Source organism: Chlorocebus sabaeus, chromosome 4, assembly GCF_047675955.1.
Source record: "Chlorocebus sabaeus isolate Y175 chromosome 4, mChlSab1.0.hap1, whole genome shotgun sequence".
NCBI classification, from domain to species: Eukaryota; Metazoa; Chordata; class Mammalia; order Primates; family Cercopithecidae; genus Chlorocebus; species Chlorocebus sabaeus.
Genome location: NC_132907.1, coordinates 1 through 205,803, shown reverse-complemented (window position 1 = coordinate 205,803; position 205,803 = coordinate 1). Strand labels below are relative to the sequence as shown.

The following is a 205,803-nucleotide window of genomic DNA, read 5'->3' as shown; positions in this document are numbered from 1 at the left end:
TTGGAGTGTAAAAGTCCCCAAGAGCTACAGAGATTTGCAGAGGAAAACATTCGCTCTGCCTTGGGTCCTCTGAGTGATGCTTGTGTTGCTGAAACCCGCGCCTTAGTGATGCTGATTCGGGCTGCATTTCGGTGCCGGCCTCTCTCAAGTGATCCAGGTAATCTGAGCTCCAGAGGCCTCTGGCCAGGCCATGCAGCCGGAAGGAAGCCATTTCCTTTCCCTTGGAGGTAATGCACATCCACGGGGCAAGGCCACATGGTTCAAAGGCCAGCTTCACCTTTTGCATGGGGGTGACACAGGCCTGGCAGGAGCCCTTTGAAATGCCAGGGCAGGCTGTAGGCTGACTGAGAGAGCACTCAGCCATGCAACAGCTGGAACCCATTAAGGCTGGCAATTTTTGCCCAAGGGACAAAATTGCCTTTACATTGGCAAGGCCAAGGACTTGGCTCACACTTGACTGATGTTTGAAAAGAGATGCTTCAGGGAATTTGAGGCAAAGGAGGTGAGACTGTCCCCTGGGGTCCCGTTTCACACTGGAGCAATGTGCCTGTAGAAGTAATTAGGTGTTGCGCTGATGGGCTCCCCATCAACTTAACGACACTTCGCTGTGTCCAGGAATGGTTGTCCACAGGGTGGAGAGCCATTCTGTGAAAATTTCCTTGAGGGTAAATGGCCTACACACAGAGAAGGGATTCAAACAAGAATGATGATGTGGTTTCCCTCCTGTTATTATTATTTTAAATGCTAATACCATCAGTCCATACTATTTAATCTGTGTTTAGAAAAAAAAATACAGTACATATTTCTGAGGGTGTTTTATTCTGATAATTTTTCTATTCCTTCATTCACAAATGCACACATAATTCTTATAAAGTCATTTTTAAACCATAAATGTATTTAAAAGTCAAAATTATCTTTTAATATAACTCCATATCAAATATCATTTATGAGCATGATTACATTCTAGTAAGATAGCTATGGCAAAAGCCTGAATATGAAACAACGTATTTTCTTCTACAAAGATAAGCTGTAGGGTACAGAGCTGGGAACTGGGAGCCACAGTTCTGGTTCCAGTACTGCAAGATGCTTGCTAAAGGCAGAGGCTGATGATCAATTAAGTTCAGGAATTGCTGTGCCTCATATTTCATTTCTGGAGATTGATATCACATATTAGCATATTAAGATATATCAAATTAAGGAAGCTAAAAACTTTTTCCATATTCCTTTGCTACTGTGATTTCAAATGGATTTAGATTTCATCAATTAGTTGCACTAGTGCAAGATTTGAGTCCAGAAGTAGTCGGAGGAGAGGTAGTGGGGTATGAGGTACCAGATATAGCAGATATAGCAGATACAGAATGACTACGGAGCCAAGAGTTCTGGCAATGACTTCTAGTCCCTGGATTCACAGTATTGTGGAGTATTTCTGGGACAGTTGAAGAGGCATGCTTGCAGAGGCAGCTTCTTGATTCTCAGATTTAAGGCAGTTCAGTCCAGCAGTTGCCACGGCAGATTGGAGATTCCCAGCTCACTGACTATAGCAAGGGCAACAGTTCCCTTAGCCTGCCAGTTGGGCAATGTTATGCTGAAAGTCATTCCTAAAATCCCATCCTAAATCCTATTATTCTAGGTATTCAACAATTTCCTGAATTAAGTTTCTTTCTGCCTAAGGTAATTATTAATAGAAATGGTGTCTCTTACCTGCAACGAATCCTTTCCTGATACACGGTGGTTCTCACTCTTGGAAATACTGCTCTAAAGTATCTTTCATGATCCTGTGACTTGGGAGAAACACACATACCCTTCCCTCTTGACCTACAACAGCTCTTATCGGTAGGAAGTATTTTTTCCCCTATTTTCTCTAGTAGTACACTCTTATAACCCGTGGATTGTTCCTTTTACCTGTTAGTCCTCTGACCGTGGTGCTGTGTCTCTTTGGAGGGCTCAGCCTTCTCCTGGGGCAGGTTAGGGAGATGCCAAGATTTTAAAAATGGTGCATTCTTGTTTACTTGAGTGCTCAACACAGTGCCTGACTGAATGGGCATTTGGAAATCTTTAAGTGATTAACTTGCAATAAATGGCAACAAGTTCAGAGATTCAGAATGTTTTTTAACATCATGTGAAATTGCTTTGTCACTTTATGTGTCACATTCTACCTTTGACAGATTGCATTTGCCTTACAAGTGTGGTGGTTCTCGGCCGGGCGCGGTGGCTCATGCCTGTAATCCCAGCACTTTGGGAGGCCGAGGCAGGTGGATCACCTGAGGTCAGAAGTTCAAGACCAGCCTGGTCAACATGATGAAACCCCATCTCTACTAAATATACAAAAAATTAGCCGGCTGTGGTGGCAGACGCCTGTAATCCCAGCTACTTGGGAGTCTGAGGCAGGAGAATCGCTTGAACCCGGGAAGCAGATGTTTCAGTGAGCCGAGATTGTGACATTGCACTCCAGCCTAGGCAACAAGAGCGAAACTTTGTCTCAAAAAAAAAAAAAAAAAAAAAGGTGTGGTAGTTCTCAAATCGTAGGTAACAGTTCCTTGTATTTCTAAAAAAGTTCCTTTGGAAATTTGCAACGTAGAGTTTTCCTTGAGTGATAAAGAAGGCAAAGATGAACCATTTTATAAAATTATATTTAGCAAGAGCTTTGATGTAAATTTTCATTAATTCTAGTTACACAATACTTTATTAAATAATTTGTGATGAATTTAGAAACATAACTAACATCCACCAGAAACATCAGAGCTTATAGTTTGGACTTTCCTAGGGGCAATTTTTGTCAAGGTACCCGTGTTTGGGGTGGAGTTCTCAGTTTGCTGAGGATAACTCCATATGCGTCTTGGGGTACGTTCTGGTGCATACTGGTGAATGTAATTCCTGCCCCTGTGGGTTCCTCACAACCTTTCAAGCAGAAAGAGCCTGAGAACTTCTAGTTGTGACTGCCCATAAGGATTTTCAGGCCTTTTTCACAAACACTTTTTTCTTTCCACAGAACCAAATTCTCAGTACAGCATTATAGATTACTTTCTCCTGTCGTGTGTGTGTGGGGGGGGGGGGGGGGGGGCAGGGGAGTTAGTGGTAAGCTAGCACATATTTAAGCTATGCCACAATGTTAATTTACCCTAAAAATACTACTGCTTGAAGTCTGCACTTCCCTGAAGGTGAGTTTTTTTCCAAGTGGTATTTTTCATCTTCATAGGCTGGTTCTTACCCAAAGGGGACAGATACCTGAGGATGCTCAGAGACTGGCACAGTGTTTGCCAACGTATGTGTTTGTCAGTGTCAACAATTGCAAGGGAAGAGTTGGATGCTCTGACAAAAAACTTGAAGCAGACTTCACATGGGAACAGGTCTGGGTGAATGTGTTTCTGTGAAATATTTTATTCCACAGGTGGAAAAGACTGTTAAAGAAAACTCTTAGCTTGGCACAAAAGAGCATTATCGAGTAATAATTACTTGTGTATGCTAACGCTAAATTCTTGGGAGAAAACTTGGAGAGACTGCCGTAGGGGCATTTTTTTAAGACTTCTACTAAACTTTTGATGAAATTTCATGAATTTGAGATCCTATGATTTAAGGACTAATTATGTGTTCCCCAATGCACCTTTATTTAATTTCCATCCCTTTAGCTGAAATCTGACTCTGAGGAATGCAAACAGGAAGGGGTGGGAAGGGTGCCTCCAAGCACTGAAGAGTCTTTGAGACACAGTTGTCTGACAAACATTTCCTCTAGCAATGTCCTCAGGTCTCTTGCGATGTGGCTTTGCTGACATTACAATATCTCTTTGCTCCAAATGTTGAACTAATCAGGACTGGTTTGTGGTGAATTCAAAAAAAAAAAAAGAAAAGAAAAGAAAAAGAGAAGGCCATAATATGTTATTTATTTTTCTATTTCATTTTTACATCTCTATTTCTTTTTCAGTTTAGGGAATTGAGGATGCAGAAAAATGCAAATAACTATGTTGTAAAACAAATAACACATTTTTTTTCTTGAGAAAAACAAGCCAGGCTCTATGCCACTTGGATTCTAAAATAAGATCCATATTTTAAACAATATCCCAGAACTGTTTATTAATTTAAATAATAGATTCATTACCAAACCCTGGCTTTAACTGAGTATAGAGAACTAGTGTGAATGTGTCTTTTAATGAAAAACACTACCTTCAGGAATACCAGACACCTACTAAATTATAGTACTTAGCAGAAGATGACAGATGAATGGCATGACGGTGACCATAACGAAGTATGTTGGGGTTGGTAAGGCAGAAAGGGAAATGGAGTTTTACCTACGATCACACTTTGGACAAGGAAAGACCACCTTTAAGAAAGAAGTTATTTTTAAAAAAGGAAGAAATGGGAAAAGGTGGTGTTTTTCATTTTTACTCATTTCTTCTTCCAAGTTTTCCCCATTAAATTTGTAAACCATAAGGTACATTATACCATTGTTATTATTAGTTATCAAAACAAGACAGTTAATGTACTCTAAAGGCACATTAAAAATAAGAGTTAAAGGTGTACCCTTTCCATGGTGACCTTATTTGAAACCAAAATTTTTGTTCTTTCTTGTTATGTCCTTTTCCTACACTGTGAGGCCACAGAATTTCACAGAACCTTAGAGATGCAGTCTCATTAACTCTCTTTCGCCTCCTATGTATCTCAGGAACCTGTCTCCCAAAAAGCACTTGAAGTTTTTATTTTGTTAGATTTTCAGAATGAATTTTGAAGTGAAACCCACAAAAAACAAAAACAAAAAACAGCCTTGAAAAACTTAGTTCATTCGCTCTAATTGTTATTGACTGAAAACAAACTAATTTTCTAACCTGTGTTCTTTCTATTCTTTCAACTCATTAAATACTCTAATTTGAAAAGCCTTTAAAGTTGAACACAATTCCCAGGTAACTACCATCCTTTCCTTTGGGCTTATTAAATGTCTGTTTCTTTTCCCTTCCTTGGAGTGATTTTTCAAGAGGCTAATGGTTTTCATTTGGCCCAAGCTATATTTTATCTCATATTTTATTTTGCAGAACAATTCCTGTAGCAAAAAAAAAAGTATCATTAGAGAGGAACGGGACCTCGAGAGAGACTGAGCGAGGATTGTGAAGTCCAGGAAAGAGGTGGATTGTCTAAAGGGGTTTCCTTGGACTGATATCTGTATGCAGCAGTTGCTTTTTCTGACTTTCTTCTCTGCTACTCAGAGTTACCAAGACCATACCAAGATTCATTTGAAAGGAAAATCTAATGAAAAATGGAAAAGAAGCAGATATACAAGTCTGACAGTTGGTTTTGACTCCCACCCACTGAGAGAGTAAAGAAGTTTATTGTTTCAGTTGATACCTGGTTTTTGGTGATATATTGTTTGTTGCTGTTATTTTTAAAGCTATTCAGTTACTTTATTTTGAAAGATGGGTGTGAGAAAAGCCTTTTCTTTTCCTTTGGAACTAGTCCACATCTTAGCTGACAAGTAACAGCAACTGTTCTTTGTCAGTCATTTTCAGGGCCCTGTTTGTGAATGAAATCTCAGGAGACTTGCCCAATAACCCCTAGGTTCTGAAAATCATTTACACGCCAGGGGCACTGTGTTTCTCTTTTTACATACCAGTGTGTTTATTATTGAAAACCACAACGAGGCAACGTGTTCTGAGCTTTTAAGGAGACAGTGCTGTAAAATCTGTGTCGTGTCTATAACAGTTATGGTTGTTATTGGACTTCTGTCCATTATCTCTTGTTTCTTATCGCTTTGATTTAGAGTTCTTGAAACAAGAATATTTCTGCTTCTTTAGCTTCTCAGTTCAGGTCATCTTCAAGCTCTTCTCTGACCAATAGTCCTATTCAAGCCATTTTGTAGGATATGGAGTTGTTTTTAATAGGGCTGGGAAAAAATGAGAGGTGGCAAATGATACTGCGTGAAGACTAATGACCAAACTGTGCTAGGACCTATGTCCTATTTCCACATAAAATAATAGCAAAAATATCTTGGGATACTCATTAGACAATGAGGTTCATGCAAGTTAGCCTAGGCTAGTACTGACATTCTCATTAACCTTGACCCATTCTAGACCCTACATGGATTCCCCCAATCGATCCAATACCTCATTCAGGCCCTCTGGTTATTCACAAGACTGGACTTCACCTAGCTAGGGCCATATCTCCTTAACATACAATTACCGTGTTAGGCATAGTATTCTAACTGGTGGCAGAAATGGTGGGCTGCTGGCTTTTTTAAACTCCTTCTCACTCTCCTTAATTTATCCTATCCCCAGCTGAGAGACAAGGATATACTCATGAGAAAAGTAAGGGAGGGAATTTAATAATGATTTGAGGTATTCCCTTTTATGGTATGTAGAGGAAACCAATTAAAATTTCAAAGTCTCGACATTTAAAAAATATGTTTAGGAATATAAATTTTCAGAAACCTCTATTCAATTTAAAGGAAAGATTGGACATTGATATAGTTCAGATATTTGTCCCTCCCAAATCACATGTTGAATTATAATCTGTAATGCTGGAGATGGGGCCTGGTGGGAGATGTTTGGATCACGGCAGCAGATGACTCATGGCTTGGTGATATCTTAGTGATAGTGTGTTCTCACAAGATCTGGTCATTTAAAAGTGTGTGGCCCCTTTTCCCCACTCTCTCTCTCTTGCTCCTGCTTTTGCCATGTAACATGCCTCCTCCTCCTTTGCCTTCTGCCATGACTGGAAGCCTCCTGGGGACTCCTTAGAAGTAGATGCTACTATGCCTTCTTTACAGCCTGCAGAACCATGAGCCAGTTAAACCTGTTTTCTTATAAATTACCCAGCCTTAGGCATTTCTTCATAGCAATGAAAGAACAGACATAAAATATATTTTATTTTATTTTGGCTATTGAACTGTCTTACAGTTCACTAATTCTCTCTTCTGCTATATCTAATCTTTTACAAATTTATCTATAGTGGCTCACACCTGTAATCCTAGCACTTTGGGATGCTAAGGGAGGATCACTTGAACCCAGGAGTATGGGCAACATAAGAAAACCCCCATCTCTACAAATAATTTAAAAACTCACCCAGCATGGTGGCACATGTCTGTGGTCCCAACTACTTGGGAGGTTGAGGTGGGAGGATCACTTGAGTCCAGGAGGTCGAGGCTGCAGTGACCCATGATTGTACTACTGTATTCCATCCAGCCTGGGTGATAGAGCGAGACTCTATTAAAAAAGAAAAAAAAAAAATCTATAAAGTTTTTAGTTCAATTATTGTATTTTTCAGTCCTAGAATTTCTATTCAACTATTTTTTATATACATGAAACCAACTCTGGGGTAATTTTTATCTTTTCGTTTACCTTGACCATTTTCCCCTCTGTTTTATTGAACATATTCATTAATTAGTTAAAATCCTTATCTGATTATGCCAATATTTGGGTCACTGATGGAGTCTGTTACCATAATTTGTTTTTTCTTTTAATTTTAAATCTTATAGCCTTGTCTCTTGGAATTCCTAGTGAATTTTAAAAATTAAAACCAAGACACTGTGCATAAAAAAATCATAAATGCTACACCCAAAACTATTTTTTTTCAGAGAAGGCATGCTGTTTCCTCACTAAGTGGATAGAATGATAATTAATCACATGTCATACTCCACATAAATTAAATTAAAATGTCTGGGGGTAGGTGCTAGGTAACAATACTTTGAAGGAATTCCCAGGTGATACCAATATGCAGCAAAGTTCCAGAACCACTGTTACAGCCTTGTTCATTGTCTAAGGACTCCCTCCTAATCCTTACCTCCTTAGCATCTAAGACTGAACACGAATCCATGTTGCCTTAGTCTGATAGGACTTCCAAAAAGTCCACTCAATTTTTCAAGACATGCTACTTCATTTCTTTTTTTTCTTTTCTTTTTAACTTTTATTTTTTGAGACAAGGTCTCTCTCTGTCTCCCAGGCTGGAGTGCAGTGGCATGATCATAGCTCACTGCAGCCTCGACCACTTGGGCTCAAGTGATCCTCCCACCTCAGCTTCCTGAGTAGCTGGGACTACAGGTATGCTCCACCACATCTTGCTACCTTATTTGCATATTTTGTAGAGATGGAGTCTCCCTGTGTTGCCCAGGCTGGTCTCAAACTCCTGGGCTCAAGTGACCCCCCTGCCTTGGCCTCCCAAAGTTCTGGGATGACAGGCGGGAGGCACTACTTCTGGCCTTCATTTCTTACATAACTATCTCAAGCGTATTTCAGATACAATTGTCTACCCTTCCTTACCCTTCTTTCTCCAGGATCGAGTCTGAGTCTCTAACATTGCCTCTTCAGCCTCATTAACTTGACAAAGTTCTGTTGGTTTTGTTAATTCTAGAAGCTTCCCTCTCTCCAAGCAAAGACCATGTTTTCAGCCTCTTACCTGTTCTGCAAATCAGCATATATCTCCAGGGAAAAACAGCCCAACAACAGTGTACCTCTCCATGATCTACTGTTTCTTCCGCACCAACCGCCTCCCCAGTCTTGGACTCTCTAGCTTCAGCAACTCTCCCAAGCCTCTAAAACACACATACACATAATTTTTTAAACTCAGTTTTCTAGTTGTTCTCAGTGCTGGTCTGTGGGAAACAACTCTATTATACCCAGAAGTAGAAGTCTGACAATAGCTTTGTTAAATCAAGCTTAGCCTAAAGCCGCCTCCTTACATATTTTAAGTTTGGCTTAAAGGTTTCTTTTAACGTCATGAACTATAACCTGATAAGAGAAAAACTTCAGCTGAATTAAATTTGAAAGAGTTTAATGGAAAAATGAACAATTTGAGAATCGGGCAGCCTCCCAAGCCAGAGTAGGCTCAGACACTCCAGCACAGTCACGTGCTGAAAGAAGATTTATGGACAAGTAGGGTACAGAAAACGGAAGCGAGGTACAGAAACAGCTGGATTGGTAACAGCTCAGCACTTGGTTTATTTGAACGTGGTTCGAACAGTTGGCTACATTTGATTCGTCAAAACGCGGTAATTGGCACAAGTATAGACTATGGCCTGTTTACACCTCCACTTGTCATAGTTCATGATGTACAGAGAAACCTTTAGGCTGAACTCAAAATACGTAAGGAGGTGGCTTTAGGCTAAACTTGATTTAGCAGACCTAAATGGAATTGTAAACAGACTGTAACCTACTCTTGTGCCAATCACCAAGTTTTGGCCAATCAAGTGTGGCCAACTGTTTGAACCGTGTTCAAATAAGACAAACGCCAAGTTGTGACTAATCCAGCTGTTTCTGTACCTTGCTTCCATTTCTGTATGTCACTTTCCCTTTTCTATCCATAAATCTTCTGCCACCACGTGGCTGTGCTGGAGTCTCTGAGTCTACTCTGGCTCAGGAGCCTGCCTGATTCACGAATCATTCTTTGCTCAATTAAACTCTTTCCAGTTTAACTGGCTAAAGTTTTCTTTAGCAGCTTCTAAAATATTTTACTGGATCGTATTTATGGTTAACAGTATCTTGCACTACAATTTATATTTTGATAATCATTCATTTTAAAATTATTTACTGAGCACCTACTGTGTGTCGGCTATTAGGTACAGAGCAATGAAGACAGCAAGCACAGTTCCTCACCTCGTGGACCTGACACTGTTGTGTGAGAGATAATAAGCAAATGATATAATGCTACACGGTAGTTAAATGCTATGAAGAAACATAAAATCTGGTACAGGGACAGAGAGTAGGGAGGCAGCTCCTGTTATAAAGGGTGGCCAGGAAAGACCAAGTTGTATAGCAGAGACCTGAAGGAAGCCAGGGACCAAGCCATATGAATTTTCTCTGATAGGTATATTCTAGGTATAGAGAACAGCAACTGGAAAGGTCCTGAGAAGGGAACATTCCTGGAACATTCAAGAACTAGCCAAGAGATCAGCAAGTCTATAGTAAAAAGAAACATAGTAGATAGTCATCTAGTGTTTTTTCCTCTTCCTTCCTATTATCTCTCATACCATGTCGTGTTGCTTTTTTAAAGGATCTCAGTGGGGAACAGAAAATCATTGTCTTTAAGATTCAAATTTTTGTGTATTGAAAGTCTTCACGGTCATTCTTTGAAATCATGACCTACTACCACGTTGTCAGGCCTGCATCCTCCACAGGTGAGGTTTCTTGGCTTGGCTTCAGCAGCCTTTCAGACAGCTGCTCATGCATTATGTATTTATAGAGGACTGACCACGTCCAGACGCGATGTGCTGAGCTAGGTTTACAGAGCCAGGCCGCTTGTATTGGAACTGAAATGCTTAGCATTTTTAGGAGTCACTTTTTTCCCCCTGTAGTGCAAAAATATGGTGTATCTTTATACTACCAGTTTCCCATTTTAAAAGTATTATTATTGTTATTAAGTATTAACCATTTGTCTAGCATAATGGAGTAGAAAAAAGGCACAAAAGAAGTTTGTATTGTGCCTGCGGGAGTCTCTTCTCAAAGCAGGAATCCCAACTTGAGCCTAAGTTAAGTTTGCGCCAACATTCAGTCACCATCTAGGGGATTCGGGAGGGAAAACGAGTCTTCTTTAGTGGAAAAGGCATGTTAGTATGGAGCTTTGGTCCAAAGTCAACAGATTAGTGTTAAAGAGGGAGAAGTTTAATACTCAGCCCTTGTGTACTCATGTCTTTGGGAGAAAGACTTCAAAAAACATTCGGTAAAAACCAGAAGAGCTGTTTCCTGGATATCTAAGGCAGCTAGAGCTTAAGTCAGCACAGCTTTCCAGCCAGAGTGTCAGAGAGCACTTCTGGGGCTACTGCCTGAACAGGAAAGTGGGCAACCCTCATCTTGAATTGAGAAGACGTGGGAGTAGACCTCATCCCTTGATGGTCTTAGTTTCCTGGCAATAGCAGGAGAGCTGCGACTTTGGCAGGCTTGGCCACCAATGGTGGCCACCAATGGTGGCATGGAAAGGAGGCAGGGAAATACCGGTTAGAAGAGGGAGGTTCCCTGGCAAAGGCCCCACCCTCAAGCCTGGAAACCCATGACTTTAAATGGGAATAAGCATTCTTGTTTTTGTACCCAAATGTTGCCTTTTGGCCCACCATGCCCCCACCCCATCTTGTACAAATATAAACACCAAATTGCAAGCTCCATGAGCGGAAAAGCAGACAAACAGAAGAACAGAGGAACAGAAAAATGGCAGTGTGGCAGAGCAGCGTGTAGAGAAAGAGGGAAGAGAAGCAGCATCTGAATGTTGAGAGGAGTTTGGCTGGGATGGTTGGAGGAGAGATTGGCTGCAGGATGATCCAACTCGAGGGGAAGATCATCTTCCTACTCCATCCGCTTTCCCACTCCCCAGCCATCCTGCTGACAGCCGCCTCCATCTGGCAGTAAAATCCCTGCATTCACTATCCTTCCATTTGTCTGTGTGACCTACTTCTTCCTGAATGCTGGACAAGAACCTGGGTACCAGGAGGGCACTGAGCTGGATAACACTTAAGCTGTTTGTGGATGGCAGAGCTGAAAGAGCACTGTAACACACCCACTGGGGCTTTGGGAGTTGCAGGCACCCACCCCTGGATGCTACCATGGGGCTGGAGCCCAGAAGTGTTTGCCCCTCCTCCTGCACCTGCCCGTCTTCATGCTCCCCCTCTAGTAAGGGGTTTGAGTGCACAGAAGCTGAACAGATGAGCCACACCCCTGTGACACATCCTGAGAGGAGGGTTAGGAAACTCTCCCATTTCAGCATGACCATCACTGAGGGATTATTGATGCTTTTGGTATCAGCAGCCACAGAATTCATCAGACACAGCACAAAAGAGCAGGAGAAGAGATAATGGCAGATGCCAGATGGTAAGAAGAAATTTGCCTGTGAGCAAGTGTGAGATATGCCCTGGGGGTATCTTAAGTACGGGAGAAATTTGAGGGAGTTGGAACTTATAAAAGTGGGAAGTGAAGGACAGAGCCAGAGAATGATATTGTTGTGGTCATTGTGATGTTATTTTTATCCCCAAGATGTAGTATCTGGAGTGAGGTACAGAATATAAAGCCTAATCCACACATAAGAAGAAGGAGATAGTGTATCTTGAATTTAGACAAGGAGATTAAGTCTCTGTCGTGGACTGAATGTTTGTGTCCCCTCAAAATCCATATGTTGAAGCCCTATACTCAATGTTATGCTATAGGGAGGTAGGGGTAAATTAGGTTGAGCTGAGGGCATGAGCATGGAGCTTCCATGGTGGGATGACTGCCCTTATAAGAAGAGCAAGAGATACCAAAGCTTCCTCTCTCCACCTAGAATGTGACCATTTGCAAACCGGGAAGAGAGACCTCACCAAAACCCAAATCTACTGGCACCTTCATCTTAGACTTCTCCATCTCTTGAACTTTGAGAAAATAAATTTCTGTTGTTTAAGCCACTCAGCCTAATCAGTACATGACCAATGATCTTCCTCTAGTTTAGCTGCAAATACTAACTATTTTCATTCACCTACTCATTTATTTCATTCAACCATTATTTCTGAAACACCTATTCTGTGCTATGAAGTACTGACAATGGATTAGGTACTGAGCTAGGAGATGGAGGTTTTTGTTTTCATGGGCTCACATTTTGTAGAGCAGAAATTCATGAGCCAGCACCCCTGAAATATTTGTTATTTCCTGAAGCTCCATGCTCTCTTCCAACTCCAGGTCTTTGCACAGTTGTTCCCATTGGTACACTTTTCTTCACCTGCCCCACCCAACAGTCTATCTTGAAAGTTCCTGTTTATCTTTGAAGACTCGGCTCAGATATTACTTCCTTCTCTCATCCTTCCTAGACATGTCTTTTCTGCATTTATATTGAAAAACTAAGTCTTAGAAAATTTAAACAACTTGCCCAAGGTTATATAACCATTAAGTTTAAGAGCAGGAATGCAATCCCAGGTAAGTATGGCTTTACCTTGGCTCCTGTGTAGACTAACATAACATCAGAGTTATGTCATGTAGAGTACACACTGGGCTGGGAGCCAAATCCCAGATCTATTTCATGTCATCTATGTGACATTGGGTAAGTCATGTAAAATTCTCAAGCCTCAGTATTTTTAATCCAGAAAACAGGGATGAGAAAGTTATCTCACAGGGTAGTTGTGAGAATTAAAATATGACATTTAATTTGAAATCATGTAGCAAAGTGCTTAGCTCAATGAGTATTTATTAGGAAAAGATATTTTAGTTTTCTTAGGCCTGATCATATAGGCCCATGAAGCTCTTGTGTTTGTGTAAAATGCTTTCTCTTGTGTGCCTGCTTCAAATGCTCACTTGTTATCCAACAGCAGCTCCGGGGTAATTGTCTTGAGGATCTGAAGTTAGATCAGTAGCTTTCTAGCTAAAAATGCCTCCCAGGGGAGCAGAAGCGCATTTCCATATCGGCTTCTAGGTCTCCTGTGTTTTTGAGGAAAGCTGTGTGAAATGAACGGAAAAAGACTGAAATGTTAAGTAACTCTGCGGCTCTCCATTGGTGATGGGGAGTGAATTTGACAGGAGACGAGCGACGAAGTCCTAGGATTCCAAAGAATTTTAATGGGCAACTAAATGTTAATAATTGTCAGAGCGAGACTCAGATGATGGCATCAAATCCTCACAGGCATCTCGTGTTACTTCCTCTACATCTTACACATGTGTGAGACAACGAATAACATGGCCTGTGTGCCACGATGCGGCCCAGAGCTATGAATTTGACAAGGACATGGTTGACAATATTCCTTCTCTAAATATGATCCTCAGACCAGAAGCATCAGTGTCACTTGGGAAGTTGCTAGAAATACATTTTCGGGGCCCCATTCCAGACCTACTGCATCACAGGATGTGTTTTTAAAAGATCCCCAGGTGATTCTCAGCTTCATTAAAGTCCAAAAACTACTGAATTAACCATTGATGACAAAGCATTTGTGCTCAGATCTGCACAGTGGCAATAGATGGTTTTAACTTCTTGCCGTGTGTCTTTGGGGAATCTACTTAACCTCTCTGACTCTATTTTCTCATTTATAAACTAGAGATAATAATAGTTCCTACCTCACAGCGTTTTTCGAAGTAAGTGTGTCATAAATAAATGTAAAATCCTTAGAATAGTACTTGCTGCATAGGAAGGCAGCAAAATATTCTTGTTTTACAAGTGATAATAATAGTAATAACAGATCTTAATAGACTCATCCAAATCACACAGTTAAAGTAGAAACAGAAAATTATAAGCCTCAAGATAATTGAAGACAGAGGCCACCGACTTTGGTTCCTGTCAGTGAAGAACTTTGAAGGAGGGGAATATTGACACAGTGGCTTTGAGTAGATCGTCTCTGGGGCAGCCATGACTGGTATCTTATCGTGTAGATCAGAAAAGGTCAACAAATATCTGACATACCTATTGCATACCACAATTTAAGTTAAATTATTATTCCTTCTATCTGTTATCATCATAAACCTGAGTTTTTGTCCAAGTCTGTTTGCTAGGAAAGGCTGACAGACTCCCAGTAAAATGGAAAGGTATGTATTAATAATTCTAGTGACTGTTACCTTATAAGTTTGGGATTAGAATAAGTTTGTGATAACAACGTTTACAAGAATATTTTCCATAGAGAACTCCATTTGTTCAACTATGTTTATTATTGGAATTTGATTTTATTCTCAAAACCTGTTGATGATAGTCTACTATTACATCTCTGATTTGGCTGTATAAAACTGGACAAATGTAAAATGACTCTGCAGATATCTTTAAAATTAGGAATCCGGATAAAAGCATATGTGGGTGAGGTTTTTTGGTAAAATGTACTTTACAAGTAAAATAAATTAGACAATTTAAAATGTACATTGTGGAATATAAATCTGTCACAGTTAACAAGTGATAGAGTGATTATGTCACAATTTAGTTGGGCAGAAGGACAGGGACATACCAAGGTTATGTAAAATGATTCACATTAGAACTTCTAATTGTGTGGAATTAAGAAAATCTGGCTAGGTGGAGTGGCTCATGCCTGTAATCCCAGCATTTTAGAAGGCCAAGGAATTTGAGAACAGCCTGGGCAACATGGTAAAACCTCATCTCTACAAAAAGTTAGCCAGGTGTTGTGGTGCATGCCTGTAGTCCCAGCTACTCGGGAGGCTGAGGTGGGAGGATTAACTAAGCCTGGGAGGCAGAGGTTGTAGTAAGCCGAAATTGCATCACTGTACTCCAGCCTGGGCCACAGAGTAAGACCCTGTCTCACAAAAAAAATAAAAATAAAAATAAATAAAAATTTAAAAAGATAAAATAATGAAGTAAAAGAAAAAGAAAAAATGGCTGGGCGTGGTGGCTCATGCCTGTAATCCCAGCACTTTGGGAGGTTGAGGCAGGTGGATCACGAGGTCAGGAGATCGAGACCATCCTGGCTAACACGGTGAAACCCCGTCTCTACTAAATATACAAAAAACTAGCCGGGCGTGGTGGCGGGCGCCTGTAGTCCCAGCTACTCCGGAGGCTGAGGCAGGAGAATGGCGTGAACCCGGGAGGTGGAGCTTGCAGTGAGCCGAGATCGCGCCACTGCACTCCAGTCTGGAAGACACAGCGAGACTCCATCTCAAAAAAAAAAAAGAAAAAGAAGAAAAAATTTAAGTCGACTATGATGAAAGATAACAAGCATTTATATTATATCATTCAATTAGCGTACTGTCTGAGTTAATGTTTTATGAGATTGCAGTTTTCAACTGTAGAGGATTACTTGATCATATTTGCCGCTTAACTTTCCTCCCTCATTAATCTATGGTTCACTGAAGTAGATTGTTTTCAATTTGATCTAAATATGTCTTTTATAATCATCTCCATCTTTATAAACATAATTAATTCCTTCAAGTGTCCAGGTGGTAAATTCTCTCCTACATCTACTTCTATATATATATATACAGAGAGAGAGAGTTGTCGAGGAAAGAAAAGAGATAGTAATGCATTGCTTAATGAAGGGGAGAATTCTGAGATTTTGTCATTTTGCAAACATCGTAGAGTGGACTTACGCAAACCTAGATGGTATAGCCTATTGTCCCGAGGCTACAAACCTGTATAGCATGCTGTACTGAATACTATAGGCAATTGTAACACAATAGTTGGTATTTGTGTATGTAAACACAGAAATGGTGCAGTAAAAGTATGGTGTAAAAGATAAAAACTGGTGCACCTGTATAGGGCACACAACACGCGTGGGGGACTAGAAGATGCTCTGGGTGAGTTGGTGATTGAGCGGTGAGTGAATGTGAAGGCCCAGGACTTTACCCTACTGTATACTTTATGAACACTGTCCACTTAGGTTACACTATAAACACAGTTTTCTTTCTTCAATAATAAATTAACTTTAGCTTACTGTAACGTTTTTTACTTTATACAGTTTATAAGGTAGGTTCATTTATACCAGCATCACCACAAACATGGGAGTAATGCATTGTGCTACGGTGTTATTTTGTATCATGAGCCAGTAACCTCCCTATTCGCCTAGCAGGTTGATTTGGGCTTCAATCTTGCAACCAAGTGAGTCCTGACTAAACCAGCAGAATAGAGCCAGGTAAGGTTCTTCCTCAAGAAGAGAAGAAGGAAGGCATCAAGATACTTATGACAGATTTATATTCAACACTGATCACCTGCTAAGTGCTAGGCCTAATAGTCGAGATGCTAAGATTAACTAGTCCATTCAGGTTGCTGAGGTCTTTCAGCCTAGAAGAGACTGCTTTTCTTCCTTTGCTCATGCAGACTCAGAGGGACATTCTCAAGGAGGAGTTAGTGACAGGAATGTCTTTGGCAAAGACAGCACTCTTGAGTGTGGTCAGAACATGTTATTTATTTCCCAAGGTGATTAATTTTTGAAGAAGACAACAGATAGTTAGGCCATGAATTCTATCTCTGTAAAAATAGAGTTATATTTTCCCCCTGTAGTCAGACCTCCTGTGGAAAGTGAGAAAACAGGAATTTGTACGTATGGAGCAAGGACTGTATGGTTAGCATATAATACATGTGTTTATTTCAGAGTTGGGGAGAACTCCTGACCAGCGTGAGACCTAACACTGGAGTGAGGGGGCAGTGGGTGAGGAGAAAGTTAACCCTGCACCAGTCCTAAATCTAGTTTTCTCCACAGCATTTCACCGTGTTAGCCAGGATGGTCTCGATCTCCTGACTTCGTGATCTGCCCTAGTTGGCCTCCCAGAGTGCTTAGATTACAGGCGTGCAATGATGGATATTCTAATTATAGTTTTCCAATCTGATTGGGAAAAATCTAACCATGGTTCGGCAAGTGCTGGGATTGAAAACTGGAATTTCTTCTGTAGAATACCTGTTGAGCTTGAATTTTTCCCTGTGTTAATTGAACCAGGTACTAACCCTTCATTCTGTGCCTATGTTCTGGAGAATCCCCTCCTGTTACATGAGGGAGCTCCTCACAATTATACCTGGGGACTGGAATCACAGCCACTGTTCTTCAGCCCAGGGCAGAGAATGAGAGCAGTTCTATCGCTTGAAGAAGGTCCTCCTCGTGTCATTGTTTTTGGTCTTTTCTTAGGTTGAAAAGAGTGGAATAATAAAATGTGACTTTGCTCTGAAATGAGTAAGGTGGGTGATATGGTTTCACTCTGTGTCCCCACCCAATTCTCGTCTTGTAGCTCCCATAATAATTCCCACATGTTGTGGGAGGGACCCTGTGGGAGATAATTGAATCATGGGGGTGGGTCTTTCCCCTGCTGTTCTTGTGATAGTGAATAAGTCTCACAAGAGCTGATAGTTTTAAAAATGGAAGTTTCTCGGCACAAGCTCTCTCTCTTTTCCTGCTGCCATCTATGTAAGATGTGACTTGCTCCTCCTTGCCTTCCACCATGATTGTGAGGCCTCCCCAACCATGAGGAACTATAAGTTCATTAAACCTCTTTCTTTTGTAAATTGCCCACTTTCAGGTATGTCTTTATCAGCAGCGTGAAAATGGGCTAATACAGTGAGATTTCTTTGGTTGCGAGGTATGTGATCCTTGCAACCAAGGAAAGGTTATTGCAGGGCACATGGGCCAGCAATTCCTCATCATCATCATGCCCTCCTGGGCCTCATCATCTCCTGTCTCTGCCTCTCTCTACATCTGCTCTCAACACCAAGAAGCTTCTTCCCCTTGTACTGATCAGCTTCCTTTGCTGACTCATGGGTCCTGCTTCTTCATCCCTTCCACCTCCAGAGACCACAGCTCTCATGGACAGACTCTTCCCACTTCAGCTCTGAACTCTAACTGGCCAGTTCCTTCTGTGCTTTTAAGTTCACATCCTGAGAGGACAGACTGATTGATTCAGTTTGTGGTTTTGAGCCAAATTACCCAGAATCACTGGCTGGCCTTTGGGATAGCTAGCTGTGATCAGGACAGGGCAACATCACATGAAGCCAACAACAGACAAGCAAGAACCTCAGAGGTCTGGGTGACTGGGTCAGGCTCCATGGCTGGCCTGTCCCACAGTTTTGCCTTGTGGGTTCATGTCTTTCCCCGCAGGCCCTAGTGAAAATAGGCTCTGAGAAGAGGCTTAGGGGCTGCCCTTTTCAGGTCACCTGAATGTTCCTGTTTCTAGTGGTACTAACTCAGACACTTCCAAAGTTTTGTAGGAAACACAGGAAAAAAAAAAATCATCTCTCCTTAGCAAGTCAAAAGTAGAAGAAGCCATTATCAGAAAAGGCAATAGGTCATGGGAGTAGGTGGGGCGTTGGCAAGCTAATCTGTGAGGGGACAAAGAGAAAATAAAGGGAGTGTCTGGAGAACCAGTCTGAAACTGGGAAACACGCTCCAGGGAGGTGTTTCCATATGATGCCCTAAACTCACAGCTGCTTCTTGTGCTGCCTTCCTCTGCCCACTCACAACCCAGAGCTGCATTATGTCCCACTGTCAATGTTTTAGGCACTCTATGGCCTGTGTAGGCTGGTCTGGGATACTTACCACCATTTATGACCTTGATCCTACAGAAAAATGTATTATCCTCACAGTTGAACTGACTTACAAATGGACATGTGGAGCCCAGTTGGGGCTAGAATTGGGAAGTGCCTATAAATAGGTGGCAATCTGGGACTTTTGCTTGGGAAGCAACAACACTAGAGAATCAATAGCTCTCAAAAGAAGCTTCTGCTTGCCTTTTTCACCACCTACTTTGCTCCAAGGAGGAAAGTGTTACCGGGACTTAGATATTAAAACGTGACTTTAACCACGAGCTGATAGGTATTTTTATGGTTTCTAGGAAAGGGATTAAAAGTAATACCAAATGTTGGGGCCAAAGTGATCAAAGAGCGGGTGCTGCTCATTTGAGAGGTAAATGCAACACAACTTTTTGCCCCTTCTTCTCTCTAGCTTCCAGGAGGGGCGGAGAGGCAACCTTTCACACACTCCCTTATTCCTTTCTGTGCTCTCTCTGTAGAAGCCAGGGCTCTGCTGCCCAGTAAAGGATGTGTTAGGTAGCTTTAACCCAGAAGATCTCAAGCTGAAGTGTGATCAGAAACACCTGGTGAAGTGGTACATAATCCAGACCCTCTCCTGGAATTTGGTTGCAAGGTCTAAGGTGCAGCCTAGGAAGCTGTATTTTTAAATAAGTAACTGATACGATTCTGGTGCAGATAGTTATCTATCATATTTGAGAAAGAGAGCTTGGACCCTGGGGCAGAATCTGGCTCTCTTGCTCAGATGAGGGGTGTTTGTGCATGTATGCACATGTGTGTGTACTTGCCCTGCTTTAGTCCTGGGTTCCAGGAGAGACCTCTTATCCAAGCAAAAAAATGTGCTTCTACCCAGCTCAGAAGAGCTCCACATTTGAGTTTGAGGTCAAGGTCAAGTGGAGTAATAGTTCCTGGTGGTTAGGCATAGACCTCTGAGCCAGTACTTCTGGAGTGACCAGTGGTTATCAACCTTCTGTGTGTTAGAACTGCCTGGGGAGCTTTAGAAAATACTGATGCCTGCGCTCCACTCCCAGAGCCTGATTTAATTGACTTGGGTACAATCTGGATATTTAGGGTTTTTAAGGTTCCTTGGGTATTTCTAATGTGCAGTCAAAATGGAGAACCACTGTTGTAAGGAGAGGGATTTTCATTTTCCTAGAGCCTTGGCTAAAAACAATCTTAATGTTACCTTTAAGGATGGACACTATAGAAGAAATCTTGATATTTGCATTTCTGTAAGGCAAACCAACAAAAAAATCAACAATATATAAGAGATAACATCTTAACTAATGTTTACCTTCGAATATAGTATAAAAATATTCTTAGTCTGGCTTCTTTTGTCCTTTGGATAAAAAGAAAGGCATGGCATGATAAAACTCAGAATTCTCTAAAGCATCTCAGCTAGATATAAAGTCAACTACAACAACACCTCTGGCTTTGAAAACTTTCTCTAAAGAAACAGAAAAGTGTTAAACCTTTATCCTTTTGATTCTCTTTTTCTGGAGACTTAGCTGATCAGATTCATAGTTGATATAGGTACAGCATTTCAGGAATATCTATGGTTTAATTATTTTCCTTTTCTAGAAATAGGTAAATAAATTTAACAGCAAAAATAGGAGTGAACTATAGCTCTGAACAAATAGACAACCAAATTCTGAACATTAGAGGTATGACTTTATTAAATCTGTACTTTCTGTCCCATTCACCAGAGTTTAGCAACTAGTTTGTTCTAAACTGCTTTTTAAAAAACAATAATATGGTAAATTTGGATTTTGTGGAAATTAAACTAACTCCTGTCAAACACAGTGCAATTTTGGATTTCAGAATTATGACAGTTGTGTTAGAAACAGGCTACCTGGGCTATGTCTGAGTTATGGTGGATCACTGATGTAAACTTTGACACTGTATGTTGTGTTCAAAATCAACAGTTCTAAGCAAGAATCTAAGGATCCCCTAGGGCAATCCATGGTCTTTGGGGGGTCCATATATTCTGGAACTGTGTAACGTGAATGTATACGTTTTGTTCGATTTTCCTAGGAGATGATCCATAGCTTTTATCAGATTCTCAAAGGGTTTATAACCAACAAAGGCTAGGATCCAGAGCTTCATGTGTTTAAATAGGGAATCTTCCACTCTAGTCCCCTTTATCACAGTGTGTTGTTCAGAACAAGATATAGAAAAGGAAAAAAAAAAAATCTGCTTTGCTCTTCAACCTTCTTTTCCCTAGGCTATAAAGATGTTTACATGATGTACTGGCAGCCCTTATGTCTCAGCTGAAATTGATTTACTACCAAATGAGCATTCAAGGAACCAGCAAAGATTCTGACTTTTACATCTTTTGCTGAAGCTTCCATACCATTCCAAGAAGAATGGGCAGTTTTGACCAGTCAGGAAAAACTGACAGTGGCCAAGGGAGAACCTCTATTTTCAATTTACAGAATGGGTACTGTTTTTAACTTGTAGGACAGAAAGTAAATTTGATATCATACCATCTGATCCCTGTCCCTGCATCTAATTAAGATGGTGTCAGTTTGAGGAAGTCATTGTCAAAGGCTGCTAATGCAGTAAAGGTGTGCCTAACTTTAATCGCATCCAACATGGGAAATTGTAGCTCTTTGGAAATGGCAATGTAAAGAGTAATGGCTTTATGAAAAAAATTAAATAGAATGTTTCCTAGATTTTAAAATTTATTCAACATAAAAATGTTAATTCTGATTCCTTTTCAGGAATATAAGGGAATAAAGTTCTTTCCTAAGTGACATTTAGCCTCATTGTGGAGAGGAATGTAACTTTTGTTTAAATAATATTTTAAAATAAAATGTGTCAAAAATTACTATTACCTTTAAAAGATATTAAAGTGGGACAATTATGTAGCTAAATGTTCCCCTGGTGTGAGATATGTGATACATGATAATCTTTTATTATCAAGTCTAATTCCAAAATACATGATCAGTTACAGTAGTTTTCATGTGACTTTAAGGAGTGATAGTTACCTTTGTACATACTTATTAGATATGAGGTTAAAATATCTTATTTTATAAACTTTAATGTAATTATAATGGTTTTGCTTTCAGTGAAGCATGTATGCACTTGCATAAACAAAAGAAAAAGAAATTATTTTAAATTGAGAAAAATATTTTCTTTAATTTGGACTATTGGATAAAATGCAGAATAATCATTTTCATGTTATAGATAAGGAAATACCTATGAGCATTTAAAATTGACATTGCTGACATTCTTAAATCTGAGTGACCAGGAACTATCTAAAAATTAGTTTAGGCCAGCCATGGTGGCTCATGCCTATAATCTCAGCACTTTGGGAGGCAGAAGCAGGCAGATTGCTTGAGCCCAGGAGTTCAAGACAAGCCTGGGCAACATGATGAAATACCATCTCTACTAAAAAAAAAAAAAAAAAAAAATTTTATTTTCTGATCAGTTGATTGACCCATACAGATGAGTCAATTAGAGATGGCAATGTCTTATCCGTCCTTTAAAGAAGATTCCAGTGACTTAAACTTAATAATGATACTACATTTGAGCTACTGGTTGCTTATGCTCTTGAATAACAAAAAGAGCTAAAGAGTCCTTCTTTCAAATGCTGGTGAAACTAATTAAATGCAAGCATTCTTTGTCACATGCTAATAATTTTTCAAAACATTTTAACCTTTGAAATGCCATTAATTTTTCTCCCTGTAGATATATATTTGCAGTGGCAAAAAAGAAGAACAAATTAGTTCAAGTTATCTATTTGCAAATTAAAAATGAACATAATTGATTGCAAGACTCATAAAAGTTGGATATTCTTGAGGAATAAGAGTGAGGCTACTTTTCTAGGTGATATTTATCCCCATATATGGAAGAGCATGGGTTTTAAAAAATTATTATTACAAAAGCATTTTAAACATTAATTTTATCTAGTATTTTCATGCTATTACTATTTCAAGATCTTTGATGGTGAGATGCCCAGATAAAGTCCCCACTGTAGCTTTGCAGTGTATCTAGTGGGACATGAACTATTGCTTAGCTTACAAAGCTTAGAAAGAGACTCTGATCCTTACATATTTTTTAAAACAATCCATATTATTTATTTAATCCTAAGTATTTTTTTAAATTGCTATCATGCTACTTTACCTAGTTCTGGCTGCTGTTCTTTTGGGGGATGCTATATGGGACTATTCTTTGAAACAACATATATAATCTAGCAAGGCACATGTCAATCAGACTTTAGGTTGAAGCCAGGCCTGGAAATGTTTTTCGAACAGTTTTGTGTCTATCCTTTCATCCTGAGCTGGAACTATTGAGAGTGTGATGGAAAAAATGCATTGAGTGGCTTGTTGGGTCTTGTAAGGGTCCTACAACTCTCATACTTTGTAAATGGAATGTGTGGAGAGGGTTAGGAGAGCCTTCCGGTAGTAGCTAGAGATGCTAGAGCCTCTGAGGACCTCTGCACTGAGATTCCTAATGTTAGAGTCTGGCCTCTGCCATCACTGAGGGCACCCGGGGCTTGGCTTTGCTAGTGATAGCCACACAGGGCTGTAAGGCTCAGCTGGTCATCACTGGGTGAGGAAGTGTCAGGGTCACTGCAGATCTGAGTCAGAGCTAAGCTCAAGATTTCTTTCTTTTCTTTGTAAAACCGTAGTTCTTGTCCTGCTTTCCTGGCTTCCTCCAACTGCCTCAGGGCCATTCGTAGCTCTTGAGAGACAATTCCTGGTGACTCTCGCTCCTTCATGATCCAGTCCAGGGCCATGTGGCTGCGCATCTTTTCATCTAGAGAATACTGAGAATAGTAGGAGATGACTTCCTGGGGGCCAAGAAACAAAGTCCAGGGGGTCAATAAACAGCAACAAAGAAACCTGTCCACATGCCTCCCCCTGCTTCCCACGTCCATTAGGGTTTTATCAACAACCCAACCTCTCTCATGTTCAAAAACTGAAACCAAAACCCACTGGTTTACTTCTGTAAAGGAAATGAAGGGCTAAGTTGGCCTAGCAAAGCACACCGCTCCAGGTTGAGTCAAAACACATCACCAGGAATGACTCAATAATGTTCACCAAACACAGCTCTGCCACCTCTAGAAATACAAGCCATTCACTGAAAATACATTCCTACAACAACTGGCATGAATATGACCTCATTTATTCATTGAACCCTGTTGCCCAGCATTACTTCCTTTGGAAAGAGAGGGAAGTAGCTCTACAAAGGGATTTGGGCAGAATGGCATTTGGTCAAATCCACTGAAGAAAGCAGGAAACTCTTAGTTAAGGGCATCTCAGAGTATCATTTAGAAACCAGGAGAATCAACTGTGGTATTAGCACAAGGGAGATGGTCCAACTATCTCACAGTAAATACAGAAGGGAGTTTAGAAATGTATGATGGAAGGTAGATATCTCCATTATTGATATCATAATGATACTTTCATGGTACATTGTCTTTTACTTTTGCAAATAATTAAAAATTAGTTACTGCCTGTCAATTCTTGTGTGAAAAATTTGTCAATACATAATAACATCATACGCAGAGTTGATCATGTGGAGCAAATGCATTGCTTATTTTTATTTTCAAGAACATATGGTATGCATTTATGACCTTAACAAATTAAAAACAATCATGGAAAAGTGTTTATAATCCAACCAGCATATTTCAAAGGCCTTTTGTAAAATCAAAGGAAAAGGAAAAAAAAAAACCAAAGCCATTGTCGGCTACTCATTTCTTTTCCATCTTTGACATCTGAAACCTAGACTTTCTAAGCAAAGAACAACTAAAATCTCCAGGGGCTGCAGTGCATGGCAAGCTGCTTACACCCACCCTTACCTTGCTGACTCCTAGAGGTTTTCTTCCTCATACCGATTCCTACCAGGAAATTCTCAGAAATAAACTACCATCTTTCACATTCTAATGGTGGGTAGAGGAAGGATAAATCTTGGAGAACAACAGGTGAAAACCATTAAATACACAGGAGGGGGTTTACATTAGCTATTTAAAAAGGGGGAAGGGTGCTTCTCATAAATAACAAAGAAATAGTGAGACCGAGACCGTGTCTCTGAAAAATAAAGAAGAAACTTCTAACCCAAAAAAACGGGGGTGATCAAATGCCGGCTTGCCAGAGTTTATAATCATTTCTGTTGTTTATTGGGGACTTTTGGCAGGAGTAGGAAATACTCTTCTCCGGCCACCAACTTGGCCACCCTCCAGCGACGAGGTTTCAGAAGCAGTGCATTTTCAAGTTTCTGCCTCAGAAGGTGCAAGAGGGCACACATTCCAGGGAGGCAGGGGAGGCGTATGGAGCAGATCCAGGATTTTCTTTAGAAGCTGTCTGCCTTTATGATCCTTTCGGTTTGCATTCAGTACAGGTACCTAAATCAGTCCTGTGCCCACGTTCTTTTTAGTGTGTATATTTGGTCAGTCCCTGACTCAGTGGGGCTGTTCCATATATTTCTTCATGTGTCCTCTGCTCTTAATAAGTAAGGTACCAAATTTATATTCGGAAAAATCCAAATAAAGGAAATCTCCTAGGAAGATGATGAGCCACCTGCTTAGTTCATATAACACGAACCAGACTTGATTAGAAAATCTTACCTGTCGGGAACACTTTGTTTCACGAAGGGCTTTTAGGCTTCCATTCCAGTGCAATAGTTGGAAAATGGTCATCAGCTCCTACAAAACCCAAACAACTATCATTGGTCCCAAATCAGAAATGTGCATTGGTGAGAGCTGAGCAGGGCATAACTCTTAATTCCCAAATATATCAGGAAACAGAATACACAATATTGTCACAACACTTTGGGACTTTCCCAAGCCCAGGGTCCCCAGGCTTCTGAAACATTCTTCTCTCCCTCGTTTGCTATATCCACAGCATTACATTACTTGTGTAATGAAATGGCTACATATTTGGCAAATGTCTTTCAGCATTAAAAATAATACACTAAACAGTTCTACACTCAAGAAGGTATTTAAATATACCAGGACATCTGAGAAATAGTGTATAGGCAAGGTTTTACATCGCAGCATTTTAAAAAATTGCTGGAGACTGAGAGCATCTTAAATGGTCAGTTTTAGAGGAATGGCTAAAGTATGATATATCTATACTACTGAACACTTTGCAATCACAGAGAAAGGATGAGAATGTACCATAAGTTTAAATAGAAAGAATTCTATGACGTGTTAAAATAAAAGCAAGGTACACAACAGTGTGTAATGTGTGCTACTATTTGATTAAGAAGATTGCTATATATATGTTTGCTTGTAAATGCCTAGAAGAGTTCTAGTAAGATACAAAAGGATCTGGTAACGTTAGCTGTCTCTGGAATACCAGAGGAATGCCTAGGGGACAGGAGTAGGAGGGAGACCTTCTTGTGACATTATTTTGCAAGACTTACTGAGTTTTGAATCACGTGACTATGTTATATCTTAAAGAAAACAATTTAACTCAAAAATTTAAGCCCAAAAATAAATATACCCAAATCCCCAAACAAGCCAGTTTTAGCCAGCATAATAAAGAAGTCCCGTCTGCTTTAATCTTTACAAGAGAAGTAACTATGCAATGACCAATCCATTTCTGTCCTCTGTTTCTTCCTTCTTCAGCCCTTTTCTGCCTAAAGCCAACTTCCTCTGCTCAGCCCATCGGAACACTCATTCTGTTTTACAGAAGGAGGTGTTACCCAATTCTAAAATTGCAAGTAAAAGTCAGCTAGATCGTTAAACTAAATTTATTACTATTTTGTCTTTTGTCAATATAAAACATATAATGAACAAACTACAGAAACTGTTCAATACTCCTAAATTTATAAATTCAGTCAAGAAAAATGCCTTGAAATGTAGACAATAAGGTTGTATTGACATTAAAACTCACCCATGGTTTCCAAATCCAAGGGCCAGGGCCAAGCACAGCATTCAGACTATCAGCACCATCATTTCCTTGCCTTTTGTGATATCAACGGAAAGCTAAGGTGTATAAATATACTGAAGATTTTCATTTTCCTAATGCGGTTACAATGAGTTTTCCACTGAAATTATTTGCATTTCACTTATAGTTTTTTTTTTTTTTGTCAGAGATACATCTATTGTGGATTAATAGCCTGCAGTTATTGAAATTATTGAAAAATAACTCTATACAATCAAGGAGCTTTCACGTCTTAAAAATAGTTATGAAAACTTAACATAGACAGATGTCCCATTGCTCATTCAAAAAAGCTTTTAGCTGGGCACGGTGGTGTGTGCCTATAGTCCTAGCAACTTGGGAGGCTGAGGCAGGAGAATTGATTGAGCCCAATAGTCTGAGACCAGCCTGGGCAACATAATATTTTCTCTCTTAAAACAAAACAAAAAAGCTGACTTTAATTAACTGTCTTTACATCTGCTTGCTCGGGAAGAGGTTCTCGTATGAAAATCAGGAGATTCATAGTCAGGTTTTAGGCATCTTAAAATTATTTGGTAAATTTTAAAGCTATCAGATTATTAGAAGAGCAAATAGCACCTCTCTCATGTCTAAAATTGCCATTAGAATGAAATGTTTTTCTTCTTTTCTGTCAGAGATCCAGTTTGGCATTTTGTCTAAGTTCACTGCACAGTAAGCACTCTAAGAGCCCACAGACACCTCAGTAAAAGCAAAAGCACTTGTGTCTGCTAATTAAAACACACATGAATACCAGCTGAGCTGCTCCTTCTGCCCCAGATGGAGACCTCCCTGTCTGCACAGGCTCCTGGGTCCTGTGCCCAGGGATGCTGCCCCCTCCTGGCCCCTCTCCTCCACATCTGCCTGCCCTTGTTCAGATTTTCACTTCATCACATCACTATGCTAAGCTGAAAAAGTGAGAGTGCTTTGTTCTAGAAATCAAATCCTGTCCAATCTGACTGTCACTGCTGTTCTTCTCTGGTTTTCCATCAAAGTAACCTCAGTGGCTGAGGAGGGCAAATTTGTGTTGCCCTTCCTACCATACTAACAAATCAACTCACTGAATACTTTGAAGCCGTAAAAATGAACACGAAGGTTTTTTTTAACATTTGGGAACCAGTCTCTATGATGTAACAGGAGTGACAATATTTGTAAATAAGAAAAATTTTTTGCTTTTATGTCTCATAAAAATCCACTCAAATTTTGTATTTGATTGTATATGTCCAGTTTTAGAAAAGAGAAAACAAATATTGGCCGGGTGCGGTCGCTCACGCCTATAATCCCAGTGCTTGGGAGGCTGAGGCAGGCGGATCACTTGAGGTCAGGAGGTGGAGACCAGCCTGGGCAAAATGGTAAAAACCTGTTTCTACTAAAAAACACAAAAATTAGCCAGGTGTGGTGGCGGGTGCCTGTAATCCCAGCTACTCGGGAGGCTGAGGCAGGAGAATTGTTTGAACCTGGGAGACGGAGACTTCAGTGAGCTGCCATCGTGACACCGCACTTCAGCCTGGGCAAGTGAGTGAGACTCCACTCCTCCATCTGATCCCCACCACCCTCAATCTTTACGTAAAGTTGAGAACTCAGACACATATATGGGATTTATTTTGTGACTTCCTATAGCTAGCTATCTTGGCATTGTTCTTGCATCCTTGTGGCCCAGTTTGAGAAACAGCCTATTGCTAACAGGGCTCTTAATTCCATCCTCTGATAATCGTTGTCTCAGAAACTTACTCTTCTTCCTCTGGGGTCTTCTGGGCTCTCTTTCTTATCTATACACTAACGGCTCTCCCTGCCCCATAAGCGACTATCATTCCACCCTGAAAATCTCCTAAGACTTTAGAATTCACAGCTCTTCTGTGAACAGAACCAAAACCCTTTCTCATGCACCTTGACAACCTTCATCTTTCAAAAATGTCCCCAAAGAGACTTGAACTGTTTTTGTCTCCAGAATGAAGGTCAACCTCCTCACCACCTCTGGTTTGTCTAAATTTCTATCCCGTCATAAAGCAGCTTTTTTTTTTTCTCTCCAGTAACACAACTGCCACTTCCTCAGTGTTGCTCTTGTTCTTAAAATTCCCTCGGGAAGATGACCTCCTTTCCAACTTTGTACGTTATATCCCCATCTAGTTTTTGTCCTCTGTAGAGATATTCATCTTGCCATCATTATATAAAGTATATTTAAATATTTTCACATATTTTCTGTCTCACTTCTTTATTTCCCCTCATAAGACCAAATTCACTCTCTTCAAATTTTCCCAAAACTATTTGAGCTCTTGGCTCAACTCCAGAAAATCTTTGCATGCCTCTGACTGATTCCTTTGGAAATCCTTGCATGATTGCAGCGTGGGAAGGAGGGGGCTGCTGTGGAGTTCCGCTTGCCAGTTTTCCCATGATTCTTTGCTGCCTGGTGTTTGCTGGCTGGCATTCTACCTGGAGAAGGTCTGTTACTCTAAAGGAAGTTAGTGTAGCCAGGTGCGGTGGAATGTGCCTGTAGTCCCAGCTACTTGGGAGGCTGAGGCAGGAAGAGTATGAGCTTGTGCCCAGCCTGGGCAAAATAGCAAGACTCCTGTCTCAGAAAAAAAAAAAAAAGAATATATACACAATTTTTTTAAAGTAAGGGACGTTAGTGTTGTCTTTTCCTGTAGGATCTGGCTACTCCTCACTGAAGTCTTTTGGGGTGTGGTGTTTGGTTTGTGGGGTAATTTGGAAGCCTGAGGGGCCCACCTAGACCAACAGAAAAACAAGTTAGCCTCATAAGGTGAGGCAGGTGAGGCAAGATTTAAAGTGAGTGGGGCCAATTATACATATTCATGGTCTTTTATTTATAATTCTGATATTTTGTTTATCGTGCATTTTTTGCATGAATTTTGAGTTTAAAAATAATGCATTATAATATTATTCATCTTGATTATGAAGTTTTTATGCATCCCTTTCAATTTTGTACCCAAGACAAAGCCTCACTTGCCTAGCCCTTGTCTGGTCTCTTCTTGTGGCTCTGTCTCAAGGCAAGCCCGGCTTCACGGGCATGAGGTCTGCGCCGCTGTACAGGGCCCCTGCTTTGTTTAGTGCTCTGCTGTCTTGAAATTCTTGGCAAGTTTTGAACAGGGGCCCCTAGATTTTCATTTTGCACTGGGCCTGGCAAATTATCTAGCTGGTCCTGACCAGCAGAGTAAATTTAATATAGAACAAAGAATCAAGCTGTGTATTTTCTTTCCTCTTCGGGGAAAATTTCGGTTGCAGCTCTCACTCTGCAGCTTTCCTGGTTTATTTTGTCATTCATTTCATTTAAACAGACAACAACGGGGCTCTGTCCTCACAGCCTTTCCTGGTGTTGCCTCTGTTAGAAACAATGTTTGGCTTTTCAGCTACTTCGTAAAGAGAAAATGCTCACTGCTTCTCTTTGGAACTCTTTCTAGGAGACAGATTTGGCTCTGTGATTCATCAGGAATAAGAAAAACAAACACTGTAAATGGAGAACTTGAAAAACAGGTGGGCACCATCTCCCCACCCAAGAGAATGGATTTAAGAGGAAATTTGTTTATGGGATGAGGTTTTAAAAGGCGACCTGGAAAATTTAGCAGATGTAAATAAACAACCCTTCCTTGGATTGCATTAGGCTTCAGAATAAATATATTAACCAGCTTCAGTCAACGTCTGCCTAGAATCCGACCTTGACAAGATCCAGTGACTAGTACTGCTCCCAGCCTTCCCCGCAAACAGCAGGCAGTTTTCTCTGTGGCAAAGCTACCTCGAAACAGGCATCCCGGCTTCCCTCCCACGAAGTGAAGGTGAGCAGAGGCCTATCGTGTTTCCTCCGAGTGCTGGCTGCAGGGCACCCCCACCCCCCGCCCCGCGAAAGCCCGAGGGCAGTCTGGAGACACCAGCTTGTTTTTATACGGTAGAGTCATCCATAGCTAGATACAAACACACAGCTATTACCCACCAGGGGTACTGAATTGCTGTGTTGGCGGCAGAAACAGTCCAGGTCTGTGGGCAATTCCCATTATGTGTAGACACAAGCGGAAGCATTTAACCCAGGCCACCAAGGAATGTGCCAGGTCCCAGCAGGCAAGCTAAGGCTGGTGGAAGGAAAAGGGATGCTCTCCACAGGCCCTCCTCCTGGGTTGCCAGTATCCCTACTGGGGAAGGGAGTTTGGATTTTCCCTGCCCTCACATCTTCCTCTTCCTTTGTCTCCATCCTGTACCCAGACTCCTTTAGGAGAATTTATGAAGCATGTCCACAGTAGGATTCAAATTATTATTTCACAAATTTAAATACCTTACTACAGACCACACAGAAAACACCTAGCCTATAGCAAAGCAATTAAAGTATTACTAAAAGAGGGTTGAGTAGAGCCTTTCATAGTACTTGGAAGGAATTTTAAGCATTTTTTTTATTTTTATTTTTTATTTTTTATTTTTATTTTTTTTATTTTTATTTTTTTTTTGAGACGGAGTCTGGCTCTGTCGCCCGGGCTGGAGTGCAGTGGCCGGATCTCAGCTCACTGCAAGCTCCGCCTCCCGGGTTTATGCCATTCTCCTGCCTCAGCCTCCCGAGTAGCTGGGACTACAGGCGCCGCCACCTCGCCCGGCTAGTTTTTGTATTTTTTAGTAGAGACGGGGTTTCACCGTGTCAGCCAGGATGGTCTCGATCTCCTGACCTCGTGATCCGCCCGCCTCGGCCTCCCAAAGTGCTGGGATTACAGAAGAATTTTTTTTAAATCTCACCTTCCCCCATCTTTGGTAGACGAAACCAATCACAATCAAAATCATTCTTAATTTTTCCAAAAATAGCGCTGAATCACATACAAGCTGCTGTGTACTGGGGCAGGCAATGTTCATTCCATAATGAAAGAACTACAATATGATTTGGAGGGGGAACAGGAATTAAATGAAATTCCTGCTTGGGGAAGCATTATGCCAGATGCTTTATAAATGTTACACTACTTAAGTCCCACAAAAATTCCACAAAATGGGCATTAGTATTCCTGTTTTATAGATGAGAAAACTGAGTCTCAGAATGGACAAGCTCACAGATGATGGACAAGCTCACAGATGATGGACAAGCTCACAGATGGCGAGTGGCAGAGCAGACTTCACACATGGGTCTGTATGATTTTTTACAGTTTATGTTCTTTCTCTTGAAAAAAGTACCTCTTCTTAAAAGTATTATTCCTCTGTTTAGTTTTAGATTGTTATGAAAAAAAGGACCTTTTACAGATCGACTCTTGTATCCTACAATAGAGGCCCTGAACCATTTTGTGCAGGTTCAAATAGAGCTGGGTTAGACAGAGCTGTCAACGGAATCCATCCTGTAGCCTCTGGCATTTCAAGCAAAGACTCCTTCAGAAATACATATAATAATGGTTGTTCATTTTCACTGAGCATTCATTATACCCCAGGCACTCTTCTGGACTCTACCCATATTATCCCATGTCATCCTCACAATAGCACTGTGAGGAAGGTACTGTTATTCTCCCTGATTTACACCCAAACGAGGAAATAGATTTTGAGGTAAGGAAAAGAGCCAGGCTCGAACTGGCCAACCCACTGCAGAGTCTGGGTCACAGCCACTGAGCTGACATGTGCCCATCCACTAGGCTTAAAGGATACCTTGTTGTTTCCTAACCAAGACAGGCTACGTCAAAGGTCAGTAAGACCATGGCCACTTAAGAATAAAACTAGATGACTAAGGCCAGGCGTAGTGGCCTGTAATACCAGCACTTTGGGAGGCCAAGGTGGGCGGATCACGAGGTCAGGAGATCAAGACTATCCTGGCTAACATGGTGAAACCCTGTCTCTACTAAAAATACAAAAAATTAGCCGGGCGAGGTGGCAGGCGCCTCTAGTCCCAGCTACTTGGGAGGCTGAGGCAGGAGAATGGCGTGAACCCAGAAGGCGGAGCCTGCAGTGAGCCGAGATCGCACCACTGCTCTCTAGCCTGGGTGACAGAGCAAGACTCCGTCTCAAAAAAAAAAAAAAAAAAGAATTTCTAAGGGTGAAGTCTTTTTGTCATATTGCATTCTGATTCCTACCAGCATTGCATGTGTACGGATGTTCAACTGCATTGGAGTTAAGTTTTTTAAAGGGAAGCACATTTCATGCCCAATCACTACTAAAATTCTATTTGTCTAGCCTGATACAGAATAATAGTCAGATGTGTGAGCTCAGAGATTAGACTGCCTGATCCTGAACCCTAGCTTCAATGATAACTTGAGGATAACAATATTATTTACCTCATACAGTTATTGTGAGTGTTAAATTATGACACTATTTGTTAAATGCTAAGCATGGGCCAAAGTAAGCATCCATAAGTGTCAGCTGTTATTACTATTGTTGTTACTAACATAACAATATATTTTAGAAATAATAGGTAATATAGTTCCTCAGCTCTTGTTATCATTTGTTGGCAGTGGATGAAAAAGAGTTACAGATTGTTATTTTTTTTTTTTTATTTCATTGATGATAGGAGGTGACAGAACTTGTTTAATAGAAAACCAGACCCAAGGAGGATTTTGTTTAATATGCACTGCAGGAACTTTCAGAAGTTATAGGACTTGAAAATTAAGAAGCAGATGGTAACAACCAACATGTCAAACAGTTTTCATTGGTTTAGTGGGGAGCTTTGTACTGAAAAGCTGGTGAAACATTACAGAATCGTAAGCATGTGGTGTACCTCACCAATTTCTTAGATTTGTCTTATACTTTCCTTTATAAAAGCAAAGATTGTTCCCCGATTGCGTGTTTGTTTAGGCGTATGAGATGTGGCCGAGATGGGGCTACCATGCTGGATTCCAGGAGGGTTAAATTAAAATGACCAAAAACACTTAATACCAAAAGATTACCGGGTCAGGAGATGTTAGTGATAAATGTTGCATTTCTCTTAGGCTTCTGGATTGGATAATCAAATAAATATGTGGCAGGCAGGCAGGTACCTGAAATTCCAGCATGGTCTTCCCCATGTTTGATTCCAGCATGTAGTGATAGGCTCCAACACTGGTGCTGGGGTCATCCGCATCATCTAAAGTGCCCTTGGGAAAGCAAGCAGAAAAAGAAAGATTACTGATTTTTCCTCCTCTTCTTTGAATGGTCACAAATTAATTCTGTGACCACACAGCAAGCCTTCTATTTTTGATCTAACCTGAACAGACGCTCACTCTACAACCAAGTCTCCAGTTGATTTGAGGGTTTTGTAATCAATTTGAATTGAGCGTTTAATTAGAATGCTAATTGTTACATACTCGCTGATAGAATAATTTTCCAAAGGAAGATATTTCTGTATTATCGCACAGGGTGTTGGTGGTAGTGGTGTTAACATTTGCATGGCTGAGCTCCGAGGCTGCCTTCATTGGTTATTGAAATCTTGAAACACTGACTTTACTCTGATTCCAATGATAACCAGGGAGTATTACATAATTGACTTGGAAAGAATTTGTCAGTTGTATGGACCATTCATATTTTACTGCTGTGATTCTGAATAGGAGCTTTTCGTAATAGGGTGGTGTTTGGCCTGGAGACATGGATCATGGTTTATATTTTTTCACTCCTGTACCGCTTAATCTTTAGGAAACGAGGTGGGTGGGTGATGGGCAGAAATGAAATTCCCTTTCAATTTGGGTGTGGGGAGTGCTGCCAAGAAGCCAACACAACTCTGGCATGGCCTTTGGGCCAGCCCTTCTGTGTCCTATGGACACAGATTGCCGGGAAGGTGGGCAATGGTGACTTTGTGAGACTGAACAAACAAGTGCCAGCATCAGATAGCAGCAAATTTATAGCTTTTGAATGCAATAACATTAACACACCACTGCTGAAATATTTATGTTGGCTTTTTAAATATCCCAGAGGAAATCCATCTAGAAGCATGCAACCATATATAATCTGTTTCCTTAGAAATTTCCATTTAAAAAATGATAAATTACTTTTACACTGAGGGCCCTTCCCTACTCCTGAGTAAATTTCACACTTATATAAATCAGGCATAATTTTCCTAACCTCTCTTCCTCAAAAGCACTTGAAATTTACAGGACTGGAAAATAAAGGCTTCCTTTCATCCTCTGACCAGATATAGAACAGAACTCCCTGGCATCTCCCAGTCGAGTCAATCACCCTTCTTCTCCTGCTCCTTCCTTAGCTCTCCTTTACGTGATAAGAAGATTTATGAGGGGAAAAGAGTCACATCTAGTCTGATAGTGTTTCCTTCATCATCAGCAGCTTCACCAGAATGACGGAGCCTTCCTAGTTAAGGGAAATGGAGAAGGAAATCTCAGGTGGGGTTTATCCGTGCTAAAGGCAAGCCAGAGGTGGCTAATCCCTTTGGTAATGCCAGGTTCCTGCCCTTGAGCACACACAGGGAGATACTTGCCACAGGTGGGGACCCAAGGCTTCTTTCCTGGCTTATAGTTTGGAAGCAATGGGAGTTGGGAGCTCCAAATCATTCATGGGACAAATAGCCTGTCCTGTATTGCAAAAAAAATAAAATAAAATAAAAATCCTATCTAATTTTTAAGACAGGGTGTTTTGCTCTTAAAGCACTTTGCATTTAATTGTGTTAATTACAGAAATTTTCAGTGCTCTCTGCAGAGGTAATTGATATTAACCATAGTAATTCTAATAGCTAACACATATTGGGCATATGGTTTTTCCCATATCTAAACAGTCCATGTTTCCTTAAAAATGCAGATTGCAGGGCCCCACACTGGCTGGGGCATTCATGCTTTCAGTAAACACTTCAGATGATTTTTCATCATCTTTCAACTTTGGGGAAAATGGAGCTAGTTTTCCACTAGATTAAAGCAGTATTCCACTGTTTGCGTTCTCAGGCCCTAAAAGAGTCAACACTATGAATAAGCTTTCACTTAAACATATCCAGGTGGATCCAATGATCTACCTTGATTTAAAGCATGATTAATTGTGATCCAGGGAGATTAAAAAGTATTATTGAGATGTGTGAATTTTATGATTTCCAATTTAGGTATTCTTTTTTCTGAAAATTAACAATTTAATGGGTAAAAAATGAATCTACAGAATTCTTAAAATAAGAATTTGCTCATGTTAGCATCTCTCAAGATTCAAATGCTTCAGAATTCTCAGTGCAGCCATCTCCTGCCCTCCCGGGTGAGCACTCACACTGGTGGAGGCTACTGCTTCCCGAACACTTTCCATAATGAATTCCTTGGTGATCCTGCGAGAGGGCAGCTCATTGAAGAGGGAGTTGATCAGGGCCACTTTAGCTGCATCCCGTCTGGCCTCGGCTCTACTTAAGCAGCACTGGAGAAGGGAAGGAGAAAAGGAGTCATTTGAGAATTTAGCATTTCACCATTTCACTCCCGCATCAATGGGTCTCTGACGTTTCTATTTATGCATTTGCTGTCTGCATCTATTCTTTTCATAGACATTGATAATCTCCCTGAAGGTCACGCAGATTTTCCTTCAGTTCCAGAGTCCATGCAAATGTCTTGGTTGATCTTCAGTTACCTATTGCCTTGTTTTATAGTCTTTGAATGTCTACTATATGTCAGAAGCTTTGCATACTCTGTTAATGAGTAATGATAAATTAATAATGGCTATTATTGTGTGCTAGATAATTTATGTTCATTATTAGGGCCTTCCTCAAATCCCTATTTCAGAGGAAAAGATGTAAGGAAAGGAGAAAAGCAAGGAATCTGGAAATACTTGTAACACAATAATTAAGAACACAAATTCTAGAGTCAGACTGCTTTCAGCTCTGGCATTTACTAACTCTAAGACCTTGAGTAGGTTCATTAGTCTCTCTGCACCTCAATGTCCTCCTCTATAAAATGGGGATATAGTAGGATTGAGGTTAGGATCAATTGGTTAATAGAGATAAAGCACTGGAAATACCTGGCGCATAGCAGCACTTATGAGAACATGCCGGCCAGACATTTTTATCTCCAGGTTAGTACAAGGGTGCTGCTGTCAATATCTACTGCTTTTGCATTTCCAACATTTGTCCCCCACCTTCCTTCTAGTAACAGTTATCTGATTTTCTTGAGGACTAGGCTTTCTCCCTTGCTCTCAATCCATGTGGTTTTGGTCGGACATACTCAATTCAAACCCTTCTTGAAGTTAGGGCCACAGGCAGCCTATGATTAGTGACTCATAAAAAATTCACTCCTCTCAAATATAATATTGTTCTCCATCCCACTAGACTGGCTTTCTGTGGCTCATATGGATCTGCTCGATGCATCCTGATTCTTTTCTGTCCTCCCTGTCTCTGAACAACTAACAACTCCCATTTTTCAAGCTCTGGTTTGGCATGGTTCCTGGGGTTGCAGATAGAGGGACAAGTGTCATGAATACTGGACTGTCCCTGGAGCCCACACCTTTTGGAGAGCCCAGGAGTTGATGGCCTCTTTCCTATAGGCTCCTGTGGACCCAGGGATAAGTGTCTAGGATCCTGGACTCCTGGGGGGAAACAAGTCCGAGGAAGAGAAGTCCAGGCCTAGGTCAGTGGCTGACTAGTGGGGGAGCCTGGCACCCCTGGCTCTGCTTCTCAGAAACCTGGACCACCTGAACTTTGGGAGCTAATCTTCTCACTGGACAAATAGGGAGGCTAGGCTGTCTGATCTCCAAGGCTCCTACTACCCAAAATGCATGATTCTCAGAATCAGTAGTTCTTGGTGACTGATGGGAAAGAAAAGGAAAAATACCAAATATCACACTTCATTTTGCAGTTTCACAGAGCAAAGGTTCTGTACCCCCAGCTGAAGCAAGCCAAATCCCTCTCATTTGCTTTCACAACATCCCTGCCTCCATCCTATCTGCCTTATGTTGACTATTTCTGCACTGTCCCAGGAATGCTCCAGTCTTATGCTCTCGTGTCCTCTAGACACCTGTCTCTCCTCCCCATCTCCACAAACCTAGTTGGAGTGTCCTGAAGCCAGGTTCCAGGTCCTCTGTGATTTTCCCTCAAACCTTCTAGAACAGTAGTACCTATATATTGTAAAGATCCTGTCCTCGACTATGGGTAACTTCTTGCCCCACCCCCTCTCCCAGCCTCCAGGCCTGGGAGGAGCCCTCATATACTCTTGTTTTTAAAGACTGATTCTCTTCTGTCACCCTGGCTGGAGTGCAGTGGTGTAATCTTAGCTCACTGCAACCTCCACCTCCTGGGTCCAAGGGATCCTCCCACCCCACACTCCTGAGTAGCTGGGTCTACAGCCACTGGGCACCATACCTGGCTAATTTTTGTATTTTTTGTAGAGACAGGTTCTCACTATATTGCCCAGGCTGGTCTCAAACTCCTGGGCTCAAGCGATCCACCCGCCTTGGCCTCCCAAAGTACTGGGATTACAGGAATGAGCCACTGGCCCCCTCGTATATTTCTTTTTATATTTTATTTCTTATTTCAATAGTTTTTGGGATACAGGTGCTTTTTGGTTATGTGGATAAGTTCTTTTGTGGTGATTTCTGGGAATTTGGTGCACCTGTCACCTGAACAGTATATTCTGTATGCAATATGCAGTCTTTTGTCCCTCACCCCCATCCCAACCTTCTCCCCCAAGTCCCCAAAGTCCATTATATTATTCTTATGCCATTGCATCCTCATAGCTTAGCTCCCACTTACAAGTGAAAACACAATATTTGGTTTTCCAAATATTGTTACTCCACTTAGAATAATGGCCTCCAGCTCCACCCAAGTTGCTGCAAAAGCCATTATTTTGTTCATGTATATGGCTAAGTAGTATTCCATGGTGTACCCATTTTCTTTATTCACTCATCGGTTGATAGGCACTTAGGTTGGTTTTGTATTTTTGCAATTGCAAATTGGGCTGCTATAAACATGAGCGTGCACGTGTCTTTTTCATATAATGACATTTTTTTCTTTGGGTAAATTCCCAGTAGTGGAATTGCTGGATCAAATGGTAGTTCTACTATTAGTTCTTTAAGGAATCTCCATACTGTTTTTGTATATAACTTGTGCATCCTCCACTAGCTGAGCCAGGCTCAACGCTTGGAGATGCTCGTACATGGTGAGCGTGTTGATGAAATAATTGTAAGACTTTTGAAATGGCGAGAACAAGACGCTGAGGAGAATTAAAACAAACACAAATTTAAAAATAACAAAAACCAACCAAACTAACAACACTTGCCAGGAGACTAACAAAGCAGAACAATTAAGGGCAGGCAGAAGAAGATATTATAACTTATCATAAAGAGTGATTTTCTTTTCTTTTCTTTTTTTGAGACGGAGTTTTGTGATTGTTGTCCAGGCTGGAGTGCAATGGTGTGATCTTGGCTCACCACAACCTCCGCCTCCTGGATTCAAGCGTGTCTCCTGCCTCAGCCTCCCGAGTAGCTGGGGTTACAGGCATGTGCCACCACAACCAACTAATTTTGTATTTTTAGTAGAAATGGGGTTTCTCCACATTGGTCAGGCTGGTCTTGAACTCCCGACCTCAGGTGATCCGCCCGCCTTGGCCTCCCAAAGTGCTGGGATTGCAGGCATGAGCCACTGTGCTCAGCCTAAAGACTGTGGAAAGTAGTTGGTTTTTTTTTTCTTGGTGTTGACACACAACAAGGCTTTGGGGGACGCTTTAGACAGCAAGGCCATTCAAGGTTTAGACCTCTTCCGAGTTTTAGGCAACTTGTATGAAACCAGGATGGGTTTGACAAGATAGATTGGCTTTGTGTTATGGGCTTGGCTGAAAATTTATAGGACATTGAGTTATCAGTCTTTCACTGAAGCTTGAGTGCCATCTCTTTTAGGAAGCTTTCCCTGCTCACTCTCAAGTCTAGACTTGGAGGACCACTGTCCAAGGGAGGCATTGACCACACTGCAGTGTAACTGTTTGCTAATGCTCTGCCTCCACCATCTCCTGGCTGTGAGCTCCTTAAAGACAGAGCCTATGACTTAGTTGTCTCCTGCCTCCTGTGACCTAGTTTGCTGAATAAGTAACAATACAGACAAGGAAACTAAAAAACAAGTCACTGAAGCACTGGACATAATGTTCAAGAAATCCTCATAAAGAAAAGAATGGAAGATACATACTTTTAATTTTTTTAAATGAGCACAATTTCAATAAACCCTCTATGGTATGTGTAACTTAGTAATATAAAAATATATTAATGAATTTCAGATGGGTAATTGGCCATTGCATTCAGACACTTTGAGATGACCATTTTTGCCTGAGAGTAGGGTATGTTTATTATTCTTTGGAAAATCAGTTCCCCATTAAAAAGCAAACAATGTTTTTGCAAGTATTACCTGACATCTGTAGGAACAGCTCATTATAATAGGAATTTAGCTTTACAAAATCTATCATAGGGTTGTTGGGGTTTTAGAATTTAAAGAATTAGATTCAGATCCAGGCACTCTTCAGAAACAACTTCTATCTAAATAATAGCAATTTAAACCATCTTTTATGGAGAGAGAGACCTAGTAAACACTAGTTAGATAAAAGAAGCTATCTATTTTAAATAAGACCAGTTAAGTGCTAGATCAAAAGCACCACATACATTTACAACCAAATGGCACTGCTTGGGAGATCAAAGTGCAGCCCGGCTGAGAGAACAGAAAGAGCCTTTACCCAGAAAGCTTGAAAAAGGACTAGAGACCTAACCAATATCAAGATTTTAAGGCAGACACATGTCTATGCTTATTTTATTATTTCAATGTACAGAATCTTTGCTTAAAATGGGGGAGAAAGTGTTCCAATTAATAAGTACATAAAATAAAATAAATTCTGAGCCATCAAAGGGCTTTTCTTGCTATTGTTCTTGGCATTTCTGAAAGACAAGTACTTCAAAATGTCTATAATGTTAACCAGCCGCTTTCTTCTAAATTCTAGAACTACAAATCCCAGCCAGTAAGGGCTGCACATTTTTCTCTAGGGATCTTTTAATGGGACCTCTCAACCCATAAGAATCTTTACTTGGGGAAGAAATTTAACCAAACGGCAATCTAGTTGGTTGCAATCTAAATCAGAATGTGAATGTTGCTATAAGAACAGGCACTGTTAAAGTTACTATCAAACAGTGGGAAACACTGTAAGAAAATAAAATATGGTAAGTGACAGGACATTTTATGGATGTGTCCAAACCAGTCATCAAAGACATCGGTTGGGGAGCGAGTGAAGTATGATGTTATTTCAAGGTAACTTCCTGCTACAGTTAGGCTTCCCAGGTTATACAGTTTATTCTTGCTATTTTTCAGCCAGGCCCTAATCATAAATATAGATTTGTAAACCATGTCTTTTCTGTTAACCATTCTTACTTGTTAATATAAAAGACAACTTCTGTCCTTTGTACTTTGTGAAAGTGCAGAGCTGGGATATTTAAGTCAAGATTTTACTAAAGTCAGCTGTGAATTTCTCAAGCATGTGGAGCCACATGCTTTCTGAGTGGCCAGGAGACCTCACTCAGACATTGATCTTGATGTTCAGATGCCTTTCATTTGCTGGTAGATTATAAACCACTATAATCATTTCAAAGCCTCCTGACTCTGATCTAAAATTAAACTTTAAAAAAAAAAAAAAAAGAGTGACTGTGGCATTGCTCAGGAAAGCTATTCAAAGACAGTGGTAGCCAGTTGGTAAGATTCCCCAGTGACCCCTACCCCCCGGCATTCACAGCCTTGTGTAGTCCTCCCCTACACTGCACCAGAGTTCGTTTGTGTAACCAATAGAATATGGTAGAAGTGATGGCAAGTCCCTTCCCGTATTAGGTTATAAAAGACATTATGGCTTCCGTCGTGGTCTCACTTGCCATCTCTTTATAAGAGAAGTGGAACCAAGGGGAGAAGTCACTGGCTTGGGGAGCGTCAGCTGCCATGTTATGAGCAGTCCCATGGAAAGGCACATACGGCAGATAACTAAAGCTTTCTGCCGGCAGCCATCTGAGTGAGACTGGAAACTGATCCTCCAGCCCTGATCAAGCCTTCAAATGACTACACCTCTAGCTGACAGCTTACCAAAAGCAACCTCCTTCTAGAAGACCTTGAGCCAAAACCACTCAACTAAGCTGCTTCCAGAGCCCTGATCCTTGGAAACTGTGCGAGACAATAAATGTTTGTAAGGTTACAGGCAACATCTTATGCAGCAATAGATAACTAATACAAAGGCTTTGCTCACCACAGGTAGTTAAGAAGTCTCAATGAAATAATCTACATTGCTGGCACTATGTGCTTGGCACTATGCTGAGCACTTTATGTTTGTTATCGCATTTTGTTATCACAACAATCCTATAAAGTTGGTTTTGTTATTATCCTTATTTTGCAGGTGAGGAAATAGAGGCTTAAGGAGGTTGTACATCTCCAAGGTTATGCACCTTAAGATGTGAACAAAACAAGATTTGCCCTCAGGTCTGTCTGACTTGGGAGTCCAGATTTTTAACCACTTTGCTATTTTGCTCTTCATAGAAATGGCCACCCACTTTGGAATAAAGAGGATATATAATTTGCCTAAGGTCACATAGCACGTCCTAAATCAGTACAGTATTTTAGACAAAGCTTCAACTTTGTGCTTTTATGGGTCATTTTGATATAAGACTACAAGTATATGTCCTCCCATGACAAACTTGAGTTCGTTTACAACAAAAGGCCAAGCAAGATGAAGTACACTGTGGGGATAAATGGTACTCATTGAGGACGGGAATATGCTGAAATTATCTCAATATCCTCCTCCCTCCTATTGTTCTCCTTTGGATGCTTTCCTGGACTATAGGGAGAAGGAAAATGGAGACAGAAAGGCCAACTGTGACTAGACCAGAAATCAGATGTTACCTTGTAGGAAGCATTTCTTTCTAACCCGAAGTACTCTCTTGATTAAGTACGGGGCCAAGAGAGGTTGGAATTCTACCACACAAGGTTGCTTAACATTTCAAGAAGTATTGATAACTCTTCAAGAGTAAAAGTCATTTAAATGAAACTTCCCTGGCCAGGCAAGGTAGCTCATATCTGTAAACCCAGCACTTTGGGAGGCTGAGGCTGGAGGATCACTTGAGCTTAGGAGTTTGAGACCAGCCTGGGCAATGTAGCGAGACCTTGTCTGCACTAAAATTCAATAAATAAATAAATAAAACAAAAAATAAACTTCCCTAGCTCTGATGAATAAAAAATCCCCCCCAAGACTAACTCATTTTGGCCCTGTACTTTATCATAGATTAAGATGACCAACAAGCCACCAGAACCCTACAGGGTACACTATGAAGATTGCTGCCAAGCCTAGGCCAGGAGTTTGGACCAATAGTTCAAAAACTTTAGTGTTCATAGTACAATTACCTGGGAACTTGTTAAACATGTGCATTCCTGGGTCCAAAGCTGACCTACTGAATCAGAATCTCTTCAGCTGTGTCCTCGTGGGGGTCTCGTTGCTGAAACCTCTGCCCCTGCCATGTCTCATTTCTAACAGGCAGGAGCAGAACCAAGTTTTGTGGGGCCTGAGGCTTACACAATTTGGGGGCCCCTGTTTAAGAAAAACAATACGAAATTACAAGTAAAAAAGTTGGCATTGTGACTTACAAGGAGCCTCTGCAGAAGCTTCATTGTCTTCATTATAAAGCCACTTCTGCTAACACCAGAAATGCTAATTTCTCATTAGAGAAACTGCTTCTACCCAAGAGTCAAGGAAAGTAGCATTCAGGTTTTAAAAAGTCCTTTATGACAGTTCTTCTAAAATTAGGTCCTTAGGAAGTACATAAGCACTACTGACTTAACTAACTGAGGTCTCAATTTCATTTCTCTGCTTAGCAGGTTTTATTTCTTCTATGATTATTTTCCAGGGTGTCGCCCTATGTAATGTCGAGATTCAACCAAGATTAATTTGTTGACCAGTAGGCTGGTCAACAGCCTAATAATGACTAGTTAACTAGCATTAGCAGAAGTTCTTATATTAATTGAAATAAAATTTCGGTAGTCATGTATGTGTTATAAACAGAAATGCCTAATAAGAAATTAGTTTTTTTCATTACTTATTTGTGAAATACTTTAAAAACTATTTGTAGGTGTGTTACTAATTATAGAACCATCTTCTGGCCAAGCTGAAGCAATTTAGATGTGAAACAGTAATTTTCCCGGTAGCCCTCATTTGATTAATGATTTTTTTCCATGCTTTGTATTAGAAAACAGGCAGGATACATGTGTTGAGTAGTTGTTTCTACATCCCAAGGTTTTACTGTACTTACATCCCAACTACAGTGCTTTCTTTAGAAATGTACATGGAAGGACATCGATACAAGTAACTTTCTCTCCATCTTAAACAACAGACTTTCTACAATTATTCATACCTGTGTTTTAAAGACATCAGGAGAAAAATTGTCTCCAGATCTAAAATGTATAAAACACATTTTAGGCGCATTTTTATTGATGCCTCCCAATGGTAGCCAAGGAGTTGAAACTCGGTCTGTAAGAAGCAGGATTTTAAAACAAACAAACAAAAACAGTAATGTAATAGCTAATGTGACAGATTGTATCCATTTGCAGATTCAAAGCTGAAGATGCCGTCCTCACTGGGGTCAAGGACAGGTCAGTGTTATTTAGGTGGCATTCATTCAATAGCACATGGTACCCACGGGGTTTTCCAAAGCTCGGACTTTGGAGGTGGCAAAACCAAATGACTCTGTGAGAGAATTCCTGCCCAAATCCTATCGGCTGTTAGGTCTGTCATTCAGGTGGTTGGGAACATTTTGCTTTTGTGACTTGGAGTCCGACTTTTAGCAAGTGACTTGCGGAGTTTTTGCGTACTGCCTGACAGCTCTGGTCAGTGTCACCAACACCTCGGTTTCATCCTGACAGCAAGCCTTCACGAAGAATGCCACAAACCAGACCCTGTTGGTAATGGACCCCCTTTCAGTGCTTTAAAACCTTGACTACCCTGACCAAAGCACGAACATTTGCATGTGTTCCAATTTATCTAATTGTGGATATATTAGCATTTTTTCTCCTTCCAGATGGTGATGAGAAAAAGGGCAACCGTTGGAACTCAGTCACCCAAGTTAATATCGTGTCTATCCATAGGTCAGGGTGGCTGCAAATACGTTGGGAACAATTTAGAGCTCTGTGTGTGCTGGGGATGGGGGTCTTAGCTAGGTGTGGGGGAGGGGACTGCTCTGGGAGTCCAATTTTCAGAGAAAACTCACCAGTTCCTGTCAACTGAAAGAAATGTTTCATGCACATGGTGGGTCAGAATGTTATTTTTATAATATAAACCACCTGGCGTTCTCCTCATTTACCTCTGCCGCAATGCTATTCTACACACATACCTAGACCAAGGTCCCTGGTAACTATTACAAGCCTATGTTGTGCTTTGCTCCTCGAGCTTTTATTCCTTTTCTTTTCTTTTTTCTTTTATTCTTTTTCTTTTTTTCAAGTTAAGGTGTAGACAAGATGAATTGATCAGGGCTCAAGATTTGGGTTTATTTTTATAGTTGCTTTGATGTGAAAGGACTTGGCTCTGATTGCATAAGAGGAATGGGGGGTGGGTTAGGCAGAGATGGAGTCAGGCTTTCTTCCCCACTCAGCAACTCACTGAGCCGGTGAGCATCTTTCTAAAGTTTATGAATTAGGGGCTGGGAGACTCCTGTGGAGATAGTCCAAAGTCCTTATTTACCCTGTGGCCTTTCCTAACCATTTCTTTCACTATATTCTATATTTGGAGGTCAAGAATTTCTATTCACTTTGTTTAATAAAAAAAGAAACAGATTAAAGTTAGGGAAGGAGGCTGGGGAATAAAGGGTCTCATTAAAGCAATATGCACTCCCAATTTCATGGGCAACTCATTAAGGTCTGATAATTAGCTGACATATGACTTTCAAATGGTTATAACTAACCTTCCCGTCTTTGAGTCTCATTAGTTATAAAACAGGATGCTTTCCTGTGGAGATTGCCACCAGGAAATACCTCCTTTAGAAGTTAAGTTACATTGCATAGCATGTCGTCCATCTGAGTCAAGGTATACCACCCTAGAGGCAGAGAAGAGGTCATGGATAATTTCAAATAGAAATACTAGGCATTAAAACAGCATTAGTGCTGGGCAATAGTCTCAAGTTTATAGCAGGAACTAAATCCCTATTTGGGATATGGAATGTCAAGGCCAGGCCTTATTTAACACTCAGCAAAAAGAGCATTACAATTCCATTGAGTCGAGTGTATGAATTAATCAAATTTTCTTAGTCATTCTCTGCTGGGAGAAACTTAATTTTACAAACTTAGTTTATTGTAATTTAAATGTACTTTTAATTCCATGTACTTTGAGAAGACTCAATTAATGCATGAAAGTATAAAATGCGTTTTTATGTCTGATAATGCAGGTGAAGTATGCTTACTGCCTTAAGTAACTAAAATTAAACAAAATACTCCTCACCTTGTTTAAGGCTGTATGCTCCTTGGAAAAATAGTTTTTCTAGATATCAGCATAGGCAGTGGCTTTGGTTTGAAAACCAGAATGGCATAAAAATCAAAACCCTTCAAATGAATTCATTGCCTTTTAGAGACAGAGCTTTGCAAGGAGCTCATCTGCACTATGTTCCACCCCGCACCTCACTACTCTACAGCCCTGTTTTGCAACCCCAAGCATTGGTTACAAGTGGAAAAAAGAAAGGTCAATCAACAGTTTGCCTATGGAAAAACTGAAAGTCTCAACTTCATAGAGTGCTTGGCATTATTCAACTAGCCTAAGTACCAGAACCTAGTGCTTAACACCTGTACTTATTTTCTGTGAAGCCATTTTAACAACAAAATACTTATGTGAAAAAGATATAATGCCCTGATGAGTGTCTCACACTCCAAATAGATCGAGCTATCACATCAATGTCTTTGCCAGGATGCATTTTTTTATTCAATCATAATTCATGCGCATAAATAATCACATGCTCTAGTACTATATTCAAGGAAATTTTTGCTTGTTAGTCAAAATAAGAACGAAATTCATTAATTCAAGTCATTCCAGCAGATGCTATGTGGAAGACCACGTCACTGACTTGAAAGCAAAACTTGAATCACAAACCCTTTAAATCAAAATATAAAATAAGATAAAATACTCAAGTTCCCTTTTGGATTTGGAAGCAAAAACAGCTGCTGCAACAATGAGTGGCTTTCCTTCTGAGTTCATCAAGAGGGGAGCCAGACGTGGCTCTGATGGCCTTTGCATTGCTCTATTGTAAAAAAATGGAAATTACTGCAAGTTTTCATGGTCATGATATGTGGCTAGGGAAGGATTAACTGCCTAGACAAAAGTGGCATGAAGAAAATATGTCTAGAATACATGAAATACTTAATGCTTGTAATATTAGAAAATGATTTCTTTTATAAAAGATCCAACAAGTACTACTGTGTTTTAATACAACTTTCTGAAAAAAAATAATTTTTAATCAGTAGAGTATTTTATTTATTGTTTAGAAATGCAGAAATGAAATTATATTTTCACATCTCTTTTTCTATCCTGTAGTAGTTTATGAAGGCCTAGTCTAAAAGCAGGGCTATGGCTGCTTTCTCTCTCTCTTTCGTTCTCACTTTGTTTCTGTTTTTTGTAGGTTGTGGTGTCAAGGCTAACTAAAAATTCTTTAATTAGCTTTCATGGACACAAGCTTCCCATTTACTTCAGTGAGAGGCTTCTTTGCATAAAAACCAGTGGTTTGTGTCTATCAGAGCCTTTGACTGGACTGCTTTCCTTTGATTAATGAGAAAACTAAAGTTCAGTCTGAATACTACTTTCCTAAAGAATGAATGAGCATAATCTCTTACAGCTTTCATGAAACTGCCTGAAACCAGAGGGATTAGTCCCACAGTCCGGTCCCATACTCCACTTCAAGTATTTTCAATTACTTGGCACCATTGGTGGTGACGTCCATGGCTCAGTAAGAAGGCTACTGCTGGCATAATGGTTTCTCCATGTTTCAGCACATGGTCTTGGCATTAATAATCCATCGTGAAATGATTTGTAATGCACAGGGGTGACATTTGATTATGTGAAAGGCATTGCAGGAATGAGCGTGTAGGCTCTTACAGTCCAAATCCTGGCAAAAACATGATGAAATGTTATATGGTGAAAATAACATTTAAGATGGTTTCTAACTGACAAAGAAAAGTGTAAGCACATTGCTTTAGGAGAAACGTTCTTTCTTTTTTCCCCGCCTGGTTTTCCTTCTCAAGTCATATTTTGGAGGGCCAAATGGGTGAAGGGGCCAGATTTGGCAGCCAACCACCCAAACACATTTTCAAAACATACTTGATTCAGGAAATTCTGGATCTTTTTAAGCAAGGATGTTAACAATCCTCCTGAGAACCTTAAAATATGATGATTTAAACATCAGGAAAAGGGGACCCTAAAATGATCAGAGAAATCACCAAGAGGCCTCCCTGCTGAAGTGTTCAGTTTTTCGTTTTGTTTCCTATTTCTTCTTTTTTTTTTAAGACCACAGAAGGATGTTGAATTTATTACCTGAGGGAAGTGCTATCATTTTGGGTCAAAATTTATGAGATGATAGGAAAATTTATACTTCTCCGGGTAGCAAAAACAAAAACAAGAACACTAGAATTTCTTACACTCATATCTTCTAGATCCATTCACCAATCTGTCAAATGCATTATATTCTAGATAGAGTATAATGAATGTATGAACTAATATAACGCATGCCTGGGTGTGAGTACTGCCAAATCTTGGTTATTTATGGTACCTAAGAGTCAGGTGGGGAAAAAGTTGCTGTGTATAAATTAAATCCGGAGAGAATCACAAGGTCTTTTTAATCAATACTTTGAAATTCATCCATTTTCAAAACTTTAACCACAGATATGAACAAAATAATATCAGCTGATTTTACTGTTACTGACTTTTCCTCCTTAGCCCACTATCTTGCAGACTTAGGTGAATAATCTTAGCTATTGGTTACATACAAGAATGGACAAACATTAACTTCATTTATTCTTTGGATTTGTTATTCATTCATTTGGCTCTTCACTTAACACAATTTATTAGGCACTTTATTCACTATATGCAAAACACAGTGCTTGAAGTCATGGGGAACATAAGGATACACACCCCATCCCTGGAACTTACATTTCAGTAAAGGGAAAGAACATGCACATAGGTAACTTGAGCATACAGTAGAAAACATTGAGCCTAGTAGAGAAACAGAACACTGCTTTGGGAAATCACAGGAGGCAGAGAGTTCCATCAGGGAGATTCAGAGAAAACTTTTTGTTTTCTCTGAAAAATTTTTGTGGAGTCCCAGGAGATGGTCAGGGTTTAGATATGAAGAGAAGGTGGCAATAGCATTTCCTCAGTAGATCTCAATGTGAGTATGGGAATGGTTAGAAGAGGCCAGGACATGCATGAGGAACAGTTAGGTAGAAGCGTCAAGTGCCAGAAAAGGAAATCGGGGAGATAAAACTGGAAGGGAAAGTTGGACCAGCTGTAGAAACTTTATTGCCAGAGTAAGGAATTTAGGCTTTAATAAGAAAGTAATAGGAAGCCATTGAAGCCCCCATTTTTACCTTTTATTTTGAAATAAATACTATGTTTATAGAAAAGTCTCAAAGATTGTAGAGTTCCCAGAAAGTAGTCGATGTCACTTAAGTTTTCATGTTTCAATGAATAATGATTTCTATAATATTCTTATATTACACTTCTATTATATCCTCTCTTTCATGCTTAGTGTGGTGTGTCTTTTTTCCTTAATCAGAAATGCGAAAGATCTGTCTTATTTGTCTTTTCAAAGAAACAGTTTTTGATTTTGTTAACCAAGTTCGCCAGTTTTTGTCCCATTTCATTAGCTCCCCTGAAGTTTCCCTAAAGCTACATATATGTTCAATCTAATTTTAAAAACAGATAGTGTACATACGCAGTGTCAAAAAAGTCCCTTGATCAGCCTTTTAAGCAGAATGCTATCTCTAAGTCCCACATAAACACAGAGCTGTGCTTTTCTTTTGTTATGATTTTGCTTGGAATATGGGGGGCCATTTCAATTTGACAACCTATGCTTTTCTTTAACTCAAAGAAAATTGCCCCTGTCATTTATTTCCTCCCCTCTATTTCCTTTGTCTCTTTCTAGAGCTCTTACTAAATTGATGTTTACCTCCAAAATTTATCTGCATGTCTCCTGTACTGTCTTCCATCTCTGTCTTTTTGCTCTAAGTTCTAGAAGACTTTACTTAGTTATTTCTTACTAATTTGGCATCTATGTCTGCTCCTCTATTTGTTCCTCTTTAATTCTTTATCTTTATTGTTATAATTTGGCAATCATATTTCATTTTCTTGCTCCCTGCTTGCTCCATTTTAGTAACTGTTTTAGAGAGAAATATCCTTTCAAAATTTTCTGAGGATATTAACTGTTATACTCTTTTACATTCTGTGCTGCTTGAATTATTTTGCTCTTTTGTTTGCTTGCCTCTGGTCTTTTCCCTTATGCATTTGGTTTTCCTCAAATGTTTGGTGATCTTATGTTCATTGGCATACATGGACAAACAAGTACATTAGGTTAGGTGGCTGACAAAACCTTCCTCTATGATTGAGAATGTCTGTGTCCCTAGAGGGGCTCCCCTGAATGAGAGGACTGCCAGGTGCTTCGTATTGAGTGGGGTGTGTTGACAGGCAGACTTCACCTTAGGATGCTCGATAACGGACCTGCAGGCGCATGTGGGTTGGAGAGCCTCTTCTTCAATGGCTGCCTTTCTTTCCCCTTTGCTGCCTCTCATCCCTGTCTTTGGTGTCTAGGGTTACATCAAGCTCTGTTCTGAGGCTTCTATACTCACATTCAAATCATCCTCATCAGTCAATTCACTCTCATTTACCAGAGGTAAAAACATACTGCTAACTACTGTTCAGAGTGGGGACCCACGTCACTGGATCAATGGGTGAGAAGTTTTGAAAGCAGTTCTTTGATTAGCCTTGAAATTACCCCAGGACTGCCTCCTGCTTTTTGCATTTGTTCATGTGACCCTGGAGTTTCTCTAGCTCTTCTTTACTTTCACAGTACATTTCTCCTATATATATCTATTTAGACTGTGGCATCTGTGCCCCTAATAATTTGATTCGACTCTCCCAGAATTGCCTCCAAAGTTCATCTCTTCCAATGACACCCTTTCTTCCTGCCTGCACTATTGTGAATTTACTTATTTTAAAACATATCTTTGACATTTTAGGGAATTTCAGACTAGAAAAGAGTTTGAAGAATGTGCTAAGTCCACTCCATCTTGATTCCATCGTGAGACTTTTTTATTTTTATTTTATATTCTAAGAGCAGTTCATCTTGTTGATTCTGGCCCATCTCTGCAGGCTATTTGAGAACCGTCAGAATATTCAGTGGCTCAGTCTTAGTTGTCCTTCCCAGCTTTAATCATGGCTTAGATGTCTGGAAGCCAGTGATGTCAGTTTGACCAGAACATGCTTTGTCTCCAACTCCCCACTGGACAATAGGCAAGGTTGTCCTATTTTCACAAGCAGTGCTGACCACAAGAGTAGGAAGGAGCCCTCTAAATCCTTACTGAAGGACACTGTCTCTACTTCTAAGCCCCTATTTTACTCTAACAACTGTAATTTACTATAATCTAATTCGTATCCCATTTTCTCCATTGACGTTACTTTCTGGAAGGTTGATAAGGATCTCACATTCATCACAGTCAGTGGAAACATCTCATTGGACATCTGTCCTGTGGCTAACCCCTGCTCACTTCATCCTCAGTCTCAAGGTGTCACATCTCTTGGTTTCCATAAATCCCCTCTTCTGGTTCTTTGTCTCTTTCTGGGAAATCTCTGGGCTTTTTAGAGAAATCTTTCTCCTTTTATTTCCCACACTAAAAGTGTTCCTAGGAGCATTCCTTGATCATCTTCTTATACCACACATTCTCACTTGGCAGTGGTACCTGTAGCTATGGGTTCAGCTTAGAAACATAGAAGTTCAACCCATATCTCCTTCTTGAGCTTCAGGTCTTACTTTTTTTTTTCTTTTTTTTTTTGGATAGGGCAAGGCGATTGCTCTTCTCTGTTTGGCTTCCAGGCACTTCATACTGACTGCGTCCTCACCTTTCACATACCAGCTCCACTTCCTCCTGTGTTCCCCACCCAGTGACTAAAGCCAGGGGTGACCACTGGTAAAGGTAAAGGTGAAGAGACTTGATTAGGCATGAAAGTATCAACCCAACTTTCTCCTAATGAAATCCCTTCACCTTTAGCTCCTGAACATGCTGTGTGTGCAGCTCGTCTCCGTGGGCACTCATCACTGTCAGCCTCTCGGCCATTTACATCGTTTAAATCCAAAGCATCTTCATGCTGTGACCCAAGTAATCTTTCTGAAGTACATTTGAATACATCACTCTTCTGATCAGAATCCTTCAAGGGTTCTGATTTTATATAGAATAAGACCTGTACTGCTTTGCAAAGTATTTACATCTCTTGTGGTTTGATGTGAGTGCCTACCTGTCCTCTCCCAACAGTTCTTTGCCACACACATTGACCCTTCTGTTTCCCTCATTCTGAAAATGCTGCGGTTCCCTATGCTAAGAATGTCATTTGCCCTTTTCCCATTGGCCACGACATCATCAACTGAATGCCTCAGTTCACGTTTATATTCCCTGTGAATACCTCTTTGACTTCCTCTAGGCAGCAAAGGTTTGCAAGTCTGTTTATTAGATTACACCCTTCCCTCGCTCCATGAAGGATTTGAAACCATGTAAAACAGATACACCTGGTAACAGGATACAATAAATGAGTGAGTTAATAAGTTCAAAGGGAGAGTAAAGGTAAAAATATAAATAGTATCAGGTATGAAGTTAGTGTTAAAAATTATGTGATACTATGTTCTGTAGACTTACACTACAAAAAAACCCCTGAAAATTTGCCTTTGGGCTTTTTAGTTGACAAACTAAGAGAGAAACTTGATTGCTTATGAGTTTCACAGTATCCATAAGCAAGAAATAAAACATCTTTGCCAGTTATTGAAAATTGAGGGATAATTTACTCAATTAAAAGGGTATTTATAAAGGATATTGGCAAATTTATAAATTCCTTTCCCTCTGTCTTCATTCACAGAATATGGTACAACTTTGTTCACTATTTCCAAGAAAACTTACAATGTAACCATTTTACAAAAAGGTTTACTTGACTTTAACCCAATGAACTTTCACTGACAAATTAATGGCTACTTCTTACCTGAAAGTTGCCAAAACAGCTTCCCCCTGGGAGGGTCACATAACTGACAAAGGGAGGCCCAGGAGCTGGCAGTGACTCATAGACCACCACACCTTCACTTGGGAACGCAGCCCTCTGCTGCTGCTTGCTTTCCCAAAATTCCTGTAACATTGACACAACGTTCACTGAAAGAGACAAGAAACACCATCAGTTTTTTTTTTTTTTTTTTTTTTTTTTTTTTTTTTTTTTGAGACAGTCTCGCTCTGTTGCCCAGGCTGGAGTGCAGTGGCGAAATCTCAGCTCACTGCAAGCTCCGCCTCCTGGGTTCACGCCATTCTCCTGCCTCAGCCTCCCAAGTAGCTGGGACCACAGGCACTCGCCACCTCGCCCGGCTAATTTTTTGTATTTTTAGTAGAGACGGGGTTTCACCGTGTTAGCCAGGATGGTCTCAATCTCCTGACCTCATGATCCACCCGCCTCGGCCTCCCAAAGTGCTGGGATTACAGGCGTGAGCCACCGTGCCTGGCGAAACACCATCAGTTATTAAGGATGGACATAATCTGGTGCAAAACCAAACTTTTATTTGCAAGCTGGATTCTGTAGCATGACAGTTCCACTTTAAGTAGAGCTGGGTATGTGGATAGTGGGGTGTGGGGGCTTTTAGCTGTGAAAGAATATACTTTATTTAAATATATTTAAAGTATGTTAAAATATACAAATTAACAAATGCAAATGTGTATATTTCTTAATGAGTAAGGCTTAAGAAATGGTTTTGGTACCCTATATTAAAACAATATAGCAGTATTTCAAATTTACTCTGTAAATTAATTTTTAATATAAAAATTAAAAATCTCATTCTGTTTTGAGCATTTGTCTTAATAGACTTTATCCAAAGCTGTGATTATCTATGGTTCTCTTTCTCATTTCTCGTAGACTCTTAAGCCTACAAAGATTTAAGAAGAGAAAGCCAGAAAGAAGGGAACTCTTTCATGCTCCTTCTACCCCAATCTAAACGAGAATGAAAGGCAGTTGTGGAATAAGCAGGAGGCTGGAAAAATCCATGAGTGAAACTAATAACATGAAGACCTTGTTAAGAACAAGGTCTGTTCGAGTATTTCAGAAAACATAATAATGGCTAGAGCCATATGTTTTAGATTAAATGACCTGTGATAGCCTGCAGAAGTTCCAGATCAAATTAGGTTGGTTTGTTTATCCTGTACTGCAAATTAAACTGTAGAAATTAACAAGGATAATAGAATTGTAGAGTCAAAAGTGACCTTATAGGTCATGTAGGCAAAGCCCTGCCTAATGCAGGGATTCCTTGCCAGCATTCCTGACAGCTGCCCATCTGGCCTGTACCTGAACATGTGGAAGGACCTAGTACTTGCTACAACCTGAGGCAGCCTATTTCAACTGCTAATGGTTCTGTAAAAGGTCCTTTTAAGAGTGAACTGAAATCTGCTTTCCTGTAAGGTTCATGCAGAGGGTCTACTTCTCATTTCTGAGGCCTCAAAGAAGTTTATTTCCTTATCCACATGAGAGCCCACCACATGTCTGAAAGCAGCATAGGACATCTGTTGTTTTGCTTGCCTGGCATTCACTTCCCTTCTTGTGGAAATAGCACCGAGATGTTCCTTGAAGAATCATGTAGTCTCTAGGGGTGCGGGTGGGAATTTGGCCATATCCAAGCCATTTAGGGACAATGAGTGTGTTGAAAATGTTGAAAGTTTCCATTTTTCAGTGGGGTTTCTGGAGTGGTAGGAGGTAAGCATGGCACTGCCTGAGCAAGAAGAAAATCTGGCTGAGAAGAAAGTCAGCCCAGAGAATGGTTCAGTAAAGAGATGGAGAAAGGCTAAGTTCTGATGACATAGTTTGAGCTCCCGGTTCCAGCTATGCCCGTAATCCAGGATCCTTGATTGGACTTGAAGTTATCTAAACTAACCCATCTGCTTTTTCCTTAAGCCATTTTCAACTGGCATCTCTCACTTGCATATGAAAAGTACACTAAATAGACAACACTCATGTTTTTTCAAGTTCTAGATTAAATAGTTTTTGCTCTTTCAAACATGCTTCATGTAACATGGCATCTATGCACTTTGCCATTATCCTGAATATATTCTTGGATCTGCTTTAAAATTCTGGACAGTGACATTTTTCAGAGAGTCTGGAATATCTCAGAGTTTGATCTGGAGGCAAAATCATTGTATAGCCACTTTCTAAGCTGTTTACTAGAGCACTGGGTGTCTGTACCTTCTCTGTAGGTCACTGATCAGCTTCATGGTATATAGTTCAGGCAAATTCTGGCAACTCCTAAGGAACTGGTTGCCTGTGTATATTTAAAAACCGCAGTGTTTAGTAATTTAAGAAGTGATTTGGGAAAGAAATCGGGAGAATGTTAAGAGTAGTGAGGGGATACTTGAATTAATCAATAAAATACATATTGAATGGTCAAGTTGAGAATTAGTCATTACAGAGCTTTTTAATTTTTTTGAAAATATTTGAAATAATATTTTCTACCAGTTGATATAATTCAAACTAGAATTAGAACTTTTATTTTCTAAACTATTTTTCTGTCCCCCACTCTCCTCCTTTTCCTCCCACCCCTGAGGAAACAAGTGTCTACGAGCTAGCTGACTTGAGTCTCTACTTGCAGTTGACCTCCAGAAGTCAGCAGAGATGTCCTGAAGATTGAAGACTGTAACTAATGCCAGTAGCCTGTTGCTCTTCTTGTTGACAAGGACTATTAGCCTCCTACTTTGTCAGTCAGTTGTTGACTGGTGTTTAGCTGAGAAGTGGAGCAGGAAGTTGAGGACCCATGATAATCTAGGTAAAACGCATGACAATCTGGGGAAAATGAACACAAGAATTTTGGCATGTAAAGCCCTTGGGATTAAGGAGTTTGAAGGTATGCACTAAGTCAGATTTCTATGTGCATAAAAGTTGAAGTTTTCAAACTTTTCATTCTGCAATTTTGTAAGATTTCTCTGATGATCCCACAGATGTCATCACCCGCCAAGAGTGCAATATATATACAGACAGACACACAATCCATCTTTCTATCTCTGTCTCTTCTTGTCGACTCAAAAACCAGACAAATGAAGTGCAGAGGGAAGAAGGCCAGCTTGCCGTTTGGAGTTCCAAAGATATACCAAAGATTGGTATATCAAAAAATGCTCTATTTATGAAACACATGCTCCTTTATTTTGGGGGGTAGCATCAACAAGGTTTGTGGACAATTTCAAAGAAAATATGAGCAGAGGGTCAAGAGTTGCTGAAGAAAATCACCCAAGTTTGAGAACAGGTGTCAATCAATACATAGTTAATCTCTAGGTGCAGTTGCACCTTCATTGCCCAGCCAATGATCCTGCCTTCCATGTTACAGAATAAACTTGAGCTACCAAGTGCGCAATATCTACCCCCATGTTTAGGGACCATCTGCACAAATGCTCAGCTCCACTTTATTTCCTACAGTCTCAAATGAATTTGTGCTGCTTTTCCTGGAAATTGTTCTCTTAGTCACTCCCATGGCCTATTTTTAAAAGTTCCCTCCTTATTCACTCTTTCCCAGCAGGCAAAGCTATGCTCAAAACAACTATTAAATGAATAAATGAATAAATCAATCAATTAAATGAAACACTCAATCTTGGAACTATGTCTGGCTACTAGTTATTAAAATGCTCCCAATATAACCAAACTGCTAGAAAGAATATTCCACATTGACTGCCTCTGCTTCCTTATATTCCATTTATTTTTAACCCACCGCAAGTAATATAGGCTTTCCTCTACATTATTCCACTGAGATTCCTACAAATAGTACCAATTCCTGGTTTTCAGTCCTTAGTTACTTGACTTGTTAGCTGTATTTGACAAAGCTGATAACTTTCTTCCAGAGACCTCGTCTCCCTAGGCTTTTCCTCCTCAGTCTGTGTTTCTTCCTAATCATTTCTCCTTGGTGTCTTTTGTGAATTTCTCTTCCTGTGCTCACTACTCATGTTGACTAGCATGGAAATCTTGTCTTGTCTCCTCTTGCTTCTCTTCCAGCTATTCTCCTTGAATGACAGAACCTACCATAATAAACACAGACAGCTCCCAAACTATTCTCTTGCATATCCAATTTTTTTTTATCAGACACTGCCATTTGGATGTTGCAAAAACTCAACATATTTTCAAACTCAACTCATTTTCTTTTTCATAAACTCTTCTCTTCCTCTGAATTACTTTTCTTTCTCCTGAGTTACCAAAAAAAAAAAAAAAAAAAGTGATGTTATAATCTACCGAGTTACCTAAGTCAGAAACTGGGCATAAACCTTAGACTTCATTTCCTCTTTCAATATCTAATAAATGCCCAAGTTTGTCTGGGCGCGGGGGCTCACACCTGTAATCCCAGCACTTTGGGAGGCCGAGGCAGGTGGATCACGAGGTCAGGAGATCGAGACCATCCTGGCTAACACGGTGAAACCCCGGCTCTACTAAAAAAAAATACAAAAAAAATTAGCTGGGCGTGGTGGTAGGTGCCTGTAGTCTGAGCTACTCAGGAGGCTGAGGCAGGAGAATGGTGTGAACCTGGGAGGCAGAGCTTGCAGTGAGCCAAGATTTCGCCACTGCACTTCAGCCTGGGTGACAGAGCAAGACGCCATCTCAAAAAAAAGAAAAAAAAAAAGCCCAAGTTTTGTCAATTTCATATCCTGATGTCTCCCATCAGCATCAGTTTCTTTCAGTCTATACTGCCATTACTGCATTGGTTCATGCTTACTGTATCCCAAGCATACCACAATACCCTCCTGACTCCAACCAGCCTCCCATCCAACCTATACTGCCACTGTTTTCAGGGTAATATCACTGAATCTCATAGCCGATCAAATCACTCATATCTTCAAATCCTTCTGTGAGTCCCTTATTAACTATGGAATGAATGACTCCTTGGCAAGGCATAGAAGACCCTGTGTCTTACTATTCTCTCTTGTCCTAACCTCCTCTCCCCGAGTTCACCCTCCGGGTTCCTCACTCTATATGCTTCTTATGCTTCTCAAAAGCCAGTACTTCCATTCATCCTCCTGGAATGCCCTTCTTTCCACTGTCTATTTTCTTCTTGAATGGTACCTACTCTTTTTCAAGACTTGCTTCCAGCATCAGTTTCTCAAAAACAAAACCAAAATAATCTCAAAGCCCTTGCTAATGAAAGTGTACCCCCCACCCCCAAGAAACATCATGGTATCACTTGGGAACTTGTTAAAAATGCAGAATCTGAGGCTCCACTCTAGGCCTTCTGAACTATAATCTCCTTCTTAACAGGATTTAAAAAAAAAAAAAAAAAAAAAAAAAAAAAAAAAACCTGATGCATGTTAAAATTTGAGAAACCTTGCTGTAGGAAGAAGTGACGATTCCTATCCTCCTAATGTACCTATTATATGCATTTTCCCTTTTCATCCTTACAGCACCCCCTTGAAATAGGTATTATCATCCACAGCCTACAAAGGAAAAAAAAAGAAGTTGAAGGTGTAATCACACAGCTACTAAGTCTTGGACCTAGGATTTTTAACCTAGTTTTGCCTCTACAGTCCATGTCCTTGGTTCATCCTGAGTTACTTTGTAATATAATAGAACTTAAATTATTTTCATGCTGTCTATCTGTAATATAAACAATGCTCATTGGAGAAAGAATTATATCATTTTCCCCACAACCCCTGGAACATAGTAGAAACATAATAAATGTTTGCCAAGTATTTGAATGTTATCAAAAGTATAGAAGATAAGCTGCGCTTGTCAGGCTGTTGGTGGTGTAGGCCTGGAAGTCTTCCCCAAGAATTACTTCATTTACCTTTTCTGTGGGCCATTTTCCCGACATTTGTTCTTGACAAAGTCAAATGAAAGAAAAGACTTTATTTGTACATTTTCAAACAAGTCATATGACATGTTTCCAGCTTGGAACTGTCCTTCGTAATGAGCAGTCCATGTGCGTGTAAACATACATCCGTATCATCAATCTTCAACCAACTGCTCTGGTTTAAGCAATGGTGTAAATACCCACAGACTGGCTCAGGAGGGGCTGTGACTGAGCCTCTCATTCCAGCCCTTTCTTTCAAGGAACAAAGGAGGGACCTCAAGAGAAATAAGAGGCAATGACAGAGACAGCTGAGGGGCTTGATTTCCCGGGTAGAGGGACATGAGCCTTCTGGCAAGGCCAGGTCTCTCTACCTGATTGTGCCTCCCACCTCAGGGTCAGGAAGCTACAGTCGAAAACATATTATCTTTGGCTTTGCATTATTTCTCCAAAAGTTTAGTAAAGTTCTTTTTGAAATGTTTCTACTCTCTTCCAGTGGACACTAAAGGGAAGGGGCTTTATCTACAGCCAGGACAAGATAAATCAGTCATACAGCGAATCTAGACACGGGACACAGGTAGCAGTGACTCCTGAGCCAGAGCTCTGGAGAAAGCCGAGAGGTAGCAGTTGGGCTGACGCTGAATTAAGGATGAGCTGAGCAACACTTCTGGTTCTGCCTTTAACTTTCACAAACCATCTTTTGGGTTTGCTTTTGTCAAGGCAACTGATGTTTAACTGATAAAGTTACAATAAAGAAGCAGAATATCAAATCCCTTGCTGAGGCAAGGGACTTAAGAAGTAGAAGGAGAGAGAACTATTAGGAGGAGTATTAATAATATCATGAAATCCAGTTCCTTTTTGTGATTTCTATCAGCTTATAACTGCTGACAGCAAAGAAAGCAGTGCACCTCTGAAGTGACTTTGCAGATCGAGATTCTTAATTAATTCTACTGCCCCTCATTGCTTTCGCTAACACGGTGATAGGCCCCTGCAGGAGTTTTAAATATTTTGTTTTTCAATAACAAGAAAATGTACTATGTAGTTTATAGACATTAGTGTGGCTACTTTCTTCTTCACTGTGTTTTGAAATTTGAACACAACAGAGTTGTCAGAGTAGTATTACATCGCCAAGCAAGTCTCTTTGTAAGTGAGGTTTTCATTTTCCCCTTCTTGAAGCTTCCTTTTTTAATTATAAAGTTCAGCATTGAGGCTTTCCCAGTTAACTGATAAAGACATCCAGCAACATGGAACACCTTGGTTATCTAACCCTTGACCCTCTCCAGCATAAATTCGTGATTGGCTTCAGCATGGACAATCTCATGACACCTCCCTGCACACATGTTGCTTATTTGTTATCTGTACCTTGGTTCAAGTGCTCCCTCCTATTTTGAGTGTTTGGTCCCTCCCCTCCCTTCCTTCTATCCAGTTTACTCCCACACTTCAGGGGAAACGACACTTCCTCCATTGTGCCTCACTCACTGGCTCCTTCCCACTTGCACCTCCTTTTCTGAACTCTTATTCCGTGAGTGGCCCTATGTCTTAGCACTTAATCTCCTATAAACCATGCTAATAAAATGGATATGGTGCTCCTGGCTAAATGTATCCAGTCAGACTTGGCTATACTTTCTTCTGGCCAGAGGAATGAAATGCCTTGTGGTAACAATTCATCTTATAGAATATAGTTTTCTGTTATTTAACTCACAGCAGACTGGGATTCTAGAGGGTAACAACTCTGGCTCATTCTTCTCTGTAGCCTCCTTGATATCCAGCACAGGCTGGATACTCACCTAGAAGCAGTCATTGAATTCATCTGGAATCTAAGAAACCTCGACATAGTCTAAACAGCTTTAGTGCAATTGAATGAACATGTAGAAAGTAAGTGAAGTCCCTGTGATCCACAGCGCGGTCAGGACTTAATTCTGGAATAGGAGGTTTCATGGATAGACCACCATGGTGTTCACACAACATGGGTGTGTTGGTGGCAATCATGTCTCAGCTGGAGATGGCAAAGTGGGTAGAGAGAGATGAAGCCTGGTCAGGGTAGAAACCTGGTTGTTGACTGCCTACTCACTTGGGTTGTGAGCAGGCAGTCAGTTGTACCTTCACAAGAACTAGTGTGTAGGAAAGTCCTGAACAGGTATAATAAGTCTGTTTGTCTTGGATGCCAACACTAATTGATTTATGTAGACTGCCTGAAGCACTCTATTGAAAAGAACTGAAAAATACCATATGGGATCAGTGGAACAGAACACCATAATTAACCTGCAATGTGGCACTGGCATGCCTATGTGCTGACTCTGACCTTGATGCTATGAAGTAATAGAAAAATCCAAGACAGATCTCGGCCCACGGAGATTTACAATCCAACTGGAGAAATAATATATTCATCATATAATTAGTGAACAAAATATTAGAGTGCTAAATTGTGGAACAGAGATAATGTTAAAGTGACGTGTAAAATGTAAAATTTATGGCAGAATAAGTAAATAAATGCAAGGGGAAGAGTAGATGAATGTGGGCTGAAAAGGTCAGGAAAAATTTCTGTAGGAAAAAGGCCTAAGCTGAGCCCTTCTCAGAGGGATGAGGTTGAGGGAGGGATGGGGGAAGGGAGAGAAATAATGATACTCCCACTGAGGAACTGTGTAGGGAGCAATAGGAAAGAGTGCCAGTAGGAAGGGATATGATTTGACAAGAGACAGGGTGAGAGGACTTAGTTCCTTTTAATAACTGGATGTGAACCCCATTGCCCTAGTGCCCCAGCTTTACCCAAGCAGGAGAGAAGGGTAGGAACAGAGTCCCTTGTCCTTTGCCCTTGCCAAAGGTGCTGTGCTGCCTGTGCTGGCTCCATCCATGAAGAGGTGGAGCCACGAGGAAGGGCCTGGATCTCCAGAGATAATGTGCGGTTGCTCTTGTATATCTGGGTGAGCCCAAGGTAGAACATTTCTCTGAGAGGGGCCTGGGCAGAAAAATCCACTAGAAGTGGGTAGGAGATGAGTAAGCAAAAGAGTGTTCCTTCTGCAGCCTGGAAGGAGATGAAGCCCCTTCAGAGAAGGACATCAGTAACTGGACACCCAGAGGGCGTCATAATCAACATTCAGGGCTTATCATGTGTGTATATATATAATTATATTTTTATTCTCACAGATTGGACACAATGTGGATGCCAGTAAGGATATATGATCTATGTTTTCATAGGGAAAGTCTGAGATGTAGAAAGTTTAAATGATCTATGGATTATAGGGTTTGTTATAGAAGAGTCCTCAAATACAGGCATGAGTTCATTACACAATAAAATATGCACTGAATCTTGTCTCTCCACTTTTTATCAACAGACAGGCAGTTTCCTTAATAGTTAAAAAAACTTCTCTGAGGCCAGACTGTCTGGGTTTGAATCCTGTTTCTATCACTGCAAGGTATCTAACCACCCCATGCCTCAGTTCTTCATCTGTGGAATGTAGTGTCTATATCACAGGGGTGCTGTAAGGCTTAAAATGGAAAATGCTCAGAAAAGAACTTCACACATAGTAAGTACTAGAGTGTTAGCTGTTATTTGTGACTGGAGGAGGTAAAGGAAGAAAGGAAAGGCATGAATATATGTTTTCATATTGCATCTTTGAAACTAACTGTTCCTGTATTGGAAACTAAGTCATTAAATAGTCTAAAAATAGTCTACAACCTGAAGATTCTCTAATTGAACACATTGTGCTGTTTATTTCCAAGATAGGTGCAGAGTTCAGGGATAGAAAAGAGAAAGATCTTTTGATAACATTTCACTGGTAAAGTTTGAACTCCCTAATAGCCAGAAAATAATGGATAAAATGCTACATGTCTCAAAATTTGAAAATGTGGATTTTTTTGGTTCCAATTTTTCACTTTCTAATGGATGCTAAAGGCAATAGACCTGCTCCCAGCAAAAACTACCATGAGGAGCTAATCTTATTTTAAATTAATTTTCCTAACAGTATATGCTTCAGGAAAGTAGAAACAATATAGTTCATTACTCAGTTCAATTACCTAATATGACATAAGTCCTGCATAGAAGACAGTCATTTGTTCACAAAAAGGGATCTTAAAAATCCATTATAAATTTGATAGAAAAAAAAGAACAAATTTCTTTAAGACTTACACGAGGAAATATTCTAGCTGGGTAGAATTTCCCTTGTCAAAAACAAAGACAAATTGGGAAGGCTGCCATTTAAGGATAAATCATTAAGAGGCTTTCAAGATGATTACCGTATTTCTTTTTTTTTTTTTTTTTTTTTTGAGATGGAGTTTTGCTTTTGTCACCCAGCTAGTGTGTAATGGTGCTTTCTCAGCTCACTGCAGCCTCCACCTCCTGGGTTGAAGTGATTCTCCTGCCTCAGCTTCCTGAGTAGCTGGGAGTACACGCGCCTAACACCAACCCAGCTAATTTTAGTATTTTTAGTAGAGATGGTGTTTCACCATGTTGGTCAGGCTGGTCTTGGACTCCTGACCTCAGGTGATCCATCCGCCTGGGCCTCCCAAAGTGCTGGGATTACAGGCGTGAGCCACTGTGCCCGGCCACCATATTTCTAAATTGATTCTCTGCCTCTGAACAGATGGATTTATGTTATGTAATATTTTAATATAATCTTTAATTAAATTATCCCTAGCAGGCGATATTTTAAAATAAAGTTAATTAGTATTTTGTATTTTAGCAATCCCATCATGTGCAACTTGTTTTTACCAATGTTGCTTCGTAGTTTTCTTGAGGAACAACGGGAAAAGGACCCCTACATAATTTAAAGGGCAAGCTCAACATGTGATGCTAATTTACCATTCATCAAAATGAGTTGAAAAATGCGGTACCTTTGGGCCTTGTGCTGGTCTTAGCTGAACCCCAGGACACTGACAAACAGTTGCTGTCTAGTTGTTTATAACCATACTCAGCCTTCGCCAAGTTTTGGCCAGGCTAATGGAATCTTGTGGACACACAGGGTACAACATGTAGGAATCACGGGCCCCTTTTCTTTTGTGTAGTCACTTTTAAAGGTAGCCACAACACACAGCAGGACTGAGACAGCTTGGAGTCTTGCTTTGTTCCCAGCAGAGGGGCTTTCCTTTGGTAATGCTCCCAAGTCAGAGCTTAACTCTTCAGCAACTGGAAAGCTGGTTGTGTTTCTTCTTTTGTTTGCTTTTTGTTTTTACTTCTTTCATGCCCACCCCTTACCCCAAACATTTTCCTGAGGAAATTATGATCCTTCAGGTTGTTTTACAAAGTTAACCTCTCAGGAGACTCTGCAAAACATGCAAAAGGGATATCATTCTTTTTTGTTTAATTTTCACCTTTAGAATTTAAAACCAATGAACTGTAAATCCTTTTAGGGGAAAATTTAAATAACACTTATTTTATGTATATTTGGAAGCACAGGGTAATTTTTTGAGGAGGGAGGGGAAAATTAATGAAGGTGTAAGAGGGAATCACAAAGACAAATTAAAGTAAAAAGTTATTAAGTATCCCATACTTAAGCAGCACGCCTGATTTCACATGTGTGGTTTATATGTGCACATTGGGTCAGATGATGTCATCCAATCTCAAAAACTGTATAAAATAGAAGCCTGATGTACCCTATTTATCCAATCAGAAAGTACACATCTTTCTCACATTCTATTGGATAATGACATTGCACTGTATTTAAAGGAGACTTTAGAGGACCAATGATTTTAGACAACCAATAAAGGATTAGTCATGCTGGTTGCTCTGCTGATCAGTTCTTCTTAGTCAAAATGGTCAAATAAGTGTAAATGTAGCTTTGTATAATGCATCTTCCTTCCCTGGAAACAATCATTATAAGAATGCTCAAGATGCTGCCACAGCTATGTAACGGGGGTCTATGTACAAGGCACAGAGTTTGGCTCTAAAGAGCATGGTGCATGCATGGCTTTGGTGACTCATAGTTGGGGGAGGATCCAGTGGATGAATGTAAGGATGGGCAATTTAAGCCATTGTGCCAACATGGCATATGGAATGATTCTGAGAGAGTGTGATAGGGCCAACCCACGGCAGAGCTCTAGCCGAGCGGGTGTGTTTGTCTTTGGAGCCCTGACTTTCTTGATGCTCTGTTCTCTTTCATCTGGCTTTCAACTTAACCCTGCATGTAATTAGCCTGTGATAATGGAGTCAGAGGATAAATGGCTTAAAAGGGTCTTGGCACAGTTTATTTCATCGTAAAGGAGAACACCTGACAATGGGGAGAATCATCCCCCCTTTATTTGAGGAAGAAAAATCAACCAATTGGCAATCCAAAAATGTCTGATTGTGCACCTGCTAGGTGTGTGTCCCTGTGTGAGGTACCTGGGGGTTACAGGAAAGTACAAGGTACAGCTCTGCCCTCCTGGAACTTACAACTTAGGTGTGGACAAAAACACCCCAGTGAAGCCGTAACACTTTGTACAGAGCCACATGAGGGAAATGTAAACTAAATAGCACAGGCCATAAGTGCCAAAGGAGTGGTGACTAAATGATGGTTTCTCACAGCTGCTTAACGGGATGAGATCAAAATAGGGATCAACTGATTATCATCGCAGGAGGAAAAAAAAAAAGCAAAACCATAATTCAAACATTTCATGGACACCAGAGAAAAAAATAAAGAATTATGGGGAGTGTAATAATTGTCTATTTTGTCAATATTAATCTTTCAATGGGATTCTTTTTTTTTTCTTTTTCTTTTAAAATATAAATGTTTTAACTACCTTGACAGACTAAACTTATATGGGCATATGGGAGGTAAAGAAGTAAGAGCTTTTGGAGTTAAAACATCAATATGAAATGTATCACAAAAAGAAGATTCTTTTATGAAAGGCTTCTAAAGTTGTCTTACATTTCTTAAATCAATCTGCAGCACATAATCAGTAAGACCGTGTCATTTAAACAGAAGATCATAACTTAGAAACTCAACCTTATGCATCTGTATCCTATTATGGGCTGTAACTTAACACATGAGTTTCAGAAGTTGTTAAAATTGAGTTCGGACTAACAAATCTTAACTGTTAAAAACAACAGCAACCACCACCAAAAACCTCTGGTGAGATGGGAGAGCGGTCAATGAAGAGATCCCGGATTTGATCTCGCAGAACAGGTGTCTATCATATTTGATTTTGATCTGTTAAATCTCACTTATCTATGATAAATAAACGTACTAGGACAGATATGGCCATAAAGTGATCAAGAAGCTATCTATTTTTTTCTGCTTTAAAAACCTGTCTTCTGGGGTTGAGACTTTTATACATTTGACTGTAAACTCTGTCAAATGTATATTTACTGAAAAAAGAAAAAGAACCAGCTCTTATGCCATTGATAGTTGTACTAAAATTTACATTTTTTCCTTAGTATAGATTCAAATAAAAATAGGCCCTATAATAAATCAAGTAAAATTCGCATTTGAATAGGCTTCAGACAAACAGACATCCATAGGTTTAGATGCTAAAATTAGCAGAGTTCAAATTACTGTAATTAAGATGCACTCATTATTTTAAAATAAGCTACCAAGCACTATAGGGTTTATTTTTGTTTGGCTGGCTTTTTGTGGTTTTAAACTGTATTTTTTCAGGGGTGGTGGAATGCAATGCAATATGTATAGGGATTTTACTACACAATAATCTTTAGCCTTTACATCCTACTCCATTCCTTTCTGCGAAATGTGAAAACTATAAATTTATCAGCAAATTTGTTGATTTCATGTAACTGTACTAAAAAGCATGGGGTGGATAAAGTACTTGACTCCTGAGGATTCTTGCTCTCTCATGCTGCATATAGCTAGATTCATGATTACTAAGATGTTTTTAATAGCCCTGTAGTCTGGTCCAGTTTTTCCAAAGGGTGAAAAACGTACTCTTTGAAGTAAAGTATTCACCTATCTGATATAAATAAAATCTTCCATGCAGGAAAATGTTCTCCCAAATGGAAGAGTTAATGCACCTCAAATATGTGAGAAATTTGCTTCCAATTTTTCAACGCTTACTAAAGGATCCATCTTACTTTTTCATTATAAAATTTGGGAAAAAATACCAGTGAAATCTTACACATCACTTCATAAGTCAATGCTAGAAACCAACTCATTCTCATGGCTACAGTGACAATGAAGATACTTTTTAAACAATCTTTTTGAGAAAGTTTGCCCTGATTTTGGCCTTCAGTCAGTGAAAGTGGTTTCTCCCCATAGGCATGCTTGACATTCACAAATCTTGCATCTTATCTGAGTTGGCAAACGGTTTCTTGCTAAGAAAAAGCTGCAGTTTTCCCTAACTTAGGTATCCGGATGTGTACCTCCAACCAATGTCAATATAAACTTTTCCCCAATGCAACATAAGGCCATAAACTTCCAGAACTAATTGAGGATCACTGTTAACTCCAGTGGCTCCCTATTGTCGGCATGTCAGCATGACCCAACCTGCCCCCTCAGTCTGTCTCTGCCTCCCCCACCACATGGTTCTTGTATTGTCCAGTTTGTCTTTGGACAAGCTGTGCTATCTCATCAAAAATTAGCTTGCCCTTGTCCGGGCGCGGTGGCTCATGCCTGTAATTGGGAGGCCGAGGCGGGCGGATCACGAGGTCAGGAGATGAGACCATCCTGGCTAACATGGTGAAACCCCGTCTCTACTAAAAATACAACAAAAACAAAAAAGAAATTAGCCGGGCGTGGCGGCGAGCGCCTGTAGTCCCAGCTACTCGGAGGCCGAGGCAGGAGAATGGCGTGAACCTGGGAGGTGGAGCTTGCAGTAAGCTGAGCTCCGGCCACTGCACTCCAGCCTGGGGGACAGAGCGAGACTCCGCCTCAAAAAAAAAAAAAAAATTATCTTCCCCTCTCCACTTTCTTGTCACACTTCTGTTCAAATGTGATTATTTAATGGACTCCCTCTATGCTCCTGGTGGAGTTCCTTTTTCTCTCCTCTGTTTTCCTAACAGATACAAGTCAAGCATCCCAAATCCAAAAACCTAAAATCCAAAATGTTCCAAAATCCAGAACATTTAATTGCTGACATGAGACTCCAAGGAAATGTTCACTGAAGCATTTCAGGTTTCAGATTTTCAGATTTGGGGTGCTAAAGTATATACAATGCAAATGTTCTGAAATCCAAAAATAACCTGCAATCTATAACACTTCTGGTCCCAAGCATTTCAGGTAAGGCATACTCAACCTGTACTGGTATTACAACACTAATGGCATGGTAACTAGCACTTGTGAGAGGCAATGTCTCATAGTGTTTCAAGGTGAGGAGTTGGAAGACAGAATTTGATTCCTGGCTCTATCACATACTAGCTGCGTGACCTTGAGCAAGTCATTTTAACCGCCATGTGCCTCAGTTTCCTCACCTCTAACAACAATAGTACCTACATTGCTAGCTTACTATGAAGAATAAATGTTTCTAGTACAGTGCCTAGCACACGATGAGGACTTGACGTCTTAGCCTTACTATTAAATGGTTGAAGGAAGAGCCCAAAGATGGCAGATAAATGTATTCTGCTCTTGTAATATGAAGAGTTAATATTCAGATTAGGATCTGAAAGTATAGCTATCTTGAAGTCATATGATGATTTCTTTGGGAAGGTACGCAAGGAATTGTAAACAGCGGCAAGCGAGTAGTAAGTTCAAACACTTCTTCAAAAGAGCAGACAGGGCCTGCTTTTAGGATAGCTCAGCTTTGGTTGTGATGCATGACACATGAAACGAAATTGGATATTGCACAAAGCCAAGAATGGAAGGCAACATGGAGACAAGACACACTTTGCAGAGATTCTGCCTGGTAGTGTGGAGACTTCCAGTGCTGCTTGTTTTAAAACAGAGACCTTTATGCAGGGAAGAACAGTCCAGTGTCAGCTTAGATGAACAAATTTCAAATTGGGAGTCCACTTTATTTGAAACTTCTTTCCATTATTTTTCATATGAAATGTGAAATAGGGAAAAGAAAAAAAAGTGTTATGGAATTTATTTCCTTCTAGAAGAGAAAATAAAAAAAGAAACAAATCACAACTATTGCCAGATGAATGCCTTGTATAAAATAAAATGACAGGTTTAATGTATTGCAAAATACCATTTGAAGAGCTTCCTTGTCTGAGAAAGCATTTGAATTTTATTTCTTTAAATGAACGTAACTATTCCCATGTGCATCTGTTTCAGACCAGAAAACTCTCTGGGTGCTTTCTCTTGAAGAGAAAATTCAGTTACTGTTGCTTGTTTTTAAGCAAATCAAAAGCCAACTGAGGGCAATAAATGAATTGCATGATCATTTACACTCCCTGCATTATGTATAACCAAAGAGTGAAGAGAGAAAAACTGTGTTTGCGTTCATGGAATCGAAATTTAGAAAAAATTGAAGTGTTTTGTGTGTGCATGTGTGTGTGTTTGTGTGTTTGTGTGTGTGTGCTCTTTTGTTCAACTGGGCTGGGTTTTAAAAATTCTTGGATTAGCTTTCATCTTGTAGGAAAGTAAGGTCGCAATTTTTCTTAAGGAATTGGCAGTGATATGCTCAAGTGCTCAGCTCTTTCCTTCTGGCAGAAAGAGCTTGGAGCGGGTTAGAGTGGAGGAGGAGCTAGGAGTGACTAGGAGGAGAGGGGACTGCTCAGAACCTGCCATTCAAGGCTGGTGGCAGCTTTTTACAGGCTGCCAATAGGAGTGTGGTGGCAGCAACTTATGGGTATGCCAAAGAAAATGGGTCCATATGCCAAACTCTGGCGTGTGCAGCACCTACAGCTTGCCAGGGCAATGGCATAGGCTCCAGACAGACTTTTGATGTCCTGTCCCAGAAAGTAAGCAAGCCCATTCCCACTTATTCCACGAGATTGGTAAGTGATTGGATGTTTTACAGTTAGGAGAACTCCTGGTACAGAAATGTGCCATTTGGCTTACTGTCATTTAGTCATTTTGCAGATTAGAAAAGAAGGGAGAGAATCGGCAGTTTAATATTCACGTCTATTAAGCCATGCAAGCAGTTGCAGAGTAGCAGTCCATTCTAGGGTAAACAGGAAATGCTCTCTGGTCAAATTTAGGTTCTATGTTAATGAATGAAATATATAAAACAGGACATTTATTTGTTCTCCCATATAAAAGAAATCCTGCAAAGTCCTGGGTGACAGGACTTAATGTATGCTTTATTGTAATCCTTTATCTAGTCTATCTTCTCTTCTAAACTGTAAACAATCACAGCAATTTAGTTCATCTAAAAATGAGCTATACAATTTCACATTTGAACTTATTAAGTTTTTCAATGAGCCAGTGAAAAATGTCCCCCTATTTGTTTAACTGCTTCCCCTATTTAAACCCTCAGCATAAGAACCCTGGTCCTATACAATTTATCCAAAGCTTGGCAGCTCAAGAGCCCTTTTATCCCGCACTAGTGAATTCAGTTCTATTGTAGGAGAGAGACATTCTTTTCTTCCCTTTTCGCTTAAAAAACATAACAAACCTGAATAGACTCCAGGCTAGAGTAGTGGAGAGAGTGATTTTTATTAGATCTAACATAGTTATTGGCAAATGCTTAAAGACAATATTTAAAAAGAGAGAGAGAGAGAAAAAAAAAAGGCTTTCACTTTTTGCCTTAAAGGACAGATTGGTTACAATTTAACATCTAAGAGGAAAAATTTATAGAATTAAATGGCCTAACATTCCTCTTTCTTCAACATATGAGAAATCTAAGCTAAGAGGACATCTGGAAAGGAACATTATTCAGCAATCAGAAAGCAAAAATTCAAACCATTGATGTTTTGATGGAGACAAACATAACTAGATTCACAAAGAGGAAAGCTGCAACCTATTGAAGTTAAAAAAAAATTCCATATGCATTTTACCTTTTGGGAAGTTCCATAGCAAAGTTCTATTTCAGAAGCCCTTTGTAATATGAAACCCACTGTAGATAAGATACAACATGAAGATAGTCTGTTTTGCAGCAGCAGGAAATCAAATTGGTTCCAGAAACGAAGTTATATGACAAATGGTTTAATAGTATTGCTAGAATTGGAAATCTTGATTGAATTATTTTTAAATCATTTTAAAAAAAGATTTTAAAATAACTTTGCCATGCTGTATGAATTGGTGGTGGGGGGGTGTGGGGTCCCCACAGCGAGTGTTGCTGAGGTTGGGAAGCATCTCATTTTATTGGCCTTTTAACTAAAGCATTATAATCTGTTATCAAAATTTAAAAGCTCAGTGGTGATTTACTGTTAATTCTGGTTTGCAACAAAAATTTTCAGACAAACACGATACTTGAATTAACATAACTAATATGTGCTGTGGGGTATTAAACAGGTTAACAAATAATGATATATTTTAATATCATTTCCAAGTTATTTTTAGGTTTAATCTCAGCACCAATCAGTTTTGCTTTACTTAAAAAGCATCAGAAAAAGTTCATTAGGTCTTAGGCAGGTCTTGGATTATAGAAGAGACTTCCAAATAGTTAGCAAGATGTATCACTGACAGAATAACCCAGCGCCTAATGCCTGTAGGTGAAATGAAATCGTTCTTCTGACTGAAGTCAGGAACAAGTTAAAATATCACTTAGAACACAGCATACGACTGCAGAGATTTAGGAGAAATCTTACTTAAATAGGATGTGACTTGACGTTTAGGACTATTTTCTAAAAAGTCAAAAAACTTTCCCCCTTCAGTACTTACAGTCTTTGAAGACTAGAGCCGGATCTCTGTGAGGCAAGACTTGGGCAATGATGCGTCTCAGAGATTCCAAGGTTCTGTCCATCTTGGGTCTGCCTGTGTGAGCCTCCTGTGCAGAGTCCTCATGCCTGAATTCTTGCAGTCCTGGGCTGAATTTCTGCAGCTCATTGATGCACTGGATTACCAAAGAATCCCTTTTAACATCTGCCAATCAGACATTTCCCAGAATCTAAAGACCCCTCAGGGGGCCCTCTTCCCAGGCTCACTTATCTTTGTTGTATGCTGAGCTAATTAGCTCGAAAGGCTAGCTGACAGGCGGGTTCCCATTGCTTTCTTCTGTTAAACACACCCACCTACAGGCTAGCTGGGGAAGCTCTGTAAATTATGAAAATGGCTTTCCTCTGCAACCAGATTTTGTCTGAATGCTGTGCAGCATTCTGACTTGAGTATTTCTTCTGGCCCTCCATCTTCAATTGTGTTGCCCCCAGGAATATGGAATCAGGAAGGTTATTTCTCCAGGAAATTTCCTGAATGACAAGGGAGCTTCCAGCTCAGGACTGCCAGCTATGTATTAACAGTATAATCTGTATAAATCTAAATTTTCAGTATAATTCTTCTTTGGCAATGGAGTACCAGAAAGATTATGGGGCTGGGCGCAGTTTCTCATGCCTGTAATTCCAGCACTTTGGGAGGCTGAGGCGGGCAGATCGCTTGAGCCCAAGAGTTCCAGACCAGCCTGGGTAACATGGCGAAACCCCAACTCTACAAAAAGTACAAAAATTAGCTGGGTGTGGTGGCACAAGCCTGTAGTTCCAGCTACTTGGGGGGCTAAGTTGGGGGAATGGCTTGAGCCTGGAAGGTTGAGGCTGCAGGGAGCCCAGATTGTGGCACTGCACTCCAGCCTGGGTGACAAAGTGAGACCCTGTCTCAATTTTTAAAAAAATCTTTTAATAACTACCTTAAAAAACATATATGTATTTGCTTGCCCTGTTTCTTTGTTTTATTTTTCTTTTTAATAGAGTCTCATACTGTCATCCAGGCTGGAGTGCAGTGGCGTGATCATAACTCACTGCAGCCTTGACTAAGGCGAGGGGCTTGAGCTCTGGGCTCAAGCAATCTTCCCATCTCAGTGCCCCAAGTAGTTGGGAGGCACGTGCCACCACACCTGGCTAATTTTTAAATTTTCTGTAGAGACGGGGTCTCACTATGTTGCCCAGGCTGGTCTCAAACTCCTGGGCTCAAGCAATCATCCCGCCTTGGCCCCCAAAGTGCTGGGATTACAGGCATGAGCCACTGCATCCTGCCCTGAAATTTTTAATAATTATTAAATGAAAGGAAGTGAATTACATCAGAATTAATTAAAGTCAACCTTGGGAATGATTCACTTTGAAGGGTAAATAGGGAAACAGATGTTCCCAGGCAAGCTGTAAGACTGTCCGTCAGGTTTTACTTGCCTCTGCCCAACAGAAGTGACTAAAATCTGGAAGCCTTGGCTTCCAGAAGAGTGGGTCCTGAATTCAAATACAGGGCTTAATTTAGCCTCTTTTTTTTTTTTTGGAGACAGAGTCTCACTTTGTCATGCAGGCTGGAGTGCAATGGTGTGATCTGGGCTCACTACAGCCTTGACTTCTCAGTCTCAAACAGTCTTCCCACCTTAGCCTTTCTAGTAGCTGGGACCACAGGCCCACGCCACAGTGCCTGGCTAATTTGTGTATTTTTAGTAGAGAGGGGGTTTCACCATGTTGCCCAGGGTGGTCTCAAACTCCTGGCCTCAAGTGATCTGCCCATCTCATCCTACCAAAGTGCTAGGATTACAGACGTGAGCCACCATGCTTGGGCTTTATGGATCTTAAGAAAACAGAAATTCTTTTTCTACCTATTCATGATATATACTACCCATAACCCTTTGTTAAATAATCTTTCCATAGAAGACATAAATATAAGTCACGGGATTCCTTTTCCATAATAAGGATTTATGCCAGATATAAAATAACTAATTTTAGTGGCTATAACCTATGTTACTTGTTGAAGGAAGTTGTTGAGGATTGTCAAACTTTTATTTAAAATATTTTTCCAGGGTAGCCACAGAGATTGCTTTTCAGTGTTTCTTCCAATTTTCAGATTCCATAACTAGGTTGTATTTTATGATGAACTGAAAGTAGACCATTAAAGACTATATAAAAATGAAATACCTTCCATGTGATCAGCTTCTTCAACTAGTTTGTAGAAGAGCAGGCTTCATAAAAGGAAATAGATGGAATGGAACTAGAATAATAATAATTCCTATTATACTGACTATATTAGTTCATGCTGCTAATAGAGACATACCCGAGACTGGGTAATTTATAAAGGAAAGAGGTTGATTTGACACACAGTGCAGCATGACTGGGGAGGCCTCAGGAAACTTACAATTATGGTGGAAGGGGAGGCAAACACATCCTTCTTCACATGGCAGCAGGAAGGAGAAATGCCAAGCAAAGAGGCAAAACTCCTTATAAAACCATCAGATCTCATGAGAACTTACTCACTATCGTGAGAACAGCATGGGGGTAATCACCCCCATGATTCAATTACCTCCCATCAGGTCCCTCACACCACACGTGGTGATTATGGGAACCACAATTCAAGATGAGATTTGGTTCCAGGTGTGGTGGCTCACACTTGTAATCCCAGCACTTTGGGAGGCCGAGGCAGGTGGATCACCTGAGGTCAGGAGTTTGAGACCAGCCTGGCCAACATGGTGAAACCCCAGCTCTACTAAAAATACAAAAATCAGCTGGGCGTGGTGGTGCATGCCTGTAATCCCAGCTACTTGGGAGGCTGAGGCAGGAGAATTACTTGAACCTGGCAGGCAGAGGTTGCAGTGAGCTGAGATTGTGCCCCTGCACTCCAGCTGGGGCAACAGCACGAGACTCTGTCTCAAAAAGAAAAAAAAAAAAAAGGATGAAATTTGGGTGGGGACACAGTGAAACCATATCATGACTATCACTTAGCAAATGCCCAGAGGGAGTATATGCCACACAGAACACAGACACAGGGTTGTCCCAGAGTGCAAAGACATTGTATAAGATGAGAACTTGAAAGAAGTAGCCCGCATGTTAAGACATTTTCTTTAAATAGGGTCCCAAAGTGCACTTTACATGAGCTGTACCAAATAGGAAATTTTCAATGATCTTGCTGTCCGGGAATTTATAATCTAAAACAGAAATTAGATGCTTTGTGGACACAAAAGCTATTATCCATCGATTGGACACAAAGTATAAATGAAGTACTTTCAATGTGATATTGTATTGGAAACCAAGATATTTAATAGCACCACTAGAGAACTAAGAAAATTAATATAGACTTCTCAAAGAAGTAAGCCTGATAATATTAAAAAAGAAAAAATAGAAATGTTTCGATTTCAGTCAATAAATGGGCATTTCTGTATGCTCAAATATAATTCCAGCAGTATTTTAAAATATTTTGTTTGCATTTTGGTGAAAGCAACTCTGAACGTGGGATCATTAAGACCTAGGGTCTGATGTTCATTATCTATATAAACTTAAAGAAGCCACTCATCTTTGGGCTCAGAGTCCTCTTCTATAAAATTAAGGGATTAAGCTGGATGCTCTCTTTCAGTTCTAACATACATTTTTCTATGTCTGTATTACAAATGAGCACAAATATTATCACAGATATTTTAGCCTTCTGTAAGTTCATATATTGTTTCCTAAGGGTGCAATGGTCTTCAGACAAATCACTTCTGTTCCCACAATCAATCTGATTGTTATCCATTCATCAGTATGAGAGACACAAATCAATACAAGGAATTCAACGATGTTCACTGCTAATACTAATTATAATGAAAGGTAATCATTTGTTGAGAAAACTAATTTTCTTGCCGGGTGCAGTGGCTCACGCCTGTAATCCCAGCACCTTGGGAGGCCGAGGCAGGTGGATTGCCTGAGGTCAGGAGATTGAGACCAGCCTGGCCAACATAAGGAAACCCCATCTCTAGTAAAAATACAAAAATTAGCCAGGCTTGGTGGCGGTGCCTGTAGTCCCAGCTACTCAGGAGGCTGAGGCAGGAGAATTGCTTGAACACAGGAGGCAGAGGTTGCAGTGAGCCGAGATCGCACCACTGCACTCCAGTCTGGGTGACAAGAGTGAGACACTGTCTCAGAAAAAAAAAAGAAGAAGAAGAAGAAAGAAAAAAAGAAAACTAATCTTCAATCTCCATAAGGTTTTTCTTTAGAAACCAAACTATGAGCATCTTCATGGAGAGCTCCAAACAGCTTCACGGAGAGAAGCCCATATAAATATCATGGTTTTTAATGAGTCGTGTTTTGATAAATGAAAAAGGAATTCTAAGAAAGGTGGATCGTACCACATTCCAGTTAGAGAGCATAGTTTCTTCATTCTTTTTTTTTTTTTTTTTTTTTTTTTTTGAGACAGAGTCTCGCTCTGCCGCCCAGGCTGGAGTGCAGTGGCCGGATCTCTGCTCACTGCAAACTCCGCCTCCCGGGTTCAGGCCATTCTCCTGCCTCAGCCTCCCGAGTAGCTGGGACTACAGGCGCCGCCACCTCGCCCGGCTAGTGTTTTTGTATTTTTTGGTAGAGACGGGGTTTCACCGTGTTAGCCAGGATGGTCTCGATCTCCTGACCTCGTGATCCACCCGTCTCGGCCTCCCAAAGCGCTGGGATTACAGGCTCGAGCCACCGCGCCCGGCTCTTCATTCTTATTAAGCCCAATCCTTCAGCAGAAGTTTTCTTAAACCTTTGTTTATGCATTTCCTTCTTAAATGCCCATAAAGACTTTTTACCTTAAAGTACTATTGTAAGACAGTCTAGAAAAACAACTATTTCTCACTATTCTTTATTCGATGTAAGAAGCATCTGATGGAGATGGAAGAACCTGAGAAACCCCTGAACAGTGTGTCTATTTTAGTACAAATTCTAAAGTTCACATTAGATTTCACTGTAAACCTCAACCATCTGTTGGCATATACCAAAACAGAAGTATTCAAACGAAGGTAGATGACTACAGTAAACACCAAAATGATGTTTTTACAAATCCTGTCAGAGTGTACTAATCAGAGGATGAGAAATAACATATAACTGACATATTCAGTGATCAAAACTTACCAGCCAATGGTAAGAAGGTGGCTCAGGGAAATAGCACACTTACCAATCTTCCAGGGAGAACAGAGTTCTTTGAAATGAGAAATCAAGGTGGTATATTTTGCATAATTTTATGCATAATGCAACAAAAAAGTTGATGGAAACTATAATTTTTCCAGTAAAAAGAAAAAATCATTCCTGGTCAGGCATGGTGGCTCACGCCTATAATCCCAGCGCTTTGGGAGGCTGAGGCGGGTGGATCACTTGAGGTCAGGAGTTTGAGACCAGCCTGGTCAACATGGTGAAACCCCATCTGGACTAAAAATACAAAAATTAGCTGGGTGTGATGGTGCATGCCTGTAATCACAGCTACTCAGGAAGCTGAGGCAGGAGAATTGCTTGAAGCTGGGAGGCAGAGGCTGCAGTGAGCAGAGATCATGCCACTACACTCCAGTCTGGGTGACAGAGTGAGACCCCATCTTAAAAAATAATAATAATAATAATAATAATTCCTGTAATTCCAGTAACAGTTTTGTTGTTAGATGGCTCATTACAGTTATGAAAATGTTAAGAATGTGGGGCCACTTATTAAAATAACATGCAGAATGTTAGAAAATATAACAGATACATTGAAGAGTCATCCTCAGTTAGAAACAAGAAGGAACTCTCTCCTTTGGCCATAAGGTGCTCTGCTCTGGAGGAAGAAGCTAGCGTAAGTGAAACAGGAGAGTGGGTCTGTTGGTGAGGCTGCAGGTGAGGTTAGTGAAACTCCAGGTCCTCAGAGATTTCAGTTCAAGACATGCAGGCTTTAAAGAATAAGCCTGCAGTAACGAAGCCTGAGTTGATTTATACTACTCATCTCTAGTGAATCAGGTGACTGAGAGAGGGAGTGGACCTTGATTGAGATTTAGGAAGATTATCATCCCTGAAATAATTTCTTCACTTACTTTCTAATTCTTAAAAATTTATAATTTAAGATAAATTAAATCAAATGTAAAAGAATTGGAATGAAACAGTTAAATGCCTTAATATAGAGAACAAAGAGTTCATGAAAACGATGGGAAATGAGTGGAAGGAACTGGAAGGATCTAAATGCAGAATTGTCAAAAGAGGGTCAAAGCTGGGTTCAGGAGTGTTTCTGAGGGTGTGTGGGAGGATGAAGAAGAAAGGCTGGGAAGAAGGTGACTTCGCAGAGGTAATAGCTAATGACTGTTTAGTGTCAGCTTTGTTTAGCCTCGACTAGGAAGAGAGCAGTAGGAGGGATGAATGGCTGTATAGCATCAACTTTATTTACTCTCAGCTGGGAAAGAACAAGTTAAAAGAATGAATGGCTGCAGTGTTAATTTATATACTGTCAACTGGGAAGGGACCAATGAGACAATTGAATCAAGGTATTTATTGAGAGAGTGAGTTGGAAAGGTAACTTCAGATGGTTTCTAGGCAAAAGTTTACAAACACAAAATAAAAGAACTTTATCCTAGATACTTGTTTATTGACGTTTCACTGCCTTTAAGAAATCATTAATAGGAATTCTGTTGAACTACATGAAAAATAACTAGAAAATAGATAAATATCCCATCTCCAGATTACAGGAATGTACATTTCTTCATTTTTATAGAACATTATGAAAAACCACTAGTAAACTGCTCTTTTTCCTTGCCAATGCAAAGTCAACTCTCATAACCATAAAGCGCAATGAAATTCAACCTCTCATTTATGTCAGTTTTTGGATTGGTATATATATGGGGACGGTATATATATAGGGGTGTGTGTGTGTGTATGTATATATATATATAGGTCCATGTTATCTTGATGGTCTCATATAACCGATTACCCTGAGCTGTCTTGGTATTTGGTCTCTGAGAGGAGTAAAATTGATTATTCAAGAAATACTTCAGAGGTCAAAGATACTGGGGAAGTGGGAGAATTTGGATGTTCAAACTTGCAAGATTGGAGATAATGATGCAAAGCCCTTGGGTCATTGGATGTTGTTTGTGATAACTGAGCTCATTAACAATGGTCGGCTGACTTCCAGCCTAATATGTATTTTTAAAAAGATAGTTAAAAAAATTTTGGGCCGGGCGCGGTGGCTCAAGCCTGTAATCCCAGCACTTTGGGAGGCCGAGACGGGCGGATCACGAGGTCAGGAGATCGAGACCATCCTGGCTAACACGGTGAAACCCCGTCTCTACTAAAAAATACAAAAAACTAGCCGGGCAAGGTGGTGGCGCCTGTAGTCCCAGCTACTGGGGAGGCTGAGGCAGGAGAATGGCGTGAACCCGGGAGGCGGAGCTTGCAGTGAGCTGAGATCCGGCCACTGCACTCCAGCCTGGGCGACAGAGTGAGACTGTCTCAAAAAAAAATTTTTGGTTTGCTTTTGGAGTGAATTTTGCTAGTCACCTTTATAATGATATTTTCTCTTTCATAAAAGTGTATCTAATTATTGGTTCCTCTCCTTCCATTTTCTCAGATAACACACACCCTTTCCAGGACAGAAATTTATATCATTGGGTGCATGGGAAAAAACTTTATACAAAATGTGGCTGTAAAGTGATCAGATTGATTCTAAAAGAGGCATTTGAATTCCAGCTGAGTTTCTGAGCTACTCTTCAAATAAAGAAAGAAGAGGTCTTCTATAAGGGGCAAGCCAAGGGATGAGACACACACCCCTTCTACGGGTTACCTAGAAAGTCACATTTCTGGGGGTGTAAGTCATATGGAATGTTTAAATCTTTGCAAAAATATGAGCAAATTAAAAGGAATATCTAGACTATGCAAAAATTATTAGGCTAAAATACCTAGGAGAATATTTATTGGTTTAAACAAATTACTTAAACCTAACATTAGTTGATGGAGATGTTGGGTTCAAGCAACCTAGTAATTTCACAGCTCCATATATTTCAGCTGAAGCTTCCTGTAAAGATTGCATCATCAGTATACTCCTAATTCAATCCAGGCTACACTTATGGATATGCTTACATTAAGATAAAAGCCTTGTGCCATCCATTTCACACTGTAAACTATAATTTTTACTTCACTTCCTATGCAGTCGCCACTAGAGTTCTGCACTTAGCATGCATTCTGCTGACAAAGAAGAAACATAAAGGAGTGTTGTGCAGTAAAAAAAATTTAAAAAAAAGAAGAGGCATTATTTCTCTTCAAAATCTGTTTAAAGGAGAAATAAGAAACTGCATAGAAAGAGGGACCTATTTTCCCACAAATTGAAAATTGGAGAAAGACCAAATTAGAGTATATTTTCTTCTGAGCTTCTCAAGGTATCTCAGTAGCCTTGAGCTCGAAAAGAAAGCACTCCCCCAGCATTGCCCTCAAAACAAAACAAAAGCCCAGGAATGTTACACTGAGGGCTTCTGTCTATTGAGATGGGTTTTCTTGGGTGTGCACTGAGAAGATAGAAAGACCCATAATAGGAAAAAGCTTTGTTTTCTAAAAAGTGAGAAAACTTGGTGGAGGATAGAATCAAAACCTGGTTGTGAAGACTGTTTCCTCTCATACCTCCATGGCACCAGGAGGACAAGTCAAATTTTATGGGCCTCTGAGACTCTGCAGAAGAGACTCCCAGGCTGAATACAAGCCTTAGGTCACTGGAATATGCTGGTTTTCCTACCATTCACCATTTTGGTACATTTTTTCTCCTACTCCTTCCACACCTTATTTACTCTATGTGATTTTGAGCAAGTACATTTACATCTAAAGATATTTTCTCATCTCTAAAATAAGAACAAGGTAATAGAGAATCAGTGTAACTATAATATAAAAAACAGGGGAGGCCTCCAAGCCAGCAAAAGTTTATCTTAAAAAAAAAAAAAATCTGTGTACTCACTTCCCCCATATCACTTTATATACCTCCACACACTTGAATTACTGATGTGTGAACATGTACATTTTCTTCCTAATCTAAGCCAAACCTCTTCAGCCAACAGTAACATTATAGTAAGCAGGGTTTTTAAATTCATTTTTTAAAGTTTTTTTTTTTTTAATTTAAAACAATTATTTGGGGGTCTCACTATGTTGCCCAGGCTGCTCTCAAATTCCTGGGCTCAAGCAGTCCTCCTACCTCAGCCTCCCAAGTAGCTGGAATTACAGGCACAGGCCATGCCTGGTGATTCGTTTATTTCAAATAGTTATCTTTTCTTTGTTAAAAACTAGAAGCAAATAGTCTTGTAATAAATGTCCCAAGTAATATTTTATATATGAGGCATACTTCTACTTATGGAATTAAGTGTAAGTGTTATATAAAATGTTAGTTTAAGAAATTTCTTATTTTTAATTTTGTGAATACATAGTAAGTGTATATATTTATGGGGTATGTGAGATATTTTGATACAGGCATTTGATGCATAAGAATCACATCAGGGTAAATGGGGAATTCCTCAGCTCAAGCATTTATCCTTTCTTTGTGCTACAAATGATCCAATTATAGTTGTTTAGTTATTTTTAAATGTATAATAAATTATTACTGACTGTAGTTTGATAACCTGTTATGCTATCAAACACTAGGTCTAAATCATTCTAACTATTCTTTGGTACCCATTAACCATCCCCATTTTTCTCTCAACCCTACCTCTCAGCCTTTAGTAACCAGTGTTCTTCTCTTTCTCCTTGAATTCAATTGTTTTAATTTTTAGCTCCTACAAATGGGTGAGAACATGTGAAGTTTGTATTTCTGTACCTGGCTTATTTCACTTAACATAATGACCCCACTTCCATCCATGTTTTTGCAAATGACAGGATCTTATTTTTTTTTATGTCTGAATAGCACTCTATTGTGTTTATGTACCACATTTTCTTTATCCCTTCATCTGTTGATGGACACTCAGGTTGCTTCTAAATCTTAGCTATTATGAACAGTGCTGCAACAAATATGGGAGTGCAAATATCTTTTCAATACACTGATTTATTTCCTTTGGGTATATACTTAGCAGTGGGATTGCTGGATAATATGGTAACTCTATTTTTAGATTTTGAGGAACCTCCAAACTGTTCTCCAATAGTGGTTGTATTAGTTTACATTCCCACCAACATTGTATGAGGGTTCCCTTTTCTCCATATCCTCGCCAGCAAATTTTTTTTTTTTAATTTGAGACAGGGTCTCACTCTATTACTCTATCACCCAGGCTGGAGAGGCTGGAGTGCAGTGACATGATCACAGCTCACTGCAGCCTCGAACTCTCAGGTTCAGGTGATCCTCCCACCTCAGTCTTCCCAGTAGCTAGGAACACAGGCACACACCACCATGCCTGGCTAATTTTTTTTTTAGTAGACAGGGTTTTGCCATGTTGCCTAGGCTGGTCTTGAATGCCTGGGCTTAAGAAATCTTCCTGCCTCAGCTTCTCAAAGTACTGAGATTATAGGTATGAGCCACTGTGCCCAGCCCAGCATTTGTTCTTGCCTGTCTTTTAGATAATGGCCATTTTAACTGGAGTGAGAAGATATCTCATTGTAGTTTTGATTTACATTTCTCTGATAATCCATGATGTTGAGCACTTTTCATACAACTGTTTGCCATTTTTATGTCTTCTTTTGAGTAATGTCTATTCAGATCTTTTGCCTGTTTTTAAATCAGATTACTAAATTTCTTTTCCTATCGAGTTATTGGAGCACCTTATTTATTCTGGTTGTTAATCACTTGTCAGATGGATAGTTTTCAAATATTTTCTACAATTCTGTGGGTTGTCCCTTCCTTTTGTTGATTGTTTCCTTCACTGTGCAGAGGCTTTTAAATTTGATATGATCTCATCTGTCTATTTTTATTTTGGTTGCCTGTGCTTCTGGGGTATTACTCAAGAAATCTTTGCTTAGTTCAATGACTTAAGAGTTTTCCCAATGTTTTCTTGTAGTAATTTCAGTTTGAGGTCTTAGATTTAAGTCTTTAATCCATTTTGATTTGATTTTTGTACATGGTGAGAGGTAGGGGTCTAGTTTTATTCTTCTGCATATGGATATCCGGTTTTCTCAGCATTATTGAAGACACTGTTCTTTCCCCAATGTATACTCTTTGCACCTTTGTTGAAAATGAGTTCACTGTAGTTGTATAGATTTTTTCTGGGTTCTCTAGTCTGTTCCATTGGTGTATATGTCTGTTTTTATGCCAGTACCATGCTGTTTTGGTTACTGTAGCTCTACTAGTTGTGGGTCTGTCGTATATGGTTTTTATTATGTTGAGGTATGTTCCTTCTGTATCCAGTTTTTTGAGAGTTTTTTTTTTGTAATCATGAAGGGATATTGAATTTCATCCACTTTATTTTTTCAGCAATATGAAGTCAGATAATGTGATTACTCTAGTTTTGTTCTTTTGCTCAGGACAGCTTTGGCTATTCTGGGCATTTTGTGTTTCCATATAAATTTTAGAATTGTTTTTTCTATTTCTGTGAAAAATGTCATTGGCATTTTGATAAAGGATTACATTGAATTCCTAGCTTGCTTTGGGTAGTATGGACATTTTAACAATATTGATTTTTCCAATCCATGAACATGGGCTCTCTTTCCATTTGTTTGGTGTCCAATTTCTTTCATTAATGTTTTATAGTTTTCAATTTCTTTTCTTTTTTTTTAATACATTTTCTTTTTTTGTTTTTGTTTTTTTTTTTTAATTTATTTATTATTATTAAACTTCAAGTTGTAGGGTACATGTGCACAACGTGCAGGTTTGCTACATATGTATACTTGTGCCATGTTGGTGTGCTGCACCCATCAACTCGTCATTTACATCAGGTATAACTCCCAATGCAATCCCTCCCCCCTCCCCCCTCCCCATGATAGGCCCCGGTGTGTGATGTTCCCCTTCCCGAGTCCAAGTGATCTCATTGTTCAGTTCCCGCCTATGAGTGAGAACATGCGGTGTTTGGTTTTCTGTTCTTGTGATAGTTTGCTGAGAATGATGGTTTCCAGCTGCATCCATGTCCCTACAAAGGACACAAACTCATCCTTTTTTATGGCTGCATAGTATTCCATGGTGTATATGTGCCACATTTTCTTAATCCAATCTGTCACTGATGGACATTTGGGTTGATTCCAAGTCTTTGCTATTGTGAATAGTGCTGCAATAAACATACGTGTGCATGTGTCTTTATAGCAGCATAATTTATAATCCTTTGGGTATATACCTAGTAATGGGATGGCTGGGTCATATGGTACATCTAGTTCTAGATCCTTGAGGAATCGCCATACTGTTTTCCATAATGGTTGAACTAGTTTACAATCCCACCAACAGTGTAAAAGTGTTCCTATTTCTCCACATCCTCTCCAGCACCTGTTGTTTCCTGACTTTTGAATGATCGCCATTCTAACTGGTGTGAGATGGTATCTCATTGTGATTTTGATTTGCATTTCTCTGATGGCCAGTGATGATGAGCATTTTTTCATGTGTCTGTTGGCTGTATGAATGTCTTCTTTTGAGAAATGTCTGTTCATATCCTTTGCCCACTTTTTGATGGGGTTGTTTGTTTTTTTCTTGTAAATTTGTTGGAGTTCTTTGTAGGTTCTGGATATTAGCCCTTTGTCAGATGAGTAGATTGCAAAAATTTTCTCCCATTCTGTAGGTTGCCTGTTCACTCTGATGGTAGTTTCTTTTGCTGTGCAGAAGCTCTTTAGTTTAATGAGATCCCATTTGTCACTTTTGGCTTTTGCTGCCGTTGCTTTTGGTGTTTTAGACATGAAGTCTTTGCCCATGCCTATGTCCTGAATGGTACTACCTAGGTTTTCCTCTAGGATTTTTATGGTATTAGGTCTAACATTTAAGTCTCTAATCCATCTTGAATTAATTTTCGTATAAGGAGTAAGGAAAGGATCCAGTTTCAGCTTTCTACTTATGGCTAGCCAATTTTCCCAGCACCATTTATTAAATAGGGAATCCTTTCCCCATTTCTTGTTTCTCTCAGGTTTGTCAAAGATCAGATGGCTGTAGATGTGTGGTATTATTTCTGAGGACTCTTTTCTGTTCCATTGGTCTATATCTCTGTTTTGGTACCAGTACCATGCTGTTTTGGTTACTGTAGCCTTGTAGTATAGTTTGAAGTCAGGTAGCGTGATGCCTCCAGCTTTGTTCTTTTGACTTAGGATTGTCTTGGAGATGCGGGCTCTTTTTTGGTTCCATATGAACTTTAAAGCAGTTTTTTCCAATTCTGTGAAGAAGCTCATTGGTAGCTTGATGGGGATGGCATTGAATCTATAAATTACCTTGGGCAGTATGGCCATTTTCACGATATTGATTCTTCCTATCCATGAGCATGGTATGTTCTTCCATTTGTTTGTGTCCTCTTTGATTTCACTGAGCAGTGGTTTGTAGTTCTCCTTGAAGAGGTCCTTTACATCCCTTGTAAGTTGGATTCCTAGGTATTTTATTCTCTTTGAAGCAATTGTGAATGGAAGTTCATTCCTGATTTGGCTCTCTGTTTGACTGTCACTGGTGTATAAGAATGCTTGTGATTTTTGCACATTAATTTTGTATCCTGAGACTTTGCTGAAGTTGCTGATCAGCTTAAGGAGATTTTGGGCTGAGACAATGGGGTTTTCTAAATATACAATCATGTCGTCTGCAAACAGGGACAATTTGACTTCTTCTTTTCCTAACTGAATCCCCTTGATTTCTTTCTCTTGCCTGATTGCCCTAGCCAGAACTTCCAACACTATGTTGAATAGGAGTGGTGAGAGAGGGCATCCCTGTCTTGTGCCAGTTTTCAAAGGGAATTTTTCCAGTTTTTGCCCATTCAGTATGATATTGGCTGTGGGTTTGTCATAAATAGCTCTTATGATTTTGAGGTACGTTCCATCAATACCGAATTTATTGAGCGTTTTTAGCATGAAGGGCTGTTGAATTTTGTCAAAAGCCTTTTCTGCATCTATTGAGATAATGATGTGGTTCTTGTCTTTGGTTCTGTTTATATGCTGGATTATGTTTATTGATTTACGAATGTTGAACCAGCCTTGCATCCCAGGGATGAAGCCCACTTGATCATGGTGGATAAGCTTTTTGATGTGCTGCTGAATCCGGTTTGCCAGTATTTTATTGAGGATTTTTGCATCGATGTTCATCAGGGATATTGGTCTAAAATTCTCTTTTTTTGTTGTGTCTCTGCCAGGCTTTGGTATCAGGATGATGTTGGCCTCATAAAATGAGTTAGGGAGGATTCCCTCTTTTTCTATTGATTGGAATAGTTTCAGAAGGAATGGTACCAGCTCCTCCTTGTACCTCTGGTAGAATTCAGCTGTGAATCCATCTGGTCCTGGACTTTTTTTGGTTGGTAGGCTATTAATTATTGCCTCAATTTCAGAGCCTACTATTGGTCTATTCAGGGATTCAACTTCTTCCTGGTTTAGTCTTGGAAGAGTGTAAGTGTCCAGGAAATTATCCATTTCTTCTAGATTTTCCAGTTTATTTGCGTAGAGGTGTTTATAGTATTCTCTGATGGTAGTTTGTATTTCTGTGGGGTCGGTGGTGATATCCCCTTTATCATTTTTAATTGCGTCGATTTGATTCTTCTCTCTTTTCTTCTTTATTAGTCTTGCTAGTGGTCTGTCAATTTTGTTGATCTTTTCAAAAAACCAACTCCTGGATTCATTGATTTTTTGGAGGGTTTTTTGTGTCTCTATCTCCTTCAATTCTGCTCTGATCTTAGTTATTTCTTGCCTTCTGCTAGCTTTCGAATGTGTTTGCCCTTGCTTCTCTAGTTCTTTTAATTGCGATGTTAGAGTGTCAATTTTAGATCTTTCCTGCTTTCTCTTGTGGGCATTTAGTGCTATAAATTTCCCTCTACACACTGCTTTAAATGTGTCCCAGAGATTCTGGTATGTTGTGTCTTTGTTCTCATTGGTTTCAAAGAACATCTTTATTTCTGCTTTCATTTCGTTATGTACCCAGTAGTCATTCAGGAGCAGGTTGTTCAGTTTCCATGTAGTTGAGCGGTTTTGATTGAGTTTCTTAGTCCTGAGTTCTAATTTGATTGCACTGTGGTCTGAGAGACAGTTTGTTATAATTTCTGTTCTTGTACATTTGCTGAGGAGTGCTTTACTTCCAATTACGTGGTCAATTTTGGAGTAAGTACGATGTGGTGCTGAGAAGAATGTATATTCTGTTGATTTGGGGTGGAGAGTTCTATAGATGTCTATTAGGTCTGCTTGCTGCAGAGATGAGTTCAATTCCTGGATATCCTTGTTAACTTTCTGTCTCGTTGATCTGTCTAATGTTGACAGTGGAGTGTTGAAGTCTCCCATTATTATTGTATGGGAGTCTAAGTCTCTTTGTAAGTCTCTAAGGACTTGCTTTATGAATCTGGGTGCTCCTGTATTGGGTGCATATATATTTAGGATAGTTAGCTCTTCCTGTTGAATTGATCCCTTTACCATTATGTAATGGCCTTCTTTGTCTCTTTTGATCTTTGATGGTTTAAAGTCTGTTTTATCAGAGACTAGTATTGCAACCCCCGCTTTTTTTTGTTCTCCATTTGCTTGGTAAATCTTCCTCCATCCCTTTATTTTGAGCCTATGTATGTCTCTGCGCGTGAGATGGGTCTCCTGAATACAGCAGACTGATGGGTCTTGACTCTTTATCCAGTTTGCCAGTCTGTGTCTTTTAATTGGAGCATTTAGTCCATTTACATTTAAGGTTAATATTGTTATGTGTGAACTTGATCCTGCCATTATGATATTGACTGGTTATTTTGCTCGTTAGTTGATGCAGTTTCTTCCTAGCCTTGATGGTCTTTACATTTTGGCATGTTTTTGCAATGGCTGGTACCGGTTGTTCCTTTCCATGTTTAGTGCTTCCTTCAGGGTCTCTTGTAAGGCAGGCCTAGTGGTGACAAAATCTCTAAGCATTTGCTTATCTGTAAAGGATTTTATTTCTCCTTCACTTATGAAACTTAGTTTGGCTGGATATGAAATTCTGGGTTTAAAATTCTTTTCTTTAAGAATGTTGAATATTGGCCCCCACTCTCTTCTGGCTTGAAGAGTTTCTGCCGAGAGATCTGCTGTTAGTCTGATGGGCTTCCCTTTGTGGGTAACCCGACCTTTCTCTCTGGCTGCCCTTAAGATTTTTTCCTTCATTTCAACTTTGGTGAATCTGGCAATTATGTGTCTTGGAGTTGCTCTTCTCGAGGAGTATCTTTGTGGCGTTCTCTGTATTTCCTGGATTTGAATGTTGGCCTGCCCTACTAGGTTGGGGAAGTTCTCCTGGATGATATCCTGAAGAGTGTTTTCCAACTTGGTTCCATTTTCCCCCTCACTTTCAGGCACCCCAATCAGACGTAGATTTGGTCTTTTTACATAATCCCATACTTCTTGCAGGCTTTGTTCATTTCTTTTTCTTCTTTTTTCTTTTGGTTTCTCTTCTCGCTTCATTTCATTCATTTGATCTTCAATCGCTGACATTCTTTCTTCCAGTTGATCGAGTCAGTTACTGAAGCTTGTGCATTTGTCACGTATTTCTCGTGCCATGGTTTTCGTCTCTTTCATTTCGTTTGTGAGCTTCTCTGCATTAATTACTCTAGCCATCAATTCTTCCACTTTTTTTTCAAGATTTTTAGTTTCTTTGTGCTGGGTATGTAATTCCTCCTTTAGCTCTGAGAAATTTGATGGACTGAAGCCTTCTTCTCTCATCTCGTCGAAGTCATTCTCCATCCAGCTTTGATCTGTTGCTGGCAATGAGCTGCGCTCCTTTGCCGGGGGAGATGCGCTCTTATTTTTTGAATTTCCAGCTTTTCTGCCCTGCTTTTTCCCCATCTTTGTGGTTTTATCTGCCTCTGGTCTTTGATGATGGTGATGTACTGATGGGGTTTTGGTGTTGGTGTCCTTCCTGTTTGATAGCTTTCCTTCTAACAGTCAGGATCCTCAGCTGTAGGTTGTAGCTGTAGGAGATTGCTTGAGGTCCACTCCAGACCCTGTTTGCCTGGGTATCAGCAGCAGAGGCTGCAGAAGATAGAATATTTCTGAACAGCGAGTGTACCTGTCTGATTCTTGCTTTGGAAGCTTCCTCTCAGGGCTGTACTCCACCCTGTGAGGTGTGGGGTGTCAGACTGCCCCTAGTGGGGGATGTCTCCCAGTTAGGCTACTCAGGGGTCAGGGACCCACTTGAGCAGGGAGTCTGTCCCTTCTCAGATCTCAACCTCCGTGTTGGGAGATCCACTGCTCTCTTCAAAGCTGTCAGACAGAGTCGTTTGCGTCTGCAGAGCTGCTGAGTTTGTTATTGTTTACTGTGCCCTGTCCCCAGAGGTGGAGTCTACAGAGACAGGCAGGTTTCCTTGAGCTGCTGTGAGCTCCACCCAGTTCGAGCTTCCCAGCAGCTTTGTTTACCTACTTAAGCCTCAGCAATGGCGGGCGCCCCTCCCCCAGCCTCGCTGCTGCCTTGCGGTTAGATCACAGACTGCTGTGCTAGCAATGAGGGAGGCTCCGTGGGTGTGGGACCCTCCCGGCCAGGTGTGGGATATGGTCTCCTGGTGTGCCTGTTTGCTTAAAGCGCAGTTTTGGGGTGGGAGTTACCCAATTTTCCAGGTGTTGTGTGTCTCAGTTCCCCTGGCTAGGAAAAGGGATTCCCTTCCCCCTTGTGCTTTCCAGGTGAGGCAATGCCTCGCCCTGCTTCAGCTCTCGCTGGTCGGGCTGCAGCAGCTGACCAGCACCGATCGTCTGGCACTCCCCAGTGAGATGAACCCAGTACCTCAGTTGAAAATGCAGAAATCACCGGTGTTCTGTGTCGCTCGCGCTGGGAGTTGGAGACTGGAGCTGTTCCTATTCGGCCATCTTGCTCTGCCCCTCAGTTTTCAATTTCTTTCATTGATGTTTCATAGTTTTATTTTCATTAATGTTTTATAGTTTTCATTATAGAGTTCTTTCACTTCTTTGGCTAAGTTAATTCCTAGGTATTTTAATTTATTTGTAGATATTATAAATGAGATTACTTCCTTGATTTATTTTTCAGATTGTTTGATGTTGGCATATAGAAATGCTACTAAATTTTGTATGTTGACTTTTTATCCTGTGACTACTGAATTTTTAAAATCAGTTCTAAGAGTTTGTTTTTTGGTGGCGTCTTTAGATTTTTCCAAATAAAAGATTTTATTGTCTGAAAACAAGGATAATTTGACTTATTCCTTTGGAATTTGGATGCCATTTATCTCCTTCTTTTTTCTGATTGCTCGAGCTAGGACTTCCAGAACCATGTTGAATAACAGTAGTGAAAGTGGACATCTTTGTTGTCTTCCGAATCTTCGGGGAAAGTCTTTAAGGTTTTCCTCGTTCAGGATGATACTAGTTGTGGGTCTGTCGTATTAGCTTTTATTACGCTGAGATATGTTCCTTCTGTATCCAGGTTTTTGAGAGGTTTTTTTTTTTTTTTTTTTTACCATGAAGAGATACTGAATTTCATCCACTTTATTTTTTCAGCATCAATTGAAATGATCACATGGTTTTTGTCCTTCATTCTGTTGATATGATGTATCACACTGATTGGTTTGTGAATGTTTAAACATCATTGGATCCGTGGGGTAAATCCCACTTGGTCATGATAAATAATCTGTTTAATGTGTTGTTGAATTTGATTTGCTAGTATTTTCTTGAGGATTTTTGTGTCAATATTCATCAGGGCTATTAGCCTGTAGTTTTCTTTTGATGTGTTTTTTTCTGGTTTTGGTATCAGGGTAATGCTAGCCTTGCAGAATGAATTTGGAAGTATTTCCCGCTACATTTTTCAGAATAATTTGTGTAGGATTTGTGTTAGTACTTCTTTAAATGTTTGGTAAAATTCAGCAGTGAAGTCATGGTTCCTGAGCTTTTCTTTGCTGGGAGACTTTATATTATGACTTCAATCATGTTACTTGTTATTGGTTAATTCAGGATTTGGATTTCTTCATAATTCAGTCCTGGGAGGTTGTATGAGTCTAGAAATGTGTCCATTTCTTCTAGATTTTCCAATTTATTGGCATACTATTGTTCATAGGGGTCTCTAATGATCCCTTGACTTTCTGTTGTGTCAATTGTAATGTCTCCCTTTTCATTTCTGATTTTACTTACTTTGGTCTTCTCTCTCTTTTCTTAAAATTCGGACTAAAGCTGTATCACTTTTGTTTATCTTTTCAAAAAAATCAACTTTTTGTTTCATCTTTTGTGTTGTTTTCTTCATTTCAATTTCATTTATTTCTGCTCTGATCTTTATTATTTCTTCTACTAATTTGGGTTTTCATTGCTTTTGCGTTTCTAGTTCTTTGTTAGGTTGTTTAAAGTTTTTTCTACTTTTTCATATAGGTGCCTATAGCTATAAAATTTTCTCTTAGTACTTGTTTTGCTGTATTGTATAGGTTTTGGTATGTTGTGTTTCCATTACCATTTGTTTTAAGACATTTTAATATTTCCTTCTTAATTTCTTCATTGACCCACTGGTTATTCAGGAACATATTGTTTAATTTTCATGTGTTTGTATAGTTTCCAAAATTGCTCTTGTTATTGATTTATAATTTTATTCCATTGTGATCAGAGAAGATACATGATATAATTTCATTTTTTGAATGTTTTAAAGACTTGTGTGGTGGCCTAACACATGATTTATCCTTCAGAATGACTCATGTGCTGAGGAAAATAATGCGTATTCTGCAGCTGTTGGATGAAATGTTCTGTATCTATTAGATCCATTTGGTCCATAGTGCAGATTAAGTCTGATATTTCTTTGTTAGTTTTCTATGTGGAAAATCTGTCCAATGCTGAAAGTGGAGTGTTGAAGTCTCCGGAGTATTGCATTGGGTTCTCTCTCTCTTTAGCTCTAACAACATTTGCTTTATATATCTGGGTACTCCAGTGTTGGGTGTATATACACTTAAAATAGTTACATCCTCTTACCAAATTGACTCTTTTATCATATTGTGACCTTGTGACCACCTTTTATAGTTTTTATATTAAAATCTATTTTGTCTGAAATTAAGTATAGCTACTCTTGCTCTTTTTTGGTTTCCATTTGCATGGGATATCTTTTTCTATCCCTATATTTTCAGTCTATCTGTATCTTTGTAGATAAAGTATGTTTCTGGTAGGCAACAGATCATTCGGTCTTTAAAAAAAAAACAAACCAAAACCAAAAAAAAAAAAAACTGCAGCTGAGGGTCCTGCAGGACCTGCAGCTGAGTACCTGTAGGACCTGCAGGACCTGCAGCTGAGGGTCCTGACTGTTAGAAGGAAAACTAACAAACAGAAAGGACATCCACACCAAAACCCCACCTGTACGTCACCATCACCAAAGACCAAAGGTAGATAAAACTACAAAGATGGGGAAAAAACAGAGCAGAAAAGCTGAAAATTCTAAAATCAGAGCACCTGTCCCCCTTCAAAGGAATGCAGCTCCTTGCCAGCAATGGAACAAGCTGGACGGAGAATGACTTTGATGAGTTGAGAGAAGGCTTCAGATGATCAAACTTCTCCAAGCTAAAGGAGGAAGTTTGAACCCATTGCAAAGAAGCTAAAAACCTTGAAAAAAGATTAGATGAGTGGCTAACTAGAATAACCAATGTAGAGAAGTCCTTAGATGACCTGAAAGAGCTGAAAACCATGGCACGAGAACTACGTGACAAATGCAGAAGTTTCCGTAACAGATTCGATCAACTGGAAGGTGATTGAAAATCAAATGAATGAAATGAAGTAAGAAGAGAAGTTTAGAGAAAAAAGAGTAAAAAGGAATGAACAAAGCCTCCCAGAAATATGGGACTACGTGAAAAGACCAAATCTATGTCTGATTAGTGTACCTGAAAGCGACAGGGAGAATGGAACCAAGTTGGAAAACACTCTGCAGGATATTATCCAGGAGAACTTCCCCAACCTAGCAAGGCAGGCCAACATTCAAATTCAGGAAATACAGAGAATGCCACAAAGATACTCCTTGAGAAGAGCAACTCTAAGACACATAATTATCAGATTCACTAAATTTGAAATGAAGGAAAAAATGTTAAGGGCTGCCAGAGAGAAAGGTTGGGTTACCCACAAAGGGAAGTCCATCAGACTAACAGCGGATCTCTCAGCAAAAACTCTAGAAGCCAGAAGAGAGTAGGGGCCAATATTCAACATTCTTAAAGAAAAGTACTTACAACCCAGAATTTCATATCCAGTCAAACTAAGTTTCATAAGTGAAGGAGAAATAAAATCCTTTATAGACAAGGAAATGCTGAGAGATTTTGTCACCACCAGGCCTGCCCTACAAGAGCTCCTGAAGGAAGCACTAAACATGCAAAGGAAAAACTGGTACCAGCCACTGCAAAAACATGCCAAAATATAAAGACCATCGATGCTAGGAAGAAACTGCATCAACTAACGAGCAAAATAACCAGCTAGCATCATAATGATAGGATCAAATTTACACAAAATAATATTAACCTTAAATGTAAATGGGCTAAATGCTCCAATTACAAGACACAGACTGGCAAACTGCATAAAGAGTCAAGACCCAACAGTGTGCTGTATTCAGGAGACCCATCTCACATGCAGAGACACACATAGGCTCAAAATAAAAGGATGGAGGAAGACCTACCAAGCAAACGCAAAACAAAAAAAAGGCAGGGGTTACAATTCTAGTCTCTGATAAAGCAGACTTTAAACCAACAAAGATCAAAAGAGACAAAGAAGGCCATTACATAATGGTAAAGGGATCAATTCAACAAGAAGAGCTAACTATCTTAAATATATACGTACCCAATACAGGAGCACCCAGATTCATAAAGCAAGTCCTTAGAGAGTTACATAGAGACTTAGACTCCCATACAATAATAATGGGAGACTTCAACACCCCACTGTCAACATTAGACAGATCAATGAGACAGAAAGTTAACAAGGATATCCAGTATTGAACTTAGCTCTGCACCAAGCAGACCTAATAGACATCTACAGAACTCTCCACCCCAAATCAACAGAATACACATTCTTCTCAGCACCACATGGCATTATTCAAAAATTGACCACATAGTTGGAAGTAAAGGACTCCTCAGCAAATGTAGAAGAACAAATTATAACAAACTGTCTCTCAGACCACAGTGCAATCAAACTAGAACTCAGGATTAAGAAACTCAATCAAAACTGCTCAACTACATGGGAACTGAACAACCTGCTCCTGAATGACTACTGGGTACATAACGAAATGAAGGGAGAAATAAAGATGTTCTTTGATATCAATGAGAACAAAGACACAACATACCAGAATCTCTAGGACACATTTAAAGCAGTGTGTAGAGGGAAATTTATAGCACTAAATGCCCACAAGAGAAAGCAGGAAAGATCTAAAATTGACACCCTAACATCACAATTAAAAGAACTAGAGAAGCAAGAGCAAACACATTCAAAAGCTAGCAGGAGGCAAGAAATAACTAAAACTGAAGGAGATAGAGACACGAAAAACCCTTCAAAAAAATCAATGAATCCAGAAGCCGGTTTTTTGAAAAGATCAACAAAATTGATAGACTGCTAGCAAGACTAATAAAGAAGAAAAGAGAGAAGAATCAAACAGATGCAATAAAAAATGAGAAAGGGGATATCACTCCCCACCTCACAGAAATACAAACTACCAACAGGGAATACTATAAACACCTCTATGCAAATAAACTAGAAAACCTAGAAGAAATTGATAAATTCCTGGACACATACACTCTCCCAAGACAAAACCAGGAAGAAGTTGAATCCCTGAATAGACCAATAACAGGCTCTGGAATTGAGGCAATAATTAATAGCCTACCAACCAAAAAAAAGTCCAGGTCCAGACGGATTCACAGCCGAATTCTACCAGAAGTACAAGGAGGAGCTGGTACCATTCCTTCTGAAACTATTCCAATCAATAGAAAAAGAGGGAATCCTCCCTAACTCATTTTATGAGGCCAACATCATCCTGATACCAAAGCCTGGCAGAGACACTACAAAAAAAGAGAATTTTAGACCAATATCCCTGATGAACATCAATGCAGAAATCCTCAGTGGCTCAAGCCTGTAATCCCAGCACTTTGGGAGGCCGAGACGGGCGGATCACGAGGTCAGGAGATCGAGACCATCCTGGCTAACACGGTGAAACCCCGTCTCTACTAAAAAATACAAAAAAAACTAGCCGGGTGAGATGGTGGGCGCCTGTAGTCCCAGCTACTCGGGAGGCTGAGGCAGGAGAATGGCGTAAACCCGGGAGGCGGAGCTTGCAGGGAGCTGAGATCCGGCCACTGCACTCCAGCCTGGGCGACAGAGCAAGACTCCGTCTCAAAAAAAAAAAAAAAAAAAAGAAATCCTCAGTAAAATACTGGCAAACCAAATCTAGCAGCACATCAAAAAGCTTATCCACCATGATCAAGTGGGCTTCATCCCTGGGATGCAAGGCTGGTTCAACATACGCAAATCAATAAACCTAATCCAGCATATAAACAGAACCAAAGACAAAAACCACATGATTATCTCAATAGATGCAGAAAAGGCCTTTGACAAAATTCAACAGACCTTCATGCTAAAAACTCTCAATAAATTCGGTACTGATGGAACGTATCTCAAAATAATAAGAGCTATTTATGACAAACTCACAGCCAATATCATAGTGAATGGGCAAAAACTGGAAGCATTCCCCTTGAAAACTGGCACAAGACAGGGATGCCCTCTCTCACCACTCCTATTCAACATAGTGTTGGAAGTTCTGGCCAGGGCAATCAGGCGGGAGAAAGAAATAAAGGGTATTCAGTTGGGAAAAGAGGACAAGGACTTCATGTCTAAAACACCAAAAGCAATGGCAACAAAAGCCAAAATTGACAAATGGGATCTCATTAAACTAAAGAGCTTCTGCACAGCAAAAGAAACTACCATCAGAGTGAACAGGCAACCTACAGAATGGGAGAAAATTTTTGCAATCTACTCATCTGACAAAGGGCTAATATCCAGAACCTACAAAGAACTCAAACAAATTTACAAGAAAAAAACAAACCACCCCATCAAAAAGTGGACTAAGTATATTAACAGACTTCTCAAAAGAAGACATTTATGCAGCCAACAGACACATGAAAAAATGCTCATCATCACTGGCCATCAGAGAAATGCAAATCAAAATCACAATGAGATACCATCTCACACCAGTTAGAATGACGATCATTAAAAAGTCAGGAAACAACAGGTGCTGGAGAGGATGTGGAGAAACAGGAACACTTTTACACTGTTGGTGGGACTGTAAACTAGTTCAATCATTCTGGAAGACAGTGTGGCGATTCCACAAGGATCTAGAACTAGAAATACCATTTGACTCAGCCATCCCATTACTGGGTATATACCCAAAGGATTATAAATCATGCTGCTATAAAGACACATGCACACGTATGTTTATTGCGGCACTATTCACAATAGCAAAGACTTGGAATCAACCCAAATGTCCATCAATGATAGACTGGATTAAGAAAATGTGGCACATATACACCATGGAATACTATGCAGCCATAAAAAAGGATGAGTTTGTGTCCTTTGTAGGGACATGGAGATGCAGCTGGAAACCATCATTCTCAGCAAACTATCGCAAGAACAGAAAACCAAACACCGCATGTTCTCACTCATAGGTGGGAACTGAACAATGAGAACACTTGGAGACAGGAAGGGGAACATTACACACTGGGACCTGTTGTGGGGTGGGGGTGGTGGGGAGGGATAGCATTAGGAGATATACCTAATGTAAATGACCAGTTAAAGGGTGCAGCACAGCAACATGGCACATGTATACATATGTAACAAACCTGCATGTTGTGCACGTGTACCCTAGAACTTAAAGTATAATAAAAAATAAATAAAAATAAATTCACTCAACTATTCTTTGTCTTTTGATTGGAGAGTGAAATCCATTTACATTCAATGTTATTATTGATAAGTAAGGACTTAACCTGCCATTTTGTTATTTGTTTTCTGGTTCCTTTTTGGTCCTCTCCTCTTTCCTTCCTTTTTGTCTTCCTTTTAGTGAAAGTGATTTTCTCTGGCAATATGTATCAATTTCTTGCTTTTTATTTTTTGTGTATCTGTTGTACATTTTTCTATTTGATGTTACCATGAGGCTTGGAAATAATACCTTATAACCCATTATTTTAAACTAATGACAACTTAACACTAATTGCATAAACAAACAAACAAACAAAAAAGACAAAACTGATAAAAACTCTATACTTTACCTTTGTACCCCTACTTTTAAACTTTTTATTCTTTCTATTTATATCTTATTGTACTGTGTATGTCTTGAAAACTGGTTGTAGTTATTATTTATTGGTTCAGCTCTTAGTCTTTCTCTGCAAGATATGAGCAGCACAATTACTGTGTTATAATATTTTGTTTGCCTGTGTACTTACTATTACCAGTAAGTTTTGTACCTTCAGATTTCTTATTGATCATTAATGCTCTTTTCTTTCAGATAGAAGAACTCCTGTTAGCATTTCTTTTAGAATAGGTCTGATGTTTATTAAATCCCTCAGCTTTTGTTTGTCTGGGAAAGTCTTTATTTCTCCTTCATATTTGAATGATATTTTTGCTGTATATAGTATTCTAGGATAAAAGGGTTTTTGTTTTTTTCCTTCAGCGCTTTAAATATGTCATGCTACTCTCTCTTGGCCTATAAGATATCCACAGAGAAGTCTGCTGCCAGATGTATTAGAGCTGCATTTTAAATTATTTGTTTCTCTTGCTGCTTTTAGGATTCTTTCTTTATCCTTGACCTTTGAGAGTTTGATTATTAAATGTCTTGAGGTAATCTTATTTGGGTTAAATCTGCTTGGTGTTCTATAACTTTCTTGTACTTGAATATTGACATCTTTCATTAGGTTTGGGAAGTTCTCTGTTATTATCCCTTTGAATAAACTTTCTACCCCTATCTCCCTCTCTATTTCCTCTTTAAGGCCAGTATCTCTTAGATTTGCTCCTTTGAAGCTGTTACCTAGATCTTGTAGGCTTGTTTGATTCTTTATTCCTTTTTCTTTTTTCTTCTCTGACCGTGTATTTTCAAATAGCCTGTTTTCAAGCTAATTCTTTCTTCTGTCTGATCATTTCTGCTGTTAAAGAACTCTGATGCATTCTTTGGTATATCAATTACATTTTTCAGCTCCAGCATTTCTGCTTATTTTTAAATATTTCAGTCTCTGTGTTAAATTCATCTGATAGGATTCTGAATTCCTTCTGTGTTTTCTTGAATTTTGCTGATTTGCCTCAAAACAGCTGTTTTGAATTCTCTGTCTGAAAGGTCACATATCTCTAGCCCTCTAGGATTGGTCCTTGGTGCCTTATTCTGTTTGGTGGATTCTTGTTTTCCTGAATGGTTTTGAAGCTTGTGGATGTTCATTGATGTCTAGGTATGAGATTTAGGTATTTACTATAATCTTCACTGTCTGGGCTTGTTTTTACCTGTGCTTCTTGGGAAGGCTTTCCAGGTATTTGAAGGGACTTAGTTGTTATAATTTAACTTTTTAGTCACTGTAGCTGTATCTGCATTAGGGGGTACCCCAAGCCCAGTAATGCTATGGCTCTTGCAGATTCATAAAGGTACCACCTTGGTGGTCTCGTATAAGATCCAGAATAATTCTCTAGATTACCAGGCAAGACTTTCTCTCTTCCCTTATTTTCTCCCAAATAAATGGAGTCTCTTTTTTTGTGCTGAGCTGCCTAGAACCGGAGAAAGGGTGACACAAGCACTTCTGTGGCCACCGCCACCACTGGGACAGTTGCTATGTCAGATCAAAGCTAACACAGCACTGGGTTTTGCCCAAGGCTTACAGTAACCACTGCCTGGCTATTGCCTACGTTCACTCAAGGCCCTAGGACCCTACAATCAGTTGCTTGGCCCCAGGCAGGCCCACAGATACCATCTGGGAACCCGGGCCTGGAGTCAGAGACCTTAGTAATCTACCTGGTGCTCTATTCCACTGTGGCTGAGCTGGCACCCAAGCCACAGACAAAGCTCTTCCCACTCTTCCCTCCCTTTTCCACAAGCAGAGGAGTCTCTCCCCATGGTCACCACCACCCCAGGCCCATGGTGCTTACCACCTGGTTACTACCAGTGTTCACTCAAGGCCCAAGTGTTCTTCAGTCAGCTTGGGTTAAGTGCTGGCAGTCCTAGGACTCTTCCTTCAGGGCAATGGGCTCCCCTCTGGCCCAGGGAAGGTCCATAAATGCTGTCCAAGAGCCAAGCCCTGGAACCAGGGACCTCAAAAGCCTACTTGGTCCTCTACTCCACTGTGGCTGAGCTGGTACCTACAGTGCAAGACAAAGTCCCCTTTATTCTTCCCTCTCTTTTTTTATTCAAGCAGGAGTCTCTGTCTGTAGGCACCACAGCTGGGAATATGCAGGGTCACACTTGAAGGCAGCACATCTCTGAGTTGCACCCAAGGTCTATGGGGAGTACTGCCTGGCTACCACTGCTCACTAAGGGCCTCAGAGCTTTTTAGTCAGCAGGTAATGAATCCTGCCTGGACTGGGTCCTTCCTTTTAAGGCAGTGGGTTCCCTTCTGGCCCAGGGTGTGTCTGGAAATGTTTTCCAGGAGGTAGGGCCTGAAATGGGGGTCTTAGGACTCTGCCTGTTGCCCTATGCAGTATGGGTGAGCTGATATCCAAGCTACAAGACAAAGTCCTCTCTACTTTCCTCTCCTCTCGTCAAAAAGAAGTAGTCTCTCCTGGAGCTGCAAGCTGTGCTGGGTGGGATTGGGTGAGAGGTGGCATAAGTAGTCCTTTGGCCAGCCTGGTTGGTGTCTCATAAGTCATGTGTCTTCCAAGTCCACTGATTCCAAGCCCAGCATAGCACCAGGACTTGCCCAGAAATTGCAGTCCTTGTGGTCTAGACTGCCTTTCAAGCTTATTTAGGACCCCAGAGCACATAGCCTGTCTTGCCGAAATTCCAGTTCTGACCATTGGGATAGGCAATTCCCCTCTGGCTGGGGCTGGTCTAAATGCTCCCTCCATGGGCACTGAGTTCTGCCTGGTGTTGCTTTCTGCTGTGACAGGGCAGCACTGAGTTTTAATGCAAAGTCCCACAATCACTGTACTCTTCATTCCCCAAGTACACATTCTCTTGCCATGCCATGTGGCCGCTGTCAAGGGATGGGGGAGTGGTGGCATCACCAATTCAAGACTGTTTTTCCTACCCTCTTCAGTGATATTAAGTTACAAGTAGGTACTGCGATCTCTCATCTGATTTTTTGTTTTTATGAAAGTGTTTTTTTATATGGATTGTTGTTCAGTTTGGTGTTCCTGTGGGGAGGATGATTGGTGGAGGTTTCTGTTTGGTCATCTTGTTCGGCCTCTACTGCAAAATGTTAATATTTTTAATGTCACTATTTACAATATTAAGGTAAAAGAAAACTTACAGTCTTTACAATGTAACAACATAGTTTTTGTGAATGACAAAGTTTTCTATAAAAGTATTGTAGCTTTGGAGTTATCTCTATACTCCTGGTTATTACACAACTGTGTAATGGCTATTCTGAATTTTAATCTCCAGCCTCCTTACACAGTTGCATAAGATGGCTCTAGTACTTCATAAACTAGACCAAGGGCAAATTAAGATATGGCCTGATGCTTTCTAGGGAGATGTTCTAAGGAGGGATAAAGAAGACTGGGCATGGCGAACTGCAGCCCACCAAGAGTGCTGAATCTGTGACAGTGAAATAAACCTACACTTCAGAAAGTGCTCTGAGAACCTAACATAACTCATCCCTCTATCCTTTGTAAGCAGCAATCTGGGAGGCAGCACCAGGCAGAGTTTTTTAATTAGGTAGCTATGTATTTTGTCAGAAAATTTACTAAGCAGTTGGCTAAAAAAATGATTATCTTCAGCGGCACTAACTCTGATTAGTATCTATTAAACATCTATGGTTTTGGAAAAGGCTCAAAGATAGCCAGCTATGTGCCAAAGAACAGACCAATGGCTACCAATACCACAAGGTTAGCACAAATATAAACCGCAAGGTTTATTTAATGGGGACGCTAAGACTGTGCAAGATGGTTACTAGAAAAACATCTTTCAGTCTGGATAAATACACAACAAGGGATCATAGTTAAAATACCAGTGACCTTCACAATAGGAAAGGTGGTCAGTTTGTGGAATTTTCCTTTTGGTAACCTGAAGAAGTCATTTTAGCAGTACTAACCATACAGTATATGTCAGGCACTGTAATAAACTCTTTACAAGTAGTACTTCATTTAGTCTTCACAACTCTGAGGTAGGTACTATTAAATGTCCCTATGTTACAAACAAAAAAATTGAGGTTAGAGAGGCTACAGAAGGTACCTGAGGTTTGGGAAGTGTAGAACCAGAATTTAAATCTGGAACTCCTAGGCAAAAAAAGTGTTTTAACAATCACAATATACAGCTTTGCCACATTAGTAAAATTTAATATTTGTTTTTGTTCATTGTTCACTATGTATGTTTTAAAATGTGAGGGTTATAGCTTATCTGTTAGGACAAACTCTAACTTGTAATTGACGGCTAGCCAAACATATCTTCAAAAAATAACTATTATACCTTAGTTTTCAACAACCAAAACAACATATTCAGAAAAAACTAAATTCCTTAACAGATCATTTATTAGTAAATCTTCAACAGCTAGCACTAATGTTTGCCCAAATGAGGTAAGGCCTCCATTTTTGACTGGAACAATTTATTCTTTGGCCCACATGAAATGTTAGGCTATTAGAGGTAAAAATCATGTTTATCTTGAGTTTCTTAATAGCAATGGGCTTTTTATGTAGTAGATACTCAAAAATCAACTGAGTCAACTAGGTAAAGCTGAGCAGGATAAGGCTTTATTCCCAATTTGCTTTCATCACTCTGAATATAAGAAAATGATTCCAAAATAAACACCCTGTGGTTCTATTAAGCTGTTTTCAACTTTACACTATAAAAATGCTTAAAAGTCGAGAGACTATACAAAATGAATACCTGAATTCAAAGATATATGTAAAATGCAAAGCAGGGGTATTTAAATATCTCAATGTCTAATTTTCGAGGGAACAGGAATTGGCATTTTCTAGCTTCTATATATTTAAACCAATTTATTAGATAATGACAGGTCTTGCAAATAGCTAGTAGAGTTAATTTGGCAAAGGTGAAACAGAATCTGCTGTCTTTATCAATCTTGGAAAAGTCTGTACTATATTCCCTCTGGTAGAACATAATTAGGGATTCAAGTAATTCTGTTTGGTGACTGTGGGGTGATATTGCCATCTAATGGCCATTTTTCGCTGCAAGTGATTGATCCCTTTTTCCCGCTTATGTGGCAATGAAGAGACAATAATCAGGTGCATACACTTAAGCACTCATCTTTACATCTCACTGAATTATAAAGTCCTTGAGGAAGGGACCATGGCTATGTATTTTCTTTCCTGAATTAGGTATTTGTTAACATTGAGGTAAGAACATGTTCTGGACCCACTTACATAAGCATATGAGAAAGAACATTTCATTCTTCATTCTACTCCACTTTCCCCACCCCTAACTCTTCTGATACTCAGGCCTGCTTACAAGCTGCCAACTAGAAAAATTGTGGTGGACTATCTCAAGTAAGTTTCCATTCTCATGACCACATTACCAATGTAAGTGGCATACAACAGATTATTAATTAATCAATTAATTAAGCAAATTATACATTACTGGCTTATCTTTACTTCCAAAGGCTTATCTTTACTTCTAAAGAAAAATAAGGCAGTGAATTCCTCCAGTTGCCAAATAAAATGCAACCAAGTTGTCAGCAGAATTTCAGAATCATTATAATGATTCTAATAGCCATGTTTTATTGAATGCTTATAATGTGCTAAACATTGTTCTAATTGCTTTATGTGCATTGTATCATATAATCCTCAACAAACAGAAAACAACAAAAATGTTTAGATTTTTTAAAATATGCAAATATCTCTAATAAAGTTATTTATTTAACTTTAGTTACCCAAATTACTTTGAAAAAATGGACTGCTTTGGCAGGTAATTATTCTTTGCAAGACACATACTGAATGACCCAAATTTATAGATGAAAGAGGGTTTGTTTGTTTATTAATATATGATAACCTTGGCTCAAAAAAGACAAATGAGAGCTCAAAAAGGAATTACAGTAACTTTAAAAAATATATTAAACATATCCAAGATCCTAAATATATTATTCTCCCCAAAAGCTAGCTGCTTCCATACTTGATTTGATATTTTGCATGTTTTCCCTATGTTGCTTGGTAAATATATTTGCTTCTCCTTTCTGCAATCGACGTCTGACAGCTGATTTTTGCTGTTTTGTCAACTGACGTTTCACCTTCTGTTTTACCAGTTCCTGGAAAGATTTCATAAATTAGCATTACTGATAATGAACCATTTCAAATAGTACGCTGCTAATACTTTTTCTATTTATATACTGAGAGCATTAATTTTTTAGATTCCAAACACTATATAGTACTTTCCAAAAGTACTATATAGAAACTGTTATATAGGAAAAATTAAATTCCAAACAGAAATACAGATTACACAGAAAAAATACAGTGTATAGGCAGAATTTTAAAAAAATTACCGTAGTGCCACCTAGTGGTCCATCATGAAAACTGATGGAAAAAACAAGATGAAAACTGCTTATTCCTCTGCTTTTTAGGTTAAAAGAAGGCTTTCAGAGTAGGTTTTGTAATAGAAAATTATTTTTGAAAGCATTCAGTATTGCTCAATATATCCAAGAATGCCTTCACAGTTTCAGCTGTAGAAATGACCTGATGGTAGCAATCACCCAAGGAAAAGTCTTCATATATCTTTTGATCATAAATTAAAATTACTTATTAGTTAAGATATACCGTGCATGGCATATGACTTACAAAATGAATAAGAAATGTGAAATAGGGTTCACAATGACCTTTTCTTTCTCTGAAACACTACAGTCTGCCATTTAATAACTGTATATAACCTTGTATCATCCAACTTGTCTCCTAAAAAAGAAGATAGCTGCAAAACGCTGCAAAGCCAGGAACAAGGGTCTTCTTTTTTTTTTGAGACAGGGTCTTGCTGTGTTGCCCAGGTTGGAGTGCAGTGGCAGGAACACAGTTCACGGTGGCTGCAACCTCCTGGGCTCAAGTGATCTTTCTGCCTCGGCCTCCTGAGTGGCTGGGAACACAGGTGTACACCACTACACCTGGCTCATTTTAAATTTTTTTGTAGATGGAGTCTTGCTACGTTGCCCAGGTTGGCCTGAAACCCTTGGGGGCTCAAGCAATCCTCCCACCTCGGCCTCCCAAAGTGCTGGGATCACAGATCTGAGCCACGGTGCCTGACCAAATCTGTACTTATAATTTTATACCATTGGCTTGGCATGGTGGCTCACGTCTGAAATCCCAGCACTTTGGGAGACCAAGGTGGGCGGATCACCTGAGGTCAGGAGGTTGAGACCAGCCTGGCCAACATGGTGAAATGCTGTCTCTACTAAAAATACAAAAATTAGACAGGCGTGGTGGTAGGCACCGGTAATCCTAGCTACTCAGGAGGCTGAGGCAGGAGAATTGCTTGAACCCGGGAGGCAGAGGTTGCAATGGGCTGAGATCACGCCGCTGCATTCTAGCCTGGAGGACAAGAGCGAAACTCCGTCTCCAAAAAAACAAAAACAAAAAACAAACAACAAAAAATGTTATACCATTAACATGTAAGTCCAAGTGTCTGAGGCTGTCTTATACACCTTATAATCCTCACAGTGACCAAGCTCATTATTCTTCAGCTCATAGGAAGAATGATTCATCCATCTCAAACCTGATCAATTTATCAAGTGACCTATGTTAATTTTTTGAAAGTCATCGGTTTGTATTCTAAGAAAAAATTACTTCAAATGTAATCAACAGGCTGCCTAAAATCTGAAGGACAACTGAAAAAGAAGGTATTTTGAGTTTTACCAACAAAGTCATTTGGCCTTCATTTTACACATAACGGTGGCAGGATACAACTCTGCCACATCCTTTGAGAAACATTCATTTATTAAAATCAAAGAAAGTACTGGTTTCAAGACTTAATTTAAAAAGCAACCAACAGAAATCTGGACCTGAAAAGCATACATTATTTGTCTGTATGACAAGGCAATCAGATCACAGTAGTGATGTAATAAACATTCAGTACATGTTGAATGACTACTTACCGGAGGAATTGTTGAACAGCTTACAACACTGCCTGAAGAAGTGATACTCAGAGTTCTTGTTCTGTACTGATTCATAGCTCCCATATTTTCTTCATCTCTAAAATTTAAAAACCCACAATTTATCTAGTTAATTTGTATAATGTAATGAATCCCATTTGATTATATTATTTTTTGCATGCAGCAAAATTGAAGACATAAAATACTTCAGAAAGATTATATCTTAAAATTTCCGTGAAGATAAAACTACCTACTGTTAAATTCTATATAAACAATTTTCATTTTCCAGCATTTTGTTAGTCACTATCAAAATTTAAAAACAGTAGAATGCTTTAGCCATTGAAATGTATCACCTCCCCACAATTCATCTTCCCTTTTCTAATAATCCTCTCCTCTTCTTTCACTGAACTATATAAATCTGTTTCTCCCTATGTAAATTTTTGAGACTCTTTCCACCTTCACAAACAACAGAAGATACAATGGAAACAGACAGTATCCATGAGAGTCAGCTCCTCTAGGGTACGAAAATCTGCAACCTAGAGACGAATGTTTTCACATGGCTCCAAGTTTCAATATATGGAACGTATAAAAACTCATAACTCCTAACAGTTAATATTTTTCAGCAACATCTGCTGTTTTGCTTTTACTCTGAATGAAAGTTTTGCCCAGCATGTATCCAGAGAGTGAGAACAAAATTATTGTTCCCACTCTGAGTTTAAAAGACCATTTAATCCTATGTAGGTTTTCTTCTATCACTGTGATGGTTAATTTTACATGTTAACTTGACTGGGCCTCAGGGTGCCAGATATTTGGTTAAACATTAACTTGGGTGTGTCTTTGAGGGTGTTTCTGAATCCATAAACTGAGTATAGCAGATTGCCCTCCCCAATGTGGGTGGACCTCATCCAATCCATTGAAGGCCTGATCAGAACAAAAAGGCAGAGTAAGAGAGAACTGTCTTTGAACTGGGACATAGATCCTCTCTTGTCTTTGGATGTGGACTGGAACTTACGCTACTGGCTCTTCTGGCTCTCAGCCCTTTGGATTTGGACTGGAACTGTATGATGGGCTCTCCTGCGTCTACAGCTTGTGGACTACAAATCCTGGGACTTTTCAGCCTCCATAACCTCATGGGCTAATTCCTTGTAATAAATCTCCATTTCTGTTTGTCTGAAGAATCCAGTCTAATACAATCACTCAAAATTCTGAGCCTCTGTCACCCCTGATTCTTTTCCTTTTAAGCTTCTGATTTAATTTTCTAAGTTTATTATTTAAATGGCAGTAGCCCTGTGACACAGATACACAGCTATATGAAAAAGGAACAAAATTCTTATGTTTTGCTTCATGAACAAAACTGTAAAGATAAAGGTAGGCTTAAGATATAAGCCCAAATATGTACTGAAAAATGTTTAATAAATGCATTGCTGAAGTAATTTTAATTGTCATATTACCATATTGAAATAAATAAAACCAGTAGTTCATTAAACTACAGTTTGATTCTGAATAAGCTATCCCAAATCCAAAAATTAAGTTTTAGAACTTTTCCTAAACTGAGCTGAGCCTGATTAATATTTACAAAAAAAAAAATTCTTAAAAGAAAACACAGTATCATTACATAATTTTAACTACACATGAACAAAGGACAGAAGGCTCAAGGTACTAGAGAAAATTCATTGCAGATGTTTCATATAGAAAGTACATTTATTGCATGTTTTAATATTTACATGCCTTTACATAACTCAAACACACATCAGATGTGTAATTAGGAAAATATGTGAGGAATAACTCATCCATCTAAAACCTGATCAATGTATCCAGAGACCTATAATAATTTGAAAGTCATCAGTTTGTATTTTTTTTTTTTTTTGAGACAGAGTTTTTTGCTCTTGTCACCCAGGATGGAGTGCAGTGGCGCAATTTTCGGCTTACTGCAACCTCCGCCTCCCGGGTTCAAGTGATTCTCCTACCTCAGTCTCCCAAGTAGCTGGGATTACAGGCACAGGCTACCATGCCCGGCTAATTTTTGTATTTTTAGTAGAGACAGGGTTTTGCCATGTTGTCCGGGCGGGTCTCAAACTCCTGACCTGAGGTGATGTGCCTGCCTTGGCCTCCCAAAGTGCTGACATTACAGGCATGAGCCACTGTGCCCAGCCGTCAGTTTGTATTTTAAGGAAGAATTACTTGAAATTTAGTCAATAGGCTGCCTAGAATCAGGTCAACTGAAAAGGAAGCTATTTTGAATTTTTAACAACAAAAAATTATTTGGCTTTCATTTTATATATCAAGGCGGCAGAATACAATTCTGCCACATCGTTTGGAAAAAACGCTCATTTACTAGAATCTAAGCAAGTATCGGTCTCAAGACTGAAGTTAAAAAGCAATTGACAGAAGTCTATACCTGAAAGGCCTGAGTTCTCTGTTTAATGATGACAAGGCAATTAGATGAGGGCACTCATCTTCATACTCCTCAGAGCCAGCAGGGACTCCTCCTTGAACTCTCTGACCATCTTGCCCGTTGTAATTTTCAGTTCTGTTTTTCTCCTCAGAAAATTCAGTTACAGAGTTGTTTTCAACAACCTGCCCTTTTATTTCTTCTAAAGCTTGACTGAATTCAGTCATGTCAAAACATCGTGCATCAGCACTCTCTTTTGATAAACTGTCTTCCTTTATTTGTTCAGGGTCTCCCGATGATCTGCAATAGCAGCCCTCTGATTCTTCTAGAGAGTTCTGTTCACTTTCATTTTCTGACCTATAAACCTCTGCTTTTTCTGCCACTTCTCCATCTGAAAATGAGAATTCAGATCTCTCTTCTGTTTCAATATTTTTATCATCTGGACCTAATGGATGAAGCAGTTCATCATCTGCCTGCATTTCCTTCGTGTAGCCACTGGCAGAAACCTCCACATCAAGAGTGTCTTCCCTTCTAGAAAAAAAAAGTTGTCAAGCATTGAAAGAGAGAAAAAATGTTTATCTAAGAGGAGTAAATATCTACTACTCTGATAAATTATGATTCAAGTGAGTTCAATAGCTTATATGTTAAAAATAATTTTTTCCTTTCCTAAAATGTATTTAAATGACACAGGTATACAAATATGAAAGGTATATGCTGGCTATAATTTTAAGAATAAAGTAACTGAAAAACAACAATATAAATAAAAAGGTTATAAAAACCTCAGCTTATGTTTATTAGCTTTGTAAATTAACTTTCAAAGGGGGCTAACGATTTCCTTCAGATTATGTAACTCATCCCAGATCAGAAAATATCTTCAGTGTATAAAATAAATATGAGAAAACTGAGTTTTGAGAATGCACATAATAGTTATGTCTTGAGAATCAATTAAAGATACCACCTGGGGCCGGGCGCGGTGGCTCCAGCCTGCAATCCCAGCACTTTGGGAGGCCGAGACGGGAGGATCACGAGGTCAGGAGATCGACGCCATCCTGGCTAACACCGTGAAACCCCGTCTCTACTAAAAAATACAAAAAAAAACTAGCCGGGCGAGGTGGCGGGCGCCTGTAGTCCCAGCTACTCGGGAAGCTGAGGCAGGAAAATGACATAAACCCGGGAGGCGGAGCTTGCAGTGAGCCGAGATCCGGCCACTGCACTCCAGCCTGGGCGACAGAGTGAGACTCCCTCTCAAAAAAAAAAAAAAAAAAAAAAAAAAAAAAAAAAAAAGATACCTCCTGGTCCTGATAAAGGAAAAAACATAAATTTCAATGAACGTTTGAACGTTTGGTGTGATTCCTTATGAATGAGTTACTCTCATAGCATCCAAAACAGAATAACAGTTACTGAGTTTATAAGAAACTAGGTATGTTCCCTTTCTAAAATTCAATAGCAGTGCCTTAATGGACCAAATGCAGGTATTTTCAAGTTTTTAAGTTTCAGTTACGTACTACAGAGCAATGACATCTAACAGTGACTATATGTCAAAATTTGAAAAGTTTTTTAGATGAAAATGTTAATTTTTAGAAATACACAGTCCAGATATTTAAACTATAATGGGGAGTACACACCTGATATCCCTAAAGGTTGGAAAAAGCTCACTTTCGTAGCTGAAACGTTTCATGAAGAAATCTCTAATGCATTTAACATCTCTGTCAAAATACCTGCAAAAGCAAGAATCATTTATGATGTAGCTTTTAATGCTCCTTTTTCCTTATTAGCCAATGAAAATATCCTTATTGGTTAATGGTACTGCTGCTCCTTACAAAAAGAGATAAAAGATGTTACACAAAGGAAAAGAAGATACAAATGAGTTACCAGTGTGTTTGAAAAACTAAAATCCAAGAAAATCTCAAGGATATAAGCTGTCAATGCCATGCAGTTCCTACGGTTAGGAAAGTCAAGGTTTTCTCATAGTTACTGGTATATAGTTAGATACACTAGGGAAAGATGAGTGTGAACCCCAGGAAATAAGATTACGGGCCTATGGTTTAGGGATAGGTTTCCACTTATTCTCCTCGTCCTGAATCTGGCTATGCTTCCCATCAGCAACACTCACTAGAACCTCTAGCCAACTGAAAGATCTGAAGATAAAAAGATATTAATATTAAATAGTTAAGTTTGGAGACTACCAAGTTATGTTTACGGCTCTTTGTTATCCATTGGCCGATTTGCAATAATACCCAAAGGGATAAATCATGCTACAGCTTATAAAAATAATCTGACGACATGTTAATCTGGACCAAAAGTAGAATAATTTCTGAGTATCAGGCTGCCTTATGGGACACCATAAAGCAGATTAATCACCATAAAGAGATTCAATTCTCTAGAAGATTTCCAGACAAGGGAGAATTAAGGACAGGATAACAAGGAACTGACTATCTCTTTGAGAAAGATGAGTTTGGAAACAGGAAGATAATGCCTCTCCTCTTTGCTCACAGGGCACTCCGGGAAAAATATTAATATATTTTAAAAAGACTATTTTATATACGTTTACATTTCCGTACGAGACAGTAACATCTTCTAAAGCATATATAGGGCTTATTTATATCTCAATCTCTAGCAATTAGCACAGCTCCTTGGCCCCAGTACTGGTTCATAAAAATTGAAATTAAATCACAACATCTCCCCATAGAACGATGCAGCCTAAACCTAGAATGTTATCATCTGTCACACTCTGGGGGCTCCTAGATGTTCCTTTATTGTGTGACTATGTTACTCCTTATTAATAAAAATGGTGATTAGTTATCATCCAAAGAGTACTGATCACCCAAGTGCCAGGCATTAATCTTTTAGTATTATTTTTTTGAAAACGTTTTAAAAATTTATTTTCAAATGACATTTCTTTCTGTAGCATTAAGTACAGACATTTTCTACTGGAAACCAGGATGAAGACAAGCTTCACTTAACAAAACTACTTCAAGCTCAAACTCTGCAAGAATTAATATACTCTATTATGTAAGTGATACTAGTTGTTAGTTTAGGAAAAAGAAGTTTCTCATAAAGCTTGGAACAGAAAGAAAAAAAAATCCTTAGTTACACTCAATTGAATCATGAACCACAAGCAAATAAAGGATAAGGTCCTATTTCAGGACTTGGTTTGGTTTAAGTAAGTAATGTGAAGAATATGATTATCGCAATATATAGTGATTCTGCTCTGTGTCAGAGATAAAGTTTTATGTGAATTTTTTTTCTAATAATAAAAGCTAAAAGTGACAAGAGATAATTATCACTGGTTTGACAACTGAGTCCAGTCCAAAACCACAACTTTTATTCAGATCATCAAGATTACTGAGTTATGCTTGGTGAATCTCTCTTGGAGGCAATCATGGAAGAGCAAGAAAAAGAGAAAGGCAAAAGTGGTTCTAGGGTTCCCCACTTCACTTCCAACTTTTACCTGTTTTAACAGTTGGGCTTCCATCTAAAAGTCTGTTTGAACAAAGGGTTCCATGGCTAAGAAAATTTGACTTTCGAAGTCTGTCAATTTACAACAAAGAAATTCAAATTCTTATGGGGAAAACTCTAGTGGTTATACGTTAACACTAGCCACTTCAAACCAGTGACTGAGCTAAATAGTATCACAATACTATTTATTGTGATACCTAATAGTATCACAAAATTGAAAAATTATGAAAAAATGATTCTATTCTAAACAAACACATCCACATCCAGAATTAATAATAGCACATACAGGCTGGGCGCGGTGACTCACGCCTGTAATCCCAGCACTTTGGGAGGCCAAGGCGGGTGGATCACCTGAGGTCGGGAGTTCGAGACCAGCCTGACCAACATGGAGAAAGCCCATCTCTACTAAAAAAAAAAAATACAAAAAATTAGACAGGTGTGGTGGCGCCTATCTGTAATCCCAGCTCCTCAGGAGGCTGAGGCAGGAGAATCGCTTGAACCCGGGAGGCGGAAGTTGCGGTGAGCCAAGATCGTGCCATTGTACTCCAGCTTGGGCAACAAGAGCAAAACTCTGTCTCCAGAAAAGAAAATAATAATAAAAATAAAAAAATAGCATGTACGTACCACTCAGCATTGGGATGAGAAGTTGAAACCATCTGTGGAAAATCAATCATGGTGATATGGTCATTTTCATCCAAAATGAGATTAAATTCATTAAAATCTCCATGAATCAGCCCATGATTTGCAAGTTTGACAATTAGTTCCATAGCTTCATCATATACTGATGCAGGATCTTCAACATGGTGTATCTGACATCTGAAAGTATTTTAAGTATGAATATAGGTTATTTGTATTCGTTTATGATTTTAACAAAAGTATGTATGCATGTGAACACATATATTATTTCCATGCCCTGGCTCCCCAGCAGCTTTCTTATTCCCATCAGCACACAGATATAATATCCCCCATCTATTAAAAAAAATAGCCACACTCTGCTTCAATTCTGTATCTCTTTTCTACTACTCTTTCTTTGATCTTTACAACCAAACTTGTCTACATGTGCTTTTCCAATTTGTTTCCTCCTACTCTCTAACACCATTTCAAACAGGCTTTCATCTACCTCATTTCAATAGCCCTTGTTGAGACTACCAATGACTTCAATGTTGCTAAAGCCAAAGGTCCATTCTTAGTCCTCATCATATGTGGTCTGTCAGTTGACCTCTTTGAACATTTCTTCACTTAACTTTTAATGCTTAACATTGGGATGAGAAGTTGAAACCATCTGTGGAAAATCGATTGTGATGATATGGTCATTTTCATCCAAAATGAGATTAAATTCATTAAAATCTCCATGAATCAGTCCATGATTTGCAAGTTTGACCATTAGTTCCATAGCTTCATCATATACTGATGCAGGATCTTCAACATGGTGTATCTGATTTACAAGTCTGACAATTAGTTCCATTCTCTCCAGGTTTTCTTCCTTCCTCATAGATCACACCTTCTTAGTCTTTTCTATTTGTACTTCATCTTTTTCCTTGACCTCTAAATTCTGGAGTTCCTCAAAGGTCAATCCTATGACCTTTTATTTTCTCTTATTTAGACTCACTCTTGGTGATCGCATCCAGATTAGTGGTTTAAATACCACATATACACTGACTTTAATGTAGACTTCTCTAACTCGCAGGCATCTCAAACTTAGTATGTCCAAAATGGAATCTCTGATTCTGTCCCATCCTCCAACTCCAAAATGCTCTTCCTGTAGCTTTCCTCTTTCTGTACATGGTAGCTTTCTCCCTCCAGTTAATTGGCTACTCAGGTCAAAAACCTTGGTGTCACCATTGTCTCATTCCTTCCTTCACATCCATATCCAATCCCAAATCATGTTGGTTCAACCTGCAGAACACATTCAGAATCTGACTGCTCTTCATCACCTTCACAACTATCACTGTAATCAGAATTACAACCATTTCTTGCCTAGATTATTGTAATGGCCTCCTAACTTGTTTTCAAATTATGTCTTCGTCTCCCCAGAGTCTATTAATTCAGCAGGCAGAGTGACCCTCTGAAAACACTGAGATCACTGATTGATGAGATCACATCTCTTCTCCGCTCAAAATACTCCCACTCCAATAGCTGCTAATCTGAATCAAAATTTGGTAAGGTTTCACCTTACTAGTGAGACTTTTCTTGACCACCTTACATAAAACAGTAGTCTCTTGTCCCTATCTCCCTTAAACCCTGCTTTTTTTTTTATCCATAGTACTTACTAACAATTGACAGACATTTCCTTTAGTTATTTATTGCACATCTCCTTCCATCAGAATGTAAATTCCACGAGGGCAGGGATTTTGTTTTGTTCACTATTGAGACTAAAAGGGCCTGGCACCTAACAGTCCCTTAATATGGAATGAATGAATGAATCACAGAGATTACAAAGCTCATATTGTCAGAATGAAACTGGGTTTTTAATTTGTCTTTGAGTCTATTCCTTTAAATCAATTTTTAACCTTCCAGAGGTAGTATTTCATTAACTAAAAAAACTTTAATTAAAAACCCTGAAACCTAAATTCATTTTCAGGATTCATGGCTTTAAGAATAATGAATACTTACAGTGGATAACCATTTATGAGTTCCATGACAACTGCATGACGATTGTAATCAATTGGCTTCGGAACTGGAAATTTCCTCTCATACAATGCCTAAAACATTGCAAAACAGGTGTAAGCTAATGACCAGGTCACTACTCTTTAAAGAACAATTAAATATATACCTTTCCACAGAAAAACACACAATCCTTTATAAAATTATACTTAACACATGGTTATTTATGCATAGCTTATTTATTCACTGCACAGAATAAGCCATACATAAAAAGCAAATTTTAAACAAAAGTTTGAATTCACTTTTCTGCCAAAAATGAACATTTACAAAATGTTATGCACTGTGCTGGGGTTACAAAAATGAGTGTTAAAAAGTTTCTAAACAATCTAAAATTAGTGTTAAAAAGCCCCCAAGAAGCTTACAGTCTCTTGGGGTATATCCTTTCGTATTTTGTAAGTCTCTGACATTCGTTGGAATGTGCTCAAAATATTCAAATTGGAAACAAATTGTAATTTAGGAGATACTCATCTTCTGACATATTAGGAAATGAGGCATTCTAAGAGATCAGCCATTTTGGTTTATAGGGCACTGACCTTTTTCTCCACCACAATATGCAATATAAATCTATTATGTGAAAAACATATACACTGTTGTTGTCTGATTCAAATGTTAAGACTCTCCACACATCTTTTCCCCTGTGCTTATTGTCTTCAATCTTATTGTTTACAAAGCCCTGCTATTACTTTCTTTAAAATACCTCAGATTTATGCCCTTTGACATTTAGAATGCTAGTATTAGGAATGGCAAAAACTGCAATTACTTTTGCACCAACATATACTTGTAAGGAGGCATTTGTTATTTATACCTCATTACTCCACAGGTGTTCTAGCTTTTGCCATCATACCTAACCTATTCTATGTACTAATACCAGACCAACCTGCTGATGTTAATACTCCATTTAAAAAATATATATACATTGGATCGGGCACAGTGTCTCAACGTCTATAATCCCAGCACTTTGGGAGGCTGAGGTGGGTGGATCAGTTGAGGTCAGGAGTTCGACACCAGTCTGCCAGCATGATGAAACCCCATCTCTACTAAAAATACACAAAAAAATTAGCCAGGCATGGTGGCACATGCCTGTGGTCCCAGCTACCTGGGAGGCTGAGGCAGGAGAATCGCTTGAACCCGGGAGGCGGAGGTTGCAGTGAGTTGAGATCATGCCACTGCACTCCAGTCTGGACGACAGAGCAAGACTCCGTCTCAACAACAACAAAAAATAATTTTACATTGGCTGTAAATATTCTTTTCAGTTTGAACAACTTTTCCTGGTTTTCAAAATCCACCTGTACAGTCCTAGTTCTCCCAATATTCTCTCCAGGACACACCAACAAATGCAGTCAGGACAGTTACCTCAGTGTCACCTAAACACACAGGGCTCACACACATTCATGTCATTGTCCATACCACTTCTCTGCCAAAATGCACTGTTTTAGGGTCAAATAATACCCAAGTTTTATGGCTCCACTCAGCTCCACTCACTACCTGAAACCTCCTCCATCAACTATTCTATCACTTACTGAAGTTTCTCTAAACTCAGTATGTAATTTTAAAAAAAATTGTTCTTAGGCTTGCAGTGGTGGCTCATGCTTATAACCCCAGTACTTTGGGAGGCTGAGGTGGGTGGATCTCTTGAGGCCAGGAGTTTGAGAGCAGCCCGGGCAACACAGCAAGATCCTGTCTCTAAAAGCAGGCATGGTAGCACATGCCTGTGGTCCCAAATACTTGGGGGGCTGAGGTGGGAGGACAGCTTGAGCCCAGGAGGTCAGGGCTGCAGTCAGCTGTGATCGTGTCACTGCACTCCAGCCTGGGAGACAGAGTGAGACCTTGTCTCAAAAATAAATAGATAAATAAAAGATTCTGTTTCATATGTGTTTGTGTTATCTTCTCAACTTTAAGACACAGATTGTACTGGTTATTTCTTTGGCATCCACTCCTTCACCCTACACTAAACCCCAGCAATTAATTTCAAAAGGTTGCCTATGACTTACCTTCCGTGAACAAGAACCAAACAACTTTCCACTTCCCAGATATTTTTCTTTGCTTTCTTTTTACATACTTTTTTTCAGTGTAGACCATTTTGAGCATACCTTGGCAGATCAATAGCATGTGATAAACTCAAAGATTGTGAATATTTGTCCAGAACTTGTGCTATCGCCTAGAACTCATGCTATAGCCCAATCTTTATATTGTTCCTCTCTTATGAAAAATCAACATATTTAAGGTGTACATTTATGTGCAACCAGATTCCATTCCTATACCTTCAATATAAGTATCCTGAAAAACACCTACTACAGTTTTGGGAAAATGTGTAAATGATCCCTACCAAGCTGCTCATTTACTGACTGAATATTACAAGATACAAGCTATTAGTTTAAAACAAGAAATACATTAACATGTATGGTATCAGTAATACTAATTTATACTGCCTTAAGAAATCTCCCATGATTAGTGAAAATGTAAGTATACAACCCACTCAAAGAACAAGCTGAATCCTCAAGGAACAGTGTGTCCACACACTGTAGCAATCTTCAAATTTTTTTGAAAAATGAAGATAAACTACGACAAATCATACTGGCAGAATAATAAAAACACAATATTACCTTTTGTTTAACTTAGTTATTGTTGAATATATTTAATTTGGATATTATTATATTTAACAAACCTATGCTGAACTTAATTTTGAAGGCAAAAAGTTAAAAATAAAGGTTTTTTTTTTTTTAAATGTCAGGGGAGAGTACAAATGTAGTCCGCCAGTACCCCAAAACGTGCAGTCAAGTTCCAATATTTGGGGTAACTGCAGGGATCAGCACACTTGAAATGCAATGAATAGGCCTAACCCTGAGAAAACCATCTTTGAGAGTTTGGCATTTCATCTGCCAGGTTAAGTATTTGTTTTCTATTTGTATAAATGTATGAGGTACATACAACATTTTGTTAAGTATATATGAGTAGTGATCAAGTCAGGGGTGTGTTCAACTCCTGAGTACAATACATTTTGTTTACTATGGTCACCCTACCCTGCTATCAAACATTGAATGTATTCCTTCTAATTGTATGTTTGTACCCTTTAACTCACTTCTCTTCATCCTTACCTCTTAAAAACGAAAGATTTTGGCTGGGCGCGGTGGCTCACGCCTGTAATCCCAGCACTTTGGGAGGCTGAGACGGGCGGATCACGAGGTCAGGAGATCGAGACCAGCCTGGCAAACACGGTGAAACCCCGTCTCTACCAAAAAAATACAAAAAACTAGCCGGGCGAGGTGGCGAGCGCCTGTAGTCCCAGCTACTCGGGAGGCTGAGGCAGGAGAATGGCGTAACCTGGGAGGCGGAGCTTGCAGTGAGCTGAGATCCGGCCACTGCACTCCAGCCTGGGCGACAGAGCGAGACTCCGTCTCAAAAAAAAAAAAAAAACCAAAAAAACAGACGAAAGATTTTTACCTTTTTTGTTTTTTGAGACAGAGTCTTGCTCTGTCAGCCAGGCTTGAGTGCAGTGGCACGATCTTCACTCACTGCAACCTCTGCCTCCTGGGTTCAAGTGATTTTCCTGCCTCAATCTCCCAAGTAGCTGGGATTACAGGTGCCCACCACCATGCCTGGCTAATTCTTGTATTTTTAGTAGGGATGGGGTTTCACCTTGTTGGCCAGGCTGGGCTCCTTACCTCAAGTAATCCGCCCACCTCAGCTTCCCAAAGTGCTGGTATTATAGGCATGAACCACTGCGCCCAGCCAATTTTTACCATTTTTAATATACATATAAATCTATAAATGATGTTTGTTCCTTTATGTGAAACAAAAAGCTAGCCAACTTATCTGAGACACTGAGGTTTCTACAGATGATAATTACCTGCTGTTTTCAATTAGAAACAGACATATGTATAGCTATATACATTGAATAGATATATATACATCCACACATACATATTTGTGAGGTAACAACATCATTAATTATTTTTGGCTCTTCCATCTTGTCAGCATTATAGAATGTGTTGCCCTTATGCATTCGTAACTATTTAAAATACCTTAACATAGAAGGGAAAAGAGCCCGAATAATCAACAGTTATTTAGGACTGAGTCTGCCTATAGGAATTGAGTCTAAGGTTAGAGAGATGTGGGGACAACAGAATCACACTTGTCATTAAGGCCTTTGAGACACATGTATTATTTGGCTAAAAAATGCATGACTATAAAATAAATACCTTCATATAGGCAAATTCCTTCATGGCAGAGAGACGAGATAAATAAAGCCAAGACACATTATGCCTATGTTTATGATAATCACGTTTGTTTTTCAGATTTCGAAAGGAGGTTCTTCCTAGTCTGTGAAGCTTTAATGCAAATTGTTGTCCTTCTTCATTTGCAACAATGTAAATATCTCGAGGCAAAATTTCAAAAACAACCATTATTACAAGTGTATTCCAATCAGTTAAAACAATTCTAACTTTCTCTGATTTTATTTCAAAAATGTCATTTTTTCCTAATAAAGGTTGAGTATCCCTCCTTATCCAAAACCTTCAGACCAGAAGTGTTTTGAATTTTGGATTTTGGTATATTTGCACATAAATCATGAGATACCTTGGGAGTTATTAGAATAAAATTAATTCCTGGCATAAATGAACTTTCAGTGATAGACTTTCAGAGAGAAAATAGTAACCTACTAATTAAGGGCACTTTCTGATTTGTATTGCTTCCAATCAACTTTCCGACTTACTGTTTAGTTAGAGAAAAGGGAAAATTAAAAGAGGAATGCTTTCTGAAGGGAAAACATAAACTAAAGCAAAGAAAATACTTTGCACAGTACTATTAGCACTTACCTGATTCTTTGCCAACACCCATCTGGTTTCCAACAGACTCAACTACTTGCCTAGAAGAAAGTGTTTTCAAAGCTAGGTAATCATATCCTGCATTTGTCAACCGATAGCCCTGGACAGCTAGACAAAATCAAAGGAGAAAGATCATATTTCAGTTACACAGTACAACCAAGTCACATAAGTTCAAGTCATAAGAAATATTTAACAATGGAAAGTCTTCGTTGGAAAAAGATAAACTACCCAGGCTCACAAGTTTCCAATTTCCTCCTATAATTTGCATTTCTTCTCCAATGTACTGATAATCAAAATGTGACCTAAAGACAGGTCTATAAGTATTTGTGACAAGATAAAAGGAGGAATTTAAGTTCAATTTTTTTTATCAATTTGACCTAGAATTTTTGTCTGTTTTTGTATATCCATTATCCATTTCATTTTTCTAGTAATTTTTCTTTTGTAATTTATAAAAGGAATGATATGTGATAGGTTGGAAAAAACTAATCCCTCACCACAGATGGTTTCAGAAGTAATGATCCAGGGTATGACTGCTGATTGTATTTTCCAAAGATGGTAGCCACAATATGTCTATCCTACATGCTCTTCTGTAGTACCTACATGCTCTTCTGTAGTACCTACATGCTCTTCTGTAGTACCTACATGCTCTACTGCAGTACTCTACATGCTCTTCTGCAGTACCTACATGCTCTACTGCAGTACTCTACATGCTCTTCTGTAGTACCTACATGCTCTTCATGCTCTTCTGCAGTACCTACATGCTCTTCATGCTCTTCTGCAGTACCTACATGCTCTTCGTGCTCTTCTGCAGTACCTACATGCTCTTCTGCAGTACTCTACATGCTCTTCTGTAGTACCTACATGCTCTACTGCAGTACTCTACATGCTCTTCTGTAGTACCTACATGCTCTACTGCAGTACTCTACATGCTCTTCTGTAGTACCTACATGCTCTTCATGCTCTTCTGCAGTACCTACATGCTCTTCGTGCTCTTCTGCAGTACCTACATGCTCTTCTGTAGTACCTACATGCTCTTCATGCTCTTCTGCAGTACCTACATGCTCTTCATGCTCTTCTGCAGTACCTACATGCTCTTCGTGCTCTTCTGCAGTACCTACATGCTCTTCTGCAGTACTCTACATGCTCTTCTGTAGTACCTACATGCTCTACTGCAGTACTCTACATGCTCTTCTGTAGTACCTACATGCTCTACTGCAGTACTCTACATGCTCTTCTGTAGTACCTACATGCTCTTCATGCTCTTCTGCAGTACCTACATGCTCTTCGTGCTCTTCTGCAGTACCTACATGCTCTTCGTGCTCTTCTGCAGTACCTACATGCTCTTCTGCAGTACTCTACATGCTCTTCTGTAGTACCTACATGCTCTACTGCAGTACTCTACATGCTCTTCTGTAGTACCTACATGCTCTTCTGCAGTACTCTACATGCTCTTCTGCAGTACTCTACATGCTCTTCTGTAGTACCTACATGCTCTACTGCAGTATTTTATAGACTCTTCTGCAGTACCTACATGCTCTTCTGCAGTACCTACATGCTCTTCATGCTCTTCTGCAGTACTCTACATGCTCTTCTGTAGTACCTACATGCTCTACTGCAGTATTTTATAGACTCTTCTGCAGTACCTACATGCTCTTCATGCTCTTCTGCAGTACCTACATGCTCTTCATGCTCTTCTGCAGTACTCTACATGCTCTTCTGTAGTACCTACATGCTCTACTGCAGTATTTTATAGACTCTTCTGCAGTACCTACATGCTCTTCTGCAGTACCTACATGCTCTTCATGCTCTTCTGCAGTACTCTACATGCTCTTCATGCTCTTCTGCAGTACCTACATGCTCTTCATGCTCTTCTGCAGTACCTACATGCTCTTCTGCAGTACTCTACATGCTCTTCTGTAGTACCTACATGCTCTACTGCAGTACTCTACATGCTCTTCTGTAGTACCTACATGCTCTTCTGTAGTACCTACATGCTCTACTGCAGTACTCTACATGCTCTTCTGTAGTACCTACATGCTCTTCGTGCTCTTCTGCAGTACCTACATGCTCTACTGCAGTACTCTACATGCTCTACATGCTCTTCTGTAGTACCTACATGCTCTTCTGTAGTACCTACATGCTCTACTGCAGTACTCTACATGCTCTTCTGTAGTACCTACATGCTCTTCATGCTCTTCTGCAGTACCTACATGCTCTTCTGCAGTACTCTACATGCTCTTCTGTAGTACCTACATGCTCTACTGCAGTATTTTATAGACTCTTCTGCAGTACCTACATGCTCTTCTGCAGTACCCTACATGCTCTTCTGTAGTACCTACATGCTCTTCATGCTCTTCTGCAGTACCTACATGCTCTTCTGCAGTACTCTACATGCTCTTCTGTAGTACCTACATGCTCTTCTGCAGTACTCTACATGCTCTTCTGTAGTACCTACATGCTCTTCTGCAGTACTCTACATGCTCTTCTGTAGTACCTACATGCTCTACTGCAGTATTTTATAGACTCTTCTGCAGTACCTACATGCTCTTCTGCAGTACCTACATGCTCTTCATGCTCTTCTGCAGTACTCTACATGCTCTTCTGTAGTACCTACATGCTCTACTGCAGTATTTTATAGACTCTTCTGCAGTACCTACATGCTCTTCTGCAGTACCTACATGCTCTTCATGCTCTTCTGCAGTACCTACATGCTCTTCATGCTCTTCTGCAGTACCTACATGCTCTTCTGCAGTACTCTACATGCTCTTCTGTAGTACCTACATGCTCTACTGCAGTACTCTACATGCTCTTCTGTAGTACCTACATGCTCTTCTGCAGTACCTACATGCTCTTCATGCTCTTCTGCAGTACCTACATGCTCTTCTGCAGTACCTACATGCTCTTCTGTAGTACCTACATGCTCTACTGCAGTATTTTATAGACTCTTCTGCAGTACCTACATGCTCTTCTGCAGTAGTCTATACGCCCCTTTGCAGTATCTACCTGCTCTTCTGCAGTACTCTACATGCTTTTCTGCAGTACTCTACATGCTCTTCTGCAGCACCTACATGCTTTTCTGCAGTACTCTACATGCTCTTCTGCAGCACCTATGTGCTCTTCTGCAGTACCTACATGCTCTTCTGCAGTATCCTACATATTCTTACTACTACTCTTTCTCCACCTCCTTTGATCTGGGTGTGCCCTGTGATTGTTTTGACTAATAGGATATGGCCAAAATATGTTTTGTCAGTTCTTTGTTTAATGCTTTACTGGTCTGGCAACTTCTACTTCTTGACTTTTGGAACACTTGCTCTGATGGCAACCGATTACCTGAAAAATCACAAACGGTGCCTCAAAATACTTACTTTTGGTACGCTCCCAAGCTATGAGTTTATGTTTCACTAATTCTCTTAAAACTTTATTACAGCCACCATGTTTAAGGCTGGCTATAGAAGCAATCAAACTGCCGGGAACAATTTCATGGTTCTTCATGCCCATTTCAACCTGAAATTAAAGGAATCATAATCATAATCATAATCAAAGCTTTGTCTATCAAAACCCTGTGAAGAAATTAACTTCTCCTTGAAACTTTCCTGACTATGCAGTTCTCCAACTAATTCTGAGACATAATCACTTCTGTCTCTGAAAATATTTTTAAATAGCAATTTGAAATCTAATCACTGATATACATATAGTCTTTCCATTTCAAGAGTAGGAATTGTGAGTGCTAGACATACTGATGACATTTGGTAAATGCTAAAATACCTGATGACACTGAAACATTGGTCTTTAAAAACTACAGATGTGCCAGTTATTTATTAAGCACGTATTTAATGAGAAAGTACTAAATGTAGGCATTGTAGAGGATATAGATATAGATATATATGAATGATAGACTGGATAAAGAAAATGTGGCACATATATACCATGGAATGCATCCTTTTTTATGCAGCCATAAAAAAGGGTGAGTTCATGTTCTTTGCAGGGACATGAAACCGGAAACCATCATTCTCAGCAAACTAACACAAGAACAGAAAACCAAACACCGCATGTTCTCACTCATAAGTAGGAGCTGAACAATAAGAAGAACACATGGACACAGCAAGGCAACATCACACACTGGGGCCTGTCAGTGGGTTGGGGACTAGGGGAGGGATAGCATTAGAAGAAATACCTAATGTAGATGATGGGTTGATGGGTGCAGCAAACCACTATGGCACATGTGTACCTGTGTAACAAACCGGCACGTTCTGCACATTTACCCCAGAACTTAAAGTATTTTTTATATATATATGTGCTTTTTATCTCTGAGGAATTTTTATCTCATGATGAAGATTTTTAAAAATGGTATACATCTAAGTTTAAGAAGGTAAGAAGTGATAACTGCTTAAAAAGGTAGCTCAGGGCAGAATAATACTTCTAGCTGAGGGATCAGTTCCAAGGAAGATGCAAAACTAGAGACTGACTTTTAAAAGATGTGGGCATACAGAGAAAACAGACAAGGGGATACCAGTGAAAGAAAAAGATTTGAAAATGGCACATATGCAAGAAAGTACTACCCACAGAGAATAGCTGAGTACAGTGGCCGCTCAGATGGGATAGCATATAGAGTTCATGCAAACATGGCTGGAAGATACTTCTAGGATAGAGAAGGCATTAAAATGTAGACCAAAGAATTTTATATTTTATCCTGATGAAAGCAGGAAACTCTTGAAGATGTTTAGGCATGGGAGACACATGAACAAGGTTATTTTAGGGACATTAATCTACCAGGAATATGCAAATTGGCTTACAGACGGCAAAATCTGAGGGGGTACTCTGGAGAACTAAGACAGAAGTCCAGCGCAGAGGAAAGAGCACCCAGAACAGGGTAAGCGGTAGTGGTACTGGAAGGAAGGAATTAAAGATCTCTAGGAAGTATTATGGGAGAGCTTGGCAATTAAATGTGGAAGGGTAAAGGGAATGGAAAGCCACAACTGGAAGTGAAGAGAAAAAGCAAGTTTTAAGGTTTTATTATTTTTTTTTTTTTAATAGAGCTTGGGAAAAGAGAAAGGGGGTAGAAAAAATTGAATTTGGTCTGAGCACTAAGAGTCAAATAAAAATGTTTAAAGGAAAATTGGCGGCCAGGTGCAGTGGCTCATGCCTGTAATCCCAGCACTTTGGGAGGTCAAGGTGGGTGGATCATGAGGTCAAGAGATTGAGACCATCCTGGCCAACATGGTGAAACCCTATCTCCACTAAAAATACAAAAATTAGCTGGGCGTGGTGGTGTGTGCCTGTAGTCTCAGCTACTCAGGAGGCTGAGGCAGGAGAATCACTTGAATCTGGAAGGTGAAGGTTGCAGTGATCTGAAATGGTGCCACTGCACTCCAGCCTGGTGACAGAGTGAGACTCCGTCTAAGAAAGAAAGAAAAGGAAGGAAGGGAGGCAGGCAGGGAGGGAGGAAAGGCAGAAGGGAAAGAAGGAAAGAAAGAAAAAAAAGAAAAAAAATTGGAAAGGGGCCTATATTTAGGAATGAAGTTATAATTAGAAGGAAAAATTGTCAATTATTTTACAGAAGTGAGAGTTGAAGATATGAAGTGGATGCAATCACTGAGCAAGAGATAATGGAAGAAAAGGAATGTTTGGGAGCAGAATTGTGGGGCAAGTTCATATTGAAAGCTAAGGGCCACTAGTCAAACAATGATTATTGATATAGGAAGAGCCAAAGAAGTAAAAGGGAAGAGAGGCCCAAGAAAGGGTACCAACACTGGTAAGATTCAACTGAGACTAGGATGTCATATTTAATGACTAAGTCATTTCTTGGTGAGCTTTACAAATAATTTAAATATTGCAGTGCCACTGTTTTGGAAGATAAACCTGGCATCATTTTGATGTCTCACCAAAACCTTAACTTTTAAATTTAACTTATTTTCCATGCTTTATCTCTGCCTCCCCTATCCTCTAACACTCTTACTTTTGACCCCTACTTCTGTCAGAGGCATTAAGGAATGAGTGTGCTGAGGAAGCAGGAAAGGAAGGTATCTTTCAGAACTGATAAGTTTTCATAGAGAAAGTCCAGCTGATTAGAAGAATCTACATGAGAGACAAAGTAAATATTGTCTTCCAAATTTCACACTGATTTTGCATTTGATAGTTTAATCCTTAAGTGCTATTTAAGATTAATTTTAAAAAGCCAACACTTGAAGCCTTAACATAATACAAGAACCGGTGTGACTCACATCGCATATCCTGTTACGTAATTACACAATATAGGTAGTCCTTATCATGGGGTTCACTCCTTACCAAAAGATAACGGGTCCTAAATAAATGTACTGCTTCACTGTACAAATGTCTCGATCTATGTATTAATTTCTGTGCCATAAGACTAAGGCCATAAAATCAGATTTTGTTACTCCCCTGATCAAAAATATTCAGTGGTTACCCTCACACTCTTTACTAAGCCTCCAAGGCTCTGTAGTACATAATCTCTCACCTTTTCCAGCGACATCTCCAACCATTAGTGTCTGTCTCACTTTGCTGCAGCCACACTGGCCTTTCCTCTCTTCAAAGACTTTTCTGTCCCAAGGCCTTTGCACTTATTACTTCTGTTTCCTCTGCCTCCAACTCTTTCCAAGGACTTCACTGGGCTGTCTCCTTCTCACACAGCTCCCATTATTCCCCCATTCATTCTTTCATTTAGAGAATATTTATTCATTGTCTACCAAGGACGTGCCCCTCCTCTCCAACAGATACATATACTTTCTATGCCATTATTCTTTATCATTTTCATAGCATTTATCCATTATCCTACGTATTCGTTTACTTGATGATCTGTATGTCTCCACTTGTCTATTTGAATAAGTGAACCTCCTAATGTTGCTACTAAAAACCCGACAAATATGTGTTGACTGAATGAATCAGAAAGACTTCTATGCGACTGAGTCTGTTAGTAGGGAAGTCAATATTATCAAATCTCAGGAGGGGGCCTTAATAAATCTTTCACAGCTGGTCGGAAGCTCAGGCTCAGAGAAGTTTCCAGGCCACAGAGATGCCAGCGTTTCTTTTCCGCGCAAGGCGAATAGCAGCCGAAAAGAAGAAAATTATTAGAAGACGGGACCTTTGCTCTATCTGGGGGAAGGTAAGGTCCCAAACAAAACCTTTTAAAAAATTCAACTCTCTGATGCTCTCTTCTCCATTCCCAGCTTCCACCACGTCCTGGGTCCCAGAGCGTGCCTCCTCAGATCCCAGAAAACTTGCAGGAACAGGAAGAGGTCACACAGTGGTAAGGGGCCAGGGAGAATAGGAACGGTGGATTTCTTACCGCGGTCAAGACCCTGAAGTCATCTCGGCTCATGTAACGCAACTTGGCCACATTCACCTTCCCCATGGCGGCCCCTGTCCGAGCCCAGATGCCTCTCCCACGACAGCCGGAAAGCACAAGGCAGGTCGTTGTCCCGCCCTCTAAGCGCTTTACAGCCGCTGGATGGCTCGCGCACGCGCCGCGTCTTACTATAGGTCCTTGTTAATAGATAGAAGTGCTGTTCTCATTGGTAAAGGAAAATAAAACTACTTGTATGTTTTATGAAGCATATAGTATGTAACAAGTGAACGTTTTATTTTTGTGTAATTTTTGCCTTATGACTGAGTTGGCGTAGTATAGATGTTCTCTACAATATGCCATTTTGTTTTCCATATCTGTCAGGACTTGCTGTCTCAATGACGCGTTCCGCCTCTGAGAGGGAAGTGGTTACTTAATGGGAGGAGCACATTTTTCCTGCAAACAACTACTCCAGGCAAAGTGACTTCCAACAAGAGAGGGGTAAAATAACCTGAGCTAGAGTCCAGACAACCGAATCTGTTACAGGTAAAGTGAACTGTAATCACACAAGCACGCCCTCTACTCCTAATTGCGCCTGCTCCGGACAGCTCCGGAGGCCATGGTTAATGGAACTCCTGCACTTGCTCGGTACTTCTCTTCAGTTGATCCGGGAGGCTTCGGAGCGCGCCTGCGCTGGTTGGGGCAGGTGTCTAAGGTGACGCGTGGAGAGCGCGGCGGTCATCCTTACCTGTCAGGGCGCGTTTACAGAGGAAGTGGCGATTTTGATAGTTTGGCCTGACCTACGCGGGTAGGACTTCGAGGGCCTAGGAGCGATTTAAGGATTTTAGAATAGTTACCCATACTGGCTCTGCAACTCCATAGTGCAACTGTAAGCTAGTTGTACCCCGACAAAGACGATGACTATGATCTACTCTGTCTTTCCAGCTAGGATAGATAGTGCTCTCAACTCAGAATGGAAAAGGAAAAACAGCCCTCTCTTTCCTCTATATTCAAGCCTTTGTCTGCTTTTTACTTGAATGCAGCATATCTTGGATTAACCATATTCAACCAGTGGACATCTCCATGTAAACAGAATTTTTCTTTCTGTACTTAAGAAGTCATAGAAATGATTTCTTTTTTTTTTTTTTTTTTTTTCATTTTTGAAACAGAGCCCCGCTCTGTCACCCAGGCTGAAGTCCAGTGGCGCGATCTTGGCTCACTGCAACCTCCGCCCCCCAGGTTCAAGGGATTCTTCTCCACACCACCACGAACTGCTAATTTTTTTTTTTTTTTTTTTTTTTTAGTAGAGATGGGGTTTCGCTCTGTTGGCCAGGCTGGTTTCAAACTCCTGGCCTCAGGTGATCTGCCCTCCTCAGTCTCCCAAAGTGCTGGGATTACAGGCATGAGCCACCGCGCCTGGCCAAAAAGTTTTTAAAGAAACCAAGTGACTAATTTTATTTGTACAAATTTATGGAGTAATGAGAAATTTTGTTACAAGTGTTTAGGGTGTCTGTCATCTAAATACAATATATTTTTGTTTAACTATAGTTACCCTACTGTGCTGTCAAACATTGAATATATTCCTTTTATCTGACTCCAAGTTTGTAATCTTTAACCCACTCTGTTCATCCTGCTAACTCATCCTTCCCAGTCTGTTATCTATCTTTCCACTCTCTTCCTCCATGTGGGAGCTCTGAAATTTTTTAGCTCCCACATATAAGTGAGAACATGTGATATTTGTCTTTTTGTGCCTGGCTTATTTTCCTTAAGGTAATGACCTCCCGCTCCATCCATGTTACTGCAAATGGCAAGATTTCATTTTTTATTGCTGAATAGTACTCGATTGTGTATATATACCACATTTCCTTTATCCATTCATCTGTTGATGGACACTTAGGTTGATTCCATATCTTTGCTATTGTGAATAGTGCTACAATAAACATGCAAGGTATCCCTTTGATATACTGATTTCTTTTCCTCTGAGTAGATAGATACCCTGTAGTGGGATTGCTGGATTGAATAATTCTATTTTTAATTTTTTGAGAAATCTCCATATTCTTTTCCACAGTGGCTGTACTGATTTACATTCTCATCAACAGTGTATAAGAGTTCTCTTTTCTCCGCATCCTCACCAACATCCATTATTTTTTGTCTTTTTAACAGTAGCCATTTGGACTGGGATAAGAGAATATCTCATTATGGCTTTGATTTTCATTTCTCTTATGGCTAGTGATGTTGAGCAATTTTTCATATACCTGTTGGCCATTTGTATGCAAATAACTAACTTCTAAAGCAAGAATGGAATGGAAAACAGGCCATTTCTGTTTCTACTCCGAATCCAGCACTTTAGCAGATGTTCCTAATCTATTATGGCGTAATTCTTACATTATTTCTCAACATTGCCCCAGACAGCCACCATTAACTGAGTGGAATTGACTGGAATTGCTATTGGTGTTCTGAAGTATGCCTTAGGGTTAATCAAATTAAGTCCAAATCTCTTATACTTGGAGTATTACTTTTAAAATAAAATCATCATAATAATCAGACCCTTGAAGAGTAAAAGTAAGTGATTGAAGTACAGTTTGGTATTCTGTTCTACTCCCTCATACCATGCTTAGTGATGAGTAAAACAAAACATGTACAGTATTCATTAACACATTCACTATTCATCAAACATATATGCCATACTTTTTTGGCAGGTCATGGGGAATCAATCTCAGCCCTTATACCTGTGTTGGAGAGTGAAGAGGAAAAAATTAGTAGTGTGACACAGATGTGCAAAAGGTGTATCATGTTGGTGTTTTCTCCTCCCTTACCTCCCCTGCTCTAACCCTGTCCTTACAGGTTGCAGAAAACCTTAACTGTCTACAGATCAAAGTTCATATTTAGACTGGCATTCATGATTATGAACAGTCTATATCACTATCTTCAAGTAGCTTGTACTCTTGTTTAATTGAACTACTTTTGTTTTCCCTGTATAACTGCCTTAAATTTCTTTTTCACTAACTTTTCCCTTCACCTGTAATACTTTTCCCTCTACCTGTAATATTACCCCTTCCCTACTATTTTTCTTTTTTTTCAATCACAATATATGTAAATCTTATCTACCATTAAAATTGTATTCACCACATAAGGTTTTTCTTTATTATTCCTATTTATCTCTATATTAGTTTTCTCTTGCTGCTGTTAACATATTACCACAAACTTTGGTGACTTAAAACAGTAGAACTTTATTCTTTTATAGTTCTGGAGGCTGGAAATAAGAGATTATTTTTACTGGGTCAAAATCAAGGTGTTGACAGAACCGTATTCCCCCAAGAGGCTCTAGTGGAGAATCTGTTCCTTGCCTTTTGCAGCTCCTACTGGGATTTGGTGGCTGCTGGCATTCTTTTGGCTTGTGACACATCACTCCGGCCTCTGTCTCCATGCTTATGTTATTGCCTTTTCTACTCCTGAGCGTGTGTGTTTCCTTCTGTCTCTATCTTAATACAAATACATGTAATTGCACTTAGGATCCACTCAGACCCTTAATAACATCTGTAAAATATTTTTTCCCATATCGGATAAATTCTTAGGTTCTAGAAATTAGTATGTGGATATTTTTGGATGGGTCATCATTCAGTCTCTCACACTCCCAAAGGGAAGTAAGTGCTCCACCCTCTAATCTTCTGTAGCCTGTTGTCTTTAATGATTCTGGCCACTTTTTAACCTCTCCTCCTTGCCCATAAGTTAGGTTAATTGCAGAAAAAGTTGAATGTGGAGATTGAATTTAAAGCTTAGATTCAAGAAAAAGAAAATTTGTATATATTTAAGATATTATACTAGCTAAAACTCAGAAAAAATTATGATAGATTTTACTGCATATGGGTAGTAGTGCCATACATTTGCATATAAGGGATATCAGTGGTGGGAAAAGACACAGAATGGAATATATGGTTGTGTGGAGTTTATGACAAGTTTCAATGAGAGACTCACAACACAAACTTGTTGAATTCAGAAGCATGTTCAGAATACACAGCAGAGATTTATATACCTTTTGAAAAATAGCTCCTGGCATGCTACAGAGCCCTGGGAGTGATGTGTTGCTTGGCACTGAGATATCACTCAGGTAACATTGTGGTCACAGTTGTTCAGTAATGATCTATCCTAAGATGAAAGTGGTGAACACATTTAATAAAGCTCCAAAAATTAAATTCTGGCCCTCAAACCCCACACCAGGACTTAATGAACCTCGCCTTCAAGGTGTACAATAATAGAGTAGAGGCAACCAAGTAGCAACGTATTTCTGAGTTGCATTTCCTTGCCTCCACTGTGAGAGAAACCCCAGCCAAATCTCTAGCACACAGGAACTCTAAATGCCTGAACCACAGCTGCCAAAGGTTTTTCCAGAACCTCCTCCCCCAGGCGCTTGCGACAGGTGCCAGAAATCTAGCCACTAGGCCAAGGAATAGCCGCAGCCCAAGATTCCTCCTAAGCCATGTCCCATCTGTGCAGGACCCCACAGAAAACTGGACTGTTCAACTCGCCCGGCAGCCACTTCCAGAGCCCCTAGAACTCTAGCCCAAGGCTCTCTGATCCCTTCCCGGATCTTTTCAGCGTAGCGGCTGAAGACTGACGCTGCCCAATCGCCTCAGAAGCTTCCTGGACCATCATAGACGCTTTAGGTAACTCTTACAGTGGAGGATAAGTCCTTCCCCTTCTTAATCAATATGGAGGCTACCCACTCCACATTACCTTCTTTTCAAGGGCCTGTTTCCTTTGCCTCCATAACTGTTGCGGGTATTGATGGCCAGGCTTCTAAACCTCTTAAAACTCCCCAACTCCGGTGCCAACTTGGACAACATTCTTTTATGCACTCCTTTTTAGTTATCCCCACTGCCCAGCCCCCTTGTTAGGTCGAGACATTTTAACCAAATTATCTGCTTCTCTGACTATTCCTGGACTACAGCCACATCTCATTGCCACCCTTCTTCCCAACCCAAAGCCTCCTTTGTGTCTTCCTCTCGTATCTCCCAACCTTAACCCACAAATATAGGACATCTCTACTCCCTCCCTGGCAACCGATCACATGCCCATTACCATCACATTGAGACCTAATCACCCTTACCCCACTCAACGCCAGTATTCCATCCTGCAGCACACTTTAAAAGGATTAAAGCCTGTTATCACTTGCCTGTTACAGCATGGCCTTTTAAAGCCTATAAACTCTCCTTACAATTCCCCCATTTTACCTGTTCAAAAACCGGACAAGCCTTACAGGTTAGTTCAGGATCTGCACCTTATCAACCAAATTGTCTAGCCTATCCACCCCGTGGTGCCAAAGCCATATACTCTCCTATCCTCAATACGTCCCTCCACAACCCCTCCATAACCCATTATTCTGTTCTGGATCTCAAACATGCTTTCTTTACTATTCCTTGCACCCTTCATCCCAGCCTCTGTTCGCTTTCACTTGGACTGACCCTGACACCCATCAGGCTCAGCAAATTACCCAGGCTGTACTGATGCAAGGTTTCAGAGACAGCTCCCATTACTTCAGTCAAGCCCAAATTTCTTCCTCATCTGTTACCTATCTCAGCATAATTCTTCATGAAAACGTGTGCTCTCATGCTGGTAGTGTCCGGCTAATCTCCCAAACCCCAATCCCTTCTACAAAACAACAACTCCTTTCCTTCCTAGGCACGGTTAGGTACTTCCGCCTTTGGATACCTGGTTTTGCCATCCTAACAAAACCATTATTTAAACTCAAAAGGAAACCTAGCTGACCCCATATATTCTAAATCCTTTCGCCACTCCTTTCCTTTCCTTAAAAAACAGTCCTAGAAGCTGCCCCCACGCTAGCTCTCCCTAACTCATTGCAACCCTTTTTCATTACACACAGCCAAAGTGCAGGGCTGTGTGGTCGCAGTTCTTAAACTCATCGCAACCCGTTTTCATTACACACGGCCACAGTGCAGGGCTGTGTGGTCGCAGTTCTTACACAAGAGCCAAGACCACGCCCTGCAGCCTTTCTGTCCAAACAACTTGATCTTACTGTGTTAGGCTGGCCATCATGTCTGCGTGCAGCGGCTGCTGCCGCCCTAATACTTTTAGAAGCCCTCAAAATCACAAACTATGCTCAACTCACTCTCTACAGCTCTCATAATTTCCAAAATCTATTTTCTTCCTCACCCCTGATGCATATACTTTCTGCTCGCCGGCTCCTTCAGCTATACTCACTCTTTGTTGAGTCTCCCACAATTACCATTGTTCCTGGCCCAGACTTCAATCCGGCCTCCCAAATTATTCCTGATACCACACCTGACCCCCATGACTGTATCTCTCTGATCCACCTGGCATTGACTCCATTTCCCCATATTTCCTTCTTTCCGGTTCCTCACCCTGATCACACTTGGTTTATTGATGGCAGTTCCACCAGGCCTAATCGCCACACACCAGCTAAGGCAGGCTATGCTATAGTATCTTCCACATCTATCATTGAGGCTACTGCTCTATTCCCCTCCATTACCTCTCAGCAAGCCGAACTCATTGCCTTCATTCAGGCCCCCACTCTTGTAAAAGGACTACACATCAATATTTATACTGACCCCATATCCTGCACCACCATGCTGTTTTATGGGCTGAAAGGTTTCCTCACTATGCAAGGAGGATTTAATGTCTCTTTAATAAAAACTCTTCTACAGGCCACTTTACTTCCAAAGGAAGCTGGAGTCATAACTGCAAAGGCCTTCAAAAGGCATCAGATCCCATCGCTCAGGGCAATGCTCATGCTGATAAGGTAGCTAAAAAAGCAGCCAGTGTTCCAACTTCTATCCCTCACAGGTAAGTTTTTCTCCTTCTCATCTGGCCACTCCTACCTACTCCCTCACTGAAACTTCCACCTATCTCTTCCCGCACAAGGCAAATGGTTCTTGGACCAAAGAAAATAATCTCCTTCCAGTCTCACAGGCCCATTCTATTCTGTCATCATTTCATAGCCTCTTCCGTGTAGGTTACAAGCCGCTAGCCCGCCTCTTAGAACCTCTCATTTCCTTCCCATCGTGGAAATATATCCTCAAGGAAATCACTTCTCAGTGTTATTCTACTACTCCTTAGGGATTTCTCAGGCCTCCTCCCTTCCCTACACATCAAGCTCAGAGATTTGCCCCTGCCCAGGACTGGCAAATTGACTTTACTCACATGCCTCAAGTCAGGAAACTAAAAATACCTCTTGGTCTAAGTAGACACTTTCACTGGATAGGTAGACGCCTTTCCCACAGTGTCTGAGAAGGCCACCACAGTCATTTCTTCCCTTCTGTCAGACATAATTCCTCGGTTTGGCCTTCCCACCTCAGTTTCTCAGACTCTTGGTATTCAGTGGCACCTGGTTTTATCTCAAATTGCCACCCTTAAGTCTCTGTTTTAAGTGGACAGAAGATCTTCAGTGACAAAGTACACTCCAATATTTTCACCCTGATGAAGTCCTGTTCTTTACTTTTATACTTACTCTTATTCTCATTCCCGTTCTTACGCCATCCTCTACCTCTCCCCAGCTATCTCCACCACACTATCAAACTCACTCTCTCCTAGCCATTTCTAATGCTTCTTTAACAAACAATTGCTGGCTTTGCATTTCTCCTTCCTCCAAAATCACCAAGGCCTCGACTTACTCACTGCTAAAAAAAGAGGACTCTGTATATTTTTAAATGAAGAGTGTTGTTTTTACCTAAATCAATCTGGCCTGGTATATGACAACATAAAAAAACTCAAGGATAGAGCCAACCAAGCAAACAATAACGTTGAACCCCCTTGGACACTCTCTGATTGGATGTCCTAGGTACTCCCAATTCTTAGTTCTTTAAAACCTATTTTTCTCCTTCTTTTATTTGGACCTTGTGTCTTTCATTTAGTTTTTCAATTCATACAAAACCGCATCCAGGCCATGACCAATCATTCTATACGACAAGCACTCCTTCTAACAACCCCACAATTATCACCCTCACCCCAAATCTTTCTTCAGTTTAATCTCTCCCACTGTAGGTTCCCACGCCGCCCCTAACCCGCTCGAAGCACTCTGAGAAACATCGCCCATTCTCTCTCCATACCATCCCCCCAAATTTTCACCACCCCAACACTTTACCACTATTTTGTTTATTTTTCTTATTAATATAAGAAGACAGGAATGTCAGGCCTCTGAGCCAAAGTTAAGCCAACATATCCCCTGTGACCTGCACGTACACATCCAGATGGACGGTTCCTGCCTTAAGTGATGACATTCCACCACAAAAGAAGTGAAAATGGCCTGTTCCTGCCTTAATTGATGACATTACCTTGTGAAATTCCTTTTCCTGGCTCATCTTGGCTCATCCTGGCTCATCCTGGCTCAAAAGCTCCCCCACTGAGCACCTTGTGATCCCCACCCCTGCCCACCAGAGAACCATCCCCTTTGACTGTAATTTCCCTTTATCTACCCAAATCCCATAAAATAGCCCCACCCCTATCTCCCTTCACTGACTGCCTTTTCAGACTCAGCCCTCCTGCACCCAGGTGAAATAAACAGCCTTGTTGCTCACACAGAGCCTGTTTGCTGGTCTTTTCACAAGGATGCACATGAAAGGCTTAGGGTTGCCTGGATAAATATTCAGGTTTTTCAGGTGGTAGTTGGGCCCATAGAGCTCCCAAGAGATTATGTTCTTTGTCTTTGGCTATCAGGGTGGGTAAAGAAAGACCATTAGGTTAGGGCAGGGTTATATGTGTCTGAGCTCAGATTTTCTTTATGTATGGCTTGCTGCAGCTGCCATGGGGACGGGGTATGGTTCTTAGGCTTGCTAATAGAGTTATGTTCCCAGGGGGATTACGGCTGCCTCTGCTGCATCATACAGGTTCCCATAGAAGTGGGGGAAAGCCAGCAGTGACAGGCTTCACCACACAGCCTGAAGGGCCAGTCTCACTCCCACTGTGCCCCACCAACAGCACTGAGTTTATTTCCAGGCAGCTGGTGAGCAGGGCTGAGAACTTGCCCCAGGCTACAAGCCTCCCTGCTGAGAAAGCAAGCAGGGCTTTCAGGTTTCCTGCCTCCCCACATGCTACAGTTTCTGTGCTTGCATCTGTACTCCCAGGTTGCCCCCTCCCCTGGATTCTGTCCAGGAAACTTCGCATTCAGTCAAATGTGTTACAAAGTTCGTCTGGAAATTTCCTTCTCCCTTTTGTCTTTCTGTAATTCCACTGTCAGCCCTCCTCAAGGACCCCTGCGAGAGAAAGTCAGGAATGACTTCCCTGGGGACCAAGAGTGCCCATAGGGCTCTTTCTGCTACTTCCTCTACTTCTGTATTTTGCTTGGCTCTAAATTTGTCTCAACTTCAGGTAAGGTCATATTCTTCTCCCATGATCTAAATCTTCACATTCCCCAGTGAGGTTGTGTGTTCAGGGGTGGACATTCTCCCTCTCACGCTTTGGGCACTCGCAGTGTTCTGGCTGTCTCATGGAGACTTCCGCGGCAAGCTGCTTCATTCAAAGTGTCTATGGATTCTCTTGGTTTCCTGGTATGTTCCTGTTGTAGTTCTTGGAGCAAAGTTCATAATGTGAGTCTCAACATGCTGCTCTGTCCATCTGAGTGGGAGCTGCAAGTTAGTTCTGCCTCCTATCTGCCATTTTTCCCAATAGATCTGTTTTGATCATTTTACATTGTATACATGTATCAAAACATCACATTTTTCCTCATGAATGTATATAATTATGATTTGTCAGTCAAAAATAATATTAATAAAATATTTAGTTAAGATTTGTTTTATGAAAATAATATATTTGCATTTTGCAAATAGAAAATTATATCACACTAGTAGATATTCATTTGCAAAGTGTACCTCCCAATCTCTTAGTGATTTTGATAGTTCCACTCACCTTGAGAATTACTGGATAGGTGATTAGTCAGGAACCAGTTAGTGGACAGAAGCCATCTTAGTTATTTAAACAGAGCCTTTAATATTAAGAATGTTAAATTAGGCATAAAGTTTACTAGATAACTAAAAGGGGACATGAGAATATTAAGGCACCACAGCTATTACCACTAGGGTTGGAGGAACAAAAAGAAGAGATTGAAATTACTAACACTTAGATGCTTAGAAGAGAGGACCCACAGACCTGACAACCTGACATCTGAGTAGGGGGCACTGCCATGTTGGTGCTAATATTTCTGGGCTGGGAGGACATGATAAAACTTGTTTGCCAAGTGTTGGAAAAATTGCAACTAAATTCAGCTGATGCTATGGAAGCTCCCTGCTGTTGCTGGGGTAAATAAGTGTTGTCAGGGTGATGATAACAAAAATGGCACACACACAGGAAGCTTGTAGAAAGCAAACAGGAAGAAGACAGAGGAAGCAAGTTGACTCTTCCCACTTCTAGGATCCCTTTTTGGCAGAGTGCAACATGGAGCCAACTGGCAAAGCCAAAATGGAATTTACAAGGTCTCAGTCCTAGCATCAGAGGCTAGAGTGTAGAAGTCTGGTGTAGAGCTAAGAGACAATAGCTTGATAACTGTCACAGCCTGTATGGTCTTTTTGAGATCCTATTTTCCTGTTAGACCTGCTGCATAGGGCAGTAATCAAGAAGGCATCTTAATGGCTTGCCTTTTTTGAGATATTGTCTATTTAGGTTCCTTGATTTAGAGAATATGTAACTTGTTTCAGATCTTTGGTTGTCTACTTCATTGACTTCAATTAATTAATTTACCTGTTTTAGTTCTGTGCTTGTTTTACTTTTTTGTTGTTGTTATATCTTTGTTTTCAAAAATTAAAGATAATCCCATTACTCTGTTAGAAATGTTCATTAAATAGGGCTTTTAAGTTACTGAAAATAATTTGTATAATTGTGTAGGTTACAAATTAGAATACTAAACGTGTTATTCCAACTTACCCTTTCAATGCTAGAATTTTAAATGTTTCCATACACTAAATATGACATCATTTTATGATTTTTTTCTTTGGATAGTAAATCTTGGTTTTAAAAATATTCTTTCGACCATTGGGTATTTAACTGCCTTATATTAGAACAGCTTTTTTAGTCTAAGCTACTGCCTGACTTCCATACTTGGTTAAATATTCTTACTACTCCCCCACCTTTTTTAAAATTTGGCTTAATGTGCTCCTCTTTAATGTGAAAACAATGTTTATTCAAACAAGTATTTCAAACAGGTCTCCCACCCATGGATAAAATTGTTTGGTTCTCTTAGAATGTGCAACTTTGTTAAACTGCCATCTATAGTCTGATGACATCTGAAATTAGCTTTTAAAACAGTGACGGGGTTACCATAGTGACTGTTCCTCTCATAATCCAAACTCATTTATTAACCTAGGGAGTTCTTGTCAAGGAAGTCAAAGGTTGGCACTAATTGATTTGAGGTTACTGCCTGAATATTAGTTCATGTTGAACTGATTTGTTTTTCTAAAGCATATCTAACATATGTTAAGCCTATATGGAATAAAGCTCACACAGTGTAGTGTAGCCAAAAATAACCTGTTGGCTGGCCATTTTTAGAACTTTCACTATTTCTATAAATATTAGTGTCAGTGTGTTCTATTACTTAATATGTTGCTTCTTGAAAGTCACTGGAGGAATTGATCATTCAATTTGTGAATAAACTGAAGTGCTATCTTAGGTTTTTCCCTCATGATGCTGGAATGCTTTGGGCATTTGCCTACCTGTGTTACTCAGGGTAGGTGGATAAAAGAAGGTGAGATGAAATGAAAATTTTGGTATTTTTATTGTTGTTTTTACTTATTGGCTTTGATAAAGTGTTTCTTCAGAGTTTGAAGGCATTTCATTAAGGGTCTTTGCTCATTTAAAGAAGTGATTTTTTTCATTGTTTTCGCTACTAGATCACCGAAAGTAGATCTCAGTTATCTCAACATTATTTTCTTAACTGTCAAGACAGAATATTACTTATACATGTTTAAAATGTTTTTAGAACTAAATTTGTAAAGAAACTAATTTTATTTTTGAAAGTGTATTCTTATTTACAATTTTTAAGAAATTTAATTTTTATTGACAAATAATTGTATATTTATGGAGTAAAAAGTGATGTTTGCATACATGTGCACATTGTAGAATGAACAAATCAGGCTAATGAACATATCCATCACTTCACCTACTTATAAAATCCAATCTTTTGGAAATTTTGAAATATAGATTATCACTAATTATAGTCACCTTGCTTTGCAGTAGATCACCACAACTTAAAAGTATATTCTTTTTTTCCCCCTTTTTATAATTTCAGCTTTTATTTTAGATTCAGGAGGTATATGTATAAGTTTGTTACATGGGTATATTCTACAATGCTGAAGTTTGGGGTACAGTTGATCCTATCACCCAGCAGTGAGCATAGTACCCCATAGTTTTTTAACCCCATCCTCCATCACGCCTCCTCTAGTAGTCTCCATTGTCTACTGTTACCATCTTATGTCCATGTGTACACAGTGTTTAGCTCCCACTTACAAGTGAGAACATGCAGTATTTGGTTTCCTGTTCCTGGATTAATTTGCCTAGGATAATGGCCCTCAGGTGTATCTATATTGCTGCAAGGACATGATTTCATTCTTTTGGATGGCTTCATAGTATTCCATTGTGTATATGTACCACATTTTCTTTATCCAGTCCATCATTGATAGGCATTAAATTAAATGAATTCCATGTCTTTGCTATCATGAATAGTGCTGTGATGAACACACAATTGCATGTGTCTTTTTGTTAGAGCAATTTATTTTCCTTTGGATATATACCTAGTTATGGGATTACAGTATATTCTTTTTTTTTTTTTTTGAGACGGAGTCCCCCTCTGTCGCCCAGGCTGGAGTTCAGTGGCCGGATTTCGGCTCACTGCAAGCTCCGCCTCCCGGGTTTACGCCATTCTCCTGCCTCAGCCTCCCGAGTAGCTGGGACTACAGGTGCCCACCACCATGCCCATCTTGGTTTTTTTTGTATTTTTGGTAGAGACGGGGTTTCACCGTGTTAGCCAGGATGGTCTCCATCTCCTGACCTCGTGATCAGTGCACCGCAGCCTCCCAAAGTGCTGGGATTACAGGCGTGAGCCACTGCGCCCAGCCAAGGTATTTTTAAACGACTCACTTTTTAAAGAAGTTTCTAATACTCCTCTGGGTATTAGATATTACTGAGTTCCAAGAAACTCCTTAGATATATGAATTGTTTAAAAACAGGTGTTTATCCACTCATTAGAGAGTGGTTGCCTGTCTTTGCTAACGTTATTTCTTTGCTCTATAGGCATCTAAATACTTTAAACAAATGTGCGGTGATGAAGCTGGAAATTAGTCCTCATCGGAAACGAGTGAGTATACAAATTGCAAAATAGAATGAGGGGGAAAGGGGCAAACAAAAAAGTGAATGATGTGTTTTGTAATAGCTTTTGTTTCTCAAAGTCTTAGTTTCTTGTTCCGTAAGCATCTACATCTTGAATGGTATCACCTAGACTCTATAGCCTTATGTAGTTGAAGCCAATAGTTGCAACTAGCCCATTACATTATTTTATCTATTATTTTTGACCTGATCACATCAGCTATGATTTTGCCTAATTATTAACTCAATGCCTATTACATAATAAAGGGATCATGCTTAAGGAATCTCAGTGGATTTTTGCCTTGCTTATAGAGGAAATAAAGCTTATTTCCAACTCTTTTGTCTTCCCAAATGTAACAGTAACTGTGCTTCAAAGCCGTAGAGATGAAAGCAAAGGCTGATTTGTGCAATACTGAAGAATAATAAGAGATTTGGAGGGAGGAAAGGAATTGGAGGAGGAAGAGGAGAAGGCAGGAAATCCCACACAGTTTAGTCAAATGGTGGTACAGAACCAAATTGGATGGTATTTTCTTCTGTGTGTGAGTTGTGAAGACTTTTTGTGAGATCTTAGAAGAAGAGGTGGGTGTAGTACTGGAGTAAGTGTCACAAATTAGAGTAAACAGGAATGAGTCTGGTCAAAGAACATATTTCTGACTTCCGGGTACAAATTTGAATTATGCCAGAGTCCCTGAGCTGCAAAAAGTTGCCTTCTTGGGAAGTCAAAACTTTTAAACAAATGAACTGGAACCTCGGCGCCCACTGAACTGTGCAGAAGAGAGAAGCCAGCGCTCCATGCTTTCCACTCATTGTCCTGTGAAACTTGAGCCACAGGATATTTTCCACACCAGTGGAAAAGACATGTATCATACTGAATTGTGCCCTTTGATATCCTGCCAAAAAGGCCCAGATGCAATAGTCCATGTGACAGCATATCCCTGAGTCCTGTACATAAATCAGGCATAATCAGCAAAGACGTTCCTTAGTGTTTCTGAATACCGCGAGCTGTCAGGGCTGGGTATTTGTGAAGCCTTGTTCAATTGGCTAGAGCATGACTGAGGTTGAAACTTCACAGGTCAGCTGTGGCCTGAGCGCTAGCCCTCATGTCTTATAGGGGAGGGGAAGAAAAGGTACTGGTAAGAGTCTCCAAAGCCCTGTTAGTGGACTGAAGCTGTGTGATGACCCACCTTGATCCAGGGCCCCTTTATTCCAGTGGGAGACCTTATAAATTTTTAGTGACTAGAGATTTGAGTTGCCACTTAGTGGAATGAAGCTGCATGATGACCCACCTTGATCCAGGGCCCCTTTATTCCAGTGGAAGACCTTATAAATTTTTAGCGTCTAGAGATTTGAGTTGCTACTCTTCTTAGTGTTTGAAAACTACCTTTTTAATTGCAAGAGGGAATATAAACATACACCAACAAAAGACAGCACAACGGAAGGCAGCCCAGAGGCAGTCCTGCTCATTGCTGACTTCAGTTCAGAATATTTTGCATGCCTGGAGTTTTCACCATCTCGGAGGTTTTCTCTGTGAGCAATTAAAGAACAGCCTGCAGATCCCAGAGTTTCCATAAAATAGTTCTTATTTAAACTTGCAGCATTTGGTCAGGCACTCTCCTGTTAAATTCTTCAAATACATCTTTGTTATTTAAAAAACAAAACAAAACACTGGGCACTGTGGCTCATGCCTGTAATCCCAACAGTTTGGGAGGCCCATGTGGGAGGATCGCTTGAGGCCAGGAGTTTGAGACCAACCTAGGCAACATAGTAAGACTACTGCTCTCTACAAAAAAATTTAAAAAAGAAAAAGAATATGTAAATGGGGCTGGGCGCGGTGGCTCAAGCCTGTAATCCTAGCACTTTGGGAGGCCGAGAAGGGCTGATCACGAGGTCAGGAGATTGAGACCATCCTGGCTAACACGGTGAAACCCCGTTTCTACTAAAAAATACAAAAACTAGCCGGGCGAGGTGGTGGGCACCTGTAGTCCCAGCTACTCGGGAGGCTGAGGCAGGAGAATGGCGTAAACCCGGGAGGCGGAGTTTGCAGTGAGCTGAGATCCGGCCACTGCACTCCAACCTGGGCGACAGAACGAGACTCTGTCTCAAAAAAAAAAAAAAAAAATGTGTGTGTATATATATATATATATATATGTAAATGGGACTGGGCACAGTAGCTCATCCCTGTCACCGCAGCACTTTGGGAGGCACAGGTGGGAGGATCACTTGAGGTCAGCAGTTCAGAACCAACCTGGGCAATACAGCAAGACCCCATCTCTACCAAAAAAAAAAAAAAATAGCTGGGCATGTTGGCACTTGCCTGTAATACCAGCTACTAGGGAGGCTGACGTGGGAGGATCACTTGAGCCCTAGAATTTGAGGCTGCAGTAAGCTGTGATCATGCCACTGTACTCCAGCCTGGACAACAGAGTGAGAGAGACCCTATTTCTAAAAACAAAACAAAACAAAACCAAAAAAACCCTTAAAATTAAAGTGATAAAGTACAAGGGGAGAATTGACACTACTGGCATAGTATGAGCAGCCTCCTGCTCATGCCCTGCTCCCTGCTGGCTGCCAGCCCCGGTGTGTGAATGGCTCCTTTCTGTCTTTGCAGAGTGAGGATGAGCCTTGTGCCATCAGTGGCAAATGGACTTTCCAAAGGGACAGCAAGAGATGGTCCCGGCTTGAAGAGTTTGATGTCTTTTCTCCAAAACAAGACCCAGTCCCCGGGTCCCCAGACGACTCCCACCCGCAGGACGGCGCCAGCCCCGGGGACACGCTGATGGACCGCGGCGAGCGCAGGAGGTGTCTTCCGTCCGCAGCCTCAGCAGCACTGGCGGCCTCCCCAGCCACGCGCCCCCCAGCGAGGGTGCTGCCACCCCCCGGACGAACTCCGTCATCAGCGTTTGCTCCTCCAGCAACTCGGCAGGCAGTGACGACTCCTTCGGCAGGCAGTGACTCTTCGGCAGCCCGCCGTCTCCCAAGGAACTGTCCAGCTTCAGCTTCAGCATGACAGGCCACGAAAAAACTGCCAAGTCCAAGACGCGCTGAAACGGATGGAGAGCCTGAAGCTCAAGGGCTCCCACCACAGCAAGCACAAAGCGCCTCCAAAGCTGGGGCTGATCATCAGCGGGCCCGTCCTGCAAGAGGGGGTGGATGAGGAGAAGCTGAAGCAGCTCAACTGCGTGGAGATCTCCGCCCTCAACGGCAACCGCATCAACGTCCCCATGCTACGAAAGAGGAGCGTTTCCAACTCCACGCAGACCAGCAGCCGCAGCGGCCAGTCGGAGACCAGCAGCCCAGCCCTGTTACCAGGACCCGGAGCCTCAGTGCCTGCAACAAGCGGGTGGGCGTGTACTTAGAGGCTTCGATCCTTTCAGTCAGTCAACATTTAACAACGTGATGGAGCAGAACTTTAAGAACCGCGAGAGCTACCCAGAGGACACGGTGTTCTACATCCCTGAAGACCACAAGCCTGGCACTTTCCCCAAAGCTCTCACCAATGGCAGTTTCTCCCCCTCAGGGAATAAGGCTCTGTGAACTGGAGGACGGGAAGCTTCCACGGCCCTGGCCACATCAGCCTCAGGAGGGAAAACAGCAGCGACAGCCCCAAGAAACTGGAGGCGCAATTCTTCCAGCTCCGTGAGCAGCCGCCTGAGCATCTATGACAATGTGCCGGGCTCCATCCTCTACTCCAGTTCAGGGGACCTGGCAGATCTGGAGAACGAGGACATCTTCCCCGAGCTGGACGACATCCTCTACCACATGAAGGGGTTGCAGCGGATAGTCAATCAGTGGTCGGAGAAGTTTTCTGACGAGGGAGACTCGAACTCAGCCCCGGACTTGGTCTCTCCCTGCTCATCCTTTCCAAAACAGATACACCTGGATGTGGACAACAACCGAACCACACCCAGCGACCTGGACAGCATAGGCAACTCCTTGAATGAACCGGAAGAGCCCTCTGACATCCCTGAAAGGAGGGATCCTGGGGTTGGGGCTTCCCTAACCAGGTCCAACAGGTAACAATTTTTCTCCCTCCAGATGTGAGGCATGGGGGTCAGAAAGAGATTGCCTGTGTGTGTTCTGTGGGAGGAAATGGGATTAAGTCTGGCATTCTTAGCCATGTCCGTTCCTAAGGAAGGTGTCAGACCAGGAAGCACCAAAATTCAAAAAATGGATGTGATTGAATGGGTATGGAGTTCCGGTTGGGGAAGATGAAAAAAGTCCTGGAGATGGTTGATAGAGATGGTCACACAATGAGAATGAACTTGGTGCCACTCAACTGCACACTTAAAAATGGTGAAAACGGTACACTTTATATTGTGTATATTTTCCCATAACGGGGATTAAAGCATGGAATAGAAATCAAGTCCTCTCAGTTCCTAAGATAAGATGCCAGCAAGCAGCCCATTGTTAATGTTGCTTCTACCTATTAAAAAGCCTTTGGGCCAGGCACAGTGGCTCACTGTAATCCAATACTTTGGGAGGCCGAGGTGGGAGGATCACTTGAGGCCAAGAGTTTGAGACTAGGCTGGACAACATAGGTAGACTCCGTCTCTACAAAAAATTTAAAAATAAGCCAAACATGGTGGCACAGGCCTGCAGTCCTGGCTACTCAGGAGGCTGAGGCAGGAGGATCACTTGAGCCTAGGAGTTCAAGGCTGCAGTGAGCTATGATGGCACCACTGCCTGGGCAACAGAGCAAGAAAAAAATCAAATAAATAAAATCAAATAAAAAGCCTTCACACTCACTTTTCTCTCCATTTCTCTAGCAGGCACAGACAGAGATGGCACAGTTTCCAGAGCTCACATCGGCCAAGCCTCAACTCTGTATCAGTACAGATTAACTACCAATCTGTGGCCCAGATGAACCTGCTGCAGAAATACTCACTCCTAAAGCTAACAGCCCTGCTGGAGAAATACACACCTTCTAACAAACATGGTTTTAGCTGGTAAGAGTTTAAACAATCAGTCAACTGTCCTTGAAAGATATTTTTGGGGCCAGGCGCGGTGGCTCACGCCTGTAATCCCAGCACTTTGGGAGCCTGAGGCAGGCGGATCACGAGGTCAGGATACTGAGACCATCCTGGCTAATACGGTGAAACCCCGTCTCTACTAAAAATACAAAAACTCAGCCGGGCGTGGTGGCGGGTGCCTGTAGGCTTAACTACTCGGGAGGCTGAGGCAGGAGAATGGCGTGAACCCGGGAGGCAGAGCTTGCAGTGAGCCGAGATGGCGCCACTGCACTCCAGCCTGGGCAACAGAGCAAGACTCTGTCTCAAAAAAAAAAAAGAAAAATATTTTTGGTCAGCTCCTCGAGGTTGTCCCCACAGTAAAACTATGACACTAATCACTCTCTCTGCATTTTGTTTTGTTTTGTTTTGTTTTGTTTTTTGAGACAGGGTCTTGTTCTGTCACCTAGGCTGGAGTGCAGTGCAGTGGTACAGGCTTGGCTCACTGCCGCCTTGACCTCCTGGGCTCAAGCAATTCTTCCACCTCAGGCTCCAGAGTGGCTGGACTCCCGAGTAGGTGGTACTACAGTCTCTCTCCACCACACCTGGCTAGTTTTTTTGTTGTTGTTTTGTTTTGTTTTGTTTCTTCCGTTTTGTAGAGATGCGGTTTCACCATGTTAACTAGGCTGGTCTCGAATTCCTGGGCTCAAGAGATCCACCTGCCTCGGCCTCCCAAGTTGCTGGAATTACAGGTGTGAGCCACCATGCCAGCCACTCTATACATTCTTGAGGCCACATTTGATATTGTTGAAGCCAGTGGAGTCTTAGGAAATTATCAGCGTGGGTTGGTTGATTGAGTTTTCAGCTCTCTGAGTCACAGATTGCCAGTTGATGGGGGAGAGAATGCATTATTCTTGCATCACCTGGTATAGGCACCTCCTTCCCAATAGTAGGAATAATCCACTATAAGTAAATATATGCACAGTATCAGATCATATTTTTGGTCAGAAGAAAAAAAAAACATTAAGATTTAATGAGACCATCTTTGAAATTCTTGATGTACAGTACCTGGTCTTATAATCCTATTCATGCCTTTTTGTAGAAATCAGTTTGGGCCGGGTGTGGTGGCTCATGCCTATAATACCAGCATTTTGGGATTCTGAGGCAGGTGGATCACATGAGGCCAGGAGTTTGAGACCAACCTGGCCAACATGGAGAAACCCCATCTCTACTAAAAATACAAAAATTAGCTGGGCGTGGTGGCGCGCACCTGTAATCCCATCTACCCAGGAAGCTGAGGCATGGGAATCCCTTGAACTCAGGAGGTGGAGGTTGCAGTGAGCCCTGAGATAAGGCTACTGCACTCCATCCTGGGCGACAGAGTAAGACTCTGTCTCAAAAAAAGGAAAAAGAAAAAAAAGAATCATTTTGGATGCAATGCAAATATTTGTAGCATCATTAAAAAGTCTACCTGTGCTAAATAATTCAGGTTACTTTTTTTCTAGCAAAGACTCTCGAACAGTGAATAATTATTTTAAGGAATTCACTGCTCTAACATATTATTATAGACTCAAATGTAGAGATGAAATGCATTGTACAAATTGTTGATAATTACTTTGAAAAATATAGCTCCTTAGTATATAGAATGTGAGGGGTAGACTGTAAGGCTAGATGGGTCATGGATATTACCTAATCTGGGTACATCTTAATTTTTTGCTATCAGTGCAAAGCAGAGAAATGTTTCTAGATTGACATCTTGGTGCATTTTTCAGTGTTGGCTGGGAATCCTTAAGTCTTTTCAGTAATCTGAGGGTTTATTATCCAGTTGCACAACTACTGTATTTGATAAAAATGGAGAAGCCACCCATTTTATTAGTAGCACACTGTAGCAAACCCAAGTTACTTGAGAAAGTCGGCAAAGTAAGGAAACTGTTCTGTCTTCAGCTCCTGCTCTCCTTAGGACTCATAGTGGGTTTGACTTCAGCATCAAAGCACCTCCTGTTCAAAGGTTGTTATTATGTGAGCTCTGCTAAATACAGAATTTGTTTGTTCTGAATGACAGAAATAAGTATTGACCGGTTTATCCTCACATGCTTCAGATTCTCGGTGGGGATCGTAACGTGTTCTTTTCACATTCTGCCATCAGGCTTTTCTCCCCCGACAAAGCGAGTATTATGCACACTTATAGCCGTGATACCAATATATACTTAACTATATGGAAATACAAACTTAACTCTGCTCTTTCGTTTTACCTTTCCTGGAGCTATAAACAGTAACATGCCATGGCTGCTGGTGAGCATTCAAAAAGCAAAGCGGTCTGTCTTTTCTGGAGTTCCTCTGTGCTTAGAGTAGTATTTTCCCTGCTGGCTATTTAAAACTGCATATTTTAGATTCTCATTTCTGAGTTGCCCACCCCCATCCCACCAAACCCTCAAGAATCTGAAAGTCCATAATACTTCTTGAGTTCTGGTCAGCATTTCTAGTGACTCAAAACTAACTGTAAAAGCCTCACATGGTGGGATCTGTGGAGCAGGGAGGAATCCTACACAAGGTTCTTTTCCTGTTTGGCCTTGCCCTTTCGGGTCCTGTTCAGAGAGGTCATTTGGAGAGCTGGAATTTCTGCTTGACAGCCTGAAATGCATGACATGGGTTTCCTGCTGTTGCGTATACTGTTGGGGTGGGCCTGGTTTCAGGACACCAGGGAGCCTGGGGTCGGCTCACAAAACCCCCATTGTTCCTTTTCCATCTTCCTTTAGAAACCTACAAATGTAATGTTCTGCGGGTCATCAGCAGGAGAATTTATTTTGACTTCAAGTCATTCACTGTTGAGCTCTGGAGTTGGCTCCCAATGTGTTAGGCTCTCATTGCTGTTTTCCCATCCTGTATTACGTGCATCTTTTGACCCTAAATGCTTTGGATCTCATCAAGAACTCAGAAGCGATTCTTATCCTTTTGTCAAGACAAAAGAGACCTTGTTTTTCACACTCTATCGGAAGCACCTAATTAGGGTATTATACGTTGTTTTCTGCTTGTTCCTTCCTATACTGCCATTCTATAAGGAAATCCATCAGCTTCCTTAAGACTGTAGACCCTAGTTCTCCAGGTTCAAGGTAAAAGGACATTCCCAACTGAGGAAATGAGACTAGACCTCACAACCCCACCTCTTAGAAGATCTAGAACAGCACTGTCCGGGAGAACTGTCTGGATGATAGGAATGTTCTTTATCTGCACAAGCCAATACAGTAGGTACTGTGCACAAAAGGCGAAGTAGCACCTGAAGTGTGGCCAGAGCCAATGGGGCACTGAACTTGTCATTTTAATTTAAATTTAAGTAGCCACCATATTAGCACAGATCTGGAGCCCACAGGGTTTACCTGCAGAAGTGGACAAGTGTAGACAGACAAGCGACCATGTCTCCCCCGACACCACCATCTCTGTGTTCTTTAACAGGGCGGTGCCCAAGTTCATGAAGAGGATCAAGGTTCCAGACTGCAAGGACCGGAGTGTGTTCAGGGTCCCACTGACGGTCAACGTGCAGCACACAGGACAGCCGTTGCCTCAGAGCATCCAGCAGACCATGCGATACCTCCGGGACCATTGTTTGGATCAGGTGAGAGTGCTGCCTGCGGGTCTGTGCACTCAGGGGAACTCGGATTACGTGCAGCTTCTTCTAGTTGTGTGGTGTGAAAACTGCATCCATGTGAATGTACCCCACACTTAGTGTTGCTCTTCCGACAGGTTAGGCTCTTCAGAAAATCAGGGGTCAAGTCCCGGATTCAGGCTCTGCGCCAGATGAATGAAGGTGCCGTAGACTGTGTCAACTATAAGGACAGTCTGCTTATGACGTGGCAGACATGCTGAAGCAGTATTTTTGAGATCTTCCTAAGCCACTAATGATGAACAAACTCTCAGAAACCTTTCTACAGATCTACCAATGTGAGTGTCCTTTGATCTTGATTGTTGGCGTTGGGGAAAAATAGGACCCACTGAAGCTTGTAGCTTCCTTGATAGCATTCTTTTTTTTTTTGAGATGGAGTCTGGCTCTGTCACCCAGGCTGGAGTGCAGTGCGTGACCTCGGCTCACTGCAACCTCTGCCTCCCAGGTTCAAGCAATTCTCCCACCTCAGCCTCCCAAGTAGCTGGGACTACAGGAGGGTGCCACCACATCTGGCTAATTTTTGTATTTTTAGTAGAGACAGGGTTTCACCATGTGGGCCAGGAAGGTCTCGAACTCCTGACCTCAAATGATCCTCCCACCTCGGCCTCCCAAAGTGCTAGGATTACAGGTGTGAGCCACCGCGCCTGGCCTTGATAGTGTTCTTTTGACAAGAGGGTCTGCATGGTGACCTGTTGGAAACCCACGTCATCACTTTCTTCCTTGCCTCCTTGTTTGTGGAACAGGTTTCTGTATAGTTACTGAATGATGCAAAAATAAATTTCCCAGTCTTTGATGACTGACGCAATTGTACGTTTTTACCAGCAGATCCAAGTTAGGCTTTCATTCATTTCTAGAACAGTGTTATCTGAGCACTCAGATAAAGATCAGGTACCAGGATCTCTTTCTCTCTCCACCTTGTCTACAGAAATTTCAGTTGCTTCACATCCCTCTTGCTGGGCTGTTGGATTTAAAATTTCACAGGTGTCTGTGTGTTTTATCTTGCTGTAAAATGAATAAATAATCTTTTTATGTTATTCATCTCAGTTTCTGCCAGAAATACTTGGGAAAACAACACCTATGCCCTTCTTACTTTTATGTAAAGCTTAAAGAAAACAGTTGTCTAAATTAATGATCAAGATCAGGATTATGGCTTTTACAGCCTTGTGTTTTTCTTGGCTCAGTGTGGTATTACAGCAATGTAATTTAAAAGCAGCCTCTCTTAGCGCTCAAATTGTCTCTAGGACTGGCACAGTGGACTTTATTTTATAAGAAATGGAGCTGGTCTAGATTATTTCATTAGTTGTTTCATCCTTTTATATTTTATAAAAACACAGGTCACATTTTCCTTGCCAAGGTATTTGTTATGTGTTGTAACCATGGAGCTGTTTAATCAGTTTGTCCTATGGAGCTACATTTGAGTGACTTGATTTTTCCACCACATGCTCTTTTAAAGAGTTGTCTATTCAAGAAGACCTGAAGATTGGGATCAGCATTTTCTACATGTAGATTGTTTATGGGTTTATTTGCATTTTTATGTATTTGCATATTCATATGCATTTTTATAACAGCCTCTCAAGCATGCTTTCTAAAACTTAAGATATTACTAATTCAATGTATTCTATGTATTAATTAAACTGAACATTTTCAGTTCAATTCAGTTCAGGACTGAATATTTTAGCAGCTTACTTTTCCCATTTCAAGGATGAAGAAATCAGTTAAACTCATGAAAATCTCCAGAGATACTGAACATTTTGTACTCAAGGCTGAGAGATCTCCGTTCTTACGTTCTTGTACATATTTCAGATAAGATTTTTCATCGACACTAAACAAAAGTGTATAGTGTTTTCAATAACTGAGATTGGTAAATTAGGGATTTTTTTTTTTCTCATGCTTCGGAAAGAAAAAACTGTTCTGTAAACTAAAAGAACAGGCATCCTCTAGAGCCGAACTCTGGGGTGGATTTAAGAGTGTTTGGGTATCGTGGGTGTTTAAAATTTTTTTCACTCCTTCACGAGGCAGGAAATACTTGAGGGTAGTGATGCCAGTGGCAATTCATAACTTTTACCATATTAACCTCTAGTACACTTTCTACAAGTGCTTGTTCAGTACTGGGCTGAGGTATTTGATGCCGATATTTGCTTTGGGACATTTCCTTGCAGTATCCGTGCAAATTCACCAAGCTGATGGGGAAAGTGCTGGTGTCGTGCAGATGTGCCCAAGGACCAGCCCCTGCAGGCCATCAAGGCTGCCATCATGCTGCTGAGAACCTGATGAGAACCGGGAGGTTCTGCAGACCCCGATTTATTTCTTGAGCGATGTCACAGCAGCCATAAGAGAAAACCAGATGACCCCAACCAACCTGGCCATGTGCTTAGCGCCTTCCCTCTTCCATCTCAGCACCCTGAAGAGAGAGAATTCCTCTCGCAGGTACGGGCTGCATGGGAGGTGCGTACACAGAGGGGGCAGCCTGCATTCTTCTAGGACTCTCTGTATTTGTGGTTTTGTGGGAGTCTTTCCTGAAACAAGGAAGAAAGTTAGACCGCTGTATTAGTCCATTCTCACACTGCTAATAAAGACATGCCTGAGACTGGTCTATTGGTGTCCATGAGAAAACAGTCTCACTGGACTTAACCCCCACAGACTAAATCCATCCAACTGATCCTTTTCCTCAGCTCTAAAGGAACTTGAAAAGTATTTCTTAGCTAGAGGCCTGGGGCCTAGTTATGCTAGTGAAGGTTAGATTGTTTCTGAAAATTGTACGATGTTTAAATGTATGTTTAAATAGTTCTTTTTGAGACAGAGTCTCACTCTGTCACCCAGGCTGGAGTGCAGTGGCACAATCTCAGCTCACTGCAACCTCTGCCTCCCAAGTTCAAGCCATTCTCCTGCCTCAGCCTCCTGAGTAGCTGGCACTACAGGCATGCGCCACCATGCCTGGCTAATTTTTGTATTTTTAGTAGAGATGGAGTTTCACCATGTTGGCCAGGCTGGTCTTGAGCTCCTGACCTCATGATCCACCTGCCTTGGCCTCCCAAAGTGCTGAGATTACGGCGTGAGCCACCATGCCCGGCCACATTTAAATAGTTCTTAAAGTTGACTGGGGCAATCCAACTGCAATGGGATACAGAACTAGAGATGAGTAGAGGAGAGCGATCAAATAAGATGAAGACAAAAGCTCAAGGAAACAATGGACTTAGCCCTCACCTGTGGGAGGGGGCCTGTGTATTCAGGCAGGTAAAGACGGTGACACCGTTTGCTCCAACTCCCAGGGACTCCTTTCCCACACTTCTCAGAAGCTACTCCCCCACCGTGCAAACACAGCCCCTACAAGCTGCCCTGGTCCCAATAGTAACCTATTTAATAAAATGGTTTTAATCACCTTGATTTCATCAAAAGCATATCTCTTTAATGTTTTTTGTGTGTTGTTGACAAAACTCTGAGATACTCTGGTGAGCAAAGTAAAAATGCTCTTAATCCACTTAACAATAAACAGGTTCCAGTGAAAAATTTTTTTCTCTTTTCTTTGGGTTTCCTTGAATAATACTTGGATGAAAAATATATAAATATTTGAACTGTTCCCCTCCTGTATTTCTTCCATCTAGGGTAATGCAAAGAAAGCAAAGTTTGGGCAAACCAGATCAGAAAGATTTGAATGAAAACCTAGCTGCCATTCAAGGGCTGGCCCATATGATCGCCGAGTGCAAGAAGCTTTTCCAGGAAGGAATTGAGAAGGTTGGCTCCTTTATTAAGGATAATGTGAATAGGTACAAAGTCTTAGGCTTGATACTTGTTCATGTCTTACCTGAAGACCTTTTCCATAGCTGGAGATGGTATAAATAGCCAAGAATGTCTTATTTACATATATTATAATGTATCAGCTAGAGTTAATCATGTTTAATGAAATTGTCCCTTTACTTAGAAAGGAAAAGCAGCCGGGCGCTGTGGCTCACGCCTGTAATGCTAACACTTTGGGAGACTGAGGCGGGTGGATCACGTGAGCTCAGGAGTTCAAGACCAACCTAGGCAACATGATGAGACCTCATCTCTACGAAAAAAAATTTAAAAATGAGCCGGGCATGGTGGTGTGCACCTGTAGTCTCAGCTACTTGGGAGGCTGAGATGGGAGGATCACCTGAGCCCAGGGAGGTGGAGGTTGCAATGAGTCAAGATTCTGCCATTGCACTCCAGGCTGGGTAACAGAATGAGACTCTGCCTCAAAAAAAAAAAAAAAAGAAAAGAAAAAGAAAAAGGAAAAAAAAAAGGCAACAAATTATCTGGAATTGAACTTCTGTATCCACTTCTGAATTTGAGAAACCTGCTTTGTTCAATGTAATTCACTCCCCCTACTCTAACTTTCCAAAGAAGACCTTACATGGGAATACGATTTCAGATACATCTATGGAGGTGATCTGTTCATATCCTCATGGTACCACGTGAGGTCAGCATTATAGCCCACCTCTGGCGGAAAGATGCCTGCACTGCTTTAAGGACCAGGCCACTGTTCCTGCCCAGCCTTTTCCACTGATGGGCATTGAGACTGAGTACAGGCGGACTCACCTCCTTTCTGTCTGTCATGTTCTGCACAGGTTCCGGGGGAAATGAGCTGATGTCGTAATTCCTATACTGAACAAGAGCTGAAGCCCCTCACTGTAGAGGCACTCAGTCACCTGGGTAATGATGACTCAGCTGACTACCAACACTTCCTCCAGCACTGTGTGGATGGCCTGTTAAAGAAGTCAAAGAGAAGTTTAAAGGCTGAGTCAGCTACTCCACTTCGAAGCAGGCTGAGCTGTCCTATAAGAAGGTAAGGCTTCACCCTGTTGTCAGCTAGTTGAGTCCAGGTGTCGAGGCTTGGGTCCATCAGAGATAACATGCTTTTGCCAACTAATCTCTCTGGGGATCTGTAGCCCACACCCTGCCTTGTAGAGCTGGGCACCCGGGTTAGTCAGATGCCCCTGGTGAGAGTGGAAACCGGGCAAAGGAAGAGTAATTTTCATCCTGTGTTACACTTGGGAGAGGATTTCAACTATTTCTAATGAAGTCCTTTGGCTCCACAGATTCACACTAGACTTCCCTAGAATGTTTTGCTAATGGCATTGAGCTGTGGAACATCCTATGACACGCTTTGATTTTTCCATAATTTGGTCAGAAACCCTTTGCACTCTTCTCTGTTCTTAGTTAGTGTTCTCTTGGCCCTTTAATGAGCAGGGATCCTTAGGGGGAAATTAATTCCAGTTAGGACTAGTAAACCTCTTGAGGGCAGAGGCATCTTGTAAGGCTCAGCAGGATAGGTCCGTCGGAGGTATATGTTGATGCCGCCTCTACCATCTTGAAAATAAATACACAATGGGAGTAGGCTGGGTGGCCTTGCAGGCTTTGGAAATGAGTGCAAATGATTGATTTTATTTTTTTTTTGAGATGGAGTCTCGCTCTGTTGCCCAGGCTGGAGTGCAGTGGCACCATATTGGCTCACTGCAACCTCTGCCTCCTGGGTTCAAGCGATCCTTCTGCCTCAGCCTCCCAAGTAGCTGGGACTACAGGCGCCTGCCACCATGCCCGGCTAATTTTTGTATTTTTAGTGGAAAAGATGGGGTTTCACCATATTGGCCAGGCTGGTCTCAAACTCCTGACCTTGTGATCTGCCCACCTTGGCCTCCGAAAATGCTGGGATTATAGGCATAAGCCACCACGCCCGGCCAGTGACTGATATTTCTTTATTGCATGCACCCTGATACAGGTCCCAGAAAAACAAAACAAACGTCATCTTTTTTTTTTTTTTTTTTGAGATGGAGTGATTCTTATCACCCAGGCTGGAGTGCAGTGGTGTGATCTTGGCTCACTGCAAAATCCACCTCCTAGGTTCAAGTGATTCTCCTTCCTCAGCCTCCTGAGTACTTGGACTTACAGGTGCCTGCCACTACGCCTGGCTAATTTTTGTATTTATAGTAGAGACAGGGTTACACCATGTTGGCCAGACTGGTCTTGAACTCCTGACCTCAGATGATCCACCTGCCTCAGCCTCCCAAAGTGCTGGGATTACAGAAATGAGCCACCGCACCCAGCCCAAATGTCATAATTTTGACCAGAGTTGACAACAGCTTTTGTTCACTTTCTGGCTTGCTCTTAAAGCCTAGGAATAGCAGCCTATTTAAGTCATAGATTTATTAACCCCCCAATATTTATATATTGATTATATTGTTTGTATGATTTATATAATCAATTAACATTGATTATATGTGACTAAAATTGTTAGTCTAACAATTTGACTTCAAAAACTAGGTGTGTATGGATTGCCTTGGCATTGAAAAATATATCCTCTTTCCAGGTGAGTGAAGGACCCCCTCTGAGGCTTTGGAGGTCAACCATTGAAGTCCCTACTGTGCCAGAGAAAATCTTAAAGCGCCTACTTAAAGAACAGCACCTCTGGGATATAGACCTGTTGGATTCAAAAGTGATTGAAATTCCGGACAGCCAAACTGAAATTTACCAGTATGTCCAAAACAGTATGGCACCTCATCCTGCTCGAGACTACGTTGTTTTAAGGTGAGCACTTCCAAATTGTTTTTCTGTGACAAGGATGACTCCATGTATGAACCAAGCCTATATGTCACTGATCTTACAAGATGGTATAATTATTTAAAGTAGAAGCCAGGCATATGATGGCTCACACCTGTAATCTCAGCACTTTGGGAGGCCAAGATAAGAGGATCACTTGAGACCAGGAGTTCAAGACCAGCCTGGGCAATATAGCAAGACCCTATCTCTACAAAAAATTTTAAAAAATTAGCTAGATGTTGTGGTGCATGCCTGTAGTCCTAGCTACTCGGGAGGCTGAGGCAGGAGGATCCCTTAAGCCAGGAATTTGAGGCTGCAGTGAGCTGTGAATATGCCACTGTACCACAGCCTGGGCAACAGAGCAAGACCTTGTTTCTAAATAAACAAAACAAAACATGCCTCCAGAAAAGTAGTGAACACCTTCAAATATGGAAAACAGATCTACATTTATTCTAGCAATGTGTTCCTCACTGAGAATGGTTTGAACTCCTTGGTAACTGAGCTCAGAGAGGTGCCTTCCAATGAATATGCTCATTGGTAGCAGATTTTTTGCCCCTTTTAGGATAGATTTTCTTGTCAGAAACAGCTAGTGAATGAATAAGCAGGAAATAACATTTGAGTCCCGAGAGATGTGATTAAGGCTGATTTATGTGTAATTCATAAATTCTCTCGAGATATTACTGAAAGAAGAATTCCAAAAATCTTCGAGGAAATATCACATGGGAAGTCCAGACCTTTTCTTTTTTTTTTTTTTGAGATGGAGTCTCGCTCTGTCGCCCAAGCTGGAGTGCAATGGCCGGATCTCAGCTCACTGCAAGCTCCGCCTCCCGGGTTTACGCCATTCTCCTGCCTCAGCCTCCCGAGTAGCTGGGATTACAGGCGCCCGCCACCTCGCCCGGCTAGTTTTTTTTTTGTATATTTTTAGTAGAGACGGGGTTTCACCGGGTTAGCCAGGATGGTCTCGATCTCCTGACCTCGTGATCCGCCCGTCTCGGCCTCCCAAAGTGCTGGGATTACAGGCTTGAGCCACCGCGCCCGGCCTCCAGACCTTTTCAAACAGCCAGTGCTCCTTTAGGTGTCTGTGTTCCAAGGCATTTGTGAAATAGAAAAAATGGTTTTAAGCTGCACTTCAGATTGACTCTTTTTTCAGAGGAGACTGTCTGAGCACATAAACCCTCTGTAACAGCGGCTCTGTGCAGAGTTCCTCATTCAGGAGTCTTTGTATCGTGTCTTTGTGCATATAATGCTGCTCTAACAGAATGTCACAGACCGGGCAATTTATAATGAACAGATACTTGTTTGGCTCATGGTTTTAAAGGCTGAGAAGTCCAAGATCAAGGAGTTGCATCTGGTTGTTTATTTGTTTGTTTGATTTGGGGACATGGTTTCATTCTGTCACCCACGCTAGCGTACAGTGGCATGCTCATGGCTCACTGAAGCCTTCACTTCCCAGGCTCAAGCAATCCTCCCCCCTCAGCCTCCCAAGTAGTTGGGACTACAGGCATGTGCCACCACACCTGGCTAACTTTTTGATTGTTTCTGGTAGAGACATGGTTTCACCATATTGTCCAGGCTGGTCTCAAACTCCCGGGCTCAAGCGATCCTCCTACCTCAGCCTCCCTAAGTGCCAGGATTACAGGCATGAACCACCATGCCCAGCCTAGTGAGGGTCTTCTTACTGCGTCATCCCATAGTGGAAGGGCAAAGAGAGGGCAAGGGAGAGCAAAAGAGCAAATGTGCAGCTTTAAGCCATTTTTATTTATATATTTATTTATTTATTTATTTTGAGATAGAGGGTCTCACTTTGTTGCCCAAGTTTGAGTACAGTGGCATGATTACAGCTTAAGCAATCCTACCACCTCAGACCCCTGAGTAGCTGGGATTACAGGGGCACACCACCATGCCCGGCTAATATTTTTTATTTTTAGTAGAGATGAGGTCTCACTATGTTGCCCAGGCTGGTCTTGAACTCCCAAGCTCAATCAGTCCTCCCTCCCCAGCTTCCCAAAGTGCTGGGATTAAAGGCGTGAGCCACGGAACCCAGCCTCAAGCTCTTATAATTGGCATTAATCCAGCTCCCATTAGGCCCCACCTCCCAACACTGTTGTGTTAGGTATTCAGTCTCCAGCACATGATTTTTGGGGAACACATGTACACCATAGCAAGTAGTTTAGAGGATGCCATTTACCTAGACCTGGGTTATACAGCACGGCCAATGAACCTGACCCCTCACCCCATTGCAAATAGTGAAGAGTGAAGCACGATTTTAAACTTGGCTTCTGTGAAATTGCATTCCGCCTCTGGTTTTGTCTGTACGGAACCTGGAGGACTAATTTACCCAGAGTAGCCTGTGCCCTTTTACTAACCTCTGTGGATCACAATCGGGCTCCTGTGGTGGTTGTGAGGGTTAATGTACTCCTGTTCAGGTATTTGATTGAACCCTGTGGGCCAGGAAAATCCAAACTCACCTAAATGTGCAGAGCTGACTTAAGGTATGTTCTGATTCTGATTTTTTTAATATGGTGAGGGTCATGAAGGAAATTCAGACATTTTGTCTAATGCAAAGAATGCCTTAAATGAACGCATCATTGTTTCCTGGTGACTTCATGAAGAGTGGTGTTTATAAAGTAGCATTTCATGTTTGTTTGTCTTCCAGCGACCACTTCCTAATTTGGATACCTTAGAAAATGTAGTTCTAAAGCAAAGCAAATATGGTAGCTCGGCTGTGAATTCAAAGCCACAGGAAATGGTAGATTTTATGCATTTGAACTAGCAAACAGACGTTTCTCATTTTATTTCCATGCTTTCTAACTTAAATGATTCATCTGCTTTTCTTTCTTTTCTCTGAAAAGTGCATTTCAACCTGGGCAACAAGTAAGACCCCATCTCAAAAAAAAGAAAAGAAAAAGAAGAAAGAAAGAGAGCGGAGATGAGGGGAAGGAAGGAAGGAAGGAAGGAAGGAAGGAGGGAGGGAGGGAGGGAGGGAAGGAAAGAAGGAAGGAAGGAAGGAAGGAAGGAAGGAAGGAAGGAAGGAAGGAAGGAAGGAAGGAAGGAAGGAAAAGAAGACAGAAGAAAGAAGAAAGAGAGAGAGAAAGAAAGAGAAAGAGAGAAAGAAAGAGAAAGAAAAAAGAGAAAGAGAAAGAAAATAAAAGGAATGAACAGAAATACAGTAAATATTTGTAAAAGCCTAACTGGCCATATTTCAGGTCAGATGACATCAACTCAGCATTCTGCCTGCCACAAGACTAAAATGGCATCTGCACCACCGATGGCCAGCCCCCACATTCCTCAAGCCAGAGTTGGATAACCTCTTTTGTTTGCTGCTAGGGAATCTACACATCTCCAGACTAGAGATAAAGATGCAGCTGATCCGAAAAGAATGCCTAATAATTCAGACTATTCTTGGCTCGCTGCAACTCTCACAGACGTTGCTGTTCCAGCAACCACAGCTGTCATTTTGTGGTCTGTTCCTGTCTGTTCCTGTCGTTTTGTGTGTCTGTTCCTGTCTGTTCCTGTCGTTTTGTGTGTCTGTTCCTGTCTGTTCCTGTCATTTTGTGTGTCTGTTCCCCTGTCTCTGGTATCGTGGCTTCTTTTCATGTTGGTAAGACTGGCCATTCAACAGCAGCATTCAGAGCCCAGAGTCAGCTTTGATGGAAGGAGTTCCTGATCCAGGTTCAATAAGAGAGGTCTGCACCCGACAGTCAGCAGTAACAATTCTGAGACAAAGACACATCTTCCATAGTGGTTTCTAGACTTTCGCCTCCAAAGGATCTTTGTTATATTCCTTAACCTGCTCCACCTTTTCCACAGTTTTCAAATATTTCTCATATTACACAGTATAATTGTTCGAGGAAGTAATGTATTCATTTTCTTATTTTCAGTGTATACACGTATTATTTATAACTGTTAATCAAGGCTAGAAGCCTCTCAGAAGGAAATGTGAAATAACTTCTATTGGCACACAATTTGAGTGTTCTCCATGAAAAGCAGTTTTCTAAGGCTTTTAAAACTGAAGGCTGTGGGATCTTAAAATCAAAACAATTGAATTAATGGATGTAGTAGGATTGTTACCAAAAGCTGGGATGGGTAGTGGGGAAAAGTGTATATGGTTAACGGGTACAAAACAAAACAGTTAGAAGGAATGAATAAGGCCTACTATTTGATAGCACAACAGGGTGACTATAATCAATAATAACATAACTTTGCATTTTAAAATAACCTAAAGAGTGTAAGTGGATTGTCTGTAACACAAAGGATAAATGCTTGAGGGGATGGACACCCCATTCGCTGTGATGTGATTATTTTACATTGCATGCCTGCCTCAAAGCATCTCCTGTATTCCATAACTATATACAGCTACTATGTACTCACAAAAATTAAAAATTAAAAACTTTGTTTTTTTAAATCTCAAGACTGTTCAAGGCCATTCACTTCAACAATCCCAAGTCTGCAGCACAGGGACAGTTCCTGGCTCTCTCAAGCACTCAGCACAGGAGGTGATTAACCAAGGAAATGGGGGATTTAACATCTGTCCCAGAGAAAACAGTTTTCCTTACTTCTAGGGCCAGCAGATAGGATGTATTTTTTTCAATAACAAAGATAAGCAGAGCTCTATTTTGTTGCAGTGTTTCAAAACGTAAACATATAAATAGATCATTAATATCATTCCAAGAAAGCAGAAAATTCGAAGTCACACAGTCTGTAATGATTATTAAAGCAAGAAGAAAATGCTGAAATATCTCAAAGAGCTAGAGAATATTTCACCCCAAGTTGCAGAATACTGAAAATAGAATACGTTTCTGAGCGACCTGATGGAAAGGAAAGAAGATACTAAAATTCTGGAAGAAAGCAGATCTGGCTGGTAAGGCAGGATGAGGGTAAAGCTCTTGATTTGGTGGGGGTTTTGGGTTGCTTTTTGTTTTGTTTTAGCCAACCTAATCCCACAAACATTCTTGGATCAGATTAATATTTGCCACCACGGGCATATCCCATAACCCAGTGGCCTTCTACTCTGAGACACCCAAGAGTTCCATCCTTTTGCATGAATGACTTCAGTGGCTCATTCAGCTTCTCAGAGGACCGGTGGGCATTTAAATTTCAGAACTGCATTTTTTGGTGATTTTTGAACAGAGCCATTTCATGACATAGGAGACCTAATAAGAAAACCATTTCAAAGGCTAACTCCTTTTGTTTGCTTTCATTCACTTCCTAGTTTCCTCTGATTCTAAACCTATTTAATCCCAAGAAAAGAACAAATAGAGATAAAATCAGGAAATATAAAAAACAGCATCCTTGGCCGGGCGCGGTGGCTCAAGCCTGTAGTCCCAGCACTTTGGGAGGCCAAGACGGGTGGATCACGAGGTCAGGAGATCGAGACCATCCTGGCTAACACGGTGAAACCCCGTCTCTACTAAAAAATACAAAAAAATAGCCGGGCGAGCTGGCAGGCGCCTGTAGTCCCAGCTACTCGGGAGGCTGAGGCAGGAGAATGGCGGGAACCCGGGAGGCGGAGCTTGCAGTGAGCTGAGATCCGGCCACTGCACTCCAGCCTGGGCGACAGAGTGAGACTCCATCTCAAAAAAAAAAAAAAAAAAAAAAACAGCATCCTCCAAATAAAACAAAACTCTCATTTAGGCAACAAAAAAAGGGAAGAACCAGTTCAGTCCCGGAAGGAAGCAAACAAACGAAGGACCAGGATAAGGTTTCTTTTTCTTTCTTTTTCTTTTTCTTTTTTCTTTTTTCTTTTTTTTTTGACAGGTTTTGCCATGTTGGCCAGGCTGATCTTGAACTCTTGAGCTCAAAGAGATCCACCCACCTCGGCCTCTCAAAGTGTTGGGAGCCACAGTGCACCGCCCAGGGCAAGGTTTCTCATGATCAAAATAGACTCCCCCAAATTCCTAAGTCTACATCACACCTCTGTGCTTGAAGACACCAAAAGAGCCAGGCAGACTCCCTTTCTTAGGCTGCCTGAGAGAATACGATTTATTTCAGTTTTCACACTGACTCTAGGCCTTCTTTTCTCGTCTTCTTGGTATTCAGACTTTCATTATCTGGCCAATGTTCTTTCACACAAATGCCTTCTTTCTCTCCATGACTTTTTCTCTCTTGCTTCCTTCAAGCCAACTTTAGGACTCCTGGGGCCTCAAATGGTCCCTGTTCCCTGTATCTTCCCTCAGTCCCTTCCCTGTTTTTCTCTCTCTTCATCTTTCACACCTCCATAAACCTTCCCTTGCTATCCCTGGATCTCTCAAGAAAAAAAAAAAAAAAAAAAAAGATTTTTCTTTTCAGTGGAGCACAGTGGCTCACGCTTGTAATCCCATCACTCTGGGAGGCTGAGGCCAAGGCTGGCAAATCACCTGAGGTCAGGAGCTCGACACCAGCCTGGCCAACATGGTGAAACCCCGTCTCTACTAAAGGTACAAAAATTAGCCAGGTGTGGTGGCACGCTTCTGTAATCCCAGCTGCTCAGGAGGCCAAGTCACGAAAATCACTTGAACCTGGGAGGCAGAGGTTGCAGTGAGCCACGATCATGCCACTGCACTCCAGCCTGGGAGCCAGAACAAAGACTCTGTCTCAAAAAAAGAAAAAAATATTTTTAGTTTCTTATAGTTTCTTAGGCTCCCATTAATTTGCAAGTAAGAAAAATTACCTTATGTTTCTATTAATTTAAAAGTATTCATAATCCCAGCACTGTGGGAAGCCAGGGTGGTTGGATCAGTTGAGCTCAGGAGTTCAAGACCAGCCTGGATAAAGATGGTGAAACCTCATCTCTACTAAAAATATAAAAATTAGCCAGGCTTGGTGGTGAGTACCTGTAGTCCCAGCTACTCGGGAGGCTGAGGCACGAGAATCACTTGAACCTGGGAGGTGGAGGTTGCAGCGAGCCGAGATTGCAGCACCGCACTCCAGCCTGGGCGACAGAGTGAGACTCATCTCAAAGTAAATAAATATACAAATAAATTAAAGTACTCAGACTATCTCTGCTAGATAGGCTAAGGAATTATTTATCTTTTGTTCCCTTTGAAAAGGGAGAACTGGCAGGGTGCAATGTTTCATGTCTGTAATCCTAGTGCTTTTGGAGGCTGAGACAGGAGGATTGCTTGAGAAGAGGAGCTGGAGACCACCCTGGGCAACACAGTGAGATCCCTTCTCTACAAAATAGTTTTTAAAAGTTAGACAGGAGTGGTGGCATGCAGCTGTAATCCCAGCAACTCAGGAGGCTGAGGCAGGAGGATCACTTGAACCCAGGAGTTTAAGGCTGTACTGAGCTATGACTGCATCACTGCATTTCAGCCTGGGCAACAGAGCAAGATCCCATCTTTTAAGACATGAAAATAAAATAAAACAAAAGTATTCAGACTATCTCTGCTAGATAGGCTGAGAAATTCTTTATCCTTTGCCCCCTTAGGAAGAGAGAGCTATATGCAGTCATTACAGAGGGAATACTGCAGGAGGCAGTCAAGTGATAGGTAGAGGCCTCAGTAAATTAGACAGATGAAGACACAGCTACAGGGTGGGGGTTAGAGAAAGTAGATTTGAGCAACATTTTCTTTATTATTATTATACTTTAAGTTCTAGGGTACATGTGCACAACGTGCAGGTTTGTTACATACGTATACATGTGCCATGTTGGTGTGCTGCATCCATTAACTCGTCATTTACATTAGGTATATCTCCTAATGCTATCCCTCCCCCCTGCCCCTTCCCCACAATAGGCCCCAGTGTGTGATGTTCCCCTTCCTGTGTCCAAGTGATCTCATTTCAGCAACATTTTCTTAAGTTCAGGAGCTCATATGCAGAATTTTGAAGACAAAGGACATTTGCCAATGGAGAGGGAAATAGCAAAGGTGCCATGAGGAAAGAAATAGACAGAGCATCAAAGTCAGGGAACGTGCCTTCCTTTGGAATAGCAGGGAAAGACAGGGTAAGAAAGCTCTTCCTATGCAAGAGAGTTGGGAGCCATGGAATCAGAGAATGTTGACTTGGATGGCACTTTCAAGATGGACAAATCTAAGCATCTAATTTTCTAGAAGTAGAAGCAGGCTCAGAGAGGCTGAGATTTTATTTATTTTTATTATTGTGTTTTACTGTTTTTAGAGATGGGATCTGGCTATGCTGTCCAGGCTAGAATGCAGTGGTTGTTCATAGGCACAGTCACAACACACTGCAGCCTAGAGCTCTTAGCCTCAAGCATCCTCCCACCACAGCCTTCAGAGTAGCCGAGACTACAGGCAGGAGCCACCACACTGCCTTGCCCAAATAATTTTTTTTGTTTTTTTTTTGTTTTGTTTTTTTGTTTTTCTGTTTTTTGAGATGAAGTCTTGCTCTCTTGCCCAGGCTGGAATGCAGTGGCACAAACCCAGCTCACTGCAACCTCCCCCCACCGGGTTCAAGCAGTTCTGCCTCAGCCTCCTGAGTAGCTGGGACTACAGGCAGGCGCCACCTCACCCGGCTAATTTTTGTATTTTTAGTAGAGATGGGGTTTCGCCCTGTTAGCCAGGCTGGTCTCGAACTCCTGACCTCAGGTGATCCGCCCACCTCAGCCTTCCAAAGTGCTGGGATTACAGGTGTGAAACACTGCGCCCAGACCTCTTGCCTGAAGGTTTTAAATGACAGCAATAAATATGCTAGAAGTCAAGTTTGGATGACAGCAGTTATTCCGGAGGAACTTTAGGTTGGTTCCCCACTGCCCAGCAACATAGTAGATGAGCACTTCTGTTGTAGTCATTTCTTTCAGGGTTTACCTCCACCAAGGTGCCCTGGTCTGACTTTCATTCGAAACTCAGATTCTCCTAGGGCAGGGGCCTAGTACCTCCCAGCCATCAATGTGTCCTCTTTCTCTACTTTTACTCCCCTAAAGCTATGACTACCTATTGGGAGGCATGGATAATGTTCATTTCAGCAGGTAGGTCTGCACAATTCTAATTTTTCCATGCATTATCTTATGTAACCCTCACCACAAAAGAAACAATGAGATTGGAGGTCATATTATTCTGTGTTACAGATGGAGAAAGCAAAGTACAGCTAGGCTAAGTTTTCCAGGGTTCCCTGTGAAATTAATCACATAAAGACTTAGGAAGAGCCCCTGGCACACGCTAAGCCCCAGTATCTGTTAGGTATTATCTTTATTGTTTTACTAGAGGCCATGTCATGTAGCAGGTAGCAGCGTGGACTCTGGAGCCAGATTCTCTGGTGTCAAACCACCATTTATACTAGCTGTGTGCTCTCGAGGAAATAGAGGTAATAACAGTAAAGAAATTAGCACTCAGCCAGGCACAGTGGCTCATGCCTCTAATCCCAGCACTTTGGGAGGCCAAGGTGGGTGGATCACGAGGTCAAGAGATCGAGACCATCTTGGCCAACATGGTGAAACGCTGTCTATACTTAAAATACAAACAGTTAGCTGGGTGTGGTGGCGGGCACCTGTAGTCCCAGCTACTCCGGAGGCTGAGAATGATTTGAACCCGGGAGGCAGAGATTGCAGTGAGCCAAGATCGTACCACTGCACTCCAGCCTGGGGACAGAGTGAGACTCCATCTGAAAAAAAAAAAAAAAAAGATATTAGTACTCATGGTAACTAACACATAATGATCACTATGTATTATTATTTCTAAATGTGTTTCTTATTCTTTCTTAGTTTAAGCACATACCTAAAACAAATTATACACACCCATAAGATTCAAATGAATCAAAATTATTACCAGTCAAGCTTGCGTGGCTCTCCCTGTGGGTGAGGTGGGAAAGGCCGGACAGCTTCCTCTCCTTATGGAGTGTCTGGAATTTAGTAGCACTGGATTTCTAGATTTTTTACTGAGTTAGTCATTCACCAACGAGTATCCGCTATGAACCAACAGAGGAAAGCCACAGAAATGTAAATCAACCCTCCCGACTTGGAGGCACTGAGAGCCTTTCAAAGGAGACAGAGAAATAATTTCAATGCCATGTGTTTTAGTGGAGACTCTACCCAGTGGCCCAGCAAAAGAGAGGACACCTAAACCAGATGTTGAAGGATGATGGAGGAAGGGGCAGGAGGCATTCCAAGCAGGGGCAAGCTGGGGGCATAGGTAGCCTGAAGGAGTCTAGGCTGGCAACAAAGCAGGGAGGGTCCTGCGTGGCTGGAGGAGGCAGTTCTGGAGGCTCAGCAGGAGAAGCGCCTGCAGAAGTAGGCAGGGGAGATGGGAAGAATGAGAGGAGACTTGCGTACCATTCTAAGGAATTTGATTGTCATGGGTCAGGCAAACAGGAAGCTTTGAGAAGCTTTGAAGGAGGAAAGCATAGAGTTAGAGGAGCTGTATTATGAACCCATGATGATTAAAAATTTTAAAATTAAACTGCAAAGAGGGTGGGTGCAGTGGCTCGCTCCTGTAGTCCCAGCACTGTGGGAGGCCCAGGCGGGACGATTACCTGAGGTCAGGAGTTCAAGACCAGCCTGGCCAACATAGTGAAACCCCATCTCTACTAAAATACAAAAATTAGCTGGGTGTGGTGGTGCACACCTGGAATCCCAGCTACTCAAGAGGCTGAGGCAGGAAAGTCACTTGAACTTGGGAGGTGGAGGTTGCAATGAGCCAAGGTGGCGCCACTACACTCAGCCTGGGCAACAGAGCAAGACTCCATCTCAAAAAACAGACAGACAAACAAATGAACAAACAATAAAAAAACTGCAATGAAAAAAAGTCAAACAAAAAAATTTAAGTTAAAATGAGGTCACACTGGATGGGGTAGGCTCTAAACTCAATCACTGGTCTCCATCTAAGAAGTGACACAGACACATGGAGTCATAGGCACATAGAGAAGTCTATGTGATGAGGAAGCAGAGATTGGCAGGATGCGTCTGCAAACCAAGGAGCGCCCACAATTGCCAGCAACGACCAGCAGCTACAAGAGCAAGGAAGGATTCTCCCAGAGCCTTTGGAGGGAGTATGCTCAGGTGGCATCTCTTTTTTTTGAGACGGGGTCTTGCTCTGGTTCTGTCATCCAGGCTCAGGGCAGTGGTGTAGTCTTGGCTCGCTGCAACCTCCGCCTCCTGGGTTCAAACCATTCTCTTGCCTCAGCTTCCCAAATAGCTGGGATTACAGGTGACCATCACCACGCCTGGCTAATTTTTATATTTTTAGTAGAGACGGGATTTTGCCATGTTGGCCAGGTTGGTCTCCAACTCCTCACCTCAAGTGAGCCGCCTGCCTTGGCCTCCCAAAGTGCTGGGATTACAGGTGTGAACCACTGAGGCCGGGTGCAATGACTCACTCCTGTAATCCCAGCACTTTGGGAGGCCACAGCTCAGCCCCAGGTGACATCTTAATTTTGGACTCTAGCCTCTAGACTGTGAGAATAAATTTTTATTGTTTTAAGCCCAACTACAAAGAACTGGATCTGAGTTTTTAAAAGAAAATTCTGGCCAAGTTACACTTGTAATCCCAGAGCTGTGGATGGCTGAGGCATGCAGATTCTTTGAGGCCAGGAGTTCAAGATCCTGATAGGTAATCTAGTGAGACCCTATCTCTACAAAAAAAAAAATAAAGAAAATTAGCAAGGAATGATGGCACACACCTATAAGTCCCAGCTGCTCCAGCTACTCAGGAGGCTGAGGTAGGAAGTAGTTTGATCATGCCATTGCACTCCAGCCTGGGCAGCAGATTAAGATCCTGCCTCTAAAAAAATAAAGAAAATAAAAATAAAAGAAAAGCCTGCAAGGGGTGTGGAGGCTGGATTCATTGGAAAGGATTTAGGCAAAGACAGCCTTACCTAATACCCACAAAAGATGGTAAGTGCCCAAACCGAGAGAGTGCTGTGGGGAAGGAACAGCAGGAGGCGAGGAACAGAGAGAATGAGGAGGGAGAATCCCTGGATGCAGCAGCAGCCCTTTTACAATGAGAGATAGATGGGAGATAAGGATTGCACTCCAGATCATGGCTGAAGCCCCCATGTGAAGGGGGATGCTGCTGTCTGAGATAAGCAGTGCAGGAGGAGAAACAGGTTTGAGATGAAGGAAAAGGGTGGTGAGTTAAAGTGGGAGTCTACTGAGGCTTCTGCAGTAGGTCTAAGTGGAGTTCTGGCTCAGGCCATGGAAACGGGACAGGAGTTCCTGGGAGCAGATGCCTGGTCAAGGCAAGGGTTTGGAAGAGTAAAGGGTAGCTGAAGCCCTGGACGATGCGGAGATGTTCTGGTCTAGGGGGAGAAGAAAGAGGTCGCTACCAGGCTTCCTGGGATCAGAGTGCTAGCTACCTGCCTGGAAGTCACCTCATAAAAGATTCCAGGGTCACAAGACAGGGACATGAGTTTCTTGGTAATTATCAGGAACCTAAGTTTGCTTGTTTTTTTCTTAGCTTGATGTTTTAGGTTCCTGAATTCCCTAGCTTATTGGAGACAATGAATGCCGTTTGGATCTGTTCCATGAAGAAGCTGGAGGCGTCGTGGAGAAGTGGAATGGCTCAGGCTTGTAATCCCAGCACTTTGGGAGGCCAAGGCCAGAGGATTGCTTGAGTCCAGGAGTTTATGACCAGCTGGGGCAACAGAGCAAGACCTTTTAACAGGGTATGGTGGTACATGCCTGTAGCCCCAGCTACTTGGAAGGCTGAGGTGGGAGGGTCACTTGAGGCCAGGAGTTTGAGCCTGTGGTGAGCTGTGATCACACCATTGAACTCCAGCCTAGACAACAAAGGGAAACCCTGTCTTCAAAAAAGAAAAGAAAAAGAAAAACAAGAGAACAGAGAATGACTGGTGTCAACCAAATAATTAAATGGAGTAAGTGTTCTCGCTCATGAATAAAAAGTCACAAATTATCCTAGGCTGTCTAATATTCAGGCACAGTCCCTGATAAATGAAGTTAGAGTTGACCAGTGTGAAAGAGCTGGTTGCTTTCTTCAGCATCTTTAAAATACCAAAAACAAAAAAAAAGAAACACAAGAGCAGGCTTGTGCAAATCTTGTCCTAGCACAAAAGGGCTGTGTGCAGTAATTAGAACATTTTGTTGATTTCATAAGGTACCGCATTCTCCCTTGGGTATCCTATAATAGTCAAAAGCTTTGATTGGCAGTTATATATGTTCTTTATAAACTCTGAGAAAGCAAATTAGGTTGATTTAGTCAATGCACTTTAATTGACAGACATCAATTTTCAAAACCTGAAGTTTCTAGAGATTAAAAAATAAAACAAAATTAAATGTTATCCAGAGCGGGGACAAGTTTGGGACCCCACAACAAGAGCTCAGCCCTTACTCACCGTCCTTGTGAGTGAGTGCAGCATCACCAGAAGCCCCCCCAGCATCCTCTGTGGTGAGAAAGAGTCCTGCCAGCTGAAACTTCCAAACACTTCTGTCAAAGAGGTGAGTGGAAAAATTTAAACCTCCCTAGCTAATTCCAAGGGACTCTTCAAGTGATGGTTCCTCTAAGAAACCCCCCAGGGTAGGGACTAAGTGTCCTTCCTCTGGGCTTGCTCTGTTTGGCTGCATTATTTTTTATTGTCTGGGTCTGCCTTTTGTTTTGTGTTACTTTGTTTTGGTTTGGGTCTGGGTCTGCTGCTAGACAATAGCATCTTTGAAGGCAAACATCGCCTTCTTCCTCTCTCTGTCCCCAACACCTAGCATAGTACTTGGCATATTTCCAGGGCTCCAAAATCATATGGACCAGAAGACAATCTGCTTTACAATCAGATGTGCCTCGGAAGACAGGATGAAGAGAAAGCAGTGGGGAAGAAGGGCCACCCCCTGGTCTGAGGCAACTTGAATAAGGAAACCTCTTTCCTGCCTTGAAGGATCATCCTGCAGCACCCAGCAAACACAGACACCTACTACCTTCAAGGCTCTAGGGTGACACATGGCCTTTGGTGACTTGAAACCTCCATCTAGTTAGAAAACAAAATCCAGCAACCCATAGAATAAATATTTTTTTAAATTTCAATAGGTTTTGGGGGAGCAGGTGATGTTCAGTTATGTTCTGTAGTGGTAATTTCTGAGATTCTGATGTACCCATCACCCAACCAGCGTACAGTGTACCCAATCTGTAGTCTTCTATCTGTCACCCCCTTCCCACCCTTTCCCCTGATTCCCAAAATACATTATATCATTCTTATGACTTTGCATCCTCATAGCTTAGCTCCCACTTATGAGGGGGAACAAATAATGTTTGGTTTTCCATTCCTGAGTTACTTCACTTAGAATAATGGTCTCCAGTTCTATCCAGGTTGCTGCAAATGCTATTATTTCATGTTTTCTTTTTTTTTTTTAATGGCTGAGTAGTATTCCATGATATATATACATCACATTTTCTTTCTTTCTTTTTTTTTTTTGAGACGGAGTCTCGCTCTGTTGCCCAGACTGGAGTGCAGTGGCACAATCTCGGCTCACTGCAAGCTCCACCTCCCAAGTTCACGCCATTCTCCTGCCTCAGCCTCCCGAGTAGCTGGGATTACAGGTGCCCGCCACCATGCCAGGCTAATTTTTGTATTTTTAGTAGAGACGGGGTTTCACCGTGTTAGTCAGGATGGTCTTGATCTCCTGACCTCGTGATCTGCCCGCCTCGACCTCCCAAAGTGCTGGGATTATAGACGTGAGCCACTGTGGCCAGCCACATTTTCTTTATCCATTCATTTGTTGATGGCCGTTTGAGTTGGTTCCATTGTTTTTGCAATTGCAAATTGTGCTACTATACACATGCGTGTTTATACATATCTTTTTTGTATAATGATTTCTTTTCCTCTGTGTAGATAGCCAGTAGTGGGATTGCTGGATGAAATGGTAGTTCTACTTTTAGTTCTTTAAGGAACCTCCACACTGTTTTCCATAGTGGTTGCACAAGTTTACATTCCCACCAGCAGTGTAAAAGTGTTCCCTTTTTACTGCATCCATGTCAACATCTATTATTTTTTGATTTTTGATTACGGCCATACCATGAGAGTGAATCTTGAGAGGCCAACAAGTTCTTCCTTAATGAGAGATGCAGAAAGTGGAGAAGGAACTGGACTGTGAGTATCTTTCTTCTTTCCTACTTAGACCCTGTGAGACAATTGATCTAAATACGCATTTTTCTCAGAGCTAAGTCTAGTGGGCCCTGGAGGAAATTTAAATTAGGACAGGTGTGGACAAAAGTGTTCGCTGTCTCTTCTCTTTCTTTTTACTTTTTTTCTTTTTCCTCTTGGCAAAGGAAAGAAGAAATGTCACCTAGACTCAGAGTCAGGTCAGCATAAAAGGGCTTCAGGCATACCAGTCTCCACAAGGGGCTTAGGAGACACATGACTTTTTGTCCATACAAATGAGGGCGTTGATGGAATTTTTTCATGGGGTGGTGGACGCGAGTTTTTAAAATCTTCCAGGATGAAATCACCTCTAGCCCTCTCTGGAGAATGAAGATCTGACTTGTTCTGGGGATAGGGTGGACCCCAAACTGTTTCCTGAGAAATTCCTGGCTTTGCCTTCAGGTCCTCCCCATCTTTCAATGTAACATAATAAGGTTTCAAGTCTACAGATCATTCTTCAAATAAGGACACAAAATAACGTCTCTCTAAGCCCTTGAACTGATACCCACCAACTCTTATCCAAAAGCTGCGTGAGAGAAAGTTCCCTAGGAAGGACTATTTAAAAATTACTTAGTTCATTCTCTCTTCTTAGTACTTTAGGATTTTTCTTTGGATACAGCTGGACATCAGGAAAGTAAACACCTAGGTACTTAATACTTAGGTTCCAAACAAAACGACAGAGTTACATTTTCATCAGGGAAGCTCCAAGAGCCAGGGTAGAAAGCATGAAGCATTTGGTTTGGACATGCTTAAGTTGTGGAGCTGGGGCCCCTGCACCTCCTGCGTCTATTCTAAGAAACCTCACATCCAAGGCCAGATGCCATGGATCATGCCTTGGCCTTTGGGAGGTCAAAGTGGGTGGATCGCTGGAGCCCAGGAATTCGAGACCAGCCTGGGCAACATAACGAGACCATGTCTCAGCATAAAATACAAAAAAAAAAAAAAAAAAAAAAAAATTAGCCGGGCTTGGTGCTGCACACCTGTGGTCCCAGCTACTCAGGAGGCTGAGGTAGGAGAATGGCTTGACCCCAGGAGGTGGAGGTTGCAGTGAGCCAAGATCGCACCACTGCACTCCAAATTGGGTGACAGAGTGAGACCCCGTCTCAAAACAAAAAAAAAAGAAAAGAAAAGAAAAGTAAAAACTTCTCATCCAAAAAGCCTTTTATTTGTAACAGCTTCAGAAAGCTCTCTCCCCTGTGAGTTTACTCTCATTACTGATTTTTATCTTCCCTACTCTACCACCCTGCCCTCGCCCTGGGATTTTTTTGAGATGGGAGTCTCAGAATCCAAATGGAAATGCAATAAAATAATTCCATGGCCCCTTGTGTGTCCTGCCTGCTTGTGCCACATTACTTTTCAGACCTTGTTGTCTATCCTGCTTGCCTCCCTCCTGAGTTTTGCATGTGCTTTGGTTTAAGTTGTCTCAAGTCCTTTTTGAAAATTAAGTCATCACAAGCAAACATTTTTGTATTGGTCTGTTCTCACACTGCTAATAAAGACATACCCAAGATTGGGTAATTTATAAAAGAAAGAGTTTTAATTGACTCACAGTTCAGCATGACTGGGGAGGCCTCAGGAAACTTACAATCATGGTGGATGGGGAAGCAAACATGTCCTTCCTCACAGGACAGCAGCAAGGAGAAATGCAGAGTGAAAGGGGGCCGAGGGAAAAGTCCCTTATAAAACCATCAGCTCTCCTGAGAACTTATACACTACCAGGAGAACAGCATGGAGGTCCCTCCCATGACACATGGGGATTACGGAAACTATAACACAATTCAAGATGAGATTTGGGTGGGGACACAGCCAAATCGTATCATTGTTTAAAATACGTTTAGCAAAACACCTGTTTAAAATAATCAATTTCACATTATATACATGTTACAAAATCTCTCATGTACTCCATAAATTTGCACTAATAAAAACTTTTTTAAATTAAAATAATCAGTTTGAGAGACTGATGATCCAAGTCATAAATTGGCCAATCTGTTTTTGTCTTCTTTCCTTCCAACTATCCTTCCTCTAAACAACTTCAGTTATCAATAACACTGGTCAAGTAACAATGTTACGGTTTAAAGTAGTAACTCTAAAAGACTTACAACACTCAGCACAGAGTCATGCCAATTAGAGGGTGTTGGATAAATGTTTGTGAAAGAACAACAGAAAATCTGCAAATAGCAGAAACTCGGTTTTGCTCTAGAGCTTGAAAATTCTTTCTACATTAATTACTTGAGTTTCTACCCCATAATTGAAGTTGTTTTGCTTTTCCTTATGAGCTCCATCTGGTTTGGACATTGTTCGTTACTTCCAGTGCCTGTTTCATTCTCCTTGGAGGTTCATGACTTCCAGTGCCTGTTTCATTCTCCTTGGAGGAAAGGTTGAACAAACAGGAGAGCAGGGGCTGGCAAACTTTTTTTATTTTAAAGGGGCACAAACAAATACTTTAGACTTTGTGATCTGTATAGTCTGTGTTGCAACTACAGCCAATCCTCATTATTCATGGATTCTGTATTTCCGAATTCACCTACTAAAATTTATTTGCCACCTCAAAATGGATACTCATGGTGCCTTTGCACTAATTCCTGGAAAAACATACGTCACCTGACACCACATTTCCAGCTGATGCTGAACAGGGCAATGTTGTGTCTTTTTGTTTCAAATCTTGCACTGTAAATAAGTCGCCTGTTCAGGATCTACTTAGTCCCACGTGTTTTGCATTTTTGTGCTTTTTGTTAGTGATTTTGCATTTCAGTGACTCCCAAGTATAGTGCTGAGGTCCTGCCTAGAGTTCCTAAGCACAAGAAGCTGTGAGGTGCCTCAAGGAGAAAACCCATGTGTTGGATGAGCTTCATTCAGGCATGAGTTCTAGTGCTGTTTCCATGAGTTCCATGTTAACAGATCAGCAATATATATTAAACAAAGTCCCTTTAAACAGAAGCACATATAAAATATAATTATGTATTGATCAGTAGACAAAAATGTGACCGGAGGCCTACAGGAAACTAACCCTATGTTTCCCCTAGGAGAAATAGGTCAGTATTCATTAATTCAGTATTAACGGTGACTTTATGGAACATAAATGCTGCGAATAACAAGAATAGATTGTATTCAATTCCCCAGATGCCGTGTGAAAGCAGCCACAGACAATAAACAATGAGCCTATGTTCCAATAAAATGTTATTTATGGACACTCAAACTTGAAATTCATATAACTTGTATATGTAACAAAAGACTGTGCTCCTTTCAGCTTTCCCCCAACCATTTAAAAATATAAAACTAGTTTAAACCCACTGGCCATACACAAACTGGTGGTGGGCTGGATTTGACCCATGGGCATCTGTTTGTCAGCTCCTGCTGTAAAATCTTGTTCTCAATGAATCTCACTGCTTTGGAGCCAGATCATGGTCAATTTGGGAGACCCATGATCTTATTCCCCTGTGATATGGTTTGGCTCTGCGTCCCCACCTAAATCTCATCACAAAGTGTAATCCCCATGTGTTGAGGGAGGTGACTGGATCATGAGTGCTGTTTTACCCATGCTGTTCTCATGACAGTGAGTCAATTCTCATGAGATCTGATGGTTTTATAAGGGGCTCTTCCCTTTCTCTCGCCTGCCACCACGTAAGATGTGCCTGCTTCACCTTCTGCCATGATTGTAAGTTTCCTGAGGCCTATCTAGTCATGTAGAACTGTGAGTTAATTAAACCTCTTTCTCTTATAAATTACTCAGTCTTGAGTATTTCTTTATAGCAGTGTGAAAACAGACTAATACACTCTGGAAGTCTCTGCCACTTCAGCGTCATCACTCTGATGGGGCCTAAGAACATTCATGATGTTTGGGTCTGTGTAACAGAAGGAAAGACTACTGAAGTTGGACTCCAGATAGCTGGTTTTGAAAGCCAGGGGTCTCATTCTGTCACCCAGGCTGGAGTGCAGTGGCACCATCATAGCTCATTATAGCCTCAGACTCCTGGGGTCAAGGGATCGATCCTCCCACTTCAGCTTTCTGAGCAGCTGGGACTACATGCACAGCTAATTCAAGTTTAAAAAACTGATCACACCTGGCTAATCTGTTTAAACCTTTTTTTTTTTTTTTTTTTGGTAGAGACAGGCTCTCCCTATGTTGCCTAGGCTAGTCTTGAACCAGCCACAAGTGATCCTCCCACCTCAGCGTTCCACAGTGCTGGGATTACAGGTGTGAGGCACCTTGCAGGGCCAGGTATCACTTCTTAAATGTTTGACTTGAGGTAACTTTATTGAACTTCCTACAGAAGACAGAGAAAGAAGCCTGTGAATCTCCCAGGACTATAATGCAGGTTAAACCACACAGCAAGAGTAGGCTTTGCAGATGGGACTCCTGATTGCGCCTTCGCCAGTCCCACCCCTTTCCAGTTAAGAAATTTAATCCCTGAGGTTCCTTGGAAATCATCCAACTCTTGTGGAAAGCAAGCAGATACTGACAAATCTCATCCTTTTCTACCCTTCTCAATATTTTCAGGGGTCAGGGATACCATGCAATGTCATCAAAAAAATGAGCAGGAAGACTTTTCCCTAAAAACTGTAGCCTTCATTTCCATCTACTCACAACATGCTGTTTAGAGCACCAGGGAGGCATCCTCAGATTGTCCCCACCCTTGTTTAGGCTCATGTCAGTCAGATAATTTTCAGGCTTGGGCAGAAACCTGCTGGTGAGAAACTTCTCAAGTGTCACTGCTTACAAAAGAGGGAAGAAAACAGAAAAGTCTGTTTATTTTTCTGACCTAAAAGATAACATTGCTTTGCCCTTTCCTTTTGTTTCAGGTTAGATCGAGAGCATTCCTTGAAAGTTGCCCAAGAAGAGATTCTCTCAGCCATTTTTTTTCCTAGCAATTTGCATTTTGATTCAAAATGGATTACTTTCAGTAATAAGGAGGATCCATAATATAAGAAACAATGCTAATTTCCTCTTCTGTGAAATTGAAGCAATGACTCAGATCCCTGCCTATCCGATCACTTAAAGTGATCTGTAAACTATGTAGGACTTTTAAAAATTAATAAATAAATACACTAATTAATTTATTTTTAGACAGAGTCTTGTCCTGTGGTCCAGGCTGCAATTTAGTGGTGCAATATCAGGGCATACTGCAGCCTCGACGTCCAGGCTCAAGCAAGCCTCCTGCGTCAGCCTCCTGAATAACTGGGACTACCTGCAACCTCCTGAATAGCTGGGACTACAGACGTGTACCATTATGCCCAGCTCAGTTTTTAAATTTTTGCAGAGATGGGGTCTCACTATGTTGCCCAGGCTAGAGTACAGAGGTGCAGTCATAGCTCACTGCAGCCTCGAACTCCTGAGCTCAAGAAGTCTGCCTGCCTCCGTCTCCCAAAATACTGGGACTACAGGCTTGAACCACCAAGCCCAGCCTGAGTATTGCCATTTTATTGGATTACAGAAACCGTGGGCAACAGAATTAACTCATCACTTCTATCCCGAGTAATTCATGGCACTTTTCAGACAGATGTCATTCATTTTTTTTTTGCAGAGTAGAAATGCAATATTCATAAAGCCATAGCCTCAGACCTGAGAGCTGGAGGGGACCTCAGAGGGCTCATCCAAGTCCTTTGTCTATGATGGGGAACCTGAGGCATTTAGGAGCTTGAGGGGCGCTGGAGGCGGGGGTTGTCATCGTGAGCGGGCAGTTACGTAGCAGGGCTGGGAGACGTGGGAATTCCGTCCCATGGGATTGAGAGAACTCACCAAGCACCTCAGACTCTTCCAACAGACCCAGAACAGCTGCACCTTAGAGATGAGAAACATGGCCTGCAGGAAGGCTTCACCTCGAAGTAAATTACAAACAGAAAACAGACATAGACGCATCATAGAAGGAACCAGAACCAAACCTGAGAGATGCAAAGCTCTATGACTGTCTCTGTAACAGAACTTAACACCCTAATGGGAGACAACTCGTCTAGACTAGACCCTCTCTTATTTCCAACGTTGATAATTTATGTTTTCTCTCTCGTTTTTTTTCTGTATCAATCCTTTCAGGGATTGTGATATTGTGGAATATATATTTGGCCTGTTTCTCCTTTTCCTGGTGTGTAACTGCGAAAACTCCTGGAAACTCCACAGTGATGTCTTTTTGTTCAATAACAAGCTGACTGGTGCGTGGCAGCCCCTAGGCAGCCTCAGGATGGGGGCACTGGTAACAGGAAAGACCAAGACAGGACCAGAGGGTTGAGACTTTCAGCCTCTACCCCCAACCTCTAGGGAGGGGAGAAGAGCTGAAGATGAAGCTGATTACAAATGACTGATTTACTCAATCACGCCTACGTTAGGAAACCTTCTTACAAACCCCACAGGACTCGCCAGTGTGGAGTTGCTGGGAGGGCCGCACGCCTTGGAGTTTCACACCTTCCCCACCTGCCTTGCCCCGCGAATCTTCTCATCTGCATTTTGTAATATAACAAGCTCATAAACGTAAGCATTTACCTGACTTCTGTAAGCTGCTATAGCAAATTAATCAAACCCGGGGAGGGAGTCATAAGTACCCAATTGACAGCAGCCCAGCAGAAGCACGGGCCACACAACCGGGTTTTGTGATTGGCGTCGGAGGTGGAGGGTGACCTTGAGTGACTGCGCCCCCAACCTGTGGAATCAGATGCCGTCTCCAGGTAGGTAGTGTCAGAACTGAATTGAATTGGAGGAAACGCAGGTGTACCTGCTGTGGAATCCGTACGATTGCTTGGTGGGGAAACTCCTCACAGATCTTGGTGATGGGAGGTCACAGAAGTATTGCGTGATGATTGTTGAGTGAGGAGATGGGAAAAGCGCACTTGGGCTGTCTTCTCCCCGTCTCTCCTTAGGGCGTTTATCGTCTGTACACCCAGCTCCCAGCAGCTTCTGTGCCTTTTCTCCCTCAAATGTTCTCCTGTGCCCGCCTCCCTCACGGAGGTGTAAACAAGCTGCCCCATGTTTTCTTGTCTTGTTGGAAGCCTGGGGCTTGGCACCAGATATGTATCGTCTCAGGATGTGTGCACCACACCGTTCTCTATCCCACAACTCTTTTTCTTACTTTGCTAAACAATAAGATTTTCAGGCATTGCTGAAAATAATTGACTTTCAAAAAAGTATCAAGACTCAGCTTAAGATCTGGATTTTGCAATGCATTTATTACTTCATGTGTCTTATGCTTATTCTCCTGTGAAATTGTATTCTAGGTACTGATTGATTATGCCAAGGCTTTCTTCCCTTTCTGGATAAATGGCAGGGTTTGGGACGCTGACTGCCTGGTGTCCTTCCCGTTTTGTCTCACCTCGGCCCCTTTATTGTCTCTGGTCCATCAAACAAGCCCATGGTCCTTTACTGATTTTCCAAGGCTGCTTTTCCTGCAGCGATAGGCACTGACCCTGATGGTCCCTCTAAGGTCACGCGTGTGGCTGTGAAGAAGTGCAGGGAAGCAAGTGGCAGACAGAGGCAGCACAGCCCGGTCCAGATCCCCGCGGCCCCGTCCACAGCGCCTCTGCCTCAGCTCCTTACTGAGGAACGGACAGAATGCCTCAAAGGTCGACACAAAGCTGGGGCGTGTTAGAGCTCCTGGGACCATGCGAGAGATGGGAGAGTGGACAGCGACCCCAGGAATCTGCTCAACACTGGGTGAGGAAGGCGGACTCTGCTTATCCAGTTTGCTGGGTCTTATCTCCAGAATTCATCAGAACTGAGTAGGAGACCAGGTGAGTGATTGCGCCTAGACCCCCCACACAGGTGGGGTTGCACCTGAGGGTAACTGATTGCGCTGTTGATACAGGTGGTAGCTCCATTTGGTTGGCCGAGAAGGACGTCTAAATACACATGACAGTGGCGGACCAGGCAGAGAGTCGGGAAAGGCAGGGTCCAAAGTAAAGAAGCAAAAGTTCCTCTGACACACGGAGCGGGTGGGACTGGGGAGTCCAGGCAGCGGAGCCCCACAGAAGTGTCTTCGCAAGGAGCAGAGCCCCTGCCAGCCTAGAACTGAGGGCCCATTCTCGGGAAGGGCTGCCAATACCTACGCCGGAGAGCCTCGGGGCGTTCACTAAGGCAGGACCCAGGACATAAAGATAGTTCCAAGGATTAAAGCGCAGGCTGGGGCTTGGGCTCAGAAACTATCAGATTCCGGGCGCTGGGTCAGCGCTGGGCGGGTGACACGGATCCTAACCCTCAAGGCCCTGAGCGTGTGGCCGTAGCTGCTGAAGCTTCTGGTAGAAGGGCTGGCACTTTGCGCAGACGGGGATCCGGGGCTTGTGTTGAGGAGGCTGCATGTGGAGGCCGGAAACCGGGGTGAGCCTGGCAGGTGGGAAGGCCGTTCATGGACCAAGCACGTGGCTGCAGTCCCTGTGAGCCGCTTGGCATCGCTCCACAGCCACAGGGTGCTGTTATGAAGGGTCCTTGAAGGCACATTTTGTTCGAATGAGAGAATTCGTTCGTGTGAATTAATGAGAGAGGGAGTTGGAATAGTAAGAGGTGGGCACAAGCAGCCACTCATTAAACTCTGCAGAATTAGTGAACGACTAATACAGAAGGATCACCAGCTGGAAAAAAGGGACTCCACACACTGCTCTGGTGAGAGGAAAGAACCAGGAGGCTGTGGCTTGCGGCAGGGTTTCCGGTGGGTCAGTGACAAGCTCAGTTTGGAGGGTGGTTTGGGTGCACCGGAGACAAAATAAATCAGTACAACTTCCACCTCTTTGTGGCCTTGTCGCCTGCACCTGTTGTACCTTCAAGACGCTGTCATGAGCTGGGTGTTTTTATCTACCGTGGAGCCCGGAAGCCGAGCCTCAGAGGACAGGCTTTGACTGTCAAAGGCCCCTCCGCTCTCGGACACCTAGAACTGTGCAGTTTGAGACGAGCCGCGGTGAGAAGAGCTCCCGAAGTCAGGGAGGAGACACTGGCTGCACAGAAACAAGCCTCAGCCAGGCAGGGCTCAGGACGGACACGCCAGCGGCTCTGAAGGCGAGGCCGGTGCACTCTGACCCTGGACACAGGGTGGCTTTTGCTCTGCAGGATGTGGGCCCAGCTCATCGCCAGGTGTGCATGACTTTGGGAAGAGGGTCTGCTGGCCTGGGTTTGAGGCAGGAAGAGAAATGCAAGGATTAAATTTATACCAATTTTGCTACAAAGTAACAGATTGGAATCGGTGCCCTGAGGCCGGCAGCGTGTTCCCCCTGCTTTCTTCACAGTGTTTTCTCTAGGCCTGTGTATCATCTCTGTTGGACTTTCACCTGCTGACTCTCAGGGCTGTCTCAGCCTCACCCTCTTCAGTTCCGTCTTTCTGATACCCCCATGGATTTTGCAATAATCGTCCCTTATTTTTGCAGCTTTTAGAGCAGCGTTTGTCTGCTTCTCTGAGCTGCCTTCTGAGGCAAGTGTCTTCATCCACACTTTAAATACGAGGACACAGCACAGCAACGTCCTGAGGCTCTACAGTGAGCCGGGGGCTGAGGCTGTTCTCCCGACTCCTGTTCTAGACTTACTGCTTGTCTTCGGAATTGTCCCAGGCTTCCATTTTAGTACGTGCCGGTATCACCTTGCTTGTCGGTTACCTGTGCGTTTATCTTCTCCCGACTCCTGTTCTAGACTTACTGCTTGTCTTCGGAATTGTCCCAGGCTTCCATTTTAGTACGTGCCGGTATCACCTTGCTTGTCGGTTACCTGTGCGTTTATCTTCTCCCGACTCCTGTTCTAGACTTACTGCTTGTCTTCGGAATTGTCCCAGGCTTCCATTTTAGTACGTGCCGGTATCACCTTGCTTGTCGGTTACCTGTGCGTTTATCTTCCAGCTCATTGTAGAAGCCTCGTGGGCAGGATATTAGTCCCTTCTCGTGCTGCTAATAAAGACATACCCAAGGCTGAGTAAATCATGAAAGAAAGAGGTTTAATTGACTCACAGTTTCGCAGGGCTGAGGAGGCCTCAGGAAACACAATCGTGGAAGAAGAGGAAGCAAACGTGTCGTTCTTCACATGGCGGCTGCAAGAAGTGCAGAGCAAACGGGGAGAAAGCCCCTTATAAAACCATCAGACCTCGTGAGAACTCCTCACCGTCACGAGAACAGCACGGAGGTAACTGCTTTTCTTGTTCTATTACGCCCTTCCCACGACCCTGGGGGATTACGGGAACAATTCAAGACGAGACTTGGGCGGGGACACAGACAAACTGTATGAGGCAGGAACCGGTTTTCACTCAGCTTTGCATTCCCCCAGCTCTTCTCAGCATTTGGTTTATGGCTCATATTTACCACTAAGTGTAGTTTGCTTACTGAACAAAACCTGTGCTCAGCGTGTGTGTTTATGTGCACGCATAGGCACGTGTGCTTATGTATGGATTCGTGTGCACATATGCATGTGTAAGCATGTGTGTGTGCATGTGTATGTATGTGTGTGCACGTGGGTACATGTGTGTGTTTATGTATGTGTGTTTATGTATGTGTGTGTGGCCGTGTGTGTGTTGTATATGTGTGTGTGTCAGTGTTATGAGCTGGAAAAGGGAAATTAGGAGTGACAAGGCAGAGTGAATGTCTTCAAAATCCAAGGAATGTGTTCACATATAAACAGACGCTGGAATTTGGAAGCACTAAGGCTGGCCTTCCTCACTCGCACCCTCTCCTCTTTTGCCTTGATTCTCTCATGAATATGGCCACACTCACAACACAGCCCTGCCTCCATCCCTCTGGCTCTTCCTTAACTCATTTTAAGAGGACCAAGCTTTCGATAGCATAAAAGGAATCTCTGGCCCGGGCGCGGTGGCTCACGCCTGTAATCCCAGCACTTTGGGAGGCCGAGGAGGGCGGATCACGAGGTCAGGAGATCGAGACCATCCTGTCTAACACGGTGAAACCCCGTCTCTACTAAAAATGCAAAAAATTAGCCAGGCATGGTGGTGGCACCTGTAGTCCCAGCTGCTCAGGAGGCTGAGGCAGGAGAATGGCGCGAACCCAGGAGGTGGAGCTTGCAGTGAGCTGAGATCCGGCCACTGCACTCCAGCCTGGGTGAAAGAGCAAGACTCCAGCTCAAAAAAAAAAAAAAAAAAAAAAAAAGAAAGAAAGAAAAGAAAAGAATCTCCATTGTCCGTGGTGACAGGGATATCTCCTAAGCAACAGCCGATGGTTGTCATGAAGCATGCTTGGAAGAAGAGGACAGGAGAGAGGTAAGGAGTAAGGCCTGCAAGCAGAATGATTCACACCCTCCTACTTCATAACCTCATTCTTTCCTCAAAGAGCAGCAGAACCCACTGCGCAGCTGGACCCTTTCATCAGCGTCAGAGAGGTGGGTCCCAGCTCGCTGGGCTTCTAGACAATTCAACAGCATCCTTTTAATTCTAGAGCTGGTCCTCTTGAGAAAAAAAGGAAACAGAGAGCCATGGGGCAATTTATTATCCAACCCATGTTACTACAACCTACAGGGTCCTGTGGCAAGTGTATGTCAATGTAAAAGTTTGGCAAATAGAAACACCTTTCATCAGAGCCTTGGAATGGGGGAGCGTGGGGCTGAGCTAAGGTTGTGGTGTCGCCCCCACTTTCTCCTGGGAGCCACCGTGCTGTCCCCAAAGACAGGGACCAGGTCCCGAAGGCAGAAAGCGTGCTACTCTATTTTTACTTCTTAGGGGCACTGTGGTGATGGCTCTAAATGCATTATCTCATTAATTCTAAGAACATTATTTATACAATTGGTATAATTAAACTCTTTCTAAAGCTAAGGAAACTGAGATTCAGAGTGACAGTGATTTTACCAGGTGGTCTAGCTAATAAACTGCAGAGTGAGAACTCAAACCCACGTCTGTAGGAATTCAGTAATGTGTGCTCCAGACACACATCACTGTGGACAATAATTATGGGCTGCCCAGTAAAACTAAGAGACAAAGCTGATCATGCTGTCTGTAGGACATATGGCTCACGACCAAGAGTTGGGAGAACAGGATCTTGTGTTGGCTCCAAGTAAATGTCATATACATCTGTTGACTCACAGAACACGTGGCACCAGGAGTCCCTGCAGAGGATGCACGCCTTCTCTGCTTACAGCCTTCTCTGTGTACAGCCTTCTCTGCTTACAGCCTTCTCTGTGTACAGCCTTCTCTGTGTACAGCCTTCTCTGCTTACAGCCTTCTCTGCTTACAGCCTTCTCTGTTTACAGCCTTCTCTGTGTACAGGGTCCTGGCAGGAACGTTTGCGGCAAAAGGAGGGGGCCCTGAGCAAACCCAGACATTGCCTAGTGTCTGCCCAGGGAAGAATTGGTGCAGAGGGCCCCAGCTGGGCACCAGGTCTCCTGACAGCACCAAGGGCAATGTCTGAAGACAGAGATTTAGGTGAGCGAGAGAGAACAAGTTAGAAAGTGAGCAAACCTTTTCCTCCCACGTTGATCTTTCTCCATTACAGTCTGGGATTCTTTCAAGACCAGGGCGAGAATGTGGCCACTCTGTGAAGCTGGACAGTGGCTCCTTGTCTGCAGGTGCCCTGATGAGAGCAAGAGACCCCCAGGCTGAGCCTGGGCTGGGCATGACAGACTCCCGGGGGAGGCACCAGGTGCTTCGCCTCTAAGAAGCTGGCTTTGGTCTTCTCCTTTAGACTCTCTTCTGTGAGGTTAAATCTTCAGCACTGCTGAAAAAGGTTAACTGCCAGACAGATCCCATTCGCAGGCCATGAGCCAGTGGAGGCTTTGGCAGCTTAGACAAATAGATGATCCAGGGACCTGGGGTGTGGGGCTTCAAATATGTGTGCAAGAGCAGACCAGGATCTGCAAAAAAATAGAAACCTCAGGGCATGCTGAGGCAAGAGCCCTGTAGCAAGGCCCAGAGGCATCAGAGGGGTCTAGAGACAGAGAACTCGCAAGGAGAAGAATGCAAAGGGCCAGAGGCTTGGTGGGAATGTGTTGGGGGCTTGGGTTGGACAAGGAGGGAAATACAGGGAGAAGAGGCATGATTGTATTTTTCTGTGAGCAGCAGAAGAGCTGCTTCCTGGGAGAATGATTTTAAAAGTCTGCCCAGCTAAGTCTTGGACAAAGCTCTGGGATCATCAGTTCCTGAACCCACGAAAGCCCAATGTGAGTGGCTGAGTTAGGTCCTTCGGAGTCAGTGCACTGAGCAATGCCTTGTCAGAGAGGGGCAGGAAGAAAGTTACAGCTCTGGAATCCATCTGCGGTGTCTTCCTAAGGATGCAGATGCATTTTACGTTAGCTTTTAGGTAAGTAACCATAAAGGATGAAGCAATGAGGGGGAAAGAACCTTATAAAATGGGCGGTGGCTCCCCAGCAGTGCAGCCCCCAGGACCTCAGCGTGTCTGAGAGTGCTGGGAAGAGCCCCAGCATTTCTCACTCCCTGCCAATGGCCACCCCAGGCAATGCCAGGAGCTCGAATAGCCCTGCAGGAAACACCAGGAGAGTCACCTCTCAGGAGCCAGAGAAAGACTGGAACATCATATTCTGCAGTCTGGAGGTTTTGGGGGTGGAATTTCATCTTAGCCTTCCCAGACAGAGGAGTATTTACTCTTTCTTTTAATGGTTTTATAAAGAGAAACCAGACAACCTTCTCTCTGTAGTATCACATCCCTTGTAGTTAAATAGCTGTTCTGTTTGTCTGTATTGACTTCCTTTGGCTTTTGTCTATTAAAAACAGAGTGCAGATGAAAGAGGATGTTTCTTGGAGCCAAAATTTACTGTTTGTGTGACCCACCGAAGTTTCCACAGGACTTTCTGAACCTCAGTCTTCTCATCTGTAAAACTAGAGCACTGGCTTGTTTCCTAGTGCTGAGGTCCACAAGAAATTTGTAAGCACAAGAATAATTAGACAACCCGAGTAGCAGATGGCAGAGCCGGTGCCAGAGACTGACCCTGACTTCAGGCAGTGAGAAGACTCAGACCAAGAACGGGTGCCTGGGTGGAGTTTCGTGGAAGACACAAAATTTGTTCTGGTTGGAGAGCAGGGTTTGGACAGAGAACGATGCCCGAGCTCACAAAGTGTAGGTGAAGATCTGCCTCCTGGTGAAGACCTGGGTGACACAGTGGTCTCTGTATCCTGATGGGACTTAGGTGAGAGCACTCATGAAAATAAATATAGTAACACTTCTTTAGAGAATCGGGCGTGTTACATGAAATGATATTTGTGAAGGAAATGGCACACGACAGAAACCCAAGGCATAGATGCTTCTCTCCTCTCACCAGACTGCAAGACGAGGCTGCCCCGATTCCTTTCTTTTTCCCTGTTCTTAATGCAGGAGAGATTAACAAAAACACTTGTTGCTGAGGCAAGAGATAGGGAGACAGACCCCGTCTCATCTGCCCAGAGCAGGGCGCCGTCCCTGGCCACAGGACAGCAGTTTGAAAAGCGGGGACCTGACATTTCGGGTCTCTTTCTGGCATCTGGTCCAGGTATCTCTTGGAGACATTTCCATGTCATCACTGCAAGTGGCTGTGAAGTTGCAAAGACACTCTCTGGGTGCTTCTGAAGCGGCATTTTGGACACGGTTTCTCTGAGCTGGAAAGCCCTCACTACCCACCATGCAGAGGTGAGACAGGAAGGTGCTGGGTGGGAGCTCAAGGCTTCTGAGACGTGTTCCTACCAGGAAGCCTGAGGGACCGCCCTGTGTCTGACAGCAGCTCCAAATCAGTGAGTCTGTTCCATCCTTGGATTGACTTCACCAGACCCACAGTCCCTGAATAAATCGCTTTACCCACCCTCCTCCCTCCTTCCTCCTCCTCCTCTCCTTCCTCTCTCTATCGCCCCCTCTACTGACTCTTCTCCTCCCCTTTCTTCCTTCTCTACTTTTCTTTAATTTGGCCTCCACACCACTTAGATGCTCTATGTCTAAGTCCCTCATAGAGACATAATTCCCTCTATGTCTCTCCCTTCCCTCTACCTCTATCTTCGCCTCTTTCTCTAGTTTTCTCTCTACTTCTCTCTCCCTATTCCCTCTGTCTCCAGTGGAATGATTCAATTCAACTCGCCAAATACTTAGATAGCAAACAGTACATGCCAGTCACTGTGTAAGTGCTGTAGAGAAAAGAACAAATAAGATGCTACCTAGGCCCTCAGAGACCTTACCATGGCTTTTCTTCTTTCCTGCCTTTGACTCTTGCTGTCTCTCCTCCTGTCTTTCTGTCCGTCCCTCTCTTTCCCTCTCTTCTCCCCTCCTTCTCTCCTCTGCCCCATCCTCTGTCCTTTCTTTTTTCTCTCTGCCGCTCTCCTTCTTTTCTTCTTGTCTCTTCCTATTTTTCTTTCTGATTCTTTTTTGTCCTTCTCTGTCTTTCTTCTGAAATGATGTCACCAGAGTCCCAGAATAAAACTAATCTTATCGGTTACAAGGTTGCATTATGTTAATCGCATTGCATTTGCTATAAATAAATATAATGGAAGCAAAAAGCTGTTTAATTGAGTAAGTTACAAAACTATGCAGCACAGGGTCTGTTGGATCACTTATTTATAACCAGTGTAAAATCTGTGGCAGTAGAAAGCATTTCTTCTTCAATTCTATTGTTTTGTACATTGACAATGTTTTCAAATGAAGTAGTCTTCCATCACTTCTCCTTCTTCACATGACCCGGTGGCAGGCAGGGAAGTGTATTGTACCCTCTTCACTGTTGAGCGAACAGGAAGGCCAGAGGCCCGGCAAGTGGCTCATCCCACCCACACAGCCTTCATTTCTGTCCCATCTGAACATCTAAGGCCCCAGAGCAGAAAAAAGTTGAAAATCATCTTGAAATCACTGTGATAAGCAAGAGCCTGGTGCAGAAACTTGTTTCCATCAATCTCTTTTGCTAACTCAAAGAGCCAGGGCTGCACTCACAGGGAGCATTTGTGGCTCTGAAGCCCAGCAGGGGAGGCTGCAGAAATAGAAGGGAGTCAGGGACACCTGCTGGCCAGGTGCCTTCTCTTCTCACTGTCTTTCCTTGTCTCCAGCTTTCAGAGATCTGGCAGGGCCCTGGTCTGTGCTGGTTCCAAGCTTCCTGAGGGTAAAGATGAAAGGGACTCAGGCCAAAGGCACCTCTGCAGGCTCAGCCCTCTCTCCAGGTGGAGGCAGCAGTGAGGCTCAGCCGCCAGCAAATCCTCCTGACAGTGTGCTCCTTGACAGGTGCACATTTTAACGAGCCTGCTGGGATTTGTGGCTGACACCAGGGCAGAGGGAGAGAGAATGATTAGAGGCCCCTGTCGCAGGCACAGGGAGAAACCATGCCCCTGGATAGAGAGACAGCCAGTTCAACTAGGCCATAAGCCTGTCGTAGAAATCACTGGCTCCTTGGGGTTGGCGGGTGACTGGCAGGTGCTGGAGAGAAAGCAGCGAGGAGCTGCAGAGAGGGACCATCCGGGCAGCGCGGAGCTCTGCAGAAGGCCCTGCTGTGCTCACAGCACCCCCACCTCCCTATTCAGAGAGGCTCTGCAGGCCGCTCTGAAAGCTCAGCTTGACCTCCAGAATTTGTTGAATAAGCCCCTCTGCCTCCACCACCTGTCATAGTAAGGGTTGAGGTGGATGGAAAATTTTCAGTCTCAGCAATGACATCTGAGACATCAAAATCCCCTCTTCTAATGACTCTTGAGGGGCAGAAATTGCTACCAAATATTTTTGCCCAGTATATAGGTTCTATGTGTTCAGAGTGGGTGGAGGAAAATTATTCCAATCTTTCATATGATACACCTTACAACTTCATGTACATATACTCTGCACTAAGTTAATTTGCAAGTTAAAAGTCAACAGTAAATTAATGAAAAATTGTGTTATTAGCATCAACCTTTATATGTAGCAAGCTGTTTCCATGCTGGTGAACTAATGTAACAGGTCCACAAAGCAGGGCATTTGAGAGAAACCTGAAGTAGGAGGTGAGGTAGACAACCAGTGTGGAGCGGCCAGTGTGCCCAGCCTACAAGCCACCCTCAATCATTGAACAGACCTGAGGCCTCCCTGAACATCTGCTTCCTTGCTGAAAAAATGGGGCTGATATGTAATCCCAGCACTTTGGGAGGCCAACGAGGGCAGATCGTGAGGTCAGGAGATCAAGACCATCCTGGCTAATACGGTGAAACCCTGTCTGTACTAAAAATACAAAAAATTAGCCGAGTGTGGTGGCGCATGCTTGTAGTCCCAGCTATTTGGGAGGCTGAGGCAGGAGAATTTCTTGAACCCGTAAAGCAGAGGTTGCAGTGAGCTGAGATCATGCCCATGCCACTGCCCTCCAGCCTGGGCGACTGAGCAAGACTCCATCTCAAATTTTTGCAATCTACCCATCTGACAAAGGGCTAATATCCAGAATCTACAAGGAACTTAAACAAATTAACAAGAAAAAATCAAATAACCCCATCAAAAAGTGAGGAAGGGATATGAACAGACCGTTCTCAAAAGAAGACATTTATGCAGCCAACAGACACATGAAAAAATGCTCGTCATCACTGGTCATCAGAGAACTGAAAATCAAAACCACAATGAGATACCATCTCACACCCGTTAGAATGGCAATCATTAAAAAGTCAGGAAACAGCAGGTGCTGGAGAGGATGTGGAGAAATAGGAACACTTGTACACTGTTGGTGGGACTGTAAACTAGTTCAACCATTGTGGAAGACAGTGTGGTGATTCCTCAAGGATCTAGAACTAGAAATACCATTTGACCAAGCCATTACATTGCTGGATATATACCCAAAAGATTAGAAATCAGGCTGCTATAAAGACACATGCACACATACATTTATTGTGGCACTATTCACAATAGCAAAGACTTGGAACCAACCCAAATGTCCATCAATGATAGACTTGATTAAGAAAATATGGCACGTATACACCATGGAATACTATGCAGCCATAAAAAAGGATGAGTTCTTGTCCTTTGTAGGGACATGGATGAAGCTGGAAACCATCATTTTGAGCAAACCATCACAAGGACAGAAAACCAAACACCACATGTTCTCACTCACAGGTGGGAACTGAACAATGAGATCACTTGGACACAGGAAGGGGAACATCACACACTGGGGCCTGTCATGGGGTCGGGGCAGTGGGGAGGGAAAGCATTAAGAGAGATACCTAATGTAAATGATGAGTTAATGGGTGCAGCACACCAACATGGCCCATGTATACATATGTAACAAACCTGCATGTTGTGCATATGTACCCTAGAACTTAAAGTTTAATTTAAAAAAATTTTTAGGGTGTGGGGAGGGGCAGATGCAGTAAATGGCCTCAAGGGACTTTTCCAGGTCCCAGTAACCGCAGCATCTGCTTCCTTTTCCCAGATCTCTGTAATGTGAAATCCAACCTAAAGCCTCTCCAGGAATCTAGGCTCTGCCGGGTGACCTTCCCACCACCTTCCTCCTGGTCTACTTCACAGGACGTGTGCTTAACTATGTTCTATCTTTGAGAAATCTGCTAAAAATTTCTAACCTGCTGATGGCCCTGTCACGATTTTTAAAATTGTATTAGGTTACATCGTGTTAAAGATTCTTCTTATGATTTGAGGGTAGTCTTAGAATAGGGGGTAGATAAATGCAGAAAATTGGTTTCCCAGTTTGAAAGAGATTAAGGGAGTTCCTTGCCCTTTTGTTGTTTGTTTTGTTTTGTTTTTAGATGTGATCTACCTAAGCTTGTTTAAAAGCTTATGATAATGAACAAGTACACAGAGAGACATATATATATATATGAATGAAAAGAGAATTATCAAGAAGAAAAATATCAGAAAAATTGAGAAGGGATGGAATCTAAGCCATGTGGGTAGGATTGACCATCTGGAGTGTGTGATTAGATACAGTTTCTGGAGTCCGATTTTGTGCCTCCAAAATTTGACTCCAGCGTTTAATGGCTGTGCAACCTGGGGGAAATTATTTCAACTTAGTTTCACTTTTCTTATTAGTAAAATTAGTATAATGATGATATCTCACAGCGTTCTTGTGAGGATTTAATGAACAAATATGTGTCATCTGCTTAGCAAATGACTGGCACACAGCAAGTGCAGGAAGCCATAGTTTTGTTTCTCTCCCGGACACGGAGGGAGTTCCTCTTGGATAACTTCTACATTCTCCGTGAGTTAAGAAGAATATGGCAGCTAAATATGTTGAGTGTTTCCATGTGAGAATTCTTTCCTGTGATTTTTTGAGGAAATGTACTTTTTTTTTCTGATAAATTTACTGGCAAATTTCCCTGAATCCCTAGGGAAACTATTTAAGTAATAAGGTTTTTTTCTTTTTCTGTGAGAAAACCTAATAATCAAGACAACGACCTTACTGTTTTGAACGAATTCACTGACACCCAGCCCAAAGAAGAACAGGAGACGCTGGCACACAGAGGGCAGTTAAGAGTGACTTTTCTGGAGTTGGGGGTGGGCACCCATGTTTGAGGAGGGGCCCACCCAGTTTGATCCGCCATGGCTGCTGATAGCCGCTGCTACGCTGTGGGTGTGTGTTCATGGCACTGTCTGCTGCAAATAGGGGCCATTCCTGAAATAAGAGAATATTCATGCCTTTATACACAAACATACTTTATACAAGCCCTGTGAGTGAGACAAGCACAACTCCAAGAAATACCAAGTTTTAGAAAAAAATAAGCTTTTAGATTAGCAATTTCAACAAAAGCAAAGCATTTTCTAGTGTTAAATTGCCATGAAATACTTAAATGTTAATCAGAAAATTATACCTGAATTTGTAAAGCAGTAGTATTAATTTTTCAAGAAGAAACACAAATCAGGGCAAATAGAAAAAAAGTATTGAAGTATAAAATGAGTTAATATGAAGCAATACTTACCCCAACACTCAACTTGAAGATGCTTTTGGGCACATTCTTATCAATTCAGCCAGTACCAATAGAAAAATAAAAGAAATTTTTTACATCTGACATATTTGTCAAGAACCACAAAGATCAAGGGCAGACTATAGGGCAATTAATGTTTGTGTCTTAAATTTTATTTTTAGAATAACTTTTATTATATATGATATATTATTATTATATTAAATATTTGTACTGTCATCTTTCACAGTTTTAACGATTTTTATTTGACATTTATTTTCTACTCATATTCCCTCTGCTTTAATATTTTCTCTGATTGAATGTCTATACTAAGTAGAATTCATTCTATTTGTTATTCCTGTTCCCTTATCATGATACACTATTGCATTATAACAATGTTATACATTTATTATCGTACCATCATTGTTCACAAAAGTTCTTAAGCTTATAGTATAATTCTACCACATATAAACGATTCACAGTGTTTTATCACTTGTTGTTATTTAAAACTATGCATATAAATGTTATAAAAAGTAAAGATTCACTTAAAATTTCAGGATATCCTGAGAATTTCTGGAAATTTCAATTCTTATCCCCAACCCCTGGTGATTAATTGTTCAGAGCGGAAAGGTTGTGTGTGTGTTGTGGGTGTGTCAGTTTTGGGTAATGTAGAAAATGTAACAATACTAATCAAGGGAAGTATTAAATTCAGGCCATTGGTAAAACATAGTACGAGGACCAAGAAATGTTGAGGTAGATAATCGTAAGTTTATAGTCGTATGGGTCTGTCACATTGTGGATTTCATTTTACTCAAGAAATTTTTAGTTACAGTAGTGTAAATATAAAAAAGACTTGGTCCTGTTTTTCCAGGAAGAACTTAGTGAAATAAATATAATAAAATGACATTGCCCAAGACAATTGAGTTTACTCATAAGGAAATACAAAGTAAAAATGGGTTTAAAATAAATTTAAATAAACAACTAAGTAACCCCCAGGGAGTGTATACAGATATACACAGAAAGTTGGAAAATTCAAGTCTTCATCGGATTGAATAATTATGGACTTGAAGGATGAAGCTGTAGTAGAAATTGGCCATTTGAATTCATTTGAGGAATGGGATGATTCCCGGAGATGGATTGCTGGAAGCCCTGGGAGGTCAGGTGCTGAGGGGTCCCTGAGTGAAGGTGGTGAGGGGAGTGACTGCGAGCAGATAAAGAAGTCTTTAGGGGAGGAATGGGGAAGAGGACCCAGGACCTCAATGGAGGGCAATGGCAAAGAGGAAGATGATCTCAATTCCCAATGGTTAGGGCATGTAACAGAGGGAGAAGGAAACAAAATTAATGTTGGATATTCAACATTAAAAAACTTCCTCAGCCATGGTGGAAGAGAGTTATTTATTTCTCTTCTGCCATCCCTCTCTCCCTCTCGCATTAGAAGCCCATGGCAGGTAGCCTAACTCAGCCCATCTCAAGGCAAGTAAACAGTTCACTCTCAATCTGATGACACTCAGCCATCAGAAGGAAAACAAATGTCCAGCTGAAGACAGTTACATTTACTGTCACTCCCACTGTTTCTCTGACCTGATGTTTCCATTTTGACTTCATGTTTATAGTATATTTCACCTAATACTCATGTTTTATCTTAATTTTGAAGAAGACTTTGTGTAATGAAGTGTAAATACAGTCAACTTACTGTCTTATTTACAAATATATATTTTCTTAATGTATATGTATTTCCCTTGTAAAATTACCAAACAAAGAAACAACTGGATGACCCTGAACAACATGGAGAAAGGGGCACTGACCCCTGTTCTGTCAAGAATCTGAATACAACATTTGACTTCCCAAAACCTTAGCTACTAATAGCCTGCTGTTGACAGGAAGCCTTATAAGTACCACAAACAGTCAATTAACACGTATTTGGTGTACTATGTGTATGACACGCTGTATTCTTATAATAATGAAAGCTAGAAAAAAAGAAAACATTATTAAGAAAATTATAAGAAAGAGAAAAAGCATCTATTGCACCTGTAAAACAGCTTGCTACATGGCAAGAGTGAGGCCATCTTGAAGCAAAACCGCCATGAAGACCTGTTTGATTCCTGCATAGTAGGGTTGTGTTCCGCAGCAAGGTCTTTAAACAATTCCTGTGAGATAGATAACCCCTCAGAAAGATGCTGGTCTAACCTCCATGGTGGTCATCACTCTTAGCAAGAAGAAAGTCAGATGTGACCAGCTGCACAAGCCTTTACCTTAAAAGCTTATTCTGTAAAGAATACTTTCTGGAAGGTGGTTGTGGGGATCCGTGTCTCACAGCCCTCAAGCTACCCCTTCTGTCTATAGTTGGTTTTACACATTTCTTTCTGAGAAACTGGCTTTGTCAGCCTCTGTCTTCAGCAGCTCAGCTCCCTTGGCCTTTGAGGGCAGATTTGCGTGAACCTGTGGAACACTGTGCGCCAACTTAGAAATCAGACAGGAGGACTAAGAAGCAGCCTGAGAGATGAATTCCTGTGGGGAGGGTGAGGGGGCTGGGGATAGAGGGGCAGAGGCAAGGATCTGGAGGAGGCAGAAGACAGATGTCCCCTCCGCGTGCTTCACCAGGGCCCTGGAGTGCTCTCAGAAATTGGTTCAGGCTGGGCAGGAAGTGTCAGTCATCCCATCAGACCTCTTCTGAGTTTCTCTGCGGAGTCAAGCCCACTGAGGAGGCAGGGAGAAGTCTATGGGTTCCTTTTGCCCTGGAACTCTGTAAGGAAAATGTGAGGACAGGGTGTCCTTACATCACATAAGGCTAAACATCTTATGGAATATTATACATTCCAAGCTGAGAATACCAGTAAAGTTTCTTTATTTGAAGGTGGGAGAAGGCTTTGGAGAGAGAAAGAGGCACCGACAGAAGCAAACATTCAGAGACCCAGGCTCATAAAAGAACAAGTGTCCCCGGGAATCTGGGTCTCAGCAGCCAGTGATTGTATCTTCAAGGGGTTGTCATAGTCACAACACATAAATCTCAACCATTTCAAGCTCACGTTTTGAGGATAAGGAAATCTGTTTGGCCGGATTTGCTCATCACTTGGCTGAAAGAGGAGAAGGTTCCTTAGTTGTTCCTCCAAAATCCTGGAGGATGGTGAAGGTTCTTGATGGTTCTTTACCCAACAGAAAATCAGGAGCCTTTTTGTTAGGATACACATTGAAAGGGGGGCTGAGTCAGCAACGCCTGCTTCTGGGTACCCCAGGGGCACTTTCTTCCTTGATTGTCTTGTTACCCACAGCCAGCCGTCAAGCCTGACTACAGTCACAGGCTCAAGAGTTGGAGGGGAGCTCCAAGTTTATCAAGAGCAGACCGTGGGACCAAGTTTTGCTTGTTCAGTTGTTTGTATATTTATCTCAATTTACAATCTACCATAGACTGTAAAATATCATAATAATGAAAAACAAAGATAAGACAAATAAGGAAGAGTAATTAGAAAAAAGTAAAACCAAAATAAAATTACATGTAAAGAAATATTTGGAAAACAAAAGATAATACAAGCAAAAAATCCGTGATCGGTTGGAGGTAGCAGCAATGTCAAATTGCTGTAAAGTTTCCTCAAAGCTTATCCCGTCTTCTGTATGTATCTGGTCTGATCTTGACCACCAGTTCTCAACTTAAGCTACACGTCAGGGTGACCTGGAGAATGGGTCTCCTCAGATATTTCCACTTAATTAGTCTGTTGTGAGACCTGTGAATTGCCATTTTTAAAAACTCTTTAAGTAATCACCATGAGCAGCAGAGTGAAAGGCCGCTGATCCAGACTGATGTTTTCTAACTTGCATAATTATGAGAATCACCATGGAAATTTATAAATGTCCATGCGCACAGTTCCCACTCAAATTTTACAAAATTCCAATTTCTGATGGTGGTTCCAGGGCAGTGGTGCATTTACAAAACACCATAAGGGATTCTAAAGGATACTCCTAGATTCGAGCCAGAAATTCAGTCCAAATACCTTATTTTACTAATAAGGAAGTAGATTCTGAAAGGTGAAATGTCATGCATGATGATTAGCAAATCTAGTTATCTTGTGAGAAAGAGAGGCATATTGAAGTTTTTAATAAACCACTTTTTAGCCAAACGTATCAGATCCTCTGAGGGTGAGGAAAGACAGCACCTGCAGCCTTGAGCTGCCCTAACGAGGAGCCTGGAGACACAACCTTGCTGCAGCTACGGCAGCTGAGTCGCTCTGTCTGTCGGTTTTGCTTGGTGAGTTGAATTGAAGCTAGTTTTTAATGAACTTTTGTTGTTGAGTTTGTGCAGATCTAAAGGGTAAGAAATGGAAAAGCAAATGGGCTCATTTTAAAAATGTTATGTCCACGTTGTTTGTAACAACAATAACACACAATTCACAACAGAATCAGATGGTTTTTAATGTTGTGATCCAGGAGACTGCACCTCAGTGATGAGGTGTGCTGTGAGTAGAGTCAGGCAAGGGTGGAGGCTGGCAGGTTGCTTCTGAGCAAACTGAGAACATTTGGGCTCCATGGGGAACACACACTGAGGAGACCTGGACACGTCTGCTGCCAGGGATGTCCTGGATTTACAGAGAGGGAGGTTTGCGGTTGCGGTGGTTCGGTGGTACCACATGCGCTACTCAGCAGTGAGAGTGAAGACAGAAAGCTGAAGAGGTAACAGGCCTTAACCATATTCATAAATAGTTTTATTTTCTCTCACTGCTAATTACAGGCAATAATATAATGACTTAATAAAAGCAAGGAAACAAAAGTGACTTACATGGGCAGTTATTCAGTGAGCAATTTCCAAATCATAAGCATAGATTGCTCTGATCTGAAGGGAGCACGTTATGCAAATGCAATTAATACATACAATTGTCAAGCTACCCTGGGAAATAATTGTTTTAAACAAAATAATGTTGGAGCTATATGCAGGTCACCAGCATTGATAAGCAATGCCGTCCTCCTGTGACCTCTGCCTTGTCCCCTGCTGCAGACTGAAGGCCAGGCCAGAGCAGTGTGTCTCCACACAGGAAACTGACAGCGGCCCAGTAAATACTGTAGTCCTGTTTGAAGGATCAAAGGGGGCACCAGGATCTCCAATGAAAACTTGGTCTCTGTGGGGCATTGTGGGAGGACAGCCCAGGATCCACATTCCACACCACGCCTTTCCTTGGGTGATAATATCCCTACCAAGTCATTTAGATCATCCACCTGCCAACAGTGCCCAGAGCCTGGCCTCCAGCCCAGACCCAGTCCTCTTTAGATGGCCCATTCTACAGATGTGCTGGAGGAGCTCACAGGCACTCCCAGTGAAGGTGTCCTGAAAGCCTCTTTCTCTCACCATTCTGTCCTCACTTGAGTCTCGGTTATCTCAGTAAATGACACTGCTGCCCAACCAGTTGCTTGATTCATGATTAATAATATATTACTGGCACCCTCCTTTTTCTTTCCCTTACTTGAAATCTACCAATTATTATCAGACTTGCTTCCAAGACATATATCTTATTTTATTTTATTTTATTTTATTTTATTTTATTTTATTTTATTTTATTTTATTTATTTTTTAGAGACGGAGTCTCACTCTGTCGCCCAGGCTGGAGTGCAGTGGCACAATCTCAGCTCACTGCAAGCTCCACCTCCCGGGTTCACACCATTCTCCTGCCTCAGCCTCCTGAGAAGCTGGAACCACAGGTGCCCACCACCAGACATATCTTAAAATTCCTCACACCTCTAAGCAACAGCCACCTATACCATAGTTACCTAGTTACTATGCAAAGATCTTAAAGTAGCCTTCCAACTGTTCTCTCTGGTTCCAGTCAAACTTACACTCAAATAACATTTTAGACTACATGCATTCTTTTCTGTCACCGTCAAACCCTATCCTGATGGATTGACATGATCTTTCAAAATTGCTGTGACAATTAAAGGAGATAATTATTATAAAGCGCTTAGCAGTTATTCTGGCACAAAGTCAGAAGGCAACTATTTTTTGCAAAAGTAATGAAACATTGATACTATTGGAAGCTGGTTCTGAGAACTCTGAAAGATGTGGAAAGACAAAACCTGTTTTCACGTTGTCCAGAATGGACCAATATTACATCTTTGACGTTGGCCATAATCAGAATGTTTCTCACTGCTTCTAAACTTTAGGCACTTTTGTATGAAACTGGAGCAGTACTGACTCCGTGTAAGCAAAAAGTTTGTTTCTTTGAGTATAATTATTGCTTTTCTTGACTTTGTAGATCATTCATTAAAAATGGCCTCAGAAATCCAGGACCTTCAGCAGATATAAAAGAAATATGCTGACAAACAACTCTGGGAATAGGCTAAGCGGCTTAATAAGAATATCCTGAGAGCACCTGCAGAAGGTCACACAACATTGGCCAAGAAAACAATGACTGACCGCCTCCCTGAAATGGCATGTTTCACAAGAATGCTTTGATCACCTGGGTATGGTGCTCACACTGGCATTCTCAGTACTTTAGGAGGTTGAGGTGACAGAAACGCTTGAGCCCAAGAGGATGAGAACAGCCTGGTCAACATAGCTAGATCCTGCCTCTACAAAGTCTAAAATAATAATAATAATAATATCTTGGCATGGTAGTGCATGCCTGTCATCTTATCCTCTCAAAAGTATCACTTGAGTCCAGGAGGTCAAGGCTGCAGTGAGCCAAGATAACACTACTGCACTCCAGCCTGGGTGACCCTGTGAGTCCCTGTGTCTAAAAAAAAAGAAGAAAAAAAAAAGGACTAAGGCTATTTTCAGTTTAGCAGATTTAGTAACAAAGAATCTTTGTGAAATGCTTTGATCATTGTTTACACTTCTCCTAATTTCCCTTAAAATGCCTCTGATCAGAGCGGTGGTCTTTGAACATGAGTTCACAGCCCTCGTGTCGTCAGCTTCCTGAATATAGCTAACTTTTCTTTTCAGCAATGTTCGTCTTTAGAGTTTTGGCTTTCAAGCAACAAGGGCCTGGACCTGAGTTGGGTTACAAATTTTGGCAAGCCCACCTGGAGCTGTGTGTTCTGGACTGTTTGTACCCTTTCACCTCTCAAAAGACAAAGCAATTGGTCACAACATCACAACAGAGCGATCTTGCCCATGTTTCTGGGAGAAGTTCCTGTTTCCCAAGAGGTAGATCAGTTGATCACAGCAGCGTGTTAGGTCTAACACATTCGCATTACCAGAGATTAGTGGCAAATCCTAGTGGCACTGGTTACTCACGGTAGAAGGGAATTGCAGGGACATCCCCAGCAGCTGCCAAAAGTCTTTCTGCTTCAGGGAAACTCCCTTCTCTACCCCAGTGAGTGCTGGCGGTCTACTTTCACTTTTAGTTAGGGAAAAATCAGAAACATTTTGGAGTTTGTGTTTGTGATGAGCCAATGAACTCTACAGCCGGGTAAATCCACTGAGGTGCACAGCAGGAGTCTACTTTCTTTACCGTTTGGACCTTTGAACATTTGTGGTACCAGTGGTAGGAGAAGTGACAATTAGTGACTCCATACCAGTCTCTCCCTTTATGGAAGCTTGGGTATGGGAAGCACTTCGTTTGTTTGGGCTGGGTTTTGTTTGTGTGTCACCATGGGAAATGTTTCATCAATTCCCTCTCAGAGCCCACTGTGGTTCATATTGGCTGACCTGGACCCGAACCCAATCCCGAACCCGAACCCGAACCCCTAGCCCTGACCTTAACCCCTAACCCTGACCCCAGCCCTGACCCTGACCCTGACCCTAGCCCTAACCCCTAACCCTAACCCTGGCCCTAACCCAACCCTCGCCCTCACCCTCGCCCTTGCCCTCAGCCTACCCATACCCTGACCCTACTCTGACCTGACCCTGACCCTCCCCCTCCCCCTCGCCCTGACCCTGACCTTCACCTTCACCCTCACCCTGACCCTCACCCTGACCCCAAAACTCTGACCCAGACCCTGACCCTCACCCTAAAAACCCTGACCCTGACCCTAAAACCCTTACCCTGACCCTTAACCCTGACCCTCACCCTTATCCCGGACAACTACCGCACGGCTGGAAGGCGGATAGTGTATTCACCGTGGAGACGCTGGACAGAAGGATGATTCATGTACTAGGCAAGAGGAGTCAAGATTTTATCATGCTAGTCTGAACATAATTTAAAACTTATGAATTATTTTTTCCAGAAATATTCGTTAGATAATTGGAGACTGTAGTTGACCCAGCATAACTGAAACTGCAGAAAGTAAAACCTTGGATAAGCGGATCTGCTGGACATTCTCGGGGCCACTATCCAGTTTATTACAGGAGACACTCTGCATGGTCAGTGGTCACGTCCCTGGAACAAATGTTCAGCCTTGGGGTAGAAGAGAAAAGAGGAATTTGGTTATGCAAATTCAATTTGCATCTGTCAGAAAACAAGAAGTTCTACTAGTTGTTACTTTCTGTGCTGGGCGAGCATCTTTAGTTTCTGTTCCAATGAAGCATTTCCAAACAATGTGCTACAAAGAGAGGTAAAGTAAGCCTCATACGTGATTAGCGGTAGTGATGAAACCACAGTGTGTCTCCCAGTGTGAGTTCCGCTGGGACACAGAAACCCACTCATTCACTGAGCCTTAGAGCAAAGTTACCTCCTGTTTTGCGTGTTTTGTACAAAGCCTAGAAATACAGACAAACTTAAAAACATTTATCTTTTTGAGATTTATATAATAAAAATTAGTAAATTTATTGCCCAGTATGTAGTCATGTACCATAGAACAGTGTTTCAATCAATGTCAGACCACATATATGATGTGGTCCCACAAGATTGTAATGCTGTATTTTTACTTTACCTTTGCAATGCTTAGATAAGTTCAGATCCATAAATAGTTACCATAATGTTACAGTTGCCTACAGTATTCAGTACTGTCATGGGCTGCACAGGTGTGCCCCCCGAGTGACAGGCTCGACCCTACAGCCTAGTGTGCGGTAGGCTGTGCCATCTGGGTGTGTGGAAGTGCACTCCATGTTGTTCACACAACTGTGACATCACCTCCGACACGTTTCTCAGAATGCGTCCCTGCCGTTAGGTGACAGGACTGCACCTGGAACAGCCGCCGGGCTGAGGATTCGGGGTCTCTCCTTGCAACTCACAAGGCCGGCGCTAGAGGGCGCTCGCGGCACACAGGCGAGAAGGGACCCGCAGCCCAGAGAGAAATCCTGGAGGTGGCTCCGGTGATGTTTGCAGCAAACTTGCCGCTGCCGTTTACCACGTGTTTCCCAGGCACTGTGCGGACCGCTGAGACATACTTCTTGTTTGTTTGTTTATAGGTTGGTTGGTTTGATGTCATCAGCACTATCGCCTCCTTGGAAGCTTTCATTAATACTCTCATTTTGCAGCAAGAAGAAACTAAGTCTCAGCAATAACCAAGTGGCAGATGTGGCAGAATTGAAATTTGAAACCAGGACCACATTGAGCCTGCACGCATGTCTGGCCTATTCTGGGGGCAGCCATTTCAGGCAGAGAGAGGCACAGGAGCACTGTTAGAGCCTGGAGCTTAAATCGGGAATCCAGGTAGCCCTCCCTGAGCACGCATTGTGCCCAGTGTTGGTTTCACGTGGATCAACTCAGGCTTCTATGGCAGGGCCACAGGTAGGGTAAGGACTGGGGCTTCCTTATCCCTGTGCCTCCCAGTGGGCAAGGAGAAGGGGCCCAATGCCTCCCTCAGCTCTACCCCTGATGCGGGTTCCTGCGAGCGCTAGGCCCCAGGCTGGGAGGGGGTCTCAATCTGGGACTGTCCTGCACATCCTGGCCCCTGGGTTCTGGAGGCAGACAGAGGCAGCTTCAGGACTGCTGCAGTTTGGTCTCTTTGATTCATTCTTACCCTAGCCCTGCCCCTTTCCTCAGCAACAGTCTGGCCACCTGGGGCTTCTCCGAGGCAGGGGTACAGACCTGGAGGGTCTCTTCACAGGGGTAGCAGTCACGTGTCTCTCAAACTCTTGCAGGGATTAAAATGAACAGTCCCAGAAATTCCTGGCATGTTGTGGAAACTGGTGGACTTGTCACCTCCTAGCAGGTCACATCAGAAGACTTGAGGGCACAAGCTGGTGACACACCTGCTCTCCCCTCCCCAGCCCACCCACCGGTGAAAATCACCCTTGGCTAACTCCAGTCCTTCGCACTGCTTTTCAGGGCTATTCTCTGGCTCCTCTCCGAGCAGACGGAGCACAGTTGGTCTCCTGCCCACGTGGTTGCTGATCTTGCCAGTATGAGAGACAACTTCCAATTATCATAAGCATCTGCCCATATCCAGCCTCAGTTATCTGTCTCAGTGGTGTTTTAAACAGAGTTTAGGACTGAGCCCACTGCTCCAAAGGCAGCTGTCCCACTGCCTCTGGGATGTGACTCCCTCTCCCATTTTTTATGCATCTGTGCACCGAGCCCTTCTCGCTTCTCACCCTCTGAGATGCCTGTTGTTGAAGGGAAGCTTTGAGCCTGGTGGGCAAAGTCTGTGGTCTCCTGGTTCCAATGTGTGGGGGTGCTGGAGAGGCAGGGGCCACTGGGATGCTGATCAGTACCCAGTGAGGAAACATTTGGCCTCCTGAGGGATGCAGCTGAGCCCAGTGCTTCCTCTTGCCCACAACACCCTGTTTTCTGTCTTGTCCACCACTCAGTTTGGACTATTAAACATGACAGTGGATAGGAGCGGGGGGACTTTTAATCCAAGCACATGCTTCACTATGTGGGTGCTCCTCTCAGTCCTCCTGGTGTGGAAGTTCTCCCTGGTGTCTTGCCCCAGCACTTCCTGTGGCAGTGAGAGTCTGCATGTCACAGTTGTGTCTCTTAGGGAACCATGTGCCTCACCTGTTTGGTTACTCAGAACCCTCACATGCTCTTTCATCCCATTTGTGTCTCACAAACAGGGGTCTGGGTTGGCAGTCTATTCTGACACCCGTTCCCTCCTCACCAGGCTCCTGGTCTCTCCTGTCTCCATTTGGCTGCCCCGGTCTGGACTCAGTGTGCTAATCACCATTTGTCTAATTAGTACTGTGGGACCATCACAAGATAAATGGCATGGCACTCACCATTGCAGACTTGTGCATAGGCCCCCAGACACCTGAGATGGGTGTCCTTGACTCCCTTACACAGAAGCCTGGGCTCCGAGGTTCAGGGACCTCCCAAGGACGTAGGTGGCACTACCTGTGCTGCTGCTGACTGCAAGTGCTCCTCACCTTCATCTCCTGCTCTCTCCTGTGGTGCTCACTCTCCAGGATACTGACAATCCCTCCTGCCTTTCCACCCAGGACTGCTGGGTGCTGAGCAAACCCCTGCACTCACAGGAGACCCAGCAAAGCCAGTACCCACCAAAGTCCCTGGTGAGCAGAGGGCCAGGAGCAGAGGCTCCTTGGGTCTTGGTCCCAGGATAGTATGGTCAGGTTCCTGCTAGACATTTCTGAGCTCACAAACACTATCTTCCTGTTTATCTATCCCCTTCAAAATAAATATAGGGCTCTAGGGGCCACACAAGGGCACCATGTGCTCTCCTGGGTGCGAACAGATGCTAGTGGTAGAGCTATCATTTCTTTAGAGGGTCAGTCTTTCAGCTTCCATGGAGCTGTCTGACTGTGGCGCCCAAGGAATGTGCCCACTGGGCATGGGTCACCATTGACTGCCCCTTCTCTAGGGCTCTGATGTGGAGCTTCAAGGGCTGATAATTAACTGCATCTGTACCAAAAATACCAGGAGGAGAAATTCCAATGGGTCATTTCTGGACAGAGAAACTGGAGACACTTAAGTGCGGTGGAAAGGTGGATCCTGCTGGAAGGGATGGGAGCAGATGGTCCAGTGTCCCTGGGGCTTCAACCTATTGAATTCTGGGTGAGGTGGGCATCTCTTCCCACAGTCACGGTGTGGCCAAAACAGAAAAGCCCAGGCTACTTCTCAAGAAAGGACATGGAGAACTAAGTAGAAGCTTATGTTGGATGATGAAACATAGAAGGAAGAATGTGGTCACAGGGATGTTAATCGATTTATTTATATAGATAAACCCCACCTGCTTCCAGAAGAGGGTCTTGTCCTCAACTCATTGAATGTCAGAACTAAAGGAGGCCTTGGGGTCAACCAGTTCCAACTCCTCATTTAATAGATGAGGGGACCGTGGATTTTACCGAGGGAGGCACCAGAACCCAGGTCTCTTGATTGGCAACCCCCTGTTGTTTCCACTGCAGGAAGCCCTCAGTAGGAAAACAGTGAGCACTGGCCCTGATGCAGTAGAGGGAGGAGGTGAAGAGTTCCCTGGCCCGCAGGGAAGCCTCCCGTGGGAAACCAGCCTGTCTTTCCTCTTTAGTGAGATTCCTGGGGCACAGGGGAAGGAAGATGGCCCCGGCTGGCCTGGCTGGTCCAGCGGCCTCGCAGGGACTGAGACAGGCGGCCAACTCAGTGCCACAGTCAGACACTGTGAGTGTGGGACTCTCCCTCAAGCCCAGGCAGTGAAGGGCAGCTCCCTTGCCAGCCCCGAGCATTATGCTGACTGCCATCGGAAGCGTATTACTGGTCACAGTTACTGGTCTCATTATTTCTGAAAATTTACCAAAATCAGCTGTAAAATGTGATTGTGCTGAAGCCACATGAAGTCACGATCATATCCATGATTTCGTTCTGCTTCAGCAGGCATTACTCTAATTCACCTTTCCTATTTATTTTGGTGAAAGAGAGGAGGAGTCCAGTTCAGAAACCTCTGAAACCTCCAGATACCTCCTCTGGAGCTCCTGCTAGGTGGACACTGTGCACGGATCCTGGGGTGCTTGTGAACACTTAGGAAGCTCAGAGACACTGGCATCTGGTAAAGTGGAGATGTCCTCCCAGAGAGAAGGGGGATAACGCTCCCTCCTCTTTTCCATGGTGCTGAGATTTTCTTCATTTTTCTGTTTCTATCAACTGTATTTTAAGTGCTATATGTTTCCCCAAGCCCTTTTAGGGAGGAGGCAAGAAAGAGGGACATGAATACAATCAATAAATTAATAAAATAGCCAAAAATAAATAATGAATCCAAGTCAAAACAGGTACAATTTGTTTTCTCTTTGTTGACATAGGGTCTTGCTCTGTCACCCAGGCTGGAGTGCAGTGGTGCAATCTTAGTTCGCTGCAGCCTTGACCTCCCGGGCTCAAGCAATCTTCCCACCTCAGCCACCTGAGTGGCTGGGACTACAGGTGTGTACCACCACACCACAGCAAGCAGAGAGAACTAGAGTCAACGAGCAGACACAGCACTCACTCTCACCCACCTTGACCATCACTGAACTCATCTGGGCTCTTCTTCAGGAGGGGCAGATTCCAGCCCTAGATCAGTGCTGTGGTGACGCTGGGGGAGGGCGGGAAAGGGGTGTTTGTTCTGACCCCTGTAAGACAAGTGTGTTAGTCACAGTTCCCAAGCAAGAACCAGTAGGAGTATGTGGTGGTTGGTGTGGTAGCATTCCTTACGGGGGCACTAGCTGTGAGAGGGTCTGTCCCTTGTAGACCCCAACCCAGCCACGAATGAATAAAGTACACTGACACAGAGATGTTCTGTTTTACCAGTCCAGCTGAGTGTGTTTGAGCTGCTTACAGACTCCCTGGAGAGTACTGTAAACAGCTGCGCCTGTGGCCCTGACCTACTAGTGAGACTTGCTTTTATTAGGTAAGTAAAGATTAATTGACAAAGGCTTGAGTTAACACCACTAGAGGACAATTGACATTGTGGACTTCCCGAACAGAATTAAATTAAGCACGCTTGGTACATTAAAGGTTAGTTTTAAGACCACATGAGTAAACAAGTTAGCTAGATAATTTCCACATTCCTTTGTTACTACTCTTATTTAACTAAAGGTGAAGATCAGGTTGCCTTTAACCGTATCTATTACCAAAGTTATGCGAACTCTTAGGCCTTTCAAGAGGGTTTGTGGCTGTTATAACTAATATTTTTCCCACAAGCTTGATTGAACTCCAACAGGTTGGGAGGGAGAAACAGAGAGAGTGCGAAAGAGAGAGAGATGAGAGAAAAAAAAGAAGAGAAAATAAACTTTAAGGAATTAGTTCCCGTAGTTACAAGGATTAGCAGGTCCAAAATGCTGAGGGTAAACCAGCAGGCTAGAGACCCAGGGAAGAGGTGATACTGCATTCTGAAGTCTCTGAAGGCCATCTACTGACAAAATTCCCTCTTCTTCTAGAACCTCATCTTTTCTCTTAAGGCCTTCATCTGATTGAATGAGGTCCACCTAAATTGCAAAAGTTAATCTATTTTACTCAGATATACTTATTTAAAGGTTACTCTTGTGTAAAACATCTCTTCATTGTGACATGTAGCCAAGTGTTGACAAAATATTTGGTTATGATGGCCTGGCTAAGTTGACACATAAAAGGAACCATCACAATGAGACATACAGAATTTGAGAAAAAATACAGTACATGGAAGAATCTCTATAGATCCCAGTAAAACTTGATATGAGCCAAATAGAAAAAGACAAATGGAAGAAAAACAAAGAAGAATTTTTATTTTATGGTGGTGACTATATTGAAAACAAAAGATTAAGACAATAAAAATCTGTTCAATATTTAGGAAAGAAGAAAAATAGTAAGATTTCACGAGGAATGGAAATCACCATTCCTGATTAGTTCCTGTTTTCTCTCTCTCTCCAGACTGTTATTTTTCTGTTATTTATCACGTCCTTCTTCCAGGGTGAAATTCCATCCCCTACTTTAACCCTCAGCTCTGCCCCGGCGCCAGCAGGGGGCGCTGGCCACCACCGTAAGAAAGAGGGCCTCGCAGCTGCTCTTGTCGCCAGCAGAGGGCGCACTGGCACAGCACCGTGAGCAAGAGGGTCCTGTAGTGCGCGGCGGCAAGCAGGGGGCACCCGAGCCCGGCTTTTCAGATTACTGAAGTTCTGCCCGGCTCTGCGCCGCTCCCCCTGCGGCGTTCGTCTCTGCGCCTGCACCACGCCCCCTCAGGCCCATGCGGTGCGCGTCTCTGCGCCTCAGCCGCGACCCTCACCCCATGGCGTGGGCGTGCGACTCTGCGCCCGCGCCCCACCGGCATGCGACTGTGAGCCTGCAACGCGCCAGCCTGAGACTCTGTGCCTGCGCCGACCTGCGCCGGCCGGCGCCGCCATGCCTAGCGCGCGACTCTGCGCCTGCGCCGCGCCGGCCTGCGACTCTGCGCCTGCGACGGCCTGCGACGCGCTTGGCGCGCGACTCTGCGCTTGCGCCACCCCGGCCCGCGACTCTGCGCCTGCGCCGTTCTGCGTCGCGCCTGGCGAGCGACTCTGCGCCTGCACCGTGCCGGCTTGCGACTCTGCGCCTGCGCCGGTGTGCGCCGCGCCTGGAGCGCAACTCTGCGCCTGCGCCACGCCGGCCTGCGACTCTGCGCCTGCGGCGGCCTGCGCCGCGCCTGGCTTGCGACTCTGCGCCTGCGCCGGTGTGCGCCGCGCCTGGAGCGCAACTCTGCGCCTGCGCCTCGCCGGCCTGCGACTCTGCGCCTGCGGCGGCCTGCGACGCGCTTGGCGCGCGACTCTGCGCTTGCGCCACGCCGGCCCGCGACTCTGCGCCTGCGCCGTTCTGCGTCGCGCCTGGCGAGCGACTCTGCGCATGCACCGTGCCGGCTTCCGACTCTGCGCCTGCGCCGGTGTGCGCCGCGCCTGGGGCGCAACTCTGCGCTGCGCCTCGCCGGCCTGCGACTCTGCGCCTACGGCGGCCTGCGCCGCCCCTGGCGCGCGACTCTGCGGCTGCGCCGGTCTGCGCCGCGCAGGCCTGCGACTCTGCGCCTGCGCAGGCCTGCGCCGCGCCAGGCGTGCGATTCTGCGCCTGCGACGAACCGGCCTGAGACTGCGCCTGCGCTAGTCTGCGCCGCGCCTGGCGCGCAACTCTGCGCCTGCGCCGGTGTGCGCCGCGCCTGGAGCGCAACTCTGCGCCTGCGCCTCGCCAGCCTGCGACTCTCCGCCTGCGGCGGCCTGCGCCGCGCCTGGCGCGAGACTCTGCGGCTGCGCCGCGCCGGCCTGTGACTCTAAGCTTGCGACGAGCCGGCCTGAGAATGCGCCTGCGCCGTTCTGCGCCGCGCCAGTCTGCGACTCTATGTCTGCGACGGCCTGCGACGCGCCTGGCGCGCGACCCTGCGCCTGCGCCGCCCCGGCCTGCGACTCTCAGCCAGCGACGCGCTGGCCTGAGACTCTGCACCTGCGCCGTTTTGCGTCGCGCCTGGCGATCGACTCTAAGTCTGCGCCGGCCTGCGCCGCGCATGGCGCAGGACTCTGCGTCTGCACCGCGCCAGCTTGCGACTCTGCGCCTGTGCCGGCCTGCGCCGCGCCTGGCGCGCGACTCTGCGCCTGCGCCGGTGTGCGCCGCGCTTCTCGCGCAACTCTGCGCCTGCGCCTCGCGGCCTGCGACTCTGCATCTGCGCCGCGCCTGGCGCGCGACTCTGCGCCTGCGCCCTGCCAGCCTGTGACGCTGCGCCTGCGCCAGTCTGCGACTCTGCCTGCGACGCTGGCCTGAGACTGCGCCTGCGCCGGTCTGCGCCGCGCCTGACGCGCGACTCTGCGCCTGCGCGGCGCTGGCCGGCGACTCTGCGTCTGCGACGGCCTGCGAGGCGCCTGGCGCGCGACTCTGCGCCTGCGCTGCCACGGCTTGCGACTCAGCCTGCGACGCGCCGGCCTGAGACTCTACGCCTGCGCCGTTCTGCGCCGCGCCTAGCGCGCCACTGCGTCTGCGCCGCGCGGGCCTGCCAGTCTGCGCCTGCGCCGGCCTGCGACTCTCTGCGCCGGTCTGCGTCGCAGACCCAACTGCCAGTAGTTTATCAATACTGGCCGCCAGCCGAGTTTCAGTATGGGCCACCTCCGAGGTTCAGTACAGACCTCAAGCGGTGTGTCCGGTGCCAAACAGCGTGGACAAGCAATACGAGGCGATGGTGTTCAATTCTACAGCACCACCTAGTGGACAAGGTGGTACACTGCATGAAAGCATTGATAAAGCACGGCACCACACCAGCAACCCACAGCGCCGGTGTTTGATCCTACACCACCACCTAGTGGGCAAGGTAGTACACTGCATGAAAGCATTGATAAAGCACGGCACCACACCAGCAACCCACAGCGGTGGTGTTTGATCCTACAGCACCACCTAGTGGACAAGGTGGTACACTGCATGAAACCACTGATAAAGCACAGCACCACACCAGCAACCCACAGCTCCGGTGTTTGATCCTACAGCACCACCTAGTGGGCAAGGTAGTACACTGCATGAAAGCATTGATAAAGCACGGCACCGTATCAGCAACGCACCGCGATGGTGTTTGATCCTACAGCACCACCTAGTGGACAAGGTGGTACACTGCATAAAACCATTGATAAAGCAGGGCACAATACCAGCAACCCAGAGCGATGGTGTTTCATCTCACAACACCACCTAGTGGAGAAGGTAGTACACTGCATGAAACAACTGATAAAGCACAACACCAACGAGTAACCCACAGCGACGGTATTTAATCCGACAGCACCACCTAGTGGACAAGATAGTACACTGCATGAAATCATAGATAAAGC

The 205,803-nt window shown here is 41.9% G+C and overlaps 2 protein-coding genes, 1 long non-coding RNA gene, 1 other non-coding gene and 1 pseudogene across 5 annotated transcripts; 2 read left to right on the top strand and 3 right to left on the bottom strand.

The window, feature by feature from the left end:
- Nucleotides 1-20,401: 20,401 nt before the first annotated feature.
- LIX1 (limb and CNS expressed 1) lies at nucleotides 20,402-72,822 on the bottom strand. The gene is made up of 6 exons (XM_007979257.3): nucleotides 71,276-72,822; nucleotides 52,844-53,007; nucleotides 35,871-36,011; nucleotides 33,680-33,775; nucleotides 25,430-25,507; nucleotides 20,402-23,653 (listed from the first exon to the last, which is right to left on the bottom strand). Exons 1-6 carry the CDS (start codon nucleotides 71,355-71,357, stop codon nucleotides 23,366-23,368), a joined length of 849 nt encoding a protein of 282 aa, XP_007977448.3. The 5' UTR covers nucleotides 71,358-72,822; the 3' UTR covers nucleotides 20,402-23,365.
- LOC140711482 (uncharacterized) lies at nucleotides 30,147-123,724 on the top strand. Of its 2 annotated transcripts, none has more exons than XR_012092696.1 (3): nucleotides 30,147-30,532; nucleotides 31,744-31,850; nucleotides 123,358-123,724. It is a non-coding gene; the product is annotated as an uncharacterized lncRNA (long non-coding RNA). The 2 variants fall into 2 exon arrangements; XR_012092697.1 differs by lacking the exon at nucleotides 123,358-123,724 and adding an exon at nucleotides 122,596-122,670.
- RIOK2 (RIO kinase 2) lies at nucleotides 102,341-125,232 on the bottom strand. Its single transcript, XM_037982235.2, has 10 exons — nucleotides 125,104-125,232; nucleotides 121,166-121,304; nucleotides 117,792-117,908; nucleotides 117,177-117,352; nucleotides 112,927-113,015; nucleotides 110,938-111,129; nucleotides 108,480-108,572; nucleotides 106,861-107,385; nucleotides 104,466-104,562; nucleotides 102,341-102,638 (listed from the first exon to the last, which is right to left on the bottom strand). Exons 1-10 carry the CDS (start codon nucleotides 125,167-125,169, stop codon nucleotides 102,474-102,476), a joined length of 1,659 nt encoding a protein of 552 aa, XP_037838163.1. The 5' UTR covers nucleotides 125,170-125,232; the 3' UTR covers nucleotides 102,341-102,473.
- On the bottom strand, nucleotides 115,708-115,869 carry LOC119618356 (U1 spliceosomal RNA). Its single transcript, XR_005234677.2, has one exon. It is a non-coding gene; the product is annotated as a U1 spliceosomal RNA (small nuclear RNA).
- Nucleotides 125,233-125,452: 220 nt separating the features above from the next.
- On the top strand, nucleotides 125,453-184,984 carry LOC103247851 (rho GTPase-activating protein 7-like; annotated as a pseudogene).
- The last annotated feature ends 20,819 nt before the right edge of the window (nucleotides 184,985-205,803 follow it).

What these genes read in the sequence shown, in the direction of transcription:
- RIOK2 (XM_037982235.2), bottom strand. Translation starts at nt 125,169, where the DNA reads ATGGGGAAGGTGAATGTGGCCAAGTTGCGTTACATGAGCCGAGATGAC. An exon ending in AGGAATTTGCCTATATGAAG is followed by an intron (nt 113,016 to 117,176) that starts GTATTTATTTTA and finishes GCAATGTTTTAG; the next exon opens with GCATTGTATGAGAGGAAATT. An exon ending in CCAACCTTTAGGGATATCAG is followed by an intron (nt 107,386 to 108,479) that starts GTGTGTACTCCC and finishes TTTTTTTTCTAG; the next exon opens with AAGGGAAGACACTCTTGATG.
- LIX1 (XM_007979257.3), bottom strand. Translation starts at nt 71,357, where the DNA reads ATGGACAGAACCTTGGAATCTCTGAGACGCATCATTGCCCAAGTCTTG. An exon ending in GCTGTTTTGGCAACTTTCAG is followed by an intron (nt 36,012 to 52,843) that starts GTAAGAAGTAGC and finishes TCCCTTCTCCAG; the next exon opens with TGCTGCTTAAGTAGAGCCGA. An exon ending in AAACAAAGTGTTCCCGACAG is followed by an intron (nt 23,654 to 25,429) that starts GTAAGATTTTCT and finishes CTTGGCCCCCAG; the next exon opens with GAAGTCATCTCCTACTATTC.